This window comes from Lacerta agilis, chromosome 1 (genome assembly GCF_009819535.1).
Source record: "Lacerta agilis isolate rLacAgi1 chromosome 1, rLacAgi1.pri, whole genome shotgun sequence".
Classification (NCBI taxonomy): Eukaryota; Metazoa; Chordata; class Lepidosauria; order Squamata; family Lacertidae; genus Lacerta; species Lacerta agilis.
In genome coordinates, this window is record NC_046312.1 from 68,670,540 (window position 1) to 68,958,897 (window position 288,358).

General features: G+C 41.7%; 1 protein-coding gene across 1 annotated transcript; it reads left to right on the top strand.

The window, feature by feature from the left end:
• Positions 1 to 1,288: 1,288 nt before the first annotated feature.
• INSC (INSC spindle orientation adaptor protein) lies at positions 1,289 to 125,073 on the top strand. The gene is made up of 13 exons (XM_033153387.1): positions 1,289 to 1,518; positions 40,341 to 40,411; positions 68,229 to 68,574; positions 70,209 to 70,261; positions 70,603 to 70,726; positions 72,386 to 72,499; positions 79,566 to 79,691; positions 105,659 to 105,830; positions 107,779 to 107,957; positions 118,903 to 118,969; positions 119,071 to 119,226; positions 120,894 to 120,970; positions 124,495 to 125,073. Exons 2-13 carry the CDS (start codon positions 40,377 to 40,379, stop codon positions 124,621 to 124,623), a joined length of 1,578 nt encoding a protein of 525 aa, XP_033009278.1. The 5' UTR covers positions 1,289 to 1,518; positions 40,341 to 40,376; the 3' UTR covers positions 124,624 to 125,073.
• The last annotated feature ends 163,285 nt before the right edge of the window (positions 125,074 to 288,358 follow it).

Here is a 288,358-nt window from a genome sequence, read left to right on the forward strand (position 1 = left end):
TCCTAGCAGAAAAGCAACCAAGCAGACCAAGTAGACTCTAGAGAGGGACTTGAATGAAAGAGAATAGTTTAAAAGACCAAATAGAAACAAAAGGGTTGTTTTTTTTTGGGGGGGGGAGAAACAGAAAATGGGAACCGTCCCTGGAAAAACAGAGAAACTTAGATGATAGGTTACCCTCCTTTGCTTTCTCGCCTTCTAAGTGCCTAAGGGCCTGCTTCCATGGTCTTCCCGATGTTGTTGGACTTCAACTCCTGCCATCACTGACCATTGGTCATGCCGGTTGGGTCTGATGAGAGTTGGAGTCCAGCAACATCTGTACAATGCTTTCAAAAATTCCCAGTTGGATGGCTCAGTTGGTTGGAGCGTGGTGCTGATAATGCCAAGGTTGCAGGTTTGATCCCCGTATGGGACGACTACATATTCCAGCACTGTAGAGGGTTGGACTAGATGATCCTCAGGACCCCTTCCGACTTGATTGTTCTATGAATTAACTCCTCTGCCAATCCTGCTGCCACTGTGCTGAGGAAGAAAGCATCTGGAGGTTGACTGTGTGTGACATTGCAAACCAGTACCCATGGTTTGTTTCTCTCCCAGCAAACCATGAGCAGAAGTCAATAGCAGAAGCAAGGGAAGAGTGAACTGGGAACTTTTCAGCAGGATGCGACAGCATGCCACTTGTTCACATAATGATACATTTGGAGAAGACTATTAACATACATATCTACTCAGAAATAAGTCCCATTGCGTTCAGTGCAACCCCTTAGAAGGTGGGTATAGGGCTGTAGTGCCAAAAGATATACTTTAGTTATCATAAGCGATTGAGCAAAATAAGATTTACTTTTGAAGGAAACACCTGTAACATTCTCCAGATGGTAAATATATTTGTGCTATGTCTTTTTTAAATATAAAAAGTCCAAAAATTCATTTTTTTGGGGGAAAAAAGGAATCTTGACAGTTTTTAAACATTTTTGTGATTAAACTGCATTCACAGATTTTTCTTGTATGTGGCATCTGGCGTTTTCATTTGTGTGTGATGCTTCCTCCATTACAGGCCCCTGGAAAAAAAAGCATCTATGTTTATCTTGCTCTTTGAATGTGCTCAGCTCCTTTTCTCTGGGCTAGTTTAACCTCACCAGGGCCTTTAATTATGCTTCTCCTCCTCCAGCTGACCACCATAAAACTTCAAGGCCTTGCCACAAATCTGTAAAAATGTTTCTACTGCAATGGGAGACAAAAATAGAATAATTCCATGTCGTTTTGGATAGATGCCTAGTTGAAACTATGCAGTGTTTGACTGACAGAAGGATGTAGTCTTTGCTGAAAAGTGAGTTCCCCTTCTTCAGTGCACTGCGTTTAGTTTTTAAGAGTATACAAGCAAGGGGAGGAAGAGAGGATTTATACTGGCTAGCCTCTGATGTTGACTGTTCCTTTTGTCTAACTTTCTGTGACTTATCATCATTCGGTCAGATTTTCTTCTTGGCTTCCCCACATTCATGGAGCACATCGTCATATGAATGAGTGAGTATTTACTTCTTTGGTTTTGAGTGGAGTGACTATCTTAGTTCCTTGAAGTTATTATTTTATATGCATCTGGATAGAATATCAAACACCACTAGTGATCTTGGCACTGAAATTGTTAACTCTCCAACAGTTGTCATAAAAACAGACCTCTCAATTGTTCTTTAGACCATTTCAATGATATGCAGCCAAGCAGCAGAAAGAAGCTCGAAAAGTAGTTATGAAAAAGTTATGAAAATGTGCGTTCCTTGGAGTCTTCTACTTTACAGCGATTCCGTTTACTTTCTGCATCTGCCTGCATTTTAGCTAGAAGTTGTATGCATAAGAAGAATTACAAAACTAGTTGGTAAATGAAGATAACAAAGAAAAAAAAAGATATTCACTGGTGAGTTATAGAATGGAAAATGAAAACAAAAGAATATTGCAGCGATGCATCAACATTCATAGTCTTCTAATATGCCTGTGAGACTGCATTAATGCCCACCAGGATATAAAATCAATCCAACTGGTAAATTTGCTTCATTTTACTGAATAGGTTTACTGTAGTTAATTCTGACAATCACTTCTGAATGCTGTTGTGCATTATGTCCTGTATATCTTTGTATATATGGTCATGATGTTTCTCAAATCTTTTGTAGGCAATTTATCTATATTGATGTTTTCATATATGGTTGCTTCTTCATTTTTTCAGTGTAATGTTACTGGAAAGAAAACAACCACATTCCATAGTTGAGGGGGAAAGTTTCTGAAGTTGTATATATGCCGTATTCTAGAAGCTGCTGGCGTTTTATGGTTTAAACAAGCTAGGGGATTCCTTGAATGAATCAGAAGAATAGTACTGATTATTTGTGTGAAAGAGAAAAAAGATAATGAGTTCTGTCCTATACGCATTAGTAGGAATCAAGATTGTGCCTCCATTTTGCAGTGTTGCAATTGGAGAATGGTGACTACGGCCCAGAGCAGTGATGGGTTACCTGTGACTCTCCAGCTGTTATTGGACTTCAACTTCCAGCAGCCCCAGCCAGCATGACCAATGACCAGGAGTGATGGGAGCTGTAGTCCAGCAACCCCTGGAAAGTCACAGGTTCCCCACAGCTGGGACAAGTACTCCTTAAGTTATCTTAATGTCCGCAGGTAAGGCAGAGGACACTGTGTTGTTGCTAGCCAAGTTCCAGTTGGGTTGCTTGAATAGAAGAATGTCATTCTTCTCATGTGGCAAAATGTCTGGCTCCCAAACATGTTTCCCTCTCACCCCTGGTAGTTTTCAGAGGGCCCTTCACTTTCTCTGTAGTGTTAAAGAAGTAAATAAGCTGTGTGTGTATGAGGTGTGTATATGTGTGGTGTGTGTGTGAGTGTGTGTGTGTGTCAGGGTGTTTTTTGTACTGTCGATACTTTAATACTAAGCCTTACTGCTATTAATAGGCCTAATACTATTAATAATGTTGATGGGTCATTCAGGTATTGCAAATGGGTCATTTGTAACAGGTGGGGTGTTTTTTGCTTATTGGATTTTCTGTGGAATGGGTAAATCTGAATTAAAATGGGGTGGTGGGGGAGAAGTGGACTGTTAGAGGCTGACAACATGGTGTTGATGCTGCAAAAAGGTACATGCACTAGGAGCACCCATTGCGCAATAGGCTCCAGTAGTTTGTGACTGGGAGAGATGAGCAGTTTGTGCGTGTGTTAAAGGTGGTTGAATGGCTATGTGTGAAAATGAGGCATGGTTGTGAAAAAAGTTATTACAAATAATACAAAACACCCACATCTATAAATTTTTGTGGAGCTCTCTTTGTAATATCTACAGCGGTGCTATATCTTTCCAGTTCTTTATTCCTTAGCCAAGTTTAGCAGCAAACCAGATGTCCAGAGTGGCATGAGGAGCCCTTTGAATCTACATGTGGGCCATATATAACTACCATTCCCTTGAAGAATTCTTAGCAGATAAAAAGTTAGCTAGACCAAGTATGGATATAACACTAGGGCAAGCAAACAAATGCTCAGGTCACTGGAGAGTTCATGGCTGCTTTTACCACCTCTGCTCCTACTACAACTTTATGTGGCTGTGATCCAAGTCATGGTTTATGTATGAACTCATGGTTTATCTTGCTTGAGGCTCAAATGTAATGCCAAACCATGGCTTTATCTCACAGCAATGTGGCAGCAGCAGGATTGGAGAAGGTGCAAAGCAAGCATGATCTTATCTCTGGGAAGCTGCATGTCTGGGAATTCATGTTAAGTCATGGTTTGACTGAGTGTTGCATGTGATCTGCGCCAGTGACTTTACTTGGTTTGCCTAGGGACCATCAGTAAGTACTACCATACTTTCAGAAACCTCTATCTCTTCCTTACTACAATTTCTTTATAGCTGTTCAGATAATTTATACATAGCATAACTTCTCGGTATGAATAAGTTGTAAATGTGTCTCTCAGTGAGATGAGTGCAGCACCTCATAGTCGCCTTTGACTGAACCTTCCAGGGGTCCTTTACCTGTCTTACTTTTTTACCTATGTGAATTAGGAATTGGGGGAGGGAGGAGAGTTCAATCTTGTTTGTGTTTTAACAAGAAACTACATAATCCACACTTCTCAAACCTATGTGTGAATTATAAGACAGACCCTTCACAATTTGCACAAATTCTGCAGAACATTTCTCCAGCTAGGTAATGTATACAAAAATGCATACACATGGATAAAATCGAAATATATAGAAAAAAAAATGTCCAGTAGCACCTTAGAGACCAACAATTTTTTAATTTTTTTAAAAATATCTTTCGACTGCGTCAGACCAACACTGCTACCTACCTGAATCTAGAAACATGGGTAAAATGTATATTAGCAAAAAGAGCATACAAATATGTAAGAACATAGGAAGAGCCTGATGAATCAGGCTGACGTCCCATCTAATCCAGTATCCTGTTCTCACAGTGGCCAACCAGATGACTGTGGGAAACCCACAAGCAGGATCCAAGCCCAAGAGCACACACTTCTGTAGTTTTCAGCAACTGGTATTCAAAGCATTACTGCCTGTAATTGTGGAGGCAGAGCATAGCCATCATGGCTCATAGTCCTTGATAGGCTTCTGCACCATGATCTACTATAACTCCATGTGTGATATTAGGCAGAATCGCTCCGTGAAAAAGTGTATAGGCAAAATTGCAGGAGACTATAAATAGCAGGAGAAATTTGCACTGAAATGCTGATGACTTTTCATGAGGACTTGCTTAAAAAATAAATAATTGCCAGCTGATGTGGAAATGTGGAGAAAAATAATTGATTAGGAAAATGAGCAGCAGAGACAAACCACAAACGACAGATTTGCCCATGCTTATTGTGCATGCATATCTAGGCATGGGAATGCAAGGTATCACTGGGACTCCCTTGACATTGGTCCTTAATCCTATAAGCGCTGCTCTTCTTCAAGAAAACAAGTCTTATCCAACGTGACTTGTATACACACATCTCCTTTGCTGTCTTCTACTCACCTGGTTTTGCCTTCGACTGCAGGCCACCACCCACCCACCCACCTGCGCACTGGATTCTACCCAAGGTATTATACGAGTTCCCCAAGCTGAAGTTTCAAGTAAAGCTCCCCCGACACTCTGATGTAAACAAGATGGTTTGCTGAAGACGTCTCTTTCGAAGAAGAAAGGTGCAAGGCTATATGGAACCCACCAAAGACTTCATCAGGGTTTTAGTGTTTTAAACCAGGGATGGGGAACTTGTAGTCCTCTTTCCAGATACTGATGGACTTCAACTCCCACCAGCCCCAGTCAACATGCCCAGTGACCAGGAACAATGGGAGTTGTAGGACAGCAACACTTGGAGGACCAGCTGCTTTAAACCTTTTCATTCCCAGGACTGATGCATTCTGCCTTTGCATTGTCAAGGAATCCTATGCTCACTTAACAGGCAATGAACTCCATTCAACACTTTTTTATTATTCACTTAAGAGTGAGTGGTACTTACACATCTACTTCAGTATAAAATCCAGATGCTGAAATTAACAACTCTGAGCCTCATATACTTGTTATGACCAAGAAACCATCATGACTTTAGTGTGCATCTATCATGAGTGCATAATTTAATTTGTTACTAGACAGCTCAAATTTAAATGAGAAATAATCACTGTATTGTTTTGGAGTGCCTAGAGAATAGGTTGCAAAAGAATAGAAATGAATTGTGGTATAAAATCTGAATATGGCAGTAAACAAAAAAATCCTAATGAAGTCTTTGGTGTTGAATTGTGTGGAGAGTTTTGTTGTTGATAACAAAAGTGAAATTGAGATTTGAGCTGAAAACATTCCATTGTATGTTTCCATGGCTACATATGGCAACCTGTACAATAACAAGCCATGGGCAGCACTGATTGATACAGTCTGTCCTCTGTTCAGGAAAACTGTTCCTCCGTTCCTTATAATTATGGAAAGAAACAAAGAGTGATACATAAATGAGAAAAGTCATTGAGAGCTTGACTTGCTCTCTTCTCTGAGTGAAGACCGTGTCTTTACAGAGCCCTTGTTCATACGATACTTAGGGGATTTGTGTGGTAATGGAACAGTGGTGATGCAATACAGGGATAAGGAACTTTAACTTCCAGCAGTGCTAGTGGTCAGGGCTGATGGCAGTTGGAGTCCAGCAACATCTGAAGAGCCACTGGTTCCCGGGCCTTGATACAATAACGTATGAGCTGGTCTTCACAGAATAGCTAGTTCCACAAAGGACCCATTAGCAATTCCTTCCCTCTCTTTTCAAAGAGATAACACATGAACAGGCCTCCGCATGACCAGACACTTGTCTGAAGGTCACCAGTCAGGGCTGGCCCACCTATGAGGCAAGGTGAGGTCACCACCTCACGCGGCAGAAACCTCAGGGGCAGCCGATTCCAATGTAGATATTTATTCCCCCTCCGATGTAGATCTTCATTCACCCATTCTTCCCTGGCAGGGAGGGAGGCACCATTTTGTAGTTCACCTCAGATGTCAAAATGTATTGGGCTGGCTCTGCCCCTGGTCATATGTTTTCACTTGTAGGGTACACTGGTACATTGGATTGAAGAGTGCCAGTTCTCCACCACATAGAAGCTTCAGGTCAGATATGAATATTGATGTGAACTGAAGGTAAGAAGGCTTTGGGGGGTGGGACCTGGGAAGGTATGTGGGGAAAGTTCCCTCCATTTCTCCCCAAGGAATTAAAAATGAGAGAAAAATCAAGAATCTGTGGAACGAAGAAGTATAAAAAGTATGAAGCGTTTTTTTTTATGACTTACTTTTAAAGGCAAGTTTTTACTCAAAATGTGTAGTAGTATGTAAGATAATCTACAGCAATAAAGAATGGTAAGTGGTGTATACACTGTGGGTAGACATATGCAACACTTAAATTCCTTAAACAACAGAAGAGCATGCTCTTTTTTCTAGGCATGAGTCTGAGTGGTTTTGCCTTTCTCCTGCTGCTTTCTCCTGGAAAATCTGCTCTTTGGTGCTAAATCAGAGCAAATGGCAATCTGCAGAAAACCCAGTTGCTGTTTGTTCCAATTCAGTGCTAAACCGTTGGGTTTCCCCAGGGGAAAGTGGCAAGGCAAAAGGAAGTGTGGATCAGCCCTGGATTGCCTTTGCCATTTCACAGCCCATTCACCTAGTTTAGAGCAATCCTTTTACAGCTCCTCACAGTTCTTTTTTTGTGCTAATGACCCTGAACAATTTGGTGTCAGAAGTAAGCTACTTGCTTGTTAATTATGGCTTGCCTGCTTTGAGTGACCTTTGCTCTAGATTCCACAAGAAGCAAGCATCCTTCCTCGGCTGTCTTTTCTGACCTAACCCTTCCCTTCTAGTTGACCTTTTCACTTCCCCCCTCAAATTACTGTGACACAGACACACTGAGACAGACTGGAAAGCAAGCAGATTATTGATCTGCCTTGCCAGAGCATAAAAGGTGAGCCGTTCCCAGCCATGCTTACCTGGGAGGAAGCTCTACTCTAATAGCACAATCTAGTTCATGGGTAGGCAAACTAAGGCCCAGGGGCTGGATCCGGCCCAATTGCCTTCTAAATCCGGCCCATGGACGGTCCGGGAATCAGCTTGTTTTTACATGAGCAGAATGTGTCCTTTTATATGCATCTCTGGGTGGGGCATAGGAATTCGTTCAACCCCCCCCCCAATATACCGGTAGTCTGGCCCCCCACAAGATCTAAGGGACAGTGGACCAGCCCTCTGCTGGAAAAGTTTGCTGACCCCTGATCTAGTTAATGCCTAGATGAATGACCAGCCAGGAACAACATGTACCATATCCTGGGCTTGACCACTGAAGAGATGTAAATAAGTAACTAAATAATTTAATAAAACCTAAGGCTCGCTCCCACAGGAGACAGTGAGAGCCACCATCTTGAATTGACTTTAAAAAAGGATTCAACAAATTAAATGGATACTAGCCACAATGGCTATTTTCTATCTCCATTGTCAGAGGCATCATCCCTCTGAATACCAGTTTCTGGGACTTGCAGGGGGGGCAGAGTGCTGTTGGGTTCATGCCCAGCTTACAGGCATCTGGTTGGACATTGTGAGAAGAGAATGCTCGGCTAGATCTTATATTCTTATATTCTTACATTTCTACTTAGATGTAAGGTCCTCTTGGTTCAATGAAGCTTACTGTCATGGATAAAGGATTGTAGCCTAAATTTTATAAATATGCCTGTCATAAGCTGGGTGATAAGCAGTGAGGTCTCCCAAAGATCTGTTCATAAATGAATTGTAATCAGGAGTGGGGTGCCCAAGTATGCAGAGGACATCATAGTATTCAGGATGATGAAAACCCAAGCAGTCTGTGAAGGTCTCCAAACTGTGTGAATAGGAAAGAATAAAAGAAAAATGGCAATTAAGATGTTTAACCCCCTGTTTCAACAAAAGACAACAGCACATACCCCTTATTTCTTCTTATAAACCACTTTTAGAAATTAGGAAGTGGGAAAACCACAAGATGTAAACTTGCAAAAAGCTTATGTGGTTTGCAATGTGTGCCTTCAGATGAGCACATAAAACTGGGAAAGGAATCAATAAGAACCACTGATATTTTCCCTTTACAAGCCCATCAAACAAAAGGATAAGCCTGTGTGGCTTGGTTTAACTACTTTCTCTCTCTTTCCTGCCTGCCGTCTTTTAATTCCTTCATTTCTCTGACCTGCACCTTTTGTGACTGGCTCACTGGAACCCTCCAGGGAGGATCAGTATCGGGTCTAATAAGCTTGCTGTTACTTTACACCAACTGGAAAATAAATGTTTCATCTGTTAAATTGGCAAATCGAAAATGTCCCCCCCCCCCCCCGAAGAATGAGGACAATAGAAAAGTATTTTTTGCTTTGATGCGACTGAGAGCAGATAAAATGGATTCAAAGCTTTGGACGTAAGTGTCTTCGGTGAACACTGACTTATATAAGACTTCTCATTCTTTATTTAGCTGTTTGCACTGAAATGTGATCAGATGAAGACTGCATGGTCCACTTGAAATGCCTGTTGCAGGCTGTGAAATTCTTAGAGCTATAAGACCTTGACTGCAGCACATAAGAAGCTTGCTGTGAATTCAAGTCCTGTGGGGGAAATAGCATGTTATGAACAATGCAAGAACATGTAACTCCAGACTGTTTGTTCATTTAGGTCTCAGTTCTTCTCTTTATTAGTTTGGGGCTCAATAGTGCTATTTAATGCATTGTTTTTAACTGGCAACAGTGCCAGCAGACATTAGTGGTTTCTGTTTGGGTTTCTGTTTATTTCTTATTTTTTAACGTGCTTCATACATCTGCCTACATTTCACTGGTTTCACTTAGTTAAAAGTTCTTTTTCATGATTATAAAGTATAAAAGGAAGCTCTTTCATAGTATAAACAGGGTGTCAGTTTCAGTATAGGATGGGCAAAGTGATATATTCTAAAATAAATGGGGTGTGTGTGTATGTGTGTGCGTGTGCGTGCTTGTGTGTGTGTGTGTGTAGTCTTCCACCCACCCTCTCTGACTGGTGCCTCAAAGTTTGGTACTGGATTTAAAATAAAATTTGTGAAAATTTGAATCAAGGATTCAATGGGAATATAATAAAGCACAACCTTCTGAATTTGTCAATAAGCTACCAAATAGGCTAGATTAGGGAGATATGGTAGAGATAGTATGAACATCAATGGGACTTCATTACATCTATGAACAGAGTCAGATGATTCTTTGCAGCTAGGAAATGGAAAGCTGCCTTGTATTGAGTTGGACCAATGGTCCGCCTTGCGCATACAAATTATTTGCTCTACCATTGAGCTGTGGCTCCCAGTGGCGGAGCTTCATGCTCCGGCACCGGGGGTGGGGGTGGGGTGGGAAGCAGGTGGGGGCGTGTTCTGGGGCGTGGCACACCGAGATGGAACCCTATCGGGATCCCGCTGCCTGGGGTGCCCCGCCCCCTACGCCCTGCCCTTCCTACACCAGTGGTGGCTCCTCTTGAAAAGAGCCCATGGGATGCATGTTGACCATACTAGATACAAAAAAGGTAGATACTGTGATCTGGAGCAAAAGTCAGGAATGCAATCTAAAATCATGGATTAATTTTCTGTACCCTTTCTTCAACAATTAAGCCCTTCGGTTAAATCTGTACTGGATTAAGGTTAAATTTAGTTTTTAACTAGAAGAATCTAATCTAAGCTTGGCTGCTTGGGAAGTCAACATATCTTTGGAATGCTTTAGTAAATTTGATTCGATTATATTATGTTGATTTGGCAATTAATTGTATCTAGATGCAATTCTTCTTATCAGTAACTTCAGGCAAAAGGAGTCAGCAGAATGCTAGTTCTGATGGATTCTGGAACACATCAAATAAAAAAGTGGCTCAATTCATAATATGCATGTGAGTCTCTGCAAGATAGCTTATTCATTATGCTCAGTACTGTTCAATTCTTTCTAGGAAACTCTTGCTTTTTAGCCTGATTTTAAGTGAAAATAGCTACATTTCCCTAATACACTATGCAATAGATCTCTTTTGCATTGATAACTGTAGCATCAAAGCGATTTCTTTCAAGACATTCGAAAACATTAAATGTAATAGAAACAGTGGTGAAATAAATTCAAAGTTTATGTATTTTACTGGTTCTAGCAAAATGAAACATATAATTGATTTCTAGGTTTGTAAGATGTGCAAGTCTAACTAAAGAGCCAGGTATCCATTATGTGGAGGAAGTGATTGGTATGACAATATCATGGCAGGGACTGTAGTTCAGTTGTAGAGTGCAAGCTTTGCATGTGAAAATGTCCTAGGTACAATTATCTCCAGATAAGGCTGGGGAAGAGCCCACTAGGAAACCTCAAAGAACCAACATCAGTAAGTGCATAGTACTGAACAAATGGTCTGACTCAGTCATATGACCACTTCCTGTGTTCCTAAGTCTTCCACGAGAAGCATCAGCTGCCAATACTTGCTACCTGACTAGCAAGTATGCTTCTAGAATTCATTTCTTCTAATCATAAGACCTTTGGCCTATCAAGTTCAGCATCCTGTTCTCACAGTGGTCAATCAGATGCCTCTGGATTATTTTCCTTTTTCCACAAATCCCTTGTTAGGTTGAATCGGCATTTAAAAGCGAGTTTCATAAACAGTGTGGCAAAGTAACAGCCTACAGAGTTAAAACAATGTAAATATTAGCCCTTGCATTGATGTACTATTTAGCAAAGGTAGACTCCAGCCAATTGCATTTGAAAATAGAAACACTGGGTTTCTTTAATCTATATTCGTGGTGGCGGCAGTGGCAGGGGAATGAAGCAATTGACACTATATAAATAAATTGTTCTGCGTCATTGTGGATTTGAGCATCCATTTATGTAATCACATAGATGAAAGGGGTTCTATGAGCACACAGCACTTTCTAGTTTTAAACACCGCAAAACTATTTTCCACCTCAGATCCACTCTTCAATTATCTGGGACTAAAGAGGCATTGAAATAAGTGAGAATAAGATATCCTGCTCTTCCGTTCAAACCTAATACGTTGGTTTTTTTTGGAAAAGATGAAAGTTCAGGGCTCTAAAATAAAAAATAAATAAAAAACACCTCACGTTCTTAACAATGCAAATGAGGAACTGTGAGATCTGCAGCCTAGATGAAAATTCTGTTAAAAGACAAGTGCTGAAGGGGGCTTTGTCTGTGCTCTTCCTCACTAGGTATACATCCACCTGGGTAATTGGTACATTTTTTGTTCTCTTTTCCTCTCTCCATTCCCATAAGTAGAGATTCTCTAAGTAGAACTCAGATTCTCATTAGCCTTGTTCATGTGTTCTGCTTACGTGATGCCAATTGCATGAGGGAGGAATCTGGGATTGTGCCTGCAGCCCCCGGGGGTTGTCTGTCAAGTTCTGAATGCCTTCTGGTGGAAAAGCAGGTCAATTTTGGTTACTCATTTTTCCAATATTGTCCTCAGTTCTCCACATTTCCACAGGTGTTTGTAATTTTATTTGTTAAAAAAACCAACAGTAATGAAAATTCCGCATTTTTGTATGTGAATCACTCTTAATTTACATATCTTTGTAAAGCAATTTCCCCATATATCATGTATTTTCACTACTATACAATTTTTATGCTCAATTCAGTATATGCATTTTGCTGCAAATCACTTGGCTAGACCACAGCATTGCAGAATTTGGAGGAGTGAGAATTTCAAAGGGCGTGGCTATGTTTCAGTTCTGAATTACAAAATACAAAGAAATCTGGGTCCGCTACCTGTTTAGTCTATCCTAGTTTAGGTTTTGATCTTAAAAGATCTTCCATGAAAGCACATGTGAAAGACAGTTGTTTTTGGGCTAAGGGTGGTACTTGTCAAAGCAGGGGTGGAGGAAGGGGGGCGGTGGGGGCGGGCTGACCCATGTACCACCACTGAGGGGGGTGACAAAATGGCAGGCGGCACTCACCGTGGGGCCTGCAGTGCGCCTGAGCCATGCGTCTCTCCTGGGAGTGACACGATGGCTTGGGTGCCCGCAGGCTCTGCGCTGCCCCAAACGGTCTGCCCACTGCGTCCCCCTCAGCTGTAAGCGGCTGAGTTGGAGGAGGCAGGCAGAGTCATTGGAGGCTCCGTGGAGCGTCCTGCCCCAGCTGGCCATGCCCCTGGGCGCAGGGCATGTGCACCGCCCCAGGTGCCCGATTGGCTTGCTCTGCTACTGTGTCAAAGCACCTAAAACAACAGAGATGGTTGTTGATGCCTATGGCTCCTGCCCCAACACAATACAACTTCAGCAGTCCTCTCACAGCAGAGAGACGTGTTAATCCCATTATGTGGATATGGCACAAACCTTCCAAGCATGTGCTGCACTGAGTCCACAGTAAAATGCTGTGTGGAAGTACCCTTAATCTTCAGGTCAACTTTGGATTTATTTCTTTTTAAGACAATTTGAGTTTGCCAGAATATTGGAGTCTTATTTTTTAGAGAGAAATATCTCAGTTTCCCTTGCTCCAATTTAACAGCATGCACCATACAAAATTTGGATTGCTTGTGGTAAATCTCCTTTTGCACAATATTGACAAGATGCATGATAGTGTCGTGTTCTGTTTCATGACTACCCTCTCCATCCACAGCGTGACTTCAGGGATCTTGCAAAGCATAAAATTGCAAAAATGCTGGCACCTGAAAGCATTTGAAGAGTAATCCCTTCCTTTTCATTAGGTCACGACTTTGCTCTTTAATTTCTTAAACAGCAAGCAATCTGCATATGGTGCTTAGAATACAAAGTAAGGTGCTTTGCCATCCTTTGGCTTTTGACATGCTATTTTTCTAGCGGTTTCTGTACGGCGGAGAAATTGGGATATTTACAGATGGATTTAGATGTGGGAGACCTGGAAGAAAACATAGATGTCATATAAAATGTCCAGGGGTTTGCAAATCCCTGTGCCTTTTGCCCAGAGATTTAGAAAGGAATGTACAAAAGTCACATCAATCTTTGTGCGAAGCTACCTGGGGAAGATGATGACTCTGAACCATGGGATTTTAAGCCAAATAGATTTAATAAGAGTTGACAGAAAAATGGACGTTGATATTTTTTTCCTGTTCATGTCATGTGTGGATGTGTATTTCAATGTGCGTTGTAAGCCTTGTAATAAAAAAGCATGTTTTCTTGCCTTCCATTTTCACTGAATGAGAATGACGTTTACTCAGTCAGTGTCTGAAGCCACAAACCACAGGAAAGGTGCAATCTGGAAAACTCCCAGTGATGTTTTTCCACCAAGCGTCTAGCATCAAACCACTCCCCCAAAGGTGTCAATCTCCTTTACCTGCCAAACAAGTTCTGGACTTCGATTGGTCCAAAGGAGCCTGGTGTCACTCAAACCAACATGGGAATAAAGGTAAAGGGACCCCTGACCGTTAGGTCCAGTTGCGGACGACTCTGGGGTTGCGGTGCTCATCTCACTTTATTGGCCAAGGGAGCCAGCATTTGTCCGCAGACAGCTTCTGGGTCATGTGGCCAGCATGACTAAGCTGCTTCTGGCGAACCACAGCAGAGCATGGAAATGCTGTTTACCCTCCCGCTGCAGTGGTACCTATTTATCTACTTGCACTTTGACTTGCTTTCAAACTGCTAGGTTGGCAGGAGCAGGGACTGAGCAACGGGAGCTCACCCCATCGCGGGGATTCGAACTGCCAACTTCTGATTGGCAAGCCCTAGGCTCTGTGGTTTAACCCACAGTGCCACCCACGTCCCCAACATGGGAGAGGGAGCCCTTAAAAATGAGCTGCTGTATGCAGCCTTTTTACCTGTCCCACCCACCCTCAGGTTCCTTTCATCCTTTTCTGACCAGCAGAAAACCTACAACTGAACATCATTGCAGCTTTATTTTTAAATGCTTTATTGTAAGTAAATAGCTTAAGAGCTGATAGACTTGGCCCAGAAAGCTTGTTTTATTCTTAACCTGCTCTGTCCATTTGCCTTCTTCCTTCTATTCTTAATAAAATGCCTTGATTTGGTCACTGGGGTCTGAAGTGTGTGTTTGCGAATCTCACCGATTCTTGAAATCTCTCGTATTCCTTGGTCGCTTGGGTTCACACCGTGGGAGTATTAGTGCCGTGATCTTTGGGGAGGAAAGTTGTGGCAGGAGAAACTGGTTAGTTATGATACAGCTGGCCTACTCTACTAGGCAGTTGTGCAAGGAAGGGCACAAGAGGATTTCCTGAGCTTTGATGTAGGAGGAGGGGAAGGCTGATTTTAAAGCCATGTTGCCTCTTTTGTTAAATATGGTTTAGCAACAAACCCTCCCCACCAACCTGCTATGTGTATGATGTGTGCTTAGAAGTAATTTTCTCTTCCACTCTTGATTATAAAGTACAGCTTTGTTAATAACTTGTCATTCTCAATGTCTCCGAGTCATCAGTTTGCTTAACCTTAAACAGGCTCACAACAGCTGACACAGTATTTGTCTTTCAGCCATTCTGTTGGTAATAACATTACTGCTAGTTCCAGATTCTCAAACACTCATGGCTATATCCCTTAAAGTCAAGAAAAAGTTTGACAAACAACTCTCTTTCATTCTCAGTAACTGGCAAAGGTTTTTCTGTGGTATTCTGAAAGATTTTTTTAGGCCAAAGTAGAGACTACACATTAAGTTTAGCAGTAAGATTCCAACTTAAATTTTGCAATGAATTTCTTGTAAATATAGATGGCTTAAAAAGCATTGATAAAATAGATTTTTGAGTCTTGGATCAGGTTACATTTATATTGGTGTTTTGAAACCAGCATTTGCAACATGGGCAAATGAGGTTAGAGCTTGTGTAATCAAATATATGGACCTAATTTTTTTTTTTTTAAACAGAGAGAATGGCAGACATGCCCATAAATCTCCATATAACTCAAATTACAATGACAGAACAATACTACATTGTAATTTAAGGAAATCGCTTCATTTAAGTGGTTTCTTTAGTATGAAAGATGCACAAGTGGGAGAAAAAGGGAGGAGACTTTCAAGTGTTTCACAAGCTTCAAATATTTTGTCAGGGCTGTTCTTCCTGTGTCTTTGTTGTTTACATACATAGTAAAACCTATACATTCACCATAGAATGGGTCTTATTTGGTTTGCCTGCTAGCTAGCTGAACCTCATGTGTTGTGTTTTCAGAGATGGCAAGAAATCAGAGTTTATTGTGCCACATTTCTATCATTGCCCCTTCAAAGATTTTTCCAAAATGCACGATGACAAGCCTTGCTGCTTTACAAAGGACACTAATGAACTCCTTACTTTTAAGATTTCTGTTGGGTTCTGTCAGGAAACCCCCCTCCCCGCTGGTGGTAGAGTCGTGGGGGCGTTTGGAATATAGAGAACCCCCTCCGCTATTTACCAGTTTGTCCTCCCCCTCCAGCGCCGGAAGCGACCATTCCTCCAGTGGGGAGGGGGAGTTAGAGACAGGAAGGCGGTGCAGGGGCTCTGAAAGGATTGCAGAGCCTGAACACCGAAGGGATAGCGGGGGAACGGGGTCAGGTTCCCACGCTCCGAGGGCGCAGGCAGGAAGGACATGGAAGGGAGAGGTGTGGGTTTAGAATCCCACGCCTCTTTTGCTGGACAAAGAACCGGAAGGGTTCATTCCTGGACTCTGCAGAGGGATGAGATGGACGTTTGAACTTTTGCTCCACTGTACATATCTTGCACAATAAAGAACTTAGTTAGAAGTTCTGCGTTTGGCGTTTTACTCATGAGCAGCCACTGAACGTCCTTACAGGTTCATTTCAGATACAGGCAAAGTCAAAGGGTGGGATTAGGCAAAACAGCTGGTTTAGTTATATAGTGTTAATTTCTGAGAATACTTCCTACCAGAAGCTTACCACACAAGGGCATTTTTACGTGTAAGACAATTTCACTAGAGCAGAATGCCAACAACATACTGTAGTTTTTAACATCATTTCCTGTCCATGGGTGAAGAGCAACGTTAACTCGTTACAACCCCAAACTTTGTTCCGCTCTAAGTCTTCAATCCCTTGTTCCCCAGTGCTCCTCAAAACCAGCAGGTCTGTAGGATCTTTCTCCAAATCATCTTAGAGACCCTTGGAATCCACTTGTTGCATCAAGCATCTGAGTGGCATAGGTCCACATAAAGAGAACTACTTTTAATGGCCTTTATATACCCATGCTTTATTTGAGTCCAATGTTAGGGGCAGTATCCATTGCCTTTGTTGAATTTATTTTTTTCTTTAGTTTTGATTGTTCTGTTGCATTGGACTAAACGGATCGAGTATGTTGTATCACCAATTCATGTATGCCATCTGGCTATATTGTTCTCAGCTGCTCTGTGCTAGATCTGTGATCCTTGACCCCTGAGTTCTTCTGCTCTAACTTAATATTCCAGCTTTTGATCCTGACTGACCCTGGCTGATCCCATGTCCACTTTCAATAAGCAGAATAATTGCTTGGATTCATCCATCTGGTTTCTTCCTTGAACTATGTATTCAGTCTGGGCCTTGATCTGGGGCATTTCTGGCTGTTTTCTGATACAAGCATGTTTTGCATTTGCACAGCAGGCTCTTTTTAAATGGATGATTTAAAGTGATTTCATGTCAATAGCTCAGCTATTTTTAGATTAGATTCAATTTTTACTGCCTGCATGTGCGTCTCTTAATTAACCTTGTGTTACTGATATAGTAAGTCATACAGATTCTACTTATGCTTGCACATTTATGATAACTTGGCCATTACATAATAAGGGACCAGATACTCATTTGATGCATGTCAAATGGGTGGAGAGATGTTGACTTTCAGCAGCTAATGGTCCTGCCTCTATGTGTTAGATAATGTGTTGTATCTTCTCGGTAGGACTATCTTGTCAAATACTGTAGTTTGTCCTGTCAGGAATATAAAGCATCTCATTTCCCACAAATGTGTTACATAAATATGTGCTTGCGTTGAAAAAGTTTTTAGTTAATTGGAAACTTATTATGCCTTGGATTTAAAGAACCACATAAGTAGCTCTGTATTAGGTGTATGTTTTTTTCAAACAGTAAACCCCATAACCCTCCAGTGTAAGCCACACAGTGTAAGCTGGTTGGTTTTGAAACAGAGGGAAGTTTCAAAAGTTGTTTGTTATATGGCGTGTGTGCCTTTCAAAGAACAAAGGACAAACATCCCACTGGGCATAACCAAGCTTTTAAATTGCTTTTGGGCTGGGATCCAATCCTTCAACAATGGCAGCATGTTCTCCATCATATGTGGATGTTACAATAGTTTTTATCCCCCCCCCAATAATGTTTTAGTGTTCATGGTATACCAATAGGTCAGTTGTTGGTGGTTTTGTATGTGCTCGTTTGCACATGCAGACACACACTTAGAAGTGCTATCATATTCCCAACATCCATCCTTTGCAATTTGGCTGCTCACTCTCGAAACCTTGCTCCCAGCCTCCCATTGTGCTGAGAACTAGTATTAACCATATCACATTGTGAGCTGTCAGATTGAGAAAAGGGAGATATTTTAGCTATAGCAGGTATAAATGTGAGCTTTGGAGTTATTTCTGCATGCCCAAGTTAGTTCAGCTCTCAGAGTAAATATCCAGCTATGATGTGAGATTTGCTTTTTTTTTTTTTTAAACCAGAATGGATGGTGAAATACACAGAGACCCAAAATAAAGCCACAGCACAGACGATGGAGGCATGCCAGCATACTTTTGTATGCAGCTTCCTATGTTCCTAATGGATTCAATAATTTTCAACGAGCAGTTGTAGTGGGATAAGGAACCAGTGGTTCCAAAAATGACTTCAAACATAATGCTCTGGTGCAGATGTGGAAGTGCTTGGTCAAGTTGACAGGATGCACTGTATCCTGGCCTGTGCCTTCAGAACTGAGCCTTTGCTTACCAATAAAGGTAAAGGGACCCCTGACCGTTAGGTCCAGTCGTGGACGACTCTGGGGTTGCGGCGCTCATCTCACTTTACTGGCCGAGGGAGCCGGCGTACAGCTTCCAGGTCATGTGGCTAGCATGACTAAGCCGCTTCTGGCGAACCAGAGTAGCGCACGGAAACACCATTTACCTTCCCGCCAGAGCGGTACCTATTTATCTGCTTGCACTTTGACGTGCTTTTGAACTGCTAGGTTGGCAGGAGCAGGGACCGAGTGACGGGAGCTCATCCCGTCGCAGGATTCGAACCACCGACCTTCTGATCAGCAAGCTATAGGCCAGGGGTCAGCAACCTTTTTCAGGCATGGGCCGGTCCACCGTCCCTCAGACCATGTGGTGGGCCGGACTATATTTTGGAAAAAAATATGAAAGAATTCCTATGCCCCACAAATAACCCAGAGATGCATTTTAAACAAAAGGACACATTCTACTCATGTAAAAACATGCTGATTCCCAGTCCATTCACGGGCTGGATTGAGAAGGCGAATGGGCCGCATCCGGCCCCTGGGCCTTAGGTTGCCTACTCCTGCCCTAGGTTTAGACCACAGTGCCACCAATAGCCATATATAAATGAGTACCCCAATCTCTAAGCCACTCTTCAAACCTCAACTGAGAGCCATGGTACTCAACACCTGAAAGGAAGGAAAACAAAGATAAGCTCCAAGTAAATTATTCATTGCTAATTGTTTGTTTTTGTCTTATGTCCTAAAGCCACTGAAGCCTAATGTGAAATGTGTAATTAGTTATGGTTGACTTAAAAAAACAAACAGGCCAACATTCAGAGCAGGGGCGCCATTTAAAAGGCTTCCCGTGTTCCTCAGTTGAGAGGATGTTGACTGTGTGATTTCGCAAATTGTGTCCTCCCTAAAAGAGGGCACGTGTCCTCCCTAAAAGAGGGCATGTGTTGCGGTGAGACCTGGAGACTGACCTGGTTGTGGGTGGGTCTATTGGATAGCCACAACACCTGATTGGTAGGTCCCTCATTGCTGGGTTTAATCTGACCAATGGGGTGCAGTCTAAATGGATCAAAGGACCTATATATACCTATGCACGTGACCCAAAGCTTCCTCTTTTGGCTCGTGCTTCCGAACATCCACCCACCTCTCCCTATTTTTAGGGCATTTTGCAATTGACCTTGCTATGCCGTTGTGTGTCGCTTGTCGTTAGGACAGGGGCACGGCAGGAATTTTCCCCACTTGGCTGATTGGCTGTTGCCATTTGGGTTTTGCCTGCCGCATAGCAAATCATCACAACTTGTAAGGTTGCGGATAGGCACTGGTTCAGGTGATAGGGATGGGGGAACAGTCTCGCCACCCCTATGTGAAGGGTATTCCGTTAAAGGAATCCAGGGACTCAACTTGGTTTGGTCAACCCCCAAGAGGGGGTTGTGCCTGTGCCAGAGTCCAGGGGAGCATCTGGGGAGTGAACAGAGTCTGTTCCCGGGCTTTTCACCTATCTCAGGTGTTCACCCTTGGCTGACCTATGATAGAACTCTGGGTCAGCGCTACCTGCAACGGTGTAGGGAGCCAGTCGAACCAGAGCCTATGCAACCACTCACTTTTCTGTAATCAATATTCTGCCTAAATCAATGGCCTAAATTCTGCCAAAAACCAAAACTAAAAATTTGAGTCAAATGTGTGTTTATTTAGGGGGGGGAGGTCTCTGGGTCTGAACAACAACTACCTGACTTTTAGAAGACATCTGAAGGCAGCCCTTTTTAGGGAAGCTTTTAATGTTTGTTGTCATGTCACTCCCACTTTTTCATACACTGACACTTTTGTACATGGACTCTTGTGCAATCCTCGGCTGTCAACTGTTTCCTTCTAGTGAGAAGTCCAAGGAATATGTGGGTATTTTTATATGTCATGTGAAAACAACAGAAGCCTGGCAAAAAATGCAACATACCAAAAGCAGTTCCAATTTGCTTGCCAGGATCTTATTTCCTCTTCTCTGTGGGTTGATCCTGTTGAGGTGGTGGAAATTTTTCCTGACATGTCAGATGCACTCAATTATTTTGAAAGCCATAGGCATTGCATATCCCCTTCCTCTTGAGATTTGTCAGTGTGTGTGGGGATTGATTTTTTCTTTGCTCTGTTTCTCCACATTGTGTTGCTCTCTACTTTTTAATGTTAGCATTGTCATTATATGTTACCCCATTTCCTCTATGCAGGTACTTTGGCTTAAGTGTTTTTGTGCAGAAAATATGAAATGCAATGCATATATGTTATGCTGCTGCTGTAGCTAGTATTATTTTGAAAAGCAGTTCTAAGATTAAGATCAATTGGAGAGGCAGAAGATACAAGTTTTTTAAACTTTGCTGTAAAACCCAGTCTTCATACTTCAAGAGCTGAAGGAAAGTGCAATTAGCATTGAACACTCCCCCCCAACCAATTCTCTTTCTTTGAAACAATAGGTACTCAAATAGAGTGTTGTGACAAACCGCAGACCTTAATAAAGGATGTATAATTGTGCCAGGAAAAGTATGTGGCTGTGTGCTTTTATATCCTGTCAGCAGTTGCCAGTCATATTTGTCTAATCTATTCCTCCACTCTTTATTCCTTTTGTAAACTTTTCTCATGGCATACATTATTGAAGAAGGGATCTACATGTTGGATGCCAGGCACCATACAAAATGAATATTTCAGAAGGCCTTTGTTATTCACATGACCTGTGAGGATGAAATGTTAAAAGCTGGTGTGTAACTTTGTAACGCAAGACTGACATATGCTTGCGTTTGGGATGCTGAGAAGGCATAAATGCCCATATAGATCCACAGAGCACTCTGGAGAAGTTTAGCAAATGATATGGTATCTGCCCTTTTCATTGTAGTCATGAACCCCCCCCCCCCCCATGCAATATGGAAAATGAACAGAATGAAGTTTTAGGGAAAGTGAGCAGTACTTCAGAGTAGTGGGGAGTGAGGAAGCATGTTTGTGATTTGCAACTGTTCCATTATTATCCTAGCGTAGATTCTACTGCACTGAAATGCTAGTTGTGTAGGGAAATCGTAATGTTTGAGACAGCCCACAATAAAGCTGTAATGACAGAGAGGGAGCCAAAAGCAAAGGTTCTGGGTGTAAGCTTTTGGCACGTGGGACATAACAGTCTTCTGACCAAAGATGGATGAGCTTGCACAAGTCATTAGCAGTCCATATGGCAGCTTGGGGCCAAACTAGATAGGATATAAAATGTGCTATTGGAATTGCAGCAAGTACAGTATGGAGGTGGTGGAAGGGAGTTAAACATTTTTTTTTTCTGCTGGTGAGATCCTGAATGCTGGCACTTTAAGGGAAATCCTCTGTTGGTGCCAATGAGGAATTTCCTTCCAATAGAAACTGCACCTTCTAAGAAATGATTTTCCTCAGGATCTCAGTCGGGAATGAAAGAGTTAAGTTTTCCCAAATTTTCTGCTGCAGTATTGATAATTATCAGCCACAACTGATACTCTTTGCATTTTTTAAAAAGACAAAACTTAATAAAATAAGGGCACAATTCAGCTAATAAATGGAAGTCCTGCACAAGGACTTCTGCTTGTGCAATGGGATTTGCCCCCTCTCAACCCTCCTACATCCCCTGAAATTACCTGGGGGCGGGGGCGGGAGGACTCCTGGAACAGTTGTGGGGAGGGGGCTGGGAGGAGAGGGGAATTGTTCCACCTGGCAAGTAAAACTGCTTGACGTGACAGAACAGTCATCTGAGTGTGATGTTGAATTCCTTCCTATCTCTTGTACTTTGTGGGAAACTTCAGTGGGGAGTAGATTCAGGTAGGTAGCCATGTTGGTCTGACGCAGTCAAAATATATATAAAAATAAAAAATTGTCCAGTAGCACCTTAGAGACCAGCTAAGTTTGTTCTTGGTATAAGCTTTCGTGTGCATGCAGTATCTGAAGAAGTGTGCATGCTCACGAAAGTTTATACCCAGAACAAACTTTGTTGGTCTCTAAGGTGCTACTGGACAATTTATATATATATATATAGTTCAGTGGGGAGTGGTATAGACCATTGTTTGTCACATGCGCTTACTGATACGCTATGAATATGGACATACAGTTTGAATTCAGTCCTTGTTTTGAAGTGCCATAGTATTGTTTCATAATATTTTAGCAGTAGTGCTCACACCATTTCTGCTTTGTTTGCTTGTGTTGCAATTGATTGCTTGTATTACATTCCGGAGGTTGGGTTTTATTCTCCTTTGTTTTGGTTGAACGTGACACGTGGACCAGATAATGTAGGCTTCACCTCTCAATATGTGAAACGTCTCTAGAAATTGACTTCTTTGCTGAGCTCCTATATTAATAAATCTGACCTGGTTTGGGACATCCTTTACCTCAACACGAATGAGTGAAACCTACTGACTGATTATCATGGCCTAATATTGCTTTGAGATGATCACATTCCATTTCATCATTGTCTCTTTGTTAACTCTCCTTTGCAGAGTCCTTGTTTTCATGACTATCTCTCAAGTGTAATGTAAAAACTCAGTTCCTTCCTTTCCTTGGGAACTTATGCCTAGTTTCAAATTTTCTCTCACATCAAAATGTCTGCACTTTACCAGAAAATGTAAGTGTTGTCAAAACCTACCCACACATGGACACCTGCTTTTGTGATTGCTTGAGTAGACAAGATGTTCCTACTTTAATGGTTTCTTAAGGCCTGGAACAGTTTTGCTCAGTCCATTATGGCAAGCGAACCTCCAGTCATGAAAAATTGCATTAATAAGAACCTTAATCATTCTGAATAAATTGATCAGCATAATTATGTTCTTTGGCTGTGAAGCCCTTTTTACGACAGCTGTGGTCCTGCTGCTGTTGTGGCACTTAAAACCATGTGCCAAAGATGCTTACATGCACAGCTCTTTCCAGTAATATTCTCTTAGCAATTGGCTATGCGCTCCTGTATTTACTGGCCAGCCAGACATTCAAAAGGAAGCTGTCTAATTGTTCTTTATAATATACCCCTTAGGTTGGATCTTCCAGTGGGATGATGTGGGACTTTCCCTCTGTAACCTTAATAGCATCATATCAGGTGAAGCTTTTCCCAGAAGCTTCACTTTCTAAATGTTTTTGCCATGCAGGTGTTAAAAAGCATTGGAATATATTTGAAACCCAGTTTTAAGAATAGCGTCTAACATGTAAATAAATAAAAACAAACAAACAAAGAAACAAGCTTTGCTCCTGGTCTGAGTCAATTCCCTTTCTGCCCATTAATAGTTTCCTATGCCCTGTGCAAAATTAGACAAGTACATGGAGCAATTTAGTATAAGGAAGTGGTTTCCTTGGAAATGGTAACCATATGAAAGCCTTCATAACTTCCATCCCTGCTTTGTAATACAGCAATTGTTTGTCTAAATCCTCACTGATACAAACAATTGTACTTGAATTTATGGATGTACACAAGACTGAGGATGTATGTTCCAGTGAAAGGAAGGGTAGAAGCAGATGCTTTATAGGGAGCTGGCTGAAATGTTGGAATAGCTCAGATTGTATAATGCACATATTGAGAGTTAAATTACTGTATATGTTAAAAACAAAGTAACTAACAACTGTCAGAAAAAAATGTATAGTATTAGTTCTTGGAATTGAAGTTTTGCATTACTGGTTTTTAAATGTTCATAAGTTAATGGGCTTAAAAAGGTTTTGAAAAACACTTTTTTACACACTGCTTCTTTTTATTTTATTTTAAAGAAACTAGTGATCAAAAACACTCAGGCTTGGTCCAGATGTAGTGCCAAACTATGGCTTGCCACTGTGTAAACATGCCTGGAACAAAACTCATGCTTATACACTCCATCCTCTTGTGTATTGAGAATTAGTGATTCCCGCCCTCCCCACCTGATTTGGAGGCAGGTAAACCATAGTTCGTTATTGCATCCCAACCACGGGATGATGTTTGGTGCTTAACCTCAAACCAAGATTGCAAACTAGAGTTTGATCCTAGAGGACAAGTGCAAACCATAACTTGTTGGTTGAGACGCATTGATTGGCAAGCTATGGCTTGCTTCAAAACAGGAAATAACTAAGTAAGCAAAGAATGTGAGGAAGAGGAAGGAGACTTTTCCCAGCACCTTTGCAATTTCAGCTGAAGGACAGTATAGACTAGAGTCTCTTCCTTCATCTTTCCTCATTTCAGTCTCTCTCTTATTAACCAGACCTTCTCTGACTGATTTTTTAAAAAATAAACACCCCCCCCCACACACACCCTTGCCATTTCCTCATGCTTACTGACCAGAATTTTCAGTGTGTGTAGAAATTGTTGGCAGCTTCCAGGTTGAGTGTTGATGTCTGTGAGTAAAACAATAGCAACAACAATAATTTACTTGTACCCTGCCCATCTGACTGGGTTGCCCCAGCCACTCTGGGTGGCTTCCAGCATATATAAGAACACTGGTGCATGCTCTATGTTTTATGTATCAGGAAAGGATATTTGTCAGGCACTCTGAGAGAAGAGTAAAATGAAAAAAACAAAATGTGCCTAGTTGTACTAGCTGTCAGCTGCCTACTAAGGAGCTCCTGGCTGACACTTTGTAGGCATTACTCCAGTTTCTGAAAGTGGCTCAGGTACATGTGTAGAGGACAGCAAGTCTCTGCGAAGTACGTTCTTTTCAGTGAGGAGAGCTACTTACATTTTGGTCCATTCTGTATCCAGATTCTCTTCCTTCTTGTCTCTCTTCCCCACATTGATGGTATTTTGTCTGCATTTTATTGGCAACCAAGAACAGCAAAAAATGAGCTATTTTGCAAATGAGAGTGATGACCTCAGTAGAGACAGTCAGTGCGATGGGCTCAGGGACCTCTCACTATGTAGAAATAGGAACCTTGCCATTTTTTCCTCCATTAATTCACTGCAAAGGAACCATTTATTAATGCCTCATGAAAAACAAAACTTTAAACTTAAACTACATTCAACAACAGGAAAGAGACTTGGGGCCAAACTAGATGTTACACTGACTGCCTTTAAGTGCAGGGATTTTGGTGCTTGTCTTAACCCCCCCCCCCCAACACAAATTGCTAGTGTGCGGACTCCAATCCTGATTGGTACTCTAGTCTTAGTAGGGATGTTTAAACTCCCCCCCCCCGGTGATGGTCCCAATCAAGATTGGAGGGAAACACTGAAACAAAAGGGAGTTTTTCTCTAATGAAAATTGTAGGGGCAGTGGGGTGTGGGTGCGTCAACCCAGATAGCATTCCTGCTTCTTGGCATTTTTTTTTTTTTTAAAAAAAGAAGTCACTGCACTTGAAGGCACAGAAATATAGCTAATGTAATTATTAGTTTGGCTCCTAAAACTCCAATGAGTGAGGTCTGTTTAGAAATTAGAAACCTATATTTTTCTCCCTGTGCTGCATGGTGTGAAGCTTTCTGTAAGAGAAGAAGAAGAGTTTGGATTTGATATCCCGCTTTTCACTACCCGAAGGAGTCTCAAAGTGGCTAACATTCTCTTTCCCTTCCTCCCCCACAACAAACACTCTGTGAGGTGAGTGGGACTGAGAGACTTCAAAGAAGTATGACTAGCCCAAGGTCACCCAGCAGCTGCATGTGAAGGAGTGGAGATGCGAACCCGGTTCCCCAGATTACGAGTCTGACGCTCTTAACCACTACACCAAACTGGCTGTAATGTGATGTTATCTTCAGCAGAGTCTAACAAAGATGACTGATTCAGGACAGATGAAATGTCCAAGGATGGACATGTCCAAGGTCCAAGTGGAAATGTCCAAGGATGAGATCCATTTTAAGTAATGTTATGTAACAGGGAATGTAATAAGGGAAGATCACTCACCCTGACTACTTGGGAATATTTGGAATGCAGTAACAAAAAAGAGATGAAGGTAAATTTTTATACATCAGCCAGTGTGGTGTAGTGGTTAAGAGGAGTGGACTCATAATCTGGTGAACCGGGTTTGATTCCCTGCTCCTCCACATGCAGCTGCTGGGTGACCTTGGGCTAGTCACACTTCTCTGAATTCTCTCAGCCTCACTTACCTCACAGCGTGTTTGTTGTGGGGGAGGAAGGGAAAGGAGATTGTTAGCCGCTTTGAGACTCCTTAGGGTAGTGATAAAGTGGGATATCAAATCCAAACTCTTCTTCTACTCTACTTCTTGCTTGCAGCAAAAAATATGTATTTTTTATATAAAAGAAACACTGTGGGTTTGGAAGTTTGGGTGCTACTCAGCTTGCAGAAAGTGGTTTGCATGGGGTTAGAACAGATAGAGTAAGGGATCACCGGATCCCTAGACTACCTCTGTACCTCTGCTCTCTGTGCTTGCCTCTATATCATGGGTAAGCAAACTAAGGTCTGGGGGCTGGATGTGGCCCAATCACCTTCTAAATCTGGCTAGTGGATGGTCTGGGAATCAGTGTGTTTTTACATGAGTAGAATGTGTGCTTTTATTTAAAATGCACCTCTGGGTTATTTGTGCGGCATAGGAATTCGTTCACCCCCCAAAAAAATATAGTCCGGCCCCCCACAAGGTCTGAGGGACAGTGGACTGGCTCCCTGCTGAAAAAGTTTGCTGACCCCTGCTCTATATCCTTTGATCTTAAACTGATTGTCAGGCTGCATCCTCTCTCTAACTTCTTCCTCCTTTCCATGCTTCTCTTTCAGAGCAGTGAGGTCTTCTTGAGACACATCCAAAAGAACAAATGGGACAAGCACGGTCACTTTTGCTTTCTCCAGCTTAGTTAGTTTAGCTTAGAACTTGAAACTTGTCTATCTAAGTTATGTACTTCTTCTAATAAATGAGTTTGTTGCTCTTCTTAGTAAGCATCTCTGTGATTGTAACCTGCAAAGTCTATTCTCTCATACCAAATTCATACTGTTTCAATACATAGAAGAAACCTCATGCCATTGATATCCTATGAGGCTGGAAAATTCCTTTATCTTGCCACCAGGGATAATCTTGGAAGAGAATGATATTGGAACAATGTGATTTCTGGGAAATCATGAACAGGAATAGAGCCTTTCAAACATTTTTAAAGGTGACATAGAAAGTGACAATGAAAATCCTCTGCATGCTTACTCAGATGAAAGTCCCAGTGTGTTTAATGCCACTTAAGTGTGTGTTTAGGATTTCCCCCCAATATTCTACACTTTTTGAGTATGTTTGTTAAAATATCTCTCTATTTCTATTTATACTTTAGAACTGTCTAATGCAGAAGTTGATAAGCTATTATGAAAAGACTAATCTCACCATGGAGAAGTGACAACTGCCAAACATAGGTAATAATGGAAGTATTAGCCTTGGAAGGATCTTAAATTAGCTGAGGAAAAAGCACTCTTCTTAAGGTTTTATAGACTTTACATTTTTATGGATGCATGCAGAGGATTTTACAGTGTCCAATAAACCTGCAAAATGTACATGTTTGTGCTACACACCAGAGCAGAGAGATGAAGAAAATCAGGGGTTAAACCACTGAGCCTAGGGCTTGCCAATCAGAAGGTCGGCGGTTTGAATCCCTATGACGGGGTGAGCTCCTGTTGCTTGGTCCCAGCTCCTGCCAACATAGCAGTTTGAAAGCATGTCAAAGTGCAAGTAGATAAATAGGTACCGCTCTGGTGGGAAGGTAAATGGCGTTTCCGTGCGCTGCTCTGGTTCGCCAGAATCGGCTTAGTCATGCTGGCCACATGACCTGGAAGCTGTGCGCCGGCTCCCTCAGCCAATAAAGCAAGATGAGCACCGCAACCCCAGAGTCATCCGCAACTGGACCTAATGGTCAGGAGTCCCCTTACCTTTACCTTTAAAGGGGCAATAACAGATTCACACTCAATAAAGTCAAAGCTTAAGGCAGACTCTTAATCCCTTTTCACAGAGCCACATCTGTGTTCTTTGGAATGACAGAGCAAGTATATGTTCCAGAAACTCAGGATGTCTGCATTTTAATGGGTGTGTAGAAGAGGGAATTTCAGCAGGTGTAGCTTGCATGACATATTATATCTGCAGAAATCCCCCCTTCTACAGAACTATCAAAGCTTGGTCCCACTTTTTATCTAGCCACCCCTATTTTGACCAAGGCTCTTTTGCACATGTTGTTGTGTAATGTACAAAGCCATCCATAGGATTCTATTTCAGCAGAAGCAAATATTATATGCCAGTCCCCACCATACATTTGAAGCACATCCAACTCACTTCTTCCATTGAATCTTAGGAATTAGTATTCTCCCCACAAAACTGCAATTCCCAGCACCCTTAACAAACTACAGTTCCCAGGATTCTTTGAGGAGAGCAACATAACTTAAATGTGCGCTGGCTGAGCTCTAAGCCTATGGTGTAGAATAGATCTTATGTTGTCCTCAGTAGCTCTCATTTTAATGTCATGATTTAAATACAAGATGCCAATTGTTTGCTGCGTTTTAAATTAATGAAATATGAGAGTGAGTACCGGTCTGAATTTCATTTAGTCATTCCACCCATCCCAGTTAGCGTTTCCTCTATAGCACTCCAAACACATTCATTGATGTGAAAATGCTACTAGATGTAGAGTGGTTTTCTAATTTGGTCCAGAGCCAATGTAATTTTTGCTGGCAGGTAGCTTGATGTAAAATGTAAGCTGAAGGGAGTTTTAGAAGATCATCAAATATCAGAAAGCTAACAGTGAGCCACTTCCTACTAAGCTAAAGAAAGGTCAGCAGATATTGGATATGGTTAATCTGATGAGGGTAAAGAGAACAAGGAAGATATTGTACGAAGAGAAAAGCTGAGGGGGAAATCTGTTTTAAAGAGACTGAAAGAAAACAGTCCATTCCATAAAGGTCTGGTCAAATAACTCTTGAAACAAGAAAGTTTACTTCTTAAACTTCTTTGAAAAAGGGCTAGATTCTTAGCAAATATATATAGCTGAAAGCAGTGGGACGTTGAAATGATCCAACCCATTGAGAAAGTGTCCCAAGGCTGAATACATTGAGATATTTATTTATTTAAAAACATTTCTAAACCATTTAGTATTTAAATGTCTGTCGGAGGGAAGGTAAACATTGTTTCCGTGCGCTGCTCTGGTTCACCAGAAGTGGCTTAGTCATGCTGGCCACATGACCCGGAAACTGTACGCTGGCTCCCTCGGCCATTAATGCGAGATGAGTGAAGCAACCCCAGAGTCGGACACGACTGGACCTTACGGTCAGGGGTCCCTTTACCTTTACCTTTTAAGTGGTATAAAAAAAAAATTTATCTCATACACACACACACACACACACACACAGAACAGGTAAAAAATGGGATATCAGAAATATCAAGGAGCTCAGTGAAAGCTGGGACAAAAAGATATGTCTTCACAATATTTAGTCATATGTCTACTAAATGAAGCATATGCCAGATAGCGGAAACAAGAATTTCCTAGGCTATAACTGCTCCTTCCTTAGCATCAGCACCAGGTACAACTGCTCACAACATACAGGATAGACCTGAATTGGTTTAGAAGTATTTCCTTCTGTCCAGACAACATTAGCTGGGAGTTCTGAGAAGGGGGTGTTGGTTTGAGCTCTAAAAATTGTCAGTGCCTTTGTAAATTTTACAGTTCCTAGGATTGCCTAGGGAAATGCATGCTGGTTAGACCAGTGTGAAGCCAGGCTAAACGTACCCAGCTCCCTAAGCCGTTCCTCATAAGGCATTGTTTCCAGGCCTTTGACCATTTTGGTTGCCCTCTTCTGGACACATTCCAGCTTGTCAGTATCCTTCTTGAACTGTGGTGCCCAGAACTGGACACAGAATGTTAGTGCAAAGAGCCTCAACACCCATGGTAGCAAGGATGGTTGTAATTTCATCAGAAAGTCATTGGTACCCCATATTTAACTTGATTACTGATGCATATGAGCATATAGCTAGTGGTGGTCTTGGTATTTATAATATCACCATAGATTTGCTTTGTGGGCTGAGTTCTGAAGCTTTAATTTCACCCAATATCATATTACCTATTGCTTCAGCATTTCCCCGTTATCTTGATTTGTGCTCTTGCAGACTTTCTGAAAGCAAGCCATGACCTGTGGTCATCAGCAGGCCGCAGTTTAAAGAATCACTCCTGTAATTTGATCCTAACCCCTTCCTCCATGACTTTCCCACCTTGATCTAATGGCTTTGGAATAACTTTCTCTGATCTCTGGTTCACGAGCCAAATAAAACTTCTACCGTTTTCTCCAACATGCCCTGGCCTTGTCATGTGACATGCGCTACAGGGTTTGAAAATGTGTTTTTAATTAAGTAATAGCCGGCGAAAGCTATGAAAACCTCTTTTGTTTTTCCCCGCCATGTTTGTGGCATTGTGTGGTTAGAATTAAAGGACAAACAAACGGACCCTATAACACTTTGGCATCTAGCACAATATTTGCCATGGTAATTGGATGCTGACCGACAGCCACACGTGGAAGTATCTTTATTTACTCTCTGGCTGTAGATTAAACAATTGATTCTGTAAGATTAAAACGCCCCACCTGCATACTTGCACACTTCTATTTTTGCCACGTCAAACAATATAAAATGAACACAGCACTTCTCTCCCTATCTAATTGAATAATTTACTGTAAATAGCTGTCATTTACTTTCAGAGGAGTGGGGTATCATTAGCCAAATGGATGTGAGTAAGTCATGGCTTTAATGCGTTTGAGGGTCTAAAATGGAATCATCTTAATGGGACCATCAATACAGCAAGCTGAATAAAGCCCATAAGCACTTAAGGCTTCAAGTCCCCTTTCTTGTAAATTACATATTCAATCTGCAAGGGAGGGAAAAGAATCAAGAATTCACATAAAATATGGCATTTCTATCCCAAGCTTTGTTTTTAATGAATATAATAATACAATTGATAGGTGTAGCTGTGTTTCGGATCCCCCTCATTTAATTAGCCGGCCCTCCCTGGAGTGCCTGCAAGCAGTGCTTGTGCTGAGTAATATTGGCTGAATTCTCTGGGGGGAAAGTGGAGATGAGCAGGTAATAAAATAGCCTGGACATCTGGCCTTGCTAAATTGCCCAATTTCGGCCTGCATTTGTATATGGCAGAGAGGCTGCCTTGTATTAGCTAAGGCATACATATTAGCTCAGCGCAAAGCACTGGCCAATTTACTTACCTTTTCAAAATTGCAAGCACAGTTTGGGACCGAGGAAACTTCTGCTTGGAAGTTCAGCTCAAGGCTTAAGTAAACAAATAAAAAGCTTCTCATTCACCACCTCCAGAAGTAGATTTAAAGGGACACTCAGTGTGAAATGGTTTTCCATTGAGGACATCATTCAGTACCTAACATCTAAAAGCTTCCTTTTGGCTTCCCTATAGCTGTAATTCTAGAGAGGAGGCTTGAGATGGAGAATGTTTTTGACCCTGCTTGAATTCTGTGGGCACAGCTGAGCAACCAGGTGACAATAACTGGGGCTACTGCTTATAAGAGTCAATGTGGTGCCCTTGGGATGTTGTGGACTGTGGTTGCATCCATGCTAACCAACATGGTCATTGGGCAAGAAATATGAGACATGTAGTCCAGCACATCTTTAGGACACCACATTTGCTACTCCTGGCTTAGACCATCCACCTCCTACAAGTCAGGCTAATGCTCATGTATCTGCCAAAAGAGGAGCACACTGGTACCAGCAGGTAAAGTCTACAAATATTTTTAGTAGCCTCCCTTAACCTGTTAAGTTGTCTGTATCTACCTGTGTGCCCTGGAAAAAAGGCTTTCAGTTGCCTGAATAGGCCTATTATTTTTTCTCACCATAAGGCAAATGGCTGCTTAGAAGTCTGAACTGCCCTGGTATTGACTCATTCTTAAAAGAAAAACCTCCTATGTCAAATTTATTGAGAACAGTTGTTCATGTATTTCTAGTGTCACTGAGATGCGGAAACATCTACTAAATATCAGACTCTGCACAAGTAGTAAAATGAACTTCTTTTTTTAAAACGATGAATTAATGGAGTAAATGCAGAAAGGCAATAAATCTAGATATAAGATACATGGCCACTTGTAGCAAGATTGTGGATGCACAAAAGGGAAATGCAATATGACTGAAAATGAAATATAATATGGCCAAGAGATGCCCTGAAATTCGAGACTCTGGGTGAATTTTATTTGTCCTTTAAAACTTTTGAGATTCTTCTTATATGCTGCTCTTGCATTGATTGGATGAGTCAATCCTGAAGTTCTACCATGAGTAATGCTTACTATTTTCTTATGTTCTCTGGACATTTTAATTAAAGGAAGAATTTTCTCGTTTTCTGCTGTCTTAATGGACAGCTAGGTGGCTGAGTATTTCAACTGATTTATATTTATCACTGCAGTAAGGACGCAGTCTGCTTTTCTTGCAGCCATAATCCCCCCCATCTCCCTGGAATCAATAAAATGCTATGCAATTTCTTTGCACAGAGAACAGCAACAATTTGGGTGCTATTGATCTAATCCTAATATTAAAACACAAAAATTAAATGCTAGATTTTGGTTGCCCCTCTTCCGTAGTAGAAAAAGTCTGGTGACTGCTTTTATATGAATTATAAATCAAGTTGGGCAGGTGGTGCTGTGGTCTAAACCACTGAGCCTCTTGGGCTTGCTGATTGGAAGGTCGGCGGTAGTCTCCCATTGCTCGGTCCCAGCTCCTGCCAACCTAGCAGTTTGAAAGCATGCCCAAAAGTGCAAGTAGATAAGTAGGTACTGCTCCAGCGGGAAGGTAAATGGCATTTCCATGTGTTGCTCTGGTTTCGTGTTCCATTGCACCACAAGTGGCTTAGTCATGCTGGCCACATGACCTGTAAAAACTGTCTGCGGACAAACGCTGGCTCCCTCTGCCTGTAAAGTGAAATGAGTGCCACAACCCCACAGTTGTCTGCAACTGGACTTAACTGTCAGGGGTCCTTTACCTTTACCTTTCAAATCAATATGGAGAGGCTCCAAGTAGCCAGAATGACTTTATTGGTTGGAATAATTTTGTAGCATCGTTGGAAAAGGATCATCATAGGATAGATGGCATACTTTGAAGTAGCAAAGCAGATAGTTTCAGAATAAAAGTTATAAATGAAAGTGAGTTGGCTAAGGTTCCCCAATTGAAATCAGGATATATGGTCAGGACGCGGGTGGCACTGTGGTCTAAACCACTGTGCCTCTTGGATTTGCCAATCGCAAGGTTGGCGGTTTGAATCCCCACAACGGAGTGAGCTCCCATTGCTCTGTCCCAGCTCCTGCCAACTTAGCAGTTCAAAAGCATGCCAGTGCAAGCAGATAAAAAGGTACCACGGCGGTGGGAAGGTAAACTGCATTTCCATGCGCTCTGGTTTCCGTCACGGTGTTCCATTGCACCAGAAGCGGTTTAGTCATGCTGGCCACATGACCTGGAAAACTGTCTGTAGACAAATGCTGGCTCCCTTGGCCAGAAAGCGAGATGAATGCCGCAACCCCATAGTCACCTTTGACTGGACTTAACCGCCCAGGGGTCCTTTACCTTTACCTATATGGTCAGGAACAGGTGTATATATGATGCAGGAATACATTTTACAGTATTGGTCCTTGCAAGAATGTGGGAGCTGTTTGGGCTCTGCTGAAGAAGAAGAAGAAGAAGAAGAAGAAGAAGAAGAAGAAGAAGAAGAGTTTGGATTTGATATCCCGCTTTATCATTACCCTAAGGAGTCTCAAAGCAGCTAACATTCTCCTTTCCCTTCCTCCCCCACAACAAACACTCTGTGAGGTGAGTGGGGCTGAGAGACTTCAAAGAAGTGTGACTAGCCCAAGGTCACCCAGCAGCTGCATGTGGAGGAGCAGAGACACGAACCCGGTTCCCCAGATTACGAGTCTACCACTCTTAACCACTACACCACACTGGCAGCAAAACACCTTTGGCCTGCACTGATCATCTGTCACTCCATTTTGATCACACACAGATTTGTCATCTGTGCAGGACCTTAGTATTTGCGTCTTTCCTGCCCCTACTTCCCAGGCTTTGAGCATACTTGCAGCTGCACTGGGAAAAGCCTTGCCTGAGTAGCTGGCGCTCTACAGTTGCACATCCCAAGTACCTTGACCAGGACAAGACTCTGGGAGTTCAGCATGCCTTGGAGCAAGATTATGAAGTTATCTATACAGAGATAGAAAATAAAACTACTGGTCCCCCACCCTAAACTCATCCATTTTGTGTTGTAGCACCTTGTTAGTGGTACCAGTAGTCATTAGTGTTTTTCTGTCATCGTCATCATCATAATTTATATCACAGCTTCTTTTTCTACCCCAGAAGTTTCATTCTGGTGCTTAAACATGGGGCCACAAATGTTAACTGGGATGTATATAATCATAGCTTTACTCTAGAATCCTGCATGGAATCATATGCTATTTAGCAACATTTAGACAGCTGAGAGAGAGGGTCAATTATCTGGCAATTTTGAGGTGTGATTTAATCCACCGACTCTTTCGATCTTTAGTTTGTGCGAAACTTTATCCAAGAAAGCTACCTGCCACACATTACTGTACCAATAACCTAAAGTTAAGACATTTTTATTTAGCTTAAAGCATTTTAATTCATATAATTAGTCTGTTTTACTATTATGTCTAGTGTCTCTTGTTATATTTGCTAATCTTAGTACTTCATTGCATTGTATTAGGTTTTAATTAATTTATAATCCATAACATTGTACCCTGCTCCGAAATCTGTTTCGATGAAGGGTAGAATAGAGAAACAAAATACATTTTAGTTGGTTGGTGCCAATTTTAATTGATGGAATGGAATTTAAGGACACACTTGCTTTATAATTTGAGGTTATTTAAGTTCAGGTGTGTTACTTTAAGAAGGAGTGGAAAAGAAAACAAATGTTGGGCTTTGCTTCTAACAATGAGTGGCAATTTTGGTTTTCTTCAGTATTTGAAGTTGGCATTTGTACTGAGTTTAAACAACCACAACAGCCATGCTTGTTTGTTTTTTTAAAATGAATCAGTCATTGGTTAATCAGCTAGACATTCTTTGATTGGTTGACCACTTTGATTTATTGACAACCCTAAAAGGGACTAAAAGTGACGGCAGCAGCTTCCAGGACTGCTTTTATGAGGATTTGTGAGGAATCAACAAGAGATCAGGGCTGCTTTAAGGTATCACATAGCAGAGATTACCTGATGTGATATCTCAAGTTAACATAAAGGATGCAGAGAAGAGATTTCACAACCCTCCTCTGTGTCTCTTAAGTACATTTTAGTAACATGTGTTAAGCTCTCATAATGGATTGGTAGATGGGAAAACTGTTGGTGAGGAGAGATGTTATTTTCACTTTCTAGGAAATGGAGTAAGGTTTTGAGATTGTGAGCCTCTCACTTTGAGAGAGCCCCAGGCTCTCACTGGGGCTCCTTGGTAAAGCTGTCCTGAATTTGTCATTAAATCTGCTTCCCTGAATGGTGGCTCCTTTGTATTAAGCTCCGGTGTTTAATAGCTAGCAGAGGTCTGTGATTTTCTCCACCTATTCCATAAGTCTTTTCCTTGTTAATGTACAAGTATTGCCCATTGGCTATGCTCTTCTACTTCCTTCTTCAGGGGAAAGAGCATGAGAAAATAAAAGCAAAGAACGTGCAAGATTATTATGGAATAATAATAATAAACCCCATCCTGTTTACTCTTTTGTGAGAGATAATTGCTCTAAGACTTTTCCATTTGTCTGTTTTCCCATGCTACTTTTTTCAGCAGTGAATATGTTTTCTGATCACTTCAGTGCTGGTTTTGAAATGTTGAGGTTAATATCAAAAGGAGTAATCAGGTTTAATCATCTGTGGGATGAGAAATACTAGTGACAGCTTGCAAATGATGTGAAATGCCACCATTGTTTATTGGGACACACTTTGAGATGCTTCCAGTATCTGCAAGCTGTGCATTGAACTGAACTAGCATTTATCACCTCTTTCAAAAAGCCCTGAACAAACTACCTTATAACATGAGATTTTTTAGAGGATGCTAACTATAGTCTAGTAGGGGTTTGTTTTTAAGAATGCTGAACAAAGTATAGTTGTGTGTGTGTGTGTGTGTGTGTGTGTGTGTGTGTAGATAGAGAATAAATAAATAAATAGACAGTGATGCATTTATATAGCTCTAGCTCGGTTGATAACAAATTATCACTGCAAGCCCCAGTTTTAATGGGACAAACGACTATTGCTTTCCACCAGGTTTTTAATAGTATGTCCTGATACCTGCAGATTCAAACATTACATTTCCCAGTGGAGGCACTGAGAAAGAGAGAGGGAGAATGTGCATGTTACTAATCGACTTACCTCACTGCTGACCTCAAGCTAAGTGGACAGTCTGTATGTCAGAACCACACCACACAGTTCTGGGGGGTGTAAGCGATGACATTGTTCACATGCGATTAGGACAGCCAAAGTGGGAAACCGCTTCCAGGTATTAGGAGGCCTGCCATGTAGATGGGTTTTTAGCTCCCTCCATGTGGAGAATGGAAGAGGGACCATGGCATTCAGGAAATGTGTTTTGTTTTCTACACAGTCATAGGGTTTTTTGTCAATCCATAATGCTTAGTATACATTCATGTTTTAGTTGCAGTTCATAAAACACAGTGATGGTACTGCTATTCTTGATTATCCCATGATTCTTAATGGTTTAGTTAACAAAATTTACATACTGCTTGATTGTGAGAAAACCTTTCAAATTAATTCACACACAAAATGCTTGTTGAGTTGTAAGTTTTGGATGCTAAGTAACTCACTTGAAAGTCTAACAACAACAACAACAACAACAACAACAATTAATTTATTTGTACCCCACCCATCTGGCTGTCTTTCCCCAGCCACTCTGGGCGGCTTCCAACAAAATATTAAAAATACAATAAAACATGAAGCATTAAAAACATCCCTAAACAGGGCTGCCTTCAAATGTCTTCTAAAAGTCAGATAGTTGTTTATTTCCTTGACATCTGATGGGAGGGCGTTCCACAGGGCGGGTGCCACTGCCAAGAAGGCCCTCTGCCTGGTTCCCTGTAACCTCGCTTCTCGCAAAGAGGGAACTGCCAGAAGGCCCTCTGAACTGGACCTCAGTGTCAGGACCTCATAGGTCTGTACCACTGAAAGCTGGGTTGGACCAAAGCATTTTGCTGCCTAGGATGAAGGAAAAGATGGTGCTTTCTCCAATTCCAGATGCAGAAAGCAACCTGACTGAAAGCTGAATTTTACTTCATTGGTACCAATGAAACAGCGCCAACCTCCTTGCCCTCTCCCTCTTGGTTACTACTGACAGTAACCTCTGTGTTGGAAAGCCAGGAGAGCAATGCCACTCCACCCTGCCCTGTCCCACTAAATACTACTGGTCCACTTTCTCATGAAGTGATTAATCACATGTGGGCATGAGAACCAGGGTCTCTCTCCCTTCTTAAGGTGGGAGCAGCTGTTACCATAAGAAGAATGTTTGCATATGTAGGTCACCCAGATAAACATGCATTCATGACAAACAGAAGCATATTTGAAAATAAGAAATTTGGGGTGAGGGGAAGCTACAGTACTTTTAATTGGAGACCTCCTATTACTGACAGAGTCCATGTGAAACTTACTAGAAAGAGAAAAAAATCATTAGGCTGTGTATGGATGTGTAGGCAGAAAAAAGTGTCATATTCAGGTTTCCTTATGACTGACTACATCAGCAGTTTATAGTGATTATTGAACATCCAATAAAAAGATGAAATGCTCCTTTTAAAATGCAAGTTCCTGTGTTTTAAAAGCAAGCTGTTTGCTACTTGTGCAATTTGCTACTTTGTGGTTAATTATGCAGAATGAGATGTCCACCTCTTCTAACAATGTCATAATGTTTCATTTCCCCCCTAGTCATTTTGGTCATTAAAAAAAAAATAGAATGGATGTAAAGAAACACTGGATTCTCTGAAGTATATAATTCAGAGCACGTTTGATAACACAAGAAGTTTAGAGCAATCAAACTTTTGCAATGGCTTATCAAAATGAAAAAAACAAACAAACCAAAAACACCGTACAAAACAGTAGTCAGCTAAATCACAATGCAACTGTATAATACCATCAGCTGCCACCCTCCTTGCACTTTCCTCCCTTCCTGATTTAAGAATATAAAATAATCCCTGCTGGATCTAGTCCAGCATCCTGTTCTTACTCTGGGCAACGAGATGCCCATTGGAAACTTACAAGGAGGTGTACTGCCTCCAACAGTGGAGCCTCCAGTGTGTGTGTGTGTGTGTGTGTGTGTGTGAGAGAGAGAGAGAGAGAGAGAGAGAGAGAAACCAAATTCGTTCATTGAGATAATGAACGAATTTGGTTTCTCTCTCTCTCTCTCTCTCTCTCTCTCTCTCTCTCTCTTTCTCTCTCTCACACACACACACACACACACACACACACTGGAGGGAGCAAAGTGATAAATGATAAAAGTCTTAGATATTTCACTTTCCTGCTTAACAAATGACTTTAGAAGACAGATTCATTCAAAAAAAAAAAAAAGCTGGACAAAACTTGAACACTTTCTGAAATGTCGAACTATGAAATGGGACACTTCCTGACTGGCAAAGTGTCCCTTGATGTAATTTTAAACCACAAGAGCTGTTCAGACGGCACTATTACATTCAATTTTCAGTATTATTTCTTTGTTAGAAATGCATCTTTTATAAGTAGGCATATTGCTTCCAGGAAAAAAGAGAACATTTCCAAACAAACCATGTTATTATATGAATGAGTGGCTAAATGAGTAAGTAGATTGGTCACATTTAGAGAACATTTGTGGGTTCTCATATGCAGACCTTGGAATAAAGGAAGGAAAATATTAACAACAAGGTCATTGTGTTGGGGCCCACATTTGGAGCAATTTTACATGCCAACTTTATATAATGTAAACTGGTCTAAACTAGTGACCATTATTATGATGTCAAGAAGTACAAGGGGCATATTTCTATTTGAAGACCCCCCCATGACTCTTCTATCAACATTCAGAAGAAAATTAGCCATTGTTTCTGCAGTTATAAGCATTAATACACCCCTCTTGTCTCTACATTTCTGTCTTTCTTTCTGGATAAGGGGTGATATCCAACATTAGTCATACTTGCAGTATATCCACTGAACCACGTGGACTTAAGCAATGTTTCCTAAGTAGAGGCAATCATCATAGCAATATAGGAGACATTTCAAGTGAAATCCAGAGACAGTAGTGGTTAATAGAGCAGCATTGCTCAACTGGTTTTCCCAGCTTCAAGTGTTGCTGCTGCCTACGGTTGTTAGAATTCAGTATGAAGGGAGAGGATGAGTGTATTGCTAGAATGGTAGATCTTTTTAAAAGTTTAGCCGTCAAGATGAGAGCTCAGATTATATCAGAAAAGGTTTCGGATGGATATAAAGTTGTTTATGTTTTTGTTTGTATTATACTTCATACTGTGTTCTAAATTCCATGTTTGGGGCCTATTACTCCAGTTGCATTTTATAATAGGCCTATAACCATATAAATAAATTGGATATGATTTTCTTCCACCAACCTGTCCATCCTTCTCTTAAATCACCATCTGCCCTCCTTTGTTTTAAGATTATAAATTGGCATCAAAGTGGCTTATGCCCATTTACTTGCCCACTGTGACACTGTAATTGGTCCCATAGACTGTTGCAAAAAGCAACAAAGAGCCAGTGATACCCTTGAGAGATAACAAATTAATGGGGCACAAGCATTTGTGGGTTAGAGTATACAAAGTGGCGTAGAAAGTTGTTACAGTATAGCTGTGGATTCCAGAGGTGATGGTTTGTCTCCGGATTAGGTTTCCTATAGCATAGCAAATGAATAAATATTTGGGGGCACTGTGTCTTCTGCTGTTCCAGAAACAGTTCCTGAGAGCTTCTTCCAAAATTATTTTAAAATTACTCTCGAATTCACACCTGTATCTTTGATTAATTTACTTTTAATTTTTTGGAAGGTGGCCCGGGAACTTGTTGAGAAATTCCTAAAATAAAACCCAGCATTTTTTCCCCTAGAGAAATTTTGCCTGTTTTCAAACTTCTTTGGAAAATATTTTTCCCCTTCCTTTTTAGATTTGGGTCTGTGGAGAAGCATACAGATGAGTTGAGATGAGTATGGCTTTCCTAGCTTACCCAGTTCAGCGGTAAGTACTACATATTAAAATATATATTTGATACAAGTATCAAAACATACAAAAGTTATCTTTCTGAAAGGTGGCTTCGCTATGGAGTGTATGTTCCAGAGTTTGTGGTGGCCTATTTTTTCTGTTTTTGTGTAACAAGCATGCGAGCAGGTACTATTAAATTCGATATTAACTCCTCATGTTTTATTTCTGGGTCTAAGTGAGGGAAAGTGTAAGATGTTATTAATTATATTATCTTCACTACCTCTTCGCAAAACATTTTAGTTATTGGACAGGTCCACCAAATATGTTCCCTGTCTGCCTTCGAACGTCCACGTCTCCAACACTTTGCACCACAGATGGTGTAAATTTTACTCAGTCTGCGTAGAGTCATATAGCATTGATGGAAAAAATTGTAATGTTTTTCTCTAAGGTTAACACAAAGAGGTCATGTTGGTTCCTGTTTAAAAAGAAAGCCCTGTTCTTATTCAGAGATTGGTCCACCTATTATTCAAATTAGCCAGAAAAGGCTGAATTAGCAAAACAGAACATACATGCAATTTGGAGAGTCCTATGTCTTCTAAAAGGCTTATGCATGGCAGGAAGCCCCCTTTTTATGTACATACTTTGCAATTTGTCGTGAAGATCCTCTTCGCAAAGGAACAGAAGCTGAGTGAAACTTTAGATTTTGCATAGCTGGAGACTCGGAGGTCACCAGTCTCTCTCACTGAATCGCCCCCTTCCTTCCCCATCATTTGAACCTCATACAATCCGAGCATGCTTGTTACTCCTGATTCAGGGTCTGAGTATAAAATAAGGCATTACAGTTATTGCACTTAGCCCCTGTTCCCCTCAGCCCCACACATAATGACTGCCAACTTGCAAAAAAGCAATTCTAAGAATGTCCCACTCAGTGTAGAATTTTTTTTTTTTGGCCTTTGGTCTATTTTATTGCATTTGAAATAACTCTTTATTCTGCAGACTGTAAGGTAAAATAAAATGAAATGAAATGAAGTGTTGTGTTCACTGACTAGCAATGGCTCTCCAAGATTTCAAAGATCATTTCTGGGAATGTCAGGGGTTGAACTCGGGGCCCTTTGCTTGCAAAATGTGTGTTTTGTTACTGAGATGACCTTCCTCAATGGACGAAGGCCCTTTCTCCCAACACAGCTATGGTTTACATGCATAAGAATTACCAGCTGTTGTTTTTATCGTGTATCATGGATCTGTTTTCCCTTCCCCTCTACGCTGTTGTGCAGGGAGTCCCTTGGGTATTTCTGCCTAGTACTGGCTTTGTACTGTACTGTCAGACCTATGAACTGTAATTGACATATGGCTGAAAGAAAAGAAAAGAAAAAGCCAGTGAGCCAGGGGTGGGGTCGGGGGAAGAACCTATTGTGGCAAAACCTCACTTAGCATTTCTGACTTATAACAATGCAAGTGATACATGTGACTGGGCCAATAAGCATTTTGAAATGAAAGTGCACATGAACTCCCCCCCTTCTTTATTTTTACTCTTGATTAATTTGCAATATGGCTTTTGTCCAGAATGGAAAATCTATGTAATTTCCAGAAAAGGGGGGGGGGGCGAATCTGTGACGGTTTGACAGCGTTGGTGTTGATGTTAATCAGTATACAAGAGACACAACACTCCTTTGTAACAACACAATCAAGAAATAAGTTTTTTTTTGTACCAGCGATAAATACGTGTGTGAACACAAGTTACATTGTACTACAGGAGGAACATAATAAATTATCAAAATTAGGATTCTCCCACCCCCGCTTTAAAATTAAAATTAGGAATTCCCGATAACGGATGGTCTCAATGACAGGAGCCCTATTATGTATGCTGCTCACTTTGCTATACTTAAGCCCATGTAATTTCATTATATTTGTAGAGTCTCACTGTACAACCTGATTGTAAGGAACAATGAGATCGCAGAGCTCTCTTGTAAAATCTGATTTAATCTTGAAATACCTTTATGTGAACAAAGAAAAATGGATAGATGCCATTATCTCAGTACTGTAGTGGAATAACTTTAATATGCAGCTTTATCAAATTAGTGACTTTGGAAAAATATTTCCCTACCATGGATGGTTGCATTGAAGTTGTGTTTTAATTGCCCATGACTCCACATTTCTGGAAAATCTGGCCACACAATCATTAGAAGGCATAGCATATGGTCCTGCTTTCAGGTTGATATGGTTAGCACACATTGAACAACAAAGCTGAGACAGGAGGACTTCATCATCCATAAGCAGGAATGATTTGGCAAAAGGAATAGTTTCTGTTGATTTCTCCATGGTGATGGGAAAATTCTGTTTGCTCTAGGAGAGTTTGACCACTTTAGTTCAGGCACTGTTGACTTCAAGATTGGCTTGCTTCAATGCACTCAGTGGGTCTTCCCTTGTGCTTGATCCAGAAAGTGCTATTAGTGCAGAATGCTGCAGCACGATGGCTGACAGGAGTGTGGGCCAAGTTCAAGTAGATAAAGCCCTTAACCATTTGGGGCCCATTTACTTATGAGACCACGCTACCCCATGTATCTCCACTTGATCATTTGGATCTGTGGAAGTGGCACTGTTAACAGGTGCTGCATAATACTCATTCCACATTTGTAAGAAATTGGTACTGTATTTTAGTATGGCAGCACCTACAATTTGGAAATCCCTGCCTGTTGACAGGAACCTTCACTGTACTATTTTTGGCACCTGCTTAAAACATTTTCGTTGAGCCAAGCCTATCCAGACTGTAGGAGGAATTCAATGTCACATGCTTCTGATAATTCAATCAGGACACACATGTCTGCTCACCAGATGGAACAATCCTCCCTCCCCTCCACCTTGCCCCGTTTTGGGTTCTCCTGACCCACCAGAGTAAGTTTGGGGGAGGCACGTCGGCAATGATGATGGAGGAGGGGGGAGTTCCCTGTTGTGCCAGCAGGAGCCCTTGCCTTGCTTTTGGCTAGCGTGCCAGGTTCCATGAATCCAGACCTTTGCTTTTTAAATATTGAGAAGACTTTTCATGAAAAGGCAAACTCTTCAAAAAAAGTTGTATTATTTCAGTGGTTGTGTCTGTCTAACCTTATTTATGTATCGAACAGATTTGTGCCTACCCCACTTTTTTTTTAAAAAATGTTGGCAATAGCAGGCAAAATGAAAACATAAAATATGCACTCTAGGCAACCACACACTTAAGAAGGAGCTAGACCACTGCAGCAGTAGCAGAAACAGAAACCCGGGTAAAGTAAACTAGAAAATAAGATTGGCAACGTTAAAGCATGAGTATATGAACAGACTGAACCATAAAAGAAGGCTGATCGCCGAAGAAATGATTCTTTTGAATTATGGTGCTGGAGGAGATTCTTGAGAGTCCCATGGACTGCAAGAAGATCAAACCTATCCATTCTTAAGGAAATCAGGCCTGAGTGCTCACTGGAAGGACAGATCCTGAAGCTGAGGCTCCAGTACTTTGGCCACCTCATGAGAAGAGAAGACTCCCTGGAAAAGACCCTGATGTTGGGAAAGATGGAGGGCACAAGGAGAAGGGGACAACAGAGGACAAGATGGTTGGACAGTGTTCTCGAAGCTACCAACATGAGTCTGACCAAACTGCGGGAGCCAGTGGAAGACAGGAGTGCCTGGCATGCTCTGGAACATGGGGTCACGAAGAGTCGGTCACGACTGAACAACTAAACAAACAACATATGAACAGACTGGTTTTTAATTAAAAGCCTGGGAAAATGAAAAGTTTCTTAACTCGGGGGCAAAATGGCATTAAGTGTTGGTGCAAGGGATCCAGAACTAGGGAGGGTGTCACCACATTAAACTGATGCCACCACAGAAATGTCAGTTCTTCCCCACTTCCTGAATCTCAGCAAGCCAAAGAAGCTGGAAAAGGGTCTCATCAGAGAATGTTAATGAGCTACCCCTGCCAGTCAAGGGGTGGGGAATGTGGTGCCCTCCTGATGTTGCTGGATTACAACTCCTATGAGCCTGCTGGCAGAGGCTGGTGGATGTTGGAGTCCCTAAAATATTTGGAGGACAATAGGTCTCCCAGCTCAGAATGAAGTCCTTCAAGTTCAAAATCAATGGCTATTTGTGAGCTGATGGAAACCAGAGAGCAAATCTATCTCAATTCCTGAAATAAATTCTCGTTTCCTGATTCCGTGTGCCTTAAACACATTGCAATCTTTCCTCCCTTTGTTCTACTGTTTTCCTATACTTTTTTAGCTTCAACCAAACCCTTAAGTTATCAGAAGGAACAATCCACATAAGGTCACCTCATGCATATTTACAGCCTGGTACAGCTTTCCAGAATACTGCTTGGAATGGTCTGATAATTTATCTATGTAAGGAAGCTGTTTAAACCCTTTGCCCTATAAATTAACATCTATTTGACCCCTGGTTCTAAGAAAACCATATTTAAGAAAGCTTTCATTGCTCTGGGTTAATACTGAAAGCTTTATGTATTGTTTCACATTGTTTTTAGGAACGAGTACTTGATCCTGTTAATATTTCTTTTTAGTGCCCATCTGGGATTTTATTGTTACCTCAGATTTATACTGTAAACATGAATGTGTTAATATTCAATCTAAGTGCATAAATTACTGCTGGCAGATGTTACAGCAGTTGTAGCATGGCTCTTGGCGTAAAGAGTAATGGGTCTTTTGATTTTTATTTATTGTCATTGTCCGTATATACACAGTATACACAACAACGAAAATCAAACACCCAAAGACCGGATTTACCATACACATTTGCACATATCTCCAACACTCTCATCCTTATTAAAACATAATCTATTAAAACATAACATAATCCAGAGTATAACATAACCTATTAAAAGCATAGCATAACCTAAGAGCCTGTCTCATTCCTTACTACTCACTGCTTACTATTACTTACTACTGACCCTGAGATCATTATTAAGTGCAATCAAAGCTCTTGGATAGAAACTATTCAGAAGGCGTGTGGTTCGAGTTTTCATTATCCTGTATCTTCTGCCCGAAGGCAACAGTTCAAAAAGGTTGTGAGCAGGATGGGTGGGATCTCTCAGGATGTTGTGTGACTTCTTCAAACAGCGAGATGTGAAGATCTCGTCCAGGGTTGGTAGTTGGAGCCCAATAACATTCTGGGCAATTTTAATTATTCTCTGTAAAGCTTTTTTATCCGTTACAGAGCTGCTCCCATACCACGATAGTATACTATAGGTTAAGACACTCTCAATGGTACTGTGATAATAGGACAGGAGTAGGTGCTGAGATAGATTCAATCCCCTGAGCATTCTCAGGAAATACAACCTCCCCTGCACATTCCTCACAGCCATATTAATATTTACAGTCCATGAGAGGTCCTCGGAGATGTAAATGCCCAGGTATTTAAAACTGCCAACCCTTTCCACCTCCTCGCCATTTATGTGCAATGGTAAAAATACACTTTTCTTTCGTTGAAGTTGGAGTACAACACTTTGCTAAAAGCAAAGACATTTTGCTGTTTGAGGCAAAGGACAAGATAACACCATCCTCTCTTCCATGCCACATATAAGAACTAACTGAACTGGAAGCTGAATCTTTTTTAAACACTGGAAATGGGACAGAGTCGTCCTCCGCTACACCGGATGGTGTCAGGCTAGTGGTGCAGACCAGTCTGCTTAGCACACATACAGTAGCTCGTATCCTCCAAGTGTCCAGATTTTCCAGGGAGAGTCCCAGAATTACAAAAGCCAACCCAGCTTCTCATTTGATTCTGGAATGTCCCTATTTCCCCTGCCACTGCTGCTGCTGCTGAGCTCGGGGGGGGGGGGGGGTAAGCCGGTGCTTGTCCCAAGCAGCAGTGGCAGTGAGGGAGCATTCCATGGCCTCTCCATGGCCTTTCCATGGACGCTGTTATCTCCCTTGGGCAGCTCCTAGTAGCTTCCGGAGAACAGCCCATTCCTGTTGTAAGGGAACATTTTCTGACAGTAACTCTGTTCTTCCAGAGGGGGCAGGTTGCTGTCTGTCGAGTAGAGCTGGCCCTCAAACTGGAACACTTAGCAAAATACACAAGAGCATAGTGCACGTAACTCTGGGTCAAAGTCTGAATAGCAGGATAGATGTTTGAGGGTGGTCAGATCAGAGCTTCTCTGGAAGTGTGAAGTTTTGTTTGATGAAGTATAACATAATGGTAGTTTTATAGTTAATGGTGAATGAAGGCTGTCCCTGAGAAAGGGTAAGTGTAGGGCACGTTACAGGAACTTTAATATGTAACCAGAATGCTGACGTGAGTTCCAAACTGAGATAGAAGTTCATGCAAGAAACATGCAGAAGTGTGTGTTGTGTTTTGTCTGCAACATAACCTCTGAATAAAGGGGACCAGGCATGTAGCCATCTGAAATCATGGTGTGTGTGTAGATGTGTTTTCCTATCTGCATTCCACATGGAGGGAACTCCATGCAGAAAACTACGTAGTGTTAGACAACAAAGGAGTTCAATACGCTTCTGTCCCTTTCAGTCCAGGGATATTTGGCTGGTTTCTATAATAGCAGCCTTCATCGTTCCTTTATGGAAAATCTCAAAGCTTCTCCATGGCTTGTTACAGATATTTACAAAATGCTACCCAATGGCCACGGAATAACATAGACTCAGGAAGGATGCGCCGAATTAAGGTTCTTTACCCACCAGACAGAGGTGTGGAGCACTGCTGTACAACAGACCTGAAACTAGCAGGGAACAGTTGATCTATAAAAAGAACAGGAGAGGTTGTCTTCTTGCAGTCAAAGCTCTTCAAAAGGAACTCTTTCTCTTTCCCACGCCTTGGCTCTCCTTCCTTTCATTCTTCAGAGGTCCGAATATAATTGGACCTTTTGAGATAGGAAGGAACCAAGACGGTTGAATAGCTTGCCCCTTGTATCACTCCCTTCCGATGCAATAGATGGCAACACTTTCTGTAATGAAATAAAACTGCAAAGGAGGTCATCGTGGGCCAGAGCTGTATTCAGTCTCATTAGTACAGGGAGAGAAATAGTTCTTTTTTATTTTTTTAAAAAAAGACACAAAAACCCCCAGCATTTGTTGCAGGTAACAAAACTTCTCTTGTGATTCAATGTGTCTTCCATGTGTGCATATTTGCACATTTTTAGTGTTTGTAAGGAAGATGTATGACCTTTTTCTGGCAGTTGTATGGCTTCATGAACTGATAAATTCACTTAATGCCCTTTCTTTCAGTAGTCAGTAATCAGTACCAAGTGTACCAAAAGAAATTCCTGTGAAAATAAGAAATGGGGTACGTGCTCCAAATACTGTCCTCGCTCAGGGTGCCATTTTCCCAAAGTCTAACCCCGGTAGGACGCATCCAATGTGCAGGCAGATAGACAGAATGAGTGAGCGGGCAGGCGAGGGTAGTGCATGTGGAAAGAGGTTGGACAGGGAGACAGAGCATCGGACAGATTCAAGAAGACAGATACTGTACCAACATGCAGGGCAGGGGACATAGGGCAGGGCAGTCAAAAGTAGATAGGCAACATGGACACTCGACTGGAACACAGACAGAATGAATAGACATACTAAGCAGAACAGACATAGTGAGCTGGCAGGCGGATGCAGTAGGAAAACAGACACAGGACTGTCAGGAAGAGAGATGCAGACCAGATGCGCAGAGCAGACTTGATACCCAAATTATTATGGAACACTTGGTATGATTTATTGTGTTTTAGTACAACCTGTCCAAGTTTGTACATAATTCCACATTTCTTTTGATCAAGTTCTTCAAAGAACTTCCCCTCACCCTGCAAATGCACATCTTGGTTCCTAAAACTCACTGATGCCAAGTGGAGAACTTGAATTAACCCTACATTTTCATTGCATTGCATTTCAGCTGCCCAGGGAATTTTATTGAAGAGCTGGGGGATAAATCCCTCAAATAATTAATAGTTATGCCTTTTTCAATGGAACTGGCTCCTTAAATGCACACAAATTGAAGGAAGGGTCAGCAATCATCGGGGAGTCCCAAAAAGGGAGCAGCAAAGGGGGCTAAATCATTTGTAAGCTTCTTTACGCCATACTTTTAACTAGTTTTATTTACCTTATATGTTTTATATAGTGTTATTTAAATTCCAATTAATATTGTACCATTTGTGTTTTAACTGGATTGATCTTCCGTACAAAAACAACCAAAAAGTATTGCCACAGGTAGTTTAAACCTTTTGTTGTGTTTTATGAGATGTGACTAATGCAACAGTTTCTCAGCTTCAACAATTTATCTGTAATTTAGACAATCGTATTCTCTAAAAATATGAATAAGCAGATACATTGGTACTGCTGCGATGGGAAGGTAAATGGCGTTTCCATGCACTCTGCCACTCATCATGGTCCTCCATGCACCAGAAGCGGTTTAGTCATGCTGGCCACATGACCTAGAAAGCTGTCTGTGGACAAATGCAGGTTCCCTTGGCCTAAATGCAGAGGTGAGCACCACACCCCCTAATGGAATTTGACTGGACTTAACTGTCCAGGGGTCCTTTACCTTTTACCTGCCTGTAAGTGTTTGCACAACATCATTAGCATCAAAATGCCAGCTTGTATTTCCCCCCTCCCAATTTAATTTGGATTTCCTTTTTTTGGGGGGGGGGAATCCTGCAGTATACAAAAACAACCCAACCCAACCCCGTTGTCAACAACTCACTTGCAATATCTCAATGACCCATTGACAAATTAAGCCCTTGTCTGGAAGCACCCCATCAGTTTCAAACTGACCCTGGTAACTATTTTTATGTTGCGTATAATTTCTCCTTGCTTCAAATTTCTTTCGGGTCTGCTTCAGGTTGTCAACATCTTTCCGGAAGTCTCCGGAAGTTGAACAGGTGTTTAAATGTGAACACCCTTATTTGTTTTCTACCTCTGAGTGCTATTTTAAGAGCAGTGAGTTATTAACCCATTTGCATGGGGTTGTGCTTTGCGTGGGATTTCTCATTATTGGTTTGTGTTGAATATTGATGATGACGCACTTACCTGACACATGCTTCTGGCTTTGTTGTCTATTAAATGCTTTGTTTGGGACTGTTTGGTCATGAATACAAATTCTAGCACGACCCGTGCAAAGACTTCTATTGTGCTTCATCTTCTTATTTGCTATTAAAACCCTGAAGCATTTTTATATGCCTGTGTACTTTATATGACTTATTGACTTATTGAAGAGATCTCTGTCTGGTTTTCAGTACAGATTCTTAAAGAGGTTTATGATGGAAGCTTAAAACGATACACATTAAAACCACTACCCTCATTAAAACAGTGGTACAAACTGAAGTCCTTAAGTGTCTTGGTAGCCAGAAATGTTTTAATCTGATATCTAATGTCATGATAGGAGATTTTTTTTCCATATGTGCATGGGAAGCTTACCTCTGAAGAAAACCAACTTCTTGGCTACATATTGCTGGTAGCCTCGTGGGTTGGTGAAACTGTTTTTCTATGAATCTGATAATGGTATTTGGGAATCTAATTGTACATTTGCTTATGTCACTGGATGGTTTTAGATGAGCTACCTTGCCTCCCTGCAGCATTGACCATTTGTCACATTGAAGAAGTTCCCAGATGTGGAATATTGTTATTTGTGTGCGATAATATACAATTTTTCTTTATACATGCACACCCGGATACTTAGAATGCTGAGGCAAGTTCTAATCTGTTTTTAGTTTATTGTTGGTTTTAATTTTTGGAAAGTTTTAAATTATTATTTTAAATTATTATTATTATTATAGACAATTTTATTGTTTTATCATTTTTTGTAAACCACTTTGAAGTTGTTGGTTGTTGTTGTTTTTTACAATCTAGCAGTGTATAGATTTTATGAAATAAATAAACAATATATTGAAATGTTTATAATATTCTTGATTTTTTTTTTTACAAAGTTAGTTAGAGAGGGTGAATCTGACCAGAATCTGAGCTAAGTGTGAAAAATAAAATGTGTGGACCTTTTAAATCCATGAGCCATGCCTTATTATTGACTATATCCTTCTCCCCATCAACTAGCCAGCTCACTGAGCTTCTTTTCACCAGTTAATCTGTCAAATCAGTGGACAATTGTTCATATTATATATATTTTCAATGTGTGCACTCTTTCTTTGCAAATAACTTCTTCCTAGAAAATTACTCATTCTGAAGCTGCACCACACACTCAGATTTCTGTCTTATTTGTTGTCCTTCATTCCAATTTACCTCCTTATTTAATTGCCTTAATTTGCTTCTCTGCTGTCTAGAGATGGAGGAGCAGATCTTAAAAACCAATTGTTCAGTCACATCTAACAAGCAAGATAAAACGAGAATTGGCAGAACGACTTCACAGCTCTGTCATGAATTTGCTCTTAGCTTCTGACAAACAGGCTGGTGGCCTAGTATGTTACTGACCCATTTTTTTGCCTCAGCAAATTATTTGGTGTCTGTCAGGTCTGTTAAGTATTTGGTGTCTGTTAGGTATTTTAGACTGTGATCCTATGCATGTTTTCTCCTATTAACTTAATGAGGCACAATATTACATTGTCGTTTCTGTTGTGTATATTAGCCAATGCCTCCCCTCAAGACCCTTTTAACGGGGAACCCTGGGGCCACCGCTTCACACCCCCCCCATTTAGGAAGATACACTAAAGGATTCCGCCCAAGTCCTGAAACTGCCAAAGTTGTGACGTTTTGCTATGGGAAAGGCAAAACCTGCCAATGCAGGAAAATTCCTTTCCGGCCCTTCAACGGCGACCCTGACGTAGCAGCGCCTGCGTACCTGTGGAGAAGAGGTTAACCTGCAAAAGAAGACTCAACTGAGGGAGGGCAGGGTGGGGGAAGCTCTGGAGCCAACTTCACAGGTAAGATTCACCTTCTGTTGTGTGGTCAGGGAGGTCCCTCCCCTTACCTGGCCAATCCCCTGGCAACGCCTCCCCAGGTGGGATTGGGTGATTGGCTGAGGTGGTGGAGACCTCCAGGTATCCATTCTGGGGAGGATGAAGCCAGCCCAAACTACTAGGAGCCGCACTGGGATCCGGGGAGCTGCGCGCAACCATGAAAAAGTTGCTCCCCATTTCATGTGGGGAGCGGTCATTACAATAGTCCTTGAGGTATTTTTTGTACATGTCCCATTTTCTAATAAATGTTTGATCAGTATGATCAATGTTTGATCATTCTCTGACATTTTTGCCAACTCGGCATCTTCTAGCAGTTTACTTTGGCACTCCAGTTTAGTCGGAATTTTCTCTCCATTCCAATTCATAGCGATTAATATTCTTGCAGCTACCGTGGCATACAAGGACGCTCTTCTCTCGCCCTTTCGCCAGATCTCCCAACCCACCCGCCCTGTTTTTCATGCTTTGCTCTGACACGACCTTGCTATGGACAAATGTTTGCTGCCATATTGTTGGGGCCAGGTAGGATTTTCCCCCCACTTGGGAAATTGGTCCCAACCCCTACCTTGTAGCAATCAGCACAACTTTGCAAGGTTAGGCATTGGGTAAGCCTTTGTTTGGATGGAGGGGAGGCTGTAACTTCCACCTGCCCTTCCTCATTAAGGGTATCCTGTTAAAGGGATCCATGGGTGTGGATCCTGTCCTATGCCTGGACGTGGGCTAGGGCCATGCCACGATCCCAACGGGGACCTCTTGGGTTGCCCTTATTTGATGTAAATCATAGGTTTACTCTTAGATGGACTCCCTGCAGATGGGTGGGAGTCGAGATATAGCCTGGCTTCACCCAATGCCTAAGCCAAACCGCTCATATCTGTAACCAATAAAGTTGTGGCCTATTTGAGCCAATAAACCTAAATGCTTGTGTCCGTGTGTTTGTTAGCCACAAGGGAATTGCGGGTTATACTCATTTGTGGATTTACCCGTTATAATCAAGGTTGAAATGTCAGAAGCTCAACCTTTCCACTTCTGATCATGAAGACAAAAATGGAGTCTAGCCTTACCATCCCACCTTGCCACCCTGCCACTGCTATAACCACACAGAATCTGAGTTTGTGTGGCACTCTGATGCTCTTTTTCTCGGCGTCAGGGTAGGGGCTTGTGTTACATCAGGAAATTGACATGAGAGGACAGGTATCCCAAACCAACACCCCTATCATCTTTAGAGCAGCTCACTGGAGCCAATTATTAGCAAAACAAAACTCATGGAAGACCCTAAACTACAGATCTCCTCTCCTGCCCTTTTTCTGCCGCTGAAGAGAATCCGTGTTACAATAGTCAAGCCCCAAAGTTTTTCTACATTCCAGCCTCCTCACTGCTTCCACAGACTTAAAGTAAAACTGCTTGTAAACTGAGGGTGCCAAAAAATGGCAGGTGTCTGGAGTCCTGAGTTCTTTTGGATTCTTGTTATTGCTTATCTCCAGAAGGTGCTCACCTTTCAAAAGTAGCTTCCTACTCTCATTAAAAATACATCCTCACAAGACAAAAGTCTGTCAGGAAGCACTGAAATCCAGGCAAAACAATCAGTTTTGTGTATCCTGACAGCCTATGTATTACATTCTGATATCAGGATGTTGTGACTGAATGAGAATATGTACTTCTGTGGTTTTGAGTCTAAACATTTGGACCCACCATCATTTTAAGCTAAGGCATTAAGACAAATTGGAAGCAAATCTTGTACAATGTGTCACTTGGTCAGGGGAAGCTGGTTCACTTAAGGAGGTAGAGAGCAGAAAGGACAACAGTACAGACATTTTCTTTTCTGGAAGCTAACTGGGTTAGTTCACTTTTCAGATTGTTAGATGTGAAAACCAGCTCTTCCAAACTCTTTAAATGGTTAGATCTTTTTACTCATTAATACAGCTGTGTGTGTGCATTCTACCCGCAGGGTTCAGGACAGGAAGCAATATTAGAAAACATTAGCCAACTATAATATTTCACAGGAAGAAACAGAGCATGAAGAGATGATGGTTGGTTTTGCTGCTGTTTTTAGTTTGATAATTTGAGTTTTAAGGGCTGGATTTTTGCTGCTATTATATTCACATCTGAGGTGTAAAGCTCCTGAGTTTCATACATTAATTGTAACCCCAGCCAGTTTATTTGCTTGTTTATTTGTCTGCAGGCCTGCAGACTTCTAATTTACAATTTAATGGGCCAGGAAGTCTCTCTCTTTGTTTCTACAAAAAGGGCAAGAAAATACAGAAATTTTTATACTCTAGGAGAAAAAATTAAGATATTTTAAATGTGCATATTTACTTAGAGTAAAACAGGGAGACATATATATTTGGAGCAATATTTTTATTCTAATATTTATTTTCTATTGCAAATTGGCTCCTGAAGAAAAACTATCTGCTTATTAATATTTAGTATCAGGGGTTACATCCTCAAGCCTGAGAGAATGATATTGCTATTGTGGCTAAGACAATAGCATCCACTGCTGTTTCGTTTTTCTAATTCCAAAGGTTGTTTTCATGTATAATAATACAGAACTTTATTTGAGCCCAAAGCAATAATCATCACAGGACAATTGGCTTATTTTTGTTCTGTGTGTTCTCTTTCTGGAAAACATTGTTCATTGTTTTAATGCCTTTGAATACTGAGTGTCTAATTTGTATTTAGAAATTCACTGGGAAGTGAATGAGCTTCATTCTCATTCAGTGACAAGAAATGAGTAGGGTGACTTTATATTCTTGGATCAGTTAATAATCTATCTGGTGCTACCTGTTTAGACACCTCCTCTCATTCTCTGAGTTTCCATAATTTCGAATCCTTTTGAGATTTAGGCTTTCAAAACATGATGTCACAACAGACTGGATAAAATGGCAAGTGTTGGTAAGATCAGGGTTAGCAAAGTATTGGTGTTTTGGGTGGTGTTGGGGTGGTTTTTTTTTACTGATTCATGCATTTCAAAAGTTATGTGATTAGCTTATTCATACAGCTGTGGAGCCAGGTGACTTGCAAAATGAATCCTGCTAGCAGAAGTTAGGATGCAGGATTTCATGAGACTAGTTCTCTGGTGCTATATGGCTTACATTGTGTATGTAGTTAGGTGGATATATCAGTCAGTGAAGGCAGCTGGTTAGTGAATGTTGGAGAGGAATAATTGGTCTTGTAGGTAGAATTCAGTGGGCTTCATTCCATTGACAAAAAGACATCCATTAGCAAAAAGGGCAGGACCAGCCCACCTATGAAGCTAGATGAGGCGACCACCTTAGGTGGCAGGATCCACAGAGGCAGCAAATCCCAATGTAGATATTTATTCCTCTCTTGTTTCTGAGGTAGATATTCACTCATCCCTTCTTCCCTGGCAGGGTGAGATTGGGGTGAGCACCAATTGGTGACTTGTGTCAGGTGCCAAAATGTCTCGGGTCTCTCATTATTCCTCATTCCCATAGTCCCCTGTTCTCCCTAATTCTGGTCTTCTGTTGGATTATACCTTGTATTTCCGGGGAATGATGACATCAAGAAACGAAGGACACCGTAAAGGGAAAATATACCCTCGCAAAGGTCCAGAGCTTTGTTTGCAGAACCATTTAGACAAGTTGTGCTACTACAACATCAGTATTTTAGTTATAAGGACAGTGAAGCTTCTCAGGTATTTTGAAGGATAACTGGGCCACTATAAGTGGCAAGCTCTTGGATCATGAAAACTGCTGTGTAAAAGGTTAATGAATTTTCCACATCTGTCTATCCTCTTTGGATGGAGGATACTAGAGAAATACCCATCCCTGAATTATTTCTTGTCTTGTGGTAGTGTATCCGAAAAGCTGTCACACATTAACATTTCGGTGGAAGAAATGTTTCAACGTAGCTAATAGTTTAAACAGCAATAAGTCACCAGGACTGCTTGGCGTGCACCCAAGAGTGCCGAAAGAATTCAAAGATGAACCTGCTGAACTGCTGACTCTGACTTATAGCTTCTCTTTGACGTCAGCCTCTCCACGGCAGATTTGGAAAATCACACTTTTAAAAATAAATAAATAAATAAATAACTGACTGACTGACTGACTGACTTCAGGACTGTTTCTGTAAACTATGCTCCAGGGTTAGAAAAACTGGTTTGCAACAAGCGTATCACGGCGAGTCTATTTGTATTCTTTTCCTTTGAAAAGAAATCCCAGTAAAACAGGTGTGCCAACATTTACACAAGTATTCATGATGGAAGTATGTGAAAGTATTGCTCCTATAAATGAAATGGTTCTGTATGATTGCACAGGTACTGGAGGCAGGTAGAAAGATACTCAACAGGATTGAACTATTTGGTGAAAACACTGCTTTAATAACAATGCAGTCTAAACCTTATTCTCTTTTGGATGCTTCCAGGTGGGTTTCATTGTGGAATTGGTGCCCCTCATGCATGCCTTTTAATTGCTTCTTCTTCTTCTTCTTCTTCTTCTTCTTCTTCTTCTTCTTCTTCTTCTTCTTCTTCTTCTCCTCCTCCTCCTCCTCCTCCTCCTCCTCCTCCTCCTCCTCCTCCTCATGTTTTTAGATGATATACCATTCAACTGAATAAATATTCTGCCAACAACTCTGGACTTCTTAATCATCAGATACTCCAAAGTGTTGGTGCAACACTTCATTAACCCTGTAGATATCCAGGCTTTGTAATAATAAGTGCATATTCATAACTTAAAAATTTGTCACCACTGGTGACAATGGAGATGATTTATTCAAGAAAAATTAACTCTGTACTGCTACATCTAATCTGCACCTGTACAATTGTAATGATCAATACAATTGATGCCGGTGGAGTGAAATCAACAATAATTTCTTGAAAAACTTAATTTTAATAGCATCCTATGTCAGTTATAAGGAATTACACAGAGAGGCATTCTTTCTTCTAACATCTGCAGGTTTAACAATGAAATTTTTGATATACTTCTCGAAAAAGTGTGGATAAAGACTTCCGGCTGGCGACGCCATAGCGGGTGGTCGAGGCTGCTTCGGCTGCGAGGCGCCCGATCCATCCCGGGGGTTAGGAGCCCCGCAACCGCAAAGCGGGGCTCCGGTTGGGGTGCGGGAAGAGCGTCCCGCACCCTGGGCTCCCCGGCTGCGCCCACGGAGGCTCCGAACCCTTCCCTTGCCCCCCCTGTAAAGGGGGAGTGGGGGTGAAGGGACAACGGAGCCGGGCTTACGGGGATATGCCCCAACCGGGATGCAAATGCGGCGACAAAGCCCGCGGTGAGCGTCTTAGTTCTACCTTTGAAGAATGGAGCCAAAGGAACCCGGTGGTCGTGAGTAACTAATTTGACCAGAAATCGAGCTTTTGGAACGATCCGGGGGGAAGGAGAAAGGCAGCCTGCCTTCTTCCCTTCGAGTTAAAGAAGCTAACCAATTTGAGCAACTGCTGCTACAGGACTGTTACAATGTGCTTAAAATTGATACATGAGACTGGCAAACTTTTTTCTTGGGAAGTAAATTAGTGGAAAATATCTCCATTTAAAGTTGCGGTATCTGCGCTCCAGTTAAGGAAAATGGCGATGAACAGAGAGGCAGGAGTAGAAATTTGATACCCACTTCCTCCCCCTCTACCAGTATGCTGGGCTTCGTCCTTGAACTGGTACTGAACTCTGGACTAACGGACGAACAGAGGCTCACTGCTTTGAAGGTGGAACTGCTGTACAGGAAAGTCAAAGTCTTGTGTGGGGGTCTGAAAGAGAACCAATTGCCCACAGAGGAGGCTTTTAAAACTTTTAACACTTTGGAAGAAAGTCTTGCCAATGAGCTGAGAGGATGTCTGGGAAGATGGAGAGAAATGAGTGAGCTACTTCGGAGAAGAAACTCGCCTTTTGGGGGTGGCAGTCCCAAGGCGATGGTAAGATTTGTTATATCCAGTCCCCGAGGTGTGAGCTCGGGGGCCAGGGACAGAGAATTATGGTTTTTACAAGAAGAAAAGGAATGCTACAAAGAACCGGAGAAGCTGAGAGACGACGAGATGGACATCCTGGAGCTCGTGGCAAGGAGAGTTTTGGACTGTGCCTGGATCTGTGGACGCTTGGAGAGGGAAGCCACAGGGAAATTCAGTGTTGATGCCACCAGGAGAAGAATAATGGACAGAGGGGGTGTGGGGTGAAACACTAAGTAAAATTTGAAGTAGCCTGTCATGGAATTTTGAAATCGGAGGGTGAATACTGTCAATAATCTTTCTGTTTTATTTTTTGTTTGAATATGAAAGGAGATATTTTGAGTTATTATGTTATTAGCAGCAGTTTAAAGGATAGAAGAGATAGATATGATATAAATGATTGGTGAAGATTTCAATGGAAGAAGAATTATGATGAGATATTACTACGATGATGCATTGTTAGTTAAATGTTGAATATATAATTGTGTGTAACTATATAATTGAATTTGAATTTCAGGAGAAATGGTTATAAAATAGATTAAGGATATAAACTCGGAGGAGAAAGGGCAGGGGAAGTCAATGGTCAAGATATGGAAATAGAAATTTTCTTTCTAAAGAAAAGATGCAACAAGAAAACTTGACACTGTTTGTATCTGTTTTATCAATGTATTTGTTTTGTATTTGTTTAATTGTAGGTGTGGGTGTGGGTATATGTTGTTATAAGAAAAAGGTCAATAAATTCTTATAAAAAAAAAAAAAGAAAAAGTGTGGATAAAAATGGATGTATATGTGAAATATATATGTGCATTACATTTGGTATATTTGCTTAAAATGTGTATATCAGGTGAAATACTAGGAAAATTTGCACTAAAATGCGGATGAATTGATACAATTGAACTGATGACTGGAAAAATGAGACACTGAAAGAAATGACCAAATGCCATCAGTTAACCTTTTGCATAAATTTACAGACACACTAGTAACATTTTTGGAAATATAGGTGAGTTTCTGGAGTCAAATGCCATTTTTACTACCACAGAGCCAGGGGCATAGCAAGGGGGGGGAGTAGGGGCGGACCACCCCATGTTCCATCATGGAGGGGGTGACAAATTATCAAGGAACAATTACTGCCCTACTAGGGCAGTTCATAAAAAAAACTTTTTAAAAAAATGCCTGCTCCAAAGGTCTTATCTTAGTATACTAGGGATTATATAGCTATGTATGAAATTTCATGGATATCGGTTAATACCTTCACCCTCCTCCATCAAAATAGCTGTTTACTTGGCTATTTTCCTATGTCGTGAAGGCTGAAATTTCAGTTCAGTGCAGCACTTACTGTTCCCAACCCTAACCCTGTGGAAAGCCATCTAATTAGACTTTAATTTGATTTTGAGATGTTTTTAGGAGGTAATTTAATTATTGTTTGATTTTATACCAATGTTATGTATCTGATGTTAGCCACCCTGAGCCCGACTTCGGCCGGGGAGGGTGGGATATAAATAAAAGTATATTATTATTATTACTTGTTATTATACCTTTGTAAGAAAATATGAAATAATATAAAACCATTTTTGCAAGGGGGGAATCAATGGGGGGGTTGACAAGAAATTTTCCGCACCGGGTACCACCTGACCTTCCTACGCCTCTGCACAGAGCCATGGGGCACCTCACACCCTGGAAAGAAGAAAAGAGGCAATTAGGCCAAAGAGGAGATCCTTAGTCCACCAACCTGAGTAGGTTGGGTTGAGTAACAATCCCCTCACTGCAGTCCCTCAAAATGTTCACCACTGTCCTCCATGTCTTTCCTTTCTGGCACTGCCACACCTTTACCTGGACCACACCTGCAGTGTATGTGGCAGGTGGGTGAGGCCTGGTCAGAAAAAAGATAAAATACCCCTGGATGGTTAAGTCCAGTCAAAGGCAACTGTGGGGTGTGGTGCTCATCTCGCTTTCAGGCTGAGGGAGCCGGCATTTGTCCACAGACAGCTTTCTGGGTCTTGGTAGACCACAAACTGTAGGTTATAGTAGGCTTCCACAAGAATCATTGTTGTACCCAATGGCTGAGCATCTGAGGCTGAGCACAAAGTGGGTTTGTGAAAAACACTGTTTTGATGCAACTTAGCACAACCAATTTAGCATTTGTTGCTGCTGGTGACATTAATTCATGGGTATTATTCCATCCATGCACTTAATATTTAGTTGATTTTTAAAATCAGGATTGCAGAAAACACACATCGCAAAGCTGGCTTGGCAAAGGGTGCTGCCACAAGCTACTGTGTGGCCAGTCACAGTTATTCATAGGTAGGGCAGATATATATATACCGGTATATATTTTCAATTACGTAAGCTAGAATACCTTTCGCCGGCAGAAGTATATGTGCTTTTCTCCTGAATTATTTTTACTGCTGCTTTTATATGTAGCTATTTCCCCCCATTGTTACGTCGGGATAAATGGCCTTTTTGTCAATATGCCATACCGTTGTATATATTCTGAGATTCTAACAGTGGTAACTTTAATGTGTTATGCTTTTAATAGAATTAGCGCAAACTGACAAAGCTCCAAGGTTAATGCCTTACCATTCTCATCACGCAGACGATGGCACCCTTCCTGAAATCCCCACATTAGTTTTCTGTCTGATCCTGAATGGAGCACAGACTCCTCGTATTTACCTTCAAAGCCTTCCATGGCTTTGCCCTCCCTTCCCCACTCTTTGTCCCCACATCTCCAGAAGTGGAGTGGAGCCCCAACACTGGCTTTGTGGCAGGTGTGTTGTTGCTGCTGCTTATGGGACAAGAGGAGCAAGTCGATGTGGAGAGTGACATGGTGAGGATGCACTGACTGGGCTGCTGGATTGGTTTTGCCAGTGCATCTACACCAGTGCTATTTTTCTAGAAAAAGAGGTGCTGGAGTTCACAATGAACTTCTCCCTTATTCTCTTGGAATGGCAATGGCGCCTACCCAAGAGATGCTGGAGCTGAGCTCCGGTGAGCATCAGCTGAAAAAAAAAAAAAAACCCACCCAGATCTACACTGCACCAATTTGTACTGAAAAGTGTGGGATGAACAAATTATTTTGGGGGGAAATGTATAAACGTTGCAGATTAGGATGAATGCTGTTTGTCACATGACCTCCCCAAACACCAGTCGGGATGAATACTCAAGAAAAACTAAGCATAGTCTAACCACTGTGAACACTTATCAGAATGACTACTTATTAAACATGTCCTCTGGCGAGTGCTTACTCCTTCATATTCCTTCTAAAAAGATTGCTTTTCTGTGTCATGCTAGCAACAACCCATTAGCCCCCATTTTCATTTATTTATTATGCATTCTTTTATATGGATGGGGGGGGGGGGTAAAAAATGACCCCAGCTGAAATTACATTTAATGTGTCACTGAAATGAATCCATATTCTCTTCTAGTTTGTAATGATGAGCTGAAATGTCTCAGAATACGTTTTTCAGAAACAACGTCTAACTATCTACCTATCTTGCATCTAATTCTTTCAAAGCTAGCACACACTTCTTCTAACAGCATTAAATATCACCTGTAGCTTACTGATCTACCATTGTTGAGTCATTGTGGACGATGGCATTTCTACTGCTCTTACCAGCAGTAGGAAAATGGATTCAATGCTTTATGGTGTAAATTCGCTTTCCTCACAAGTAACTGCTGCTGCATGCCCCATCTCTGTGGGCCTCCACTCTTTTCTAGGGTGGGAAATGGCTGCTTTCCCCTTTTATCTGATCCTATGCTGGATCATAGGATCCCACACCAAGGAGACAGCACCACTATGCTCTCACACAAACATTTTGGGAGCACAGTTCAGATGCAGGTGGTGAGCACCTGCTAAATTCTGATAACTAGCATAAATTCTACTCACAAAATACTCCAGTATAGGATGCTTATGGGTTATAAAAGGCAAGTGAAGCAGAGCATAAAGTGGTCATCAACTGAAATGGGGCTATGGTAGCATATATTAAAAAATGGATTGAATAGGATTTGTTTTGTTTTGTTTAAATGACCTGTCTCAAGACAACTCATTTTCTATAATTTCTGCTGGACAGGATGACTACAATTTCTTACATTTCTTTAATTAGTTGCCTGCTGTGCAAATAATTATTGATGTGTGTGCATAGTTAAAATGCAAAGGTAAATGTGTAGACACATTTAAGAGAATCCATACTGTGAATTAATATAGGTTTGGGCTGTCTATTACTCACCCCAGATTTGGAAGACTTTCCCACTGGCTCCTGTAGTGCTCTGTAAGCATTATTTTAGGCTGTTGGGAAAGCATGTAATTTTGGTTAGGGCATATGGTCAAACCATGTTTGTCACAGATATTTGTGGCTTAAAAAAACACATCAAGAATATAAAGGCCTGAATGAAGGAAGTAGAGGAGAGTGTTTTTCATTTTGAACCATGTGTGTTTCTCAGGTTCTCCATAGTTAATTTAGGTCAGAGAGGGAGGGAGGGAGGGAGAGAGAGTATGCAGAGCTCTCTTTACATACGTTTTCATAGTTTTTTTTCTATGAGCTGAATAGGAGCCCTGTGATTCCCCAACATTATGGTTTGAAAAGAATGAACACGCCTGAGAAAGGACCCTAGATTCACCTTTAGCTATACAGAATGGCTGTGTTTGGATGTCATGATAAATTATGGTTTGTTGTGATGGGAATTAGTTTAGCCTCTCCCCCACTCCCAGGCTACTATGCTCCCCACCCTCCTCTAGTAAAGTTGTGAGGAGATCAGAAACTTTCACTTCTCACATGTCAGTCAAACCTTAAACTTTGGTTAATCTTAACTCTGGTTCATTGAAACAAGCCATTGTTTGAAGTTGGCTTGTTTCAAACACATTAAGAATAAACATAGTTTGTTTTGCTGGAAAGAGATGACAAGCTCGCGCTAATGAAAAATGGAACCGCAAACTTCCAAATTCCTTGTAGACAAGCCAGAACAGGAGAAATAAATGCAAACCTGGGGGAGGCAATGCTTGCAACCTTCATTATAACCATGGTTTATTGGTTTATTGTGACATCTAAATACAACTAATGTGTGACTAGCTCTGGCATAGATCCATTCAAAATAATGTAGAATCTTAGATTTTCAGAACAGTGATTTTCAGAACTGTAGGGTTGTAACCAAGGACAGAAGACAAGTCAGTTTTGCCTTATGCATCACATGCATATTCTAAGTAATTTATGGCACAAGATTCATACCAATTAAACCTGAGCTATTATCCACAAGCCAACTAAGCCTTGCTGTCTTTAATGGAAGAGATCAGGCTTAAATTTCAAGCATTATGGTTTATGAATCAGGTCTTCATGAGTCCAAGATGGATGTTGTGTACCTAATTAAATTTGCTCAAGTCACCTTCAGTGTGACTGTGTACACAACTGGATTAATGATTGAAATTTAATCCTGAGTTGAAGACCTAGCTCTTCTGTCTGGCTTTTGATCAAGTAGCTGGTTTTCTGTGGGTGCCTTAAATCCATAGTGACTCTGTTTACCGGTATGTTTTTCATGTATTTTTCTGAATTGCTGTAAAAGTGATACAGAAGAAAAATGCAAGTCCTCAAGCCATTCACATGGCTTAGTCTCAATTATTCCATTTGTATTCTACTGTGTATATTTTAAGAGTATGTGAATTCAGAGTTTTAGCCCAAATCATTCTAAGAAATGGCAGTGCTTAGGAGCTCATCACGAAAATCAATAGTACTTTACTTCACCTGAAATGTGACTGACTTTGTTTAGCCATGTATTTTACTTTATTATCTAAAGTGTTTTGGACCGGACTGCTTGGCATAAACAGGAAACTCTCAAATGTTGAAGGCTTTACAATACAATGCAGCTGTATCTAGAAAGGATGGCGTGTGCCTGGCTGGACCAGTAACTGCACACACTAAAGATGTCTCTCTGCATTTGCCACTGGGGGATGAGCAGAATTGTTTCTGACACTGCCAGCAATGAAATGTCAGCTTTAATAGCACCAGCCACCTGCTCTTCTGAAAGTTTTTCTTCCCACTAAAGAGATGATCAGTTTTGTCAAAGATTAACATGTTCAACCTGCTGTTAGGTCTGTGATACACACGAACAGCACATCTCTAGACAGTTACACAAATCTCTCTCTCTCTCTCTCTCTCTCTCTCTCTCTCTCTCTCTATATATATATATATATTGGATATATATTGGTCTAAAAGACTTACAATGCTAAGATATTTTTAATTCTCATAGCTTTTTATAATGCTGTTCTTCATGTATTTTAGAGAAACATTTTGACACAAACCCCACAGCATTATAGAATATTGGAAAACATAATATTGAAGACATGTGAATTCATATCAGCTTATGAAGCTGTCCTGTACTGAATCCGATCAATGGTCCATGTCGCTTGGTACTGTATATAGTTGCTCTTTAGGCAGGAGTCTTTCCCATCCCTGTCTGAAAAAGCTGAGCATTAAACCCAGAACCTTCTACTTTCAAAGCTTGTGCTCTAATTTTTGCATAAATGTGCATTTGTATTTCAAACCCAGGATTCTACTCATGAACTGCCTTGGACAATTGGATAGTGGAGATACACTGAAAGGCAGGATAAAATCTATTAGATGAATTAAACCTTGTAAGTGAAAGGTGAATGCTCACAATCTAATTCTCTTGTCCCCTGCCCTACAAGGCAGTTCTTATTTCTGACACACACAGCTCTTACCATAGTACCCTGAGACTCCTTTAGATGTTTGGATCACAATAATTACATTTGCTGAAAGATGCATGCCCAGCAACAATTCAAGCTTAAGACAAATGGCCTGTAACTATAGTTTTCATTCAGGTTCTAGCACTACCGAACATATTCCCAAAGCATTCAGCATGAATGTTCATGGTACAGGCCAGAAAATATCCCCCCCCCCTTTTTTTGCAACACTCCCAGCATCGATTCCTGAAATCTAATTAGGGTCTGAACCAAGAGCATCTCTAAGAGGAACAGTAAGGGCAGTGCTATTTCTATAGCTGTTAGTGTGGGCTCAGAATGATTGCCATTCTAATACTTCTATTAATCTCAGGAAAATCAGTTAAGCTGTTTTCCTGCCTGTAAAGGTTTCTCTCTGCTGGTTCAGTTATTGATTTTAATTTTAACTGAAACCAGGGAATAAATGTAGAATAATAAAGAAGTAATATAGTGATGCTTAGAGCTATATATTTGCAGCTTGTTTGGAGATGTTGTGCACCTTCAAAGGCAAAGTAGCTGCTGTTCTTAAGATTCCACTCTGGACTATAAAAGACATCTAGTATGGTTGTTTTATATGTAGCCAGGCTAATACAGTGGTACCTCGGGTTACAAACACCTTGGGTTATAGACTCCGCTAATCTGGAAGTAGTACTTCGGGTTAAGAACTTTACCTCAGGATGAGGACAGAAATCGCGTGCCAGTGGGAGGCCCCATTACCTAAAGTGGTACCTCAGCTTAAGAACAGTTTCAGGTTAAGAACAGACCTCCGGAACGAATTAAGTTCGTAACCCGAGGTACCACTGTACTGAATACAAAATGCATTCATGAAATCTATTATGAGGGCTGGATTTTATGTTCCATGATTATATATATATATATTCTAATAAGGGGTTGCATCAAATAATGGCTTTGCTTTAGAGGGAAATGTTTTTACTTGTGCACTCCAGGGCACCCAAATTCTGCCAACCTCACCAAACTACTGCAGCCCTTTTGGTCATACCCCATTCTATTCTGGAAGGCCATTAATCCCCAGGAGCAACCCAGGCTCAAACTGGTTAGAGAGGGAATGGCAAAATGACTTGTGCAAAATGACTTGTGCAAGACTTCCGGCGAGGTCGCCATCACGGGCGGTCGCTGGGTTGCCTCGGCAGCGAGGCGACCCAGTCCAGCCCGGGGGTTGGAGCCCTGCCACCGCTACGCGGGGCTCCGGTGAGGCGTGGGAAGAGCGTCCTGTGCCTCGGGCTCCCCGGCGGGCCCGCTAGGCTAAGCACCCTTCCCTCGTTCCCCCTGTAAAGGGGGAGTGGGGGTGAAGGGAGCGCGAAGCCGGGCCATTAGGGGAAATGCCCCAACCGGGCGGAAAAGCAGCGAGTACTGGCCTTGATGAGCGACGACGTTCTCCCTGAGAGATGAAAGGAAAAGAAGCCCGGAGGTCGTGAGTACTTAATTGGATTAACTGCTGAGCTTAAAGACTTAACGACCCGGGAGGCTTTAGGTAAAGGAAGTCTTCGGAGGCAAGAAAATAACGGATTGGGATACTGTTGCTACTGGATGGATACATTGTCAAGATTTTTTAATGAGTGAGACTTTATAGATCTCCCTTTGGGGAGGAAGAGGATGGAGAATATTCCATTTGAAAGTTTTGGTCTTTGCGCCCCGGTCTCAGAGAAAATGGCTGCGAAAACTCTGAACCGAAGTGGAAAATTACTGCTATATGACGGATAACATTGAAATAGAAACTGAAATTTGATACCTATGCCCGTCCTCACCATGTTGGGCTTTGTTTTTGAAATTGTTTTGAACACTGGACTAACTGATGAAGAAAGGATTATTATACTGAAACTGGAACTGCTTAATCAGAAATTGAAGGTTTTGAGTGGGGACATGAAGAAAAATCTACTTCCCACAGAGGAGACCTTCCAGATATTCGATACTATGGAAGAAAGACTTGGCAAAGAGCTGAAGGAGATGATTAAAAAATTGAGTGAGATGGCATGGCGATTCCCGGAAAAAGAAGCGTCCCTCGGTGGTGGCAGCCTGAGGACGGCGAGGAATGTTATATCCAGCCCCCGAGGTGTGAGCTCGGGAGCGAAGGGCAAGAAATTAAGATATTTACAAATAGAAGAATGCAGCATTGAATGGGAGAAGCCAAGAGAAGATGAACAGTGTATCCTGATGCTCGATGCAAGGACTGTTGGGGACTGTATCTGGTTCTGTGGACGTACAAGAAAAGAGGACAATGGGAGGAGTGGTTCCGGTGAAAGATGGAGAAGGACATTGGACAGAGGGGGGATAGGGTGAACTGTGTTAAGTATAGAATATTACTGCTTTGTTATGGTAATCTGAAATCGGAGGGTTAAGACATTAAGTTTTATTTTAATTTTTAACAAGAAAAGGGATATTTTGAAATTTTTTGTTATTAGCAGCAGTTTAAGGGAAAGAAGAATATTTTAGATTTGATATAAGAATAATTTGTTAAGATTTAAAGAATTGTTATTAAGATTTATGTTTAAGGTTCGAACTTTTTTAAATGAATATAATTTTTTGAGAGATGATGTTATTAAAGTAGAATATGGATTTAAAACCGAAGGAGAGAAGGTAGGGGAAGTCAACTGTCAAGATTTGGAATTAGAACATTTTCTTAAGTGTGTAAACAAGAAGAATTGTATTTGTGTTTGTATTTGATTTATATATGTAGGTGTGGGTGTGGGTTTATGTTTTGTTATGAAAATGCCAATAAATTCATATAAAAAAAATGACTTGTGCAAGTTGAAATGTTTCCTGCCAAGGCAAAGTCACCATTGGATGCAACCGAGGAAAAATAAGTGAATCCACTAAAACAAATCAGAATCTTGAGAACAAGAGTATGAATGAAAGAGGCTATGACACTATAAAAATGCAACAGGCACAAAACATAACTAATCAAATTACAGCAAATTACCCATACGAAGGAATCATATTGGTCATAGATTGAGTTTAAGGTAACTCTTGTGACGTTTGGAGTCAGCTCAGGAAAGCTGCTGGACACCTCAAGGAATCCTCCTAGAGTCATAATTTTGGCTTGCAGATCAAAGGTACCTTCAGATTAAATTTGTGAATAATCCCCTCACACCAAGGTCAGTACACTTCTCTGTATGGCTCCTCTGTAGTGACAGATGATGCAGCCTCTCTCAGTTGAGCATAACTGGCAGTGTGCTTATTCTTGTGTCGCCTGAAAACAATAAGATCTGGACATATGTCCAATGTTCACAAGATTAGTTCAACATCCCCAAATTACTGAACAAGTCCATTTGAGTTGCTGTATGGGGAATTGTGATATGAAATAGCTCTGGTTAATGCTGGTTATACATACTTAGACTTGCAATCAACTTAAATCAGTGTGACTGACATAATAATAATAATAATAATAATAATAATAATAATAATAATAATTCATTTATACCCCACCCATCTGGCTGGGTTTCCCCAGCCACTCTGGGTGGCTTCCAACAGAATATTAAACTACAATAGTCTGTCAAACATTAAAAGCTTTCCTAAACATCCAAATAAATGTTTAGAATCTGACACCAGCCTTATATAAAAGTGTGAATGGCATGTTAAATAATCACAGTGAAAACAAGCTACTAACATGCTGGGGAGTGGAATGGGGAGCAGGTACCCAAGACCAAACCTTCAAGCAGAGTTGCATATGCCACCATGAATGGGAAATCTATGGCTAATGTGTATATTTTATGTGCATATAATATGTAGCACAATCTCAGGAATTTTGTGGGTATTTTGTGTTAAACAGGCACATACAATTCAGTCAAATGTCAGCTCTTGCAGGAATGGACATTACTGTGCAGTTTATGCATGCAGACAAATTATAAACCATGTGTAGCTGTGGTTCATAAAGTGGATTAGCTGGAACAAAGTAGATTCTGTTGCCTTTTTCTCAAACTGAGATAAATGGTCTATTTATCCATAATCATGGCTATTAGCCATGATTATGGATAAAATATAATCTCTAAATGGAGGCAGTATATAGTATCCTGGGGACAAAAAACAGGAAATGGCTGTCTCTATCAAACCCTAAATTTTGACTCGCCAATACATCTGCCTGTCCACTGTTGGAAACACTGTATGTCTACGTGGATATTTGATAGAATCTAGAAAATTAATGCTTATGAAATCAACCTTGGAATGTCTAGCATTCAGCCGGTTTTCATTTTCATATGCCCCATAGAAATTCAATATACTTTTTGCGCCTGAATCTTGTGCCTGAAATGTAGAAGGTCTGCACATGATTTACTAGATAGGAACTAGTATACTAATATGTAGTATTTTCATGTGTCTCCCCCACCCTTCTTTTCAGTATGCATTTAATTCAGGTAGACTCTGTGCAACGGTGGATGGAAGACTTGAAGCTCATGACAGATTGTGAATGCATGTGTATTCTTCAGTCGAAACCAATCAGCCTAGAAGAAGATGCCCAAAGTGAATTTTCTCTGTCATCAGAACACAGCGCTTGTGATAACTTGCAGTTGTTGCTGAAAAGAGCTTGGATTATAAGCACTGAGCTAACCAGGATCGTTCAAAAACTAGAGAAGAACAGGTGGCAGAGGGTCCACAGCATGACAGTAAGAGTCAACTGCCACGTCCGTTCAATGATAAATGAATACAATACATTCAAGAGGAATTCTTGGGAAGAAATGCATCAGGTAGGATTACTGTGAAATGACAGCACCCAGAATGCTGATATAAATGTTGTTTGTTTTTAAAGGAAAGACCCCATAGAAAACTTTACATGCATGGGGATTTTTTTTAAAAATAAAACTTACTCTAAACATGTTAAAACTTCCAAGTAATCCTCTTGGATTTTGGAAACAGGGCTGTCTTTACCCAGGGGTGCAAGGGGTGTGGTGCACCCAGGCACTGAATTACAGGGGGCTCCAAATGTATTTGGGGGTGTGTGTGCCAAATGTATACCTACTGTATACCAGTCCCTCTCGATTGGCGGCAGCGAAAAGCAATGGAGTGAAAGTCCCTGCTCCCCTCCGTCGCTCTGTTACTCCGTTGCATCAAATATTCCCAATGAGTCAGGAAACAAATCAGTTATTTTCACCGTGTCATTGTTACAGGTGATCGATTTTCCTCCCCCAAAAAGGTCAACAACTTTGAGTTGGCCCCCCAAATTTTTTTTGGGGGGAGGCTAAACTAAATTTGGGGGTGCTGGGTGGATCTTTGCACCCCAGCAGCAGATATGCTAAAGACGGCCCTGTTTGGAAATAGACATATCATGCAATAATGGGAATCCTATCAAGCTGCCTATGCTAGCTCAGACTGTTTGCCCATCTAGCTCAATGGCTTGACAGGCATCTTGCTTTCCAAGGTCCTTGGACAGCCAGGGGTCCTTGACATCACTTCCTACCTATGGAAGGAATTCAGTGCAGCGCTGAGCAGATTGCTTCATCAGCACAAGTGTTTCTGCTTGCTTAATGGAATTGTCTGCCGTCTCCTTGTCCTCCTCCCTGCTGTTTCAGGGGTTTCCCTGAGTCTCCCAGAGCCAAAGGGGGGTGGGCTACAGGGGACACACAGGGGGAAGAGAAAGGGGGCAAACCCAATTGCTCGAAGTTGTTACATGGGCTTCTGCTTGTAGGGCTCATTAGTTGAGTGTTTTAGATTGGCAATGTCGAGGATTGAACCTGGAACCTTCTGCATTCAAAACACACTCTATGTAGTCTCTTCATTATGCTACTGTCTTGTATGCTCCCCTTTCTGCTGCTGCTCTGAGTAATATACAGTCTCACAAAAATCATATGCAAAACAAAACCCAGCTGATTGGGTACAGCTTAATTCCCACCTCCTAGAATTGTTCTCAAGTTAGCATCTTTAAATGCCAGACTACTGTTAGATGCACATGCTTAATCAACCTCTTTTTTTGAGAGCAGGGGTCTGTGGCCCTCCATATGTTGTCGGACTCCAAATCCCATTGGCCTTGACCAGTATGGCCTATGGACAGGGGTGATGGAAGATGCCCTCCAGAAGCACCTAGAAAGCTACAGATTCCCCATCCCTGCTTTAGAGATATGCCACTTTGAGACGAGGGTGCTTAGAGCAGAGAAACAGGATGTTGGTGGGAGGAGAGTCCTTAAAACTTCTACTTCTTTCCCCATTGATTTCCTGCTCTAAATCGCCCCTCTAAGCCACAATCAATTAAATTTACTTTAAAAATACTTTTAATTAAAATTCATCCTTTGGTTCTGTTTAAAGCAATGTAATTCTATCATTTCCCACAATGCAAAGACAAACTATAACACTAAAACAACACATCTCTGTTCTCTTTCATCTGCAGTATGAAAAAATGCTAGTGGAAAAATGTTCTGAACTTACAACAGTTACTGAAAGGTAAAATAAAATGTTTGTTTTGCCCAGTGCTATAATTGGTTTGAAATAAATGGATCACTTTATACTCTCAATTAGTGCTTGTAATCTGTTGGCTCTGATGCACACTATATATTTTTTCTGTTAGTAGAGGAATGGTGGTTCTACATAGTGGGGAATTTCTGTGTTTTAGCCTATTTCTTAACAGAAGTGAACTGGCTCTTTGGGTCATCATCTTAAATTGGTGTCTTAATATTAAGAGCTACTGTTTGGTCTCACATCTTGATTAAGGCTTAGCTTCTGTTCACATGATGGCTAAAGCACCACAGGGGCAACTGAACTATTTTTCTTACATTTCCTTTCAGGTGCATCCAGATTGAAGATGAGCAGATATTAAAGTCTATGAAATCTTGTATTAATGATGCTCTAACCACAGTTGCACAGTATTTTGGCCAATTGATAGAACTAGCTTTAACACATGAAATAAAGGTTAGTAAATATTCTTAACTACCGGTATATGTAACAATAAGGAAAATGTTTGGAAGTATTAAAATATTTGCTTGGTTTTCATCCCATGAATGTATCATGCAGCCTCTGAGGTCTCCTGGGACTCATCACTGATGTTCTCATTTTTTGGGTTTGGAAAGGTGGATCCTCCTAACAGAGGGGCCGTGTTGTGCTCAGCCCTGGAACATTTTCCCAACTGGCTTGGGGGCGGGGCTTGCCCTGCTCCAGCTGGAGGTGTCATGGTATGCCAATGGCCTTTAGCCAATTGACAGTGTGGCATGGTTTGGGGTTTGGGGTTTATATACTCGGCAGCGTGATGTGGGGAACTCCTCTTGCTTTATGCTGCTGAACACCTGCCCGCCCACCCATTAATTCGGTCATTTTTGGCCTTGCTTTGGACTTCGGTTGGTCATCTCTTTTGGAACAGGGGCTGGGTTAGGATTTTTTTCCATTGTGGCAGATTGGCTGTGGCCACTTGGTTTTTGCCTACTCCTTAGCAATCGTCACAATGTTAGACATTGGTTTAAGGGATGTGGGGAGGGGAGGTCTGGCCATCACCTCCCCTCCAATTAAAGGGCATTCTGTTAAAGGAATCTGGGTGTCTGGATCTCGTCTGAAGCCCGAGAGGGGTAAGGGGACTCCAGGGGTGAGCACCAGTCAATACGCATTGATGGAGCTCCCTCTGCTGGTTGTTTACCCTTCCAGGCTTCCTGCAAGGTGGGCAGGAGCCAGATATAGTTTGATATCAATGCCTAAGCCAATACCAGTCACACTTGTGTATTTTCAATAAAGTTGTGGCCAAAATTTGCCCATTAACCTTTAAATTTAATTCTGTGTCACTTTGTCTTTATTTCCATTGGGGAGGTGTTTTAGGGCTTGAAGCACAATGCAGTTTGGCTTTTCCCAGGGTCATTTTTCTAGAAAAACAGGTGCCAGAATTCAGTGTGAATGCCTCCCTTGTTCTCTTATACAGTGGTACCTTGGTTCTCAGATTTAATCTGTTCCAGAAGTCTGTTCCAACACCAAAGCATTCCAAAACCAAGGTGCACTTCCCCATAGAAAGTAATACAAAATGGATTAATCTGTTCCAGACTTTTAAAACCAACCCCTAAAACAGCAATTTAACATTAATTTAACTATCTAACAAGACCATTGATCGATAAAATGAAAGCAATAAACAATGTACTGCAGTCACACAATCAATCAATCAATCAATCAATCAATCATTCAGTAGCTGAACTGGGTTCCACACAGTCACAAAAACAAAACAAAAAGAACTGCAAAATAAATAGCAAAACAGACAGATCTCAGCGTAACACTCAAAACGGAAGTGTGGCACTCAAAATGGAAGCATAACACTCGAAATGGAGCACGTTCAGCTTCTGAAAAAAGTTCGCAAACCGGAACACTTATTTCTAGGTTTGCAGTGTTTGGGTTCCAAGTTGTTTGAGTATCAAGGCGTTTGAGAACCAAGATACCACTGTAATGGCACTTCCCCCTAAACAAAAACTCTGCAGTTTCAACACAAATCTTTAAAGCTAACTAAATTCACAAGAAACTGAGAAGCCAAGCCCTAGATATCACTCTGTTTGCACATATATGTGGAAGTAAATGAAATTTATGCTTGTCTTTGTTGCCCAGAACCTGGTGAGAGAAATAGACACATCAGATAATCTGTATTCTGCTGAGTCAGCTACCAGCAACTTGTTCAGTCTTACCCAGGAAGGCTCTCACCTGTGTCGCATCATCGCTAAGGTAAGCGATGTACTCAGGCAATATGAAAACTTCTCAGGATCTTTGTTGGCACATGCGTTCTTTTGTAGGTGTCTTGTAACATGAAATGACCATGAAAGCTATTCTGTATTCTAAGAGGACATCAGTGTTATCTCAATCTATCTATTCATTCTCTATCTAAAAAAAATGTCCACAAGTCAGTCCAAATGGGCGCTCATATTTGCTAAGATAAATATTGTCGAAACAAGTGTAAAACAATTGCAATATTAAAACCACAATAACCAAAGCAACAGTTTAGCAGGCCAGCCTAGCAATGTAACAGTAGCAGGAGCCCAAGACACTAGCCGTCATCCTGCCTTGCAGAGGAAGGTAGTTGCTACTTTGCAGAATGAACTCAGTGAAGCAGCCAGATGGGCTTCAGTAGAATGAGAGTTCCATGGGCAAGAACTGCCGGCTCTCAACCTAGCCTACATTAAGGTATCTGAAGAAGTGTGCATGCACATGAAAGCTTATACCAAGAACAAACTTAGTTGGTCTCTAAGGTGCTACTGGACAATGTGTTTATATATATATTTTCAACTACATTATATGGGCTGCTGTGAGGACAAAATGGACTATGGGTCATGTATTCTGCTTTGAGCTCCAGAGGAAAGATGGGATATAAATGTAATGTAAAAACAAACAAACAAACAAACAAACAAACATACAAACAAATGGCAGAATCATTTGTCACCGGAAGATGTGGTCTTAATTTCACAGAAATACAAGGTTCTTTCAAAACAAGTTTTTTTTTCTATAAAAAAATTAAGAAATCATTTGAATTGAGGGAACTTTCTATTACTTCAATCGATTGCCTCTTCACATCTTTTTAATTTCAAAAGGTCAGTTGACAAGAAGTTGTTTGAGCTGTCAGTCACCTTGATTGAATGGTTTCAATGAAAAAAAAAGAAATTTATGCTTAGGCATTGTGTTGGGGTTCTTTATAGTTATACAAGATTTCATGGAGTGGTAACAAAGAGAAGTAAATATAATATATTGGCCAATCTATGGCGGTTCTGTTAGACGAAATAGACTGAAATCCTATGTGCATTTATGTGAAAATAAGCCCCATTGAGCACTGTGGGATTTCCATTTGATTAAATTTGCATAGAATAATACTGTCAGTTCCTTGAATTATTGTTTGTATATTATTTTTGTTATTGTTGCTGAATTCACACCCTACTTTTCTACAGAAAGTACACAAGGCAGCTTACACAAAATCAATACAGTACAAAGTAAGATATCAGAATATTCCCAGAAACAAGAGATACTGCAGATGTTCCCTGAATGTCCCAGACACTGTAGAGCATATTCTCTTTTATTGTCCACTACACAGTACGTGTGTTGTCCCCCCTTTTGGATGGTTTGAAACCGCAGCATGGTGGAAGTGTTGGATTCTGTCTCTCTGACATTGACCAAGGGGTGACTGCGGGGGTAGCCGAGTTTTTGGCAGCAGTGCTTCAAGGAGTACTTTAACAGAAGGAAATTCTAGATTTTACATATACACACATACAATCAGCCTATGAGTTTAATTGTTGTTTCTTTGTGTATATATTTTAAAGTTCCTGTATGTGATTCTTTCTCTCACGATTTTACTTGTAAATGCCTAATAAAGGTTTGATAAGTACAAAGTAAGATAAAAGAGAATGCCAAGAACAGTAAAAAAATAAACAGCAGCTTTAAAAGCAGCAAATAAATGGTTAAGAGCTACTTAGCCTCTAGGATTGTGTTCTCAGCCTACAAGCATAAGGATGGTCTCATTGGCTTAGGCCAACATTTCATTTAGCCCAGCATTCTGCCTCTGATACGGGTCAGGCTCACAAGCATAATGCTGAGAGCCATTGCTTGTTGTTAGACTACTTCATCATTCTCATATTACTTTATAAACCTGGAGTTTCCATTAAGTTACTACAGCTAATAACTGTTGACACAATGGTCCTTTCTGAAGTTATGCTAACCCTAAAAAAGAAATTCACCTAAAACCCAAATTATAAGCTGCTTTGGAAGTGTGCCTACCATTATGATCCCACAATTGATGGGTATCTCTCCATGTTAATGATTGGTACTTGTATGAATAGAAGCTGCATGACCCAAGCAAATAACCACACCAGAGAAACCATAGTTAATGAAGGCATGGAGATAATCTGCCCAAACCAAAGGTGCTCCTGCCCACGTAGGCTGCTAAATGCTCTGAGGAACCCATGAGGGCAAGTCACTGGCCATTCTGGTATCCTGACAATTAAGTGACTTGTGGGTTGTGTAAAAAAGTGCTTTATTTGGTCCATTACTCAATAACCCAGAGTTCTAGTCTTTCATCTGTAGAGCCACATAGCAGAGGAAATCAAAGCCCCTTCCACTGGACTCCTCTTACCCATCTGTATTTTATATTTCTCTCATTTTGTGTGGGGAAAGACAATCAGGGCATACATATAGTACTTGAATACATTAAATTGTACATATTGACCAGAAGATCTGAAGAAAAAATTCTCTGTCATGGTTTGTCTGTTAGGCTCTGCCTTTTGGATTGTCAGCTTCCAGACCCATAAATCTTACCGCGTTTGGAAAAACAATCTGTCTTTTTAAAGCTTTGCCATCACAATAAGACCTCAGTTAAGCGGGGTTATTAATCTTAAGGATGGTTTGTTGGACTTGTAGAAAATGGGCTCTATTAAAGCAAATTATTTCTAAATTATTTCAGTGTTTGTCACAGTTAAGAATAAGGCAAGATCAGACAGAGAGACAAACAAACAAACAAACAAACAAACAAACAAACATGGTTAAGATTCCTGTAAACAGTTTTCTCCAAAGGGAACCTACTGAGCCCATCAAAGAGGCAGTGAGGGTATGATTTACGACTTGCTCACCATACTAGTGACATTGGAGTCAAGACTTAAGAACTGGATATCTATTAGGGTGTGTGTGTGTGTGTTTGTGTGTGTGTATTCACATGGCTTGAGGATGTAGAAGGGGGGCCTTAAATTAGGCAGTTTACTCATCTCTCTTTCTTGCACACACCTCCAAAGAACAGATTCATCCTTTTATTATTACAGGCTATGCCATGAAAATCAATGCTGTTTTAATAAAGGAGGTTGAGTGGATTTCCATTAAAATGTTTCTCAGCCCTATAGCTCTGATATTTAGAATGCCCTTCGATCACACCAGGTTTTTCATCCTGTGGTAAATAAAGGGTTGAGTCCAGCATTTAACGCTCACGTGCAAGAATGTTTGAAAAGCTCCTGCAGCCTCCTTCCTTTAATCCTTTCCCTCTTAGATTAAATATGTTCAGTTTCTTGAAGTTGTCAAACCATCTGCTTTGCCTCCTGCAACCTTTATTTTTCATTTATTTGTTTCTTTATTTTTTTAAAAACACACATTGCCAGTATCCTTTGAACCTCCCCCAGTCTCCCCCTTCAGCCGCCTATGCAATGTGTGACCTGTGCAATGTATGGAGGAAATTGCCGAAGCTGCATGGCGATCCACTGTACCCAAATAGCTTTCTATTTGAACCAACTGTTTTATGATCAACTGGCTTTACCTTCTATCAGGGAGAGAGAGAGAAATGAAAGGCAAAGAGGCGTTACTGTAGAGTGCAAGTGAAGAGCTCCAGCTGTAAATTCCAGACCTAGGTTCCACATCACACTGGCTTGCATGCTCTTCCTGAAACACAAGAACAAGAAAGGCCCTACTGAACCAGACCAACATTTTCTTTCCCACAGTGGCCAAGTTGATGCCTCTGGGAAGCTCTCAAGTGGGACATGAGTGCAGTAGCACCCTCCCACTTGTGAAACCCATCAACTGGTGCTCAGAGACATTCTGCCTCCAATACTGCATGTCATGTAGCTGTCGTGACTAATAGCCATTGATATCCTGAAGGAGCGTCTCCACCCCCATCGTTCAGCCCGGACACTGAGGTCCAGCGCAGAGGGCCTTCTGGCGGTTCCCTTACTGCGATAAGCGAGGTTGCAGGGAACCTGGCAGAGGGCCTTCTTGGCAGTGGCGCCCGCCCTGTGGAATACCCTCCCATCAGATGTCAAGGGAATAAACAACTATCTGGCTTTTAGAAGACATCTGAAGGCAACCCTGTTAAGGGAAGTTTTATCGTGTTTTTAATATTCTTGTTGGGAGCTGCCCAGAGTGGCTGGGGAAACCCAGCCAGGTGGATGCGATAATAATAATAATAATAATAATAATAATAATAATAATAATAATAATCCCCCAGGAATTTGTCCAGTCCACTTTTAAAGCCATTCAAGTTGGTGGCTGTCACTTCATTATGTGGCAGTAGATGCTACAGTTTAACTATGAACTGTCTGAAGAAATACTTAATTCATTCAGCTTCACTAGATGACCCCAGGTTCTTATGAAAGAGGGAGAAAAACCTTTGTCTTTATGCACTGTGCACAATCTTTCTCATGTTCTCCCTTACTTTTTTTCCCTAAACTAAATGTTTCCTATTCCACGGAGGCATTCCGGTCTCCCTTGCAGACTAAGGCAACTGAAGATGCAGGGTCCATTTGGTGCTGAACCTGGCATCTCCTCTCCCGGTGGATGCGTTAAGCTGCAAATGATATTATGCAGTTAATATATTGTGCTTTTTGCTGAAAGTACGCTGATAGTTCACTTTCTGTCCGTGGTAGATGAAAGCATGCGGCCATGCAGCCTTTTTTGTCACACGGTTGTTTCCAGCTAATGCGCCAGTGTCAGCGGGGACTTAACATTGTCATCCATTTAAAGTTCCCACTTAATAAGGCTGTAGAGAAGAAAGATAGCCCTTCAGTAAAGCCTGATGGTCCTGCTGCCATTCTGTAAACTGATAAACTGTACTGGCTTTTAAACGTGCAGTGACAAACTCTGCACAGTACATATTGTCTTTGATTTAGGATAAGTGCAGTGTAATTGTTTTTTAGTCATGTGTGCAAACATTTATAAAACTATGTCACATTATGATATTTCATCCCTTTGCTTTCACACACAGACACACACAGCTTGGGTTTCCTGCTTGTGGAAAGCTGATATTAGTGTAGCTGAGAAACTATGGGGACAAGCCCAAAAATTGCAGGTAAAGTGCAATGAAGGCCACTGTGAGGTAAAAAATATATCACAGATGAAGTGGTAGAATGGGGCTCTGAAGCAAGTGTGTCTCCGAGGCCAATTTTCTCCCTTCCAAGGATGTTTTAAACTAGGGGTGGTTAACATGTGGCCCTCCGGAAGTTGTTTGATTGCAACTCACGTCAGCCAATGGTGAGGGGTGATTAGAGCCAGTCTCCACGGCCAGCTCTATTTAATTCGCGAAGGAAAGTTTAAATAAACACGCAGAGGAGTGGTGGTAGTGGGGAAATAATTGGTCTTTGAGGGAAGGGCAATTCCCCTGACAATTAAATTTTGGAGAAATGGTGTTCAGAGGAGGCAACCTAACTCTCCACCTTGGCTTGGTGAAGGCTTGGCCCTGGGTGCTGCTTTCTACTGCCGACATTTCAAAGCAGCATGAGGGCAACACATGCACATTGTCTGCAGTGACCACAATGCCACCCGCTCCTTTTTTTTTTTTTTTAAGTCTACAATGACTGGCAACAGTTCTCCAGGGTTTCAGGCAGAAGTCTTTCCCAGCCCTAGATGCTATGGCCCTTGTGTGATGCAAGATGTGGTGCACAGTGCCTGTGCAGTAGGATTTTTTATGATAGATGTTGGTCCCACTGACCTTCCACAGTGGTGATGAGCAGCCAGGCATGCTGATTCCCGCTTTCCTCAAGAACAATCTGGGAAATGTCAGGGAGAAGCTCCAGTATCTCCTGTCAATTGTAAGCAGAACACAGCAGAATCAATTAATACTATTAATGAAATCAAGCAATAGCAACATGCCTTAGGCCTTGGGTGATTAAAGGTTCTTTGCCTGGTGCCTGGAAGACCACGGGCACCAGGCTAGCCTTCCTGAAGGTGTGTGAACAACCACCAAGAGAGCCCTCCTTCAAGGAGGACACCTGATGGTGAATGCAAAGCTCATTCAAATGCATGCAGCAGAGGTCTGCATCACTTCTGGAACATTAGCATTTTCCATGGTATGCAAATGGAGTAAGATATAGTCAGATTTTGTTATGAAAAAGTGAATACAGTTCCTGCTTACCATCAGGTTAAACACACATTCATTTACTTACTAAGTGCAATGCTGGAGAACCGCTTGATGAAAAGGCAGAATGCAAATTTAACAAATAAGTATTTCCCCCCTACGTTAAATTAAACTCTTGGACTATATTCTTTTTATGTAGAATCAAAGAAAAGGTTGATGGCAACCCTTGTGCCACTGTTCTGCATTAGCTCCCAGTGAGATAATAGGAGTATTCAAGAGCAGCTTTTGCCTTTCATTTTCATTCCATAAATCAATGGAATTTCATTTGCTTTCCTTGGGCTGTTCTATTGCCAGTAAAGCTTTCTGAATTGTCTTATTGCTGTGTAATGCAAATGTAATAGGGAAAAGGAAGGATTTCATGAAACTGCAAAACCACTCAAGCCGAGGATTTTAAGCAAACTTATCTGCAGATAATTTTCACTCGAATCAGTATTGAAATTTGTGGTGTCAAGAATTTCAGCAAAGCTAAACAGAACTAAGTTTATTTCTGCATTGGCCTGTCATTTTATTGTTCCATTAGATACTGTGTCCTGGGGCAATTGCCTCTGAACTTGGGTCTGGATTCTGGCAAGGAGCCTGTGAAAGCAAACACATTGCTAATGAACTAATTCAAGACACTCAAGAAAGCTAACATTGTCTTGGGGGGGGTAGAATTTAAACCTATTTGAAAACAGTAATTACAGACAGGGAAGCAGAAATGTGGATAATTATGCATAATTTGTGTGTGTCTGTTCTTACTTTTAGCTGAAGTGCAAAATGAACAGTTTTCATTTTAATATTTCAGGAGAATATAGTGCTCTCAAAATCGGAAAATCTAATGGAAACTCACCATGTGTGCATCAAATTTAAATTTAAAAGATATCTGTTCTCAACAGGAGCATGATAATTTATTCCAACTGGTTTCCTGATATTTTTTTCCAACAGGAAGGGGGCATTGTTGCTCTTTTTAAGATCTGTCGTCAGGATTGCTTCAGGTGCCTATATCCTCAGACACTCAGGACATTGGCATCTGTCTGCTGTGTGGAGGAAGGAATCCAACAGCTGGAAAAGGTATGATTATCTTAGCACTCTGTCTGTGCTAAAAAAAGTATTCTCCTTAGGACTTTGTATCTATGTGCATAATCCAAGCCAGGGAAAGTATTTATTCTTTCCAGAAAGGGGCTTTTGCTCGATGTACTGGTTGCAAATATTGCACCCATTTATTTTAACGGATACAAATAGCACTTTTATTAAGTGACCAGTTTTGCCAGTCAATCCCGAGTTAAAGCAAGTAGCAAACAGCCTCTGCTGGATGTTTTTGGATACTCCTTTCCTTTCCTTTGTAGTAGAACACTGTAGTGTAGCATCTAAGCAAAACTGGGCTGTGAATTGGGAAGCCTTTGGATTAAATCTTGCCTTAATTATGAACCTGATCTACCTTAGAGAGTAGTTCCAAGAATTGCTAAGATAATATATACCAGTCACATATTTTTCCTGGCTTTTCTCCAAAGAGCCCAGGGGTGGTAAATTGGCTCTTTCCCTACCCATTTTATACTTGCAATAAGCATGTGATGACTAGCCCAAGGTGAGCTTCAAGGCTTAGTGGAGATTTGAACACGGATCTCCCTGGTCCCAAGTCCCTCAAGGGAAAATGTTCCAGGCAGGGTCATTATCAAAAGTGGGTGGGGCCAAAGCCCATCCATTCACCCCCCCCCCATTGCCTAGATCACTACATTTCATCTCTACATCCTTTCTCAGCATACAGAGGCAGTGAGTGTAGCGTGGCCAGCATTCAAATTTGCCAGGTGCTATTGGCCACTTGCGACCACGTGAAGATGTCCATGCGCCAGGATGGCAGCTGACGTCTTCGCCATCTGGAGATGCTTGCCTGGGTAATCCTTGGATCTTGCCTGATTCCACACACTGACAACACTATCTGTGATTTATTATCTGCACAATCAGAATGGATTTCTGGAGCAAAAAAAATGTATTGAAAAATATGACTTTTGAGCTGTCTGGCCCCCAAATGACAACTAGACATTCCGTTTTGGTGTTTGTAACTCTGGTTTAAGGAGCCATATGGCACCTAGGTTATATATATGAGTTTCTAACACTGTCAGTGACAGGAGAGACCTAGCAGGCTGGAGGTTCTCCATTGCTGTTCTAACCACTCCATATGCTGGATCTCACAATGCATGAAAATTGCTATGAATACTCAACACAGTCAGGAGAACCGGTAGGAGGAGCAGAGAAAATATTGTTCTATTTGGCAAACAGAAATGTTTGTGCTTGTGTGACAATTGCATTAGTGCAACGTTGAATTCCACCCCAAGTATATGCAGTTTTACATAGGGAAAGTAAATATAGAGTTGCCTGAAAAGAAGTACATGAAGCAATTCTCTCTGAATTGGTTATATGACTTTGTTTATAAATTTGTGCTCTGCCCAGTACCTCCCCCAATTCACTGAAACGTGGAGAGTTCTGAATAGATTCGAGTCATTTTCCCTGTCAACACTTCAGCGATGGTGACACATAAGGGGTAAATTAGCACCGGTTCCGAGACAAATATAACAGCTGAAGAGGTTTTCAGCAATGTACTACACAGGCTAATTTTAACTCTCAAAGGTAAGCTATTTGACAAACTCTTGCAGTAAACATGAAAATGCCACCACTTACGATTTGAATTGCTCATAGCCTCCCTTCCCATTTTTAAACTTGGGAAAATGAGCACTATTACAGTCACTAAATCATGACCTCATACTTCGCATTTCATAAAGCACATCTTGCACGTTTGAATAATGCGCCTCTTCAGCTTAATGATAAATGATTTCATTTGTACTTTACAATGACATGTCTTGTAATTGAGTGTCCTGAAGGGAAGCAAATAATGGTGGGATGTCTACAGCGTAAGGGAGAACTGTAAGCCAATTGTCCATGAATATATTTTCCCTTTCTTTCATATTGTAGCTGGTTTCATGCAAAGAGATCCCAAGTCTTTCTCTGCTACGTTTGTAATAAGCTTAGGATGGCGATATTTTTAAACAGAAGGAATTTATAAGATCTTCTTGAGCAGCATTTCCCTCGAAAAGCAGATTATCAGGGCTGGGGATAGTGTTGGCAGGTGTCTGACTGTGGCATGAATCCTATGGAGATGTAGTTTGTGTGGACCATGTAGGTGGTTTCTATCAGTGCTTTTGCAATTGGTTGGCTGTAGTTTCTGCATTCTTGCATACAGTAAAGGTTGTTTGAGGTGAACCAATATGAACTTTTGGTGCTATCTCGCTTTCTGTCTGCAGCAATAATGGCAGAACGACCCTTTGCGTGTTCAGACCTTTTAACCTCCCCCTAAATAAATTCAGAGAAGACTCAAATTTTGGTTTGGTTTTTGGCAGAATTTAGGCCACAACTTTATTGATTACAGAAAGCGAGTGGTTGCATAGGCTCTGGTTCAACTAACTCCCTACCATGCAGGTAGCACTGACCCAGGGTTGCAGCATAGGTCAGCCAAGGGTGAACACCTGGATAAGCTGAAAGCCGGGAATAGGCTATCTCCATCACCCAAATGTCCCCCCCCCGGACTCCAGTACGGGCACAACCCCCTCTCAGGGATTGACCAAACCATCGAGTCCCTGGATTCCTTTAACAGAATACCCTTCACATAGGGATGGCGAGAGCATTCCTCCATCCCTATCACCTGAACCAGAGCCTATCTGCAACCTTACAAGTTGTGATGATTTGCTACGCGGCAGGTGAAACCCAAATGACAACAGCTAATCAGCCAAGTGGGGAATATTCCTGCCGTGCCCTTGTCCCAATGACAGACGACACACAATGGCACAGCAAGGTCAAGCACACAAGCCCTAAAAGTAGGGAGAGGTGTGCAGGTGTTCCAATGCATGCACCGAAAGAGGAACCTCTGGATCCATTTAGCCTGCATCCCATTGGCCTGATTTAACCCTGCATTGAGGGACCTACCAATTGGTAGGATTTGCTTGCCATGTCTCACCGCAATATGTGCCCTCTTTAAGGGAGGACCCAATTTCTCCTACTCCACAAACTTTTTCTTTTTCAAAAAAAGAAATGGGAGAACAGGGGTGTTGAGCTATTTGTGTGTCTGCTTTGTGTAGAATCACATCTAAGTGCAATGTTATAAAGGAGACAAAAAAGTTAAAATATACAAATGGTGAAGTGAGGCATGATGTCATGTGCTGTATTAGGGGATAGACAAATATGTCAATTTTGCTTTCTCTCCATTTATCATTTTTTCAGGTCTTAAGTTCATTTCTCCTCAATTCCAGATCAGTTTGTGGATTTTTTTTTTAAAGTCATCATGAACATTTATCAGCATTTTAGTGTAAAATTATGTTAATATGCATATTCTCGCACAGCAGTTTCCCCTAATACAATGCACTTTTGCCTGCTATTTTCACTCATTGTAGAACAACCTTGTGAAAATTCTCAGAAGCATAAACTAAATACAAGTGACCATCTTTCGGGAAGAGATTAGCAGCCACCTCCCTTCCTACTTTTTAAAAAGGCAGCTGTTGTATCTTTCCTTTGTATAATTATGTTGTGTTAATTTGCTCCCCAGTACATTATATGAAACCTAATGGTGCATTAGACTTCAGAAACATCACTTTAAATGGCAAACAGATTTGTGAAATTAGAGTTGGGGACAAAGCAATGAAATTAAGCTCACACTGGTCAAAATGACCTTTTTGGTTTTCTAAGCAGCTAATGTTTCTACAAGACCATTCAAAATGATAAAACAGACTGCATCACTTAATGGAATATTTAGTGCTGTGCTGTGGTAACTTGGAGTGGCACACTCCCTGAAGAGATTGCAATGCTTAGTTTCAACAGATAACAGAAACATCCTATGCAAGTTCCTCAAGTGGAAGAACTCCAATGTGCTTGAGGCAACAGAAATGCTGCCATAATGAAATATGTTGTGGGCTTTTTATTGTAAACATAGTGTCCGTCAACTTCCTGTAACAAGAGAAATTAAAAGGAGTGTCAGCACACACCCCTGGAGAACTTTAACAGACTTTATCCTCCCCTTCCCTGACTGACAAATGTCACTAGTTTGGTCAAAACATTTTTTCTTGGTGTCCCCTCTATGATTCAGATGCTCTGTGCAAGGAGGAACTTCCAAATGTTCTTTGAAAATATGCTAACAATAAGCACAAATACAATAGAAAAAAAGAGTTTGGTCTGTAGGTAATAGATAGTAACTAGACTGCAACTCCCTGCAGTGCAAATTTGGCACTGTGGGCCATAATGAAAATGTGAGATTTGTCCTAGGAATAGCAGGCTTAATTTCCCGGGACAGCCCAGCACTGAGCATGGAAAGCTGGCAATGTGGACACATGCTGGTCCTGTATTCATCCCTGGATGTTAGCTATTGAGCAGAAACTTAAATTGGAAGAATGGCAGGAGGGTGACCTCTTAATCCTCCTGCTCTTCTTAAGGATTTCACTGTTATTGGGAGAACCTGGGCAAACCACATAGTTAACACTACATGTAGTTTGTGCCTAAAACATGGTTTAATGGGAGTCTGACCTCAAGGGTGTTTCTGGTCAATGACCAGCATTAGATCCACTACACCACCGTGAAGCTCTCGTTGTTTTAATCCCTGTAGAAAGCAGATACATAAGGAAGGTGATTCCAATCTTGAGGTGTTTAACATATTCTTTCAGTCATAGTTTGAGCATGCTAATTCACTACACTCAGGACTGCCTTAAGCCATGTGCTCATTCCACATGGAGCTGCCACTGGTTGTGAATAGCAAGCCACAAATGTCTGCATTGCTGTTGGGCAAAGTTGCCCTGTTTTCTAGCTTAGTGCTGAACTGGAGAGCACCAGAGGCAGCCCTAAATGGATTAGCCAAGAACTGATTACCACACAGAATCCTGTCCCATGCCTTTTCATATTCCAAGAAAGCAGCTATTTTTGAATAAAGGATGTGGTCTTCTAATACTCTTTGACAGGTGGGATCAAGATAAGCAATAAGCATATTACTAAAATTAGGGCAACTCTCCAGAGAATTATAGACCCATGACAGAGCCTGGATGGTGCCAGTAGGACTTAACTGACAATTTCTTAAGTCAGAAATAATATCTAATTAGTTTAAGAGGAATGCAGTACCAAGCCAGTAATGAATACCAGTTACTGCAATATAAATTAGCAGCTATACTTTATAGGACAGGAGACAATGCATTCAACCAGGGAGGGCCAACATGGTGCCCTGCAGATATTGTTGGGGCTACAATTCCCATCACCCTGACCCCTGACCATGGTCTTTTCAATAATTAAAGAGGCTGCAGCATGCCAACGTGGAAATTCTTATTCAGCTAGCCATGCAGGTATTGTCGTTGAACAAAACGTATTTGCTTTGAAATGTCATGAAGAGCCAAATAGCTAGAACCCATTAATTTGTATAGAAATGGATAGGAAGGATTGTGTGTGCAGCAGAAAGGATGATAATGGCATTAGTTGCTCCTGCATCTGTTCAGATCCAGGTTCATTAAAACAGACTGCAATTAGAGAAGAGGAATGGCAATTTTTTTATGCTGTGAATCTTCAGCCATTTTGGGGTGGTAGGACACGGTTTATTATGGGAACTGCCTATGGTTTGTTTTAAATGGATTACGTGTAGGGATAGTTTCTGAGGGGTTATGACAACGATTTTCAGGAGGAGAGACATTTTGGATGGGAAGCCAAGAGTAAAAAAAAAAAATCTGGTTGGGCGCACTTCTGGTTGGAGGAGCTGGGAATGGATCGCTCTTGAGAAGGCAGGGATTAATGAATTGCGAGTGAATTTTTGTGATAAATGAAAAAAGTGGGTGGGTGGTTTTGTGTAAGCAATCCTATGCATATCTAGGCAGAAGCAAGTCCCACTGCGTTCAGTGGCTATATACTCATTAGCAGCATAAAACCAGGGGTGGAGGAAGGGGGGGCGATGGGAGTGCACTGCTCCGGGCAGCGCGATACCCGTGGGGTTCCATTGTAGCTGTCCCCCCGCCCGCGCTGGGCGCCCCACCCCCGCAGGCTGCATGCCCTGCCCCCAGAATGCACGCCATGCCCCCAGAATGTGCGTCCCGCCCCTGTGGGTGGCACACCATGCCCCCAGGATGCGTGCCACACCCCTTTGAATGGCGCGCCCCACCCCAGGACGTGTGCCAGCCCCACCCCCACCTGCTCCCCGCCCCCGGTGCCAGAGCATGAAGCCCCGCCACTGCATAAAACACACTTAAGTTATTTCCCACCACTGTGTTTTGTACATTGTTGTACACATTAGAGAGGGGATGGGGGTGTCTTCACCTGATGCACATTACCTGTTTAGTTTCCTCACCCCTGCAGCATGCCCCTGGAACTCCTATTTATGAAGATGTCAGCTGCAGATATGTGCTCAATGTGCATGTGCAATGGCTGTCTCAGATACTTCTTCTTTCTTCTTCTTTCAAAGACGCCTGTGCTGACCAACACACAGTCTTCACAGTAAGGCTCTATTCCGATGGCATGAGTAATCACAACAACTGGTAGATTCTTATCTGCTGCAGCCTTCATCTGCCTTCACAGCTGTTGTAACATACTGCTTGTTATCTTCCACCTGTTCTGCTGTTGAGGACTTTTGGGGTCATTCTTTGTCTAGCTCCTCCCTTTTTGACCTTACTGCCTTGAGTGACCCTGCTAGGAGTATAAGACACCCAACGGCTTCACTCACTAGGTGAATGTGGCTTAAGACGTCTACTTGGATTGAAGTTGCTTTGAGAAAAAATGCAAGAAACAGCCGCATATCTCAAGAAACTACTGGATCGATATTGACGGTGGCTAATGTCTTGTGCATGGAGCTTCAAAAAATAGCAGTGGGAGAATGTTGGATGCAGAGTAAACAGTCCTATGTACACAGCTTGAGTACAGGGCACAGGTTTTTTTATATTGTGAAGTTCTGTAACTGCCATTGAATGCTCAGGATAAGTAAAAGCGAATTTTAAATATGTAAAATATCCCAAGTTGCTAAATACCATTTCTGTTTAAAATATCAAAAGTTGAGGCAATTTGCTCCAGTAGTTTGATATTTCCATGGATAGTCAGAGTCCCCCCAACCCCAGGCGACCCCTGAACGGAATAATGACACAAGACAACGTGCTATGGGATTAAAATTGGCCACAACTTTATTAAGATTCAGATGTAGGGAGACCTTGGCTTGGGCATTGGGCATTTATCCTTCCCAGCCCCCAGCCAGGGATCTGGGAAACTTCAGGGTTATCCAGAATGTGTGGGGATTGGACTGGCTCTGGAGAACATATGTTCAAGCAGAGAGCCCCCCCCTCCGGTTTGCCATCACTGGAGCGGGAGGGCAATGACAACCTCTCAGTGTATGGTCAATGCCTCCCCCCTAGACCCCTTTAACAGGGAACCCTTGTATCGCCGCTGCACTGGAGGCGTGGGGTAATCACCCCCCCCCCATTTAGGAAGATGACTAAAGGATTCAGCCCAAGGCCTGAAACCGCCAGAGTTGTGACGTTTCGCTACGGGAAAGGCGAAACCTGCCAATGCAGGGAAATTCCTTTCCGGCCCTTCAACAGTGGCCTTGACATAGCAGCGCCTGCGTACCTGTGGAGAAGAGGTTAACCTGCAAAATTAAGAGTTATTTGAGGGAGTGGAGTGTGGGAGAAGCTCTGGAGCCCAACTGCCATTTCCCAGGTAAGCTACGCCTTCTATTGTGTGGGCTGGGTGGTCCCTCCCCTTACCTGGCCAATCCCCCTGGCAACACCTCCCCCAGGCGGGATTGGATGCTGGCTGAGGTAGGCAGAGACCACAGGTATCCAGCCTGGGGAAGGTGACACCAGCCTGAACTGGCAGGGTCCGCTCTGGGATCCAAGGGGGCTGCGCGCGACCATGCAAAACCTGCTCCCCATTTAATGTGGGGAACGGTCATTCTCTGTTTAAAATGTTGGTTGTGGTTTAAGGTAGGAAAAGTATGCAGTGATAGTTAGAGAGCTTAAAGCCATAAGAATTATTCTGACGAACCTTCTTAATAAAGTAACTTCTCTTTATAGCAGGCAAATATATAAAGCTGGACTAGGAAAATCAATTTCTCTTTCTTTGCACTCCCACAAGGCTGTCAGAAAGACAGAATTCATTTGCTCCTGTACCAAGTATATTGAACAGCTCCACTCGTACAAAATATTGAAGACAAAAGAGATATCAATAGGTGATTCTTAAAAATTCTGTGTGTTTGGTAAAATGTTACTTCTGTGTTTTTGGCTGGAACAGTTGGTACTGGTGATCATTAGTCATTACACATAACTGCACATAGAATTACTGAAGATCTTCCTCACTATCAACTATTCAAGCTGGGGCTGTTACAAATAACAGTAAGAGGTGACATAATAGCCATTAAATTCCAACTAAGGTCATTATTTTCTTTCATGATGGTATCATTAACCAAGCCTGGGCCATCTTAGTTGATCATCAGACACTGATTACCATCTACAGCTGGTGAATGAATCTCACAGTCTCCTTTGTTCAGTATTACGTGGGTCATAACTGCAAATGACCAAAACATATTGAGGCATTTAAGATTTGAGGATGATGGCTATGGTTTTTGTTCCCTCTGAAAGCCATTTGTTTCAGAACTGGATGATGTGGTACAATCAGATAATGTTAAAGGCCCCAGAGGCTTCTTCAATTAACTAGTAGTGGAAAATATGATGTGTCTTGGCACATTTAATCAGAACCAGTGAGGGTGGTGAATGTCCTGTGTGAGTGTCTGGAGGTGGTTGGAAGATGGATGGCAGTTAATGGACTTAGGATGAATCTGGACAAAACAGAAGTACTATTTTGGGGAGACAGGGGGCAGGCAGGTGTGGGGGACTCCCTGGAGAATGGGGTAACTGTGCCCCTAAAGGACCAGGTGCACAGCCTTAGGGTCATTTTGGACTCACAGCTGTCCATGGAAGCACAGGTTAATTCTGTGTCCATAAATATATTAAATAAAACAAATAGATACCATGGGCTTAAGTGAATTTACCAGTGATGGTTTGGTGAGGAAGGCTTAAAATGTCACCAAAAATATGCAAAGGTCATGGCTAAACATTGAAATACCAGGCACAATGAGAGCTTCCAAGAAGAACACACAGCAGAATTGATAAAACCATCACAGATTTTTAAGGTGCAGAACTAAATGTGCAGCCAGGAGCCCTGAAAGCAAATCCACCTGCACACATAGGCTGCATTTGCACATAATGCTGTGCCAAAGTAGGGGTTCAGAATGAATGTTTAGGCTCCTGAGGAATGACATGCTAAGCTAAACCCTGGCTTACTTGCCAAGCCGCTTTGAGCTAAAAGCATTGGGGAGGATCAAAGGGTATGTGAGTTCTTGCTTTGGGGCTCCAGCACAATTTGTGTGGCCTCACTGTAAATCACTAGTATGAACACACGACAGAGTTGAAAAAAGCACTACAGATTTACAAGGGTGCACAAATGTCTGGAATAATATCTAAATCGACCAAACTACAGAGCTTGTATTATTTGTGATTGCAGTATTTTGATACAAGTTTTGGTTAAAGTGCTACTTAAGTTGTAGTCTGCAGAGGTGGAGGCCTGGTGAGGCTCTAAGACCATTGCTGCTCTTTATTATGTTTCTATTCTAAAAGAAAAGGCTATGTCGAGATCATTAAGCATCCAAAGGCTCCAGTACAACTTCCAAGGTGAACTTGAACTTGTTTGAGGCATTTACCTGCTAGCCTGGTGGCTTTTGCACCTGTCGGAATCAATCCATTGAAAAGATCACATTACAAAGCCTAGGGCTTGCTGATCAGAAGGTCGGCGGTTCGAATCCCCATGACGGGGTGAGCTCCCGTTGCTTGGTCCCAGCTCCTGCCCACCTAGCAGTTCAAAAGCACGTCAAAGTGCAAGTAGATAAATAGGTACCGCTCCAGCAGGAAGGTAAATGGCGTTTCCGTGTGCTGCTCTGCTTCGCCAGAAGCGGCTTAGTCATGCTGGCCACATGACCTGGAAGCTGTAAGCCGGGTCCCTTGGCCAGTAACGCGAGATGAGCGCTGCAACCCCAGAGTTGGACACGACTGGACCTAATGGTCAGGGGTCCCTTTACCTTTACCTATACCTTTACTGAGAAGATCCATATAAAAGCAACTGTACCAAAAGGAATCATTGTGAAAATAAGACATGGAGTAGGGGTGGGGACGGGGACCAAATGTTGTCCTTGTTCACAGTGCCATATTACCAAGGTTGGCCCCTGACTGAATCAGGTTGCTCAAGGGCTACATTCACAGTGTAACAGGTAGCCTGTTAAGATCAAAACCAGGTCTACTGCAACTTGAATACAAGCTTCTGAAATGGAAATTTGCTGGAAACCTGATAATCTTTTTGAAGAATGAGGTACAAAAAAAGTTTTCCTGACCTGGATCTTCTTTGGGGGGGCGTGTCTTTTGGAGGCCAACGGGAAGTTCCTATGCGGAAGGGACAAACTCTAACATGAACTATTGTGTTTAAGAGAATAGAAACAAAGTCTTAAGGAGTGATCTTTTGTGGAACTGTAACTGTATTTTGGTGATGGTGAAGGGAAGGAATCCAAAATCCACTGGTAATACGGTATATGAAAAACTTTAGCATTTAGATAAATATTTCATTTTGAAGAATTGGAATTAGCACTAGATTTATGGCTGAAAAGCCCACCATTACAAGAGAATGAGAACTGACTATTGTGAATGAAAAATAGCCTATGGTCACCTGATGACGTTTTTGATTTTATTTAGGGATTTGTAAGTGGAGGCAATAACCAGGACTGACAAACGATCAACAATCAGCATGTGAGAAATCATCTCCAATGTGGCTAAGGCTAACTTTGTTTTATTATAGCTCAGGGAAACCCACCTGGCAAGCAAGCTGACTTTTCTGAAGAGAGAGGAAAAGCTTGCTCAGCTTTTAAACTCAGGGCAGTGCTTAATGAAAATCAGTGATGAGATTTAGAAAAGTAAGGCTTAAATGCTGCCTTCCCCCTTCAGACAGACCGTGCTGGAAGCTCAGAGAGAATAAGACAAGAAGGAAAATATATCTTTTTTATTTTAAAAAATATTCTATTCATTTCTTTTTCTTAGTGTCAGTTAGGTGAGAGACCCAGCTCAACAGGACACCTCTCAGTTTTAGTCATTACATTTTTCATAATAAAAATATGTATAACCCTAAGGATAAGCATCCCAACTAAGAGTAATCAGCAAAACAATTACAATTTTTATTATATTTATATCATGCCACCCTCAAAGAGAAGGGGGGAATGTATCATAGGCAGAACACTCCTGTCATTGGGAGATAAGGTGGTGAGGAGAGAGATTTGTAGCAAGGTAGCCACCACATCCATGGCTCTGCTGTGGCCAGGGCAGGAGATGTGGGGGCATAATTTTCATTTTTGTTTCCTGTTGACTCAGGGCAAACATAGTGTGGGGCCACTTTTGTCCACAGGTCTAATGAACAAGGGTGCTTGGGATCCTGCAGATTCACATCTGCCCCCAACATACCCATAGGACATCTACACCAGCAGAGTTTTCCACAGATGTACTGGCGAATCCTCCACAGATACACATGTTGTTTGGCTCATGGTTCTTTCTCTCTGCATGTGGAGCAGCATGAACATGGCTCCCTAAAACACCCCAGATGGCCTTCAACCTATTAATTATTATTACAGTCGTACCTTGGACCCTGAACCCCTTGCGAGTTGAACGTTTTGGCTCCCGAACGCCGTAAACCCGGAAGTTAGTGTTCTGATTTGCGACGTTCTTTGGAACCTGAGCATCCAACGGGGCTTCTGTGGCTTCCGATTGGCTGCAGGAGCTTCCTGCAGCCAAGCAGAACCCTGCGTTTTGGTTTCCGAATGTTTTGGAAGTCGAACGGACTTCCGGAACGGATTCCTTTTGACTTCCGAGGTACCACTGTATTTTAAAGCAAAGAGCAGCCATCCTGAGATTACTATGTGGATCAGTCTTCCATAGTCTTCTGGAAGTCACTGCAACCTGGAACACAAAACACTCTTCACCCAAAAAAGTTTGGCTGACGTAAAAGAACCATACTTATGACTTAAAGTTAACATGTATCCAAGATAAGGCTAAGCACTACACACACACCCAACATTACACATGACCCTAACTGGCGCCCTCTTCATATATATGGGCTGTCCTCTGCATGCGGGGGGGGGGGGGTAGGGGTTGCTGCATTATGGCAAGCGTCACCCCTTGCAATACACTCCATTGCATGTTTGCAACTTTCTTATGTGCACAACGCAGCTATCCATGAAACTGGGAGTTCTGCAAAACAAGGGTAACCAGTTGTGTGTCCAAGTAGTAGATGGAATTCAGCCTCATGCTGTTGCAAACATTTCATCTGCATGAGAATTATCAGCATACCAGATTTTAACACCTGTCCTCTTCTCTCCATGCATCATTTTGGGGGCCAATTTAAGGGGGTGCAAAGAAAAAGGAGGGTGGAAAGCCCCACTGAGCAAGCAGAAGCCCTCGCATAGTGCTTCCACTGACAGGGTTTGTTAGGTGATTTCCACCCTATGTGTTGCAGGCATGAGACAGAATGCATATATGGTGAGTGGGTCAAGCCAGCTACCCCTGCCAGGTGTGCATTCATTTAACATCAGGATGTGCCCAATAAGGAGCAAAAAAGGGCTGCAGTGAGTGTATAAGCAAAGCTGTCTTGCTGGTTTGAGCAGCTCACAAGAATTTTGCACACAGGGTTACGAGGAAGGTATGCAGAGCTTGTGAAGACTTATGAATCTGAGTTCTCCACATTTAGAGGCACTGGCCAATAGCAGTCGTCGTGTTTCAGGACTGATTGAAATAGTTCATAAAGAAAAAGCAGTCTCAGTTGGCACAAAATATCCTTGCCAAAGCATATTCTGTACTGGAGCCAAACACACTACTATAATGAAGTAGACTTGCTGACATGCTGGCTTTGTCTCTCACTACAAAGCATACTGCTGACTTGGTGATTTATCAGAAAAATCTTCAGCCACCGAGGTGGCAACTGATGTATCCCCTTTCTTGAGTGTGGCCATGCATGATCTTCTCTCATATGCTTTGCTTCTGTGTGTATTCTACACACAGTCGCTGGTGTTTGCGAAAGGTGGCGGCAGAACTCACTGGTAGAGCATCATCTGCTTGGCATACAGAAGGTCCTAGGTTCAATTTCCGGCATCTCCAGGTGGGACTGGGAAAGACTCCTTCTGAAACCCCAGAGAACCACTGCCAGTAGTCTGACTCAGTATAAAGAAGGTTCCTGCGGCCACCATCCCTTTGCCCCATAATGCTGCTGGAATGATGCTACATTGTGAAGTAGCATCATTCTGAGGGGGGGACCACATGGGTAAAGATAGCAGCCCCAATGTGTTTGTGTGTGTGTGTGTGTGTGTGTGTGTTTTTTTAAAAGTATTTTAAGAAATAAAGGATGCTGCCACTGTCAATGTAAATGAAGATCTGAAATCTTCGGGGAATTTTAGCTCCCCTTTTGTTACACATCACCCTCTCCACACTTTCAAAACCAAAAGTCCATTTGAAATAAAGTTAAGACATGTACGCCTATCACCTCCCTTCCTAAGTACTAATATATAGAAAATTTGTTTAGACCACAAGACACCAGAGCAACAGTTTTACAAAGCCAGGAGGCCTCTACCTCAGTAGAGAATACTGACTTTAGTCAGAGATTAGGCAGTTTCTCTGTTTCTAATGTATTTCTATCATATTTACATGTGGCAGAAACTTCCATGTTTGGAATTCTTGCCCAGGAGCAGCCAATGTGTTATCCTTAACATGAAATTGCACTATTGGACTACAAGTCCCATCAGCCTTGGTCATGCTGGTTATGGCTGATGGGGACTGGCAACATCTGTGGAGCACCATGTTGGCCACCTCTCTTCTAGTTCAATGATTCAAGTAAAATAATGCTCTCCCATAACTACAGGAAGCATTCCTATTTCAGAACAAGAGAGAACCACCAGGACATCCAAAATGGCTTTAAGGATTTTCTGTTAAATCCGTTCAGGGAGGCCAAAGCATTTGTAATATACATTTCCACATATCTCAATCCATAAGAGAGGCTGTCTTATCTGAAGTCTCTGAAGAAACAAACCAACCTCCTAGTAAGATCGGATCTGGGGCAACTGCTAGCATATCCAATTATTTTCACCCTCTCATCCGAACATCTGGGAGGAGGAGAAGGGAGATGAACAGAGGAGGCTAAAGGTTGCAGACTAAATCTCTGCAACAAATTTCACAATGCCCTTAATTCCATTCAAGGAACTCTTGCTAATAGATGGGGCTATGAAATGAAGCTCTCAGAACAGTGATTGAAAATCCAGTAGAAAAACCTCAACTTAAAATTCAGACTCTTGTGCCTGCCAATTATTTCTTGTAGCATCCAAATTACAGGACTGTGTAACAGTGACATCCAGTGGATATGTGGACTTCAACAGCTATTCTTCATATATATATATATATATATATATATATATATATATATATATATATATATATATATGTAGGCCTACACAGGGTTGTGCTGCCTGACTTGGACTGTTAAGGAGTTGCTTTATGCTAGCCCTGACTATTTGTTCATATAGGCCAGTATTGTTTACCCAAGCCATTTAAGTGCTACAGGAATACAGTCTAGTATACTGTATTAACTGTTTTCCTAAATTACTTCAGGTAGTTTTCTTTTGAAACTAATTCTTATCAAATACTTTGTTACCTTGCATAATTGATGTGTGGGTATTGAATTCCTTTAATTAGACTGAGAGTTGTTGAGAGTTAGGGATATATATCCAGAGATCAATGGATGTATTAGTATGATAATGGTCAAGAGATGCAGTTGATAACTAAAAAGTGACACAGGTGAAAAATAAAAAATAACCAATCTCTCTTTAACCATTGCATGCTGTGGCATCACAAAACCCCAATTAAGCATGAAAAATGTATCAATGTAGAACTGGAGACTTTGTGCAGAATCACACCATATATTTGAAGTACATCCAAAGCATGTGATTTCCCCCAAAGAACTGTATTTTTCCCTTTACAGAGCTATAATTTCTAGCACTTTTAACAAACTACAGTTTCCATGATTCTTTGAGCGTGTTACGACTGCCTGGTTTAAAGTTGAGTTAGCTCCTTATGTCTCTCCCTTTTGAGAGATTGTTGAGGCTCATATTTCCCGGCTTGGATTGGAAATACAAGACTTGGAGGCTCATAATGCTCAGCTCAATATATGGTAAACAAGGTAACCTCCACATTCTCCCCTGACTCACTTTAAAATCTGAGCCAGAGAAGAATTTCACTTTCCCCTCCTCTCCTAACTAGCCATGCAACTGCACACAATTTGTCCAGCTTCCTCTCCATCCCACCCACTTACTTGACTGCAGTTGGGAGGGAAGAGAAGGAAGGGACATCCATAATATCCTCACAGTTAATAATTTTCAGATTGCCAGGGATAGTATATTTCAGCCATCAAATGCCTCACTGAACAGGGATGTTTTTAACTTTCTTCTGAAAGTTAATAATGAGGACACAGCCACACCTCACTCTATAGGGCAGCCCACAACCGGGGAAGCACCTGTCACAGGTCAGCATACATGAAAACAATTTACAGAGGTCAAATTATGTGTTACAGATCTAAACGTAAATTGAATACATTTACTCTTAAAATCTGGAATGTCGTTATGTTCTGGGTTTCTGAAGAATGAAGTTAGGTTCTGGGTTTCTGAAGAAAATGTAAATGCTTTCTCCAGGTGCCAAATGGGAACACTTTTTCACCTTTTGATCATTCATGTTTTCATCTTCAGTTGTAGCATAGTTGATTTCCTCTCTATTCTCATTAATCTTAATTTGCAGCCCACTGTTAGTTTGTGTGTGCATTCCCCCCCCACCGCCCCATTCTTGACAAGGGACACAGCAAAAAGCACTCCTTGAGTATGAAATGTGGTATTTTACTCAAAGGGTTTCAAAGTTAAATCTCACAAAATAAATATAACCAGCTGCATTGAAATAATAACCTTCTTTGGAAAGACTTAAGTGCCAGGTGTTGGATGATACAGCCTCATGCTACTGAGTGTTGGTGACATTATTTATAACTACAAGATCAGAAAATATATTTTTAGTGAGCACAAATCATTTTAAGGGTACCGTGCTATACATGAGCCTAACCCGGCTGTCAACCCTCAGGGTAAATAAATATGAGAACTATGTGGGAAGTGCTACTGTTAGACTTTTGTTGAGTCCCAGGTTTCAGGTCCATCGTTATTATGGGTTACCTGACAGGTTTTTTTTTCTGATTGTGGCTTCCTCTGTTGATTTGTGGTGTATCATCATGTTTTGAATTCAGACGTGGAATATAAAGCAAAGCCTTATTTATTATTTAAAACGACTCACACCCTCTAGCCTGTAGGATCCCAAATGTGGTACTCACAGATTTAACTATGAGACATATTTGTGAGCAAGTTGTCATATTAATACAGGACAATGTATTGTACATCAAGCACCCACGAGGCTGTCAGACAATGGTTTCTCAAGAGAGTTGAGAGTGACATGAGACCAGTGTGGCTCTGTATATGCACTTGGGCATTTGTTGACTTTGGTTAAGCAAGGTTTGCAAAGTTTCAAAGCAATACAAAGTTCTGCAAAAGTATATTTTGCTAGGCTAGATCAAATGTTCAGCATCCAGGGTTCTATGATGACTAGCAATATGCTTCTGGATAGTTAATACATGGTACATGAAGGCAAAAGACTGTCCCTGCTCTTGCCTTCAAGCAACTGCTATTGAAGAACATATGCCTCTGACCCTGGAGATTCCATTAGGTGTCATTTCTACTTACCATTGATTGAATTATCCTCCATGAATATATTTTAATCCCCTTCCAAAGATGAAATTTCTCAAAAATTGAGTGGAAAGGGTTGAGTGGAAAGGCAATCAAATCTCTCTAGTCTCTGTGTTGGTTTTTCATAATCTAAACAATAGATGCTCAGCTAGACTATAAACCACATAACAGGAAGGATACCACCAAGGCCGTGATGATGCCAGCATGGTTAATGAGCAGAGTCAAGGAAGCTATAATAAGCAAAAAGGCTTCCTTCAAAAAAATGGAAGGCTTGCCCTGAGGAAGAGAACAAAAAGGAACACAAGCTTTTGCAAAAGCAATGCAAGCAGACAATAAGGAAGACTCTCTCTCTCTCTCTCTGACAGTGGCGGAGCAAGCTGATTGGGTGCCTGGGGCCTGTGCCCAAGGGTGGGGCCAGCTGCCCCTGGGGGAGGGATCAGCTGCTGTGGGGCGGGGTGAGCTGGGGCAGGATGCTCTGTGGGGCCTCCGAGGAATCTGCCTGCCTCCTCCCACTTAGCTGCCCTACAGCTGAGGGGGAGGCAGTGGGTGGACCATTTGTGGCAGCATGGAGCCTGCGGGAGTCCAAGCCACCTCGCCACTCCCAGGAGAGATGCATGACTTGGGCGTGCTACAGGCCCTGCTGTGAGTGTTGCCCAGCATTTTGTCACCCCCCTCAGTGGTGACACCTGGGGCGCACCGCCCCCACCGCACCCCTTCCTCCGCCCCTGCTCAAAGATAGATAAAATATTTGCATATATCTTCATTGCAAAAGATGTAAGACAGACACCTGCTTTCAAATTGACAATGCAGAAGCTCACCTGGGCAGGGGTGGGCCAGGACTTCCTTTTTAGATCACAGATAAGCAGCGGCACTGGTAGGAATGACAGATTGGCTCTGCTGGTGTACCCAAGCAGCCCCAACCTCAATGCCATCCTACTCTGCATCAGTCCTCTTTACAATACTATCCCATCGCATGTGTCACTATGCCCTGACCTCATCAACTCTGCCTGGCTTCATCTGCATCCGAGTTAGCTGCAGCAACACCGGTGTAAGGTGGGTGGCTGGGGGGGGGGGGCATTTCTGTCAGAGATGCTGGGGAGGCAAAGCCACACAGGACTGATGTGGAGTGGATCATGTTCCAAACCTCGTACCTGTCAGTCCACTGCATCAGAGAGGGTCCTCTTAACTGGAAGCCTTTGGTCTTTTTCAATCACCAACATTACTAGCATTACAGTCAAGGTTTTTGCCTACATCATATTCCTCAAATGCAGAGTCTCTGTACCATCCTGTTGAATTCATAGAGTTCTTTTGTTTGTATTATCCAGCTGACCCATTCTCTCGTCTTGCCAAAGCACAGGACACGCTTGACATTTTAGCTGATTACTTCCCCAGAATTAAACAGAAAGCAGGGCAGCGGTCCAAAGTTCCTTTCAGTGTGAAAGCTAATTATATAAATGCTTTGAACAGCAATTTCTTTTTGGATGTTAAAGTGCTTTTATTAGATTGTTCTCCTGTCCTGTTTAAATTTATTATTGGACACTTATAAATGGTTGTGGCCTAGTAGAGTTCCTTCCCCCCTCCCCACCACTTCAGGATCAGGCCAAAATAGTATAAAGTACACCTTAGTTTATTGCATCATTGTAATAAGGAAGAGGGAAAGGATCCTAAAGCAAGTAGTTATGGATGGACCTGAAGCATTGATTTATTGCTGGGTAGCCAAGTGAAGGTCCATTCTCTTAGATCCATTCTTACTATTAAACAAAGTCCTAATTTCCAAATGCAGCATGTCAGCAAATCTGTCACCTCAAAGGAGATCTCCCCGAATGATTGAAAGAGATTGCTGTGTTATTGATATCTTACTGATATGTAAAACAGCCAGGAATGTTGAATAAAGAGATCTAAATCTTATAAAAAAACTAGACTCCTAAGAACATAAAAACCTATCTGAAATGATTGGTGAAGGAGTGATATCTATAACACTGGGAAGCAGGGCATAGCTAGGAGTATGTGATGAGTCCAAAATGTAGTTCAGGGGTGTATCTTTCAATCTTACTATTGATGTATAACAGGAATGGGGAACCTTTTTCAGACCGATGGCTGCATTCCTTTGTGGGCATGCTCCTGGGGGCCACATGCAAAAATGGGCATAAGAAGTGCCTCCTGGATCAGGCCAAGGACCACTCTAGTCCAGCATTCTGTTCTCACAGAGGCTGACCAGATGCCTGCTGAAAACCTGCAAGCAGGACTTGTACACAAGACCATTCCCTCTTCCTTTGGTTTCCAGCAACTGGTATTTAGACACCTACTGCCCCTGGTGGCCTGATCCTCCATGAAATTGTGGAATCCATCAAAATTGGCAGCCATCACAGCCTCCTGTGGGAGTGAGCGCCATACTTTAACTATGTGCTGTGTGAGGTAGCTGTTCAGAGTGTGCGGTTGGTCTTCTCCACATACAGTAGAGAGGGCAAAGGTACAGTAGATGGACACAGAATTTGTACAAAACTCGTTGCCCTGTGTGGATAATGTAAGCATATGGTAGAGCCAGCCTTGAATAAAGGTGTATTTTCCATCCTCAAATGCTTGGAGTGTCCGGAATGCGAATATATCCTCTCGCTGCTGGTATTCACTGTATTCCACTAGCTCCTCTGTCTGTAGTGAAGTATTCTAGTTATAAGATTGCTGGTGATGCTTTAAATGCTTCTCTTTATGTGATATCACATTAGACTTCTCATTTTGTGAACTTGCGATATAGCATATCCAGAAGTTGAAAATGGGGTGTGTGACAGAGGAGGAGGAGAAAGGTCCAATGTATTTTCTTCTGTTACTTGATCAGGTTTTCTTGCAGTTGTCGATCACAATAAGACATCATACGAATAAGCACCATAAGAATTGCCTTTGCTCTGTTAGCAACATTAGCAATTGTGGATGTTTCAAGTCAGGGTTCCTAGGCTATGACCAGCCCCCCTACCCACAAAATTGACCTTCCCAGAGGTGATGTTAGCAAGTATTAAGGGATTTTGCCTCTGCAATAAAATCCTGAAACATCACCAGTGAAATCGTTGTTTTTCAGTTTCCCCTGCATAAAAGATACTGTTCTCTTATCTTCATTTTTAATGGCATAGAATACATAGCCATTTCTCCTAAATGATTATTTCCCCCAGTGTGCCTCTTTACCTGCGAGCCGGAGCCTTCCACACTATCCCCTGGGTATCCAGGATAAACCCATTTATTCTGAGACTAATTTCTTTCTTGGCAGCCTTTGCACTACTTTATTCATCCATGATTTGAACAAGCCACTGATCCATTTGGTTCTATGGACGTGCTGTCATTTCTCTACTATTTCCCCCCTTTCTTCTTATTGCTGGGCCAGCCCCTGCAGTGGTGATGCTACCTGCAGGCAGCATCTTGAGGTGGAGGAATCAGACTAGATAAAGGCAGGAATTTGTGTCTGAAGAGTGCAGCAAGGGTTTTTGAAGTGTTGGCCCCTGTTGCTACTTGTTGCTTCTTCCCAGGACCATCTCTACCATTAGGCAGAGTGAGGCAGTTGCCCAGTATGTTTTTGGTGTTGTGAAAGGGCAGGAAATTATTAGTAATTTTAACAGTTATTTAAGTAGGGAGGGATAGTGTTATTTGTGGGATTCTCTGCCTCAGATGCCAGTATAGCTTGGCTAGCCTTGGGTACAATGTACGGTACATTGGATCACAACAGATCACAAATATCAAGGCTAAGTGGGCTAACATTTTGCTTAGCAAAGGCGACGTGAGATCTGTATGAGTGGCACGAGTTGAAGCAGGGATCCCTGAAGTGCTTTGTGGCACTTTGGCAATCCAGACATTTTGAAAAATACTGTAGGCAAGCATGTACTGAAAGCAAAAGTAATGTACAGTGGTACCTCTGGTTAAGTACTTAATTCATTCCGGAGGTCCGTTCTTAACCTGAAACTGTTCTTAACCTGAAGCACCACTTTAGCTAATGGGGCCTCCCGCTGCTGCTGCGCCGCCAGAGCACAATTTCTGTTCTTATCCCGAAGCAAAGTTCTTAACCTGAAGCGTTATTTCTGGGTTACCGGAGCCTGTAACCTGAAGCGTATGTAACCCAAGGTACCACTGTATCTAAGCTTATCATAACTCCATAATGCCAGGGTAGGATGGTATGCAAAGGGAAAGCAAACAGCAGAGTGAGAAGGTAGAGGGAAAGCTCTGTTGTGTCTGAGGCATCAAGTTTGTAATGAGAGGGAATGAAAGTTGCAGGTCCCTTACCTGGGGGCAGCTCCCCAATGTCTGCAATTTTCAGACTAATTGCTCACAAAACACTTAAATGAACCCCTTTCTTACCCAACACAAAGGACAACAGCTGCCCTTGCAGGGAAACCCCTCCAGTGATCCTTCTGAAATGTGGAAGAATTCATGCCCTTAGAAGGGAAAACTTCCCCTGCAGATTCCATCTGTTTCTGCTCCAAAATTAAAAAGTTATAGATGTTTTGTTTCCTTAAAACAAAACAAAACACCAGGGTGTGGAGAAGGGGAGAAGAAGCTCCCTCTCTTCTTGACAGAACAATCTTGTAATCTGAGGGAATAATTTTACTCAGAAAGTGAATCTTTTTTAAAAGTGTCCAGCACAAAAGCTAATAGAACTAATTTGGCAGGTGTTAACCACTCAAGGAGTTAGCATGTCTGCATATTTCATACACTTCTGTCAAAAGCAATATATATATAGGCTTCAGAAGGGGAAAAGTTGGTTTTGCAATAGTGAATGGGGTAGGGGAGGGAGAAGAGTAATTAATTGTCCTTGGACAGACCCTGAGCTGAATTAGGAATTGTATAAAGTGCCTCAAACTTAGATGGCCTATTTTCTGAACTCTGAATTAGGGCTTGAACAGAACCTTCTGGTCACTGCCAGGGGCGGAGCAAGGGGGCGGGGGCGGCCCGCCCCATGTTCCAGGGGAGGGAGGTGACACTTTGGCCAGCCCCGCCCTACCCTGCCCCGCTGGGTGGGCCCCGAATGGGGGCATGCCGCCTCTTCCCCTTTTCAGTGGCTTTTTTTGGTACGAGGGGCGGGCCAGTGAGGAGGGGGTGTCATGCCAGTGACAAGCGTGATGCCCCCCCCCTCGCTGGCCCACCCCTCGCGCCAAAAAAGAGCCGCTGAAAAGGGGAAAAGGGGGGAAGCAGAGCAGCGCGTTCAAGCTTCCTCCGCCATTGGTGACTGCACACCTTACCATGTACCTTGATTTGAAGGAAGTGCTGTTTGCTGCTCTGCATCAGGTGGCAAGATGCCTTGGTTTAGCCCTGCTCCTCCCCTGCCTAGATCTCTGCTCCATTTTGGTTCACATATTCATAAAATGGTTCATTCTAATATAGAAATGAGATGCAACAATGGACCTACAGGTGAATACATGCAAAAGCGGCCCAGATCATCAACAGACTGACTCATCCGTCTCTATCCGGCATGTATACTAGGCTTCAGTGGACCTCCTGTATTTGCAATCTGCCTAGAACCACAAAAGTAAGGAGATTCTCAAGTTGCTAGTGAGCTGCAAGGCATGTCTGGTGGACTGAGCTACAGTGTGATGACCTGGGAGTCAGACTCTGATGCTGAACCTGAGGGATCCCAGCCTGCACAGGATTCCCCGCCTCCAGAACCAGCTGAGCCGGGGCCAGGGCTTGAGCCTGAAGGATCCCCACCTGTGCTGGATCCCCAGGTGCAGGCATCAGCAGAGTCTGCTCTGGCTCCTGATGGGAGGGAGGACCCATTGCCTGCAGGTGCTCCACTCCCAGCCTCTTCAGAGGAAGCTGAGGCATCCCCTGGGTCCAGTAACCCACCATCCTCTCCTGAGCTACAGAGGCGAAGGGCAGAGAGGCGAAGGGAGTTAAGTGTCTGCAGGAGGAGTGCTCGCCTCCAGGCCCGGAGGAGAGGCGAGTCTCCGGAGGATCGGGACCGCCCTAAGCATAGGGCCAGATAAAAGCCAGCCAGACCCAGCCCAAGTTGCGTGAGCAACTTAGTTGCAAGCGTGTGCTCAACCTGCAACCTTGTGCCTGAACCTGCCTTGGACCTCGACCTGCTCCCTGCCTCGCTCCCCGCCGGACTGACCTCCTTTGGACCCCTAGACCCAGGACTGGACTTGGACCTCGCTTCATGGACAAACCCTTGGGGCCAGCACATACAGTTTGTTGGGTCTTAAGTTATACAGGGCCGACCTAGTTCTACAACTGTATTTTGTCCTAGTCCACAATGACATGTCTTCCCTAGGAATAAAGGAAGTTGCCTTATACTGTGGCACAGCATTCGTCCATCTAGCTCAGGATTGTCTACATCAGAGTAGAGAACCCTTTTCAGTCCAAGGGCCACATTCCTTTGTGACAAACCTCATAGGAGGCCACATGTCAGGGGTGGGGGTGGGGGCAAGGTAAAAGTGACTGGGGCAATAGGTATAGCTTTTACCTTTGTACAGTAAGCTACATTCCAGTTGGAAGTATATACACACAGGTCTCCATCCCCCAGCAGGAAAGTCAGAGTCATTATCACAGTTCTTATTGGACTGTTATTTCAACTTTATAATAAAGTTTTGAAAATAGAAAGGAAAAAGGACACATTTCAGTGAGGCAAAAGCAAGAAGAGCATGGAGCAGTGCTGGTGAGGGAAGCAGCCTATGGCAAGTCTCGAGGGATGAGCGGCGAGGCCTGGAGATTCACAATTTATACTGACTGAGAGTAGTTCTCTGAGATTTGAAACAGGATTTTTAGTTCCATGTTATATTTTGCTGTTGTATTATTTATTTCTTAATGAAACATGCATACTACCCAACAACTATAGTTTTCCCGATTGACAAACAATACAATTTATTTGGCACTATTTTAAAAATACAAGTTATTGACTTGCCCTTGAGCATCCATTTTTAGGCCCAGAATCGGTTTTGGCACTTCAGTACTCCAAGGTGACAAAACCAGGTCCTTTTTATGATTATAGTATCTAAGCGCGTATATTTGCTGACCATAAATCAGCCTGTGAGGACACAATATTTTGTAATGTCGGAATTTTTTTAAATATACATTGGAGCAAAATGAATTATGTGAAAGGCTGGCTTTGACCTCCAGTCTTGCCATGACTAGAGAAACATCTCTTGTGGTAAGTAGATGGATGTTGAAATCTTGTCCCTCCAAAAATGAATGCTGGAAACATTATTTCTTTTTCATTTCTGAACACCCCATGCTGAACATTATTTGTATTCTGTAAAATAAATATCCCAGTGATATATTTATCTTCCGTGTATTCACAACTATCTCTAAGATAGAAACACTTCCTTTCATAAGTCTGATAGTGTTTCTCATACCATGTTCTTATTGACAGCAGAAACCGAATGCTTTAATTTATGTCCGGCTAGGGACATTTAATTAAGATAACTTGGCATTGTGTATTAATAAATAACTGAAATGAGAGCAACAAAAGCTTTAAACAAACAATTTAAGGAGATGAATGACAGAACATTAAATATTGACAAGGACTGAAGAGACACTTTGAACATACGCACTGAATGCTGTGTGATGAAGAGCTCATAATGAAACTTCTTGCCAAAGGAAGATGGAGATGTGGAGGGTTGGGGAGGGGGAAATCAGTGTTGAGAATAGAGATGCAGGTGAAGTTCTCCTGAGCCAGTTCAAAACTTTTGAGGGCTTGTTAAAGCCACCTCACAGGAGAAATGAGCTTTGACATCTCCCAAATTCTTCTCCGCTTTTAGATTAGATTAGAATCTGAATTGATACAAACTGAATTGATGGCTCCCCCACATTCCAAGGGAAGTTTAATGGAGTGGCATTAGTTTGCATTTGGGTAGGGTGAAGTCGAGACTGCAGAGGTGAAATCTCAGGTGCAAAAGACTAAGTAGGTTCCCACTTGCTCGTCATTGGATTTCAGGGTTCCATTCAAATACATGAAGCAGCTCTGTTACCTTGCTTCAGGAAGAAAGCCCTGTAGGATCTCTGAGGGTAAGGGGAGGGGGGTACATGGCTTGCTAAGGATGGGTGGGGAATAGGTCCCTCCCACACCCTGGGAGTTTTCTAATGGCCCCCAGGGTGGGATGAGATTTTTATAGGGACAAAGTCCAAGAATGTGGGAGATGGACACCATAAAGTACATATTTTCAGAGGCCTCAGAAATTATCTGAGATCCTCCAGAAAAAAAGGATAAATTATCCCAGGTATTTTCAAGTTATTGTGAGGCAACCTTTTGAAGAGCTCATCCATTTTTAGTTAAATGTGTAACTGAAAGCCTATTCAGGTGTTCAGCACCTAAAGCGGGAGAGTGGGGCTCTGCTTACTTATACACCCACCCACTGTCCCATTCCATTCAGGCCCCTTCTCAAGCGTGTTTGGAAGAGGGGCAGCCTGCCAACATGCATAGGCCATCCATGTGAAATGCAATTGTGAGTCCTAATGGCTGGGCCAGCCGTGCCCCGAGAGCTCACGTTTGATAAACTGTTTCTGAACCTGCAGTGTTAAAGAGGGATCAGTGTGGGGTGTAGGCGTGGGCACAGTGTGATGAAGTGTGGCCCTCATCTTTGCAATCCTCATGTGCGTTGAATGCCTGAATAGGACTTGAAGGGCATTCCTGATTTCACCAGATTCTTCCTTATCAACCTTGCTGCTGGTTGGTGTGGAAAATTCTTGCTAGTAAATAAGATTACTCTTCTCTGTTTAGTTTGTGTGTGGAGAGAATGCCTTCCTCAGAACTGGGTGGGTAAGTAGAATGAGCTAGTATTGGTCTGATATATCTCTTTCCAGTCCCAATTAAGCAGCAAGCTCAGAATAGTAGTTGGGATAGACCTGATTCTTACCTGTACAGGCACCTGGTCCCTGTGATGTCTTAGTTGTGTGCAGTTTGTGTTGAGAGACAGGGATAAATGGGAGATTTGACTGGTGTACTTGCCTGCTGCCAAAGTGATGTTATGACCTTTTATGCACAATTATTGTATACCGCTTGCCCTCTCAAGGTGTGCTCTTCATGTTGAAAACATTGTTTCTGACAGATTTCTTTCATGACTTATTTTGTATGCTTTTGGGAAGGAAGGAGGCTTTCCTCAAAGAAATGGCACACTTATTTTTGTTGTTAAAACATACTGTGGGTAGCTTTGTTACCTTTTCCTCTTCCTAGGTTGATGGAATATTATGCTTAGCTGACATCCTTACGGACAATACTCATTCCCAAGCTACCCATGCAGAGGCAGCAGCAGTAATAGCTCAGATTACATCTCCTCAACTCACCATCACTCATCATCTCAGCAGTTTCCTGGAGAACATGGAAGAGATTGTCACAGCCCTTCTTAGTATGTATACCTGACTGCTTCATATTCTTAATTGTATTTCAGTTCAACAGTTACTTTGATAAAATACATATTTTGTTATGTGCAAATGGCTTTAGATACCTATTAGGCCCATAAATTACCATATAGCATATATTAAAAAACAAAAAAATTTGTTGTTGACAAAGGACAGCTGGACATATAAAGGGCCCCATTACCTTCAGTAGCTTAGGGCCTCATCAAACCTAAATCTGGCCCTGTTCCCACCCAAGCAACACCTGATTTAGATAGATGAGGCAAGATAGACAGAAAAGAAACTTATCTGGAGGTGGGGTGGATAAACATTTCCACCAATCAATCACCAATTTCTCTATCATATTTATAGCTTGAACAATTAAATTACGTTTCTCAAATTTAATCTTTAAACTGTGGTGAAATCCAATTGCTGGGTGAGTTAAATAAATGTGCAACAGGAATTAAAAGGCACTTAGAAGGTTATGATAACAATAGCTGTGTCTGCAGCATTTTAAAGAGAATTTCGAGGGAGGGTGAGGAAAAGGATTAGATCCCAAATGCATGGCTGCAGCGATAGCAAGATGAATTGCAGAATTACACTCTTACAGACCAATTAGTTTTACCCATCTGCCCATACAATCACATTTTATTTAGTATTATAACATCATCTTGAACAACATCCAATGCAGGCTGCTAAGTGTAGTAACCCAGGGCCACTAATGAAGTCTGCTCACAGAGACTTTAACTCATGATTTATCTTCCTATCTGTGGCAATACAAATAGAAATGCTTCTAAAATAAATATTAATAGGCAATTCAGAAAATGATAATACAATGTGTTTGCTAAATGGTGGGTGATTTCTGGGGTAATGTTGTAATCCTTTAGTGACAAGTGTTATGTTGAACAAAAGGAAATCTGCAGGGGACTTTGAGAGCAAAAAGCTTTCAACGCTGGACAAACGTGTGATTTATTTTAATCAAATTCCATATAAGTGACCATGATAATTTTTGGGATGGGTAGGGGGAAGAGAAAGTAGACTGTGGCACTTAAGAGACTTAATCATGTCCTGAGAGTTTGGTGCATGCTCTGATAACAAGCATGGAGCTCCTGAGTATTCAGGCTTTTCCATTTGTTTTAATTGGGGCAATCCATCAGCTTGCACATTTTGTGGACATAGATCAGGCCTCTCTATTGAAAAAGAAAATGTAAATTGTTGAAGGGAAACTCTGTAGCCACAAAAGAAACCCTTATTGGACTGGAGTGTAAGGATGCAATCCACAGGTTAAGGTAGGTTCCACAGAAACCAGTGCAACTTACAGGCATAGGCAAGCATTTGAAGCAGGGGTAGTGAATGTGGTACCGTCTAGATCAGGGTTTCCAAACTTGGGTCTCCAGCTGTTTTTGGACTACAATTCCCATCATCCCTGACCACTGGTTCTGCTAGCTAGGGATATTGGGAGTTGTAGTCCAACAACAGTGGGGGACCCAAGTTTGGGAAACTCTGTTCTAGATGGTATTGAATTACAACTTCCATCAACCCAGCCAACATGGCCAACAGTCAGGGATGATGGGAGTTGTAGTCAACTAGTCTAGCAACATCTAGAAAACACCACTTAGGGTACTCCTGATTTAAGTGCATTGATTGAACTTTCTCTTGATTTCATCCTTACCAGTATTGCATGAAAGCTGAGTAGCCAGTTTCAATTTCAAACACACAAAGTACACTGAGAGAAGTGATTAGCTGTATACATATATGCATGCTTTGAGTTTCACCGGAAGGTAAATCAGGTTACCAAGGTGGAAACTAAAAGGTTAGGGGAATGCAAAGCAAAGCTAAAACAAAATCCAGACCTGACCATCCTAGCTAGTTTAATAAACATCAGCAGAAGTTTGTTTGTTTGGATAATCCAGTGGTTCTAATTTAATTTTTCCATCACATTGTTTTGTATATATCTAGAACTGTGCCAAGAGGCCACCTCTGGAGAGGTTTTCCTGCTGGCTTCAGCTGCACTTGCCAACATTACTTTTTTTGATACAATAGCATGTGAGATGTTGCTTCAGCTGGGTGCAATGAATATTCTCATAGCAGCTTGTGGTGACAAACAGAGAGTGGATAGTCCCTATTCCCGAGATCAGGTAAGTGAATACACATTTACTGGTATATATTGCTATAGAACAGGGGTGGGGAAACCTTTTTCAACCCGAGGCTCACATTTCTTTCTGAGCAATGTTTTCAGGGCCATGGCTAAGTGATTTGTCTGCTGTATTGCACCAAATCCCACTTTTGTGTAATAACATCCCACATGGCAGGTTTAGAGAGCATGTGACAATTAGCTGTAACTCTGCAAAGATTTCAGACACCATGTAAAAATACTCATTGAAACAGCCTTTCTTTAAAAAGTGGGGATATGGGTTTGCTATAGCAAAACTGTGATAGCTTGGGAGTGGATAGGACCTTCCTCTACGTTTCCATTCCAACTTGTATATTTAGGGTGCATACAATTCTCTCTTTCTGACCTGTTATACGTTATCTGCAAGTCTTTATAATAATTTAAAAGTTTCGATGCAAATGGTTCCGGAAACTCATCCGCCTGTGTTAGAGCATATAGATCTGGGCTTAAAAGAGTAGCTCAAATGAGTACCAGTGAGTTCCAGCAAAACCCCACAAGTCTGAACAAATCTGATTCAAAACCCCACTGAAGCTTAATGAATGGTTGTCATTGACGTCAATGCTACGGAAGCTTAATTAACAACTATCATTGCACTCTGGCTCAAGAAGCCAGCAGTGTACAATCTCTGCTGGCAATCATCAAGCCAGCAGCTCTGGAATTATTCTCTTCCTTAAAGGCCCCACTTCTTTCTTTTTTTTAAATGAAGCACTGTAAATGAAAGGAGAGAAATTACTACGGCTGTATAGCTATGAAAAAGTAAAACAGCACCCATGTTTCTTTTGAGCAGTGGTCTGCCCTGCTGCTATGAAGCTTCACGACACTGTGTGTGAAATATTACACTACCACACTGCAAACTATCCTTTAGATCAGGGACAGAGAACCTGCAGCCCTTCAGATTGTTCTGGCCCGAAACTGCCTTCATGCCCAACCAATGGCCATAAGAACATAGTATAAGAATGTAAGACCATAATGGGCTCTTGAGCTCCTGAGTGGTGGATTCATGAACACGAAGAGGCAAACACCATGCAGGGTACAACAGGATTTATTTTGAGTTGCATATGCAAAGCAAAAGGCACAGGGCAAAAAAAGCCAGTCTGCGTACCAAGAGACTGGCGCGCGTTCTTCTTATAGATACAGCAGGAATTCGAAACTTAATTCATTACAAGCCCACGTGTTTTCGGGGAAATCAGGTGTTTTCTGGGAATCCGAAACTTGGCTCAGTGTTCACGTGTCTTCTGGGAGTTCGGCCTTCAAGCCTCCCAGAGCTCGCCCTCCTGTCTGAGAATGCAAAAGGGAGTTTGTTCTTGGCAAGCCTCCTACAAGGTAGCAACATAGAACCTAGCGCGTGAGTACACAGATCACTATTGTTTCAGTCTATCTATTTGCACCTGCAGTTGCCAATCAACAAGAAAGCATAACTTCAGTTAATTAGCAAGAAACTTAGAGAATACAGAAGCCTTAAAACAATATAACAATAATAGCAAAGGTTCATAAAATACCCTAACAAACTTCAATGGACTATCTAGCTGAATACTTAGAGTATGAAGCTCAATATTGGGAATACACTCTAGAGAGAAAGCTCTCCCCCTTTCTGGTATTGCAGACTGGGTGTTCAAGCTATTCTTAGCTCCTAAGACTTAAGCCATATTGTTCTTTGTCTAGCCCCAGGCAGTGTGCATTTGGTCTTATCTTCAACCTTGAGGCAGGCACTGGGCAGACTGCCCAGAGAGGCCCCTCTCTGTTCATCTCTTTACAGAGGCTTGTACAGAAATATATGAATATAGATATACACAATGCTGCAATAATACACAAATAAATATAGGCTAAAGAATATTTTTAAACAGGCTAAAGAAAAGCATTAAAAGGCATTTCACAACAGGGACTTGTCCCCTTCAAGAAGAGTCTGCTGGATCAGGCCCATTCTGTTCTCATAGTGGTCAATCAGATGCACATGGGAAACCCATAAGTAGGACCTGAGCATTACAGCACTCTGCCGCCCTCTGGTTTCCATGCTGGCTGGGGCCGATGGCAGCTGGAGTCTAGGAATTTCTTGAGGGCCACAGAAATCTAGAGATATGACAGTGATGGCCACCAACTTAGATAGCTTTAAAAGAGGATTATAGAAATTCATGAAGAATAAGCCTATCAGTGGCTACTAGCCATAATATCTATGATCTGCCTCCATGGTCGGAGGTAGTAATGCTTCTGAATAGTTACTGAGAAATGCAGGAGGGGAGAATTCTCTGGTGATCAGGGCCTGCTTCCAGGTTTCACACGGGCAATTGGCCTGATAGAGCAGGCTCTCCTTTTGTTCTTATGTAATGCTGGCAGGTTTTGCAAGAAAGGAGGTAATTTGGGAGGTCAGGTCCTGGGTAGCTACAAATACTCCTTCTACCACATATGTGGTAGCAGCTATGTGAATGGTTTGTAAAAAATACACAGAGCCCCCAATCCACACTTTGTCCTTGCTGCAGGCCTGATCAAGATCATTCTCCTCCTCACCTGCAATTTGCTTCCATTGGTGCAAATGGGAGCTTTTCTTTCCATGAAAATAGTTGAGTAGGCAGCACCTTATCCAAGGTGGAACATCAACAGGTGCCAAAGGGTTAAAGCAGTTGACTTGACTGCTGCTGTCTTGCAGCTGCTCTTTGCTTTTTTAAAGCTAGTCATGCAACTGCTAATTACATGGGAGAAATCCTGCCTGGTTTGGCCTTCAAAGAAGCCAGCTAGCTTGGGACGAGAACTTGTCCTGGAATAATTTGATCACCTCTATGGGTTCTCTGCACAGTATGGTGTAGGAAATATGATCAGTCACCTATATGACCCCTATTTGCTATTAATGTGATTCTTTATTCCCACAATTTAAAAACAAAAACAAAAAACGAATAAGTGTTCTGTTTGAAAGACCAAATCGGTCCATTCAGTAAAATGGATGGATTAGCCATGCCAGGCTCCAAATATATTGTAAGTTAGAATGATTAAAAGAGCAAATGGATAGAAATGACGTTTTTATCCAGTGAGTCATCTTGCCAAAAATGGAAGAGAGATAATTTAATTGAGATCAAATGTTATCCAGTATTTCCTCAAACACAGCAATGATGGCTTCTACAAAGATGATAAATTTAAATAAAGCAATTTTCCTAATAGAAAATGTACTGCAATTTGTGTTTTCTTTCTTTTTTGTGGCATCATTGCTGGCTTTTGTTAGATAATTTTCTCTGACACATGCAAGCTGTTCACTTCGGGAGGCATCCAGGTGGTGGGTGGACTAGGTCGGCCGGTCTAGTGCTTCACAGCCTGTGCCACAAATAAGGACACGTGGATTTAAGTCCGTTTCAATTCGCTTTTCTTCTCACGTGCATCTTCACGGTGTCCTTCAGCAGGCCTAAGCAGTACTGCTGCAGCTGGCTGGTGTACCTGCACCAATCCAACACCACTCTGCTCTGCACCCTCCCAAAGAGTAGCAATGACTCTGCTGTGGGAAGGCAGACTCTATAGTGGTCCCCCACCCTTTCCCCTGGCCTGGCTGCTCCTGCCTGAAAAGGAAGGTATTACAGTGCTTCTTTAAAAATGTTCCAATGTTTGCAAGTTATGGAAAAGGCACTGAGAACACCTCTACCTCCCTACCTGCATGTTTTTATGTTGTGAATCACCCTTAGGTCTATGGGTACCAGTATATGGTGGCATACACATTTTAACAATAAATACATATTTAACAAAGTCTGAGCTGCTTACACAAGGCTCCCTGTGATTTTCCAACCTGGCACTGATTAGTCTCACATCCACTGAGCTCCATCAGTGCCAAAACATTGGGTCTTGCCACACCATTCACTGCTATATGCCTTCTGTTATATAGTCTTGAAATGCTCATTGTGAAGTAAGTACTTCTGGTATATTTTTGAAGACTGGTCTCCCATCTTCTATATCCAGTCATTCTGAGCCAGTTGATGGTTGAAAACACACACACACACACACACACACACACACACACACACACACTTGTTTATAGGGTAATGGCTGGGTTGCAACTACCTAAGTGTTTCCAGGTAACGTGGGAGCAGTCTTGCCAAACCTGGCCATGGACTTCTTTGTAGGCCAAGGGTTGCAGGACACATCCCATACCTTTTCCACCAGAAAGCACACCAGTACTTAATGAGGGCAGATTTGGGTGCCTTTGGGCACCTCAGTTCGGAGCAGAGAGGTTGACACCTATACCAATAGAAGACTGCTGCTGTTGCCTACTGCCGCTGATAGCTCAAAGCACAATGGCTCTTAAAAGAAAGCTTCAGGATTGAGCCAAGTTTCTTTCTGAAAGAAAGAGCAAGTAGGAGTGAAACACCCTTTCTGCCCCAAAGAGAAGGGTGCTGGTTCTCTGAGGGCTTTACCAGCATCAAGGTAAAGAGTGCACCAAGCATTGCTCCAAAAACAACAACAACACAACAGATTGTCGAGAAAAGCAAGGGGTGGAAGAACATAAGAAGAGACCAGCTGCATCAGGTCAAAGCCAATCTAGTCCTGTTCTCACAGTGGTCCATCAGATGCCTATGGGTAGCCCACAGGCAGGACCTCTTGTAATTCCCAGCAACTGGTGTAAAAGGGAAGATGTTCCTTTAAAAAAAAAAGTAAACTTCAAAAGGCTGTCCTTGCATAAACCACCCTGCTGCACCTATCTATCTGAAATTTGGCAAGCTTCATCTCCCGCCACCCAAGACGTCATCCAGTTTTTGGGAAAGTTATAGGCACTTGGTGCTTGCCAAAACTAAAAAAAGAAGTTATAGCTGTTTGTTGAGTTTTCCATTATAGTTAATGGGGAGACATCCAAAGCATCAGAAAATGAAGTGAGGCAACGCAATGCCGTTCCGTGGCTCCAAACCAAAGCGGCCCCCTTTACAAAGTGGGTTCCAAAGCTGATATTTATTTAGGGCTCAATCAATTTATGGCTTTCTGGGACAACACACCAGCAGCTTGAATGGGGCCCAGAAGCAGATTCTTTTTTCTTTTCTTTCTTCTCTGCATACATCACAGTGTATCTATTGGCTAAAGTCGTCTTTGTTTCTCTGGAGCCTTTTGCACAATGCATCCTGGCATGTGTGACACAGTCATTTACGAAGTGACTGAGCACACATTTAGAAAACAACTTTGGAAGCATCGCTTATATAGCAAGAGGTGAGGTAATCGTTTTGTCTCTGTTAACAAAGCTGAATATGATGAATTGCAATAATTAAATTTCTCAAAATACTTAGGAAATTAAACAAGTGGCACAATTGCCAGTAATGGGTATAAAAATAAGAGCAGGGCAGAGTTTTGGAGCTGGGCTTTCATGAACTCTAGCAACACAGTTAAGGGTGGAGCTATCTAATGACTTTTGTCTGTGAATCCATAATAGTTTATTTCCATATTTTAAATAAAAGCGTTGATCTATGCTATATACACCCCTGTTTTGTTTACAAGAATTTAAGCGTTTTCAGGGCATAACAATTGAATCAAGACAAATGGCAGAAGTTATTCTTCTTGTGCTCCAAAAATGGGTGTGGGGGGGAGGATAAGGCACCCCCCCATGCTAACGCAGTCCCAATTTCCCTTCCCCTGTTGCTTCCACTCCCAGACCTTTGCATAGGGGACAGAAGAGCTAAAGGTGGAGGCTACACAGATTTGATGGGATGCATGTAGGTCCCTCCATGGGATTCAGAACCCTGCACAACTGGAATTCCTGGTAGATGGGTGAAGTGAATGTGCATATTTCCCCTCCAGACTTTCTTCACAAAAGTCTGGTGGTAGGGCTGGCGCGGCCAGAGCATGCAGCTCATCTCCTCCTCCTTCTCCCATTCATTCTTGGAATGCCTGGAGAGTAACTTCTGAAAGAACCTTTAGACAGCTGCAAAACATGCGTGACAAACCAATGCAGAGGAACCATCCTTCTGAGGATCCCATGGTATCAAATACCCTAGTCCAGATGTGCAGGAGTAGCATAGAAAAAGTGTCACTCTGAAGACCTAGCTAAATGTTGCACTTAATGCAGAGCACACACTTTTCTTTAATAATTTACTGGCATGGGGGACACACACCTCACTGGGAACTTTTGTCTGTCCCTTGAAGGTGTGGGAATGGGATTTTCATCCTGATGGCAACTGGAGAGGAAGAAATAAGCCAGGCTTCCTCAACCTTGGCCCTCCAGATGTTTTTGGCCTACAACTCCCATGATCCCTAGCTAGCAGGATCAGTGGTCAGGGATGATGGGAATTGTAGTCTCAAAACATCTGGAGGGCCAAGGTTGAGGGAGCCTGAAATAAGCTTTCCTGCCTACTGCAGTTCCAGTAACAATTGCCCTCCCCTCCTGTAATGAAATAAAGGAAACCAGAAAAGTAGATGCACACTAGCACATTAAAAATAACTTACAGCCACAGTTCAATCAATATAAATCATACATGCTGACATTTGAAGTTGTTCAGAGTGAATTATAGGATTAGGGCATCAGAAAGCTTGGGAACAGGGTTTTTCATCTTCGACACATTTTTCAGGTAAAGTAAATGCTTTACTTTGCTTCCAGTGTGCTCCCTTTAGAGTCTGCTAAAAAAGCCTCAGCCTATCAAAAACCCTGTCAGAATCCTGCGTTTTATTCAAACATGATCATTGAAGTCAAACGTTGATGATGCAAAAAGAATGCATTATGTTGTTTTTTTAAAAAAATTATGATATATTTTCCTATTTATTTGTTTTTAGAAGGATGCATATCAACATTGCATAATAGAAGCCTCGGAACTAATTTTGACGACTTGACTGGGTCACCACCTGGAGTCAAGGACCACATAGTGCATAGAAGCTTTTTTCCTGTCTCAGATGGAACCCTTTGTCTTTCTATAAATTACATGTTAAGATCAGTAACTGCTTTCCCGGTTTCCCCAAACCCTTGTATCTGTGATAGGAAGGTTGGACAAAACATTGCAAGTCTTCCTTAACTGGACTTTATGCAATTAACTGAAGTGAAATAAAATGTAGCGGGAAGCAATTTTGCTTGGCTAGATGATAATTAACCACTCATTTTAGCACTTCCATATTTATGTACTTTGCCACCTAGTGAAATGAACATAGGAACTTTTGTTTTAAGATTCATTTTTTTGCCATTCTTGTTAGTGATAGCAATAAAACTTATGAAAAGCTGTTTTCTTATGACTAATAAAATTTAATTAGCATAATGACTCCCAGCTCTGCTGTATGAGATGCTGACCATCAGAAAACGAGGGCACTAATTCTTAAAAAGGTGAGAGCATAGCGAGGGGAGGGGGAATGCCACTATATGTTGTTGCCAAATTTTATTCTCTACAAAATTAAGCTTTCTTCCCCCAAACACTCCAAGACAGTATTATAGTGCAATCCTATATGTGTCTACTCAAGGTAAGTCCCATTGAATTCATTGGGACTTGCTCCCATAGGTGCATTTAAGATTGCAGAGCTTCTTCTTTCCTTCCCAAAGAATGGTTTAAGCCAGCACTGTGAGGTTTGGGGGAGGGCGTCAAATGTTGGCCCTGCACAGGGCAGCATATTCCCAAGGCCCGCCCCTTCAGCAAGCTCCTCCCCTTTCTGCAAATGCTAACCAAGATAACATGAAAGAGAACTAAATGTGCACAGTACAAAAAAGGTAGTATTCGCAGATCACCTCTTTGAAGTGGTTATTTGCAGGGAAAGCCCATTGCTCAGTTGTTGAGCAGCTGCCTTGCATGTAGAATGTCTCAAGTTGAGTCCCCAGCATTTTTAGTTGGGGCTGGGAGAGATTCCCACCTGACCCTTGGAGAGCTGCTCAGTGTAGACAATACTGATCTAGATGGTCTGAGGCTCAGTATAAACTAGCTTCCTATGCTGCTGTTGTTTAAAAAATGCTGCCGCATGGAAGGAAGAACATTTTGTTCTTTTCACTGTCCCGCACCCTGGACTTAATAATATGGTTGTCCTAGGATACCAGATTGCTGGAATTTTTGCACTTCTGTTTATCGTACAACTATTGTGTAATTATTAAAAGTCATTCCACGAAGATGAATCAAAGCACTTGCCTATTTGTTTTTCTGCCAGCTTGTATTGCCTCTTATCTTATTTTATCTTATCTTATCCCTGCTTGCCTCTGTTTCTCACTGTATGTACTGTGTCTGCTGTCACTGGCAAAACTACTAATGGTTGTTAAGCACAATGCAGTTTAAATGTTCCGACCAGATAAGGAATTCTCAGGAACTATTAGACTGTAAAGTTGGACCCTATGTTGCAAGTTACTGATTTCCAGGCTTTATGAATATTGGGCATGTCTAGGATTGCCTCAACCTGGTAACTCATGACTGCTGTGTTTGAACGCAGGATTCTGGGGGGTTACGGACTACTGGTTTGGTTGAATATGCTAAATCTCAAGTTTGTGGTTTTAATTAAATGAGGTTTTGTACTGAATAAGTCTCATGTATGTAGCGGTAATTTGACCAATCTGTGCATTATGGTGGTCTTCTTAAAATTTAAACAAAATGTGGCACATCCCAGCACCATGATGACGACTGCTTGTCTTGCACATATAAAAAAATAGTTTGGGATAATTGGATAAGGGGCAACTGGAGCCATTGAGCTGATATAAATTTATCAGTCAAAAGACACAAATACACACACACACACACACACACACACACACACACACACACACACATTTCTAAGATTCAATCAAATAACTTGAAGGAGTGGAATAATTGGCATGTATTCAAATTGTCCTTAATTGAATTCTTCATCTTTTGCTTAGAAAGCTGCATGGGGTGCAGGCTCTCCATGGAGCAAGTAATTTTCATTAACAGGATATCATTTGGAACGAAGGGACACATGCCTGAAACACTGTTAATAATTAACATTGAATCAACACATAGATGTGTCTTGAGTTCCCATTTTTTCTGCCTGTCACTATTGGCATTTCATCAAGTCATTTGCATCCTAAGTGGGCCTGTTTATTCAGAGAGATGACACTGTGGCACTGCTGAAGGAGGCAGAAGACCTTTGTGACACACAACCCAAAACAAATATCCTTTGTTACTATAATGACCTAGTGAGAGCCAAATTGATGGCAACTTGGCTTCCTTAACTCTATCAGTGAGGTTTGTTTGTTTGAATACACAGAGTAGGGCCTCAAGCTATGTTATCCAAACATGTGCCTTTGCCCTACAATAGCATCGCCTGAGCCCCAACAAATGCTCTTGTGTTTCTGTGCATTTCATTATGTGCAATTCTCACACTTTCTAGTTTGTAAGGCACCTCCTTAGTTTAGCATTATTATTTTTAGCACAACAGTGCACTGCATAAAACACAGAAGTGCCACATTCCTTTATTGCTGGGCTTTTGTGGTGGGAGTTTCGAGAGGTGATGATCAAAGTTGGGTTTGTAGCTCTGTATCTGTGATGCAAGGCATCAGTTGATGTGGCATCCAAGTAAATCATACTACGGTTGGACCCACTGAAACCAAGGAACATAGTTAGCCATTGATTTCAAGGGGTCTACTGTGAGTATGAGTTATTTGAATACAACTCATAGAAGACACCGCAGTGATCATCTGGTTCAGCTCTGTGTTCAGTACAGGATCTGCAATCAGCTTTTCTACCATTTTCACCCATTAGTTGTACTCCTGCTTGGTTGTGGAAGTATCCTTCTGTTGTGTAGGGTTCTCACATCATCTGCACTGGCAAATCCCAGACATGAACACTTCTGCTGAATGGACAAAGAGATGCTCCCATGTGTCAAATCCTATGGGTTTATTGTGAATTCTTCAACCTCTACTTAGACTAGAGTCAAGGCCCTGCTGAAAGCGAGTCACTTTTGGCTTGCTGTGTCAGCTGGTCCAACGGGGATTGGTCAAAGACTTATGAAGAGACTAGAATGCATAACAGGTCATTAGGCATCTGGGGCAAGGTGCTATCTTCTTCTTCTTCTTCTTCTTCTTCTTCTTCTTCTTCTTCTTCTATCACTCATAGCCGAGTAAGATTGTCTTCCATAAACATGGTTTTAACAGTGAGTCCATAAGTGACTGTGGAGACCAATTCTGGATCCACACGTCCTTCCACAGGGAGGACATAGGTTTCCGGGCAGGAGTTGATCATGGTGAGGGTTTGCCAAGCATGCCTTTCTCCCTTTCATCCTGAGTTTGAGCATCTTCAAAACCCAAGACACCTTTGGTAAAGGCTGTTCTCCAATTGGAGCACTCACAGGCCTGTGCTTCCCAGTTGTCAGTGTTTATACTACATTATACAATGCAGTATAAGGTGCCATCAGTATGCTGATAACACTCAGCTCTGTTTCTCCATAATACTTAAATTGGGAGAGGCTGTGCAGACCTTGGACCAGTGCCTAGACACAATGGTGAGGTGGTTGAGGGAAAACAAACTGAGCTTGAATCCTGGCAAGACAGAGTGGTCCACATGTCCAAGAAGCTGGTCAGTTGCCTCCTACCCTGAATGGGGTTGCACTACTTGTGAAGGAACAGAATTGCAGCCAGGAAGTGCTTCTGGGTGCAGTTCTGTTACTGGAGGCCCAGGTTGTCTCAGTGGCTAGAAACATATTTTGCCAACTGCAACTGGTATAACAGTTACAGCCATTTCTGAACTGGAGTGCTTGGTCACAGCAGTTCAAGCACTGGTTTCTTTAAGGCTGGATTACTACAATGTGCTCTCTATGGGGTTTGTTATGGAAGCTTCAGCTAATACAGAGCACTGTTGGGAGGTGGAAATAATGATCATCATCTGGCTTCCCTTGAGCTACTGTGAAAAAGTGGCAATAAAAGATACCTCAGAAAATCGAAGGTGCTGATACTTAATTGGCAGCTTAGAAGGACATGTCTTAAATGCATGGTGATGAAAAGAGTTGTGAAATGTAATATTTCAAGTGGTTCTTTCTCTTTAATGTAGGTTGTGACGATATTAGCAAACATGTCTGTCCTGGACCAGTGTGCCTCAGAAATAATCCAAGGAAATGGTATGTAAACCATGCTGCATCCTTTTAAATTTCGTTTTTTTGCCCTGAATATTCTTACTACAGCCTGGGATGCTTATCAACAGTGTTTCACTCCTTTGTAGGTGTTCAAGTTTTAATGGAAATGCTGTTTGAGAAATCGCCATCTGGGAATTCACCAGAAGTAGCTGCTTGCGAACGAGTTCAGCAAAAAGCCGCGGTTACGCTCGCCCGGCTGAGTCGTGATCCCGAAGTGGCACATGCAGCCATAAACCTTAGTTGTAAGAATTTTAATGCTTAACATTCTGGCACTGTATAAAATATGCAAAATGCTGCATCCGTCAAAGTGAGGAAGCAGCTGCTTTGATTGTCAAAGTGGTCTCACTTATCTGCTCTCAGTATACCCTCTTATCAGCTGTGCTACATCAGAGGGCCAGTCCATTTGCTACTGTTTAGGCTTCTCCCCCCCCCCAATCCATACAGGATTTCCATCCTTCTGTATGGACTCAATTCTGAAACAGTCTGCATCTGTATGTCTTCAGCAGTACTGTACAGATCGCCCCTCCCATGTTGCTCATTGCATTACAACTTCAGGGGTCAGTTTGCCTGACTACAGTTTACAACCAGAATCCGTTCTGAAGGTCAGTTTGTAAACCGAAACCGGTTGTAACCCAAGGCGCGCTTTTGCCAATGGGGCCTCCCCCCCAAAATTGTTTGTAATCCAAAAAAAGGTTTCAAACCGGGACACGCACTTCCGGGTTTGACATGTTTGTAATCCAAAATATATGCAAACCAAGACGTATGCAAAACAAGGTACCACTGTACTTCAATGGATGTTTAGTTTGCACGGAAAAAAGTCTGGTTGTGAAGGCGGAATGAAGCACAATTGGGTGTGTGAAGGGCAATTCACACAACTGTTGCAGAATTAGTTTTTTTTTTTTTTTTGCCTGCTAACCCAAATGAACAAAACAGGTTGCAACACTGTTCCGAAAGCTTAATCCTGCAGACAGTAGACGTTGCACATCTTCAACTGGCCCTAAGCAGGGACCTGACATGTGTACTACTGTTAAATGATTTCCATGATCACAGCTGGTGCATATATCAATTTTTCTTCATTTTTGAATCTCTTAATATGACAGCATTTACTTTTAAAGCATTTTCTGCTTTCCAAACAATGCACCTTACATGGGACTTTGTTAGTCCCCCAAAACACAGGTGATTATTTTTATAGTATTTATCAGAAAACAGTAAGAGGTGGGAAATCTTTTTCAACCTGAGGACCATGTTCCCTTCTGGGGGCTCCATAGCAATGGTGGGTGTTGTGAAAGTGGGTTTGGCCACACCATTCTCCATCTTCCATCCAGAAAAGCAAGAGATATATCAGTTCAAGGACACATTCTGGCCTGGGGAAAAAAACACCAGAGGAGGGTGCTGGGTGGCAATAATGGTGTGGTTTATGGAGGGGTGTGTTCTGTTCAGAGTCCTGAGGGCCATATAGAGATGGTGGAGGCCACATTTGACTCTCAGGCAGAAATTACCACCCTTGCTCTAGAGTCATTCAGTGATACCAGTGGGGTCTTCCAGATGTGGGAAAACGGTGAGGACTGGGGGGGGGGCGATTCTGTACTTTTCTAATAGAATAATGATAGAGAGAACTAAGGCGACATTCCCAAAATTACAGAGACACACTGGTCGTGAAAACAGAACTGTGAGTGCTTTCTGAGTGACACTTGTACAGTTCGCTGCTAAACTGATACATCACATTTCAGCTCTTTATAATACACACAAGGGAGGTTCCTTTCTTGTTTTCTAGCATCACTTTTTACTGAATTCATCATCATTTTCACTGAAACGGATAAATCTGGAAAGTATATCGCACTGATGCAATGTTGAGAAGTGTGGTGATTTGAAATTACTCACTTTTCAATGTTCTTTTCGAAATATATAGGTATTCCACGCCTCATAGAACTTTGCAGGTCTCCTACGAAACGAAATAACAGTGATTCTGTTCTTGTTGCATGTTTGGTAAGTGCGTTTAATTATTTTCCTTTAGCTTTCCCATGGGCTTTCTATACACTGAAAATATATTCAGCACAGTAGGATGTGTTTCGTAGTCTCTCTCATATCTAAAGAGCATATTAGAGCTTTCTTTTGTTGCTGGTTAGTATAAATTTCTAGAGAAATATTGCTTCAAAATCCTCTTGTTCCATGCCAAAATCCACACCCTGTGAGTTGATATACATAGAACACTTAATATATGTTTCCCCCCAGTTCATTTATATGGAAGAGGCAGCCCCGAACACACTTTCCTTTTCATATGTTGCTTCCTCTGTTGAAGTGGAGAAGCCTCTTTTGGCAGGAGACCTTCAGAGTTCCTGTGTCCTTAAGGGATCACCTGGTTTGGTTATTTAGTTTTCTTTAAAGGGTGCTACTACTAAAGAGTAAGTCCCATTGAACCCAGTAGATAACCCGCATAGCGTTGTAGGAGATAAAGTAAATGTGGCTTTGCAGATTTGTGAACCATCCTGTGATTGTGAACCACTCTGAGATCTACGGAGAAAGGGTGGTGTACAAAATTCTTTATTATTATTATTATTATTATTATTATTATTATTATTATTATTATTATTAGCAAAGTCTGTGCTTAAACAGTGAGCAAACATTAACACTCCAACAGCTGTGGCTATGGAAGAAGCAAGACCCTCTTGGAGTGTTAATGCTGTGAACTCTTCTGCTGTAGCTGTTGATTTACTTGAACTGAGAACTTTGTGAAACCCAAGAACAAAGAACCATGCAGGTTCTTTGTTCTCCTTAATGGCCCACCACCCAGGCAAACATCTAGTCTATATTTTAACACTTGCTGGGCCCAGGGGTTAGAAGGGTCTCAACAAGCAGCCTGCTCCCCCCTGCAACTCATAACACTCTAATAGGTGCCAGTAAGCAAGTGTATACAAGCTTTACTATGATCTAGGTCTCTTCTGTTCCCGATACTACTGTGTTGTGTACAAATCTGCCTCCAGGATGTTACCAGAAACAGGGTTTTCAATGTTTCAATGTACTGAGGCTTGTTAGTCTGGAATCATTTTTTATTTTCATTGCAGAGGCAGTTAGCTTCTAAGATTTTTTAAATTATTTTTTAAGATTATCAGGTTGCCATAAGCAATGCTCAGAATTTTGTGACCTCCCATCTGATGACACAATAAAGTAATTTCCATAATAGGCACATTGTTTTTTTAATGTTGATAAGTGGACAATATTTCTTTGTGCAACTGAGTTTTGCACTCATATTTCTGTCCCCAAATGGTTGGAAATCATGTGATTTACTCTTTGAAATAATGGTAATGCTTACATACACCAATCAGGATGGAAGCAGCTATAGGCTAAGTGCTGGGCAGAGACAATTCCCATGTCAATTTTAAGTCTGAACAGTTTTAAGTAGGGAGATGAAGTGGCTTGCCTGAGGTCACACTATAAATCTTCACAGGACTCGAGAGCAGAATGAAGACTGACCCTCAAAGTGCTTCACTGGCACAAACCCCATAGAAGTGAATGTGTCCTTTGCCAGCAAAGGGATTTCAGGGTCTTCAGGAAGGGATGCTTTCAGAGAGCTTGGTTTTAAGCAGTCCTTTTAAAGCACAGATTCAGTTTAGTTTATTCGGTGGAAACTAGCAGATTCCCCTACCAAAATTAAGCCACAATATCAAAGCAAGGGACACAGGGTCAGGGTCTGAATGCACAATCTCACTCAATAGAAGCCTCAATGAGACTTAGTCTAATGTTGTTCCATGCACCACCAAAAGCAATTTGTTAGCAAGGTTGGTTCAGAGACGTATTTGGGCAGTGTGGACAGTCTCCCCACACAGGACACCGAACCAAGGCAGGCACAAAATGATGATGATGATGCCTATATTAATACAGGTACCTACTCAAAGTTAGGCCACGGTCAGATGGGCAAGTGAGTTGCCGCAACTATGACATAGTGCACTGGAGAGCCCATTAAGAAGATCCATTAAGAAAGCAACTGTACCAGAAGGAATTATTGAGAAAATAAGAAACATTTTGTCCTTTCTCAGGGCACCATATTACCAAAGTCCACTCCTGGTTAGTTTAGTTTAGTTTAGTTGTTTTGTTTTGTTTTTAAATAAGAAATTTAGCAGAGACCTAGTTTTCTTTTCAATCACCCATATTACAGCCGTGCTGAAATATCAGAAGCATGGATTTTGTGCTTCGAGCCCTAAACCCCCCCCCCAATGGAAATAAAGACAAAGTGACTCAGAATTCAATTTAAATGTTAATGGGCAAATTTTGGCCACAACTTTAATGAAAAATTACACAAGTGTGACTGGTATTGGCTTAGGCATTGGTATCAAACTATATCTGGCTCCTGCCCACCTTGCAGGAAGCCTGGAAGGGTAAACAACCAGCAGAGGGAGCTCCATCAGTGCATATTGACTGGTGCCCACCCCTGGAGTCCCCAGGTCCTGGCATGGCCCTTACCCCTCTCGGGCTTTGGACGAGATCCAGACCCCCCAGATTCCTTTAACGGAATACCCTTTAATTGGAGGGGCAGGTGATGGCTGGACCTCCCCTCCCCACATTCCCTTAAACCAATGCCTAACCTCCAAACCTTACAAAGTTGTGACGATTGCTAAGGAGTAGGCAAAAACCAAGTGGCCACAGCCAATCTGCCACCATGGACAAAAATCCTACTCGGCCGCTGTTCCAAAACAGACGACCAACCGAAGTCCAAAGAAAGTCCATAGACCTAATTAATGTGTGGGCGGGTGGGTGTTCGGCAGCGCGAAGCAAGAGGAGCTCCCCACATTGTGCTGCCGTGTATATAAGCCCCCAACCCCAAACCTTGCCACGCTGCTGATTGGCTAAAGGCCACTGGCAGCCATGGCACCGCCGGCAAGCCCCGCCCCAAGCCCCGCCCCCAAGCCAGTTGGGGGAAATGTTCCAGGGCCGAGCACAACATGGCCCCTCTGTTAGGAGGATCCACCTTACAAGAAAAGAGAGAGAAAAGTGTGTGCTTTTAACACCACAGTCCTATACATGCCTATTCTGAGTTTGACGGGGTTTACTCCCACAGAAGTACATGACATTGCAACCTAAATGTTAAAGATTGCAGATATCCTTAGGATGGGAGCATCGGGAAGCATCAGGTTAATTAGGCACACACAAACGAACATGGGAACATAAAAGATTAAACTTTTGTCGGCAGGAATGCTGTCATTTAATAATGTTGCCCATTCTGATACCTGTACACCTGAACATGTAAATCAGTTCTAGAATGTTGATTTGCTATTTGAGGTATGTGGCCACACACACACACACACACAATGTGTGACTCCAAACTGCTTTTCAAGTATACAAATAAGTAACTGTATTGAATCAATAACATCACTATGATAGTGTCAATCAGTTAATGCTCAAGGGGATTTCTGCTGAACCTCAGCTCAATAGTCATTCTAAACAAGTGATGTTTCTCTAGCATTGCATGAAGCCATATTTTTATTCTAAAGCCATATTGCTGCATTTTCTTTCAGGCAGCCTTGCGGCGACTTGCTGTTATCAGCCCTGATGGCCTTCAAGAGTCAGATTTCCAGCAGTTGGTCAAGCCCAGGCTTGTGGATTCCTTCCTGCTCTGTACCAACATGGAAGAAAGCTTTGTATGAACAAACCACAAATATAACCCAGAATAGGAAATAGTGTTACATAGGGCAATGTAGCTAAAATGTTATTTATGATTAATTTATTTCAAGTGCTAAAAAATCAGCATAGGGAAAAAAACGAGACCTGCTGGATCAGACGAAAGATCTGGCTAGTCCAGTATCCTGTTCTTGCAGTGGCCAACCAGATGCCTGCGAAAAGCCGGCAAGCGGACACAGTACAACAGCCCTCTTCCCATTTGTAAACTGGTATTCCAAGGCATCCTGCCTCCAATATCAGAGGTAGTTCCCACTCAGAACCTTAGGCTCCATAAATTTTTCTAATTTCTTGTGGGAGCAAATTTCATACTTCAGCTACCCCTTTCACATTACTTGGGTAAGCCAAGGTATTATGAGAGAGGGAAAGAAACATCTCTCTATCCACTTTCTCTACACCTCACATAATTTAACACACTCCTATCATGCCTATCTTTACTCACCCCCCCCCCCAAAAAAAAACATGAGAAGGCCCCAAATGTTGAATTGTGTCATAGGGTAGTTGTTCCAGCTCCTTGATTATTTGCTTGCCCTTTTCTACACCTTCTACATCAGCAGCCATGGACCAGATTAGGCCCCCTCCTCAACTTGTTTTCCTCAAGTTTATTGCTCACCTGCCCCACAACTGCTGTCATATATGGGACCAGAAAAGGCGTGACCGCAAAGGAGCAATGGGGGAGCCTTACAGGGCACTCCCAATTGTCCCTTGGCAAGTAAGGGTTGTACCAGGCACATTTTCAGTTTACACCGGAGGTAATACATAGCCATCGTGGCTACTAGCCTTACCCTCCATGATTTTGCCATTTCTGCTCAGGGAAGGAGATCGGCACTGAGTTACACAGAGTGCTCTTCTTAACCCCCCCCCTTTGTACAGCAGTATGCAGGTCATTGCACAGAATAGGGGCTCAGTGTATGCCTCCAATACGCAGTCAGTTTCCTCTTCCCAGAAGGGATCCTAGCCATCAAGTTATTAATGATCTGAACTTTGGCTGGATGGGAAGCAGTAGGACCACATAGTGCTGGGTAAGTATGCAGATACATGCAGGGTGATCTAAGTTAGTTGTTAATGTGTAGTAAGTAGCTGCTTTATCTTTCCCTAACTGGCAAACTACTAATTGCACAGTATCATGTAAGGAAGCCCCAGCAACTTCCCCCCCCCACCTTCCAAAAATGAAAAGCAGATTGCTTTTGAGAGTGGAGGTCATGATTCCCCCCCCCCACTGCCCCACAGTGCCTGTTTTTCTTTCTACCACCCAACCATGTTCCCCTTCACCCAGTTCAATATGTGTGTTTATTCTCATAAGTGGGAAACTGGACTCTGAGCAATGACAGGCTGTGTATGGGAGTGGATTTGGAGTGGGAAAACCATCAGGAGAAAGGGTTAAATAACGCATCTGCTCATAAGTGACCTGTTCTAGAGTTGCCTTTCATTTAAAACCATGTCAATTGGGGTTTCTATAAATGAGTAACACAGCAAAGCAGCAGACCAGGTATTCATCATGACGTTTTAATATTAAGACTAGAGTAGAATCTTCACCAATAATACATTTTGGGTGGAAAATCTGTGGCTTCTGGTTAAAATGTTTACCTTAAAAACAAAAACAAAAAAACAAACACAACTTTATATATCTACAGTGTTAGCTGATTTATCAAACTATGTTAACATATGAAATGGAAACAAAGAAGACTATAATGGGTGCAATCCTGCTCTTATTTAAGTCAGTTGCAAAATACGATGATGGAAATTGAAAAGCTTTATATGTTAACATAAATTATGTTAGAAAATGAAGGATCAGTCATGCTGTATACAAATGTGATTCTTGGAGTGCAGTGATGACTAAATGCTGGTAAAGTTATTAGCGAGTACAAGTGCTGTGCTGAAAATTTCTTCCACTCCTTTTTCAACTTATTCCCCATCACTTGATAAGAAAATAAACTTTGACTTCAGTGGAACTGTGTGTTGACTTAAATTACGAATCTAAAGCCACGTCTGTGCTATCCAGTTAAAGCAGTACAATACCACTTTAGACAATCATGGCTTCCCGCAAAGAATCCTGATAAGAGAAGGTTTTTGTTTTAAGGATGTTGAGAGTTGTTAGGAGGATTCCTATTCCCCTCACAGAGCTATACTCTCAGAGTTCCCTGGGAAAAGGGATTGATGGTTGTAGATCTTTGAAGGGATCTGAGAGCTGTAGATCTTTGAAGGGAATAGGGGATCTCCCAGCAAATGTCAGAATCCTTAAGAGACTAGACTTCCCAGGATTGTTTGGGGGAAGCCATGGCCATTTCAAGTGGCATGATACAGCTTTAAAGTAGTGCAGGTGGGGCCTTAGATGCCTATCCTATATTCAGCATCACTGAGGCCAGTGGGAATTATGCTTGCATAAGTGGTAGAACTATTGCAACCTTAGAGGAATTGGTGGCAAAGTGCCAGGCACTTAGTTAGGCTCTTGTTTTCTGAGTGGCAGACTTGCCAGAAACATTCTCATATCAGCGATTTCCTGTCAGGTTATGGAAAATGCTTTAGGCATGTATTTAAGCATTGAACAAGCCTGGCCAAAACTACAGGTATGATAGAGAGTCTTCTGCACGTACTGACATTTGTGCTTTAATATGGGAATTGTAAAATCACATTTACTTCAAAAAATGATGATGATAATAATAATAATAATTTGCTCTGACCTATATTTGCATCCACCAATTCTACTATTTATATTTGTTTTTGTCTCCAATATTATTAAAGATGATTTGCATTGAGAATCCTTGGTCAAATACTCATTTGAAGTAAACTTTTTTAAGCATACAAAGTGGAATCGAGGAGATGGTAAATCAGTGGTCCAATTCTGACTCTCTTTTGACAATTTAAATAAGTGTAAAATGTTCTCTTGTTCCTGAACAGGTTTGTCTGGAGTTAAGTCTCAATGTTTTAAAAGAGCTTTATTCCACAAGCCAAGCTGTTTTGATTATATTAATGCACAACATAGAGAGAATGAATATATTCCTAGACCCATTCCAATCTTTGAGTAATGAGAAGTTTCACAGGTCTTGCACATCTCTTGGGTGTGGTTCCCTTGGGGGTGAGGTTCACTGGAGACTGCTCGTGTTTCTGTGATGTCAGCAAAGCTGCTAGAATGGTTTATAAGCACAAGTTAAAATAGACAGACAAAATATTACAAAAACAAATGCATTAGCAGCACAATCCTATACATGTCTACTCAGAAGTAAAAAGCCATGGAGGTAAGTGGGTATACAGTGGTACCTCAGTTTACGAACTTAATCCGTTCTGGAAGTCCATTCTTAAAACAAAGTCGTTCTTAAACTGAGGCGCACTTTCCCTAATGAGGCCTCCCGCTGCTGGTGCCCTTCCACCATTTGGCTTCTGTTCGTAGACAGAGGTAAAGTTTGCTAACCAGAACACTACTTCTGGTTTTGCAGAGTTCTCATACCAAATAGTTTGTAAACAGGGCTGTTCTTAAACCGAGGTACCACTGTACATTTAAAAGTCTGGGAGCAAAAATGCACCTTTGTCTACACTGCAAGGATATTGATGGAGTCACCAGACAAGCCTCTCTGGGAAGTGAATTCCACAAATGGAGTGGGGGGGGGGAGCAACCTAGGATGATCTCTTTCTGGTCCCTACCCATCTTACCTTTGATATGAATTGGTGTGGGTGGGTGTACACGATGCTAAGACATGAGATTTTAAAAGATGTTTTGATAGCAGTAGAGAGAATACAGTATTGTCCTTCCATCTAGTTATCTCTTCCATGATGTATCATGTCTCCTACTGGCAAGACCTCTGTGTTTTGGCTCAGTATTTCAATGCCTCCTTAATAATTGCTACAGTTTTAACTACCGGTATATCTTTTTGTAACACTCAAAGTGTTTGGCACTAAAAGGTTATGTTCTACTGATGGGAAACTCTATTAGACTAGAAAAGGAAAATGTAAGAAACTGATTATATGTAGAACTGGAATAATGAAACGAATAACCAGAGGCAGAAACATGTCATGAAAGGAAAGTGAAAAGATTCCACATAAGGAACTGGCTCAGGTATACCAGTTTGGGTCAGAGTGAAATTAAACCAAATAAATAAAATTAAACTGCTGGTGACTGTTAGTTGTTTGTGAACTGCCTTAGTATTTTTTTTCTCTAAGTGAAATGTGGCATGCACATTCTAACAAACTGCTTTTGTTATCATCATCATTCTTTAAACAGCCTTTTTGCAGATAAAAAGCATGAAAACCCAATAAGGCTACACTGTGAGGTGATAATGGATACAGGTTTACATATAATTTAGCATTTGAATGTAATTTGCCCTTGTCCCGAAATCTAGGTGAAATTTGGCAAGTTTTCTGCCCCTTCCTCAGCATAATACCCCCTTTAAGAAAGCAGTAAACGTCTATTTCTGTCAGGTTAGTATGCCTTGGCAAAATACCTACAGTTCTAGTGAAAACTGTTAAAACCTATTTTTCGTTTTCTAAAACTTATCAAAACTGCTTTTTGAATTTTGAGAGTTTTCAATAATCTGGTACAAACATTTGGTCTTGCTGATTTAGCTTGTAGTCAAATGCAATGTTTTTATACCTTGATCCTTCCCTTACACCCACCCATCTGAAACATCCATAGTTAAGAATATTGACAGCCAGGAGAAGGGGACTGAATCAGAAGAGTATAAGTTAGAAGTTTTGTTTTAAATTCCTGACCCGGTCACACTCCTTTGATATATCTTCATAGTATGAGCATCCTCAGAAGTAAGTCCCATTGAGTTACATGGGCCTTACTCCTTAGTAAGCGACCATAGGGTTACAGCTTGAGAAGGTAGCAAGCTTTGTACTGAGAAACACCTGATGGGTGCAGTCGCATAGTCCCAATTCTTCCTGGTCATCTTCCAGAAATCTGGAATTCTGATAATATTTCTGCTGAATTTTAGTGACTGGAAACAGGAAACTTAATTACTTATCCTACCAGCAGTCTTGTTTGGAGGATCAAAATGACTTTCAAAGGCGAAAAAAAACTTACAATGCTGTTGTTGCTTTTGCTTTTTAACCCCCCCCCCCCAGCACTTGAAGTGTTGTTTTGAAAAGGTTCTAGTCGGTGCTATTTTTCTAGAAAAATAAAGGTGCCAAAACTCACCATGAAAGTCTCCCTTGTTCTCTTATAATGGTAATGGCGCCCACCTAAGAAGTGTCGAAACTGAGTTGCGGTGAGTTCTGGTTGAAATAAAGCCCTGATTTTAGCAATGTGCTCAGGAGTCTGAGATAATTCATCAGTTCTGCAGAGACTACAAATTTCAGACAGATCTTTTAAAGCAGAATTCATGTTTCACCTTTTCCAGGATGTTCCATGGTTTATTCAAACTGAGTTACTTAGATTGGTGCTGATGTCCAAGGCAGAATAAGACCATATTCTTCAAGGAATGCAGTCTAGCATTTCCACGCAGCAAATAATCTGGTTGAAACTTCTCCAATCACCAAAGAAATAATTTCAGCAGAAGCTGCAGTATCCAGTAGGTCTGGAGTTATTTGGATGACGGGTCATTTTGTGCTCCTGCGTGTGAATTTAACAAGGGAGTGTCTTTGTTTAGGTGCCCTGTAGTCATCTGAACTTTTTCCAGAAACTTCAGAAGTGTGGCTTTTTCTCGGTCCATTTCGCAGGAGCTTAGACACGCCGCTTTTTGAAGGACTTTGATCTTCTCTGCATACCTCTTCTCCTCCACACGATTTACTGCTCTTGCCCATTTCAGAGCCGTCGTGTCTTCGACCTTTGTAACAGACATCTTCTTTACTTTCTGTTTGTTCATAGTAGACGCTTTACTTAAAATCACAGCACAGCAGCTAAGCTGGACAAAGAATTAAGGGTTTTCCCCCTCTTCCAGGTAAAGGGGAGTTATTAGCTTATTTCTTTCAAAAACAAAAACAAAAGCTATGTTGCCTGCATGTCTCTGGGAACCCTTCAGGTGAATAATTAACCAATTTTCTCAGGGCTGGCTGCTTTCATTGTTTCCCCAGTGTGCCATCCTTTCAGTTCATTTAATAAACTGCCTGGAGAGTTCAAGGAGGAAATAACCTTTAATTTTGTACCTGCACTTGAAAATGATTTTTAATTTAAAGGTGCTGCGATATAAGCTTTTAAAATTTTATTTTACATCACATGAACTTTTGAGCACAGTGGCCCTGATCAGAACTAGTTACAGGTAGGTAGCCGTGTTGATCTGCCATAGTCAAAATAAAATAAAAAATAAAAATAAAAATCCTTCCAGCAGCACTTTAGAGACCAACTAAGTTTGTTATTGGTATGAGCTTTCGTGTGCATGCACACTGTATCTGAAGAAGTGTGCATGCACACGGAAGCTCATACCAATAACAAACTTAGTTGGTCTCTAAGTTACTGCTGGAAGGAATTTTTTTGTTGTTGTTGTTCTGATCAGAACTGTTCTTGATTCCTCCTATTTTACTGCTACATTTTATCCCACACTTCTTCGAAGTGGGATACAATCGTTCCCCTCACACTTTAACCTCATGACAAACCCGTAAAGTAGGTTATCTGAGAGACTGACTGACCTCAAGCTGGCAGGTGAGTTTCATGGCTGACAAAGAATTTGAACCTAGACCTTCCGTTTCAAGCTTTGAGCCTCTATCCACACCATACCTCAAAGGCAATGTGGCTTATCTTCTGCCTCATTTTAGCTCTGGATGTTGCAACACCACTCTTAACATGCATGGAATAATCTGAAGCCCCGCACACTTAGAGGAAGAGTTTGCCGATTGTACCCAAATATTTCGCTTGTGATGACGGAAGTGTCTGATCTGAGAGTGGCTTCTATCAGTGGAACAGGAAAGGAGGGGATTTTTGCTGATTGTCTCTCTCTCTGCAGCTTCCTGTATCTGCTCCAGAGGGTTGGGGGGGGGTCTGTTTTAGAACAGCATGAAAGGTGGTAGGAGGAGACTGCTGAGGGAGGAGGAATGGGAAAAAATCGACTTTCTCCCCATCCTGTTGGTGGAATCCTCCATTGGATGAAGGAGCTTTCTTTCTTTTTTGTATGAAATTTTTATTAAGTTTTCTGTTTTACAATTTAAAATACTTATTTTGCATCCTTAAGATATCAATGACTTCCTTTCTTCTCTTTCCATGGTTCATTTTCCATATCATAAATCCCTGTGTATTTTACAAAAACTGTACCATTCAGTATTCTGTTATTGCTTCCATCAAAACTTGTTTACACTGTTGAATTTATCTGAATGCCACCAGCATTTTCAGCTGTACACAATTATTTCCCATATATTCAATAAACATTTTCCAATATTCTTGAAACATCTGTTCTTCTTTTTCTCTTATTCTATATGTTAAGTCTGTGAGTTGTGCATATTCTTAAGTTGCCATTCTTCTTTAGTTGGGACCTTGCTCGTTTTCCATTTTTGGGCTGGATGAAGGAGCTTTCCATTACCCACAGAATTTATGGTATAGGGAGGAATACGGTATTCATAGCAATTCCTACAGACAATAGCCCTGTTTGACGGTGTTACCCATCATGTGAGAAGTAGAGCAGGGAGCATGCCCTCCATTATATTTTATTCACTGGCTTCATCATCTTCTTCCACATGTTGGGAGCTGAACTTCTGAAGAAGGGAGCCTTTTCTACTCACAAAGGCTCCCTGCACGATGTAAAGCCTGAACTTCCATGGAGCAAACAGGACCACAGAAAGCCGCTCCGCTGGAGACATTTGTCTTCCCAACACAGAAACATTGATGAAGCCTGCAATGGGGACATCCTAAGTGTGTGTGTTGGGGGTGGGGGTGGGTAGAGACCATACTAGCAAATATTTCAAAGTTAATATTTTGAAGAAACAGTATTGCAAGAGTAGGATTGTATTAATGAATTGATGCTGAACACTTGATTAGTATTGCTATTTTATTAGATCAATTGACTCTTCAAACACAAGGGTATGCACACCAGTGCTTTTTTCTGACGGTACTCAATGGTATGGAGTACCAGCATCTTTTTTTCCTAGGAAAAAAGCACTGCTTAAATTTCAGGGACTGGTTGTGTAGGATTTGTTTGTGTGGGTGTCCCCAACTGTAATTCATTCATGGGGGGCAGGACTTCAGGTTGTGTCAGGAGTCAGAGGACCCAACACCCCACGGTAGGTTGCCAGTAATGGATAAGACAAGGAATGTTCTTACCAATGCTTTTTATTCAATGTTCACAGAGAGAAGCTCAGAAATGACGCCTCCTGGAGTAATGGCACTACGGGTGCTGAGAAGTGCCCTCTGCCTTTCAGCTCTTCGCTCTCCTACTTTCAATGCCTTCCAGGTTTTGGGGAGGGGGTCTGGAATGCTTTCTAAAGACACTATGTCCATCAGCTGTCCCCTCCCCGGTGCTTCTTCTTCCTCCTCTCCCATTATTTCCCAGCTTTTCCCCTCATGTGCCTCTGAGCTGTGACGTCCCTCCAACCCCTTGTAATTCTGAACTGTGTTCTTCTTTGGAAGGGTCAGGCTAGGGAGGTGGTCTCCACCATTCCTCCTCTGCCCAGTCCCTGACAGGTTGGTGCTCGCCTGCCCATTGGGACACCTTGGCTGAGTAAATCAAAGGTGCGTCCCGTGGCGCAGCAACTTCTACCCTGCCAAGTCAGCTAGTGCTGTGTTCGTAACTTCAAACCTGGAGCAGGGCAGGGGCGGGTGCAGCTGGCATGCCCTGAAGATAAGCTGCTCCTCTCCTCTCCCTTTCGAGTCTCATTATGGCTCTGTCCACCCAGGACTCAGCAGAGAAGCAGTTTTGGTGGGTAATAATGGCTACTGGAAGGAGTGTGCACCTGCTAGAGAGAGAGAGAAGGACTAGGCCTCTGTTGGCTACACAGTGCCAGCACCTTTTTGTCTAGGAATAAAGCACTGATGTGCACCCAGTTAATTGTGTCATACAGTGGTACCTTGGTTCTCAAACTTAATCCGTTCCGGAAGTCCATTCCAAAACCAAAGTGTTCCAAAACCAAGGTGCAGTTTCCCACAGAAAGTAATGCAAAATAATAATAATAATAATAATAATAATAATAATAATAATAATTTATTTATATTCCGCCCATCTGGCTGGGTTTCCCCAGCCACTCTATTAAACATTAAAAGCCTCCCTAAATGGATTAATCCATTCCAGACTTTTAAAAACAATCCCTAAAACATCAATTTAACATGGATTTTACTATCTAACGAGACCATTGATCCATAAAATGAAAGTAATAAACAATAAACTGCAGTCAATCAGTCAATCAATCAATCAGTAGCTGAACTGGGTTCCACACCGTCACAAAAACAAAACAAAAAAGAGCCGCATAAACAAAAACGCAAAATAAATAGCAAAAACAGACAGACCTCAGTATAAACTCAAAACGGAAGTGTGGCACTCAAATCGTAAGTGTGGCAGTCAAATCAGAAGTGTAACACTCAAAACAGAGTACGTTCGGCTTCTTTAAAAAGTTCACAAACCATCCAGAACACTTCCAGGTTTGCAGTGTTTGGGTTCCAAGTTGTTTGAGTTCCAAGGTGTTTAAGAACCAAGGTACCACTGTAGTTCCTTCAGTCTACAATTTTTGCAAATGTAAAGTGAGGCTGAGCCAAGTCACTGCAGGTTAACTCCAGTCTTCCACTTAAGGGTCTCCAAAGAGTTCAGATGAGAATGTGGTCACTCACTTCCCTTGTTTCAAGAAGTCTTTTTCTGCATGAAGACTTTAAAAATATTTCTAGGCAATAAAGACAACTATAAAAAATGGCTTTATTTGGATAAACAGGAAAGCTTTCATTTGCACAGCTTCAGTCTTTTAAAAAGAAAGAATCCAAAATTATAATTTCACAATGTAAGCAGGGAAGTGCTCATTGAGGGAGATGTGCTGACATCTACTGGAAATGTAAAACATTTCACTTTGCATTTACAAGTCAGCTTGCTCAGTGTCTTTTTTTGGCTGACATGTAGAGTTTGAGGGATCTTTGCACTTGCAGTGGTAAGTGCAGTAAAGGAGGCAAGCCTATCAAATCAGGGCTGGCAAACCTGCATCACTCCAGATGTTGTTGCATGACAACTCTTATCAGCCCCAGCCAGCATGGTCAAGCATGATGGGAGTTGTAGTCCAGCAACATCTGACGGGCCACAGGTTAACTACCTCTAATCTAAATGGAGGGATGGGAGAGTGGAAGGTAGGAGGAAGATACAGCAATGGTTAGAGGAAATGTATTTCTCAATGCATTTATATACTTGGTACAAGTATAATACACTAGTTAGCCTATAGTAAGATGGAGTTTTATACTTTTAGAGGGTTCAACAGAAAGAGAATAGGAAGCACATAATCATTTTCATCTCTCCTCCCATACTATCTTGTGATCTTCTGTATTCCTTACATGTTTGGCCCTCTGCGATAACTATTTAAATCCCTTGCCATGCAATCATAGGAAGCTGCCTTATACCAGGTCAGACCATTGGTTCATCTACTTCACTATTGTCTACAGTCTCTACATGGATTGGGGGCAATTTTCTAGCAATACAGATTGGAGTGTTTTCAAGCCCTACCTGGAGATGTAGGAATTGTACCTGGAATCTTCTGTATGCAAAACACATGACCTAAGACTGGGCTACAGTCCTTCTTCATACTGGTCATACGATATTGTCCAGAAACCCTTAAAAATAGTTCAGTGATATACATTCAATAACTTATGCCAGCCTTTTTGTTTGCACTCAATCAATTTTGCCTTGCAAAAATAATATATATATATATATTCTGATTCTAGTATTTTATATACTGAGAGGAGGATTCTGGGTGATGTGATGTGAAGCAGACTGCAAGCACGATGTGATACATTCTGTTCAGAACTGGAATTATTTGGCTGTCATTCAGCATTAGAGTTAAAATCTCTGACATGACAGTTTCTGAGTTGTATTAATATGTTTTAATCTTGCAAACTAATTTTGTTCCTCCAGCCAGCCATAGCAGCATTGTGTTTCAAATTCGCAGCGCTAACCAGTTTCCACCTACCCATCAATTTCATTTAACTTATTTTCGGCTGTCACAGATTGTTCACAGCCCAGAAAAGGTGGACCAAGACCCACACATCCTCATGCAGATCGATGCCCACATTTTTTTTTTTTTGCTGACCCTGCTTAGATTTTTTTTAAACACAGATCCTGCCTTGAACCAAGTAAGGCCCAGTTAGACCTGACTGGTGCTGCCCACCCACACTTGATTTCATGAACAAGAGTGAGATAACAATGCTCTGAAACACATTGCAAACCATCTGAGCCCTCTCATCCTAAAGCAGAGGATTCAGCTAAGGATTGATCCAAGAGAAGAAATACTGAAATGGGGACAATGAGGAGATGGAAGCAAGAGGGACAAAGGGGAAAGAATTGCATAAAGCACTTGTCGGCCCATCTTTATGGCCATGTTTCAATAAGGGCCAGCCCAAGACATTTTACTGCCTGAGGCAAAAGGATAAGATAGTGCCTCCTCACCCTCATGCCTGGTAAAATAAAAAGGTGACCAGACTGGCAACTGAATCTTATTTCGACACTGGCAGTAAGACAGCATCCTGCACTGTTGTTCCTAAGGGCAGCAGGGTAGCTTACAGCCTGCCTGGTGCAGGGAAAGCTGGCCCTGGTTTCAATGCCCATCTGCTGAGCAACTTGTCTGGCCTTTTGTTTCAAAAAGAGCTCTCCCAAAAAGTCTTCTTTTAAGGACTGTAGAGAGAGAGATACCCCAGGCAATATTGTCTAAGGAAGCAGAGCTGAATGCCTTTGTAGTATCACAAACCAACACACCAACGCGCCTCCATTCTGTATTATCCCCCTCTTTGCAAGTTGAGAAGCTGGTTCTTCTTCGTAAAGTCCTAGTAGTTCTCAGTGCTGAAACACTGAGCATGGTGTAGCCAATGTAAAGTGCTCAAGGTCCCATTGATTTCAACAGGCCTTCTACCTCACAATTCTTTGCATCTCTAACTCATAATTAAGTCAATCAACCCATCAATCAAAACAGGCTGAAAACACTGGACATATAGCATTTTCAATTTGCTAAATTCCCTAGCGATGTTCCTTTAGGAAAGGCCACAAAGATGGGCTATAGCTCAAGAGGCAAGTGAGTGCTACTCCTTTCTTCATTCCCCTGATTCCAGCATCTTTTGTTTCACCAACTTCTTGGCCCAGTTACTTTTCAGTGACTTGATCCTGCATATGTACTAAAAATAAGGGAAAGACTCCACACACTTTAATTTTTCAAAACTAAAGATTGTAGTCTTGGCAGCAGAAGTGCAGCCAGCAGGTTCGAGACTAGCCCTGGCGTCTGGTTTCTTGGTCTGGTGAAGGGCGGGGAGAATCACAACCCACAGACAATGAGCTCATTTTTGCAGGTGGAATGTTTAGCTGTGTTGATCTGACAGCACCCCAGTCCATTATGGCGCTTGCCATAACATTGGCTGTAATCTGAAAGGAAATTGTTCTCATTTTCTAATAGTTTAACTTGCACACTTTAATAACATTAACAAAATGAAATGTTAAATAACAGAGGCAACAAACTCTATTAGGCACACAGTAATTTCCTAGAAATGGCAAATACAATCAGCAAAATTCTGAACTCTTTTATTATGTAATTGTATTTTCAGGGAGTCAGCCAGTCTCACTGGCTAAGCTGATGTCAGTTCCAAAATATGTGTATAATGGACTTTATGCATCTGTTAAACATAAATTTCACGGGCAATGTTGGTGCCAAAGTAAACTCATTGGCTAACACTTGGTGTGTCTGTATTGTGAATAAGGCCAATGTGATTATTTAAGAGTAAGTAGTTGGAGGACTGCAAACTGTGTGCCTCCTAGCAGCTTAATACATGCCACTTCAATCATGTACAAGAGTCTACCCTTGGTACAAATCTATTAAACATTTATGTCAGTGGTTTTGGGACTGGGATTAGAGTGAACATGCTTATATATTTATTCAGTACAACTTGCCCAAAATCTGTCTGGATAACAACTTCAATGTTCTGTGTTTTCACACGCCATGGATAACCTTATTGCAGCCTATGATGTAAGCAAACTTTTACTGAATGAATTTATTTTTGTGTTTTTATATACTGTAGTAAACTGCCCCATGATCTTTGCATGAAGAGCAGTATAGAAATTTAATAACTTAATAAAAATAAATGCTGAAGGAAAAACTGCTTGCAATAGAAAGAGCATGTCAGAAGACCCAGTATCAGCAGCCACAGAGTCAGGACATCAAAGGGGCATTGAAATGTCTTCTGTAGTGCCCACACTTTGGGCTCCACCATCTTGTATAAACTGATTGGGTGTATAGGGGACGCAGGTGGCACTGTGGTCTAAACCAATGAGACTTTTGGGCTTGCCAATCAGAAGGTTGGCGGTTCAAATCCCTGCGGCGGGTGAGCTCCTGTTGCTCCCAGCTTCTGCCAATCTAGCAGTTCGAAAGCACACAAGTGCAAGTAAATAAATAGGTAGCACTGTGGTGGGAAGGTAAATGGCGTTTCTGTGAGCTCTGGTGTTCCGCTGTTCCAGAAGTGGTTTAATCATGCTGGCCACATGACCCGGAAAGTGTCTATGGACAAACGCCGGCTCCCTCGGCCTGGAAACGAGATGAGCACCGCAACCCCATAGTCGCCTTTGACTGGACTGAACCATCCAGGGGTACTTTACCTTTACCTTTTACCTTATAGGGTAACATGTACTGCCTATGCTGGAGACCTTCTAGGGAAACAACTTGAAATCTGTACAGAGGAAGTGCCATTCAAAAAATAAAGAAAAGGGGGACATTTTTCAGCAAAAAGGAAAAGGGGAATGCAGGGGGAAATTGAATACTTCCAGCTCAACCCCTGACTTGCATTTGTTTCTTCTCTGATATGCAGACCAGGGATAGGAAAGAATTCCAGTTCACGTTTAAGACTGTATCTCTCAAATTTGCCCTTTCTGAAACAACAATCTTTCAAAATTCGCACTTCTTCGAATTTTGCGATGCTGTTATCCAAACGATGTTTATTGAAAGGCAAACATATGGGGGTAATGTGCATTCCACAGACTCAAAGAATCATAGAATTGTAGAGTTGGAAGGGATCCCAAGGTCCCACTAATATGAAGATATTAGTGAAGTAACTTAAATGTTTTAAGTGGTATACAATTTGTTAATTAATTAATTAATTAATTAAATTAACATTTCTCGCAGTTCTCATTGGTATATCCTTATGTGGACATAAACATACAGGTTGGAGAATCCTGCTGGCTGCATGGATTGCTTTTTACCAGCTTCGTTTGGTGTGCCACCAGCGGCCATATTCGGATCAGGATACCTGGCCACTGTAATCCATGCATTGGACACCTCAAGACTGGACTGCTGCTTTGTGTGAGACTGCCATTAGGCCTGGTCTAGAAGGTCTAACTGGTGCAGAATGCAGTGGCTGGACTGCTGATAGGGGAAGATGGTCACCTCTGCTAAAACACCTGCACTGACTGCCCATATGCTACTGGGCCACGTGCTACTGGTATAGATCCCTGAAAAACTTGGGTCCAGGATATCTTAAGGATCACCTGAGCCTTTCTATCCCAGCTTGGTCACTGAGATCATCTGGTGGAGCACTGTTATTTGCTCCCCCGTCTCAGTGTTTCAGAATCCCAACTGCCTTCAACTAGAAGTCAGGCATTTAGGGTCACTGGTCTCATACTGTGCAATAATCTTCCAGCAGAGATTCAACAGACATCCTCACTATTAAATTCCAGTAAGACATTTTTATGCTTTTTTTTGAGCCAGTCATTTTTAACAATGATTTTGTATTGGTTTTATGGTGTTATATTGCACCTGTACATATTACTGTTGTACATTGCCTTGATATTTTATGTAAATGAGAGGCTTAAAGATATTTGTATCAAAAAAGTATGTAAGAGGAGACGGGCCTAGGGTCTTCCCACTGTCCTGTCCTCCCTGCCCCCCCTCCCGCCACATGTTCTGATTCAGATATTTAAAGGACTTAAGCTGGTTGTAGTGCAGCATTTATTGTGGAAAGAGATTCTTGAGCGTTATTTTCTGATGATATCACCACCAAAATATCTCGAAGACATTGTGAAGTCGGGGCTTAAAGAGCCACTTTCTGCAGCCGGCTTGTGCAGAAGTGCTGACAAAACAAAGCCTTTCCCACTGGAGTTGTCTGCCTCAGAACAAATCAATTATTTACTTTACACCATGCCAATGGATAAATACCCCTTTTGGTAACAAGCTTATGAACCTTGGCAGATGTCTTTTGTAATTACTTGATTTTATAAATACCTGCTACTCGAGGCAGACATTGAACAGTAGACGTAGAGCGCCCCATTGTTGTCGAGCTCCTCCCCCCCCCAACCTCTTATAACAAGCTACATACGTACAGTATGTAAATTGGATTTTCTGCCTAAAAAAGAAAAGAAAGGAAATTGTTTACCTCAGAAAGAAGGGCAGATCAAGTCCCATCGCTCTACAGACGCTAGTTTATTAAACCCTAATGTCAGATACTGTCGGGGTGGAATGGAATGCTCACTTTTATGAGTTTATCTTATGTCACATTGTGAGAGAAGACTGCACACCGGTGTAAATATTCATTGTATGGCTTAATTGGCTTGATATACAGTAGCAGCATGCATGTCGTCAGATGCTTGCTATGTAGGTCTTCGTGTTGTTTCAAAGTCTTTATTATAATGACAGCAAAGTCTTGTTCATTAAAGTTTCACAATCCATTTTCATTAGGATGAAACTGATGCTGTAAATGAACAGTTGCTCTGAAAAATCAAACCCTTGCAGCTATCACAGGGGAGGTACAAAGTCTGTATTAATTATCAGGAATATGGTGTCGATCGAAGATGTTAATTGCCCTGATGGTTAGTTATTTGGGGAATTGCCATGCATTTCATGCAGGGATAATAAAAATGAATTTTTAAACAAAGAGATCTTAAAATAATATCTAATCTGTGGAGAATACCGACATCAAAGGCTTCTCTCAAAGCTTTGAATTTTTATCTTTGTGATCCAAAATGTTAAAGATGAACCGAGCGGTATTTCAGTTGGTTCAAGTTTTTTGAGACAAAAACAAAACAAGAGTTAATTAACTGTTATTACAAACCTTTTCAACTTTAATTTGACTTTCAAATATTAGCATTTATCTCTGAACTATGCTTCTGGGTTTGACAAATTAACTTTCACAGAACAAGTCTAATTAGGCTTCATTGTGCTTTTATGTCACTTTGCACAGCTCCAAACAATGAATGGATTAACTTATTAAAAGTCAGATGCTTAAAATATTTTGTTGCATACTAAAAAGGTTGATAATGTCAACCCCCACCACCACCACAGAGCTTTTTCCTAGCCAGATGTGGAAGAAATGCATCTTGTTTAGAATCACAGCATGCATCCTTTGGCAAGGAACAGCTGGCACCAATGTTCAAAACCCTACTTAGTTATTGTCGGATTCCCATGGGTTATTCCACCCACCTGACACTCTAGAAAGTGTGGGGTATATGTTTGCTTCCTAAGCCTAATATATTAAAAACAAGGAGATAAGGCAATAGCTACTGGTGCATACCACCTGGGAAGGTGATATATGAATGGAAAAGGTGGGATTGTTCTGTAATAATATTATGTTCTTGCTGCTATACCTGCATTTTTGGGTCATATTGCCATGATTAGTAGTTGTACTTTTATACAGCAATCCTATATAGAGCTTCATTGAACTAAATGAAGCTTTGGTTTGAATAGACATGTATAGAATTGCACTGCTAGGCTGTAATCCTATCCATACTTAAAGGTAAAGGGACCCCTGACCATTAGGTCCAGTCGTGTCTGACTCTGGGGTTGCGGCACTCATCTCGCGTTACTGGCCGAGGGAGCAGGAGTACAGCTTCCAGGTCATGTGGCCAGCATGACAAAGCCGCTTCTGGCAAACCTGAGCAGTGCATGGAAACGCCATTTACCTTCCCGCTAGAGCGGTACTGTATGGGAACAACCCGGAAGACATTGTGACGAGGAGATAGTGGCATGTATTTGAGTTATCCCCATGTCCAAGCCACACCCCAAACTCAGCCTTTGCGTGGGTGTCTCTTTAAGAAAAGAGAGCTGGGCTCTCTGACCACAGCTTTTACTCATTAAAATCAAGCTCTCGATAAAAGGCAGGCTTTTTGGACGGGGGAGGGAGCCTCACCACAGACCCGAGACCAGAGTGCTGTATGTGTCTTGGTGGACCACCTGAGGGGCTCCTGGAAGCAACTGTATGTTTGTTTATTTTGCATTTTATGTAATAAAGCTGTTTTTGTTCCCCTTCCACCTCTTCATTCCTTTTGTCCTGATATCCGTGGCTGCATTTGGCAGAACAGGTACCTATTTATCTACTTGCACTTTGACATGCTTTCAAACTGCTAGGTGGGCAGGAGCTGGGACCGAGCAATGGGAGCTCACCCCATCGCGGGGGTTTGAACCGCCGACCTTCTGATCAGCAAGCCCTAGGCTCTGTGGTTTAACCCACAGTGCCACCTGGGAGTAAATGTGGCATGGCATACATAGGACTATGTTGCTACTTAGGAGTAAGCCACACTGAATACTACATTATAATGTGGCATTTACCTAAAAGTAAAATGACAAGTTGGGGTATATGCAGACATCAACTGTGCGCCATCATTATTACATCTGAATTAAATATCTAAACCATAACTAGCAAATTGGCCAAAGATCAGAATCTGAAATCATGATCTGAAGTGAGTTTTTAAACCAGGGTTTGTGTTAGCCGTTGTTAAGCATTATACAGTAGCTACATTAAACCAATCTAGCTGGCCACTATGAGAACATGATGCTGGACTAGGTGGGTCATTGGTCTGATGCAGCTGGCTCTGCTTATGATCTGGATGGCCAAGGCACTTTCTCAGGCTCTCCAGTCTCTGTGCTTGCAAGGTGACAAGGAAGCCTCTGGTCTCTCCCTATGAAAACTAGGGCTGTGCACAGCCCCCAAGGATCACTTTGTATCTGTGTGTTTTCAAAAATTCTAATCTGTTTGAGTTGCTCTGTGCACTTACATCTATGATTTTGGCTCCTGATCTGCTTTGTTTAAAAATCAAAAGTGCTATGTTCCCTTATTTGCTGTAAAGCAGAATATATAAGCAAGTTTTTGTTTTTTTTAAAAAATACAACAACAACAACCCACTTTTGGCCAAAGTGGATGAAATTTAAAGACACAGGAGCCGCTCCATGGCGGATTGCAGGCAAATAGGTCCATTGTTTTTCATTCACGGGGTGAGGAAGTAAAAGTAAAACCTTCCTCTATAATTCATTTTGAGGGGGAGGGAGTGGCAGATTGTCTCTTGTTTTAGAATAATTCAGAGGTTGCTGATTCATGTGTATTTTTGCTTGTATTTTTTCAGACCTTGGAGCTTCACATCAGCTTTTCTTTCTGGTGGCTGCTTGTGTGCTCCAAAGGATTTACAGGCACCTGACAGGACTTGCAATGTGAGTGTATCTAGAATGCTGCCCATGGAGTTCTGAAGAGCACTGGAGTTTGTTTGTTATTAAACCAAAGCAACATTGGAGTGGGGGAAAATTAAATGAAGCTTTTAACTTTTTAAAAAATCATCGACTGCTGTGTTTTAATTAAAAAAAACAATCCATAACTGTTCAGTGCTCTGCAGGCAACCTTTGGGCAGCCTCACTTCTTAGAAAGCCCATGGATCTAGAGAAACATAGAGATATTACATAGGAAATCACATAACTATACAGTGGTACCTCTGGTTAAGTACTTAATTCGTTCCGGAGGTCCGTTCTTAACCTGAAACTGTTCTTAATCTGAAGCACCACTTTAGCTAATGGGGCCTCTTGCTGCCGCTGTGCCGCCAGAGCATGATTTCTGTTCTTATCCTGAAGCAAAGTTCTTAACCTGAAGCATTATTTCTGGGTTAGCGGAGTTTGTAACCTCAAGCGTATGTAACCTGAAGTGTATGTAACCCAAGGTACCACTGTATTGGCACTAAAAAGAACAGAAACAGCTTTGCAGGTCCATTAGGACAAATGGGGCATTGCCACATCAAACTCAATCTGCTCTCAGCCTTCTTTCCCTTGCCTACCTCCTTCATTACAATCAGCCCTGGGCTGGCACTGTCTGCCATCTTCCTTCTCCTTTGTGATTGGGTTGTCCTTGTAGAACTCAGCAGGGAGGAGGTTGTGGGAAAAAACATATAATTAGTTGGTTCTGCTCCACCTACTGTTAGGCTCCTTGCCTTCTGCCCCACCAGCCCCAATGGCTAAGAGTTATGTCTGCACAAGGCCTTGCTTAGTGTGAGCAAGGCATTTAGTTTACAGTTGTTCATGAGTTACACTTTCAGTTGCTTCAGGCAGATCACTTATAATGGAAAGGGAGGTAAGAACATGTCTTCTTCCATCATGTGCTATATCTTATGTGAAGTCATTAAATCACTACAGGGTATCCAGTCACAGGGTTCAGTAACACAGACATTATGTGCTTTCATGATAATGTAAAATGCATTAGAAATGAGTGTATGATAGTTACCTCTCAAATTATTGTAAAGACAATGATGGTCATAAGTGCAAATGCAATTCATATAACCAGTATATCACAAATAAATTTCAGAGCTGCAACACTTGTAACTGTAACTGTTAAGATATCAGGATTTTATTTTGACACACAACTAAGGTAATGGTAGAGCCGACAATACTAATGCATGGTTTATGCCCTCCATACGCCTTTGACATCAGTGCACTTACATTAGTGTAGATTGTTTTAAACAAGTCCAATGATCAGCTGAGTATTCAAGCATTTGATTTTTAAACTTTTGCTGCTTTCTGTTGGTGATTGCCATGTCACAAGGCATTATTATACATAGTGATGCACAGAATTTGTAAAAATCATTTCAGTGTTCTGAAAGGCTTTAAATAGCCTCCACATAAACAATCCTTTCAACGCAGCACAACATGTGGATGTTGTGAGAGGGTAAGGCGGGTTCAGAGAGCAACTGTATTTCAAGTGTCATTAACAATGAGATGAAAAATGATGGATTGTACCATCCAGGTAAACACTGCAAAGAACAGAACAATTGAAGATAGTAATTAATTCCCCCAGCACACCAGGTCTGGAACAACACACGTGAAATGGATTTTATATTTATGTATAAATATAAAATATAAAAATGTAACAGAGGCGCTGTTTGGAAGGAGGAAAAAGCAGTTAGCTGCAAGAATGGTGTAGCGACAAGTGAGGGACGGCAACTGGACCCTAAATAAGAAATGAAGCAGCTATGGGAGGAAATGATGGATATCTGTTTGCAACAGGGAAACCTGATTTTTAATTAAAAATGTATTAAATTAAAGTGATTTGGTTTGATTTGTAACAATTAATAAAAATAATTTGAAATATAAATACATCAATAAATCAATAAATCAATCAATAAATGATGTATTGGCTTATATAACCCATTCAGCAAGATGACATGTGGGTTCTTTGATAAACAATAAACATGGAATCTTTGGATAAGATAAAAATACCAATTACTAAAACCACAGGTCTGGATTCCAACAATAATTGATTCTCTTTGGGTAATAATGTACACCTGCAAGAATGTAAAAAGCCGAGGTGCAGCAGATGGGTGCATCCACCACAAAAAAATTAAAAAAACAAAATTGTCCTCTTAATTTTTGACATGACAGACAATGACGGCCTCTGTTTAAGATTAACTGCAAGAAAAAATTAAATATACGACCCACTGAAAAATTCAGTGAATAAGGCAAGACAAGTACACAACTGTCAGGCTTGGGGGGGGGGTCGGCTTCCTCCCCCATGGCAGTAAATAAGCAGATCAAACAAAAGGAAAGTCTTACCAGTTAGTTTCTTTAATAAACACAGTGAGAGACAAAAGAAAGTGTCTTCCTAGAATGGTGGTGCTCCCAATTAAGGATTACCCTCCCTCCATCCCTATTAATCTACATCACTCCTACGTCTTGCAATCTGAGCTCGTACCTTCTGTGCTTTCTGTTCTAACACTGAGCTCTCCATGTCCTTGGGAATGTAGGGGGGGAATGCTGTCCAGAGACTGTGAATCTGTTAACGCTTTCCTAGTGTTTCTTCTCCTAGCTGTTCCTCACCCACTATTTCCCAGCTTCTGCCTTCTGAACCATTGTTGTTGTTCAGTCATTCAGTCGTGTCCGATGCTTCGTGACCCCATGGACCAGAGCACGCCAGGCACGCCTGTCTTTCACTGCCTCCCTTCTGAACTATGTCCCTTTGAACTATGTCCCTCTGCAAACCACTGTTCCAAATCTATACTGTCTTCCTGCTCCTGGAAAGATTCAGGATCTGGGGGAGGGGGTGGCTCCCACCATTCCTCCTCAGTGCAGTCCTCCTCAGCATGGTCCCTGATCACAATCACCCCACAATTGCGTAAGTGATCCTGGAAATCAACACCGCCTGCACAGCAGCATGACCAGTTAAATATTATAACTTTGTGTTTTGCACTAGAGTTAGATTTTTGGACTTTTCCTCTGTTTTTCAGCTTCAGTGTTCTTACTCTGTTTCTAAACCTGTATTTTTATTTTTTAATTATTTATTTATTTTTTATTTATTTTTTATTATTTATTTGTTTATTTTTTAAATGGTATTGTTGTGATACAAGATTAAAACTGAACGAGGAGCCGAGAGGAGACGGGACTTAGCCCTCCGGGGAAAGTCCGGTTCTTTGTGAGGAAAAAGGGGTGTTTGCAGGGCGCCGCAACCCCCTAAAAGCCCCAAAAGGAATGTTTTGGGGACAGGGATCCCAACTGTGCTGAGGAGGTCTCTCCGCCACCGAGAAAACTCCCGTTTGGGAGGAAAGAAGGTTGGCGAGATTGAGGCGCCGGCACGGGACGCCATTTTCTGCTCACAGGAACGCAGCCTCAGGTCTCCACGGCTCTACGACCGATTCTCAAAAAAGAAGAACCCGAATTTGATATAAAGGTTGGTGCTAAATTTAAACTTGGAATCTAATTCGGAAGGCAGCGGGGTCTAAAAAGGAGGTCAGCCCCGACTGTGGTTATTTGTATATATACGGAGGAGCGCAAAGCCGAGACTGAAAGTAATTGATTTTACCTATTAACGCACTACTAAAAACTGAAACTAACTGACTGAAGGAATGAATTAGGATATTAAAGACTTTGAAGGTTTATTATTTTAGTTTGTTTTGTTAGTTTTTGATGAACTACGGGAACCAGCTGCGATCGGGGGCTCTCCGGTAAAACTTACTTTCGCTTTTGAACGAACTGCGCAACGACAGTAAAGAGCGCTAAAAACTTATTAAAACTGTTCAAAAGTAAGAAATAAAGTTTCCAGTACAGCAGCAATTGATTTGGGATTTAGACTGTCTGATTACCCTGACTTTTAAGCATCTCCCTGATCGGCGTGAGTGCAAGAAAGGACTTACCCCCATCCGCGGACAGCGATCGCCATTTTCTGCTTCCCCTGACGCCTCACCCCCCTCCTTTCGCCGGAGCGGTTTGGATTAGGCCGAGAGGCTGAAGAGTACGAGGTTTTTTTTTCCTGTTTTTTCCTGTTTTTCCCCTTTTCTTTGTTCCCCTTCCCCCCCCCCTTTTTATTCTCTCTTGTATCCTCTTTGAGAAGGACTCTGGTCGTCTGTTTTTTTACCCTCTTTTATTCTTTTGGATTAGCCAGACAAGTGGCAGAAGCTGTTTGAATACCCCCTTTTTTTCTTTTTTTTGTTGGTGGATCCTCTGTTTATTTTTTCTTATTTTTTATTTTTTTATGGAGTGACCTCTTCTTTTTCCTTCTCTTTTTTTTTGGCGTGTGGATTAATCTCTCTTTGTCGTTGGAAATTGTTTTAAATTGGTTTTATAACCTAAGTTGGATTAGCCAATCAAGTGGCAAAGACTGAGACTGAGCCAACTAAAATTGAAAGACAGACTTGAAATATAATAATTGGACTGGACTGAGTAATTTATAAAGTGAACTTTAAATATTCTATGGTAATGTAATAATATTATAATAATTGGAATGAATGAAATTAAGTGAATTTTGATTAAGATATAATAATTTGGAAGGAATTAATAATTTAAATAAGAAAAAATAGAAGAGAAGAGATAAGATGGAGAAGAAAAAGGAGGGAACACCAGCAGATAGAAGAGGATCTGCAGACAGAAGACAAGAGGACTCCAAAGAAATAATAAAGATGTTATCAGAATTGAAAAAAGACATTAAAGAAATAAAGGAAAGTGAAAAGACTATGGAAGGGAAACTGGACCAGATGGAACAAAAGTGGGACCAAACAGCTAAAGAACTGAAAACTCAAGTGCAAGAGATTGACAAAAGAACTAAAAAGAATGAGGAAGGACTTAAGCGAGTACAAAAAGAGGTCAGAGAAATAAAGAAAGAAGAAGGGAAAATAAACAGCGACATTTCGGATATTAATAAAGCACAAGAGGACATGAAAGATTTGATTGCTATGCAAGAACTCAAACAGAGAGAGACTAATTTGAGGCTAAGAGCGGTACCTGAGACACAAGGAGAAGACATTGGAGTTAAAATCATCACGGAACTGGCACAATGGCTTGGAATTCAAAAGGAAGAATTGGCGGTGAATGTGGTGAATGTCTTTAGAATTAAAAGTAAAAACAAAAACGGGAAAAAAGGGAAGAAATTCCCTGGAGACTGTTTGATAATTTTCAAAGACAAATCAACAAGAGATATGATTTTGATGAAAAATAGAGAGAAAAAATTGTATATTGACAATACGATGATAATAGTATTTAAAGACATTCCAATTCATCTGTTGAAGAAGAGGACACCATACCAGCCACTGACACAGACGCTACTTAAAAAGAAAATAGACTTCAAGTGGGAATTCCCAGAGGGAGTTTCCTTTTATTACAAAGAGAAGAAGCACAAACTGAAAGGAATTTTGGATCTTACAAAGTTTCTCAGGCGATACAAAGAGTTGGACAAAGAAGAGAAGGAGGTGAGGAGGGGGGAGGAAGAGGAGGGACAGGAGGAAATAGTAGAAGGAGCGTGTGCCGCCCCGGTCCAGGGAGGGGGGGGAGAGGAAGAAGAAGAAGAAAAAGATAATATTAATAAGGAAGAAGAAGGAGAAGTAGAAGAAGAAGAAGAACAGTAAACAGTAAACAACAGTAAAGAAACAAAAGAAACCCAAGATGGCGCTACGCGTGCTGTCTTGGAATGTGAACGGAATTAACCAAAAAAAGAAACGCAGTAGAATTGAACATATTTTGCAAAAGAAAAATCTGGATATAATCTGCCTGCAAGAAACACACGTTGCCAGGAAGCACAGAAGAATTTTGATTAAAAAGAAGTTGGGTAATGAATTTATTTCATCAGATAAGACAAAGAAAAGAGGAGTAGTGTTATATGTAAAACAAAATCTTGAATCGAAACAGCTGTTCAAAGATGAAGAAGGAAGAGTAATTGCAGTACAAGTCACGACACAGGGCGAAAAATTTATTTTTGTCGGAATCTACGCACCAAATGGTAACAAATTAGAATTTTATAAAGGTCTGGAAGAAATGCTACATGAATATCTGGATCAGAAGATTATAATTTTGGGAGATATGAATGGCGTGATCTCACTGGAGACGGACAGAAGAAGGAAGAAGATGGAATCAAAGGAAGGGAAGTTACCTAAGACGTTCTTCTCATTGGTGGAAAATTGCAATCTAATTGATATTTGGAGATTGAGACACCCATTGGAACGACAATATACACATTTTTCAGAACCAAATCAATCAAATGCAAGAATTGATTATATCATGATATCCAGTGAAATAGTACCGAGAGTTGAAAAAATTGAGATTCAACCCAGAACATTTTCAGATCATAATCCAATATTCTGCGAAATCAAGAAGAAAGAAGAAAAATCATTCAGATGGAGATTGAATGAAACCTTGCTAGACGATGAAGAATTAGAGGAAAAAGCAAAGAAGAAATTAAAAGATTATTTTGAACTGAATTGGAAAAAAGAAACAAAGGATAGCGTCGTATGGGACGCATCAAAAGCGGTGATGAGGGGTTTCTTCATTCAACAAAATAGTATTAAAAAGAAGAATAGAGAAAAGAAAAAAGAAGAAATATTAAAACAAATTATGGAAAATGAGAAAAAATTGGCAGTAAAACCAAATGATACAAGAGCAAACCAAAATATTAAGATATTACAAAACCAATTCTCGATGATTGTAAATCAGGAAGTGGAATGGAAAATAAAATGGATGAAACAGAGATCTTTTGAATATGCAAATAAACCAGGAAAGTGGCTAGCTTGGCAAATTAAGAAGAGAAAAGAACAAAATACAATAAATAAAATACAAATTGAGGAAAAAGAAGTTGAAAGTCCATCAGAGATAAGAAAGGGTTTCGCAAAATATTATAGGCAATTATATAAAAAATTTGGAAATCAGGATATTAATAAAATTGTGAAATATCTGAAAGGAAAAGAGGTGCGGAAGATAACGACAGAAATGAAGAACCGACTAAATCAAAAAATTGAAAAAGAGGAGATTACCAAAGCAATCTAAGATGTACAAAATGCTGTTGGAATGGAACTTAAAAGATGAAGAAGTGAAATCGGTGATGATTCATTGGGCAAAAGATATTGGACATAACATTATGCTAGAAGACTGGGAAAAACTTTGGAGGGAAGGAATGAAATTTACGGCATGTACGTCAATAAAAGAAAATTTATTGAAAATGATGTATAGATGGCATATTACCCCAGTTAAACTAGCTAAGATGTATAAGTCAGACAATAAGTGTTGGAAATGTAAACAAAATGTCGGTACCTTTTTTCATATGTGGTGGGATTGTAAAAAGGTGAGAGTGTATTGGGATATGATATATCATGAGTTAAGAAAAATGTTGAGATATAATTTTGTTAAGAAACCTGAAGCCTTTTTGTTAGGTATTGTAGGTACAGACATTGAAAAAAAGGATATCAGACTTTTCCAATACGCAATGGCGGCAGCTAGAATCCTTCTAGCACAAAAATGGAAACAAGAAGAATTACCGACGAAAGAGGAATGGACAGTGAAACTGACTGAATATGCAGAAATGGACAAATTAACGGGAAGAATCCGAGAGCAGCGGGACCAGAAATTCATCAAAGACTGGTTAAAGTTTACGAACTATTTGAAAGACAATTTACATTTGAATACGTTAATAGGATTTCAAGAAGTTTTGTAGTGAATGTGTAGAATTATTATTGTAAGTAGGATAGTAAAGTAAGGGAAATTCTTTTCTTGAAAATGTAAGCAATGGTTGATTAAAGAAGTATAATATTAAGTTAAAAATTAGAAAGCCACTTGAAGGGACTGACGGAAGTCACGGCTTGGTAGCCAAATGGAAAATATATGAAAATGTTTGTTAAGGATTATTGTAGTATTTTAGTGTAAAAATAATAAAAATTATATATATATATAAAAAAAGATTAAAACTGAATTGTTGAGAAAACAAGCTCCATTCTAACTTTAAATTTCCCAGTTATCAGATACACTATTTTGTTTATTTTACATCTTTTGGTATACACAGAAAGTATGCCAGTCATTTAATCCCTGGTGCTCATACTAAATTTTCTGTGGGACTTGAACCTAGAGCCATTCACATGCAGAACAGATGGTCTGCCTCTGAGCCTCAACTCTAGTTCTCAATTTTAGCTGTCCATACCTACACAAAAGTCCAAACTTTCTCTCTAAAAGGTTACATTGGCTGAAGTAGGTGTTGACCAGAATTGATGGTGGCCTAAACATGGCAGTTATCATATAATAATGCAGATGAAACAAGAACTGCTGAATTACTTTCACACGGGAAACCCCTGCAGGATCCAGCACCGAGATCAGGGTCTAAATGGTGTGATTTCCTACTGGAGGGGGAATCATATTGCTAATTGTTCATCTAAGTTGCTGGCAATTTCAGGAAAGAATCCAGGGATTAATTGGGCATAAATATTGAACTATCCTTTGATTCCCACTGAGGGTTCCCTAGGGATGAACCTGACACATTTGCAGGGCAACATAAAGGAGCCTTGCAATGCACCTGCTTCTCTAGCAGTTTTCTGTCTCTATTTTTCAAATGAAAGAATGCATTTCTGTACCAAGTGCCCCTGTTTATATAAAATAAATTGGCTAAAACCAGAAAGTATGTGATAGTAAAACAAAACATTAACCAAAGCAGTCCAAATAGCAAAGCAGCCCAAAACTACAAAATGCAGAGAGAACCCAGTAGTCTCCAAAGAACTAAGCACAGCCGGGGCAACAACAAAATTCTTAACAACTCGCTTATATGTGTACAGTTAGCAGAGCCTTAAGGAGGAGAGAATGCCACAATTTTGGTGTCCATCTCTAGGTCTTTGGTGGCCAAAGGCAGCTTTGGCTGGAGACTCACAGCTCTGTAAATACACCAGCCTACAAAATGAGCAGTGCAAAATCTTATTCAGGCATTCCATATGGACTTCAAAATTATAAGATTAGATTTCATCTTTATTTTACATTTCTGTAGTATGCCGCTATAGGCATTCTTTCGACCACTTTACATGTGACCTCACACGGAAGTGGGAACTCCACGAGAGACACAAAGCAGCCACGTCTACTGGACAGGAGTGCAGCCTCCCAACAGATTAGTGAAATGCAACAATATCCTAGCACAGGGGTCACCAATTTTTTGGGTCAATGAGCACATTTGGAATTTTGAGAAACTGTTGTGTGAATTAGACAACTCCTTCCTGCAGAGGTGACATGAAGGTCTAAGCAAGAGCTTTGCACTACCTCTTTAAGGCAGGGCTCTGTAGAGTCCATTTCCAAAGAACTTTCCAGATTCCCCTCTTCGTGGCATCCCTCCTCCTATCCTAGAGGTTCTGGGACATGCTACCCAACTACAATAGGAATGCATCTTGGATTTTTAAAATTGGTTTTCCCCACCCTCTTGTTGACAGACATAATGATGAAATGCTTTCTTGGAGAGTAACTTTATTCCAAACTGGGACTTTTCTAAGTGGCACTGAAAAAGAACAGAATGTTCTGAGTTCTTCCGATGAAGTGGATTTAGGAGACAGTCACATTCTGTGGCGTCTAAATATAAAAACAGGATCCATCTACAATACCAGTATAGTTACGGTGGGCGCGATTTCTCTTTTATTTCTTGCATGGCAGCACTCAATGTTTTCCGCAGGAAAAAAGCCAGAGAGAAGGAAAAACTCCAGTGAAACCAGCATCCAAAGAGAAAATTGAAAAATGATAGCTCAGAAAGTCACCGCAAAGAAACAAAGTGAAAACCTGAGGGAGTTTGCCAAGCAAATTAGGGCTTACAAATGAAATGTTTGGTAAGAATAGCCATGATGTAGCTCTGGGTGTTCTCTTTGGAAGGCAAGCCTTGAAGATTAGGGATATCCCTTAAAGTAAAAGGCCCAATATAGGCTTCCTTTAAAGAAAGCCTTTAGTAACTTAGCCAAAACCACCAGGCGGTGAAACTTATTCTGGAGGTAAATACTAAGGCCTTGTCTGAACTGATTTTGAGTAACCAACAAGCAAGGACATTCATTGTTAACTGACAGAACATGGTCTGGTTGTACCTATATTTAGAAGTATTATGGAAATATAGCAGTCCATAGCATATCTAGGCTGGATCTAGACACATCAAAGAAGCATTTCAGTTTAAAGGGTTGTAAATTTAAACAGGGAAAACAGGTAAAGGAAAAACGGGACTCCCCACTGCCACCTGTATATGGCTTATACAACACATCTAAATCACTTTTTCTTTAACAGTCCAGCTGAGTCCCTAATGTACTATGTATTTAAAGCAGTAGCATATCACTTTAAATAGCCATGGTTTCATCCAAAGACCCATGGGAAATGTAGTTGGTTAAGTACATTGAGAGTTGTTAGGAGACTGCTATTTCCCTTCACAGAGCTACATTTCCCAGTGTTCCCTGGGAGCAGGATTGTTAGACCACTCAGAAATGTAGTTCTGTGAGGGGAGTAGGAGGTCTCTCTGCACCTTTAATAAGCTACCATTCCCAGGATTCATTGCAAGAAGCCATGACTGTTTAAAGTGGTATTTTACAGCCTAAAATGTATAGTGCAGATGGGGCCCTGGTCTCATAATAATGTTGACGTTATAGCCCTGTTTAGTCATTAACCTCCTCACCCATGTAGTTAGAACCACATGAAGGGCATGTGAGGTCACACTCATTGGGCCCCACCTCTTCCGCCATTCTCCTGTCCCTCACCTCCATTGCCCTTCACCTGCTGGACAGCAGAAATGCATGTGGTGAAGCAGAATCACACTCCCAACACCAGCATCACTGCTGCTTACCTGAACAAGCTTCGGGTGGAGCTTGTAGATAAAGCAGCAGCGATGCTGGTGTCAGGAGAACAGTTCCACCCCACTCCATGTATGCCATTGCTGATATTGCAGTGGTAACCTCTGCATCAGGGAGCCTGGTCTACTGCAAGAGCTCCCAATGCGATGTAGAATCCTGTGCTATCAGACCTGTTGATAGTAGGTGTAGGTGGGTGTCCACATGTCCTTCAGTACCCTCAGCCCAGATTGGTTCAAGGGATGTGTTGGCTGGATAAAGGACTTCCACCTTTTCTTTTGTTCCTTCAGCATTTACACATGCAGTCAACAACAGAAGTAGAAGCTTTTGCGGAAATTTCTGTTGGGAAAATGGTGCAACAGAAGGGCTAAGCCCCTTCCCCCAGTGCTGTGGCCCTGATCCAACCTGGGTCTCCTGAGGCTGCTTTTAATTTTAAAAAGAAACCAACAATAGGTGAGCCAATCATGGCTCTCTTCTGTCTTACCCAGTTGCACCTTTGGAAAGGAAGCTCATTCAACCTCATTATAGTGCTAGTCATATCCAAACTTCTCTTCATCCAAAATAGAAAATTCTTTCCAGTAGCACCTTAGAGACCAACTGAGTTTGTTCTTGGTATGAGCTTTCGTGTGCACACGAAAGCTCATACCAAGAACAAACTCAGTTGGTCTCTAAGGTGCTACTGGAAAGAATTTTCTATTTTGTTTCAACTATGGCAGACCAACACGGCTACCCACCTGTCTCTTCATCCAGTTAGCAAACAGAGCAGCTTTTCTGGGAAAAAAGGAAAAGCATGTGTTGTACAAAGCTAACTTGCAAGTTATTTGCGAAGATGTTGGTTGAAGTTTATTTTTAATGAAAGTTTTGTATCAGGCTAGCAGAGGAAAATATGGAGAAAGACCTTGAAGCGACTGCATAATTTAAAATATTAATGGTGTACATTTTCTAAAGCCTCCAGCCATACACCAGTCTTAATTTTTCTAATTTACAGAATGTACTACATTATGCATCTTAATGAAAATTTCTGCTTTATTTGCCACTTTAAAAAAAGCATAGTGTGTTTCCTCAAGACGCCTTGATTTTATTCCATCACCTTTCAAATTACAAGTATGTGGCATTTCAATATGTGCCCACAGGGCAGAGGAACACAGGGAAGTAAGTTAGTTAGACCAGCAGTCCTTGTAGCTCAGGATTGTCTACATTGATGCAGGAATCTTCCCAGCCTAACTGCAAATGCTAAGGACTGAACCTGGGATTTTTTTTGCATGCAAAGCAGCATTCAGTTGTGGCTCCCCATCTGTGGAGTCCTCTCCCTAGTGAGGTCCACCTAGCACCTTTTCTGACACCTTTGTGGTGCCAGGTAAAAACATACATCTTTTTCTAAGCTTTTGTTAGACTGTGTGATGATGTTGTTTTTACTGTTAGCGTGCTGCCAAAGTTTTCTGCGAATGTTAGGGAAGGGTGTTTGTATTTTTTAAATAAATAAATAAATAAATAAATAAATAAATAAATTGCATGCCTTTTTGCATGAACAGGTCGATATTATAATGCATTTTATCTATGTGTATGTTTTTAAATATGTTGTAAGCTGCTTGGAGGAACAAATGTAACAAGTGACTAACAAATGACGATGATAATGATGCAAAGCATGTTGTCAGGCTACGGGGAATCGGCTTCCTCCCCCGTGGCCGTAGATAAGCAGAACAAAGGAACAGGAGTCTTTTTACCAGTTAGAAACTTTAATAACCACAGCGAGAGAACAAAGAACACATCTCCTAGTAATGGTGGTGTTCCCAATTAAAGAGCCCACCCCCTTCGGTCCCTATGAACCTACGTCACTTCTACGTCTCATAATCTGAGCTTGTCCCCTCAGTGCTTTCTGTTCTGCCACTTTCTGAGCCCTTCTCGACTTTGGGGAGGGCGGTGGAGGAATGCTGTCTAGAGACTGTGAATCTGTTAACTCTCTCCCTTCCAGTTTTCTTCTCCTAGCTGTTCACCATCCATATATCCCAGCTTCTGCCTTCCAAACTGTGTCCCTCTGCAAACCACTGTTCCAAATCTATACTGTCCTCCTGCTCCTAGGAAGATTGAGGAGCAGGAGCAGGAGCAGGGGGAGGGGGAGGGGTGGCTCCCACCATTTCTCCTCAGTGCAGCCCTCCGCAGCACGGTCCCTGACACATGTGCTGTATCATTGTGCTATAGTCATTTACCTATAGTACCTATAGGATCATTTAGGTTGAATGAACATCGGATACCAAGACAAGTGTCTTGCTGTGAGACAGGCCCATCCATGTACCCGCAATCCCCACTTCAGATCAATTTATACAATCCAGACCACAATGATTTACAAAACAAGAGGGGATTCACTGGGTAAAAATACCCATGGAGCAAAAAGTCTAGATGATTTATAGATACCAAACTATAAGCTCCATGAGATCATGAATCATGGGTGTCAGTCTCAATGTCTGGAGATTGATTCAAAGATTTACTACAATATCAAAATGAAACTAATGGTTCTTTGATGGCACAGGGACCCATGTCACTGACCTCAATAATTTTCAGGGTCTCTCTTCTATTGTAAACTTAGGCACCACATAGAACATTGAGAATTTTCAAGAAAGCAACTGGCAGTTAGAGGGTTTTTAGTTTCTCAATGGAAAGTAACATCTATACAGGGTCTTTGATCATTTGAACTGAATCCACGAGGGTGATATTTTTCGTACCACAATTTGGTGGTCTTGTTTTGCTCTGCACTTTTGGTGGTGTGGTTGCTTGCCTTTTCTTTGTGGACAGCTGTTCATTTCATGTAACATTTACTTTGTTTTTCATTCCCCAATATCCTCCCCAACCCCCCCCCTAGTTTGTCTTCCTAGCCTGATCCCACAAGCTAGAGACATTTGGTTTACCCACTCATGGATAAATTTGGATAGTGCAGATACTTCTCTTTAAATATATATCAGTTTTACAGTTATATATATATCAGTTTTACAGTTTTGGTTATTGGTTCTTTGCATTGTTTTACATGTGAAAAGAACAATACTGAGCAATGCAGTATTAAATTTCACTGTAAGAAGTGAATTAGGGTTGCAATTCTATCCCGCTTACTTCAGAATAAGCCTATTTGAATTAAATAGGACGTACTTCTGAGTGGAAATAGTTAGGATTCCAGCCCCAGGGCTCAACTATACAGCTGCAAATAAAACGTTTTAAGTGTGTTTTAAGTGCAATATACAATGTGACATTACATAGCGATGGTGAGAAAATTCAACATATTTTTAAACTCTTTTTAAAAAGCATTTTCAGAAAGGTTTTTATATGTGTGTAGATTCCACTCCAGTGCAAGTTGCCTGCCTCTTGCTGAAAGACAACTTATACAAAGTCAACAAACAACACATCAGAAAAAAAGAAAAGCAACGCTGTTGGGACAGAGGGTGTTAGAGATCTGTGAATAGGGAAATAACATACACTGCAGAGCAATTGATATATCCATTTATGCATAAGGTGTGCATGTTAAAAATCTATATTGTACTAGGGGTTGCTGTGCCTGCTTGTTCTGCTCACCAATCTCACCAAACCCCCACCCCTTCCTTTACATCTGACGAAACCCTCATCCCTCCCCCACCCTACCCAGCTTGGCCCAATCCTCTCCCCACAGCCTGCCTCAGACTCATTCCTCAGCTCAACCCAAACCCCAATCTGCTTCCTTCACAGCTTCCCCTCTACCGGGATGTTCCTCACATCTCACCCAGACCCTTTCCTACCAGGGAGATGTTAAATAAGAGAGCTGAGTGGTTTAGAGAGTGGCTTCCTGACCTTGCTCCAGTGATTTTGGGAGGAGGAGCTTTAGAAAGCAGGTTTGCCAACGTGCTTCTTTATACACTGGTCCAGCAATGTTTAGTGGCAGAAGGATGCTTCTGAGAGTAGGGTGCCAAACTGCTCTCTAAAGTCCCTTTTAACCATCTCCTTTAAACATCAGTCCATCGTCAACAGCTCACCTGGGCTGCCCACCAATGCACTATTTGCTTGCTTGCCTGTCTCCTGTTGTCATCATGCTGCAGTTGGCATTGACCATCTATCAGCAGTCATGCAAACTACAGTGTGGCAACCATTTTTCTTGCAAAAGTATAGTGTAGACTATAGAGAGATAATTAGATGGAACACATGAACTAATGTGAAAAGCATTTATAGAAAGAGTCTGTGATGGGGCTTACATGGACCAGAAGAAAAACACATTGATAGTCTCACTTTCAATAGGCACCCCCAAGTAAAAGTTTGAATAAACCAGGATCAGATGTTCCTGTGCAGAGTGGAGGGATGTCTAAAAATGGAACCCACAGAAATCTGCTCCCAAATCCAGCTGAGCATCCATGCAGTGAAAACCACATGCATCAGTTGTATAAGTTCTTCCCCAAACTCTGAACATCAAACCATTCTGTCAGAAATAATTCATTTGCTTTCATTAATCCTCACTTTAGTGATCTCACAGTCTCCACTTTTCTGACTTGGCTTACACCCCAGCTACTGCATACCTTTGGGACTAGTTTGATTTCTCATTTTTAGAATCTTTTCTATATTACTAGACTCTGGGGTCATTTGATGAAAATTGGCAGGATAGACAAAGGGAAGTACTTATTCACACAGCGTACAGTTCCTCGCAGGTATCTTAGCCCAGTGGTGTAGTGTGCAGGGGGCACAAGGGCTGTTGCCCGGGCACCAAATTGTTAGATGAAGAAAATGTCAACACCCAAGCTTCTCTGTTGAAAAAACCATGTCCTCCCTCAAAGAGGGAGTGTTGCGGTGCGACCTGGCAACCAAACCCTGTGTTGTGGGTGGGTACGATTGGATAGCCACAACACCCTATTGGTAGGTCCCTCAATGCTGGGTTTAATCAGGCCTATGGGACACTAGCTAAACGGATCGAGGGACCTGTATATGCCCATGCACATGACCCAGAGCTTCCTCTTTCGGCCAGTGCATCGGAACACCCACCCACCTCTCCCTATATTTAGGGCTTGCGCTTGACCTTGCTATGCCGTCGTGTGTCGTCTGTCGTTGGGACAGGGGCATGGCAGGAATTTTCCCCACTTGGCTGATTGGCTGTTGCCATTTGGGTTTTGCCTGCTGCGTAGCAAATTGTCACAACTTGTAAGGTTGCGGATAGGCTCTGGTTCAGGTGATAGGGATGGGGGAACGCTCTCACCATCCCTATGTGAAGGGTATTCTGTTAAAGGAATCCAGGGACTCAATGGTTTGGTCAACCCTGAGAGGGGTTGTGCCCGTGCCTGAGTCCAGGGGGACATCTGGGTGTTGGACTAGCCTGACCTCAGCTTTCCGCTGTTCCAGGTGTTCACCCTAGGCTGACCTATGCTGGTGCCTTGGGTCAGTGCTACCTGCAACGGTGCAGGGAGCTAATTGAACCAGATCCTATGCAACCACTCACTTGATGTAATCAATAAAATTGTGGCCTAAATTCTGCCAAAAACCAAACCAAAATTTGAGTCTTGTTTGAATTTATTTAAGGGGGAGGTTAAAGGTCTAAACACGCAACAGCTTCTCCATGTGAACCAGGAAGTGACCTCTCCAGAGAACGGAATGACTCTTCCTTTCTTATCTCTGCAGCTGGGATCTCCTTAGTGATGCTGACACCATTAGGCAGCTGGATGTGCATGCATACTCTGTCCAATTCCCTCCCACCCACCTACTCCCTCCATTCAGCCCTGGGCACTAGCAACCCATGCTATGCCACCGTCTCAGCCCCACAGCTTGTAGGAGGCATGAGAAGAAGGGCAAGAGCAAAGGGGCAAGTAGCTTGAGGCAAGCAGCTTCAAGAGAAGGGTGTACAACTACATTTGTTGTAAGTCTTAGTCAGATTCAGATTGACGCTGTGAAAAAGAAAACTGGAATATAAGGAGAACCTCCCCCAACTCCCTCCTTTTCTTGGGTCAAAACTGGATTGAAGTTTGGGTTTAATAATGGACCCAAAGAAGCATGCAAGAAATGGTTTGAATCAATGTTTACAATCTGATTCAAAGCAGCTTAAAGTAGACAACTTCTTCAGTATCAGCAATTCACCTTTAAAATATAAGGAGCTTGCAAATTATATGTCTGATGGATATGAGGGTTTTAAAATGCCAAAGAATGTGACCCAGAAGTAAGGAAAGCTAATTGTGATACCCCTTTAACTGAAGATATGGGTAGATTCTACTCTAGAGACTAGAGAACATAGAATCCTAGAAATGTAGAGCTCTCTCAAAAGGAAACAGATATGCTTTAAAAACAGATTATAAGACCGTTTCTCAAAACAACTTTAGGGTGCATTATTTCTTTCAGGTTTAATTATCCAAGAAATCCAGGATGCTTCTAGAGGCTTGCAACATGTTACAAACTCCAGGAAGCAATCTTAGCCAGTGATAAAGAAAGGGAGGGCATCTTTCCAATTAGTACTCCAGCCTCTTCAAAGCACAATAGCTGACCTTTAGAATGCAGCCCCTTGTCATAGGTCTGACATACAAGGTACTTTAAGTTATAGTTTTCCAAAGTAACATTAATGAATCAGTCTGTTGGGCACAGGATGATATTGTGACCAGTAAATCAGTTTTTTTTCACATAAAATAAGCATAATATACATGTCGAAACCTTTCTCTCTTTGGCAATTCATATCTTAATACTGTCTTCCATAATCAGCTAGCATTGCCCTGTACTTTTAGAAGCCTGCAGGCTAAATGGAATTGAATTCCACGAGCATTATGTTGCCAATTATATGGTATATCCATTTTCATATCCAGCATGCCTGGCCATAGACTCTGGGCACGAGCACTATAGGAGGACACTTACCTGTACATTTGTTACTGCTGTCTGTAACCATATTTCATAAGCTCTGGAGCAATTCGGTTGAAATTTCTGGGTATCAGTTCAGTGTATTATTATAATCTCCAGTGCAACAGTTTATTCTGATGAAGAAAATAAGAGATTGTTAATTTTAGAGTAGCAGTGAAGTTTTCATTCCCAAATTTCATCCATACCCAGAAAATTGTGTTAAAATGTTCCTTTTGAAAGAGGTTAACTCTTGATTAGACCATCATAAGGACGAAAGATTGTGTGGAATGGTCCCAGTAGCGGTTGTTGTGCCATTGCAGGTGGTATCACTGCTGGTCCCTGAGGACAGGTGCAAAGTTGGCAGCACCACCAATCCAATGGTTCTGCTGCCGTGTTCGCACCACACCAATCTCCATGTCCTCCCCTCTCTCAGGAACTGGCAACAATACTTAATGTTTGTAAGGCAAATGAGGAACAGTATCCTGCCTGCACTGCCCCGAACAACTGCCACTGAATGGTCCCTTCTATGAAAAGAAGTTCTTGTAGTCATGGAAGAGTCTAATATAGTAGAAATTCTGGGTGGTCACAGGGGAAAGAGGGTGTCAATGACATTGTCTCTTCTCCTTTTCCTTTATTGGGGGCATCTTCTGGATCCAAAGGCTTCTGCAAATGGTAGGCCACAATTCAATTCAATCCCAAATATTTTAAATAAATGGAGTTGGAGCCAATTTTAGTTATTCTATGTGTAGTCCAATTGAAGCTAATGGACATGATGAATGTAGGAATGTTAAATGTAGGGTATCTGAGTGGAATTTACTGGGATACAACAAAATTTCAGTTCCCTCAGTTTCTAATTTTAAATTTGGCTCTGCAACAATTTGCAGATGTTAGTTAAAATAATCCTCATGAATTTTGCATGCAGTTTGATTAGTACAGTGGTACCTTGGGTTACATATGCTTCAGGTTACATACGCTTCAGGTTACATACTCCGTTAATCCAGAAATAACGCTTCAGGTTAAGAACTTTGCTTCAAGATAAGAACAGAAATCGTGCTCTGGTGGTGCAGTGGCACTGGGAGGTCCCATTAGCTAAAGTGGTGCTTCAGGTTAAGAACGGACCTCTGGAACGAATTAAGTATGTAACCAGAGGTACCACTGTATATGTATTTGGGCAAGCAATTCCTCCTAATATAACATTTTGTATGTTATCTTCAGTAATATATGCCTGTATAGGCACAATTTACATTAGCATTTTTGTACACATTAGGTAAGTCTGTCTTTAAATGTGAATGGAATCAAATTTCTCCTCCATCCCTAGTCCCAAAACAGATGCTTGGGGGACCCACTTGTGATAGCTATCCATTTATTTCTAATCTCCGACCTTCAGCAACTGGTGGTTAAAGAACTATCTCTCATCCAATGACTGCTAAATTTAATCTGAAAAAACATTATTGAGAGCTTTTTGAATGTCTAAACACAAAGTGCCTATTTCATCACCCCTATCCACATGCTGATTGACACTCTCAAAGGGTTAGTGAGATAGGACTTACATTTGCAGAGCCATGCTTCTTCTTCAGCAAGACTTGTTCTTCCATATGCTTGTTAATTCTACCTTTAATAAAGCTTTCCATCACTTTTTTTTTAACAGATATTAACTGCCCTGTAATTTCCTGCAACCTCTCTGGATCCCTTAAAAAAAAAGTGTGCTATTTTGGCCAGTTCCCAGTCCTCACTTATGGAGGCTGTTTTTGTTAGAAGACGAGCAATTTCACATTTGAGTTCATTTCAGCACTAGCCAGTGGATAAAATCAGGACCTGGAGTTTTGTTCATTGTTAATTTGTCATTGAGTCATAGAACTTTGTCTCCTGTCACCATCATTTGCCTAAGTTCTTCAACATTAGTTCAGTTACAAGCATCTGGCCTACACCTACCCTAGTGAAGACAGGTGCGTAGAATTCATTCAGCTTCTCTGCAATCTCCTTATCCTCCTTTAGAACATCTTTGACTTCTTTGTAATCCAAGGTTCCAACTATCTCCCTTTGCTTAAAAATCCCCCTCGAAAAAGAATCACCCTGTCCTTTAAGTTTTATCACTAATTTACTGTACAGTGGTACCTCGGTTTCCTAACGTCTCCGTTGACGAATGTTTCGGAAATCGGGACACCGAAAACCTGAGTCGGCTTCCGTTTTGAATTTTGCGTATTGAGTTTTCAGTTTTTGAACGTTTTGGAATTCGAACTGTCTTCTGGAACAGATTACGTTCAAAAACTGAGGTACCGCTGTACATAAAAATGTTTTACATCATGCCATAAGATGAGTTAGGCTTCTACAATCACAGAAACATAACGGGCCACCAGAAAGTTATATTAAAATCCTGGGATGCACACTTAGTTGGCACCCATCTGTCTCGGGAGACAATGGAGGAGTGCACCTTTGGGAGGGGGAAGTCAAACTGTTGGAGAGTTATCGCACCCTGCTGGGGCTCTAGAGACTGATATGGGAGAGATGGGGCAGATAGTACTTAAAAAAATATGTATATTGAAAATGGAAACAAGCAGGTGTGGGGGGTGGGGTGGGGGGCTGATAATACAGAGCAATTTGAAGCATCTTTCCTCAGAAGTAAGTCCCATTTTGCTCTTGTATAAGCATATGTAGCACTGCAGGCTCAAAGCAAGGAATGGGACCTAAAGGATCACATGGATGCATGCTATGGCTCTACCACCCATTCCCATTACAGCCTCTCATTTGCCAGCCCCCAGCTGTTCCTTAAGGTTGCAGGACTCTCCTGAGCAGCATTCAATACAGGGTGAGGAGATGCAGCTGGAGAAGAAAATTGGCATCCTTCCTCCCACAGAGCATGCAGAGAAGTGTTTTCCGCTTGTGCACGGAACTGTTTGGATCTCGGCCATGAAATACATACAGAAAGTACAGTATACCAACAATACAGTCGCCATTATTAGCAGTTTTTTTAAAAGCCTCAATTAGATATTGTCAAGGCTTTGTTTCTATGCAGCTGCCTCCTGAATTATGATGGTTTCTGAATGCCCTGGAAGTTCTTACAAAATGAACTGAATTTATTAACACTTTTGTTATTGCAAAAGTTGCTGTAGGAGAAGAAGAACAGGGAAAGCATGCGATAACTTTTGTTCTTTTGTACGTGCGCGACATGTTTGGAAGTGCATCCCAGCCTGTCATCTAATTTTAATCAGAGACGTATAAAATATGGTGTATGCGTGTATATTCATTCCAAGGAGAGACACATAACACATGAAAAGTGAAGCTCATTTACACAAAAATATTAATTCAAACTTTTATTCTTTTGACAAAGAAATGCCTTTTTTTTATTCCATATTCCCACCGGGAAGGGGCATGATTGTAGAGATTTCTTGGTCCTGCTTTCCAGCGCTATAATTAGCTGCAATCGGAGGATTTGCATATAGAGTATATAGTGTATGAATCCTTTTCTTGTTGCATACTCTAATGTATGCACTTTGTATTTGTTTGTACTTTCTCTCATGCAAGAGGGACCATATCCATGTTTGGGGATCCTGGGGGTATAATAATTAATACTAATTTTTGCATGCAACATCAGCATGTAACATTATGAGAAAGTAGATCACATCTGAGAACAAGCTGTTGGGGATTAGTTAAAATAAACGTGGGATTTCCCATTTCATCTTTTCGGTTCTGGGATGCACATATAGCATATTTCCAGCACGGAGGCCTTAGATTCCAATTATTAGGGGTCCCGCATCACCCCCTAATTCAACACAGTTGATAATGCTCCACGATCCTATTCTTGTGACATAGGTATCACATTCAGACCAATAACCATACAATGTGAATCAGGATAAATTGTGTTTATGTAAGATGTGATGAGGGTGATTGTCAGGGGAGGGGATTCTATGATGAACAGGTTGTGGCTTATTGGTGCTCAATGGAATAGCATGTGCTTTGCATACAAAAAGTTTGAGGTTCAATCCCTGGTATTTCCAGCTAGGGTTGGAAAAAGAAAACTTATGCTTAAAACCCAAAGAAGCCCTGCTAGTCATTGTAGGCAAGGCTGAGCTCCATGGACCAACAGTCTAACTCAGTATAAAGCAATTTCTATGTTCTCTTTGTGGTACTAATTCCAGCTTTCTGTCTTGTGAGACCCCTTCATCTTTCCTGGCTGGGATACATAGGGCTAATTCATAGGCCTTTCATTCATCATCACTTGAACAAAAGATTACAGATGTGTGACTGCTGCTAAAAACAGTACACTCCCCTCATGATACCCTCCTTCTTTCTCCAATAACCTTGAGTAATAACAAGCCACACATTTTGTACCTGTGCACTCACAAGTTGATATCCAGTTGTGGCATCCTGCTTGCACAACAGAGTTGTGGGATTTGGATGGTGGTGACAAAGTAGAGCGCCTTTTCAGTAGTTCCCCCTTCCACCCCCAGTGGGGCCCGTGCGGTGTCAATTTTGTCATCTTTTCACCACCAAGTCAAGATGCGGTTCCAGACATTTGATAGGATGAGATGGTTGTTTCTATGTCTTTTTAAAAGTTGATTGACCCTAATGCTTTGTCCCAGGGTCGGTATAGTTTTGATATGGGAATATATATATATATATATATATATATATATATATATATATATATGAAAGCGGCCTTGGAGATTTCAAATGGACAAAGACTTGAAATTTAAACATTGGCAATTCTTTGAATTTTATTACTTTTTATTACATGCTATTTTTGCAGTTGCATTTTTTTGTAACTGAGTTTTAACTTGTTGTAACCCACGTTGGACAGTGGTTGGACAGTGTTCTCGAAGCTACTAACATGAGTTTGGCCAAACTGCGAGAGGCAGTGAAGGATAGGCGTGCCTGGCGTGCTCTGGTCCATGGGGTCACGAAGAGTTGGACACGACTGAACGACTGAACAACAACAACCCACGCTGGGACCTTCGGGTGAAGAGTGGGTAAATAATAACAATGAGAATGACAAATCAATAACGATAATAAAATTTAATACTATTTTATAGTATTATCTTGTTTAAAATGTGTTTATTTTAATCTGCTGTTATATGCCTAAAGTTTTCTTTTTTATATATAAATAGAGATTTACAAAATTCAGTAAAGTAAACTAATAATACTTACCTGGGAGTAAGCCCTATTGGATTCAGTGTGGCTTATGTCTGGAAAGATGGCCATCTCTCTGAATTGTAATTGCAATCTGAAGCTTGGGGAAAGCAAGAAATGTTATGTTCTTTCCCCAGATTAATGGTATATTCTGCCTTGATTTTTAACTTTGCTTTGTCCTGCATTAAAAGCTAAAGTGGGAAAGTAAAAAAATAACAACCACAGATACTCATTGGTACTCTGGTGCATCCTCCATCATTTATAGTGGGTATTTGCTTTTTTTTTTTTCAAAATAAAATTTTCAGGCTAAAAGAGGGGAACTGTTCCCTTGTTCAAAAAATTGAAATGGAAAAATGAATATTGAAATGTATTGGCTTGGGACTTTCAGCACAGTTTAAATAACTAATTAAGAAGAAAATTTGCAGGGAGGAAAATGTTAAAATGTGCAGTAATTTATTTTTAATAAGTATAAAAGAGATTACTTTAATTAACACATTTTTTAAAAAAACACACCATAGAGGGTAAATAAAAAGCTTTTAAATAGTCATTCGGAGACATGTAGAGTTGAAAGGTTTTTGCAGTAGCTGGAAACGGAAGGCTTAAATAAGAAATTAGTTGAATTAATGGAACCCATATTGTAACATGATCTTCCTCATACATTTAGTGGCTTCCAGATGTTGCATGAAGTCTCACCGGTGGGTTGTGGGTAGTTTTCATGGCTAAACAGGGAACAATGTGACATAAGGAGAAGGAGGCCTTTAAACAGGCAAAGGAAAGGTGTGGCTTGTGACTAATTGGAATGACCGCTCCCCACATCAAAAGGGGGGGCGACTTTTGCGTGGTCGTGCACAACCCCCTGGATCCCAGTGCGGCTTCTGGTAGTTTGGACTGGCTTCATCCTCCCCAGGCTGGATACCTAGAGGTCTCCGCCTACCTCAGCCAATTGCCCAATCCCACGTGGGGAGGTGTTGCCAGGGGATTGGCCAGGTAAGGGGAGGGACCACCTACACACACAATTGAAGGTGTAGCTTACCGGGGAAGTGGCAGTCGGGCTCCAGAGCTTCTCCCACCCTCCACTCCCTCAATTAAGTCTTATTTTGCAGGTTAACCTCTTCTCCACAGGTACACGGGGGCTGCTGTGTCAAGGCCACTGTTGAAGGGATGGAAAGGAATTTTCCTGCATTGGCAGGTTTCGCCTTTCCCATAGCAATTTGTCACAACTTTGACGGTTTCAGGCCTTGGGGTGGAATCTATCTTCCTAAACGGTGTGTGTGTGTGTGTGTGAGGCAGTGACCCATGCCCCCCTTGCAGCGGTGATCCTAGGGTTCCCCGTTAAAGGGGTCTTGAGGGGAGGCATTGGCCATATGCCAAGAGGTTGTTATTGCTCTCCCCTCCAACGGTGACAAAACGGGGAACGGGCTTTCTGCTTGAACATATGTTCTCCAGAGCCAGCCCAATCCCCCTACATTCTGGATAACCCTGAAGTCTCCCAGATCCCCAGCTGGGGACTGGGAAGGATAAACACCCAGTGCCTGAGCCAAGGTCTCCCTACATCTGAATCTTAATAAAATTGTGCCAATTTTAATCCCATAGCACATTGTCTTGTGTAATTATTCCACTCAGAGGTCACCTGGGGTTTGAGGGGCTCCACCTGTCCATGCAAATCAGAGTCTGCAGTACTAAGTTTGAAAACTACAGTGGTACCTTTCTTCTCAAATGCCTTGGTACTCAAACAACTTGGAACCCAAACACTGCAAACCCGGAAGTAAGTGTTCTGTTTTGCGAACATTTTTTTTAAAGCCGAACCTGCTCCGTTTTGAATGTTACACTGACGTCTGTTTGTTTTTGATATTTGTTTTGTGTTTTTGTTTTTGTGGCTCTTTTTGTGTTTTTTTGTGACTGTGTGGAACCCAGTTCAGCTACTGATTGATTGATTGATTGATTGATTGTGTGACTGAAGCACATTGTTTATTACTTTCATTTTATGGATCAATGGTCTCGTTAGATAGTAAAATTCATGTTAAATTGCTGTTTTGGGGTTGTTTTTAAAAGTCTGGTTTGGACAAATCCAGTCTGCATTACTTTCTATGGGAAAGCGCGCCTTGGTTTTGCAACGCTTTGCTTTTGGAAAGGATTTCCGGAATAGGATTAAGTTTGAGAACCAAGGTACCACTATGCTAGTATGTCCCATTATGAATATACTGTGAGAGAAACAGGTAGGGATGGTGTCAACAGAAGCCTACCAGAAATCTTCGTGTTGGTGTGGCTGCAGATGGGAGAGAGAGAGAGAGAGAGAGAGAGAGAGAGAGAGAGAGAGAGAGAGAGAAGCAAGGTGCGCCTGCTGGTGTGCTTGGGCAGCATGTATCTCCCTGTCTCATCCCTCACCCTCCCACAGTGACTGTGGTGTCAGGAAGCAAAGTTAGGATGGCTGTGCCTCTCTGCCAAACCCTCCTGTATACAGTGATAACTGAATGAAAACAAGATGCTTATTTTTAATACTTTTTAAAAGACAAATGTGATACATGGCAGCTCAAACATATCTGAAACAACTACTCGCCTGGCAAACTTTCCCCCTAATCCCTGATGTGTGGGAAGCTCAGAGATATTTTCACCTATGGTTACACTGTCATTTTTAATATGATAAGCCTCCCTCGAGGATCAAAAAGTCGAGGGTCTAACGACGATATTTAAAAAGGGATAGGGGTGGGTAATCCAGGTCATCTGCTCTGAGAAAATGGGTGGAAAGCATTGTTGAAGATAAAAGCAAATTAAAAGCAAACAAAATTACTGGGTCCAGCTGGCACCCACCTCTCCAAGCGTGGAATTGCTCATATTCTGAGGAGAATATGTTTGTTTCCAATCAGCATCTACAGCTGAGGACTGGAAAGTGGCCAGCGTAACACTAATTTTTAAAAAGCGATCTGGAGGAGATCTAGTAAATTACAGGCTGGTCAGCTTAATGTCTGTTCTGGGGAAATGGGTGGAAAACATTATGAAACATAAAATTGCCAAGCATATAAGAGAACAAGCATACAGAAGATGCAACATGGCTTCCACTAAAGAAAGTCCTATCTAACTAAGCTTTTAGAGTTCTTTGAGAGTGTCATATAACTTGTAAATAGAGGTGGTGCATTTGTGGAGCCAGTATTTTGGGAATGGCAAAGATGGCCTTGAGTGCAGCACACGCTCACAGTTTCTGTGATTCACCTGGATATGCTGCCACTGATCAACTCATCCATCGTGTGTGTGTGTGTGTGTGTGTGTGTGTGTGTATGCAGACCTAGTTCATGCTAAATTTGTTAGGCTCAGTGACTGATTTACGTCTCTTAGCTAGAGCTCTTTCAAGAAAAGCACTCACATTGGTCGTGGATGCCTCTCGAGATCACTGCTAAAGGAAACTGAGATGTGCTTTGCTTTCCGTTCATTCAATAAAGCAACCGAGGGTTTGTATCCCAGTGCCCTGCTTTACTCAGTAGAGTTAGATTAGTGTCATATTGAAATATAGATTAAAAGGGGAAAAAAATGTCTTATTCACAGTGTGGACCACAACGTGATGCGAGTGGATGCACTCAGTTCTTCGGTAGGAAGTGTTGCTTGCCGTATAAGGGGCTTCATAGGACTTGGTTGCTAAGACTGCAGAGTGGCAAGTTTCTTTAACATTTAACAAAAACCCTGGATACATTACAGTTCCCTCCCTTGGGTTGTTTGTGTTGTTCTTACCCTTGGGAACCATCCTTGTAAAAAGTACACAGAGCAATATAAGAGGGTCTTGTTTTCCCACCACCCTTAAATCTACCTTCCATACACTTCTTAGGCATACTAATGCAAACTGCGTAATGAGTGATTTCATAGTCACTCCTTATATCCAGGTAATTCTTATTACAGTGGTGCCCCGCTAGACGAATGCCTCGCTAGACGAAAAACTCGCTAGACGAAGGCATTCATCTAGCGGAAGGCTGCCCCGCTAGACGAAAAAGTCTATGGGGCTGCCTCGCAAGACGAAAAATTTTCGTCTTTTTTTTTTCTTTTTCGTTTTGCGGAGCGCGGCTGTCATTGCCGCTCCGCAAGACGAAAAACCCGCTAGACGAAAATTTTCGCAGAACGAATTATTTTCGTCTAGCGGGGCACCACTATAATTAATTTGTGATTGCTGCTTAGGGTAAAGACATGTAGTATGCATGGGTGTTTTTTTCTTGCAATGGTCTGGGAAACTAGGTCTTCTTCCCATAAAGGACACTGTTCCCTTGCCGTTTTTCTCCCATGGACCACTTGAAAATTGCTGAGGGGCCTGTTAATCCCCCCCCCCGCTGCCTGTTACAGAAATTGTAATGCATTATGCTAGATATTAGGACACAGGTGACGCTGTGGTCTAAATACAGAGCCTAGGGCTTGCCGATCAGAAGGTGAGCTCCCGTTGCTCAGTTCCAGTTCCTACCCACCTAGCATTTCAAAAGCACGTCAAAGTGGAAGTAGATAAATAGGTACCGCTCCTGCGGGAAGGTAAATGGCGTTTCCGTGCGCTGCTCTGGTTCACCAGAAGTGGCTTAGTCATGCTGGCCACATGACCCAGAAGCTGTACGCCGGCTCCCTCGGCCAGTAAAGCGAGATGAGCGCCGCAACCCCAGAGTCGTCCGCGACTGGACCTAACGGTCAGGGGTACCTTTACCTATGCTAGATATTGTATGATTTTTAATTGTATCTTTGCAGACATACAGCTGACCGCATGTACATTAGTTTCTAGTTGCTTGGGGCCACAGTCATAATCTGTTATCTGATCCCTGAAATCTGTGCTAAGTCACCTGAAAAAACAAAGCTAACCAAAACTGGTTGGTCTCGACTGATATAGATTAGGGATTATGCTTCCTAATTCAAAGGCCATTACGTACCAGTTTGTTAGATAGATTTTCTAGTTTTGCAACAATTTCTATCTGCATTTCTGATTGTTGCCATTGGGTGGTGCCAGGTAATCAGAGTATTCAGCAGAAGATAACGGTTTCATTTTCTATATAGGGAATGAAATAAGATTTCAAATGTGTTCTGAAATAATTTGCAGTGCAAATAGACCCAGCAACTAGTTTAAATAGTTGTGTGATTCTTTCTTATATAAAAAAATAATTTTGTAGTGCTTATGATAAAGAATGGCTCTGTCTCATTTTGGCTTATTTTTTAATGTTATTAGCCTGTCCCAAAATGTTTTTGTGCCCCTAGGATATGGCTCTCTTTAAATATATATATTAAAAAATGTATGCTACAGTAGTTTAATTAATTGGGCCTCTTAACATCCGTGCTAATGTTAAAGGGACTTTTGTTCTGTAGGTTTTTATTGTACACGTATATGCGTTAAATGCCAAAAGCTTACTGAAAATCAACTACCGCTTTGAGTAATAATAATAATAATAATAATAATAATAATAATAATAATAATAATATTTCAGGTACATTTAAGAGGAAATAATGCGTCCTTTTAAAATTCAGTTACTTTTTCACGAGTCTGCAAAGAGGTTGAAAAACAACATTTTAAAGTTTAAAGTTAAAACCATCTCTGAATCATCTGTTCATATATTATGTTTTGTTAATCAAACAAATCTTTTGAAATAATCTGACAGTCCTAGTGTTGTAAATTTGAGTTATGAAATGTACTTGCTTGGAAAAGCCAATTGTAGGAAATTCAGAGGGGAGAGAGAGAGATGGATGTATGCTCCATTTTGTCATCTGTATAATGCTGTTGGAAGAGGTTTAAAAATGTGTCCTAACAGCTCTGATTGCATATTGACAGCTTGAAATAATTTAAAAGACTTTGATTCTAAGTATGGAACAGCACCCGTATGAATAACATTTTCATTTGGGACAAATGTGTTATCTAAGAAAATGAATATACCTCATTACTTTGATCACAAGGAGACAAAGATAGCCACCAGTTTTTGTTCTTCATAGGAATAACCCCACCAAAGTGTATTCTGACTACCGATGGATAATGTTTAATACAAAGAAAACTTTTGCCACACTTGTTTGGGTTTGCTACCACTTGCCCTGCCTCAGTGCAATTATTTAACTGTCAAATGCTGTCTAGCTGTTTGGTCCTTCTTCTCCTGTCTGATCCTTTAAAGCAATTTTACAGCTTTAAAAAAAAATTCATCGTGTAAAGATTTTTATCTAAATACGTAAGTCCATTTTAAAAAAGTGAAAAAGAAGACAGAAAATGAAGGGATTCACCACATTCAAACAGTGTGAATTCACACTTCTCATCTTACTCATTTCCACTGAATTTGATCAGACCAGTCCGGTGCAGTTAAAATGATGCACCTTCGCCAAGAACTACATAAATATTTGTAGCAATACAGGTAGCGATTGCTGTCTAGCCTTCTGCCACCCACTGTATTTAGATTCTAAAGCTGCAGTCCTAAACAGGTCTCATCAGATGCAAGTCCCATTGAATTAATTGGGACTTACTCCTAAGTAAGTGTGGTTAGAACTGCAGCTGAAGTGGTGTGGTTTTTTGTGGGGTTTTGTTTTTGCAGGATACAAATAATTCCAACATGCATATCTACACACTTTTATTCAAAGGATATTCTTCCAATGCATTCCAGAACACTGAAAACCAGCAAGAGCATGCAACCAAACATTTAATACAAATATAAGAACTTCTGTTACGAGGACAGCCGGCAAGGTAAAAGCTTTTTCTTCAAGATCTATCCTGTCTCTCCATACTCTGATGTCACCAGTAGCCAGGCTACTAACATCGAGAAACAGCTAGCCTCCTCCTCCTTCCTCTTAAAAAAAAGAAAACAAAACTTTAGTAATTTACCGTAATTGCCTCCTCTTTGCATTTTGCCACTGTAGAACTCTTTCAGTGAATTTTCATTTTCACCGTGTAATTACAATCTGACTATTTAATGCAAATGTCTCAGTGTTACCTCGTGCTGGAACATTGTTAATAATCATTGACCATGTTTATGGTCAATGATTATGAACAATGTTAGAGCATGATATTTACGTGCAGCATAATGGTCAGTTGTTGACCTTTCCTATATGTTGCATAAAGACACAAATGCCATTTTACATGCAGCACAGTTGGGCGGAAATTACAAAAGTGTGGCATTTGCTTAAAATAAAATTAAACAATTGAAGACTTGCTAGATCAGTTGTTTAATTTTTTAAAAGGCATTTAAAATGATGGATCCAGCATTCTTCATTCCTCTGCCATGCCAGTCCCAAGGAGTTATATCAAAGAGTATGAGTAGCATGAATAAACCCTTTCATGCAATAGAAAAGTCACTGCAGAGAATTCTTTTGGAACTCCTGATTTGGGTACCTGAAAAAAAACACAACTTATTTTAGCAACCAAATCTCGTCAAGCATGAAATAGATTTTTACACTGGGTACTAAAACCTGGTGTACTTCATTAACAAGTAAACATGCTGAGTTTATTACTGACCTTATTATGTAGGGATGAAATGCCAATTCCATTAAATTGGACAAGCCACATTACTTATTTATTTATCCTATTTCAAAACCTCCTTTCTATATGTAAGAATTCAAAGCAGTGCTTCAGCCAAGTCAGAGCTGACCCAGAATAGTTTAACAAAGTTTTTTTTTTTTGAACTTCGTTGCTAGCTACTGTGCAACTAAAATCTGTCTATATCGAAATGTATTATCCAACCTGCTGCAGATCGTGAAAGAGGTTAATTCAGTGAAATGATGAACTTCTAAGAGCCATTGTTGGAGAAACATCTATTTATATACCAATAGAAAAGAAAACAATAATTCTGCGGAAATGTACTTTCTTGCTGAGTAATCATTTGCATGTTTTCTCAGATGTAAGTTCCACTGGGGTTTTTTTTCACAGTACAGTATTAAGCATGTTTAGGATTACAGCCTTAATGATGGTTTAGTGAGAAATATTTTTAGATTGTGGGGAAGAATCGACCACTTAGGATGTTTCCATGCACAAGCCTTAAATCGTGTGTCTTCAAACCACTTTTGTGCTATTTATGTTTACATCTGGGCACGTGGAAGAGAAAGCAGATGAGAGGGGTCTGTAATACTAATCAATGGCTACTAGCTACACCGGCTGTATTCTACCTCCACTGTCTGAGTTAATATGCCTCTGGCTGCTGGCTGCTGGGAATGGCAGGTGGGCAGAGTGCTGTTGCACCCTGGTCCTGCTTATGCGCTTCCCACTGGGGGCCACTGTGAGAACAGGATGCTGGACTCGATGGGCCATTGGCCTGTTCCTGCAGGCCATGTTCTAATCAGCATTTTGGCCATTGAAGTTTTTCAGATAACATTACAAACTGGATTAAAGCAAAATCTGCTTTAAGCCTGTTTTGTGAAAATGCCTTGCGTATTATCCCTTGTTGCAATGATGGTGAATTCACCCGCATTTCTTTTTTTCTTTTTTTAAGTGTTTAATTCATGTCCATTGAATGGGTGAATTCTCCCTCTCCCTGTTTTAAAATTCTGGGCCCAATCCTCAGTCATGACAAATTAGTGTAGCTCAATTTATTCCTTTAGTCAGACACCATACATGTAGGGTGTGTGTGTGTGTTTGTATCAGTAACATCTTAACAAGCTGTTACGGTATCACTCTCATTCTCACAGCCCCTGACTGTCCCTTTCCTTTTTTAAATCCAGTGTTTAGAGACTTCTTATAGTCTTCATAGCTGTCAGCTGTTTCAACGTGCTTGCCACTTTGGGGAAAACAATTTGCTTTTCAGTCTCTTTCTGTTGCTCAACAACAAACACGCATAAGGTTGGGTGTCTAAAAACCAGTTTTGCTGCTGCTGCTGCTGTTTTTAAAAATGCTAGTACAGGAGAGCTAGCATATTGACACAATCGCCTACATCAAGCAGCGAGTGGATCCATCAGAGAATTGCAGGAATCATCAAGGCATCTTGTTCCTTGTTACAATAATTTTACCTCATGACCCTTTTCGTTTGCCTACTGCCATTTTAGTTTAAGGGTGACAACACTTCATAGCACTCTGCAGGGGTGTGTGTGTGTGTGTGTGTGTGTGTGTGTTACATTCTGTGGGTTTCCCCCCCCCCTCCTGCTTTCTCCCCTAGCCCCAGATGCCTTTGTAAAGCAGTCTGGTGAAACAGTGAACAAAACCTTGTGGGATAAGTCTGACACTGGAAGTTAATGATTATCAGTTGAAACAAAACACTTGTTTACATGTTGTAGTCATTAGAGGTTCTAGTCAGTCATACCTCGACTGGGATTCCTGCCAAATGTTTTGAGGGTTCTTTCACAAGCTGTGCAGTTTTGTAAATACAAAAGCACTCTTATTAAGCCTTTTTAGTATTAGACTGTGCAATTAAGATGACGGGTAATTAAATTCCTTTATTTGGAATAGGATTTGTCCAAGATGCACTCGCAAAACTTTCCCTTTTTCTGGACACCAACGGATTCCTCTTTGGGTGTTCTTTTGCTGAGCAGTAAGTTTAAAGGAATGCTTTCACTGAATGCATTTTTAGAAATGAAAATAAAATAAAATCAGGTCACATTCCAAAACTGGCTGGCTTAGATTTTTTTCTCACCTCCTCAACTTTTTTTCCAATTTCTGCCTAGCTATAAAACTTTCTTTTCCCATTAATATGCCTTCATTTTCTGGAATTGCTTTTTTAAAATAAAAATAAAAATCCCTGTAGGTTTTCATTTTAGGTGTATTATAACTGGAATTAAAGCAATGATTTGATTTTGAAGGTATTTAGGACCACTTCCAATTAGCTAAGGATGCTTTTAAGGTAATGCAGTATAACGGAAATGCCAAGGTAGTTTGTCTGGCATGCAGCTGCTCCTTGTAACACTTGCGTATGACTCTGTACCTGTTCGAATAACCCAGATCCTACTTGTTCTTTAGTCTTATGAATGAGACACAAATAACTCGGATGTGACCGTGTTTTGTAAAAGCCTTTAACTAGGCATGGCTGCCTTTTAATAGAAATAGATGAGCTCATTTTGCCATGCTCCTCTGCCACGACAGAACCTTCTGTATTTATCGCAATAGTAAATTATTTAAGATTTAGGGAGCCATATTTTGTAACGGCAAAATTGTGCAACAACTGAATTGCCCTATACATATTTTATCTCTGTTTTTTTGTTTTGTTTTTTAAATTTGCCAAAGAAGATATCAGTTTTATAAGCTCCTATGGAGGACTGCTCGCTTTGACATTTCCCGGTTGTCTGTAGTGCTAGGCAATAATTAAATATCAGGTGCATAAGCTGCTCTTTAATTTGACATGTGTGCTCCAGGCAATAAACACATGGAGTGCAATGTGGGAGTGTAATTGCTAAGGAATAAAATCTTGTACCAAGTGAGATCATTGTATCAGGTACTGGGTGACAGCTCATTTGATCATTATGCCCAGGCTAAAGAGGTTGCCTAATTAGTTTCCATTAAAACTCACCCTTTAATCAGGAATTATTCTTGCATAAAGAATGTCACTTGGTCCAGATGAATGAACAATTGTTCCCCCTTGAGATTCAACTATCTGTTACACTTGGGATACCATATGTCTTTTCAAACAATTCAGCTATTGCAGGTCCCCTGAAAACCTGGATCTTATGCCATAAACAGCATGTGCATTTTTAAAAACTTAGCTCTTATTCCGAGGAAGAATTTTGAAAGCAGAGACTCCATACCATGCTGCAAATTGCCACCTCAGGAGCAGATAGCAGCCTGGGGGGTGGGAGGGATTGTTTTCAGTAGGAAAATGGTCTGAGAGAAAGGGCTAACTCACTTCCTGTTTACAAAAGCCCTGGTCTAGATCCAGGCCACCCACAGCTGCTGTTCGTTTTTAAAAAGAGCAGAACCCTAAACATGCATGTTGAATGCCACATCTCGTTTGATTTTAAAAGGACACCTGTTGCTACCTGAGTGGTGAAACAGACTTCCTCCTCCATGGCTTGTTGGCATCACCAACAGGGTCAAGGCCAATGTTGGCTCATCCTCCCATCCCAATTTAGTTTTTCTTCATTGATCTTCTTAAGAAGAGCCCTGCTGGATGATCAATAGACCAAGAGTCCAGCATTCTATCCACAACAGTAACTATACAGATGCTTTTGGAAAGCTCACAGAAAGAGGCATGAAGGCATTCTCCCCACTGCATGGTATTCAAAGCAATAATGTGTCCATTTTTCGAGGCTCCACTGTTGTACAGGCTTGGTTCTCCATGAACCTCTATAATGCTATTTTGAAGCCATCTAAGCCCCATGGTGGGGACACGGGTGGCGCTGTGGTGTAAACCACTGAGCCTAGGGCTTGCCGATCAGAAGGTCAGTGGTTCGAATCCCCGTGACAGGGTGAGCTCCTGTTGCTTGGTCCCTGCTCCTGCCAACCTAGCAGTTCGAAGGCACGTCAAAGTACAAGTAGATAAATAGGTATTGCTCTGGCGGGAAGGTAAACGGCGCTTCCATGCGCTGCTGTGGTTTTGCCAGAAGTGGCTTAGTCATGCTGGCCACATGACCTGGAAAAACTGTCTGCGGACAAACGTCGGCTCCCTCGGCCAGTAAAACGAGATGAGCACCACAACCCCAAAGTCGTTTGTGACTGGACATAACTGTTGCTGGTCCTTTACCTTTTTTTTTAAGCCACATGTCATTGTGGCAATGAGTTACATAAATCAATTCTTTCCAGCTGAAACCTCCGCTTTTAACCCTCACTATGAACTTTCTCCTGACGAAACACTCAAATGAAGGGGCAGGAAGTTGTGCTAGGAAGCAGAGACTGCCCGGGAAACAACTGGCATCCAAAAGCAGCAGGTGGGAAGGGTCATCACTGCGCACCTGCCTCCCCCCTCCCCAGGCCATGGCATCACTACTGCTTACTAGGAGAGGGAAGTGGTGGGAAGGTTGCTGCTGTGTAGGCACACCAGTGGAGCCAATCCAGCCCTCTTTTGAGGACAGCCAAGCAGCACCCACCTCCCCACCATCTCAGTCTTCAAGGAGTGGTAGCAACGCCACTATTAGGAGGGCAGGTGCTGGGCAGATCACCATTGTGCTGTCCTTTCTTGATCAATATAGTATTCAGGATCCCTACACAGGACTCTGGAAATTCTGGTTGCAGGATACATGCTAAATGCTGCAGCACTTCTTTATTTTACATATAATGATGACCTTTATTTTAATGCTAGCATTGTTTTTGTTCATATGGAAATTTAATGAAGCAGCTGAGTAAATATTTGCAGGATAATAATAATAATAATAATAATAATAATAATAATAAATACCCTGCCCATCTGACTGAGTTTTCCCAGCCACTCTGGGTAGCTCCCAATAGAATATTAAAAACAACATTACATCAAACATTAAAAACTTCCCTAAACAAGGCTGCCTTCAGATATCTTCTAAAATTCAGATAGTTGTTTATTTAGTTGTTTATCGAATTGGCCTTTATGGTTGGCCATGTGGGCAAGAATGTGCATAACGTTTGTGTGGATATTCTCTCCTCCACCAGTAAGTATGCTGGAGTATGATGCTTTATTGTCACTTAGTGAAACCGTGGTGCTATTTGGGATACTACAGCATTAGTTCATGGGACATACAACCCACCTTTCACTCATTATTTACCTGTGGTTGAAAGTTAGAAGCTTTTAGGTAGAAGATGAAATGGGCAGACTATCATTTTGCAAAAAAGTTCAGAAGAGGTAGCCACCTGTATTCCTGCACATACCTGTGCTAGTTACATGTGGCACACTGATGGCCTCAAAGAACAAGGAGCCAGCTCTCCCCTCATAACTTCCACACATGATCTCCTAGGCAAAATTCTTGCTCACCATATGTTACTGAGAAGTAGCTCTTCACAAGCCTGTTGTGGTATATCTATATCAATGGACAGGTCATGTTGTTCAGATATCTGATTGTCAACTTCCAAAGCAACTACTCTATTCCAAACTTAAAAATGGAAAGCGCAATGTTGGTAGTTAAAAAAAAAAGAGGTTTAAAGACTCTCTCAGGGCAAATATTAAAAAATGTAGTATAAACACTGACAAATGGGAAACACTGGCCTGCAAGCACTCCAGTTGAAGAACAGGCTTTACCAAAGGTATCATGGACTTTGAAGAATCACGAACTCAGGGCAAAAAAGAGAAACGAGCTAAGAGGAAGAGATGTTTGGCAAACCCTCACCATGATCAACTCCCACCTGGAGACCCCACTGTGAAAGGGTGTGTGGATACAGAATTGGCCTCCACAGTCACTTACGGACTCACCATTAAGACCGTGTTCATGGAAGACAATCTTATGCAGCTACAAGTGATCGCCAGAGAAATAGACTACTGTATATCTATACAAACAGGAAACCATAGAGAAGAGAGCAAACTTGTGAGAGTATTGAGGAATGCTCAGAAATATTTTCAACTGATTTCAGTTCAAAGAATAATGTGAGTTACAGAAAAGGACTGATAGGCGAAAGAAAGAGGCAGAGATTCCAATAAAAGGGCTTAGAGGCCTCAACATTATTGAAGAAGCATGGCATACATGGGGAGTGGGGAACCTGTGGTCAGCTCAAGCCCCATCAGCCTAAGTTACTATGGTCAGAGATAATAGAAGCCAGACTCCAACAACATCTGGAGGGCCACAGATCCCTCTCCACCCACATGCATTTACTTGGACTAGTGTGGAGTAGAAGGGTAGATCTAATTTCTTCTAATGAGCCTTGCATTAATATAACAAATCCTGATGTTCCCTAGGCCCCAGTAAGGTCAACCCTGAGCTATTGTGGCGACCCATTTTAGACATTGTCCAGTGTTGTGGTCTACCTTCAAAACCTTAGAGCAGGATCCCCACTAAACTCCAGTGAGTGTCTTGCTATCTCCCATCTCAGCCAAGATAAAATTTATGGGCATTTTCCCTCTCTGAGGTGTGGGGACTGAACTCTAGGTCTAAAAGAAATGGACAATGTTTCTTACATTGTCTGGGATATGCAAGAGTTTCTTCGGGAAAACGGCTGAACAATTGGCATTTGACCACATCAGTTTGAGACCACCCCTTACAATGCTTAATTCTATTTTGAATTCTGGCCATAAGGGGGTCTGTGAACATTATGGAAAATGGGACTTTGGAAGTTGAGGTGGAGAGTATATAAGCACATAAGACACCCAAGAGGATTACACTAAGTATGGCATAAACATTTTTTTTAATCTACTGCATATTCCAAATTCACAGACTGGCTCTATATAGATATGCCCCTTAATGTACATTTCACAACTCTACATTTTAACACAGCTCTTTATTTATTTATTAAATTTATATCCAGCCCTTCCTCCCAAATGAGCCCAGGGTGACAAACAAGCGATAAAACAAAACAAAACAAAAATTTAATACATCTTTAAAACAATTCAAATACAAGTGCACGCCCAGTTGTAGTTCTCCTGCATTGTTTTCTTTTTGTAAGGGGGATGCTCAGTTTATGTGAATGTTCAGTTTAAGTTTGAGAAATGGTATGCATTTACAACTGACTTGATTTTGAAAGTTTTTTCTGTTCATTCTTTCATAGAATGTTGAACACACAATATTCACAGGGCCTCCAGATAACATGCTCACTGGTACAGAGAAAGCAACTGCCTTGTTCTTTCCATTTCAGCTGATACATTTGGTATGAACTCCTGAGACTTTAGTTTGCATGCTACCTACAAGCCTTGGACTAAACCCTTCTGAAACTGTTATGATAAGATCCTTAAATGCCTCAAAGAAATGATTGTTGCTGTTGTTGATATTATTATTTTACAGATGCCGTGAATTAAAGCATCACATTGTATCTGTGTCTTTTCTGTTCAACAGACATTTCTTTGCTAAAAAGGGTAAGCTTATATAGCAGATAAAACACAAGCAAGTATATACAACCAAGAGGTGGTTCCAATATTCTTCAAATAAAATCTTGATATTTTCAAATGCCAAAGAGATGTGAACCAAGGTCAAAACCTTAGCAAATGATGAAAACTAGGGCACAACTTACCAGATGTGAACACCAGGGGACCGCATGCTAATGAAGGCGTTGAACTTCATAATTGCCGGCAGCAGCGGCAGGGGCTGACAATGGCAAACTGGTTTACCTTCATCTCCAACTTTTTATTACTTGAGCCCATATTCAGCTGAAGGTTAGGGTCCAGCCAGTATGCTTCTCACTGCCATCACTTCCTGTTATCACAGTTACATCTTCCATAAAACATACTTGGTGGTGATGGTGGGAGTGAGAATGGAAAATTGGGAAGTTGTTTTGTAATGCCCCGATTCCTTCCCCCCGCCTGCCATTTCGATTATGGCAACAGTAGGAGCCTACCAATCAGGAATCCTGGAAACAGTTATCCTGGGTGCTGGAGTACTTCATAAGGATTATTATTATTAATAATAATAAATTAATTACCCCCCTTCGCAGGCAGACCCTGGGGTGGATTACCACAGTCTAAAAGGAGCATTAAAACAATTTAAAATAACTTACAATCACAAAAGTAGTGTGTGTCCTAAAAATATACATCTCAAGTGCCCAAGGTCAGGCTAAACATGAGCATCTTCAGCATTCACCACAAACTGTCAAGTGAAAGTATAAGACATATGTCAGTGGGGAGAGAATTCTGCAATGTAGGGGCTGCCACAGATATTGTCCTCTCTTGGGCAACCCCTCCAAACTTTGGAGGGCAGCAGAACTACCAAAGTCCTCTCTCTACTGATCTTAGCATCCAAGAGGGTCTGTAAGGGAAGAGGCAGTCTCTCAGATATCTGGAGCTTAAGTAATTGAGAGCTTTAAACACTAATGTGAGCACTTTGAAATGGGCCTGGAAACAAATCGGCAACCAATGCAGCTGTTTTAGAACAGGGGTTTTATGAGCTCTAAAGGCAACCACAGCCAGTAATATATGGCCACTGCATTTTGGAGCAGTTGGAGATTTTGAGTCCTCTTCAAGGACAGTCCCACGTAGAGCACATTATGATCATCCAATCTGGAAGTTACCAGAGCATGGAATACTGCGGCAAAGTCATCTTTGTCCAAAAGCTAGAAAACCATCTGCAACTGGAATTAGGCATTCCTGGTCACTGATACCACCTGGGCTTCAAGTGACAATGTTGGATCCAGAAGTACCCTGCAAGCTGCAGGGGAGTGCAACCCTGGAACCAAGAACATGGAACCCGCGACACCTCTCTAATATATTTATTCTTTCCCACATCCAGCTCGCATTCAATTATGTTTTACTCAAAGTAGCCCATTGAGATTAATGAGCATGACTAGGTCAGGTCCAATGGGTCTATACTGGGTTTTAGTTTTATGTGGGAGGGAGTGAAACTTCTTATCTCATTGTTCTACAACATGCACACCTCTGTAGCTACCCCTTTCTAAAGTAAAAAGGCTTTCTGCATAGGGGAGTTGCTCCAGCCCTCTGGTCATTCTGGGTTGCTGTTTTCTGGATCTAAAATATCATTTTTGAGGTATGGCAACCAGAATTGTACAGAACTATTCCAGTGTAGCCACAACATTATGATACTGGCACTTTTATTTTTGATCCTTTTCTTAATAATAATAATAATAATAATAATTTATTCATACCAGCCCATCTGGCTGGGTTTCCCCAGCCACTCTGGGCGGTTTCCAACAGAATATTAAAATACAATAGTCTATTAAACATTAAAAGCTTCCCTGAACAGGGCTGCCTTCAGGTGTTCTAAAAGTCTGATAGTTGTTTTTCTCTTTGACATCTGGTGGTAGGGCATTCTACAGGGCTGGTGCCACTACCAAGAAGGCCCTCTGCCTGGTTCCCTGTAACTTCATGATGTTTTGAATGAGCTATTCCCCATAACCTCAGAATAGTTTCCCCTGTCAGTGACTGGCAGTTCAGACCCCCATCACCATAGATGTGAAATTAGGAACATTATTCACCTCACTGTGCATCCCTTTACACTTATATTGCATTTGCCATTTTGTTGCCCAATGATCCACTTTAGAGACATCCTTTTGGAGCTTAATGAAATATCCTTTTGTTTCTACTTCCCTAGATAATTTGGTGTCAGTGGATCTGATTGACTCACTGTTCACCTTGAACTCCGGATCATTCATGAACAAGTTGACAAGTTCCAGTCGCAATACAAATCCTTGGGAGACACCACTTCTTTCTGCCTCATGAGAACTGTCCATTTACATTGGCTCCCAGTATGTTTCTGAGCACAATTCAAAGTTTTGGTGCTGACCTTTAAAGCCCTAGAATTTTTGGTGAACAAGGGAAGACCTATTATACTTCTCCAGATCTTTAAAATTTGCTACAGCCATTTCAAATCTGTTTTAGCCTTGTTACCAAATGGCTCTTAGTCATGCTAATTAAAACTTCGTTGAATACCATGCCTTATCATTGATATACTCAACTTTAGAATTAATTTTGATGAGTATTTTTAAAATAAATACATACTGAGTTGGATTCAAAATTTCCTGCTTCTGATGGAATGAATATTTTACCTTCTGATGGTAGAACATTCTATCAGTGCCGGGACTCTTCCATCAGAGTAAGGGAACATCTGCTTCCAACCCTTTACTTTGCCATTTGGAGGTGCAGAAAGTTATTCTTGTGTTTCTTCTAGTTACTTTTTTTATAAGGAGAACCTGCTCACTCCAAGGCAGGCTTTCCTCCTTTTTCTGCATGTTTTTATTTTTCTTCTTAGCGTCATCACAGTGAAAGAGATCAGTTTTGCATGGAGAATACCATTAATAATGAAACGCAGTCTGTGTGCTTTTAAAAACTCTATTTCTTGCTTATAAATAAATGGTAATTTGTTTTAAAGCGTCATTGCACATAGTGTTCAGCCAGATCTCATGCTTTCGATTATTTTAAATAAATGTACCATAAATGGAACAAGTTCTTTCTAATTTGCAAATGATATGCAACATTTTTCAAAAAAGGAAGGGGGGGGGATAAGAGAAGGGAAGAAGGGGGGGGGAAAGAAAAACTGTAAAATTCCTTCTTAACTACTTCTCATTAATGGGAAAGTGTTCAATGACCTGTAAAGATTAAAGAATTAGTGAATTGGTAAAATTATCAGAATGAAAAATCTGTATAATTTTGATTTCATTTAAAAATCTGCTAAACAGTCTAGAGCCTTTAGAAAAGGATATTACTTTTTAATTTCACACTCACAAATGTCCTGGTATCAGTGTTACAAATGGGCTGAAATAAAGGCAACAAATAGTATGCTTAAATGTACAACATTAGAAGAGTCTGTTTAAACTCAGCTTTCCTCCCTCCCTCTCCCCCGCCCAGCCCATTTCATTAAAACAACTGAAGACATTTAATTAAGTGACCACTCTGCTAAGTGGAGCAAAAATTAATATACGTAAATGAATTTATGTATGGGTGATGATGCATAATTAAAAATACACTTCAATGAGGGGCTGAGGAGAAAAGGAAAACATTTTAACAAGATTCTTCATAAAGGCTACCATATCTCAAATTTTAAACATGTCTGATACATATATCTTATGATACTAATTGCTAGTAATTTCTCAAGCGAAAACCATGCTACAGTTGCCATTCCATGCAATCCCATACCATCCATGTCTACTCTGAAGTAAGCCCCACTGAGTTCATTGGAACTTTATTCACAAGTAAGTATGCCTATGATTGCTTGGTCTTCCCTATGAATATTTATTGATTGACAATGTCACCTATAGGAACGTGCTATCTAATTGGCTGAGAATGATATGCCAAGGCAAGTGGCCCAACCACTTATTTTCAAGCTTGAAAAGGACAAGGCAGAGATGGGGTGGAGGGCCTGAGATACAACAGCTTAAGTCCATATTCCTCCAGCTAACAACCAATATGAGCTTAAGGAACATGCACAGCAAGAGTTTTATGCACATGTAATCTTGTTTGTCAAGTATATCCAGCTGGAGCACATAAATTCAGCCAACATTGAGCAAATGAAGGAGGATAGTGAATAATAGAGAAGATAACCAATTGAGTCTGGCAAATCAAAGGTCACAGATTTGTCCTCAGGTGCCTTAGGCTGAATTCACACTACAGTTTTATACTGTTTCCCTGACGTTTCCCTGTTAATTTCTGCATTATATCTGAACTTTCACAATATGTAAGAAACCACTTCCAGAAATATAGTGGAAAATAGCATGAGTTTTAGTGCTTATGTCTGTTATTTGAAAGCATTTTTTTTCCTGGAAGCAAGTAACACAGAAATGAGTGCTAAACTTGTGTTATATTGTACCATGTAAGTGGTTTTTACATCATCTGAAAGCTCAGAAATGTTGGGGAAACGGAGAGAAAAACTGCCGCGTGAATGCAGCCTTTGGAATCTCTTGATGCAGCTCTCTAGTTTAAGACCACTTCCTTTAATATGCAGCCTTTATTGATATTTTTCTTATACGTTAGCTTAATCTCCTGGGTGGAACAATATTTCTTTATCCGCATTACTATCCTATACTCCCTTGAACAGACTGGACACATTCTCTGTGTGTTTAGCTTTGCACAGGCATATGTAAATAACTGTCCAAGGCAAGGAAGAATATCTCCCATTGTATCTTTTCCCCAAAGTTTGTAAAGAAAAGGGAAGAAAACACCACAGAAGGAAAAACACACAGAAACGCAGCAACAGCAGTTCTCTAAATAGCACCACTGGAGACGCACACGGAATTGCTGGAAATGGGAGTAAATTTTTATTCCATGTCAGTCATAACTCCAAGAGCTATAGCCTGAGCTCAGTTGCTCTTTAATTGTTTTTTTTTAATAGTATTTGTTATGATTTGTGTTTTACTTTTGTACACTGTTTTGAGGACTTTCAGCAGAAAAGGGTCCGATAAGTATGGAGTATGAAGAATAATAATGATTTCTAGTCATGCTAAAGTAAGGTTACCAGACGTCTCCATTTCCCGGGCGCAGTCCCCGGATTTACAAATCAGTCCCGATACAAAATGTATTGAAGTTGAAAAGTGTCCCCAGATTCATTGGGGGGAAAAATCTGGTAACCTTATGCTAAAGGCTTTAGCATAAAATCTGCTTAGCTGCCTCTTGCCGTTCTTTTGGTATATAACTATATTTTAGTTTGCACACAATGGATGGCTTCTTCAGTCCCAGGCTCTGTCCCAGTGTTCAAATATTTCAGTATATCCAGTATATTCATAGCATTAATTGCAGCAGCTGTGGGAAGCCTGGGGCCTAGAGGGTAAATGCACCCCCTAGGTCTCTCCATTTGGCCCTCAGGATTTACCTGTAACACACCTCTCACTGCCCTTGTTCTGTGCCCTCCCTGAGGGCATTTGCTTGATTGATATGTATCCTTATGGTGGGTAATGCTTCTTACTCTCCTAGATGGAAGATGGAGAGAGCGATGTTTGTAGAACCCTTTGACTTTTGTGTGACTGGTATTTAACCTACAGTCCTTGGGCTGAGAGACATTGCCATCCCTGAATTAGAGTTGGGCAAGAAATTTGGTCTTTGCTTACAATATAATGCTTGAGGATTAAAGAAAAAGAAAACCCTACTGCCCTTTAATATTTATTTGTTTTTGCATTTATATCCCAGCTTTCTGCCAAGTTGTTCAACGTGATACACAGTTCCCCCCTTCATTTTATCTTCTTAACAACCCTGTAAGGAAGATGAGGCTGAGAGATAGCATGCAATAAATCAATAAAGAAATAGCGTGCAATTAAAAATAATATCTAAAATCAAAGAAATGAGGCAGAGGTACCAGATTTTTTTAAAAAAAAACCCTTTAAAAACTACACAATTTAAACAAACACATCTGGGAGATTGGAATTAACTATTCTGCAGGGCAAATGCCTGCAATGAAAGAAAAGATTCATACAAGAATGGAGGGCCATCAGATTTTTTAGCATGCCATGCAAAAATATCCGTGCATCCCAAACATAACTCATTTGTTTGCAGGACAGACACATCACAAAACTTTGTAGGAGAGAGATTCATAGAGTCATAGAACTGTAGTCCCACCCCTTGTGATGCAGGAATCACAGTTCTTATTACATGGTCACACTCATTTGTGAGAAGGGAGAGCATCCCAGTCCCAAGCTGTATGGGGCTTCACAGGGCTTGGGATTGGGTCCAGAAACAGCCTGGGAGGCTGGTGAAGCTGTTGCAACAAGTGAGTCACCTTCTCCTAATAAATGGCTCCAGTCATGGTCACTCTGCAGCGTCCAGACACTTTTGAATGGCAGCCCTACACAAAACCCATTGAGTTCACAACCCCTGCCCTTCCTTCCTAGAAAGCTGCATGTTTTTGGGGGTAGAAGGTCTACAGGAAGAAGCTGTAAGAGACTCGTGTGAGGAGAAAATGTGATTTGATAAGGATTTGAAATAAGAAAGATGGTGCTTGTTCTGGGAGAATATTTCAGGTAGAAGAGGTGGTAATGAAGAACATGTAAAATTGAGAAAGAGGCAAGTTTACTTTAGAGCAATTAACTTTGCCAGAGTGTTATGAGCAAAAGTGTCAGGCAGGAATGTGCTGCTGGTTCTATGTAATTTATTTAATCCTAATAAGAGGGAAATCTTTCTCAATTATTAGTTAAATTGGAAAACCCTATTTGTAATAATAATCACTGTATTTTATCTCCCCCCCCCCAATGTAGTATGTCAATGTCAAAGGAAGCAATTATTCATTCGCATTTACCGGTATGTTAGCTGAAAACTGCTCTAATTTTTGGCCAATCAAATAAAAATCTCCTTTCAAAGAAGGGAGTCCCCATTCTAATTGGATGGAATAGATGATCTAAATTTAGATCATTTAGGGAAGTTTTAAATGTTTGATGTTTTATTGTGTTTTTAATATTGTGTTGGGAGCTGCCCAGCCAGCCAAATGGGATGGGTATAAATTATTATTATTATTATTATTATTATTATTATTATTATTATCTTCTAGTAGTACATCATGCATAGACATGTCTCTACACAAATGCACAGAGCATAGGAAACAAACAAGATGAACTGGAGCTTTAAATAAAGGATGACAAATATGACCTGGTATGCATTACTGAAACCTAGCGGGATGAGACTCATGACTAGAATGTAGCAACTGAGGAGTACTGTATAACATGTTCAAAAGGAATGGGCCAAACAGGAAGGGAGGAGGAGTAGCATTGTATATAAAGTATGTGTACGCTTGTGAAGAAATCCATGACCTGGAGCATGAAAAGCTGTAGTAATTGGCCACAGGCACAAGGCAAACCACCGCCCTCAGATAAGCCAAGGCTTGACCTCTGGGTGCGAGGCAAACCACCACCCACGTACAGGCTGCGGCAGTCTGAACACCGTGCCCTCGATTTCACCTTTTGCTTCCTTAGCAGCCTGTTGTGCTCTGTCTGTGTGACCTTTATCTGCTTTCGATTAAGCTTTGTTCAAGGGGAAAGTGATGATGTGGAAACAGGTACCAAAATAACTTGGTGTCATCCTGCGACCTCATGGGTGGAGGATGTGTAAAGGGCACAGTCCAAAATGTATCTGACTGGTTCTGCAATTCCTGCTAATAAAAAGAGCCTCTGCCAAGCTAGCCCTCAGTTTGCTTCCGGCACAGCTCACCTGCAACCAGCTCCTGACTATGTGTCCTTCACTTCAAAAAGCATTCACAGTATATGGGTAAAAATTGTAGGAGACAAAAACAACAGTGACCTTATTGTGGGTGTCTGCTATAAACCGCCAGCCAGACGGAAGACTTGGATGGTGCCTTACTAGAGCAGATTACTAAACATTCAAAAAGGAGTGAAATAGTAATCATGGGGGACTTCAACTTCCCCGATACCTGTTGGAACTCAAACTATGCCAAGAGTGTAAGATCTGACAAATTCCTCCTTTGCATCACTGACAATTTCATTTCCCAGAAGGTGGAAGAACCAACAAGGGGGTCGTCTATCTTGGACCTGGTCCTCGCCAATAGGGAGGAACTGATTGATGAAGTGGAAGAGTTCAAAAACTTGGGAGGACGTGATCATGTTCTCCTGGGTTTCAGGATAACAGAGGCAAGGGAAAACTGAGTATAGTTGGACATACACTCTGGACTTTAAGAAGGCCAATTTTGAAAAGCTGAAGGAGCTACTGGATGTGATGCCTTGGTCAGAAAAACTCAATGTGAAGGTAGTCCAAGAAGGAAGGGAGTTTCTTAAAAGAGAAATATTGAAGGCCCAAATGCAGACAATACCAACAGGAAAGAAAAGTAGCAGGCATCTAAGGAAACCGGTACAATTGCATAAGGAGCTTATAGATGAGCTGGGAGTTAAGAAATGGAAGAAAGGGGGAATCACAAAGGAGTATACATGAGTAGCCAACAGTTGCAAGGGGAAAAGTCAGGCTAGCTAAAGCTCAGAATGAGCTCAGGCTTGCAAGGGAGGTTTCTTTGGCTATGTCCGAAGTAAGAGAAAGAACAAGCAAGTTCCCCTCTGTGTGGAGAACACAGAGAAATGCTATTGGTTGACAGAGAAAAGGCAGAACTACTCAACACCTACTTTGCCTCTGTCTTCACCCAACAGGAAAGCAATGCCCAACCTGGTTATAACAGAATAAATGATGTAAGGAGAGATAGGAAAAGAGGTAGTAAGGGAACACCTAATACTTTAAATGAATTCAATTCTCCAGGGCCTGATGAGCTGCATCCAAGCATACTAAAGGTGCTTGCGGATGTAATTTCAGACCCTTTGTCTATTATCTTTGAGAATTCTTGGAGAACAGGTGAGGTCCCTGTGGCATTTGCCTTTCTAGGGAATACATATAGAAGAAGTAAGTAAGGGGTTAAGTGGCTGGCCCTAGGCTGTCCAATAAACAGAGGGGGGGAGGAGCTAGGGGCAGCTGAAGGAGTCAGTTAGAGTTAGAGAGCGGGGAGTTGAGAGAGGAGTTGTTGAAGAGCAGTTGATCGAGGGAGTTGGTTGGTGGGTGGTGGTTGATTGTGAGGGTTGGTGGTGAGGTATAGTGGTGAGCGTAGGCAGGGTTGTAACCAATTTCTTAAGTTGTTGAAGTTTTTAAATAAACACTTATTATTTTGTTTAAAATTGCACCCTGACTGTGAAAGTTATTACCAGGGAGGGGATCCTGGTTGGTGGCAGCGAAGCGCGTGGTGGCACAGGGATCAATAGTCCGTCAAACGACCGGGGACCCTGTGTGATCGCCACAAAACTGGCGGCAGCGACGGGATAAGATCAATACGCCGGCAGGAGACATCAATAAGCCCGTGGAGGGATATTGAAATCGTTGTGCCTGTTCACCACAAAATTGGCAGAAGCAGCTGGGGTTAAACAATACACCTGGAAGGGGAAGGGTAAATCTGTGAAGTGATAACCTAGCCCGGGGGTGTAGTTGTGGTTACCCAAGGACGCTGCAAGGCTAAGATAACAAAAGGAGAAAAGAGAGCTCACAAATCTGTTCTGGCAGGGGGTTTTGACTTGGGGTCCGAGGAAGTAAGCTTAATGGGTAGAGAGAAGACCCATAGCAGAACTTTGAGACCCGAGTCTGGAGAAACCTAGCCAGGGGGAACAGTGCTGAGAGGAGATTTCTCTTATTTTGTTAATTTAACTGTCAATCCTCAATCACACAATATGCCACCTAAAAAGACAAAGAACCCTGTGAGGGAACCAGCTCAAGATAGCTCTGAAGGGGAGGAAAATGGGAATCCTCTGAGGGAAGAGCAGAGCTTAGAAGATGAAACTAATATTGTACCTGAGGCGAGAGAGCCACAAGTTTCTATAGAATTAGAAAAGTGGAAACTAGAACAACAATATAAATTAGAATTAGAAAAAGAAAGAATTCGAGCTGAGAGGGAAAGTGAGAGCGAAAGAATTAGAGCTGGGCAAGAGAGCGAAAGAATGCAATTTCAGTTGGAAATGAAGAAACTAGAATTAGCAGCAATGGAGAATCAAAACAATAGTAATAACGCCAGTAGTCAAACAACAGGGAAGATAGATTTAAAGCGATTCCCTGAGTTCAAGGAGAAAGATAGCCCAGAGGCTTTTCTGATATCATTTGAGAGAGCCTGTAAAGATTTCCAAGTGAAGGATGAGGAGAAAATGGTGATCTTAAGGGCTAGAATTAGTGGGGTATTGGCAGAAATATACGCCCAAATGACAGAAGAACAGTCAACAGACTTTGAGATGTTTAAACAATTAATTTATACGAGGTTTGGAATTACCTCAGAACAACTAAGGAAAAAATTCAGGAGTGTGACAAAGTTGAGGGAAGAAACGTATGCTCAGTTGGGGGCAAAAATTACGAATTACCTCAAAAAATGGTTAGAGCAGGAGGGTGCGGATTCAATTCAAAAAATCAGAGAGGTTATTGCGTTGGAGCAATTTTATGCCACCATAACTGAGGAGCGTGAAAGGATCCTGGACATCGTTGCAGATGCCTTATCACGAAGACCCGAAGGCAAAGATTAAAATGGACAGTTACAAATTTTCTTGCAGTTAACTAAAGGTTTAATATTGCATGATCTATTGTATATAATGTGAAAAAAAAAAACAATTATTAAGCCAGTATAAGATGAGGAGTTAAGGTTAGTAAACATAGAAAATGTTTGTTTGAATTAAGGTGTCACGCAGTTTGATCAGGAGTATAACTCTGTGCAGTTATCCCTCCTGAATCAAACTTATTTAAGGGGGGAGGTATGTGGCGTTTGCCTTTCTAGGGAATACATATAGAAGAAGTAAGTAAGGGGTTAAGTGGCTGGCCCTAGGCTGTCCAATAAACAGAGGGGGGGAGGAGCTAGGGGCAGCTGAAGGAGTCAGTTAGAGTTAGAGAGCGGGGAGTTGAGAGAGGAGTTGTTGAAGAGCAGTTGATCGAGGGAGTTGGTTGGTGGGTGGTGGTTGATTGTGAGGGTTGGTGGTGAGGTATAGTGGTGAGCGTAGGCAGGGTTGTAACCAATTTCTTAAGTTGTTGAAGTTTTTAAATAAACACTTATTATTTTGTTTAAAATTGCACCCTGACTGTGAAAGTTATTACCAGGGAGGGGATCCTGGTTGGTGGCAGCGAAGCGCGTGGTGGCACAGGGATCAATAGTCCGTCAAACGACCGGGGACCCTGTGTGATCGCCACAGTCCCTACAGACTGGAGGTGGGCAAATGTTGTCCCCATCTTCAAAAGGGGGGGACCCAGGTAACTACCAACCAGTGAGCTTGACATTGATACCAGTCGGTCTGCGAGCATTTAGAAAAGGATGCTGTGATTACTAAGACCCAGCATGAGTTTCTCAAAAATAAGTCATGCCAGAACAATCTGATTTTTTTGATGGAATTATAAACTTGGTGGATCAGGGAAATGCTGTGGACATAGTGTATCTTGATTTCAGTAATGCTTTTGACAAAGTTCCCCCATGACATACTCATGAGGAAGCTGGTAAAATGTGGGTTGAATGAAGTAACTGTTAGGTGGATTTGTAGCTGGTTGACTGACCAAACCCAAAGACTACTCATTAATGGTTCCTCATCATCCTGGAAAAAATTGACAAGAAGGGTGCCCCAGGGTTCTGTCCCGTTGTTGTTCAGTGTCTTTGTAAATGACTTGGATGAAGAAATTGAGGGGATGCTCATCAAATTTGCAGATGACACCAAACTGGGAGGGGTAGCTAATGCCACAGAAGACAGAATTAGAATTCAAAATGACCTTAACAGATTGGAGAACTGGGTGCAAGCTAACAAAATGAATTTCAATAGGGACAAATGTAAGGTTCTGCACTTCGGCAGGAAGAACCAGATGCACAAATATAGGATGGGGGACACCTGGCTTACTAGCAGTACATGTGAAAAAGATCTAACATGAATCAACAGTGTGATGCAGCAGCAAAAAAAGCTAATGCAATCTTAAGCTCCATCAGCAGACGTATAGTGTCCAGATCAAGGGAAGTAATAGTACTACTCTGTTCTGCCTTAGACCACACTTGGAATGCTGTGTTGAATTCTGGGCACCACAATTTAAGAAGGATGTTGACAAGCTGGAACCAGGATTATCAAGGGTCTGGAAACTAAGCCTTATGAGGAGTGGTTGAAGGAGCTGGATTTGTTTAGCCTGGAGAAGAGGAGAGTGTGAGGAGATATGATAGCCATCTCCAAATATCTTAAGGGCTGTCACATGGAGGAAGGAGCATGCTTATTTTCTCCTGCTCTGGAGGGTAAGACTTGAACCAATGGCTTTAAGTTGCAAGAAAGGAGATTCTGACTTCAGTAAGAGCTGTTCAGCAGTGGAACAGACTCCCATGAAAGGTGGTGGACTCTCCTTCCTTGGAGGTTTTTAAACAGAGGTTAGATGGCCATCTGTCATGGATGCTTTAGCTGAGATTCCTGTATTGCAGGGGGTTGGACTAGATGACCCTTGTGGTCCCTTCCAACTCTAAGATTCTATGATTCTATGTCCTTTATAAAAGGCATTAAGGGGAAAAAAAACCTGACTTGATCTGTTGTGACTGCAGTATGGAGTGTGGCAGAGCAGGAAAGATGGAAAATGCTGAGCTTTCACAGTCCAACTACTGACAGAGACAGTCACCCAGTCCCAGAATGAATGCTGGAAATCATTACGTGACGGAAGATAAAACTAAGTACCACAGTGACATAGACCAGCTTTTCTCAACCTAGGGTTCCTAGATATTATTGGACTACAATTCCCATCATTCCTCGCCAGCATGGCCAGTGGTCAAGACTGAAATTCAAAGTAAAGCCATGTTCTTAATTCTCCTGTCTCAAATTATATCACGAAGAAGTTATGGTGACTGTTTGAGCTTTGCGGGGGGACTGGGGAAGGGGCCAGATGCTACCTTTCTGGATGTGAAACTTTTAATGGCCTTTTGCCTACAAAGGCAATCCACATTATTTAAACCTGCCACTTGCAACATGTTACTTCCAGAAAAAGTTTGCACCCTGCGATGTAACACCCCACACATTTCCGTGGTTCTGTGTGGTAAATGAGCCAGGGGTTTTGCAGCATCTCTTGCTGCTTCCAGCTCCTCTTCCCCCTGCCTGCATTAACCCCCTTCCTCCTAATGGAGCTGTAAACATTGGGATTAGATGCAAGAGAACCCACATTTTAATTTGCAAGCATTTCCCTACAAGAGACCATCGCTCTGTTTCTCGGATAACACTCCTGCTGAGGGAAGTAAGACCACATAACCCTGTGATATTTATTTCCCAGCGCCCTCTGATGAGGAGCATTTTGCCATTCTCACATCCCTTCTACGTCTCTGTCCTTTCGCCCCTTTTCCACTCTGTGCTGCCCCCTGCTAACATCCACTCGTCTAAATTTCCCCGATGAATCCAGCGTGCAAGGAACAACAGACTTAACCTGAAAATGAAATGTACATAGGAGCAGAGAGCTTTGGAATGGAAGAACTCTGTGTGTTGGGGAAGGGGAGGAGGTTAGTTGAGAGAGGGAGGGCACAAGGGAGAGAGGAGGGAGCTTTATAAACAGATACACAGCCTTGCTATAGCCAGAGTAATCCGCAAAGCCTTTGAAATATTTCAGCTTCATGTCTGTGATAATTAAAGAGCAATGACCTTCTCATTAGTACTAAGAGGCCTGATGATGATTGTTACCCGTTTTCTTAATGGATGCAAGCTACATGCGTGAACTTGGAATATCAAAGCAATTCTCCAAGATATTTATTAGAGTCAAAATTACAAAAACACATAGCAAACCTTTAGTTTGAATTACAAGTGTTAATATATGCAGAACCAAATGAATAGCTCATCTTTCTTCCTCTCTTGTATCTTAAATTTTTCATTACAAATTTCCAGGGCTTCAAAGTAGCATCTCGCAGTCGGCCTCCTTTTTTCTTTCTTGCATGACAAAGAGCTGTCAAAAATTGTTCCTGTGTTTGTTAGTATTTCTCTCCCCCCCCCTTTTCCCTCTCTCATCTAAATGTCAAACAACTTAGCTTAAATAAAGCACAGCATTCTTCATCTGGTGCTTCTCAAAAGAGAAACAACGCCACAGAAGGCGTCTAAAAAGGCCCTAATTAATGTTTCTCATTGATTTTTGTTTTAGTGTGATGTATTTTATGAAAAAAATATGAATCCAGAAGGCACTCTCATTAAAATCATTAGCAGCTCAATGTTAGCTGAAAACAGCTCATTCTTTGCATGGTGGTGTTTAAAAAGCACATCCACACATAGTTCCTTATTAACATCACAAGCTTGTGCTCGCTGAAAACTAGCATTACGTTTGTCAGGTACTATTGAGCTGTGATGAGCACAATGTACCCAAAAAGGAAAAAAATAAGAAGCCTCTATGAAGGTGAATAATAAGAGCCTAGCATCGCCGTATCGTGCCTATCTTTTCAGGACGTCTTTCATGCACGCAAGCATAAAAATGTAACATCTTGAAACATGATTTTCTGCATTCCTCGTTTGAATTATAGTAATGACTAAAAGGGGGAACAGCATAATTTTTACCTTGTGAGACCTGCCTCATCTGTGCAAACAGGGCCTAGAATATTTGAGAAGGGAGGGTGCATGGGGAACCTGAAGTCGGATTAAATAGCAGTTTCTATTTCCTGCTTTAGGAAAATGTGTTGGCTTGTTGGGGTTGGGAGGGGCTCTTTAGAGTTCTCAAGTGGCAAAGCAATGACCAATAATGCCTTTCTGTCAGCTCTTTTGTGTGGGGAGACCCTGTGGAAAATGTTACCAGGAGAGAGGCTGTTCTTAATGAAATGTGGGGGCTTAGCAGGACACAGGTTGATTTGGTTGTATTCTTTGTCGGCTGGGGAAAGCTTTCTGAGCTATTCCTAGGGTCCAGTGGCCCATTTACCTGCTAAGGAAAGAGCAATTCTGTAGTGTCGTCAATGACTGGAGGCAAGAAGTAGGTACAACATTTCTTTATTTCAGGTGCTGGAAGGACGCGGGGGAATGGGGAAAACTGGGGTTTATATAGAAACAGTTATCTAGTGGAGAGAGATACATTTTGGCGGGAGCCAATGGCACGGCTTCCCTCCTGTGGGAACCAATCCAACAGAGGATCCAAATTCTGCTCCCTGCCTCAGCAAATGGTTGCTGTTCCCGCTGTAACTAGTACATTCAAATAAAGACTGTAATACAACACAATACATTATGCTATCATCTAGACTGTGTTATTGCTTAATACACAACACCCCCCCACGCTTAGCGGGAATGACACACGTAGTCTTTCAGGAACTGTGGCTTCCTGCGATCTCTACCCGATCGTCTCACCTCTGGTGTTGTGACCTGAGGTATTGGCGGCTGAGGGATCTCCTCGGGTGTATTGGCTACCCCTGTCCCTGCTAATGGTTCCCCCAGCTCATTTTCTTCCGCCAACTCTGTGTTTTCAGCGGGTGGTGCACCGACTGTCTGCCCTGGCGGGGCATTAACCAGTGCAGGTGTCTCTACCTGGCTCGGGGATGGCGACTCCCCATTTAATGCAGAGGCGTTAGGTTCCTCGGCATCACTCCGGCTGGGTATCCTGCGTCTCAGCTGATCCACATGCCTGCGCCAGACCTGACCTTGTGATAACGTGACATGATATGACACGGGACCGGTGGCCCGTGAAATGACTCCCGGAACCCAAATCGGACCTCTGGCATAATTTCTCACCCACACGAGATCCTCCGGATTAAAGTGTCTCGTTCTATCCCCTTCAGGTGGGGGTGGCTCCCGTGCAGGACGCGAGGGCATCCTATCTGGATGCACAAAGTCCAGGACTGTCACCAACCTTCGGCCTAACAGCAGCTCAGCTGGTGATTTTCCAGTGGCTGTGCAGGGTGTGGCGTGCTGCAAGAATAGCATACGAGCTATCCGGGCTGCCCAGTCACCCTCCATTAGACGTGAAATAGCCCCTTTTGCGGTTCGCACCATTCGTTCTGCTTGACCATTAGAGGAGGGGTGAAAAGGGGCAGAGGTCACTCCTCGTATGAAATTGTCAGCAAGGAACCCTCTGAACTCATTTGACACGAATGCTGCCCCATTGTCTGACACCACTGTTCCTGGCAGACCATGCGTGGCAAACAAACGCCTTAAAACTCTGATAACGGCTGCTGATGTGGGACTGGAAACTAAGGCTACCTCCAACCATTTCGAGTATGCGTCGACCACAACCAAAAATGTTTTCCCTTGAAAGGGGCCCGCGAAATCTATGTGAAGACGGTTCCATGGCGCCTTTGACTGTTCCCACCAATGAATAGGTGCCCCGGGAAACTCAGGTCGAACCTCTTGGCATGTTTTGCACGTGTTTACCCACATTTCTATTTCCTTATCCATCCCTGGCCACCACACATAACAACGTGCCAGGGATTTCATTCTGACCATTCCCGGGTGCCCCATGTGCAAGGTCTCTAGAATGCGATTCCTCAGTGGGTTAGGAATGACCACCCTGTCCCCCCACAGTATGCACCCCTTATGAAGTGACAACTCATGCTGCCGCATTACGAATGGGCGGAATTTTTCTTCTTGGCCCCCACTGGGCCACCCCCTCCCTACCCAGGCGAGGACTCGGGAGAGTGTGGGGTCCTTTCGCGTCCTGGCCGCCACTTCTTCCGCGGTCACAGGAGCGCCTGGCAGAGTTTCCAACATCGTGACCTGTTCGGCTGGTGCTGGATCACAATCACCAGTTCCCTGGAGTGGCAGCCGGCTGAGGGCGTCTGCGTGACAGAGCAATTTCCCTTTCACATGACATATTTTATATTGGAACCCATTTAAAAAGATCGACCACCTGAGCATTCTAGGAGACAGGATTTGAGGAGTTTGTTTGTTGGGGTTAAACAGGCCTAGTAATGGCTTGTGGTCCGTTTCGATTAGGAACGATCGCCCATACACATAGTCATAGAATTTCTTAACCCCCGCTACCACAGCCAATGCCTCTCTGTCAATCTGCGCGTAGTTCCTCTCGGTGGAAGTAAGAGTCCTTGAATAGAATGAGATGGGTCTGTCTGACCCATCCGCCTCTCTGTGGCTGAGCACAGCTCCCAACCCATATTGCGATGCATCACAAGCAAGTACGAGGGGCTTCGTTTCGTCATAATGTGCCAAAACGCTCTCAGCAGACAACATTCCCCTTATGGTTTCGAAAGCCTTTTGTTGCGGCTTTCCCCAATGCCAGACGCACTTCTTCTGCAGAAGCCTGTGCAAGGGCTCTGCCACCGCTGCTTTGTGCGGTAAAAACGCATGGTAAAAGTTTACCAGACCCAAAAATGATTGGAGTTCCGTTTTGTTGCTGGGTTTGGGTGCATTAGCGATGGCCCTAACCTTGCTTTCCATGGGGTGCACTCCCTCAGCATCAATGGTGTAACCGAGGAAATCCACCGTAGGAACTCCAAAAATACATTTCTCCTTTTTTAGATGGAGTCCAGCTTCCTGGAACTTGTAAAGCACCTGTCTGATGCGGCTTTCCAACTCGTGGGGGTTCCTCCCCGATATTAGGACATCATCAAAATACACGAGTGTGCCCGGTACTTCCCTTAATAACCTTTCCATAATGCCCTGGAATATTCCTGGAGCTACACTTACTCCAAATTGCAATCGGTTTACCTTAAATGTTCCTTTGTGGGTTACAATAGTCTGAGCCTCTGCGGTCTGTGGTGTTACAGGTAACTGCTGGTACGCCTGGGCAAGATCAATTTTTGCAAATACCTTGCCTCCCGCCAACTTTGCTAGCAGTTGCGACACCACTGGAATGGGGTAAGAATTTCCCCGAATTGCCTTATTTATTGTGCATTTATAGTCTGCGCAGATACGCACTTCCCCGTTTGCCTTTAGCGGGGTCACTATTGGGGTTTCCCACCGCGCTGAGTCAACTGGTTCCAATACCTTTTGCTGGACCAGTTTGTCGAGTTCTGCCTCTATCTTGGGCTGCAAGGCAAATGGTACTCGTCTTGGTTTAAGGCGGACTGGTGTCACCCCTTGGTCCAACTCAAAATTAATGGGGGGCCCTTTATAACACCCCAGACTGCCATCAAATAATGGTGTGAACTCCTCATAAAGCTTCTCGAATGTGTTTGGGGCTATTGTTATGGCGTTCAACCCAGATATGCCCAGCCCTAAAGCAGGAAACCAGTCTGTTCCCAATAGGCTAGTGCGCTTTCCCTTGGCAATCACCAGCTTAAGCACAGCCCTTTTGTTTTTAAAACTTACATTGACGGAACACATTCCAAGGATGTGTATCCTGCAGGCCGAGTACGATTGTAATGTGGCGGGGAATGGCTCCAATGGAGGAAGCTTACCCCCTAAAAAAAACGACCTCGCTGTTTTGTCGGAGACAATCGTGAAACCTGACCCAGAATCTACCTCCATCTGGCAAGGGTGGCCCTCAATGCTGACCTGGATTGATGCCTTCCCCTGAGCAGGAAACTGAACAGTCTTGCCCTCAATCTCGGTGAGGTAGTTGCAGTCGTCCACAACGTGTGCCGATGAGTTTTCCTGTCGCCGGGACGATCGCGGGGATCCTGATGTTCCCCCGGTAGCCGACCTGCATACCCGAGCAATGTGGCCCATTTTTCCGCAAATGCGGCACGTGGCATTCCGGAACCGGCACTTCCGACGTTCGTGCGCACCCCCACAACCGGGGCAGTCGAGTTTTCTTCCCTTTTTTCCCGATGAACCAGCCCCCAGGGATCCAACGGCGCGGGATGGGCTCTGGGACGGGCTGGACTCCTGGCTGCACATAGCGTGGGCTGTTTCTGCTGCCGGCCTGGTGCTTCGTTGTGGGGTTTTCTGCTTTTCCCCCTCTGCAGTCTCCGTGGCTAAGGCCTCGCGCACTGCCGTTGCTAGATCCACCTCTTCCTTTGCAGCGATTCGACGGCGGGCCTTACTACTGCTCAGGCCGCCAATGAACTGGTCAAGCAGCGCCTCCTCAAGAGCCACGAACTGACATTGCCTCGCCAGGACCTTCAGCTCAGCAAGGAACATGGAGACCGATTCGCCATCCTTCTGCCTCCTATTATGGAACTCTATGCGGCGTGTTGTCTTAGTTGCTGCTGGGGCCAGGTGCCTCGTAAGTTGGTCTGTTATCTGCGCCAGCGTCGCTGTTTCTAGCGTGAGAGGAGCCACCAACCCTCGGGCCAACTCGAAAACTTCGGCACCGCAGCAACTCAGAAAAACAGCCTTCTTCCTGTCGCTGTTGGTGATTCCTTGCGCGGCAGCAGCAAAACCAAAACGTTGGAGATAGGAATCCCAAGCCTCCGCGGCTCCCGGTTTGAACGGCTCAATTATCTTACTTCCTGCCATGGCGTGATCTGGAGCGTTTACGACTTCTTCCTCCTCTTCTGCTGACTCCGGATGCCGATCACTGTCCTCCATTTACGGCAAGCCGGATCCCACCTTCGTCGCCAGAATGTAGTGTCGTCAATGACTGGAGGCAAGAAGTAGGTACAACATTTCTTTATTTCAGGTGCTGGAAGGACGCGGGGGAATGGGGAAAACTGGGGTTTATATAGAAACAGTTATCTAGTGGAGAGAGATACATTTTGGCGGGAGCCAATGGCACGGCTTCCCTCCTGTGGGAACCAATCCAACAGAGGATCCAAATTCTGCTCCCTGCCTCAGCAAATGGTTGCTGTTCCCGCTGTAACTAGTACATTCAAATAAAGACTGTAATACAACACAATACATTATGCTATCATCTAGACTGTGTTATTGCTTAATACACAACAAATTCCATTGTTGGAGGGTAGGAAGCTCAAGTGGGGAGACTGTTGCTGAAATGATGATTGCAAGGTCTAAGTCAGTTCATATGGGGAGAGGCAGTCCTTGAGCTACTGCAATCCTGAGCCGTTTAAAGCCTTATACAGTAGGTCAAAACCAGCACCCTGAATTGGGCCCAGAAACTAATAGGCAGCTAATGCAGTTGGGCCAGGATCGGTATAATATGCTCAAACAGTCGTGCCCCACTGAGCAACCTGGTCACTGAATTCTGCACCAGGTGAAGCATCTTCAGAGACAGCACCACCTATAACAGATTGCAGTAATCTAACCTAGAGATTACCAGAGCACAGGCATATTTATACATTTACATATTTATGCCCCACCTTTTCCCCTGACAGGACTCCAGGTGGCATACAGATAAAAATAAGACCTGTTTAAAAACATAGAAAAAAACAACCATTTAAAAACAAATGTTGATAGAATTAAAACTATGTACATATACAAAATCTATTAAAGCCATATCAATAAGTTCAATAAAAACAGCATGGCGGAAACCCTTTCATGGAAAGCAGTCAGTTCCCAGAAGCTGGTTGGAACAAGAAAGTCTTCATCTGCCGGAAAAAGGGCATCAAGGAGGGAGACAGACTAGCTTCTTTAGGGAGGGAGTTCCAAAGTCCGAGTGGAGCCACCAAGAAGGTCTTCTCCCATGTCCCTACCAAGCATGACTGTGAGGCTGGCAGAAACGTTTCCCCCAAAGATTGCAAAACCCAAGCAGGCTCATATGAGGGAATACGGTCTTTCAGATAGCTTGAAGCTATGCTGTGTAAGCCTTGGTAAGTCATAACCAGCACTTTGAATTGTGCCCGGAAACAGTCCAGTAGCCAGCAGAGCTGTAACAAGGGAGTTGCATATTACCTATGACTAGCCCTGGTCAGCAATCTGGCTGCAGCTCTTTGAGCTGATGGATTGCATTTAATTTTAAGTATGATGCTCTGTTTGCCAGAACAGAAAATTCTTAAAGTGAAAAAAGTATGCAAATTTAGCATTAGCTTTAAAATTTTAAGACTAATGCTAAATCTGCATAATAAAAGGGCTTTTTTTATAGGCCAGCAGATATGCAGGTTAAATTTAAGATTTCCATTTAATAAGAAGAAAGGGCCTTTGGGACTAAAGGAATTTATTGTGTCGTGCTTTTTGTACATTGACAAGTGTTACTTTATTTCCCAGTTCCTGGAAATACTAAATTCACTGCAAAATTTCTGGTTGCAAACTTGGCAGTAGATGGATTTATATTTGCAAACAGCATGCCCGACTGGAAAAATCACACTCTTGGCATTACATGTCATTGACAATTTTTTTTGGTCTGATGTCCACTAATGGCGTTGTCAACCAAATTATCATAGAAAAATAATTACGCTGCAAGTAAAGAAATTTACATCCAGATATGATCTCCATTAATATAAGGCTCAAAATATGTTAATGCTTTGTAATATTTTTTCTTTATAGGGAACACAATGGTGAGGTCATCTGTAATAAACTTGTTAATATTGAACCTTGGTAGTTTTACCTCTCAGATCGGTAAGACATTTATGGCTGAAATATGGGAGAGAGATCCTTAAAACGTTGTTTTATGGCAACCTCTATGCAGGACTATAAAACACTCCTGTGAGTGATAAATATAAACTAAAGAAGATCTATGCCTTGCTAAAGGGTTCAATGTTTATACTTATGGCTAGTTTGACTTCATTGACATTTAACTTCCTTTTACTTCATCAGGCCAGATTTAAACCTCTTTTTACCTGCTCAGGCTGATCTATTCACACATGAGCTGAAGCAGGAAATGCAACCATTTAAAAATTGGTGCTGCTGCTTTTTAACTTCAAATAAAGGGGATTGCTTTATCAGTATGATTGCTTTATTTTAAAACTTTGGCATGTCTTCAATTTATGCTTTCCCCCTCTTTTTTCTGTTACACGTGAAAATGTGTGCAAGTATTGTGCATATACAGTGGTACCTCGGGTTACAAACACTTCAGGTTACAGACTCCGCTAACCCGGAAGTAGTACCTCGGGTTAAGAACTTTACCTCAGGATGAGAACAGAAATCGCGCAGTGGCGGCCCGGCGACAGCAGGAGGCCCCATTACCTAAAGTGGTACCTCGGGTTAAGAATGGTTTCAGGTTAAGAATGGACCTCCAGAACGAATTAAGTTCATAACCAGAGGTACCACTGTACTATTGTTCAAAAAGCACCACTTCATGCAGTTGTTTTGGTCCCCATACATGCACACCCTACCTGAGCACACCATGACACAGAGAATGCCACCTTGTAAACTGGAACTACCCACATACCATAGGATTGAGGCTGTGTGGCCACCATTCATTTAAAGCAATTTGAAGTTCCCAAAGACTCCTGGGAACTGTCGTTTAACCCCCACAGATCTATAACTCCCAGCACCCTTACCAAACTACAGTTTGCAGGATTCTTCTGGTTTGAATTCATGGTATGTATACAATTACAGAGGAGGAAAGCAGATAAGCTCTACAGTGATGATCAGCAATTTCAGCTGCCGTGCCTTATCCTGCAAAATCTATTCTTGTGAAAAGCGTACTTTTGCCTTGTGTTTGCAGACACATATGTGCCCAAGGATTATCATGATGGAGAAAATCAGTGGCAGAAATATGTGTGCACGTGAACTGGAAGTTAGAAATCAGTGAAAAATTTGTACACATTGCCTTTTAACTATCATGCAGTGAAATATTGTTTTAATTTATCATAGTGATGAAAGGTCTCACACTCTTAATCTGGTTCTGAAGCATCTTAAATCACTGCTAATTGAACGTACTTCTATTGTTCTCCATAAATTGCTGTCTGCTCTACATAGACATATCATCCTACTTTCAGAGGTGAAAGAGTTTCTAACTGTGCTGGAGGAATTCTTCAAGCAGGTCTGTTTAGTTCAAATACATTTTTCAGGATTAAATTGTTTTAGGATTGCAGGCTAGGTTTTAAATATTGTCTATAGTGTCTACCACTGTTTGAATATGTGTCACATACACAGCAAAGCACAATAAAACCTATATATATAGAGAGAGAAATCTTAACACAACTGCAAAGGGAGAGCAATCTTTTACTCAGGAAATGGAAGTCCTTCAAAACAGCTGAGTCTTCTCCTGTCAGTGGAGACAGAACAAAAATTTGGAGTTGTTGTTGTTGTTGTTGTTGTTGTTGTTGTTACAACTTAGTACCCACACTTCACACTAAGGTCCCATGGCAGGATACAACAAAACACAACATTAATATTAAAACATAATTTTACACAATATTTTAAGCAAAGTAAAAACTTAAAATTGCAAAAACAAGGTGTGCCCTAAAAATAGTTTAAGAGCATTGGTGCCCTGTCCTGGGTTTTCTCCCAGAATGATTCAGGCAGAAAGGGAACCTGGAGCACAGCCTCTGAAGAAGTTCTTCACTAACAGATTGACAGGTCAGCACCCCATCTCCAGCTTGTTCTTTCCCTTGTGCCCTATTCTTCCTTTGCCTGTTACTTTCTATCTACAGCCCTTTCCCCCAGGCTGTTATCTCCACTCCCAAGCCACAAACTTCTGATTTTGGATCCTATCCTGAAAAAATACAAAGCCTGTGGGGTTTGGTGGTTAAGGCTTAAATGTTGACTCAGCCATGCATCTTACAGGGGTCCCTGGAGCCAGATACCTCTCTGCCTAACCTTCCTCCTAGGCTTCCTGTGATGATGAAAATCAGTGGAGGAACCTCTTTGGGTTCCTTGGAAGAAAGGTTTGCTCTAAGTCTGGATGGAAAAAAGTTTCAACATCTTCCTTCCACCTACCCATTTGGGTTACTAGCATGACCTCTGCAGCCTTTGGAGGGATTCTTCTAGATGCCTCATTTTGACTTCTGATTAAACAGACATTTCTGAACTTTTAAATTCCTTTTCAATGTTCCTGGCTAGATGGAATTTGAAAAGAAAAAAGGAAAAGAAAGAAAGCAATGTCCACAAAATAATATTCATTCCTTTGTAGATGAAAGATCCGCTCAGTATCATACAATTGCAAAGTTAGTGCTTGCTGCTTCTGCAGTGGGAAGCACATGAGAGGAATGCTTCAGACTCATGTTTTTAATTAGGAAGGGGCAGGATTTAGCAAGCCACGGCTTTTAATAAAACACTTCTGACATAACTCCACTTTGCAGCAGCAAAATTAAGACTTAAGGCCACATTAGCAAAAAACAGATGGCTTTCAAAACCTCTCTCTCTTTTAAGAGTGTTAATGTTGCTTTAGATGATGCAGTAGATTTGGAAAACTTTGCAAAATAATTGCCAGATGCAGGTCAAGCTGTGAGCTTCTGTGCACAGCATCCGTACAAATGCATAATTACTCTGTGTTATATAACCATGTTATAGGCTGGGCACATCAAAGGCTATATTTTGCCTCTGTTTGGAGTGTTGGTGTTGACTTTAGTGTTAAGTTGCATTATTGATCAAAATTTCAAAAGCATCTCATTTTCTTGGGGGGGGGGTGAAGAGTAAATCGGCAAAGATGGTAAAGAGATGCAGAAGAAGAAACACATTGCCACCTGAAGCAGAGCCTGAATGGCACTGCCACTTCTAGAGTTTTGTTACCCTATTCAGATACCAGTTCCTGCATTTATCTCCCTTCCCATTGTAGCTGACTGAAGGGACTTCTTCTATGCCCCTGAATGGCCAATCCAATCAAGTTAAACAATTGTTTGTGTGCTTTCAATGTTTATGTGCTTATTTTTTCCATGGGAAAAGTTTAAGCACATGCTCGTAAGTTTTTTTCATCAGAGGGTGGCATTCTCTTTCAGGTATCCTCCCAAGGACCACATGCCATGATGTGTGAGCCCAAAGGAAAAGTAGTCAGATCAAGAAATGCAAGTTGTACCATTGCTCAGCAGGTTTGTTCCCAAGTGTTCATACACCCCTCTGTATCCAGGCAAACAAACATAATTTTCAGAGCTCAACAATAGACTCCAGCCAGTCAAAAACACTCAAAGGGAGTGCAAAGTAAGGACCAATCAGGGGTGTGGCCTGAAAAGAAGGGTATGGCTGAGGAGAAAATGTAACCTGGGGGATGTCCCCTGGGCCTAAGGCTCCTTGACCATGATTTAGACTACTTTCCTTTTTCAACTAGAAGAAACTAGAAAGAAAGAAAAAGATCTGCTTAGTGACGCTGTGGGATTGAAGGTTCGTTGTTGTTGTTCAGTCGTTCAGTCGTGTCTGACTCTTCGTGACCCCATGGACCAGAGCACGCCAGGCATGCCTATCCTTCACTGCCTCTCGCAGTTTGGCCAAACTCATGTTAGTAGCTTCGAGAACACTGTCCAACCATCTCATCCTCTGTCATCTCATCTGAAGGTTCAGATGAGCTCAAATCCATCAGCTTTGGGCCGTGTTGAATCTGAAATTCTGAAGTTAATTTCAATACTTGTTGGGCTGTTCAGTGTATTTGCTTAGCATCTCTTAGCCTCTCTGGGTCATTGAGAACTGAGAATAAATGATCTGAAACATGAACCAAGAAGATTGTTAGGGTGCCAACAAGTTGGTGTGCTGCAGCGCAGCAGTCAGGATAAGATAAGCCAAGGTCAACAGTCCAGGTCAGAAGCCAGCCGAAGTCAGGTATCAGTATTGGGGTCAAGAGAAGCCGAAGTCAGAGACAGTCCAAGTCAGAACAAGCCAAGTCAGTCAGGTACGAACTAGGAACACAGGAACAAGATGAGCAAAAGCAACCATGCGCCCAGCACAAACGTTGCAGACGCTGTGGAATAGGGCGGCTAGCTTTGTTAAGAAGCCGGTTCACTCCCACGCTTCCTATGAGCTACAGCTGTCTCTAATTGCCGCCTTCGCTTCTCAGCTCGGCGTTCTACAGCTGAGAAGGGAGGAGGAGAGGGGATCGGCTGATTTTCCTCCAGACTGGGACCTGCTCCTGGCCCCACTTCTTCCTCTAGCTCTGGTCTTCTCTCCTCCTCCCTATCAGATTCCTCCTCTTCTGAGGAATGCCGCCACCAGTCTTCCCCAGGTACGAATTCCTCAGATTCCTCTGTGGGTGCTGCCTTGTCGGGGGGGGGGGGGGCTTGCCACCACTCCTCCTCATCTGACTCGACCCTGACAAAGATAGGGCTTTGGTGCATATTCACAGGAAGTCCATCATAGAGACAGAGGTAGTTACAATTAGGTTACCAGACGTCCCCGTTTCCTGGGGACAGTCCCCGGATTTACAAATCAGTCCCCATACAAAATCCATTGAAGTTGAAAATTGTCCCCAGATTCATTGAAAAAAATCTGGTAACCTTAAGTTACAAGCCAAGGTCTGGAGCAGAACTGGGCAGGCAGCCTGCCAAAGAAGAGAACTGGAGCTGACTTCAGGAGCAGTTAAGGCAGATAGTCCAAAGATAGAAAGTGACCAGCCCCAGGGGTAATCAGAGCCAGAGGTCTGAGCTGAGACAAGGAGCCAGTTAGTGAGATTGGGATCAGACAGTAGGAACTGAGAACTGAGCCCAAGGCTAGGAGAACTGTCCTCAGACACAGACCCAAGCCTGATTTGAAAGTATTTGTGGCCAGGTCAGGTCAAGATGATCCCCCTCAATGGATAATGAAGCTATGAAAAATTGACCTAATATTCTTCCATCGTAACCAGGAGTGGTTCATCACTAAGGGCCACATATCTCAAATCATAAAGCTACTGAATTGAATCCCAACTGATCAAGATGCAGCCTCTTTTATTGTTTACTGAGTGAGGCTCTCTGTACTCTGAGCTAAGTGGACCAACAGAAACAGCTACCTCCTTAGGTAGGATGCTGTAGAATTCCAAGACTACCACCAAGGGCAGGCTTAGACATGATTTTTTAGCAAGTTTTGGGATGCAGTATTGTCCATCCTTCTTCCTTCCATTTGACCTGTCCCTACACCATTTCCCCAGGGGAGGGGGGAGGTATTATTTGATTTGGGTCAATATCAGGTTGGTCAAAACCCAGATTTATCTTCTACCCTTCTAGATCTGATGGGGAACACCAATATAGAAGAGCCTATTACAGCTTCTTTAGCCTTCTATCGTTTTTCATTTTACAAAAATATACAGAAAAAACAAAAATGCAACCCTTTCTAGTGCAATTACATAAAAAAGTAAAACCTACACACATTTTTTAAAAATATGAAGATGATAGTTTGTACGTAGTCTTTGCAAAACAAAGTAGATGAGCACTTATTGATTAAAGGGATGCACACGCTGCAGCAATTTATAAATTCAGGGTGCAAAACAAAATGTTTGTTTTTACTCTTTTTAATTATTTAACATGCAGTGACATTACTGTTTTGCCAACAGCAGTACAATAGGTCCCTAATGAACTGCACTGAGTTAGTAATAATTAAACCATCAGGCAGAAGTAAAGGGTGCAGCGTGTTATTAAATGAACATTCTTAAATAATCATTCCTTTGTTTTCTCAAAGAAACTCTTTCTGTGATTCTTTTAACTAACCAGAGGAAAGTGGTGGTTCTGCTCATTTAATAATAGAGGGCATCACCAAACACAGAGCAGAGATAGGATAATGCACGGCAAACTAAGAGGAGACCTCACTGTGAAGGCTTTTATTTAGTATAGGCCAAATGAGAGCCTACCTTCTAATTCCACTGGGCTTTCCATGGGGGTGGTAAGGGCAGGTTATATGTTATATTTAATCTTGATTTACTTGAAATGCTTTAAATTAATACTGACTGGAATACATGGAATCAGAAGACTTGTGTTTTAATATACAGTATGAGGATGTCTGGAAATGGATTCCTAAACTGCTTACTGAAAACCACTGGTCAAAAGGGATTATTTGGTTAAACAAACCCACTCAGTTATTGTTGTTGCTTCCCTTAATGTCTGCAACTTGGTGCTTTACATAACGCAAAGTAGATGAGATACACCATATCCCTCAGGTTTATTATCTAGCAGCCTTTCCCAACCTGACATACCCTCCAACATTTCTCTGATAAAAATAGGGACGCCCTATTCCATACCCTCCAACATCTGATAAAAATAGGGATGTACTAAGGAAAAGCAGAAACTGGAAAGTAAATCCAGGACTGTCCCATGGAAATAGGGATACTTGGAAGGTCTAGTGCTCTCCAAATATTGCCAGACCCTTGTCTGATTGGCTTTTGTACATGGGGTGGGGGAAAGCCCTTTACATGTTTTGAGCCAGCCCATGACTCACCTACCCAGATACATATTTTCTCTACATCTCCCGGTAGAGCTGGGACAAACTACCATCAGAAATCTGGGAGAACCATTGCCAGTCATTGTAGACAATACTGAGATAGATCGACTAAGGGTCTTACTCAGAATAAGGCAGCTTCCTTATTTTTCAGTATTCAAGGAGAGAACCACTTTAGACAGTCAGTGTGGTTTTAGAACACTTACTCATGCCTTAACTAAGATATTTAGGACCAAATACGGGCTTCAAAAGGAGAATCCAGGTGCGATTTGAGATCTCTCTCTCTCTCTCTCTCTCTCTCTCTGTGTGTGTGTGTGTGTGTGTGCAAGTTTTACACTACAGTGAAAAATTCTTTCCAATATTCTCTCAGTAATGATTACCGTACTTCCGCAGCTTCTCCACAGTACTAGAACAAACTTTTATATTGGCTGCAAGTCAATTCAAAATATTTTGTCAGTTACCACAGGGACTTGGTTAGCTCATGTCATCTGTCACCCCAAATGAAAGTCTATAGAGTTTAAATGTATGTTTATTGTGTTTTGTAATATATGACAGACTTTACAATACTCCTGCCATTTACACAGTGCTATGCCTTCTATTTCACTGACAGGAAAAAAAAATGCAAACAATTTTTAAATTGATTTGATCATTTGTGCTATATACTTAAGGGTTATATTATGCCCTTAGGGTTCTCTGAGCTTTACCCTAAGCATATGGGGGCACTTGTCTTGACAGTGTGGGAAGAAGTTGTGCATGTTTTCGTCTGATCTCTCCCATCTGTCCTCAACAATCCACACTGACCTTGCATGTCCTCCTGGATTACCCTGCAGACAACAGAATATTACTATGGAGCCTGTGGGGATACTGGAAGGGCATATGGTTTTATCAGTTTGATGTTGCTATTATCCATAAATTCCAGTCCAGGATGTTTAGCTTTAGGTTGGAGAAAGCTGTCAAAACCAGTCCGAACCTGCCAAAGATCCTTGTAAGTCTCCTCCCAGCTCCAGACCTAGTTGTATGAGGCTAGAATCTGAAATATAAGTCTACTTCTGTGTGGTTTGCAGGGACTGAATGTATTGAATCAGCACTTCAATAACTTACAAAACAAAACAAAGTATCTGTACAAAAATGCCCTAAGGGTTGAAGCAGCTTGAACAGATAGGACTGGGAGGGATCTTTATGCAAATGCATTTATGCCTTTTGCATTCACCAAAATATGACAACAGCAGAAATTAGGTCAAATATTGTAGTTCTGTTTCTAGATAACCCCCCACTCCCGAACATTACTTTGAAAATTTTGGTAGTCTATATAAAATCTGCAGCCTTTTCTTGCTTCTGCTTCATGCTTACCTGAGGAGTTTTGTTTTCTTGCTGTAGCAAAGCTGATTTTGCATTTCTGTGATGATGACTATATTGCAGTACTAATCCAATAATATGAAGTCCATGCTGCAGTGCTGCTTTAAAAACACATGGTTTTGCCTACGTATGTGCACATCAAAATATTCAATTTCATATTATAAACACTGCACATGTTTGCTGTTGAAGTATGACCTGATGAAACAGACATGTATCACAGCAATTCAGCATACTGTCAGCAATATAACTCTGACAGCTGCATACACAAATTGTGTATACCCAAATCATATACAGTACAAACTCTATGAACAAATTGTGCTCATGTAATGATGAATTCTAGCAAAGAGGAATGGATTGTTAGGATGAAGGGATTTGGACTTAGCAGTATTAATTGTTGCAGGGACTCAAATGATGAAAACAAGGGCTGAGCCGAAATTCCTCAGAAAATAATTTCTGGCCAACTTTCCATTTTTGAGCTCCTCCAGCTGGAAAACCTCCATTCTTCGTAAAGATATTTGATATAATGGCCTCCACAATTTCACCACCCATGAATTTTGGACCAAACTGTGGATCCGGTTTTATTTTTATTTAATGCTAAATATTTTAAAAATATTAAAAGAAGATATGGCCTGTTGTAGCTCATTGTTCCTTCATCTACCAATAGGAATGAACAGCAGGTTTCCCATCAACTTAAGTGACTTAAGTGAGAAATTATCAGAAGATAAGTTTCCTAATAAAAAAGAATAAGACAAAGAAGAACGAGAATTTACTGGGGGTGTGGGGCTGTTGAAGAATTTGACCTCTACTCCACATATCTGGCAAAATTCTTCTCCCACAAAACGCTTGGGGGATTTTGGAAGGCCACTTTTCCCCAGCCCTAATGAAATCAGGTTGCAGTACTGCTGAGTTTTGTCTCAGGCTAAGTCCTGACTTAGACTTAAGAGGCGGGTGGTGCTGTGGTCTAAACCACAGAACCTAGAGCTTGCCAAAAGCACGTCAAAGTGCAAGTAGATAAATAAGTACCACTCTGGCGGGAAGGTAAACGGCGTTTCCGTGTGCTGCTCTGGTTTGCCAGAAGCAGCTTAGTCATGCTGGCCGCATGACCCAGAAGCTGTACACCGGCTCCCTTGGCCAGTACAGCGAGATGAGTGCCGCAACCCCAGAGTCCGCAACATGACCTAACGGTCAGGGGTCCCTTTACCTTTTATAAGTCCTGCTTATTCCCATAGCTTGAGAATGTTTACTGTGTAGGAACTAATATTTGGTATATGGGATCTCCTTTATAAAAAAGCAGCCCATTGGTACATTAAAAAGTAGAAGTTCTGAGAATCAGAGAATCATGTGCTAGTGTATGGGCAGGAAGCACAAAGCATATCACTCATTCTGCCTCTTTCAACCTAAATTCAAAGCTCGTGGGAAAACTCTAGGACCAAGATCTGTTGGTCCAAGTTGGTTTCACTAACAGAAATTGTTGATTCACTGGACAAAGTAGTTATTTGGCTACAGGGCCAGCATGATTATTAGGCAGAGTGAGGCAGATGCCTCAGGCAGCAGACACTAAGGATGGGGGTATAGTGGTGAAGTGTTGAAGGACAAAACTGGGCATGGCATGTGTACCCCATAAGTTAGTCTATCACGCTCAGGTGTGCTGGAGCATGCTGTCCTGTCAACTGCCAGTCCAGCTGGATTTTATATATGGAATTTTGTCTCAGGCAGCAAAATGTTTTCAACCAGTCTTATGTCTAATCGTGACTGCTGAATTTAACAGTTGTGTGGTTCTGTCCATCACCCTACAGGGCAGAAAAATTCTCTCTCTCTCTCTCTCTCTCTCTCTCTCTCTCTCTCTCTCTCTCTCCCCGGGATAAACAACAACATCTCACATTCCTTGTCTTCATGTCACTGAGTAGAAGGTTCAGCATAAGTTCTTCTTTTACCTTCAATCACTGTGATTAGCCCCCCCTCCCCAAAATGCTTTCAGAACCCACACAAACATTGCATTTATTTGCCAACATCAGAATAAAGCTCTAGAGTTCTGAGGAAAGTACTTCTTCTTCTTTTTTTGTCTACTAATGTGATGGGTGCTTATTTTCTGCATCTCCATGTTCCTTGGAAAAGCATCAGGGTTTCATTGTAAATCCATTATGTCTTCCTGGGTCAGAAATTATAAATGACAACTAGTCCCAAGGTAAAGAAAAGAAAGTATTATTTTGTAGAGTAAAAAGGGGTTAAATCACTTTTTATCATGACTGTCCTCCTGGTTATGACACATTCAATGTATTATTTAGCTTAAGTGCATGATTAAGAAAGAACTGGGGTACTTCTTGGGAGCATTTTCACAGACACTATACTTATGGTATCTCAATCTGTAGTACAGAAGAAAGAAAAATGACATGTCCCTTTGTGAACCTTTCCATTTAAAATTAGGCTATAGATTATACAGTGGTGTGGGCTCCTGAAAGAAATTCTGGGTCAGAGGTACTTTGTTGTCTGTCTCTTTATACACCAAAACCCATGTATCATGATTAAAAATGTATTTGCTGTCAATAATTAAATGCTTATTATTTGATCTTTAATGGGGTCAGGATTCCCATAGTCCCATATTAATGTGATAATGCAAAAGTTTTTTTAATGCCTTTCAGTTGGAAAAAGTACTTATTATTCTTTCTTTGTTCTGAGAGTTTATCTTCAATTAAAAATTAAAAAAGGAATCGTCTTTAATCTTCGAGTCAAATTAGTGCTAATTAGTTCTATTTTCTGTTACATTTTTCAAATGCCGAAATGTTAGTCATTTCTTCAGAGTATTAATGGTGCCCTTCGGCTGCAATCAAGATTGTCTTCAATTAGAAGTAATATAGTTGACTCCATTATATTAAGATTTATTGTTCTCAAACCACAGGAGCACAAATCAGGAATGTTGTTGGAATTGAGAGGGCTACAAATGTGTCTGATAAAGTCACAAGCAAAGCCAACCAAAATTTCGTATAACATGCCACTGATCTATGTACTAGCAAACTCTTGGAATATGGAATATGTTCACATATCCATTGAATACTGAAAAGGAAAAGGTGTGTGTGTGTGTGTGTGCGCGTGTGTGTGTGTGTTGTATATTTCATGCAGTTGTCAGCCGAAACCTTTTTTAGGCTATAAATCCAGGAATTCATAATATCTAAACTAGACAATCAAACAATATAAGTTATGTGACATGATAGAATTTCAGCTTAATTCACATTTGAAAGTGAAAGGTTATGGGACATTTGCTGTTTTGCATTAAATCATTCGGCTTCACTAATGCATTTTCTTTCAGTATGAAGGAACTGGCCTATAAAGTAATAGTTGCTGTAAGCTTAAAAAAAAACGCTTTTCATCCAACATTTTCAGCTAAACAAAAAGCAGAGAACATTGGCTGTTAAACATGTACACTTTATACATTATATCCAGTAGAACATAAAACAATGTTCCTAGCTACAAAGTTTTGTTCTGTGTAAAGACCATGTTCTTCATGTACCAGGTTTGGCAAACAGAAATTTATAATGGAAACAAGGCTGGTTTGTGACTGAATTAATACCATTGTAGAAATGTCTCTATTCTTTTGGCATGTAAACAAAAGTGATTGTCATTTTTATGTATTGTGTTATCACCCACCTCTAGGTCAGGCCTCTACTCGGGAACCCATTAACAAATCCTGTTCTTGGGTTACTCAGGTTATAGTGTTGGAGGTATTTGGACAATTGGTCTTGTTAGTGACAACTTTGATTTGATTTGATATAATAGTTGGTTGTCTATTTGGGAAGGCGGTTATTGGTTTGTCCCTGTTTTATCATGTATTTTGTATTCTCTTGTACTTTTTTGTTGTGAACTGCCCTGAGATCTTCAGATGAATGGTGGTCTACAAATTTAATAATAATGATGATGATGATAAAATTATAAAGCAAGCAGCAACCAATACATCAAAACAATTAATACAATTCATTTTAATATTCAATTCAATAAAGTCATAGTAACTCAAAGTATTAATAGCCAGAATACTTCCTAATCAAATGGAACCTTAATCCAGAACAATGCATCATTTTGCAACCTACCCAAAATGGATGGAAGATACGTCAGCTATGTAGGATGAGTTTAGGATTAGGAATATAGGAAGCTGTTTTATTCCAAGCCATCTAGCTCAGTAGTGTCTACTGGCAGTGCTTTCTGGTGTTTCTGATGGGTCATTTCCAAACCCCATCTGGAGATCTAGGACCTTCTGCACCCAACTCATACGCTCTTACCATCAAACTATGGTCACTCCCAACCAGGGCCATCAAGAGGTGTTCCAGACAGCTTTCATAAAAAAAGAAGTCTCTAGCCCTCCAAGAAAGTTATGAAGAAAAATGTGCAGGTGTCCTGCTAGGATATTTCTGTGCCTGTTTCATCTGATATCAGATGCGCCCTATAAGTTATTTATGCAATTACTACTACCAGTGCCTTCTCTCTCTCTCTCTCTCTCTCTCTCTCTCTCTCTCTCTCTCTATATATATATATATATATATATATATGTGTGTGTGTGTGTGTGTGTGTGTGTGTGTGTGTGTGTTTATAAGGGCAAACTTAGATTCACAAAATGTATGCATACCCCCAGAAAAAGCACTGACTACTACACAATTTTAGAAGATCCTCTCTCCCACAATGAAAATGCAAAATTTGAGAAATTTGCAAAGGGGCTAAAGGTTTGTCTCACACTGTACAGGAACCACTCATTAATAATTCACTATATAATTAAATTATATTAAAATGGTCTACATGTCTACTCAGAAGTAAGTCTCTTTGTGTATAAGGGGGTTACTCCCAGGTACGCAAGTAATGATTGCAAGCTAGGTTTTGGTTTCCTCTTTCCCTACCTAGGAATTTTCTTAACCACCACCCTTCCACATCTTCACAGACAGCCTCTCTTGCTCCCCATGCTTCTCCAGCCACTCTTCATGATGTTTGATCACAGCAGTGGGTGCAGCTGCCATAGCAAAGAATGATGAAGAGCTGGTTTGTGGAAGGTGGTGCAAGGAAAAGCAGTGGGGATCTGCATCCTGAGAGCAGAGCCCCGAGTGCTGGTAGAAAGAGGAGCCAGCGGGGGGGGGGGGGTTGGTGGGGAGTGCTGCTGTGAAGTTGTCCTGACCCGTTTTGAATATCTCTCCATGACTCGCCTAGACTGCCCATTCATTGCTTATTGTCATGCTGTAGTTCACAGTGTCATCTGTCTGCAGCCATGTGAACTACAGCATGATAACAACCTTGTATTATTCTTATATGTATAGATCATTTTATCCATAAAACCTTTTCGTTAAAAAAGAAAAACCCAGTGCTGCCATTCCACTTGTGCAATTGTTCCATGGATAATGCCTCCACAAACTTCCTCTGTTCCCCCCTTTTCCACAATGCTCTGGGAGTGGGGTTTTTGTATGGTTCAGAGGGCTTCAAGGAAAAGGGGATGCCCCCCGCTTCCATTAGTTAAAGCATCTGCTGCATCAAGAGCTGTCATGTGATGGGAATGGTAGCATTTGATCTCATCCATTGTACTCTCAGTTTTCAGATCCTGCTCAAATCAGAAATGATGCTTGTGCCATAAGGGAAGAGCAACTGAATTCCCACAATAAGCTCCCTCTCAAACTTTGTTCCAGTGACTTTAAATGGCAGCTTGGGAGACATCACAGCAAATCCCTTTTTATAAGTTTTTAATGTTTTCGTATTTTAGGGTAGTTTCCAACAGAGAATAAAACAATAATTTCCTCACTGTAGTTAAGTGATGTGCAAGAAATTGTCACAAAAGGTTTTGGATAGTTGATTGATGAAATGAAAGATGGTCCTGCCATCAATTTACCAAGATTATTTTTTAATGAATGCTACTTTAAAAGCATATGCAAAATTAAGATCAGTCACAAAAATGCATTTGGATATGGCATTTAAAGAATGATATACATAATGTATTGGTAGTAACATTTATAAGCCACAGATGTAAAATAATTCTTGTTCCATGGCCTTTCAATTTATAAAAGCTTTGGTAGTGAAAATATTAATTACAAGCAGGGGAACCTGAATTATAATTTATTTTCAGATATTTATATCAATTGCTTTTCCAATAATGACTCCTCAGAATTAGGAGTCGGTAAGTAGGCTGTATTCAAAAGTGTCATAACCTGTGTTATGTGTCATGTTACCACATCTGACCACAATAGAATGGTGAAATGTATAATGAGCCAGCGTAGGCCTGCATTTTTTACTCTATGTTTCAGCTATTGGCCTTACTGAAAAAGCTGATTGCTGGCACAGGTGCTTAATGACCTTGGTAGGTGAAGGCAGTGCTACAAGAATGACATAGGGGACTGGTATTGGGTTGAATTAGGCCACAACTTTATTTATTACAGGAAAGAGTAGGTTTGGCTAAGGCATTGGGCATGTATCCTGCATCAAGCAGCTTGCCTACTATCTGATAGGAACCTGGTGGGGTCAAACTTGTGCTGGCGAGTCGCCCCCACCATGGATTAGATGCCACAACCCCACACAGGCCACCACTGGGAGAGATGTATTCGCCCTTTAGTCCACCGGTGGACTCCTAGATAGAGTCACCTCTCCGGGACCCCTCTAATGGGGTACCCCTGTGACTAAGGATGCAGCCCAATGCTTAACCCGCCAGAGTTGTGATGGTTGCTATGAGGTGAGCAAAAACATACAAACTGGCCAGTTTGCTTGGAGGAGAAAATTCCTCCCTGGCCCTGAAAATACGACAACAAAATTAATCATAGCAAGGCCCAAAAGCAACATGACTGCTTCCCCTCTCTGGATGGGTCCCTGAAGACTGAGTGGTTGGGTGGTAAATCCCACAATGATTGTCCAAGAGGGACACCTGGCCACCCCCTTAAATAAACTGGGGGTGGGCTGCTCACAGCCCCAAGCTCCAGCCTCTGATTGGCTGAGTGGCCACTGCCTGCCCTCACCTGAGGGTCCGACACGGCCCGAGGTGGGCAGTGCCAGTCACCCCTCCCCCAGCTGTGCCTGGAAAGATGGCAGTCTCCCTGAACCCACCACAGCTGTGCCATGCAGCAACGGCCACCCCCACTCCCCTGAAGTTCCAGGTGAGCGGATATTATCAGTGCAAAGATTCTGACCGAGGTCACCAGCACTTGGAATGGGGTTTCTATACATTTCCCCTGTGAATCCTTTCTGAGAACAGGTTAAAAACATATAAGTAAACAAAAGAAGAACAGCTTGTTTTTTATGAAATGGAACAGGATTGAAAAATAACCCTCTGAGATATAGATAAAACATTATGAAAGAATGTTATCAGGTGTTGTAAACTTGCCTTGGGGATAAGACTGTCAGAGAATTCCAACGGAAATGGGAATGAAACTGCAGCTGTTTGCTTATTTGCTGCATGTCCAGAATAGAAATCAGTCCAGAAAATATTATCAATATTCACTGGCAGTGGTGTTTTCAGTCCGCAAATGATATGTAATTGATCACACACACACACACACACACACACACACACACACACTTTGTATTGTACTTCCTTTGCATTGAAATGAATGGTGCAGATAACAGAATGATAATTAATTACATAAATTTCTACCACAGTGAGCCAAATAACATAGTTTTTGTTGGAAGGTGAACTGCAGCGGCATGGAGGCAGTGCTGCGTTTGATGAACACAGGCTGGAATGAAAATCATTGTCGAATTGCCTCCTGGCTCAAGGGAGTCCACTGTAAGTTCATTCATATGCTTCAGCTCTGTTGTCATTTTCAGTAGCAAGCTGTCTCTACCCTTAGCCCACTTCCTGTAGGAACATCTCTAAGCAGTGTCCATGGGATCATGGGAATGACATGGTTGCAGTCTAATACTACTAGAGTAACCTTCACTAGCCATACAAGCTCAGTTGAATGAGGACAGTACTGAGCTTCATGGCAGGTTGGGGGTTTGAACTCTCATCACTCAAGTCCCAGTCCAACGCTCTAACTGCCACACCACACTACCTTTCAATGTCTGAGGAAAGATTACCCATCTCCTTTTGGGGACATGTTCAGTGGAAAACACTCATACCAGCCCTGCATGCGGCTGGCTGCTTATTCAGTTACTTTTCCACCCTTAGTTCCCAAACTTCAAAATGGGAATATTGTCTCTGTTTCTGATTATTGTTTCAAAAGTGAACAAACTAAGAAAATGAAATAAAAACTATAAAAAGCCCATTATCATTATTTATTACAATATCTGGCCCAACACACGGATACATTTCGCCCTACGTTCTGTAATTCCGTTCACTGTGCTTTTCATAATTTTAGGTAATTTATTCCTCCATGAAATAAAATATGCTGAAAGCCTCGAGATTTTTATGCCTTCAAAGCTCTCTGCTTCATTTTTGAAAATGGTAGGTTTTGAAGCACAAGAGGTTTTAAAAGTCTGGTACCTCAAAAGATCTCCATCGTTTTAGGTAACTACAGATTTAGCTTATAGATTTTGCTTATCTCCCAAACCCTTTCATAAGATATTTAACCTAATTTACAATTAAATACTTTGATCATATTTACTGTAGCTGTTTAAGATATCTCTGCATGAATGATATATGAGTTCAGTTTCTTCATCAGATGTGCAGCTCACTTGATATCTAGAAAGTACATGTGTCATTTCCTATAAGAAATATAAATCATGGTTTAATCAATCTGTCTTCCTGGTAGCTATTGCCAAGTCACTAACTATCTTCTCTCTGTGCCATCCTTAGAACATGCTATGGGGTTGTTCAGCGGTAATATTAATTAGTCGTTTCCCTCCTCACACATAATTTAATATATTGGAATACTTGCTTCTGAGCATGACAACATGGCTTGGTTCCAGAGTTCCCGTGAGCAGAGCTCTGCTTATGGGATGCTTTTGCTAGAGGAATTGGGTGGGAAGGTGATTTTTGTAGATTCCTTCTTTCTCCTGCAAGCCCCTGGGCTCCCTAAAAAACTGCTCTGGATGGTTGGGGAAGGACGCTCTGAGAGGAGGAGCTGGTACTTGGTGCTGAAAGGGGAATTAGCAAAAGCTGATGCCTCCTTGTCCATCTCACTTTTGTTAACAGTTGGGAGGGCTAATCTCCCCTGTTCCCAGCACAGTGGTACCTTAGTTGTCTAACAAATTGGCTCCCGAACACCGCAAACCCAGAAGTAAGTGTTCCAGTTTGTGAATGTTTTTCGGAAGCCAAATGTCTGACGCGGCTTCCGATTGAGTGCAGGAAGCTCCTGCAGCCAATCGGAAGCCATGCCTTGGTTTTTTAACGGTTTCGGGAATTGAACGGGCTCCTGAAGCGGATTAAGTTCAAGAACCAAGGTACCACTGTAATACATTTTACTTATTTTCTAGCTTGACATTAAATAACATCATTTAGGGCCAGAGAACACCTTTCTCTGTGATTCAGTCTTACTTTATATGATTTAGCTCCAATTCATCTGAGCTCTTCACCAAAAAAATTATGACCTTTTCCTTCTAAGGCTTCATTCCTGTGCTCACTTCCATGGCAGTAAGTACCATTGAACTCTATGGGCTTTTCTTCTGAGTAGACATGTATAGGATTGTGCTGTTACTGTAGCTTGTCATTTAGGCTGCAATCCTAATCCTTCTTACCTGTGAGTAAGCCCCGCTAAACACAGAGGGATTTATGTCTGAGAAAACATGAGTAAGATCACGCCATTAGCTTTCGAAAAGCATTTGTTTGCTGCGTATCAAAAGACACCTTCCCTCTTCCACCTGAGAGCCCGACTTCCCAGGTGGTTTTTTTCTTTTTCATTTGTTTCAATTGTGTGCTACATAACATCAACAGAAGTGCCCGAGTCCAACCCTTCTAAGATTTGTTTAATCTTTCATTTTGTTTGGAAAGGATGCCACAGAATACTTTTATAATTTGCTTTTTTAAAAAAAGAAGAATCTATGTTTACCTTCCTACAAAATGCCCCTGAACATTGTTACCCTTTGCCTTGTAATCAAATTCAATATTTCTGCTTGGAATCCTTCCAGAAACATATGCTGTGGCTGATCTATGTAGTACTATTCGAGCTTAGGCTACTGGTCATATTTCTCCTAAGAAAACTCTTTTGATTAACTCTTCTCATTAGTCAACTTGGTAAACAAATTACTGCGGGGAGCTTTCAAGCTTTGGTTGAAAGTAGCAAACGATATCTTCTTTTTCTGCCCCCCCCCCCCAATAGCATCGCCTCCTCTATCAGGCTGTCATTTCAGGTTGCTACAAATTCACATTACTCAGGGTTAATTGCCTCTGGCACAATAACTCAGATTTCTCCTGAGGACTGTTGATAGCACACTCTATCTAAAACCATATTTAGAGTTTATCCTTCAAGCAAGGTGCAACAATTTTAAACATTTCTTTTAAAAGTAGGATTGATGGCATCCCACGCCATGTTTCTCCTCCTAGTAGATTTGGCTTTTCACCTCTCTGCAGGGTATAATTTTTCTGTCACTAAGTGGACTCTCCCACTTTGACATGTCAGTTAAAATGGTACATACATTAAATACTGTCCTTTCAAATGAAGCTATTAATTTTCTGTCTTGGGGATCTTGTTCTAATCTTTTGTGCATCTTAGTACTGCATTTTGCAGTAGTTTAATTTCCAGGTGTGTGTGTGTGTGTGTGTGTGTGTGTGTGTGTGTGTGTGTAGAAAGCCAGCCTTCCATTCTTATAAGAAAGAAATGGCTTAGCTTTGACCCTCTATACTTCAATTTCTTTCCTTGTGCATATGCGGCATGAGTGACTGATTTAGGGCCAAACTACGTGCTACATTAATGCATATTCACATCTAACATGAAAATTTTAAAATTTGCGAATAGCATTAGCTGAGGGGGGTGATCATCTTTGCCATGCTGGCAGCCATTGTGGATGGAGGATTAACCCCTTCTTTCCCTGCTGCTATTTGCTTTTGGGGTGGGGGGGTTTCCTGCTGTGATCCTGATGATTATCACACCCCCCAGCTGATGTATTTACCCTTTTTAAAATATTGGACATTAACATCACGACTCGATTGGCCCTCAGTCAGCCCCTTAATGGGCTTTGCTCACAAGGTTACTACAGTGATGCAAAACAAATACCGATACACACATTTTCTTTTCTTCTGTGAAATGTGACGTGAAGTACATCACTCCTTCCTGCCTCCCTCCCAAATCTTCACAATTCAGAGCTCATGTAACCCTCTCTTCTGAACCAATTTCCTGCTTGAAGTTCAAGTTAAACCAAGTTGCAAGTCCCTTTTCTCCATTGAACTCTTCATTGTATCTGCTGTAAAGGTTGTCTTCCTGGCAGAGCAGGACAGAGCTATTGCATTCCTCCTTCCTTTTCCCTCCTCACACCCTTTTTAAAATAGTTTCTGTCTCATTTGGAGCAACCAGGGGGAAATTACTGGGAAGGATTTAGGCCAGTTCCTGAGGTGGTCTAAATCTCTACCTAGTTTGAATGTGCATTGAGTAGCTTTGGTGCACTTTGTGTGGTGGGCTGGTGTAGCAGCTGCACAAAGAGTTACTGCTGGCGGTGGGAGGAAGCTTCATTGCTTCCTCCTGAGGTTGCAGTGTTGCTATTTTTGCTTGGGCTTCCCTCCTGCCCGAGGAGCACAAGCTTAAGTGAGGAAAGCCGTGCTCAACAATTTCCAGCCAGCTGTTCCAGAGGATGTCTAAGCCAACTGAAGTGCTTTAGAACTGTGCCACGGGAGAAATCCTGGCCCGCATATTTTTCTTCTTGCCTGTCAGATACAGAGATACTGTCTCACACATGTGCAAGCATTGGGCTGCAGAAGTGTTGAGTGGCTAAAAGGGCTTTGGACCCAAACCATTTTCAGGTCATTTTGGACCAACCAATGTCAGAAAAGCCCCCTGAAAAACTGCTCTGTAAGGTTGGCGTCCCCTCTGGAACAGCACCAGAAGTAGTGCTAGGGGCTTTAAAAGGAAAGGAGAATCAACACAAAGCCTGTGGGAGTCTTTGTTGGACTGCCATGAATGGAAGAAGCCATTCTCCTTGTGGAAGGGCAACTCTGGGTTAAAGTACTGTCCTTGGAGGGAACAGAGCTCATCTGGCACGTCAACATGGATCTTTCCAATACTTTGGACTTGAACAAAGGTGGTGGTGGGGTTAATCCCCTTTGCCCCTCCATGAACTGACATGGTAAGAAAATATTGGATCTCGCTCCTCTTCCTATTTAATGTTTATATGTCAGGCACAGTGCTCTTTTTCTAGGAAAAGGGGTGACAGAACTGACCATGAATGCCTCCCTTGTTCTTTTATAATGGCAATGGTGCCCACCTGAAAGGTGCCGGAACTGAGTTCCAGAGGGTTCCAACTGAAAAAAGCCCTGGGCACAATACAAGCCACAGATGTCATAACAGGCCTCTTATCTAGAAGACATATACCCATTTGTGGTATGCCTGTACATAATTTAAAGACAATAGGCTTGCATGGGTGTATCATCCGTCAGAATTAATCACCAGAGATAGAGCTATCGTATAACTGGAGGTCAGCTGAGACACTACACTTTTTGATAGAGATACCTGAACGTCTGGCTAAGAGTAATCCAATGTTCAGGCATCAAACAGCAAGAGCTGAAGGGATGTTCATGCATTTGTGAATCAGTCCATCAGGTCAACCTCTCTATCACACAAACCTGATTCACATACATAGCTAACATATTGTGAGGTTGGAAGATAGAACCAGTCCATAGAAGTCTATGTTTTGTTTTTGTCAGAGTTCATATTTCTGCCAGTTAAAATTGTTTTCACACCTCTACTTTCAAGCTATAAAAAATGCTTCATTGTCCTCTTAAACAAATATTGGTGAATGAAAACGCGTTGAGTTGCCTTAATACAAATGAACATGAAAAGGATTTCCTGGAAGGGTAACAGTATGGTTTGTAACTCTGGGAGTTATTGTTAAATCAGAGTCCCATGTCACCAGATGTTCAAAAGGTGTCCTTGCCACTCTGAAGGGATGATCCCACCATTTAAATAATGGTTTATCCCTGCTTTTATTTGAACAATTATTGGTTATTTCAGACTTGAAATGGGCAGATTAAGCTCTGTGAACCTCACAGCTGAAACCTCACAACACTGGCAATTTTCAGTGATTAAAGTAATTTACTTTATAAAGTGTAAAGATATTCCATAATAACTGTACAGCAAGTACAGGGAGGTGTAGTTTTCCTGGAGATAATCAGACCTCTGGGGATAAAGGGTCCTGGTTGCACCTCATGCATTGCAAAACCCAAAGGGCTTTATTATCTGATGATTACCCCACCCCCCTTTCCATGCCTTTTTGCTTAATTAATCACAGTAACATTATTGCCCAACTTCAGACAACAAAAATAATGAGAGAAGCTTTAAAAGATTCAAAAGACTAGAGGAAAAACAAGCGATCCCAAAGGAAAGGACCCGTGGTGCAGCAGAGGTTTACAAATCGAAAAACGATGCTTACATTTTGTAAAGTGCCCCCTTTAATATAAATATATTTATATTTTAAATATTGTAAGTATGTATATATAAGGGATAAAACGTACACTTGTTTTAATTGGGAGAAATGAGGTTATATATATTTTTGGATGTCACATGTCCCTGATGCAGCGACCCTTTCATAAATCTAGGACTCAGGAAAACATGTTGGGGTGGCTGCTATTCTTTCACACTTGTTTGTATTTTCATTTAGTATTTCAACCCCTCCCTGGGTATCCTAGGAACTTTAGCATATTAAGGGTACTGAGAGTTGTTATGAGACCCATCTTCTCCTCACAGAGCTGCAGTTCCCAGAGTTCCCTGGGAAGAAGGATAGATTGTTAAATCAGAATGGGAATTGTAGCTCTCTGAGGGTAAGATGGGTCTCGTAACAACTCCCAGCACCCTAAAGGTTCTAGGGGGAAGCCATGACTTTTTAAAAGTGGTGTGATTCTGCTTTATATGTGTAACACAGGTGTGGCTTAGATGGAGAAGCCATTAAACGCTCCCACAATATGATCCCTACAACAATGCTGCTTGTATAATAATAATAATAATAATAATAATAATAATAATAATAATAATGTATTATTTATACCCCGCCCATCTGACTAGGTTTCCCCAGCCACTTCCAACAAAAATACAGGAAAAAGAACAACAACATGAAATGTTAAAAGCTTCCTGAAACAGGGCTGCCTTCAGATATCTTCTAAAAGTCAGATAGTTGTTTATTTCCTTGACATCTGATGGGAGGGCGTTCCACAGGGCGGGCGCCACTACCGAGAAGGCCCTCTGCCTGATTCCCTGTAACTTCACTTCTCGCAGTGAGGGAACCGCCAGAAGGCCCTCGGAGCTGGACCTCAGTGTCCGAGTGGAACGATGGGGGTGAAGATGCTCCTTCAGGTATACTGGCCTGATGCCGTTTAGGGCTGTAAAGGTCAGCACTAACACTTTGAATTGTGCTTGGAAATGTACTGGGAGCCTATGTAGGTCTTTCAGGACCAGTGTTATATGGTCCCAGCGGCCACTCCTAGTCACCAGTCTCCCTGCCGCATTCTGGATTAGTTGTACATTTCACACACATGTATCTTTCTTCAGTAACTCCAGGAGACAAAACTCCCTTAATTGACCTCATAGCCTGGCCACAATCCAGCACAGAACTCAGCATCTGAAGTCTGTTAAGTTTGGTGTGCTTCAGCATGCTACACTCTGTATTGGAATGCAATGCAAGTCTTGAGACACACACACACACACACACACACACACACAGACAAAAATATGAGAGACAGGGCAGAGTTGGGTTGCTGGCAGTCATCTTTCATGCCATGACAGTTGCTGCCTTATTTTTACAAAAGAAAAAGCATGAAAGGAATGCAAATTTTCCATAATTATACTTTTAGATTGTTCCTTAAATACCTGTCTCCTTTGCATTACAGGCAAAAGTTGGTGACTAAAGGGATGTATACCTCAGATATGCTAATAAAAATAAATGTCTATGGTTTCTGGCAAAATTATATATATATTTAAAAAACCTCCAGTACTTTGCTGGATGTGAATATATACATCTCTTAGGCACTGTCGTGGTGCCTACCGAGGCAAGCTTGGATAAAAACCACTACAGTGTAAAGATTAAGGCTGTGCTGTATTCTTTGATTTTCATTTTTAATGCTCCCTGCATTTAAATTACTATATTACTAATTTTATCTGTTATTGGTATTTATGCCTGAACTATTTACACACAAGATGTAAAAGCCAAGCAAAGTAAAATATTGAGTAGAGTAATTTTGGGGGTGAGGGTGGGAGTAATGAGGCTAAAAAAAATACAACAGCATTACTGTAGTGAGGATTTAAGTTTGGAAAATATTAAATATGGAGAAATAGGTAGTAAAGCTGTCCTACTTTGTCTTGTGTGGTGAGTCAAAGCAGATACTTCATCTAATTTGCTATAACACAATTGTAACTTAAGGTCAAATTGTGCTTGTCCTGGTCTTCTGGGGCATTTAATCTCAGACACAGTGGGTTGTATTCAACATAGTGCTAAGCAGCTCCATGCGCAAGCAGAATGATTTCTGCTTGCACAACCAGACTCCCCTCCCTCTCCTCACTTTGCACACCTGCTAAATATGTTCTGGGTCCCCCCCCCAATGCTCCAGAGCTGCTTTGGGGATAGCTCAGGGTATGTGGGGGAAAGGAATTCCCATGGCATAAGTGGGAGTCATTATGCTCACATAATGATTTAGTTGAATACCAGACAGTGCTTCAGCCCAAAGACCATAGAATCTCATCCTCAACCCACAACAATGGAGTCATTCTAAGGAGCCATCACTGGGCTAGATAGACCAAGGCCGTATCCATAAATACACAATTAAGAACAAATCTAAACTATGATACAACAAGGTTCCCATTATTCAAGGCACAGTTAGTACAAGTACTAAAACCCACCATATACAGGTATATATCCAGTGTGGTGCCAATTCAGTATATAATCCTATTTTCAAACACAGTTTATATTATATATGGGTTTATATTTCTTGAACATCAGGTTTGCCTCTTGCTGCCCATGGACACTATTTTATGCTTCAAAAGCTATTTGTAATATGGTATGGGTGGGGTGTGTGTGTGTGCCATTAATGAAGGCAAAATATTTCACTTGGCATATCCAAGCAAGCCAGGTGTGCCCCAAGTCGATTTTCGGACCCAGGGTCTAGGAGGAGGTCCAAAGTAGCCAGAATATGCTAACCGATAGCCTTTTAAACGGGTAATACCTGTGACTCCTGCCATTTAACTATGGCCTCTAGAAGTTTAGGTTTATAGTCAGGGTTATCATTTTCTACAAACTCCTTTCTCTATAAGAATGATTCTCACACTGACACCTTTTATGAAGATATTAAAGCAACTTCTGCAATGGACCGAATTTTCACTCGCAAATGAGAGAAGCAGCATGTGCAGGTTCTATGAAGTCCAGGAGACACTTTGCTTCCCCCTCCCCACTCACTCCCCCTCCCCGCCCCAGGAACTTGCTCAGAAACAATTATTGTGATTTGCAGCATAAAACACCTTGATAGATCCCTCATGGGATCACTCTTATCAGCACCTCTGTATTTACTTTCTCTATAATTTTACCTTTTATACATTTGCCTAATCAAGACACTCATTTATTGTATTCACCTGTGTGTGTGTTCAGGATCACCACACTCCTCAGATAAATCATCAGTTAGGTTAAGTGAATGCATTAACCTAACCATCTTTAGCATAATTATCTGATCACAAAACTTCCAGATCTCATAGGGGGTGTCTGGTTTGTAGCTGTTCAACCTCTGGTTATAATACAGGATAATTCACATAGCCATCAAGCCTATCATTATACTTTTCAAGCAGTTTCAATCCCCTTCTCTGAAATTATTTAATTCCTTTGAAACAAGCTCCCATTCATTTGACATAAGGATTGGTGCTCTTCAAAAGCCATCAGCATTTCAAGGTGCAGAACAAATGGCAACCAACACCTTTCTGGGGAGGGGAGATAGTTGAGTTGAGCGAAAAGGAATGAGAAAGTGCTTAATTGCATGGCAGTATTCAGATGGCTAGTTCTCCTTACTCCTGTCATGATACAGTTGCTATACGCCAGGGGTGTCAAACTCAAATTCATCGGGGGCCGCATCAGCAGTTTGGTCACCCTCAAAGGGCCGGTTTTATCTGTAGGACTATGTGTCCACTCCGTGCACTACTTCAATCATTTTAACTCGGGGTGAAAGGAGAGCACGGTGGCACTGGTGTAAATCATGGCCCTTCTGATAGGACTAGCATACACAAACCCATTAATTAGTAAACAAGCACCATGCCTACTGAATAGTCACCATGTGAGAAGACCCAGGCACAAAGCAATCTGTTACATGCAGGAGGGAAGCTGAAGGGCATTTTCATAAGTGACGCTATACAAGCCTTTTAAACCACTTCTGAAACCGAATGTGAGACACAAGCTTTAAATCGGATGTGCTTGTGGCTTTCCAAGGTGACACAGGTTTCACACTGCAAAAAATGGTCTCGGTTGAGTGTGAACCAGCAGAATTGGGGGTGCAAGGGAACCCGTGTGTGTGTGTGTGTGTGTGTGTGTCTTATTGGTTTGCTTTATTATGTATGTTGTGCTTTTTCATGTCATGAACTATCCTGAGATCCAAGGGCAGCAAACAAATTTAACAAATAACAATAACAACCATAACAACCCCAAACTTTTTCCTCAGGACAAACCCCGTCGACGCCCAGTAAACTCACTCCCCATGCAACATGCATAGCTGTCAACTTTTCCCTTTTTTAAAGGGAAATTCCCTTATTCCGAATAGGATTCCTCGCAAGAAAAGGGAAAAGTTGACAACTATGAACATGTGCACCGTGCAGTGGTGTTGGGCGAGGGCAGGGCCGCCAGCGGTCTACTTCCCAAGGTTGTTGTGTTGAAGTTGAAGCAGCAGCAGCAAAAGCGTGCCATGGTGGGTGGACGAAAGAAAGAAGAGAGAGAGAAAAAGAAAGAAGGAAGGAGAGGAGAGGAGAGGAAAGGAAGGAAGGCAGCTTCTTGGATCCATCCGGTCTTCAGCTCCATCTCCCCGGCCCTCACTCACCTCGTCGCCCCACTTGAGCACGTCCTTGTGCCTCTCGCCCACCGCCCGGTGGATGTGCAGGAACTTCTCCCAGCTCAGCGGGGAACCCTGCAACAGGAGCCCCATGGCCCCCCGAGGGAGCGGCGCAAGGGCGCGCGGGGAAAGGGAGGAGAGCTGGCCAGCAACGCCAAGGAGAAAAGCTACCTCCAGGCGGTGGCGGTGGTGGCAGGAAAGAGGAGCAGGAAGGAGAAGTATCCTCCGCCGGTGGCGAAACAGGAGGAGGAGATCGGCGCCGGCTGCTACTTCTCTCTTCCTCCCCGCCGTGGCGACTCTTTCTCCGAGAGGCTCCCGGAGGGGAAGCGCCTGTGCCGGCTGCGGACGGAACAAGAGAGGCTAGCTGCGCGGCTCTGTGTGTGTGTGTGTGTGTAGATGCAGGGAGGGGGTAGTGCTGGTGACCGTCCCGGCAGCAGTGGGGCACGTGATCAGGGGGAAGGGGAAGGAGGTTGCTCTGTGTGTGCGCGCCTGTGCGTGTGTGTTTGCGTGCGTGCAGTGAGCGCGCGCGCCCTCCCTCCCCAGTGCGGGCGGGCGGGCGCCAGGAGGGAGGGAGGCGCGGGCGGGCCACATGACAAGGTCTGGCGGGCCGGATTAGGCCCCTGGGCCTTGTGTTTGACACCTGTGCTATACGCTTACTCACTGCCAGGACCAGCCTGGACAAAAGTACTATTTACAAAATTTACATGATTAAGGGCCAAAGTCTTGGTAAAGCCAGGAAAAACAGGACAGGCAGATAGGAGGCAAGCAATCATACAAGACTGTAACAGGGAATTTGGGTTAAGCAAAAGACTTTGCAGAAACATTCACAGGGGGCACTGGGCAAGAAAACCTAAGAATCACAAATCGGCAAGGCAAGATAGAAGCAGGGACACATAATTAAGGTTCTCTGTGAGCTTGAAGGCTAGGTGCCAATGAGGCCATAAGCCACCCCCACCCCAAATTTGAGAAATTTGAGACTGATTTCCATTATGAATAAGCAAACAACGACAATTTCCACTCCCATTTAAATTATCTAATATCTCTACTCACAAAACCCCTTGGCCATGACATTTCCACCCAAATCTGCCTTTCTCTTTGATAATACAGTTCCTTTTATCATTAATTGGTGGAGAATGATAAAAAAAATGTGTGGAAGACATTTTTGGTGTAGCACTAAAGTTTATCGGTTAGATTTATTCTCATTCTACTATTGTAATTATGGTGAATAAGAATTAGTCATATTTCCCTGAATCTCTAGCTTAAAGGAATTAATTGTTGATGTTTACAATCTGTAATTAATAAAAAATTTATTGAAAGTGAGCCCAGAACTATAGCTATAAAGATCAGACATTAAGAACATTCTTCTTGGTGAATAAACTATACAGTGAGATTTTATGGGCCATCTTATTAGGGTAATTTAGACAAAGACGTGTGATTACTCAAGGCGAATAGTAGTAAGTATTTCCACCTGAAGCTGGATGTGTGTATATGTGTAGTTGTGTCCTGCCTGGGGCGTTCTGGGCTTATTGTAATGCCTCAGGCACAGCATTATATAGAAATATCCTATTTTGAAACAAGCTTGCTCATTGCTGCTGTGAAAACATTAGGGTAAACATACACAAGCCAGCCAAGTCTAATAAACCAATTACCAGTACCAAGTCTCCTCATGAATTTGTTGTATTGGGCTGGGGGATGCTCAGCTAAATTGGCAGCTCCGGAATCCTTGCAGATATATCTCCCTTCCTAATCAAAATGTGGTTTTCGGATAATGAAGTCGTTACATTAAGCAAAGGCAGCCTTTGCTCTAGTAAAGATGGCACACCTTCATGACCCCTCGGAATTGCAAGGAACTGCACTGATATCACTCTAGTTCCAAGGGGACATGAGGTCTCAACTAATAAGATGGTCATACCATAGGAAAACTTCTTGAGAATGACTGGGTGGTAGAATACGATAGCAAAGGAAATGGGACATTTTCAATAAGCAGAGCCTGAACAAATACCATGACCAGGGTAATTCCAGATACTATTTGTCTTTCAAAGTGACTGTTCTGAGACCAAAAAAAAGGGGGGTGGGGGAGGGAGCCTGAACTAAACTGCCATCCTTATAGGTTTACCATTCCTTCCTTGGATCCAGAATTGAACCAGCATATGGATGGGAAAGGGAGATAATAGGTCAACAACAACATCTTCATTCTTCTTCTGAACTTAGAAGAAGGTATTCTTCAGGACTTAGAGAGATGTTCTTTAGTTCCTGAACTTTCCCCTCTCTCTGTTAATATCTTCTCTCTCTCTCTCTCTCTCTCTCTCTCTCTCTCTCTCTCTTTATTTTATTTAGATTAATGTTTTAGTTTGGATTAAAAAAAGATATTTGATATTAAGCTTTGTATTTCTAATAAAATTCATTATTATAAAAAGACTTAAAGATATGTTGCTTTTAGAAAGGACAATCCTTTTGTACCAACAACTCCCCCAACCCAGTGCTGGATTTACATATAAGCTAAACAAGCTGTAGTTTAGGGCCCCACTCTCTTGCCCCCCCCCCCAAAAAATTCACTATTAATATACTTCTTTTTAATTGTATTTCAGTTCAACAATTACTTTGATAAAATACATATTTTGTTATGTGAAAATGGCTTTAGATACCTATTAGGTCCATAAATTACCATATAGCATATATTCAACACACAAAACAGCAACAATTTCTTGTTGACAAAGGACAGCTGGACATATAAAGTGCCCCATTACCTTCAGTAGGTTAGGGCCTCATCAAACCTAAATCTGGCCCAGCCCCAACCACTAACCTAGATCTGCATGCCAGGGGTCATGTCAGGGCATCTTCAGGCAGGTGCAAGGGGCTAGTGGTGCTTGTGGACTGGGCCCTACATGCTCATTCACTCGGTTCAGCTTTACCTGCCAACAGGTGGCTGTGAATGCCCTCCATTTTAAGTTTACCCTGGAGTGCTGCAAAAAGGAGGAGCGCAAATAGATGCATTAGATGGCACTTTGCCATGTATTTGTGTATGTCCTTAAATCTAGAGCTGGCACTGCCACGGTTAATTTAATGTACCTCATCAAGCTAGACAAAATACCCTTTTTGCTAGCATCAGATTCTACAGCTCCTAGGAACAGATTGAGAGGCCAGGGCTCCCCCCACCCCGAGGAGGAAATAAATTACCGATAGTTTCTGTGTGTGTTGTTAATTATTAGCACACATGACATTGACTGCTTTTCAGTGCCAGACTTTCCCCTTCTCCCAGGCATTGGATTGTTAGAACCTTTCATTATCTCCATGTGTGTTTTAGCTGGACCCTGTTGTCATTTGCAGGAAATGCCCAAATTCCTGTTCTTATTTTGTTCTCCATGCCTTTATAATGATGCTTCATTGGTTTTATAATTTATTTTTGTTTCAGATATATTGTTTACTCTTTTTATGTTGTGCACGTCTTAGAGATTTTTTTTTAAAAAAAAATTAAACGGTTTATAAATGTAAATAAATAAAATTTATTGGTTACTGTGACCGGAAGTTGGCAGGGTTTCTGTCTGTTGCTATTAGAATTTGACTGTGGTTATTTTTAGTGCTTGTTTAAAAGCTCTTGCATACTCCAGAAATGTAAAGTAATTGCTGCAAGACTTTTTTTGAAGTTGGCATGTAACCAATGAAACAACAATAATATACCATGCATAATTGCAAGAAAGTAGTACATAGTGAGCAACGTGAGAGCAGTGCACATGGTTAAATTTGTAGTTTTAATCGGTTTGGGTGCATCCTTTGGCTGCTCCTGATTGCTGCAAAATAATTTTTTTAAAAAAGGACCATTTCTGCTGACCAGGTGTGGTACACGTTTTTGTGAAACCTTTCAGCTTCACTTATTGGAATTCTCGCTTGCTTTCCTAATTTCAGGTGTATCCTGTTCCTGATCAAAAGTTCTGTTCTAGACATGACTTCATCCATGTCTTCCGCCACCTGGATCCACTCTTTGCAAGCTTTGGCATTATTGGTTAAAGTCACAAAGGTTGCTGGTGATAGTTACTCTTTCTCCCTATCAAACAATTTTGTCTGGGTGATTCAAGGACCTGTTCCTGAGGCAATTCAGATTTGACACACCAAAGTTCATGGGAACTATTAGTTTTTTTTGTCTTATACAACATATGCCTAGGAGCAATGGCATGAAGCCCCCTCTCCTTCAGACACTGGAATTCAACTTCGAAAGTGGGGTCAAAAAAACTTGGTATCTAACCACACTTACCTTGGAACGAACAGCATTGAAGTTAATGGGACTTCCTTCTCAGCCAAGCCGCATATGATCGCACTATAACACACCCCTGCATACTTAGCTGAGAGTACTGACTGGGGAGAAATTCATTTGGTTCACACTTTAATATGAACCTACTTAATTTGTTCTTCCATAACCAATGCACAAACTGAAATGAAGGTATCATTCATTATTTGCTCTTCTCTGAATTTTGCAATGCAGGTCTCCAGTGCAAATGCCCATAGGGGGGAAATCATCACAAATTGTATATAGTAGTGCAAATAGCACAAAAATGCATTAGGTATGAAGAATTTGCTTGCAGAAATAAATGTATATGAATTTTCATGTGAACTTTAAAAAATTCACAAACTAATGCAGAAATGGGACACACTGAACTTAATATGGTGAAAAAATGGAAACTAAGAAAAACTGAAATTATGTAATTAATCATTTAACTTTTGTAATTAAGTCACAATGAAAAGCGAGTCAAATTTCACCATTTTTGGTGGGAAATGAACCGCAGGAAAATGGAAAAAAATGCTGCGTGTGACAAATACAGGGTAAAATGGAAAACAATGCCTTCTTACACGCCTTCTTAATTATCCCCTACCTTTCTACTTTATCTCTAAAGCCCTGCCTCTTCAAGTTTAGGGCCCGTCTCCAAGAGCACTTTACCTGAGGGCACTACCACTGGCTGGGCCCTCCTTGACTGGCAGGTTTACCTGATAGCAGTGTTGGGTCTGGAAACTTCCCTGCCATGTTGCATTGCCCACAAAAGAAGCAGAAAGTCTGACATAGTGACACTGGATGCTCCAAGGTGGTGTCTGGATCTGGATTTCTAACATGGAGGTCCGTTTTCCAGTTCCATATGCTGCTGCCAGGTAAACCTGTTTGTAGGAGAACAGATGAAAGGGAGGGCCAAGCAGGCACCAGCAGGCTCTGCCAGGACAAAAGGACTTGCCCCCTTCTTCAAGTTAAAACAAATAAGTAATAAGTAATTGTACTGCTTCTGTGTAGTCTGAAGTCGTAGTTTAATTTTGAATCGTAATCATAATAGCTCTCAGCTCATGTAAGTAGTGGAGGGAGAGATAAGAGAAAGGAGTATGGGAGAGAGACATTGGGATTCACCCACCATTTTTTTTAAAAACAAACTTTGGCCACACTCAAGCAAGGGAGCTCTATACAAAAGATATACAGGACTAGGGGGAAGGAAAAAAATAACTGATTAAAATTTAACCAGCTGCTGGGCAGATAGTTTGCCTCAGGCACATTTGTCAGTTTCAAAGGGTCCTTTTATTAATTTTGCATTTTGTATTTTGTTAGTGGAAAGAGCTTACTCTGCTGGGACTGCCAAAAGCTATATGATGCGAATCTTACAGCAGCAAAGAAGCTGTAGAGAATGCCAAGTAGATTCAGCGTGCGGAGTAATCTTGGAAATTACATTTGTTTTATGAGTGCTAAAATATATATTAACTTCCAGGTTTAACATTTGGTGAATGTAGATATCACATTCGTTTCTTGATTGTTGATGACCCTCTCTTAGTCTTGTCTGTGAAATTAAGCCCCTTCCCCACTCCCAAAAGCCCCTCTCCTAAAAATGCAACCTGCCTTGCAATTTTTACTCTTCTCTTTGACATTAACAGCTGCTTTACAGTTAGCCTGTTTCTTTCTTTCTTTCCTTCCTGACAGTGTGAAAAAATAGTTCCTTGAACAGACTTTAATTTCCACAAAAGTCGGTCATAGTTTTGAGTTTTCTATATGCAGTATGGCCAGAGATATTCAGAGTGAAGGACGGCTTGCAACTGAGAGTACATCAGGTCTACAGTGGGTGAAGTGATCTTCCCTAGCATGTGGGAACAGATACATACAGCAGGTCTTTCAGACAATTTGTGAGCACCAGATAGAACTCAGGGGTTAAGTGGAAAACACAAACCTCTCCTGTGAAACTAGGGATTTCACAAGTTTCACTCAAGCAGCTTCAAACAGCATTAAATACAAAGCAAAAAAGTATACCCCCAGGCTAGAATTTTCAGCAGATTTACCTGCAGGAGAATGAATCGCACTCTAAGCCTGAAGACAAAGCTTTGGGCTAAAGGTGAGGAAAAAATGAATGACAAAGAACTTTTTTGGTTTTTTTCTTTCTTTCTTTCTTTTTTGCTCAATGCATATTATACTCCCTCCCCTCACAAAGCACTTTTTACTCGCAATAATTTTTATGCTCAATCAATACATGATGGGGATCGTTCTGAATTATTTAGTTTTTTCAACAGCCGTGGTTGTCAGCAACCCCGTAACAGCTAACTTCATTCCTGTCATTTATGTATCCTATCTGGCTGCTTTCGCTGAACTCACTAAAGATTCGACAAATTGGTGGAAGCAGGATGAGCCCCCAGTATTTTTGCAAATGAACGCAGGTACAAATCAGGGTGGACTTGCACTGATTCTGTAGAAAGAGAAAAGCATCGAGGAAAAGAAATTGCATTCAAAACCTTTCAAATGAGAGAGGGGAAATTGGTGAAATGTTTATTGGCAGGGCAAAGGGTTATGATGAAATGTTCATAGGCACAGGGTCTTGGTTGCACTTACATAACTGGCTTTTAAGGAGGTCATGGGGCATTTGTGAGTTTCCTTTCATTCTATAAATCACCTGTGGTTTGCATGCTGCACCCTTCCTGGATACCTGCACTTCAGTGAAAACCCAGGGGGAAGGCATCATCAGGTAACTGCTTCCACGAGGAATATTTCCAGTCAGAAAAGGAGGAAGGGTCATTGCTTAGGGGTAGAGCATCTGTTTTGCATGCAGAAGATCCCAGATAAAATCTCTGACATCTCCAGGTAGATCTGGAAAAGATGGGCCAATGGTCCGAGTCAGTTTAGGGGCAGCGTCCTATGTTCCTAGGTGGGCAGTCAGGAAGGCAGCAGAAGACTGGAGAAATGGCTTCCCATCTACTACTAGGCCAGGTTCAAGATTCCATTAGTTTACAAAGTCCTGAGCAACTTAGGCCCAAGACACCTTAAGGACTACCTTACTCCATACGTCTCCAGCCAATCACTGAGATCATCTTGGGGACCACAACAAGTAGTCCCCACTCCCACTCCCATGGACCAGAAGCTTCAAGTTCAGGATCAACAAAGATAGTTCAGGGTTTTTTTTTTTCAAGTTCATGAAAATATAAAAAATTCAGACTGTTTCTTGGTTCTTCTTCAGCTTTGGTTTGACCTCTCAACTGCAGTTAAGTGAGAGAGTCCCTCAGTTTGTCTCACATTATTTGGATCATACTTTTCCTTATAATTTTTAGAAGAAAAAAATTCGGAAGTTAGTTTGAATGGGAATAATATTTTGAAGGGAGAAAAAAAATCCCAAATCAAACACTTACCACTGAAAGCTTAGTCCCTCCTGAGGTTGTTGGAGGAGATGATTTTAAATAAAAAATTTAATAATTTGTACGATTGATGCATAACGTCGGCTGGTGCATTTTCACTGCTTGTCTAGCCTCCTTGCGTGTATAATAAGATTTCCTTTAAATGGAAATATGTACATAAAATGGAGAGTTGTAGGTTTTCCCCAATAGTACTCTTCAAGCCTTTTGCCTGCATTAAACATGTGATAGTTATGTCATGTGCTTAGTGTAGGCCTTTAAAAGAGATTTTCTGTTGGAGTATTAAGGGAATAACAAATATCCCTGGAATGCTATGCTGCCATATGTTAGCTGGAAATCCTTCACACTGAAGCCATGCAAAAATAGCTTAACTTCTAAAAACAGCAAGAAGGTGTTTGTAAAGAGGGCGGAAATCTTCATTGATTTAATTTCAGAACTAGATGCAAATTGAAATGCAACGGGATACACAAATACTGACTTGGATCATGAGCCAGAAATTATTTGCAGTCACCATTTACCCACTCCCAAATCCTCTGCATAAGCAAGAGGACCCAGAACTGGTTTGGTGGGGTGTTATCTTACCCCACAATGAAGGTTAAAAAGGTAAAGGTAAAGGTACCCCTGACCATTAGGTCCAGTAGTGGACGACTCTGGGGTTGCGGCGCTCATCTCGCTCTATAGGCCAAGGGAGCCAGCATTTGTCTGCAGACAGCTTCTGGGTCATGTGGCCAGCATGACTAAGCCGCTTCTAGCAAACCAGAGCAGCGCACGAAAACACCATTTACCTTCCCGCCAGAGCAGTACCTATTTATCTACTTGCACTTTGACATGCTTTCGAACTGCTAGGTGGACAGGTTAGATAAAGTCTGTTTCTGCTGAATCCAAAGCTCATTGCAATGTGAGAGACACCTTCAACTTTCCCAAGCCTTCTGTGCATTTGCAACCATTATACACGCCCAGGCATAGAAATGTGCTCAGCAGCACCTTCCTTCTAATTTCTGACTCATCTTCTTCTTTACCTTATCATCCCCAACACCCCAAGAGCTATAGACATGTTTCTTCTCAGTCATTTGAGAAATTTACCTAAGCATAAGGTGGCCTAAAAGGAAGAAATGCACCATCAAAACAGATGTCAGAGAATTGCTGTTCGTTGCTGACCTTTTAAGAGGTCATAATACAGCAAGGGGTATATCCAAAACAACTGTGTTGTCTTTTGGGCTACATAAGGCTTGCACTTCTTCACAGTCAACTCAGAGGCCCACAATTTATCTGGCTGCAGCTAAATCATTTGCCCATCCATTGGGTTTCAATGAGAGTGGCTGTTCTGTTTAAAAGCTGTTTAAAAGCTATACTGGCTGGGGGTATTTGTTTACCCATATATCCCCCATATCATGGATTTATCAGACATAGACAGCACCATCCTATGCCTATCAGCTCAGAATCCAGTCCCAAGGAGCTCAATGGTACTTAACTCCCAAGGAACAAAGCCTTCATTTATTTATCCAATGAAATAATTTACCCACAGCAGCAACACATAGAATCAATGGAGCCACTCTACATCCCTTCCTTGTTTCCTTCAATGAAATATGCTAATGAATAACAACCTGTGCTGACATGCTAATGGAGGGGGCCCTGTTGCCACACCAGATTTGTGATGCCTGAACTGCAATTATTGATATTGCAGCTATTTAAAATATGTTCTTCTGAATGCACTCGGACAATGGTTCCATTCTGCACAGCCTGCATGAATGAATGGGCTTATTGCTGCTGTTAACAGGCCATTTTCCCTTATGTGGACATTGCTGCACAGGTGGATCTACATAAAAACTGAGCTGATGGCATCATTTGTTTGTTCTTCAGTCCTATGCACTGCCATAAATGCTCCCATTTACTTAGAGCCCCAGAGAAAGCTAAGTAAGCATTGTTCCTCTTAATGCAAATCAAATGTCCCTGAGGGAGAAATGAATATTGTCTGCAAACCTGTGGAGCTTATGGCACCTACTCAGAAGCAGCCAGGACAGCACAGCAGGGCAGAATTATTATAAGAGGAAAATCAATATAAAGAAACAATATTTGTTTGATTTAAATAGGGTTTGTAGGGCAGGGCAAAATCTGAACAAAAATCCTCTTTAAAGTGTCTTACAAATCCTGTCTTCAGGAAGAAAGAAAAGTCACGGTTAACAATGAGGATAGCTCTACATCTACTATGTGGGAATAATAGTGCAAAGACCATGAACATTCTTAGGCTATAACCTCATACACATTTACATGCAAGTACAGTTGTACCTTGGATCCTGAACGCCTTGGTACTCAGCTGTTTTGGCTCCCCAACACTGCAAACCTGGAAGTGAGTGTTCTGGTTGGTGAACATTCTTTGGAACCCAAACATCCAACGGGGCTTCCTGGGCTTCCAATTGGCTGCAGGAAACTCCTGCAGCCATTCAGAAGCCGCACTTTGGTTTCTGAATGTTTTGGAAGTTGAACAGACTTCCGGAACAGATTCCGTTCAACTTCCAAGGTACAACTGTACTATTTAACTGGTTGGGCTTGTTTCTGAATAGACATGCATATGATCACACTGCAAAACACTACTATTGAGAGCCAGTGTGGTGTAGTGGTTAAGAGTGGTAGACTCATAATTTGGTGAACTGGGTTCGCGTCTCCACTCCTCCACATGCAGCTGCTGGGTGACCTTGGGCTTGTCACACTTCTCTGGTCTCTCAGCCCCACTTACCTCACAGAGTGTTTGTTGTGGGTGAGGAAGGGAAAGGAGAATGTTAGCTGCTTTGAGACTCCTTCGGGTAGTGATAAAGCAGGATATCAAATCCAAACTCTTCTATTGCAAAAAAAGGTTGTAGCTATTTGCAAAGGGAAGTAAATGCTTCCATTCTTCTCCTTGGAGATGCTCCAGAAGAGATGAGGAAACGGACGGTGGATGAGTCATATATTCCAGGGGGTGTTCATGTAGCACTAAACCTGGAGGCATCTAAGTGCCCCTGAGGAAGAAGTAATTTTTTTGAAATGCACTAGGCCAAGAGACCTTCATTCTTGTGCTTGAGGCTCTGTCTCTCTGTTTCCTTCCAACAGGCTAAACCAGGGGTACCCAAACTTTTTTCAAAGAGCACCAGATTTGATGAAGTGAACATGCATGAGGTTGAAGTTGTTGAACTGTCAGATCAACAACTTCAATCCTAACTTTTAATGAGACATAGGGAGGGTAGCATGGACCCACATGTTAGTCTCCTATCACTGTCATAACTTGTGAAGTGGAAAATCTAGGATCTAAAATGTGTAGGAAGCTTCCATGAGTACAGCAGACACTCTGGTTCAGAAGTTTGCCCAGCCAACTTGTGGAGTGTGGCCAAAAGAGTCACAGGGTGGGCGTGGAGGTGGGGCACTTGTCCCCACTTTCCTCCCTCACATAGTTACTTCACTTGCAGCAAGCCCACTTGGAGAGGGCAGTAGCAGCCACTTTCCTGAGACCAATGTGCTGCACATTTGGATGGGGCAGGGAAGAGTGGTCCCAGGGTTGGGGCTGTGCACACACACTGGCCGGAGTTCATCTGTGATGCCCTAACCACACAACCGCCTTCTCCCAGCCCACCCTTGGCTAGGCGAACTGCAGCACTGCCAGTGTTGGGAAGACAGCTCTGCCCGACCACGCCAGTCACTACTGGAAGGGGTTTTATATTTTCCCACCAAACAGTTTTCCCAAGCCAGATGAAAAACTGTCGGGACCAGTCACCTTCCCACATTCCATATGATATAATGTGAAGTCAGATGCTAAATAAGTAAGAGGAGGCAGAGATACACATTTCTCGTGCACTGTGTCTTTCCAGAGTTCATCAAAGCAAATATTTAAAGAGTTGTTTTTAGTGAAGGGAAACTTTGCAATTAGATGAAAGGGCCTATCTTCAGTATAGATGCTAGTCTCTGAAGTTTGCCCTGACTATTTCTGCACGCTCTTGTGGATGTTCTATGGTTGTATAAGACCTAGGTGGAATATATCTGCCTAACTGCTGTAATTTCTAGGAAGTGCCATCCCTCGGCTGCTTCTTTCCAGTGTGATACACATCACCACAGCATGCCCTCCATTAACTTTAAACATTTGTCCTGATGTCCTCTGGAATGATACGGTGCATCAGAAAATTAATGTAGAAAGACTGTACCTGTTGCAAAGTTCTCTTTCTCCACTTAAAAGTCTTCATAGGTCAAAGGAAAATAGCTTTAAATGCTCCCTGGTCAACCGTGGTACTTAAAGTACTACACAATAAAACCCTGTTGGGTGCCTTTTACACCCTCCTGAGTGCCTTTCTTAAATTGATCTAATATTGACTTCCCTTGGAAATTTTTCATGTCATTGTAGTCAGGAATAGCAAAGTGCATCTTCCATTAGTGGTGATTAGTGGTTAAAACCACAATTTCTTTTTTCGGAGGAAAAGGAATATATATCCAAGCTATAGTGGTCTCTTGAAAATATACATGGGTTAAGCACAATCCCCATAGTTTACAAGGGGCAGCTACTGTATATGATATTTGATAATGGAATAATTAAATAGATCAAAATATATGTTTACAGTGAGAAAGCCGGCGTGAGAATGTAAAAGAGGAACTGAAATCCTCACAGAAATAACATGGAAATATGGTAATCAGCTGAGAACGTATGCCAGAAAAGACGTAAGTTTACAACACACTGATTTGTCACAAATATTCAGGCAGATGTTGATATTAAATACAGAAATGTTTATTTTATTCAAATTCTTTGTGGAGTGCAGGAGGCAATTACCTGAAAGGACAAGATCCATAGAACAGTTGTCTTTTCTGATTCAGTTCAGGCTTGGAAGTTCATTTTTCCTTTGATGTGTAAACATTAAAGCCCCCCTCCTTCCTCTACTCTGCTTTAATTGCATTAGTGTCTAGAGGTCTCAGCTGGGGGATCAGGCCCCCATGAGCTAGCAAATGTAATAAAATATAGAATGTTAGTGAAAGACTAGCAAAAAAAACAACCACCACCAAGTGCTGTTTATGTTAAGCTAATTATTACATCAATCTCCCTACATAGCCTTGATTGATAACCAAATGAAAGACATTGAAGAATTATTGTCTCATGCCTAGTAAAAAAAAAAAAAAAAAGCAACGTTGAGCTTTAGGGTTTTCACAAATTGCCAGAAGCTGTTTGGATCTTGGCTGAGCAGAAGCTTCATGGGTTTTGCCATCAAAACTTGCCCGTTCAAAAAAGTAAAGAAAAGTAAAGTAAAAACTAAAAAAATCACACAACTCAAAACAGAAGGCCAGTCATGCAAAACTATGATTTTTCTCAAGGCTGTTTTGTTGAGGCAGCATTCCAGCTTCAGAACCAAAATGTGGCTGTGGTCAATGATGGCAGCAACATCTGGAAGGCCACATAATAACATTAGAGTCTGAGGAATCAAGCCAATGGCTCATCTAGGCCAGCATTATCATTCTTTATTAATTTATTATTAATTAAATGTCTATACTATGCTTCATCTATAAGATTCACAGGGCAGTTGACAGTATCAAAACACAAAAATATATAACACATAGACAAAACAATGCTCTCCCCTGTTCTCACAGTGGCCGCCCAGATGCCTGTAGAAAACTCTAAAGCATGACCCAGAAACAAGAGCCCTCTCCCCTCTTGTTTCCAACAACTGGTATTCATAAACATTACTGCCTCTGACTATACAGGCAGAGCATAGCCACAGTGACTAATAGCATGGATAGTAATCAGTCAAGTTCTTGGCACAAACTCCTTGCCTTGCCTATATTATCTAGAAAGGGATGTTCAAGTTCTGGTTTCTCAATAGCCATTTCTCTGGGAAGTGTATTTTTCCATGTAACCCTACCTCTTCTTGGGCGGGCAGGTTCTGTAGCACATATCAGTAAAGGACTTCATACATCAGAAACTTTCAGGAAAGGGTTACACTCCCTCTGAAGGAGTGGGTGTGCAGCTTGAGGAAGCTTTTGTGTCCATTGCTGTCACTTGAGGTTCTGTTGGCCTCAATGGCACAGAGTGCCTTCCATCAGCTTCGGCTGGTGGCCCAGCTGCACCTGTATCTGGACAGGGGTAGGCTAACTTCTGCTGTCTGTGCTCTGGTAACCTCTAGGTTACATTACCTCAACACGTTATACATGAGGCTGCCTGTGAAGATGGTTTGGAAGCTTCAGGTGGTGCAGAATTTGGCAGCCAAGTTGCTCATTGGGGCAAGATGGTTTGAACATATTACACTGATCCTGGCCTGAATGTACTGTCTGCCAATTAGTTTCTGGACCCAATTAAAAGTGCTGATTTGACCTATAAAGCCTTATATGGCTCAGGAACACAATACCTCAATGACTGCCTTTCCCCATATGATCCAAACCAGATCCTGTGATCATCCTCTGAGGCTCTTCTTCATGTGCCACCTTCATGAGAGGTCCAGAAGGTGGCAAGATGAGAATAGGCCTTTTCTGCAGTGGCTCCCCATTTGTGGCATGCTCTTCCCAGGGAGGCTCACCTGGCACCTTCATTACATCTCTTTAAGCGTCAGGTGAAAACATTTCCCTATAACCAGGCCTTTGGCTGATTAACCTTCTATGGCCTTTTATATGTGTTTGTGGGAGTAGATGGTTATTGGTTTGTTTTGTTCTTCCTGTTCTTTATCATGTACTTTGTGTTCTCATTTTGAATCTTTATGTTATGAACTGGCCTGTGTTCTAAGGATGAAGAGTGGTATACAAATTTAATAAATAATAATAATAATAATAATAATAATAATGCCCTTCTCCTTGACAGTCAAACCCAGGGGTAGTCAACATGGTGTCCTCCAGCTGTCCATCTAGCACCTACGCTTACCATTAGCTGCACTGGATGGGGGTGATGGGAGTTATAGTCCAACAACATCTGGAGGGCACCATGTTGTCTACCCTAACCCTACGGTAGCCTAAACCATTTGACCTTTGGTCTAAATCTTTAGACCTTTCTAAAGACAGGTCATGATTGCTACCATAACCACTCTCACCATTTCAGAGCACTGAAATCTCTCTCCCATTATTAACAAGTCATCCTTCTAAACGCTCTCTTCCTACTGAGGTAAAGTGAGGAATTCTGTCGTTAACGCCATTAGCGTTTCATGGTATCTGACTCTCTTCTGCCATGGGCATCAATAGTGCTTTGCGGCCTGTCTCCAAGCAGTTCTGCATCAGTGCTTCTGGATGGAACATGACAGATACAGTAATGTTCTCCATGTAAATTGCTCCTTACATAAATGTAACAAGCAAAATAACATGGAACATTCATTGCCCCATGACTGCCACAACAACAAAAGAATTGCAACTGTGCTCATTGTCTGCTGCTTAAAATGTGTGAGCAGCACATTACAACAGACAGCCGTGACCCCATAATTTTTAAAGCAGTGTTATAAAGTTAAACAATGCTGTGAACATTGCATGGGATTTTTTTTAGGGTGTGTGTATTCATATACAGTGGTGCCTCGCAAGACGAAATTAATTCGTTCTGCGAGTGCTGTCATATAGCGAATTTTTCGTCTTGTGAAGCACCAACGGGGGACTAGCGGTTTGACAAAAAAAAAACGGAAATCTTTTCGTTTTGTGAGGCAAGCCCATTGAAAAATTCGTCTTGCGAGACAGCCTTTCGCTAGTGAATGCCTTTCGTCTAGCGAGTTTTTCGTCTAGCGAGGCATTCGTCTAGCGGGGTACCACTGTACATTATTTATTTTTAAAGGCCAAAAAATCCAATAAAATAGACATATTTTCCAAATACTGTAGTTTGGAACTGAAACTAATTGCAGAAGTCCAACTGCGTGACCCATCTGCGATCCATCACTACAACCTCGTTTTGCCCCAATGCAAATAACTCATAATAATCTTCTTTTTAGTGGCGCTCCATCAACAATTTAAAAAGTACTAGCAATATAGCAGCTAAAATGCACTCATGCCAAAGGCTATGTAGCAGAAGTGCAACTCTTCCAAATAACCTCATGAGACAAAAATCAGCATGTGTCACTACCCGTGTTGATTTCAGTTGCAGTTTCAATAAAATGGACCGATAGTCTCCTGAATCTAAATCATCTGCAGTGTTGCTCACAACACTTCCAGCACAATCCGATACATGTCTATTTGGCAGTAAGTCCAATTAATTTTCATGGAAGTTACTTACAGGTGAGTAGGTGCAGGGTTGCATTAATTAATTATCCTTGTTCACCTGCATGGCCTCCAGACCATGGCCAATAGGCCTCTGTAACACCATCCTAATAGGTCAGTAGTCTGGAGTATAGCATTATGAATGTATGGTCTGTATTCAAATTCTGATCCTGACAAATTGTATCTCCCTTCAGCTTGACCTGCCTTTTTACAATGCATTTACCTGTCAGAAGTAACAAGAATTGATTAAAGGGTTAATTGAATTAAGTACTTAACTCTTTAAATGGAAAAATGTAGAGGTAGTAAGAGAAACCAATTAACTGCTGTCAGTGGGATTTGAGGCCAGGCCTCTCCAAGGTAGTAGAGTGATCCACTAACCATTGACACACCGCTGCTGCACTCAAAGAAATAGCCTTGGTAGTTTCTGATAACACAGCACAGACAGAAGCCTGTGCCCAATGGGCATAGATTACAAAAATTATTGAAAATTGAATCCAGCACCGTTAGAATTTTGACAAAGCTGCTGCATGTTCACCCTGGGTTTGGATGTTTGTTTGCACTCAGAATACCAGACTGGATCTATGATTCTGTTATTCTACATGATAGAGAAGCATATCATTCGGTCAAAAATGATGCCAGACAGACCAGTCAGTGCTATCTGCTATTAAATCATCAACAAGTAAAGCAGGGCTTTTCTTTGATACTGTTTGCAAATTGAAAGTCTAACAACTTTACCACTCAACTGCCTGATGATTAGTAGGCAGTAATTTAAACTATACACATTATGCTAAGTATCCTTATATTAATTCAGTTTGAGTGAGTTTTTATAAAATGCTTTGTTCTGCTCAATAAAGTTAATTATATGTTCTATGTTTCATAACTGAAAGTCTTGATTTTTTTGAACATAATGGAAGCTTCAATTGCACTTTCCCTGCAAAGCTTGATCTGTAACAAAAAGCAAGCCATATAAGGAAGCAAAGCTGTACGCCATATGCACAAAATGAGGAGCTGGAAGTCTTATTTGTTTCAAGTATTTTGTTCTCAGTGTGTAACTGAGTCAGAGAAGAGAAATGCAATCCGCCAACATTAGGCATGTGACTAGCAGCAAATGTTATGATGTATGAGCTTTTCATTGTTGAAGCCATTTTGACAGGGCAGCCATAGGGTTAGACCAGGGCTATAAAATCGTTTCTAGACTTGCTCTATTATCTATGGAGCAAGAGAGTTGACATTACAGCTCAGACAGCTCACTGTGTAAGGAGTAGTGCCATCGCTTTCCAAAGATACTTCTTTGGACTATGTACCAGTATTTTGAATAATGCATCTTTCATGCACCATCAAGCATATGTCCAAGCTGCATTTTGAAAAATCACATTTAATTAAATATGGGGCATGCTTTTAATCCATACTAGAAGGCTGCAGCCAAAAAAAACCCCCTAACTTGTTAGTTCAAATCAATATGTGATTTGTGTCGAATTTGAGTGCTTTATATGAAATTCAGTCCCACCACTTCCTCCAAAGATCAAACTCCTCAAATGTACCTGCAGGACATATGCTCTCATATGCCTTCAGCTCAACTGAAGATGGTGTGTACGAGGAGCCAGATTATGCTGAAGAAGGTTCTGGACGTGTTATTCTAGTCTAGGTAAGGTAAAAGGTAAAGGACCCCTGGACGACTATGGGGTTGCGGTGCTCAATTTGCTTTCAGGCCAAGGGAGCTGGCATTTGTCCACAAAGAGCTCTCCGGGTCATGTGACCAGCATGACTAAACCGCTTCTGGTGCAACAGAACACTGTGATGGAAACTAGAGCACACGGAAACGCCATTTACCTTCCCACCGCAGCGGTATCTATTTATCTACTTGCACTAGCATGCTTTCAAAGTGCTAGGTTGGCAGGAGCTGGGACAGAGCAACGGGAGCTCCCCCCATCGCGGGGATTCAAACCATCAACCTTATGATCGGCAAGCCCAAGAAGTTCAGTGGTTTAGACCACAGCGCCACCCACATCTAGTCTAGGACATCCAGTTCAAGGAGGGCATTGACCACACGAGTTTATACCCTTGAACACATGCGATACTCCCCTACAGACTGCAGAGGGAGTGGAATAGTGGTGAGAACTTTTTATTTTATGAATGATTACTTTTTGCCATTTTGGATCTTCTCATTGAGGATCATCAATAAGCTCTGAGGAATCTGAGGTTTCTCCAGATAATATCTAAATCCACAGGGCAAACCACAAGCATGGCCATGTAGACAAGTTTGTCTCAATAGCATAGCCCCATGCATAACTCTGAAAATAGGTTAGAAAAGTGGGAATTGATCCCCAGACTGGGAATGTTTTTCCATAATTGACATCGGAAAAAGCACAGAGAGCAATGGGGAAACACACCACAAACATTATTTACTAATAAAATAATATGGGAAATCCCTACAACTGCAATGCTTAAGACTGGGTCATGGTGTATCCCGAGCATAGCAGAAATCATTAAGCCTGCTGCTGCACTCATGGTTATCCAGAACTACCTGCCATCAGGTGATCCAAAGTAGAAATGCATGCGCATGTAAAGTGATTACTTAAATTTGTCGTCCCCCCCAAATTGCTGTGCTGGATTGGAAAAGATTGTTGACCTTGAAAAGAAACCATGCATTTCATGCATAAGGTATTCTATTTCTATGTAGTCAATATGTCCCTCCCACCCCATCTCATGTCTCATCAAAACCCCATGCCATTGGTTTATTGCATCTCATTTTGCTATTGTGCAACACTTTCCAATCCATCATATTAATGAGGCATTGAAAAGGCAGGATCGTGTCAACATCTTGATCTTATCTGACAAAACACATTAAATGCACACACCTGATCAGGCAGTGCTCTCCCCCACCTTGCAAAAAATAAAAAAGTGTCCCTCTTTGTTGCATTGATTAAAGTGCACTCTGAATGATCCTGTTGTTCAGTTAACAATGTGTTTTGTAGTGCAGAGTAATACACCGTTTTACAAGGTGTCTCCAAATAAGCCTCCTAGGTTACAGGAAACCAGGGAGGGGGGTGTTCTTTGATAGATGGAGCTTCACGCTGCAAATCAGAAGTTACTTTTCCTGGTTGCTTCTTTAATGAGATGTATCGCACAGCTGGATAAATTATCTGCTATCCAAAGTGACTTATCATGCCAAAATATACAGCATATATTGTCATGGGCTTTTCTTTTACACTTTTTTTTTATTCTCCAGTATCCTGATAAATTATTTGCAACATTTTCTTTTTTCACGGCTGCTAGAATAATCAAGTTATGTTCCTTGAACATCAGTCTATCATTTTCATTGACTTCCTCTCTTGTCAAGGATATGGGCGTTGGTGATGGTGGGGGAGAGAAGCACTGTTTAATTTCACAAGGCATTTTCGTATTCCCTTTGCAGTCTGTACTTCCTTTATCACAGCTTGGGAGAGACTTTAATTCTTCCTGTTTCAGACTAAGCTACCGTAATGAAGTCTCTCTCTCTCCCCCTCTCTATCCTATATGCCAAGTTATCATCACAATCTACTGAGTTCCTTTCCTGTGGTCACCATTTGGGTGGAATTTCTTTTTCCATCTTCACCCTAAGGCTGGATCCCTGCTTCTGCTGGTTACTTTACACTCAAAGTAGCCAGTTGACAGCAGCAGGCTTTGCCCTTGCCTTGGTGTGTTATGGCTTCCTGTCCTTAGCCTATCATATCCACAAGTGTCCCCCCCCCAAAAAAAACTGGGACATCCCACTTTTTATCATGAGAGCACAGTGACCACTTTGATTGCTGTGACCTTGCTTTTTCGAGGCAATCTCGCGCAGCACCCCAAAATGCAGGTTTTTGGGTGCTATTCCTGAAAAAGCACTTTTTGAGGAAGGGGCAGAACCACGCCACAAAATCGCACGATATCATGGCAACCAAAATAGCTGCCATGCTCTCATGATAAAAAATGGGAAGATGGCATCCAGGAAGCTGGTATCCCAGATTTTGGCTTCAAAGTGTTGGAGGGCATGTTGGCCATGACCAGACCTGAATGAGAACTTAAACTCTCTAGTTTGCTCAAAGGGCAGGCTATACATACAAGTGAAACTCGAAAAATTAGAATATTGTGGAAAGTTTCATTTCTTTCAGTAATTCAACTTAAAAGGTGAAACTAATATATGAGATAGACTCATGACATGCAAAGCGAGATATGTCAAGCCTTTATTTGTTATAATTGTGATGATTATGGCATACAGCTAATGAGAACCCCAAATTAACAATTTCAACAAATAAAGGCTTGACATATCTCGCTTTGCATGTCATGAGTCTAGCTCATATATTACACTCCAGTAGCTAATGAAAACAATTGCTTACATAAATGGACTTTTCCACGATATTCTAATTTTCCGAGTTTCACCTGTAGACCTGGTCATTGTGTTCCTGACATTCCCACCCTTTCTCACGAGGGCCGGTACTCACCTAACAAACCCCCACCAGCAGACGTCCTTCTGCTTGTGCTTCTGCCTGTGCTATGGGGCTTTCCAGTCTCTCCTCCATGTGTTCCCCAAATGTAGCTTTGGAGGGAGGGGTCAGGTGACATTGAATTCCACTCATTGCCTCACGGGCAAGTACGATGACAACAACTTTAGTGTTTAGGCTCATGCTATTTCTGAACATGGAGTTTCCATTTAGCCATCATTGCTAATAGTTGTCGACAGATTGAACTACCAGGGGTTTTACTCCTTTTTAGAAAACATCTAGGCTGCTGTTACGTTTTCTACAGAAGAAGACCCAACTATGAATGTGTATATGATTGGATTTTGAAATAAGTAATACATGAACAAATAGTGAAAGGCTGTAGCTCAGTGACTGAGCACACACTTTGCACAAAAAAGGTCCCAGGTTTAGCTCTTGGCATCTCCAGGTATGACTGGGAAAGACCGCTATCTGATAGGAGGACAGCTGCCAGTCAGTGTAGACAAGACTAAACTAGATGGACTAATGGGCTAACTCAGGATAAGCTCCAATGAAAACATTACATTTACTTCTGAGTAGACATATATGGGATTGCACTATTACAGTACAGTCATTTATCTTTATGGCCTTGATTCAAATCAGTTCTTGGAGCTTTGAGTATCCCTGATCTTCTGAATCTGGACAAAGCATGATGTCAACTATTGAACAGGAAGTGACCAACTCTGACTACTTTGTGTGAGCTATTTCTGTGGCATGGAAAGTGACTAATGATTTCACTCTATCTTATATTACTAACTCTGTATGTTATTTATGAGCTCCCTGAAGACGAACTTCCTTTTGTCCCGAAACTTCTGCTAATCTATTTCATTTGATCCTTGTATTAAGAGATTACAAGGGGGAGAATCTCCCTCATTCCCACTCCCCCTTTCCTTGCCTTTGGCAACTGGGAGCAACTGTTAAATATTTGAGGAAATGCTTAACCATAATAGCTGCCAGAGGTCTCTGACCAGTTTTAGTCGCTGCTTCCTGGCTGTGAACACTGTGTTGAAATTGTTTATTTATAAACAGCCCAACTTCAAGAGTTCCATCTCAACCGGCACAGTTTTACAGAGCTCAGGACTTTGATGCATATGCAAAGGCTTTGCATCTTAAATAAATAACAGCAAATTCATATTTAGAGACTTCAACCTGTGATATAACAGGTTTCATTACAGCCCAACATTTTATAACTTTTTTTTTTATCTGTGATAACAAATCCTGCAAAGGTCTGATGGTATATTTCTTCCCAATGAAATTAAATTATGTTTCAAATGGCTTAATTTCCTGGAGCTGCAGCTACAAAGTGGGCCTCTGTCTCATCATGCATACTGTATATCTTTACAGAACATTTTTTGAAGCCGAGATGCTTCCACCTTATAAATGCTATGCAAAAGCTCTAATATACAGCGCAAGGAACATGCCAAGGTCAGCCCCAGCCTCTTGATGTTACAACTTTTCAGAACACAGAAATGCCCATATAGTTTTATAGTACCAGCAACTGACTTTATAGTGTGTGTGTGTGTGTGTGCGTGTGTGTGTATTGGGGGTCCTAATAAAAGGGTGGCTGCTTACATATCACCCCCAAAAAGATGGCACCAAGTTGCAGAAAATTTGCATATGTTAATTTATATGTATAGGTGCAAATTTAATTACTATAATTTTCATAGAAATCCAGTACATACCATAGCAGGAAAGACTGCTTCCAGGCGATCTGTGTGCCTGCTCAGTCTACTGTCTAGGTATTAACTGTGGGTGGGCAACTTCAAGGGCCCCACCCCTGTTATCCTTTCTGATGGTTCTGTCAACCAGGCTAGGATTGGACAGTCCTTCAAATAGAAAACCATCCTCTGGCAGCCTTTTGATAAGATGGCTTTCCTCTGTAAAGTAGGGCATATGGTCATTCTGCCTAATAATGTTCTGTGATGAGCATCATTGTACTTTGCAGTAATCTTTTCTGGCCTGAACAATGTTAGATTAGGTTTATTAAATTTAGGTAGGGCTTTCCACTTCAAAAGTTCCAAAGCAGTTTACAGCCAGGTTTTTTGTTTTTTGTTTTTAAAAGCCCCTGCAATATTAAAATCACAAACATATTAACAGATTTTCATGGTGCCAGAAAGACGGCAAGACTGGTGCCAGATGGACCTCATTGGAGAGAGCATTCTGGGAATAGGCAAGGTCCATTCCACAACAGGTAAGACCCATTCTCTCTTCAAAAAAGCTCCAGGCCACCCTCAGAGGTGGCACACAGAGAAGAGTCTCAGAAGATGAGCTCAGAGTCTGGACAGGTTCATATATAGGGCAAGGTGGTCCTTTAGGTATTGAGTCCTGAGTTTTGTTTTTGTTTTTTAATGAGTCCTGAGTTTTATTACTGTCAGAAGGGGCTATAGCAGGACAATTCAAAAGCATCGCTGAAGAATTGATGCTTTTGAACTATGGTGCTGGAGGAGGCTCTTGAGAGTCCCATGGACTGCAAAAAGATCAAACTTATCCATCCTTAAAGAAATCAGCCCTGAGTGTTCACTGGAAGGACAGATCCTGAAGTTGAGGCTCTAGTACTTTGGCCAACTCATGAGAAGAGAAGACTCCCTAGAAAAGACCCTAATGTTGGGAAAGATGGAGGGCACAAGGAGAAGGGGATGACAGAGGATGAGATGGTTGGACAGTGTTCTCGAAGCTACTAACATGAGTTTGGCCAAACTGCGAGAGGCAGTGAAGGATAGGGGTGCCTGGCATGCTCTGGTCCATGGGGTCACAAAGAGTCGGACACCAATGAATGACTGAACAACAACAAAAAGCCAGACACCCTAGGACATTGGTGGTATAAGAAGTCATGGAATTTTAGCAGGAAGTTACAGATATGTACTGACTGGAAGCAAAGGAGTGTGAGCACCCCACAGTGTTTGCAGCGCAGGCATGGACAGTATCAAAAGTGAGATATTGTGAAAACACCCTGATAGCATCTTGACCACAAATCACCATGAATATGCAATAAAAGGACATGTGGAAGGGCCCACTGTTTCCTTCCTGAGAAACTTGCTCACTTACATTCACTTACAGTTGTTCGATGGTGAATTGGAGTCTAGACAGTACTGTATTTGCACCCTGCACTGAAAAGGCCAGAGTGGCTGATGCCCATTTGGACTTGTAGGGGAAGAAGGCAAAGAGGCCAACAGTACTGTAGGTGGAGCCAGAGCCAATGCCAGATGGAGGTGACTAATTCTACTTTTGATGCTCTCTGCCGAGTCCTACTAGGACAACATTGAGATTAAGGAGAAGGAAGAAGTTGACCACCAGGGCCACCCTCCGGACTAGTTGTAAGAAGACAGGCAGGTGAGGACTAGAGACTGAGGTTGGTGGTTCCCCAGTTACCCTAATAGAGCACTGGAGCAGAGGGATTCTAACTGCTAAGGGATTCTAACCAACCTAAGATTACCAACCTATGAACACTTTCTCATAAGTAAAGCCCCATTGAGCACAGTGGATAAATACGTTCTGAGCAAAAGTTCATATGACTGTGCTTTTATCTATATATGTATATTATGAAAAAAGGAAATGTAAAGCTGTTTGCAGCAAGAAATCTCATTCTACAATGCTACTCCAGCTACAGAACTGTATTTAGAACTTTGAAATAAATTTTCTGCTTCCACAAAGCTTAGAAATTATAATGTGGTTTTAAAATACATTTTAATGAGTGAATCATCATATAATCGCTGTTTTATGGCCACCTTTCGTAGATAAATGATTCAAAGTTTACAAATTTGAAACCGCCAGAAATATTTTTTTTTAACATTTTGACTCCAAGCATATTCCAAAGTCACCCAGCATTAAACTAGGCAGAATATAGGCCACAATTAAAATGTTCAAAACCCACTCTTAATATATATTCAAAATGATAAAATAATTGCTAAATTATGTAAATTTTTATGGTAGACCAAGAAGCAAGTAGATTTTTATTTAATTGCCACCTTTTGCTGATTCAAGTATGTTAATCAGAGGGAGTTCTAATAGTTCCACGCAGCTTCACTAATATATTCAAGTAAAATGAGCACAATTATTAAATGTCTAAATATTGATTTAAAGTGCTCGAAGTATTAATGAAGTTGTGCTCTCTGTTGCAAATGGGTTAAACTGGTTTGGATAACTCCATGCTTTGGATTTGTCTCTGACTGTAAACACTTCCTAATAGAATCTGAAAGGAGGAATGGCAAATGATCCATACCTAAGTGAGGGTTGGGGACATGATTCTGAGGTAAATGGCCCCTTGCCATTGTAAAGAATAGTAAGCGGTATGAATGAGTGCTTTGTTGAAATCTGACCTTCAGTTTCCCAAAACTTTTATTCCCCTCTGAAAGAGGCTTCAGTTTTTCTGCCTCCTTCTCAGAGCGGTTAATAATTTCTTCATAGAAAAGACTTCAGGAAGTATTCAAACTAGTGCTTAGTAACTTCTGGTCAACACAAGGATTTCTACTTGCACAACAGAACTTTCCTCCCCATTCTGTCCCACATGCACCCCCGAAATCTGTCCTGGTGGTTCCCCCAAACCCATGAAGCAGATTTGGGGAGGGAGTGGAGGGCACAGGGGGAGAAGGGAGGGAAGGAAAGTTCTGTTGCACAAGCGGAAATCCTTGCATTGAGAGACTTTTTAGTTGGATACTGCCCTTCAGATTGTGCTTGCATTCTGTTGATTTTAATTTGTAAGATAACCCTGCTAAGGACACAATGGGGGTTTCCAGGAAATGTGGACACCCAGAAAGGCTGCAGAGTGCTGGCCACCAGAACAGGGGTGGGGAACGAGCTATCTGTATTACAAGGATTATGATGGTGATACTCCTGGCCTACCTTAATAGGCTGTAATAAGGATTTCTGAAATAATGAACGTGAAGTGTTTTAAACACCCAAAAATGGGGTTCAGATGATGCACACTGTGGCCATACCCCTCCCACCTTCATCATATTTAGCCAACATACAAAGGGACTCTGGGCACAACGATGGACATGTACTGAGCTCTTGTGGGATAACCAACCTCATATATCCTCCATCATGGAGAGCATGTGTTGTGGTGAGATCACCTAAACAGCCTCCTTGTTGTGTGGGGGGGACCGTTTGGATAGCCACAACTCTCCATTGGTTGCCCCTTGGTTGCTGGGGCAGAAATTTGGCCTTTTGGGTCGTCTATTGGCTACTGAGGGGCTATTTAAACTGCTGCACGTCGCTAGGAGCTTTCTCTTTCTTGCGACGTGCATCGGATCACCCGCCCTCCCACCCACCCTATATTTAGGGCTGTTCTTTGGCCTTGCTATGCCTGTCTAGGGGTCATCTGTTTTGGAGCATGGGCCCAATAGGAATTTTGACATTTGGCTGATTGGCTGTTGCCATTTGGTTTTTGCCTACCGTGTAGCAAATCATCACAACTTTGTAAGGTTGGTGGTTAGGCATTGGTTCAATATTTTCGGAGGGAAGTGGTTGGCTGTGTCTGCCCCTCCATTGCTGCTGCTAGGGAATTCCATTAAAGGAATCCAGGGACTCACCTTGCTTTTGTCCGATTCCCTTTCAGGGGTTAGGGCCACACCAGAGTCCCTGGGAACATATGGGGTGAACTGGAGATTGCACTTAACTCTGTGCTCCTCCAGTATGTTTTCCCTTACTGACCTCTGGTGGAGTCCAGTTGTCAGTCCTGTCCTGCCAGAGTGCAGGGTCAGGTAGTCGGGAACCAATGCCTAGGCAACCACTCACATGCTGTAATTCAATAAATTTGTGGCCGAATTATTGCCAAAAACTTTACACTAAATTTCTGTGTCTATTGTGTATTTATTCTGGGGGTGGTTTTGGCGGTCTTCACATGCAAAACCAACATGCTTGAAACTAATTAATGCATGGAGGAGTTAATACCATAGAGTAAGCTGTCCTGCCAGGCTTAGCTATGTCCACTTGCCCTAGGGAGGAACTAGGTAATCAAGGCCTATTCTTCTCTCACAGTCTACCTGAGAAGCTCAACTTGTGAAGAGGTTTGAGGTGGTTGCTCCAGCTTAGACCACATGGCTCTCACCAGCCATTCTTGAGTTCCTATACTAATAATTTAGGAACTTTCATCACTTTCTAACCAAGACAAGTTTTACTGCCTGAGCAATTTTTCTGACTGATATAGTGCACTGGCTTAGTTGAATCTGCCCCCTTGTACAGCATCAGACCACAGGCCCATCTAGTTTACGACTATCTTCATAGCTTGGAAACTGCTGTCCAGGGTTTGAGGGTGGAGCTTTTCCCAATCCTACCAGGAGACACCAGGGACAGAACCTATATGCATGGCAGATGATCTTACCTCTGAACCATGCTCCTTTCCTCAGTTAATGTTCCTTATCAACATTTTCCGAGAAGTAAATTGTTTATCCCTTTCTGAATGTAGCCTAGCGAATGGTAAAAGTCACTTTTTCAGGATGTCCAGTTTGTTTCAGGGGTTTTGAGCATATTTGAACAGAATGAGATTGTCCTCATCTCAGTTTTAAAAACAGACAAGCAGCAATAGCAGAGTGTTTTGTGTGTGTGTGCGCGCGCTGGCTTCAGCTACAACATATTCTTTTATACTTCTCAAACAATAAGCTGTCAGCTTCATGAAAATAACTTAACAGCAGTTGAGCAAGCTGAGGAGGAAAGGGAATATCTTGACTGTCTTGGTAGGGAAATACATTATGCATTGAAGTAGTGTTTCAGGTATTCATATTAGATTTTTAATGAAAAAAATTAAAAAGTAATGCTGCTTTGCACTGCTGTTACTTCCTGTACATCAATGGAATGTCTTTATTATTGGCACATGAAGGGTAGTTTCCACAGCAGTGGCATCTGTACAATTGAGCAAGGCAAGACATGGTTTCCTGCCTTATCTAGGAAGAGAATACAAAAGCTGGAACAGTGCGATCTAGTGCATGGACAAGTTAAAACTTGATATGCTTGAAGGAAATCTGTTGGGACTTTTATACCTGTGTAGCAGATAGGTCCGTGAACATCAGGATTCAAAGGCTGCAGTTCCCTGCACAGTACAATGTGCCTGTGCCTGTTAATATCAATGTTTTTGCTGTCCCTGCATAGGAATGGTGTTTTGTCTCCAGAGCCAACCATGATCCTTTGAATATATGTGCCCTTGTGCAACACACACACACTTATTCCAAACCTAGCACATGACCTGAGTGAATACTAGTTGCCTTTTGGCTTGTAAAACTTTGGGTAAGCATGTCCTTGTTAGTTATTGATCTTATGTAGGCCACTTGGGGAGCCATATTGGCTGCGGAGCAGGGTAAAAATTCTTGCAATAACGTACCCTCCAACTTTTCTCCGATGAAAATAGAGGTGCCCCCTCCAACATTTCTCTGACGGAAATAGGGACACCCAGTGCTATTTGTCTTGAAGAAGAGGTAACGGAACTCACCATGAACGCCTCTCTTGTTCCGTTATAATGGCAATGGTGTGCAATTGAGAGGTGCCAGAACTGTGTTCCAGCACGTTCTGGCTGAAGAAATGGGGACATCCTATTCCATACCCTCCAACATTTCAACGATGAAAATACGGGTGTTCTAAGGAAAATTGGGATATCCTGGAATCAAATCAGAAACCGGGGCAGCTTCTGTAAATCTGGGACTGTCCCTGGAAAATAGGGACACTTGGAGACTCTGCAATAATAAACAAGCCAAGGAATATTTTTGCATAGTGTTTAGAGCCTGTGCTCCCATGAGAACCATATAGTTGCAGTTATGTGCATATTCCTTACTTAATATTATAAATGAATGCCTGGTATAAGATTATTTTAGCAGTATGGCTAATAAAAGGGGTGTAACGGGAGCTATAATTAAGCATACCGGAAGAGCAAGAGGTTTTCCATTCCCTGCTTTAATGGAAGAGATATGCTTGTCCTGGCCACCCCCTGTAAAAACTTGTGGGATCAGCCCAAGCAGGTACCACTGGAGAGCTACCGGTAGTTCTTCTTCTGTTTGAGGCAAGCCATTCTGATGACTCAAAAGAGGGCAGTTTTTTAGAACCTAGGAATATAAGAAGCTGCCTTGTATCATATTCCATCATGGAGAGTCAGCAGGGTGTGATGTTGGACTAGCATTGAGAAGGTCCCAGGATGAAATCCTCATCTCACCAAGAAGTTAATTGAGTGATCATGGGCAAGTCCCTAGGTCTCAGCCCATCCTACCTGCTGCCTCACAAGACGGTTATAAGGATAAAGGGGAAGGGGAGAACCATGTATGCTTCCTTGAGCTTCTTGGAGGAAAGATGAGACGTAAATGCAGTAAGTAATCATTGTCAATATAGCCTAGGTATGGTTACTCTGACGGCAGTTCTCCATCTCACCTGAAACCTTCAAACTATTAACAGGAGATGTAAACAGCTAAACCTGGGGCCTTCTGCATGCAAACCACATAACCACAGTCCCTTTAGGCCTTGGTAACAGAGGAGGTTCTGCCAGTGCTTGATTAATTGGCACTTGGGGCTGCCTTTTGTTATCGTCCCTTAAGAGTTGCCTGGACAGCCTGAATGCTAAGAGAAGTGGATGGTCAGCATTTAGTGATCAAAGATGTGGATTCTGTGGTGCTGGGATTGCTTTTGATCGGGCACTGCTTGTACATTTGGTTCTGCACTCTCTGCAATGTCGTTTTGATTTATACATCCATGCATCAACTGGTTCACACAAATACAGCATCAATCTGCAGCCATATCACCACCAAACAAAGCAGGCACTGTGAAGGCTGCTCTGAACTTCTGACCACTCAGGGACATAGGGAGCCATGGCCTCTTGCTTCCATATACTGAAGTGCATCATTCTGACTGGCCCATCATTTAATAATGCCTCCATCCTTCTCTTTCTACAATGGTAAGTGCCCACAATTACTGATACATTGTACAATTTTCATGTAATTGCATTGTTAACCTCCTCGATTAAGGCTTTCGGAGCACATTAATCAAAAACATATACACATATACGTCCTAGTACAGACCAAGATGGAAAACAATGTTTCTGTTCTTCCAGCAATTAATTATCATGATGAATGCGCTTCCCCACTTCCCAAACACAATTCTGCCAGGCACAGCTATTCCGCTATGGAGTTATAATGCATATCTAATTAAAGGTGACCTGATAAGTAGGATTCTTAGCCTTCCAAGTCAGGACCAAGACACTGTTAATCAGAAAGTGCTTGCTTTGCCCCCTCCCCCTCCCCTTGCGCTCTCTCTCTCTCTTTTTATTTTGTGTTAATTTCAAATCCTCTTCCTGCATCAGTGAGCAGATGAGATCTTCAGCCAGCTTTCATCTTTCAGAAAAATGAATAGTGCAGAAAGAACATTATCAAATGAGCTGTTGAAGAAGTCAGTGAATATGTCATTGAGTGTGACTGCTTCCAGAATGAATTTAGATTTATCTCTGTTATCTCCCTTCTCCCGACTCACTCACCCTACTGTGTCCATGTGTCAAGCAGGCTGGATCATAATGAATCATGAGGGGCAGCTACTTGGAGTTGGGTGGCAGGTCCAATTGTGATACGGCTTGTTCTGGAATTAAGTTTGTTAGCATTATAAATTGTCTCATTTGACCAGAGATTTAAACACCTAGATACTTTTTTATGCATGCAATTTCTTAAAGCATTCCATTTCCATTAAGTGGCAGTGGCTGCTTTGCAGTGTTCCACATGCAAAGTTGCTCTACCACATCAATAGTTGCACAAAACCACTGTGACAATGGGAAAGCTGGTTTTGTTTCCTCCTGTCTTTGGGGGGTGGGGTTATGATTTAAATCAATAACCTCCAGTAATCGCATAACACCATGCAAAGGTATTTATTGAAATACTGCCTTTAAAAACAGATCTGAGCTGACAGCATCCCAATGAGCTGCCAAAGCTTTTAATTGTTTTTACAGCATTTATAACCAGACTACAAGTTGTATATAACCATATAATACTGGTCCTGAAAGACCTACACTGGGTCCCAGTACGTTTCTGAGCCCTAAACTGCTTTGGCCCAGTATACCTGAAGGAGCATCTCCACCCCCATCATTCCAGCTCCAAGGGCCATCTGGCGGTTCCCTCACTGCAAGAAGTGAGGTTACAGGGAACCAGGCAGAGAGTCTTCTCAGTAGTGATGCCCGCCCTGTGGAACGCCCTCCCACTCAATGTCAGGGAAATAAACAACTATCTGACTTTTAGAAGACACCTGAAGGCAGCCCTGTTTAGGGAAGCTTTTAATGTCTGATGTTTTATTACATCATCATTATTATTATTATTATTATTATTATTATTATTATTATTATTATTTCTGTTGGGAGCCACCCAGAGTGGCTGGGGAAACCCAGCCAGATGGGCGGGGTATAAATAATAAATGGTTGTTGTTCCCCAGAAAAAGCACTGCCCATAAGGATATCAAACAGTTATGTACTGAGCTGAATCCTAGAATAGGGTCCAGAATGCAGCAGTCTGATTGGTCCACAGGAGCCACCCAATCCAGCTCCTGGTGGAAGTGAATCAGCTACCTGATTGGCCTGCAAGAGCAGCCAATCAGGCTCCTGGAGGAAGCGAATCTGCAACCTGATTGGAGTAGCCCAGAATTAGCCAATCACGTGGGGCCCATTGTCTAAATAATGTATATATAGCAGACGTTTTGGGGAAAGATCCATTCACTGTTACTATGAGCTGAATAAAGAGCATGAAATTCACACTTGACTCCGAGTATAGTTCACAAACCAAGATTTATTTATATGGAAAGGATAAGAAGGAAGTGTGGAGAGGTACATTTCTCCATTGCCCAGACGATTCCTTGACATCTTTGGTAGTACGAGTGAGAAGATATCCCAACCTCCTTTCTGCTGATTTCAACTCCCAAGCATCAGCCTTTAGCCAAGAATGCTCCCTTTGGGAGGAAAGGCTGGATATAAACTGAATAAATTAATTAAGTCAATAAAGCATTTTTCCCTTGTCAAAAGTAAGTTATTATCAACTCTGTTTTGCCACGTATTCACTGACTCGGAATAAACGGCTACCCTACATTTACTTGTTGGGTACAACGTAAAGCTCACACACCAATCAGGATTGTCAGAAGAGCAAGGAGCAAGGCCAGTGATGTGATAAAGCAGTAGCTTCCAAACACAGATTCCAAAAGAGGTGTCATTTTCCACCTTTTAGTTTCCATCCAGAAAGAAGGTGAAAAAACTATAATTTTAACATCATTTAAATGCAAACGTGACTATAAATTTCTCCTGGATCTTGTTTTAGTACATTTGCCCCTGTGTCACCATTCTGTTATTAGCTTATTTACCCGTGCCTTCAGGGCATGACCCTCCCGACATAGTTTAGAATAATTCTTTTAAAAGCATTACATGAATCAAACACATATAAGCAACCCTATCCCAAATCCAAACTACAACCCCCACCAAAAAAACTCCATAAAGCAATGCACACCTTCTTAGGGAGAGAATTCCAAAACTATGGGGCCACCATGAAAAAGGCCCAATTTCTGGTACCCACCAGGGTGATGGACTGAAAGCAATGCCTCTGAGACTTATTTTGGGATCCCAGGCAGGCCGTATTTAAAGGCAGACCCATGCAGAGCTCATCACAGAAGTCTAGTCTTGGATGTAACCAGAGGATGTGCAACTGAGTCACAGTCTGTTTTCTCCACATAGAATAAAACGTTAGAAGCCCTATTGATCTTGAGAGTTGTTTCTTCCAACAAGTGAATTTCTTGCAGCATGAATTTTCCCAGGGTGCCCTTGGCCAACACCCAAATCTACCTTTGAGCTAATGACTCCAGCCAAATCCGAGTCAACTAATATTGTGTGTGTGTGTGTGTGTGTGTGTGTGTGTGTGTGTGTATGAGAGAATACAAGAAAAATAAAAGAGTGAGAGAAGGAAAACCGGTGGTGTAGATTCTGCCGTTAATTATGTGCATGTAAATCTCAAATAATGCCAATTACTTCTATGGAGCTACTTCAGATTTACCCCACTGTAAAGAAAAATGAAAAATCTGGACCATTGTCTTAGCAAAAATACACCCAGTCAATGTCAGTTTATTACGGAGAGAAAGAGAGAAAGGGAATGAGAAAGAAAACAAGGATTTCGTTAGCAATGCATTCTGGAGTATAAAAGATAAAAAGGAATATCTAATTAACACACCACTATAATTGCTTGCAGACATTCTTTTTTATTTAAAGATGAAATAGCTAAGAGTTCTCATCAAAACTAGGGTCACAGCCTACATATTAAATGAAAGAAATTGATTGGGCTTTATTACACCCTGACTACTGCAAATGTGCCTCAATCACTGATTGCTATAAATTTATTCTTATAAACTACTAATTGCCCAAGTCATAATGGTAACAATGGTATAATGAAATTATCTTGATCAAGCTGATGCACAAATTTTGCTTGACAACATGAGCAGTGTGAGAAAAAAGGAAAGAAGACATGCATACAAATACATAATCTTTCATTAAAATTAAAATCAATGTTAAAACAACTGTTCTCTGAAGCATACAAAGTTCTGTATTAGAAGGGTTTCCTTTAGAAAAAAATCATTTAAGAAGACAGGCATTTACATTTATAATAAAATGATCCTGCATATTTTATTTGTCTTGAAAATTAATGACTTACTTAATCACATTTGATCAAAGGAGATAAGTTGATGTAGTCATGTGTTTCTGATTGCATTAGGCCTGATCTGAAGTGGCATGATGGATATTTAATAGTCTTCCTGTCCCTCTATATATTGTCACCACTTTTTGATATTCATGGATACTGTAGGATAACATCAGCACTCAGATTTGTACTTTCTGTTTCACAGGGTTCCTCCTAGACATCAAGTGGGTGGGCGGGGAACAGAAGAGGATGGCAAAGGATTTCACATGGCAAGTTTTGTAGATTTTATTTCCCAGTCAGCAGAGACCATAACACAGAGAGCTCTAAAGGGGCAGGAGAAAAAGAAAGTATTTTTTATACAGTAACTGGAATGATCACATCCCCCTCGTCACCACAATTTTTCCCATGCCGCTGGTTTGTTCCCCTTCCTCTGTTGAAACCAAAATTCAACCATCCATTGAATTTTAGATTTTAAGCTCCTCAAGGTAGGGCCGTTGGAAAGCACAGTGCATGTTAAGGGCTTTAATAAACAAATAACCAATCCAAATTGGCATGGCCTAATCAAATTTGAAGACACTTTGCAACTTTTCGAGAGCTTATCATCCAGAAGAACCAGTGTTCTGTTTACTGACATACAATCTCCCTCCCACAATAGACTTCTCCATTTACTTCAATGGAGGTGCCGTCTGCACGCCACTGAAGTGAATGGGAAATCCCTTGTAGGCAGGAATGATCTGCAGTTATGGCAAGAGGGTGAATATGTGCAAGTCTAGATACAATGTTTCAAGGAAAGCAAACACACAGATCCTTTAAAGGGGGGGGAACTGTGACCCTCCAGATGTTGTTGGACTCCAACTCCCATCAACACCAGCCAGCATGGTCAGTGGTAAAGGATTATGGGATGTGTACTCCAGTGATATATAGAGGGCCGCAGGTTTCCCACCCCTGTTCCATGGGAATGCCTGTCAGTTGTCTGGATGGTGATTGTGGCCTTATCTGACTTGCTCAAAAGTATCCTCCCTAGAGGACTTTTTCTTCTAATAAATTTGAATTTGAAGAAAAAGTTTCTTGAGTGAGCAAAGTGGCTTCAAACTCCACTCCAAGAGCTGGAACTTTGGTGTGGCCTCACTAAGCCATAGTTTGGCTCACCATGTTGTGTGAACCAGGTCATTCTCAGAAACTCAATAGTGCTGCCCAAAATGAAAAACCCATGCCAAGTTTCTGCCTCCATTGGTTGACATGTCATGTCTCCTGGTGACATCATACTATTCCACGGCCTCTCCTCCACACTTTTGGCTGAAGCTTTCAGTCACTCAGTATGTTGCCCTTGTGACACGAGGCCATCCACTTCATGCTACCAAAGGGGAAACTCAACACAGGGCTGCTATGGCAACTCCATTTTTTGTGATGAATGTCATTCTATGCTTAGAAAAGTAGAAACCTGGAATATTCTCAGGCAAATTTCACAATTTCACTAAACTAGAAGATCAAACCTATCAATTCTTAAGGAAATCAGCCTTGAGTGCTCACTGGAAGGACAGATCCTGAAGCTGAGGCTCCAATACTTTGGCCACCTCATGAGAAGAGAAGACTCCTGGAAAAGACCCTGATGTTGGGAAAGATGGAGGGCACAAGGAGAAGGGGACAACAGAGGATGAGATGGTTGGACAGTGTTCTCAAAGCTACCAACATGAGTCTGACCAAACTGCGGGAGACAGTGGAAGACAGGAGTGCCTGGCATGCTCTGGAACATGGGGTCACGAAGAGTTGGACACAACGACTAAACAACAACAACAACAAGTAGTAGATTCAGACATTTTCAGATAGGACTGGTTTTGAGGTATTCTGTCTTTGTGATTGAATTATACACAGTTTGGAAGTCAGCTGCCCAACAGATCATGCATTTCTTCATAAGTTGCAATGCCAATCTTTGTAGTTTAAGTGTATCTAATTACATTTATAGATGCACATTATTGATTATTATTATTTATTATTTATAGATGCACATTATTGATTATTATTTTTTACATTTTGAAATGAATGGAAATTAGTTTGTTGAGAAAACAGGTTTAAAAAATCTTATTTAGAAATTCAAATTTCTGTGGGTTTTAAATACCCCCCCCCCAAAAAAAAATTTAGAGATTGAATGAGGTGGAACAGACTGGAAATAGACTGATTTATCCATTCCTGTTTTCAAACATATGAGCCATACAAAGACATTGTCATTGGACCAACATAAAATCAACATATGGAATATTTCATAGGGATCTGCCCAAGATTGTTAAGCAATTTGAACTTCTGGGGATTAAGACTGGCAGGGACCACATGTTTGATTTAAAGAAAAAGAAAAAGATTGCTTTCACTACACTTCCAACCCATACCACCATCCTTTTGACTTCCCGTCTGTCTCTTTCTTTATCACAAAGTGACAATCCGAAGTTACTTTAAACTCTCCAAAGGAATATTCTTAAATGTTAATGCTGGGAAAGCTTCACGGCGACTAGTACTTTGGCTTAATGTGTGATGGCTTTTGACAGCTGCCTCTGTAAGGAGAGCAAATGCTGACTGCATTAATGTCAGTTTCTGTCACCTGCCGGTTGCCAAGTCTGCGCCGTGATGATGACAGTGAACCAAACCAGAGTGACAAAAGGAGCCAAAGCTGTGATTTGAAAGAAGGCAGAGTGTACATTCTTTTGCTGCATTTTTCATGTGTCCTGAAGTTGTTCGTTCTGTTCAACATAGAGGCCGCATTGTGTTGAGTGCCTCTGGCCCTGGCTACCTGCTCTCGAAATTCCCAGAAGATATCACAAATCTTCTCAATGCAAAGATGTTCGGATTGTTTTAGTAGTGCAGCGTTGAAAGTGCTGCGGATGGAAACGTCATCATCTCTTGGGGCTGCTCACAAGTGAACTGGAAACTCTTCTTCAAAGCAGTTAAGAGCAATGAAACAAAGTTGCTCTGAAAAGGAATTGACTGAGGGGATGAGTTGACAAAAGTCAAACATTAAAAACTTCCCTAAACGAGGTTGCCTTCAGATGTCTTCTAAAAGTCAGATAGTTGTTTACTTCCCTGACATCTGGTGGGAGGGCGTCCCACAGGGTGGGCGCCACTACTGAGAAGGCCCTCTGCCTGGTTCCCTGTAACCTAACTTCTTGCAGTGAGGAAACCACCAGAAGGCCCTCGGAGCTGGACCTCCGTGTCCGGGTTGAACGAGGAGGGTAGAGATGCTCCTTTAGGTATACTGGGCCGAGGCTATTTAGGGCTTTAAAGGTCAGTATCAACACTTTGAATTGTGTGTGGAAACGTACTGGGAGCCAATGTATGTCTTTCAGGACCAGTGTTATATGGTCTCGGCGGCCGCTCCCAGTCACTAGTCTAGCTGCTGCATTCTGGATTAATTGTAGTTTCTGGGTCACCTTCAAAGGTAGCCCCACGTAGAACACATTGCAGTAGTCCAAGTGGGAGATAACTTGAGCCTGCACCACTCTAGCAAGACAGTCTGTAGCAGGTAGGGTCTCAGCCTGCATACCAGATGGAGCTGGTAGACAGCTGCCCTGGACACAGAGTTGACCTGCGCCTCCATGGACAGCTGTGAGTCCAAAATGACTCCCAGGCTGTGCTCCTGGTCCTTCAGGGGCACAGTTACTCCATTCAGGACCAGGGAGTCCCCCACACCTGCCGATCCCCTGTCCCCCCAAAACAGTATCATCTTCCAACATTGGCCCACAAGCAAGACCTGAATACAACAGTACAGTGCTACCTTGGTTTAAGAACAGCCCTGTTTACAAACTATTCAGTTTACAAACTCCGCAAAACCGGAAGTAGTGTCCCGGTTTGCAAACTTTACCTCGGTCTAAGAATGGAAGCTGAACAGTGGAAGGGCACCAGCAGTGGGAGGCCTCATTAGGGAAAGCACGCCTCGGTTTAAGAACTGTTTCAGTTTAAGAATGGACTTCCAGAACGGATTAAGTTCGTAAACCGAGGTACCACTGTACTCTCTTCACTTGTGACAGGAGGTAGTAGACAGCCATCGTGGCTAGTAACTTTGGAGAGCCCCCTCCTCCATGAATCTGTCTAGTCTTCCTTTAAAGCCATCCAAGTTGGTGGCCATTATTAGAACTTGTGGGGAAGTTAATATTTATCTAGGACTTCAGAGAACTGATAATCCTTAAACAATCCTTTAAAATGAATCTCTGTCATTCCATATTGCCGATTAGAGTTGAGGTGAAGGGAGACAAATGCAAAAAAACAAGCGCTGCATTCCAACATGTGTGTGTCCTCCTAAAGTTTTTTTAAACTGACGCTGTCAGGGACTGGACACAGAGAGGCCTCTGAAAGCAAGGTGTGGGCTATGGGGTTGGGCTAGGGTGCCCCCCTTCTAACTCAGAAAGGATATTTGACCACCAGATCCAGCAATTAACTGAACAGGAAAGTTTTCAAAAGAGGAGAGAGAGGAGATTACATATATAGCTTTGAAAAACAGAGTGATTAGAGGCTGCCTACCATTGCAGGTGGATAGGTGTTCGTGTATCTCAAGGGGAGTTTTGTACTTGCAAAACAGAGTTGGCAAGCAGAGTCAAGCCAGCTGTTAAGAACAACACTGACACGGGTTCAGGCTGAAAAAAGTACTGAGCCTAGACACTGCTCTTTTAAGAAAGCCAATATGGCTTATCCATAGTAACTGAGGGCCATGTAGCATATTACATGTAGCATATTATGCAGTGCTTTCCTTGTGGAGGAGAATTTAAAGAGTGCAATCTGGCCACCCACTACTATGTGCAGTAATGTGCAAAGGCACAATGTGGGAATCTGGGCAAGTCCCCCTTGAAGATTAAATGTCTTCAGTGGAAAAACTGAAAATGTATTTTGAAGTGCAAAAACTTCTAACTATGGATTGCTAATGACGACTCTACCCATGAAAAAGAGTGTATATGTCAACTCACAAGTTAAACTGCTTTGCAAACCACTGCATGGGAAGTTCCACCCTCCAAGGGTGCTTGCAGGGCATTCTCTGTGGTGGCCCCTTAGCTGTGGAATTCCCTCACCACAGAGGTGTACCTGGCACCTTCATTGCTTTTGTAAGAGTGTAGCTTTTGTTATATGCTGAAGATACACTTCTCTTACCCTGGCTTTTGACACTGTGTGTGTGTGTGTGTAGATAGGTAGATAGAAAGATAGATATTTCACCTTGTTCTTGTGATTATAAATTTTCTGTGCCAGAGGATTGGAGGATCCTCCGGAGCAGTATTTGTGGGCACATAGGGGAGAGGGGAGAGGGGAGAGAGAGGGGAGAGGGGAGTGGGGAGAGGAAAGGGAAGTCCCGTTGCACATGCCATATTGGATACAACTTCAAATAAATAATAATAATAATAATAAGAGAAACAGATGGTGATCTGGTAACCGCTGCCATATAGCAGACTTAAAGTACTATACAGTGAGAACTTGAAAAGCATGCTGTTTTTCTCTCCATGCTCCCCTTGAGTACTGAAGCAGGTCATCATGTGCTTTAGTGTGTTTAACCTGCCATAAATTACAGCCCATAAAATGCCGCAGAGAAAGGGCTTCTTTCTGTCATGCAGCTGGCCCTTGATGTCCTCCGCCACATTCCTTTTCATTGCTTGCTTTTGCATACATTTCTCAGTCAGTAGCTTTTTATTTCTACATTTTCGCCTTTGACTCTTTCGTATACAAATCTCCCTGATCTAAACCTCCACAGGGCTGACTTTGCATTCAGTGCCATTTGTCAATTTCATTGATTGCTCTCTGACCAACAATAGCAGAGGCAAACTTGACGAGTCAGCAACATGGCAATTGGGCTAGTGCTTTAAGAACCTCCAATTTAGAATCAACCAGGAGCTTTCATGCTTTCCAGCTATGGGAATAACAAAATGATTTTATATATATATTTATTTATTTAAAAAACCTCAATCCACTTTCTTCACTCAACAGCAATTTTTCCCTATTAATTCCTGCTCATTTTCCATAGGATGGCTCTCTTGTGGAGAAGCAAAATGAGTTTTGCATGCTTTAAATTATTTTAAATTTGATTTGACTTCTTATTAGGTTTCTGCATGCACAGGAATCTAGCAGAATCCCATGTTTGCTTGCTTATACAACTCCCACAGTTTCAGAGATGATCCTGAACGTAGACTTGTAGCTTGCTGGAAAACAAGCAGAGATCCATGATGCAACAGCTACTACTATATCCTGTGTACAGATGCAGGATACTTTTTTTTTTAAGCAAATTGACATGAGAAAAAGCAAAAAAATACAAGAGAAAAGTAAAGCAATAAAAAAGAAGCAGTAGAAGGTGAACAAAATAAGCACAATAAAGTAAATGATGTATAGGGTTGGATAGTAACCGGAAGTGTGTAATTCCAGAACACTACAAATAGACCTCATCACTCTATAAGCTTACTTGGCTGTTGATCTTTATACATCCGTCTATCATTTGTCAGTTCAGATAACGTATTCCGTATTTTATCAAAACAGTCCGATAACTGAGGAGCTCTGTTCTTTTCCCCCCAGTTGGCTGCAATACAGTGCAGGATTCTCCTAAACACAAATAAAAAGTCCTTTGATGCAGATCCAAACCTGTTCAGTGCTGACCCAGGAACAAGAATGAAAACAACAACAACAACAACAACAACAACAATGTATACAGAGTACATCCTCAAAGATGCACAAGTATAATAGATACAAAAAGCAGAGCCTAGATTTACAATATCCCATGTTTATAATGGTTGGATGTTGCCCCCAGATACCTCAAGTATCTTGTTGGCAAAAACGTCTCCTCTATAATCTGCTGGGACGGAGATTGTATCGCATTTCCACCTTTCTTCACATTAAATTCTGAAGGCTGGGAGGTGCGGGGAATGCCAAGGCCCGTATGAATGAATTGTTAATTGAACTGTGAATTAGTTCCTTCTTGGAAGGGGTGAACTGGAACTAATACCTTTTAAAAATGAACATCCCAAGCACCACAGCTGCTGTTTTAGCATAGGAAAAAAGAACAGCTCCAGGAATTGAAATTTCCTGAAATCTCCTCCAGCTAACTTGGGACACCTCTGCATATGAGGAACTTCTTCCTTCTACCATGTGCCATCATCCCATGAACAGATTTGTTAAAACAGTTTTGCAGACTTTTGTAGCTTGTTTCATTAGGTAGCAGAAGAAAGTACAGTGAGTACATTACAGACCCTTCTCTTCACCTGTTTCCAGTCAAAGACTCTATCCAGTTTCTGGTTTCATTCATCACATCCATTATTTCACAATGTAACCCGGGGTGAGGAACTCAAGTCTATGGGCTCTATATCTGACCCTTAGGTCTAAGCTAACCCCCTTCCATAAACCATCTCTCTGAGAGGCATATATAGCATGTGCCATGAATATAGTGCTTTTTCTGGTCCTCTGTCCTTGTTCTATTGATCTATTGGCCCATAGAGACCTCTTTTGCTTCCATTTGCTCCTGTATTGGAGACTGCATGCAAAACTGTAACAGTGGTCCCCAGCCTTTTTTCAGCTGGGAACTTATTTACTCAACTCTTTGTTGTGTTTATGCTTCCTGTTATTGGCATGGATGCACTGAGAAACTCAGATTATGTGGAGGTCTACTGGGGATGCAAAGTGTTTTGAGATTCACCTATGAATATATGCTGTTATAACATTATTTGACAATGACTTGGGAAGCCATAGACTAGGCATGTGCAAGTGGGAGGGGGATAGTTTATCTAGTCCTTTTCTTTATTAAACTTATTCAAGATAGTGAAAACCCAAGCAGACTCTGAAGTCTCTCTCCAAACTGAAAGAATGAAAAAGAGGTCAGTATTGTACAAATCTGCAGTTGGTTGCATGTGGAACACTGTGTGTTTCTGGTCAGGAAAGGGTGACCACAAGGGGTTTAAGAACATCTCCTATGAGGAAAGGCTAAAGCCTCTGGGATTTTCAGGTTTCTATATATATATAAAAGACAACTAAAATGAATCAAAATAGAAAATTCTTTCCAGTAGCACCTTAGAGACCAACTGGGTTTGTTCTTGGTATGAGCTTTCGTGTGCATGCACACTTCTTCAGATACAGGTAGATACTGGAATTTTCTATTTTGTTTCGACTATGGCAGACCAAAACGGCTACCCACCTGTAACTGGAACTAAAATGAATGTGAGAGATTTATCAGATGGTACATGGTGTAGAAAGTCTATCATCTATCAATCAATCAATCAATCACCCCCCTTTCTGACACCATAAATTAGGAGAAAAGGAGCGGTCTCCTAATGAGATTGACTGGCAGTAGATTTAGGGCAGACAAAAAAAATCATGTGACGCACAAATAATTTATGGTGTTCACTGCCATAAGAAGTGATGGGTTAAGTCATGGCTAGACAATGAGGTGCCCTCCAGACAGGCCTTTTTTCAGCTGGAACTCATAGAATCATAGAATCATAGAGTTGGAAGAGACCACAAGGGCCATCCAGTCCAACCCCCTGCCAAGCAGGAACTCACCAGAACTCGGTTCCAACCTGGTACGTAGTAGTGATGTCACTGCCGTGAGACCTGGTGACTGCACCATGCACACCCCACACCCCTTTGTACCAGCCACTACAGTCTTCATGGCTAAATGTAGAGTCCCAGTTTTGGAAGCAGGTTGCCAGTGAATACAACAGTAGAGGAAGCCCATTGCTTCCATGACCCAGGTATTCTTACTGGAAACATGCAGCCAACTCCTGTGCTGCGAGGAACAGACAGAGCTTGGGCTGCATCTACTCCTCTTTTGGCCTCCTCCCTCTGCAAAATGAGGATAATACTAATGTGTCTTAAAAGGCTGCAGTAAAGATTACTGGGATAAGTGGGATGCGAAGTGCTCTGACCATTTGAAGTTTGTTCTATAAATGCAAAGGGTTGTCATTATAAACAAAATCTGCATGCCATCGAGTTGCTCTTTGTGTTAGTTATTCTGCCTCCAAAGGAAATGATCGGCAAGGTCATCCAGAAGGCAAAAATAAAATGAAATAACTGAAGCTAATGCAAATACACCATGAGTGCCACACAAAGGGGGAGAGCGCGCAAAGTACACTTTATGAACTCGTTCCTCCCCATTTCTTTTTAGTCTATTGAACATTTACTCCAGCTTTAGTCCCTGTTTGAATTAGTGGCCCATTTCTCATTGGCTTCAAAGGTCCTGGATCAAGCCTCTAATGGTTGCCTTTGAGTTCATGTACGCCTCTGTGAAGCCACAGCCACTTTCAGCAGCCAGACTTGATGACAAACCTAAGGAGAAAGGGAGGGGGGAAATTACAGAAAAGAGGCAATGGCAAGATCCTCTGTGGGGAGGCTTCCCTTCAGAGATTGCTAGTCACAATTCAGTCAGTCAGACAATAGGCCAGAAGGTCAAGAAAAACAGGTACCACTGGAACATCTGAGCAAGAGAGATGCTCCAATTCCTTGCAGCTGGATTCCCTTCCCTTTGTTTACAGTTTCTGAGGCTCATAATCCAGCTTCTCTGCAGATGACAGAAGAGCATGACCACCATCACTCTCCCCCTGCACTGCTTTTTGTCATTATGCTGGTGCTGAAGTGTCACTTAAAACACACCAGAATGAACACAGCTGAAGCTGTAGGTCAATTCCAACAGGTTTCAACTAGAACAAGAACAGGGCCACTTTGGTTCTTTCCTCATTCTCCTGTAAAGTGTTGAGAAATGGGGTTCTGTCTAGTGTGGTGTAGTGGTAAGAGAGATAGGTAGGGCTAGGGAGCTCTCCACTCAGCCACAATGCTCACTGTGGTCCCCTCATTGTATTTCTGCGTAACCTTCAACCAAATTAGGAAGTAGCCACTGTAGTGTTTCTCCAAAGTTATGAGGATGAAATGTGGTGGTGGTGGTGGGGACAACAATGTACACCACTTTGGCCTCCCTGGAGGAAAGGCAGGATATCACACACACACACACACACACACACACACACACACACACCTATATATATATCTGGTAGACTTGAGAAGAGCATATTTTCCTATCTGAAAGGAAATAATATTTATTCACTATCAAATATGACTTGCCCTTCTTTAGCCCATTGGGAAGACAGGAATGCCTGGTGTGCTCTTATCCATGGGGGTCACGAAGAGTCGGACACAACTAAACGACTAAACGACAAGAACAAGACATCACCCATACAGAGGTAGAATGACTCCACCAAAGGGGGAGCTGTATTTCCACTTTACACAAGCAAAATGAGACTTGTGCAATGCACCTTTCTGGGTACACCATTTGTGGTTTGAATTGCAGAGGAGCCTTGTTTTAAAACCATAATTTGTAAAACCTTGTTTTCCAAAGTGATGTCAAGAGCTGGGGGGGGGGGGGAGCCTGCTAATTCTGAACTGAAATCTATTCTTCTGAGAAACATTTTATGTTAATTTCTTGATACAAATGCCCCGGGTCTCCTTTAAATAACATTTGAATACTCTTTTAATAACGTTGAGAGTTAACCACAGATTGAAATGTAGTTGATCTCACAGGCAAATTTAAATAAAAATGGCATTCTGCTGACACAAGTGTATTAGGAAGAAAACCTATGTAAAGGAGCCGTTAACCCAGATCTATTGTGGGGTATATTATATATTGTCTGACATACTTTCATAACAGCAAGCAGAAGTATCCCATCCTTTAGACTCTGGTAATGTGCCTTATTGTTAAATTCAATAGGAAAAGCTATTCATACGGTGGTATGATTGAAAAGAAAATTGAACACTTTTGATGTTATAAATGTGTCTATTACAGCATGAGCACACAAATTTTCCATGGAAATTATTGTGAAAGTAGTGATTCTCCTAGAAAAATGCATTAGTGTTGACATGTTCAATTTTATCTGCATCAGAATATAAATACCTTTTAACTGTGGCAGAATTGTTTGGAATGTACATACTGTAAGTTGGTTGTCTAGCTATCCAAAACATGTATCTTCCTTTCGTCTAATTGTGTTCTTTTTCATTTCAGGAATGCAGACATTGTAAACAGGTTCTTGAAGTTGCAATACATTTTAGATTTATGTTGTTACACATTATCTTTTTTTAAAAAAAAGTTTTAAACAAAATGCCACTGATATGACATAGATAAAATACAAAACCGTGTATATCTCTGGATAGAAATGTATTAATTGTGGAACTAAACTGACAATATCATAATACAAAAAGTATACATAGACATATCCTCAGAGGCAAAGCCTATATATGCTTTAAAACATCAAAGTGCTGATTCAAAGTGCAATATACAAAGTGAAATATACAATGTGCAATATAACGTTAAAGATGGTTATGCAAACGTCTATAAGACGTATGGGTCTATCTTCCCAATGTTGGAGAAGGTTATACAAATTCATACAGACGTGTGGGTATGTCCTCCCGACAGGTGGCCAGCTTCAAATCTTCCCGTTTCACCAGCAGTTTCGTCAAGGTCTGGACTTTATCTTTGATAACAACAGTACAAACCATCAACTACTACTGATATGACACAGGCAAAAGGTTTATTTCACTGTAAGCCTGAGATGGTTTACTACCATACATTAACAGTACTAAACTTCAGCCAAGATATACAAAAGTGGATTACATATGCATATAGGTCTTCTTATGAGTAATGAGTTGTTGAAGAGAGTTGTTGTTGAAAGGGCTGCAATATTAAAATAATTGACAAAAGTTATTAGTGTGCCTGCTGTATCCTTTGTCTGTATTGTGGCTTGCAAGAGATCAAAAGATGTATCACACTTTCATTGCCTCTTGAGTGAGTCAGATGCCAGCAACAATAGCTGCTTTATACAAAAGAAAAATATTGGATATTTGATACTAACCTTAATATTTTCCTTCAAACTTTAATGAAAATTATTGGAGGGGAAAAGAAAAGAAAATCTCAAAGTGGCTTAACAAAATAAAAGACAAGCAGATAAAGCCAATTAAAAACAGAAAAATTGAAAGCAATGTACAATACAAAATTTCTAAAATGTTCATTATAGAACTGGTTGATTTCCTTCCTCCATGACCATTTTCACAAGTATTTTAATGTGCCTGTGCACTGCCATTCCTCCTCTATGTCACTCAGAAAACATGCCGCTGGTATAGTTCAAAACTCCTCAAGCCTAAATTTATTGCATGTTTTACCAGGCAGCTGATTATTACTAGATCGTAACAGTTCACAACGTACAAAAGTAAAGAGGTTCTTTAAAACATACAAGAATAAAACCGTATGTTTGTACCTAAAGCAGTTGTCCAGTCTATGGAACAGCTTCTGTTTGTTTCTCCCCATCTTCTCCCAATGTACTCCCCTGAAACTATTCTGGAGTTCCCCAACTCTATGGAGCAGATTTGGAGTGTGTGCAGGAGGGAGCATGGAGGAAGGAGAAGGCAGGTAAGTTCCATTGCACAACTGGAAGCCCAAGCTGAAATGGAACATCATTGAGTGTGGCTGGACCATATCATATTCCATGCATTTACAAAAGAAGGATAGGAAGAGACTTGTAAAACCGTGCCAAATATTTTAACCAGGCCGCATATAGCTTTTCATTCTGGAACATTCTACATGCAAATATATGACTGTAACAAAGCATCACAGCTTCCTGAAACATTTGGTTTCATATAATGGCTGGATCCTCCACTATTGGAACTCCACTGACAGGAGAGGAAGGAGGCCATTTTAGGTGTTTCCTCCTTCATCCTGAAGTCTCATCTTCTGAAAAGTTGCTGGAGCTGGCATAGAGGGCTACACAAAGAAGTAGGAATCAACAAATATCAGCTCCACCCTTCCTCCAGTGGGAGTCTCCATTCGATTTCTGCCCTTCCTGCAAATAGAAGGAGCCATTCCATTTGCAGAAGGGATACTCCATCCCATCCCACTGTTTTTAAATACACTTTAGGTTATTTTTAGGATTGTATAATGTATTAATTAACTCCAGCTATTTACAGACCGCTTAATCACTGACGTTTATAAGCTGCACCAAGTGACAACTCAGATGAATATTATCCATTTCTTTCCCCCTGTGATGGGCATAATATACTAAGCCGTTTCCCCGCTCTTTCTGTTTGCAGCACTGACTTCAACAAAATCATCACAAAAACTGAAATAGCTTTTCCAAATGGAAATGTCAGAGTTTTAACAAGCATATAATAGTTAGGCACTGGAGAAGAGTTTCCTAAGAAACAAAATGTCACAGGTTCAAAATAGAATCCGACAGCATTAAAGGCCAAGGAGCTAGTACTTCTGCATGATGAGCCAGGTGGTCGGGAAGAGGTGTAGCCATGGATGAGAAGACTTGATGTAGGACCACATCTAGTTATGGAAGGTTTCCAATGTGCAAACAGAAGTTAAACCTTCCACTATCTCATCCGGACAAGAAGCACCCATGAGCACCATCATTATAATACTATCTATTTATATTATTACTTCACATTTTCAGGACTGAGCTGCGCATTGCAAATATGTTCTGATGTGCTTTGATCTGTCATGGCCCCAATGAAACAATATTTGTCTCTTGGTTGGAAAACTTGGTTCTTTGCATTTAAAGAAAGAACTGTTTTGGATAATGAAAAGTTAAAATGAATCTTTGGGGAGGAAAACTGTATGAAAGTAGAACAGTTTCTGTGTGTTTGTTTAGTTTTTGTCAATGGATGTTTAGGTGGAAATAAAAATATTCCAAAAAAAAAGGTGACATGTGGTGTTGCTTAATTTCTATATAAGAGGTATGGAGTCAATCTTGTCTGAAAATCATACTTGGACCCTCTTACATATAAGCTCTTCCCCAGTTCACAGATGTATAAAGAATACTGTAGGTATTTTAAAGTGAGGAGACAGTGGCACTCTGCACATGTGTAATGGCACACTTTCCTAAATCAGCACTGTTGTGAGGAAAATGGCAAGGTTAAATAACAAAATGTGATCAGCCGCTATTGTGCATGTGGCTATGTTTATCGCAGGTTTATTTCTTTGCATTGTAAAAGATGAGAATTTCCTTTCTGAATTGGAGAAGGAAAGGTGCAGTAGGTACTTTTACAGTGGTACCTTGCAAGAAGAATGCCTCGCTAGATGAAAAACTCGCTAGACGAAAGGCATTCGCTAACGAAAGGGTGACTCACAAGACAAATTTCCCTATGGCCACGACTCGCAAAACGAAAATGTTTTACGGTTGTTGTTTTTTCCGTCAAACCGCGCTTCCTCCGACTGTCCTTCGCAAGACAAAATTTCCGCTGTACAACAGCACTCGCGGAACGAATTAATTTCATCTTGCGAGGCACCACTGTAAATGCAGAATCAACCTGGGATCATTGAAACAATCCACTGGAGCTACCCCAATTTCTGAGTAAATTTGTGATGGGCAAATATGTTAGAATGATATTTTTGTGAAATAGCTTTAAGGCCATTTTGTACATTTCCAGCCAGTTCCATGTAAATGTATTTCAGATTAAAGCACAAAGCATCTGAAATCCAAGCACTTTGCTAGAATGAACTATGGACGAGCTGTTCCACCAAAATCAGTAGGTCAGAGCCTCCTAGACATTGACTTCCCAAGAGAACAATGGGTCGATTGTAGTTTGATTTGGAAACATGTGCTCCTCCTTTGTGGTTCTGGTTAGCTTTCTTGAAATGAGATCACCACCCTAGAGATGGTATTCTAGTCATTTAGCACGCTAAGCCAGCCCTGTGACATCTTAAACTCAGCATGCAATAAATATTGGTGATAACTTCAACGGCTTCTGCTTCAACAGGTCTTCAAACAAAATCAGTGATGGGATTGATTAAATATATGGGCTTTAAATCAAAGCAGACTTACTTCCAGTGAGACTACAGAATGGGTTTATAGAAACATACACTTTCAGATGAAGTTAAACATGAAATGCCTCAGCCTTACTCCTGAACTGACATGGCAAATCATATGGTTGCAAAAAGACAGTAAGTTCTAACACCCAGTTAAATATACAGTAGTACCTCTGGTTACAAATTTAATTCATTCCGGAGGTCCGTTCTTAAACTGAAACCGTTATTAACCTGAGGTAATAGGGCCTCCTGCTGCCACCGTGCCACCAGCACGCGATTTCTGTTCTCATCCTGAGGTAAAGTTCTTAACCCAAGGTACTACTTCCGGGTTGGCGGAGTCTGTAACCCGAGGTGTTTGTAACCTGAGGTACCACTGTATCTGTACCCCCACCTCTGATTTGCCTTCTGAACATTGAAAATGTAATACAGTGATATCTCGGTTTTCAAATGTCTCAATTGATGAACATTTCAGTTTTTGAATGCCAAAAACCTAGAAGTAAATGCTTCGGTTTTCGAACACACCTCAGAAGTCGAACATGCCACACAGCTTCCGCTGAGTGCAAGATCCTGAGGCCCAGCTGTCGGCTTTTGAGTTTTCAGTTTTTGAACATTTCAGAACTTTCTGCCCCAACAAGAATCCCTTTACACTCGTTCATGCTGAATTGTGTTTGCCATTTTACTGCACATTCACTCAGTTTGGAGAGATCCTTTTGGAGTTTTCCACAATCTCTTTTTCTTTTAATGACCCTGAACAATTAAGTAGCATCAGGAAACGTGGCCCCCTCACTCCTAAACCCTAAATCCAGATTATTTTGAACATAATTAAAAGTGCAGGTCTCCATTATCAGTCCTTGGTGTTGCTTTCTGCTACTTAACTCATTCCTGTTCCACAACAGATCCTCTCTTCATATTCCATGGCAGTTAGTTTTATTCAGGAGTCTTTTCTGGGGTACCTTGTTTAAAGCCTTTTGAAAGTCCAAATGCACAATGTCAACTAGATCACCTCAATCTATATGCTTGTTGAAACTTTATAAGTCCTCTTAACAGCTTAGTGAGAAGATGTTTGCCCTTGAAGAAGCCATACTGGCTCTGCTTCAGCAAGGCTTGTTCTTCTATATGATTAGTTATTTTATTTTTAACAGTACTTTCCACCAGTGTTCCCAGGACAAATGTCATGCTAAGCAGCCTGTAATTTTCAAGGTGCCCCATTGATTTCCTTTTTAAAAATTGGTGTTACACTGGATACTTTCCAGTCTTCAATTGTGGAGACTGCTCTATGGGACAAGATGCATAATTTTTGTTAGAAGATCAGCAATTTCACATTTGACTTCTTTGAGAACTCTTGGATGTATTTCTGAATTGAATTTCCAACCCACTGAAGGCAAGTGTTGGTCTGAGTAAGAGCAAATTATTTTGTCTTTCTTCAGTGGACAGGATAGTTACAACAATTCTGACTTTATATTAGTCTTGTCCCAGAATTTCAAGCATCCTGGTTCAAGGCTATACATACAGGTGTAATACTAATAATCAAAGACCTTATTACAGGTTGCTGGTGTAAAATTATTTCTTTCTCTTTGCACTCCTGCCTAGATTTCATTTGCATCGCCTCTGACAAGATCTCATATCTATTACCAGAAGTCCTCAGCCATCATTTTTTGCTTTTGTTGTTTGAGGTTTCTCTGTGTTGCCAGTCGATAGTCTCTTTTTCACATTGCTTCAAACACTAACATGCACAGTCTTGTTTCAGCCGCTCATTCCAGGGTGTTGAGCTTTCAATTAAACAGGGAGATTTTTATTTTATTCAAGGGGGCCACATCATGTCTAGCTCAGTAGCTATTTGACTAGATAGCAACCGAGGGGGGGGGGATTTCATTGGAAATGGTCTAACTTATTGCAGGAGAATCACAGGATTAGCTTTTCCCTAACACCATTATTTTTCTTCCAATGGAGTGCAAAGTTTTAAGAGAGGAACTTCTATGCTTTGCAATACTGAAACTAGGTTGCTTTTGCATATATAACACCGAAGCAGATAATCTGGACATCAGAGTTTCAAGTGTTACCTGTATGCTTTTGTCTACTTCTTCCTTTTTTATTAATATAAAGTTTTGTCTACTCATGTGAAGACCTCAAGGGAACTGATGCCATTAATGAACAATGCATTATAATGTTTAGTTTTCTGATTTCTAAATTTGGAGGGATGGGGATGTAAGCTGAGCCCAAGATTTCTCCAGCCTCCACTGGGGTCCTCCACTCCACAGGAATTATTATTATTATTATTATTATTATTATTATTATTATTATTATTATTATTTACTTATACCCCGCCCACCTGGCTGGGCCTCCACAGCCACTCTGGGCAGCACCCAACGGAATACAGTGGTACCTTGGGTTACAGATGCTTCAGGTTACAGACTCCACTAACCCAGAAATAGTACCTTGGGTTAAGAACTTTGCTTCAGGATGAGAACAGAAATCGTGCAGCAGCGGTGCGGCGGCAGCGGGAGGCCCCATTAGCTAAAGTGGTACCTAGGGTTAAGAACAGTTTCAGGTTAAGAACGGACCTCCAGAACGAATTAAGTTCTTAACCCGAGGGAACTGCTAGAAGGCCCTCAGAGCTGGATCTCAGTGTCCAGGCTGAATGATGGTGGTGGAGACAGGAAAGTAGAGGCAGGGGGAGCCGGCATCTCTGTTCCTTCCAAAATTGCTGACGTCAGTGCAAAAAGGGAAGATCCTTCTTCTTACCACCATTCAGTGCACACACACCCTGTTTCTTCCTCCTGCTACTGCATCAGAGCCTGCTGTTTGTTCCAAACTCAGTTCCAAAAGCATGACAGGACTCATGGCTCAGAGACCTCTAAGTTGGTTTGAGGTCAAGATACCCATAGGTGGTGGTTGTTGCAGGTTTTGCACATAGCACACACCTGCATGGGAGAAAGTTATAGCGGTCGAGAAAACAGGGCAGGGTGGGGGAAGTAAAAGCCCCTGCCCCAGTGCTGCAACTCCAAGCCAAGGGGGCTTTTAATCTACCTTGTTGTTGTTGCTGTTGTTGGGTTGTAAGTAACCCTGGAAGATCCAGTCCTGGGTCTCCTTGCATCTTGTCTAGTTTGGACCCTTAAGAGATGCTTTTCTCTTGCTTTCCAAATCATGTCAGAAAAATAGCATAGTCTTCTTGCCTGGCCCAGAAACAGAAAATGCTGAGAACTTTAGTCGATCAATATTCTTTGAGCTTGTTTTGTTTTGGTTTTTGTTTCCTGGTTTTGTGGGGTATTTATTCGCCCCTTCCTTGCTAAAGCATCGATATAAAATCCCAAACGATGTGTGTTTTTGAAAGCAAGAGGCACTGATAGCACTAGCTGGAGTTTTCCGTGTGCCACACAGGATAGATTTCGCCCCCAGTGCCACACTCCCCAAATGCATTGTCAACAGCTCAATTAGCTCCTGCTCCTGCTTTAATTAATATTGCCGCCTGGATCTATCAACAGCAAATCAGTATGCTTCACACCAGAGGATAAAAACAATCTGCACCTTGTCAGCCCCAGCACTTGGGAAGCGGTTCTGGGGCTGCAACCCTCCTGGTAAATACTCACCTGGGTCTTCACGCTGCCTTCATTTCCGTTTTTTGATTGTTGACGTTGCACAACACTGCTTCGTCTGTCTAAAATAAAAATTTAAAAAGTGGAAGAAATAGTGTCGGGCCCAGTAATTATGCCTCTGTCACCTCTCCCTCTTCCCACATTTGGACCCCCAGCAGCAAAAATGATAGACATCATTTTCATGTTAACTGTTCCATTAAAAGAGAGTGATTATGTAAAGCTGAGTGAATGAGTTGACACTAAGAATCAACACCTCCCAAGCAGCTGTGAAAACATTTAGAATACATTCATGTACCAAATGACTAAGTGAAAGGGTGCAGGGCGGGTGTGTGTGTGTGCAGGTTGGAGATGTATTTTAAAAAGATAAAGCAAGGGGAAAGATATCTCTCTCCACTCCTTGTTGTGTGCATAAAGAATGGCTGGATGCTGGTGGTGGTGGTGAATTATAAACCTGCACAGAGCCCTGGATGTTCTTTCACATTCTAAAGGAATGCAAGAATGAAGCTGAATCAAGGAAGCCTATCTTTGTATTGTGCCTGCATTTTGGAGCATAAAATATTCACATTTCAAATGTTTCACATTTGGGAATAACAACGGCTACAGCAACAATATAACAAATGATTTCTTGGCACCTGTCCGGTGGGGGAGGGGGGAGTTGGAGGGAAATAAGCAGATGCTTATTAGGTTGTTTTAGGCAAGCCAAGAATTTTAGCTACAAATGCAGGAATTTTCTCACAAGGCTGTTGTTAAAAGAATGGTGTTTGGATGATGATCTTATTGTGTTTGAAAGCCGGACTGGAAGCTGCCCTGAGCTTTTAGGAAAGGCATGTTAAAATCGTTCGGAATAAATAAAAAATCAGTAAGAACTAATTCCTTGTTAACATGCAAAGCTGTGGCCAAACTCTTGGCCACTGGTTTAGGTGGTGGAACCCATCATTGGCAAAAGATTCCTGCATTGCAGGGGGTTGGACTAGATGACCCTCATGGTACCTTAAAGGGTAAAGGTAAAGGAACCCTTGACCATTAGGTCCAGTCGCGGACGACTCTGGGTTGCGGCACTCATCTCGCTTTATTGGCTGAGGGAGCCGGCGTACAGCTTCTGGGTCATGTGGCCAGTATGACTAAGCCGCTTCTGGCAAACCAGAGCCTCACACGGAAACGCTGTTTACCTTCCCGCTGGAGCGGTACCTATTTATCTACTTGCACTTTGACGTGCTTTCGAACTGCTAGGTTGACAGGAGCAGGGACCGAGCGATGGGAGCTCACCCTGTCGCGGGGATTTGAACCACCAACCTTCTGATTGGCAAGCCCTAGGCTCTGTGGTTTAACCCACAGCGCCATCCGCATCCTCCATGGTACCTTACAACTGTACATTTTTTTTAAATGATGCTGTCTCCCCCTCATGCTCCAGATAGGTAGATTGATAGAAGCAGGGTTCTTACATTTTCTCCTAACCTGGATCAGTCTCCTTTTGCAACAACAACAAAAATCAACCCAGTGCTACAGCATGTCATGAGATGATGGCCCCTGTGCCCCCTGTTTCCAGCATCCTTATGTTCTCCAGACATGTTTGGAGTACAACTCCCATCAGCTAGTATGGGCTGATGAGACTTGCAGTACAGCAACATCTGGAGGGAGCCAGACTGGTGAGGGCTGCTACACAGCATCACTTTAAATCAGGGACAGGGAACTTCAGAACCAGGGGCCAGATGTGGCCACTCTGTTGGACCCTTGGACCTTTTCCCCATCCCACCCCCCTCACTGGCCCTGCTGTGGGCACTCTGCGTGTAGTTTTGCCTGGCTGGAATGTGCTCTTGGATTGTGATCATTTGCCATGCTCATTCAAATGGGGAACGGACAAGAGGGTGATAGCTCAGTGGGAGAAAGTATCTGCTTTGCAGGCAGAAAGTTCCAGGCTCAATCTCCCGCAACTCCAGCTGGAAACGATCCCTGTGTGGAACACCAGAGGGTCACTGTTAGTCAGAGTAGACAACACTGAGCTAGATGGACCAATTGTCTGAATATAAGGTAGATTCCTGTGCTCCAATAATCTCCAGATTATGGAACTTTGCACAGTTAGGGTTGAGAATCTGGTCCATGAAAGCTTCCCCTCCACAAATGTGCATGAAAATGTGTGGTCAATGGGGCTGGGAACAGCCATGCAGGCATGACCCTCTGCTGCTACTTTCATCTAGTGCCATTTCAGTCTGACTTCTGACCAGGGTTTGGGAAGCAGATTGTTTAGGTTGTCCTCTTGGATGACCACAGAAGAAACCAGGAGAGCCTGATAAGTCTCTTGGATCTCACATGGACTTTTGGTACCATTGACCCTGGTATCTTTCTGAGCCACCATTGTGGAATGGAAGTCGGGGCATTGTTTTAGAGTGGTTCTACTGCAAGCTGGATGGCAGATTCCAGAAGGTGGTGCTGGCAAACTGCTGCTTTTCCCTATGGGAATTTCCCTGCAGGTTTCTGTCTGTCTCCCATGCTTTGTATTCCTGCTACACTAAATGCCCATGATGTTCCATTTTCTTTGTGAAAATTGATGTTTTGAAGGGTGTGAGAAGGTCTGTGAAATACCTTCTGGCTTTTCACAGTATTTGTGCCTGTTTCCAGTCATGGTCCATCCAATCTGCTGCTCCTTCAGTGCAACTTCCAAGGGCATTGCTGATACTTTCTTTTTCACTGGGAGATTTCTTTTTCATTGCTGGGAGCTGATACTCTTGTGAATACACATTAAAAGACTCCATTTGAAACACTCTTTGCTCTGTGCTATTGCTTGCCTTTAAAAACAACTGCAGATTTAAAGGATTCTTAAAACCCCATTGATCAGCATGGGAGATCATTTTAGGGGATGCAAGGGGAAGAGGGGAAGGGTTCTGTGAAAATCACCTTTCTCCATCCATCAGGGAACGTCTCCTTTCACAAATGGAAGGGCATGTCTGGATCCAATTGTGGGAATGTCAAGGAAGGTAGGAGAGGATATATTGTTTAGATATTATCCCTCATCATGCACGCTAGTGAGTAAACAGCAGAGCACATTCCCTTTGCAACGTATTGGAGGCAAGCTCATGATTCATTAGAATCCTTTAATTAAGCAATCCAGCCTGGCTTGTCCACTCTGGATTGTGTCTAGTAAGTTTCCCCTTGATTTCCCTCTAAAAATAATAATAACACAACACAGCCTTCTTTAAAAGTAAGAATAAAGTTCACAGCAGTAATCGGAAGGCAGGCTTTATCTTGTGGTTACAGTGAAAAGAAGTCTGAGCTACATCTCAAACGTTCTGCTTGTGAGCTTCATCCAATGTGAAGGTTGAACCATGTGCTAGCTACGAACCAGGAGAGTCCAAGAGTAAGAAAGTAAGAATCCAAGAGAGAGATGGCTGAGCGGCCAGCCCTTTTATCTGGTCAACTAGGGTCACAACCATCTACCTGGTCACACACAGGGAGAGGAAGCTCCAGAGCAGGTATGACAGGAAGTCATCCCTGTCTGGAGCCATATTCCCCTGTGTGTCCATTCTAGGGAACAGGAAAATGTTGGACTTGACTGCTCTAGTAATAATACACCCCACACCAATACCACCATCCATATTGCTATTTCTGTTGTTTTCGTTCTGCCTTCCTTCCCTGGACTCTTCAGAACAGCCTCTGCTGTCTGGAACACACCTGTATTTTATTTTTGCAACTAGTTAGCATGAAACATTACTATGATGGGTGAGACAGGAAATTAATGTGAGATTATGGGCTTATCCGTGAGCTGTTTTTCTTGTACCTTATGCCAACGTAGCCAGCTGTGTGGGACCTTGTCTTTATGGACTGCCAGCCCAAGGAATTCAGATAAACATCATAAAGGATATTTAAACAAATCTTTCAGCAAAACATGGTTAATACAAAATAAATAAATAGCCACCTGGAGGCAATCCATCTTTAAAAAAAAAAAACTAATTTAAACTCTCAAAATAGCATACCTACCAGCCAATAGATAATGGATACTTTTACTGCCAGGCATGGCAAAGGAAGGAAGCTGATATTCCCTCCTCCCCTTCTCTTTCTTCAGAGACAGGCTTCTATTGCACATTGATTTTTATGATTGTTGTATGTATTCATTTAAAAAGCTGTAAAATAAATATAATAACAGTAGAGAACAAAGAGATTCTATGACAGCTGCCGCATACCAAGCATTCTTCTTAATCGAGCTCTGCTATAAGTTAATGTTTCTATTTATAACACAGAGTACCTACAGAGCCTTCATTATTGGCAAAATACAGGATGACTCTTGCGTGTCCTCCATGGAGAGACAGGGAATCCAGTAAGTAGACGTGAGCTTCTTACACTGGTGCTCTTCGTTCAAATGTTCCCTTCATTAAAAACTTTCAACATAAAATAACATAAATGATGGTAAAATATCAAAAGAAGAAGAACCCATGGGGCAGGTTAAAATGGGGGATTAGTGGGTTTATTGGGGTGACCGGGAAAAAATAATGGATTGCTTTTTCTCTTAGGAAAAATCAACGATCAATGAATTAGTGTGACTCCCAAGAAAATTCTCTTTAAGTAATTCTTTACCTGAATCGGTCCCTCAGGTACTTTGGTGTGCTTTTCTCTCAAGAGGGGAGAACACCGCAAAACATTCAGCTCCCAGATATGCTAGCAACAGTACCAGTAAGAAGTTGACTGTAATATCACGGGCAGCCAAACAGTGGTTATTGTCCACTGCTGCTGAAAGTATCACAGGGCAGCGATTTGGCACATGCAGGTTCACATTCATCAACTGTCAACCTTCCTGTAGGGTGCTAAAAAACCTGGGGAGGGGGCAGGGTTGTGGGTTATGGCTTAGCAACCCCTACTCTAGAGCAATACACTACAAACTGCCTCTCCCCATGTGAACCAACTAGGACTCTGTGATTATCATCTGAGGCCCCAGAGGGGCCTTTTCTGTGATGGCTCTCCATTTCTGGAATGCTCTCCCTAAGGTGGCTCGCCTGGCTCCTATCTTTTATGTGCCAGGCAAAAACTCTTCAGCCAGGCTTTCAGCCGTTAATCAATCTATGGCCTTTTAAAGTGGTAGGGGTATTGTATCCCCCCCCCCCGCACATTTTACTATGGCTGTGTTATTTTTTTTGTTTTTTAAATTGAAAACCACCCTGTGAAGGCTGGTATATAAATTTAATTAATTTAACAACAACAGCAACTAATAGTGTTGTAGCCTTTTCGTTGTTTTGTGTGTGCTGTGTTCAGGGAAATGGGGTTAGCAATTCTGGGATGATGGCTAGATGCCCACCAGTCTTGCCACATTTCTACCTCCACCCACCACGTTCTCAGGCACAGTTGCTCAGGTACAGGTCCACACACTATTGTGCTTCAATTTAAGCTTTGCAAATGCAGTGCAGATACCAGTCGCATTGCTTCAGTGTAAAGGACGTAGATATGAATCCTTTCCACCTACTTACTGGAGGATGGGATCGTGCCAAAAGTGGAACTAGGGACACAGCAATAAATTTGTGGCATATAAGGGCCAAATATAGAACACCCCTTCAGCCACTTCCAAGGTTCAGCTGATGAAAGTGAAATGGATTGTGCTTTTCAGACTGTATTTCTCCGGCACAATACTGAAGAAATCACTTACGAAACAGAACTTTTAAAACTTTCATAAATGACTTATTAATTCTGGTTTGGCTTCCATTAACATCAATTGCAATTTTTTTCTTGTTTTGCCAGCCCCATTCTTCCTGCATTAGCTACAAGAACTGACTGCTTCATCGTATTTAGAACTCTCTAATGTGGAAGCCAGATAATAGCCATAAAAGAATGACTCTGTTTCACAGCTCACTAAATCATGGATCCTCGTGTACCATGAAGCTTTGGCTGCCCTTTTGAAGAGGGCTCTTTGTTACTTTATGAAAAAAGGTCAATTACCAAAAAAGAAAGGGGGAAAACTTTCATAAGTTTTCATATATTTATAAAATTGGAATCCTTGCTGACCAGTATTATTAAATATTTTATTGATGTTTTCTCTCCTTCCTCCTATGGATCTGCTACATTTCCCCAAATTCAGCTAAGCTTGCTTGCCCTGTAAGTACACTCACAGCTGTCTTGCTCATTCCCAGTATATTCTTACCAACATACCCAGGGGCATCTCATTCATGTTGCCAGTTTTCAGTGTTCCACAAAACACTAGAAGAGGGCAAGTTCTTTTTTCACCCACCTCAAAATGGTAACGTCTGCCCTAGCAGGACAACGACTATGGACTCAGCTATACAGCTGCAAATAAAACATTTTAAGTGTATTGTAAAGTGCAATATACAAATGTGACACTAGATGGCAACAGTGAGCTATGGCAAATTCAATATATTTTTCAAAACGTTTTTAAACAAAGCATTTTCACAGCGTTTTATATGTGTCTCTGTGCGTAGATTCCACCCCAGTCTGTCATTCAAAAAGTTTGCAAGCTTCATCCCCTCAGAGGAAGCAACCATGCCTGCAACTTGCTTCCAAGTCTGGCAGAAATTTAACATGTTGGGGGCTTTTTCTTTCTTTTAAAAAACTTGTTTTAAAGGTTCCCTGAACAAAAACTCTTGGATGAATCTGCTTGCAATTTGGCAGAATTAAGGCACACATAAAGCCATTTTAAAAATCCCAATTATTGTCATTGCAGGGGCAGAGGAACTGTAGATTTAACAGAATTGATTCGCATAATAATAATAATAATAATAATAATAATAATAAATGGAATCAGAATGATACAGAGAGGATCTGGTTGCTTCCCAGTGCAGCAGATACAGACAGAGAGAAGATTAATATTATGATTGAGGTATACAACATATATAATAAGGATTTATTTTACAATGAAGCGGTGTGTATTTTACGAAATAAATTAAATGTCCAAAGAGCATTTCAAGAATCCTCTGAAAACCAAAACTAAAGATAATTGAGAAAGAAGGAAATGTGCTCTCTTTGTTGTGTCAGGATCAGTCAAATGGTCTGAATGGGTTAACAACTGCTCAGTGTAATGTGTTGACTGGCGCATGCATAGAACAGCGGAGATCCTACACTAGTTGCATTCTCTCTGGTCATAACCAACCATTAATTACTCTGAATGATATCCACTAAAATGAATGGGAAACTATCCAGAGCTAGAGCATTGTAGTGCTCGTTAGTAACCTATTTCATTCAGCTTCCATTCAATTCAGTGGAATAACCTCCCTTATAATGGTTGTTTCAATAAGAAGACAACATGATTCCCATCTGACACATGTAAACAAGATACCAACATTCCTGGGGTTCACTTGTCTTAGTGAGCTGATAGCTGAGCTGGGATGTTGGTGCTGATTTCTCAGTTCTCTTTGCATGTGCTTATAGATTTGGCCTATAAATCTCTAAGGCTGCAAACGTACGTACACTTACTTGGGGTTATTTAATACCATAGCTATTATTTCTGATTAAACAAACCTAGGATTGGCTGACAGGCAGTGACTGACCCAATGTGAGCTTCATGTCTACATGGGAAGTGGAACCCTCCTCTCTCAGGTCATAATCCAACAATCTAATCATTATACTGCTCTCATTGCATTTTTGTATTTTGCAGTTTCATTGGAACTAAGATGTTGCGATGCGACAGGATATCAGTGTGAAAGAAGAGCATAATGGAATAACCAACTCTCTGTTCCTCTTTTTATTGGTATGATGAGGTCTAATATAACTCAGGGACTATGTGAAACCCATCAAAATACAGTACCTGCTGTCGTGAACTGTTGGGTCTTCTTATAATAGGCCTGGTTTAGAAATACAATTTGTAGCTATTAATGCAATTCCTTGGATCAGGCAGAAGACCATGAGGGGCCAGGGAAGCTTGTTATACAAACTTTTCTCTAACTACGTGGAGCATTCAATCCCCTGACTGCTACAGTGTGTTTTGTAGAGAACAGAATCATTATTTACATTTTGAAACAAAGGGCTTTGTGGCATGAGGATATTCTGTATCGAGCTCTAAATCTTGTGTACAATTCCTGTTGCCTTAACTTTGTTTTGTCAGGGTAAAACTTTGACTGATCAGTTTCTCCTTTTGTGCCTATTCCCCTTGCCTTTTGCTTGTAATCTATTATTAAAAGGTATATTTGAATTTGGGAAGGACACGCTTTTTTCTTTTATTGACAAAATCCAGTACTTAAAAGAAGTCTAGGAAGACTATAAATCCGAGGAATCAACTATAAACCTGAGGTGTGTATTATTATGTTACAATCACAGGGGTACGTGGTGGTTGTTTGTTTGTTTTTTTCCATTTGGGAGAGGGGAAGGAATCTATAATGAAGCATTCTATCAGTTCTGTGCAGTGTTTTACATTGAAATGAACATGATTCCTGTAAGCATTATATGTTGCTTAAATGGCATTTTTATCTCCAGGGACTCGGCTACATTGGCAAAGAAAAAGCGCTTTATCTGTGTTGTACATGCATTATAACGCTGTGGCACCAGATGGCACTGAGGAGTTCTGGTTTTGCCAACCCAATTTCTCATACAAAGTTTACAAAGTGTTAAATTGAAATGCTTCTTTGATGTGTCTAGGTGCAGCCCTGGATTCTCAAGACCTCATAGAGAATAGCTCAAATCCTCAACATGACTACACCATAGCTGTCAACTTTTTCCTTTTTTTAAAGGGAAATTCCCTTATTCCGAATAGGATTCCTCGCAAGAAAAGGGAAAAGTTGACAGCTATGGACTACACATTTTATTGCAGTACCCCAAGACAGCATAGGAATACAACACTTGGCTTTTGCGCTCGCATCCCTAGGTGGATCGGGGCAATGCTGTGTGTGCAATTCCCTTTCCTCAACTACCAGCCTGACTGCGCCCCTGCTGGATTTATTCCCTGTGCGCTCCC

What these genes read in the sequence shown, in the direction of transcription:
- INSC (XM_033153387.1), top strand. Translation starts at nt 40,377, where the DNA reads ATGAGTATGGCTTTCCTAGCTTACCCAGTTCAGCG. An exon ending in CTTTAACACATGAAATAAAG is followed by an intron (nt 70,727 to 72,385) that starts GTTAGTAAATAT and finishes TTTGTTGCCCAG; the next exon opens with AACCTGGTGAGAGAAATAGA. An exon ending in CTGTTCTTGTTGCATGTTTG is followed by an intron (nt 120,971 to 124,494) that starts GTAAGTGCGTTT and finishes ATTTTCTTTCAG; the next exon opens with GCAGCCTTGCGGCGACTTGC.